Genomic DNA, 243,322 nt, shown 5'->3' with positions numbered 1-243,322 from the left:
TTGTTTTGTTGCATGGGATACATGGCTTCACAAACCAAACCTTAATGGTCTAAACCTAGCAAATCAATATTAAGGATTCCCGAACCACGACAAATTGGCGTCACGGACAGGATGGATGCAACGTTTCAAGCGTTCCTGAAGGAGGATTGCATTGTGTATTTTCAACAATTGTTTTACCAAACCTTAATGGTCTAAACCTAGCAAATCAATATTAAGGATTCCCGAACCACGACAAATTGGCGTCACATCGGCATTCAGCACCACGAAGACTTCTACTTGCATAAGCAATTGGATGAAGAGAACCATTAGAGTCCTGCAACAAGCAAGCACCTAAACCTTTCAAACTGGCATCTACTTCAATAACAAATGGTTCATCAAATTTGGGATATACAAGAACTGGGGGTTTAGTTAAAGCATTTTTTAATTCAACAAATGCAGCTTCTTCAATTTCAGTCCAACGAAACCTGTGGGCCTTCCCCGCTTGTGTGTCAGACAACCGGGTTACCAAATGCAAAGGCGCAGCAATTTTGGCATAATTACAAATAAACTTTCGATAGTATGAAGAGAGTCCCAGAAATGATTTAAGTTCAGTAATGCTTTTTGGCGTTGGCCAGGTCAGTATCTTTTCTATTTTCCCATAGTCTACAGCAACTCCAGCAGATGAAATAACATGACCCAAATAGGTTACCTCCGTCTTAAAGAAATCGCACTTCTTGCCCTTAACCTTTAACCCATACTTATACAATCTAGACAACACATTTTCTAATCTAGATAAATGTTGTTTAAACGAAGAAGAAAATATCAAAATGTCATCCAAGTACAACACAATCTGAGTCAAATTCATGTCGCCTAATACATATTCCATTACACGTTGAAATGTTCCCGGGCTATTAGACAGACCCTGTGGCATACGAACAAATTCATACAGTCCCCAAGGAACCCTAAATGCAGTTTTATTAATAGATTCGTCTGCCATTATAATTTGGAAAAATCCATGAGATAAATCTAAGGTAGAAAAATAACAAGACCCAGTGAGTACTTCTAAAACCTCATCAATGCGTGGTAGGGGAAATGAATCTTTCAACGTTTGGAAATTCAACTTCCTATAATCAACGCACATGCGCAAAGACCCGTCTTTCTTTTTGACCAACACAATGGGACTTGCAAATTCGCTCTTGGACGGCCTAATTATTCCCTGGTCTAACATTTCTTGTAACATAGACTTAACACTTGATATAGAATGAGGAGGAATACGACGATATGGTAGTCTAATTGGAGTTTCATCTTTTAAATTGATAACATGAGGAATAACATCACACTTTCCAACATCAAAAGCACTATGAGAAAAAACATGATTATATTTGGACAATAGGTTAGTCACTAGTTGAGTTTCCACACAATCAAGGTTACCGTTGATAATTACCCCAGGCGGTAACTGCTGGCTCTCAGAATTTAACTCGGTACCACAAAAAGAATTAGAATAAGAGTGATTAATGTCATATAACTTACGCACAGAACCGACGGATACAAGTCGACTTTGGGTGTGGTCACTAAATTTACAATCATCAATATCAGATTTTACACTACCGTCAACAATGTCTGAATGTGAATCACAAGGAACAGTCACGTCAGAATGTTGCAAAGAAACTAAGATACTTGATTCATCCTCATCTACTTGCAAAAGAATTTCAGCCTTTCTATTCCATGGAGCATCAACATGTGTAGCTGTTACCTGTGAAAGATCACGTAATAGATGGAAACCTTGTAATTCGCGTAAAATGTTACACCCAATCAAAACAGGATATTCATTACTATGATTAGTTACAGTGACAGCATCTGAAACTACCAAAAAGCTACCAGTTAACTTTTGTTCACCTATAACAATGGGAATTTCTACATATCCTTCGATTGGAACCTCCACCCCACAAACACCGATAACATTCATGAAAAGTCCATTAACAGATCCCAGCTCTCCAACAATTGACTTTAACTGCTTATTATAGACCGATGACGGAATTATTGAAGCTTCAGCCCCTGTATCCAAGATACAACCTAACTCAGTTGAGCCTATTCTAACGATAGTACATGGACTTCTGGCTACTAATTTATCTACTAAAACAGCATCGGAACATTTCAAGGATTGGGCGTTAGACATATTTCCATTATTGTCCGTGGCAACAACAGGGATATGAACTTCACGTTCAACACTACCAGTTGGAATTGGATGATTGGCTTGTGACTTAGAAACAGTATTAATTATATCTTGAGTAGGCGTATCTGAAGCACTACGTTGGATACCCGGAGTATTAGAATTACTACTACGATTCTTATGTGGACATGCATATGAATAATGACCTCTTCCTCTACAAAACCAACACAACCCAGAAGGTATTTCACAATCAGATTTGGTATGACCATTTTTACCACAATTGTAACATTTTAAAGGACCTGTAGAATTTTGATTAAACTTAGGTGGACTAGATATAAATTGGGAACGCTGAATTTCGCTAATTTGTTTCTTTAATGCTTGCAATTCTCGCTTTACTTCTGATAGTTCTGAGGGCCGTTCATTACATTCTACGCCATGTGCACGCGGATTTGTCCTAACAATATCAATTTTATACAACTCAAGAACTTCTTCGCGCATATCAAAAAAAGATTTTCCTCTAAAAGCTAGCTCAATGCGACGTAATTCACGCTTAACTGTAGGATCACGAACACCGTCCACTAAACGCTGCTTTAAAGTAGTATCTTGAAGATGTCTCAAAGCGGATTGCTCAGAGGGGCGAGACGCTTCGACAAGTTGGGAGTACAATTTCATTAAAGAAAGGCTATATTCAGCCAAGGTTTCACCCGGTAACAATTGCCTAGAATAGAATGCTGAACTATATGATGCAACAGAATCCTCCGATTTAAAAGCGAGTTCTAAAATTCTTATAGCCGCTTTCACATTCTTCCCATTTTCACACATGCTCATACTGCATTTAACCTCATCCTTCGCACAGCCACCAAGATGACTAATCAGGGTATCGTATCGATCATCATCGCCCAACGAATAATGATCACAATAAATTCGAAAATCTTCAAGCCATTCTTTTAACGTAAGGTCCCCAGGAGAACTTGGAACACCCTTAAATTTTACTAACTTAATCGGAGGAGCTTTCTGAACCGAAACGCCTTTTAAAACATTAGTTAATGCCGCAATCATATCATTAACGCCATCGCCGCTTGCAGCTGCTTCAGATTTAGATTCGCCTAGCGACATTGCAGAAGGTGAATTTGTGACAATATTATAGTAACTACAAATACTTTAAACACTACTACAATAAACAGAGTTTCAATACAAAAAATAAGTATCGTAAATGTAATACAAAAGTAACAATATTTCATATAAGGTAAGTATAAGCATCAATTCACAACATCATCTTAGATAACAACACACTGGCTGCCATGTCCATCGGAACAAAGATTCTGTAATATATATAAAACCATACACTTTCCGTTCTAAAATTAAATTAAGTTCATAAATCTTATCTGTCCAATACTCCTTGTCTTATGCACGATCCAGGGTTTGGGTCAAAAGGGCATCCAAGCGGGGAAATTGTAATGGATCGGAAAGCTTCCGAAGTTTCTTATACCTACATTATTGGTGGCGCAATATATTGCATTGCATTGCTATTGTTCACTACTGGTATTCGCGGGCGTATTTGCATATCAGGTGAATGATTATATCGAATAGGCTGCGTGAGCGTTGGTTCTGCAGAAGTTGTTTTAGTTGTTGTCTGAGTAAGACATGTTATATACTGTATTTCTTTTAAGTGTGGATTCTCGCCAATACTGTGAGTAGATAATTATTTTCTATACAACCATAATGTTTTACAGTATTACTCCATGTGCATAACCGAGTTAAGTTGTTATCGTTCATTATTTGTAACGACAATGAATTCACTGTTTATAATTTCTCTTTGATATACAGCTTTGTCTTATTAGATAGCATATCGAACCACGACATCACCATAATATTATGTTAGATCTCTCATTTTCCAAGTATTCCCAGTAGTCTTTCAAAGTTTATTATTTTAGCATCCCAGTTTAACTCTTTGCACAATCTGCTATTGTATTCAATATAGATCCCTAATATCTTAATTGGTTTATCTACCCAATTCACCAGGTTTTCCAGTTCTATTTCTATTTTTTTTTTCACTCTACAGCTCACTATGTCGGTTGGTCGGTCGGTAAACACTAACTTGTATATGGCCTTGTCTTTATTTTCATCTAGCTAAGTCAATTTCTCAGAGTATATTCCTTATGGCCAGGAATCGATGTGGTTACGTTTTCACGGTGCGCAATCAAAAATTACGCGGTCTACGCACGATTTAACGAAATCACGTTGAAAATAGAATAATTAGACTGATAGCATGAAATTATGTATTAGTAAGGATAGTTTTAGTAATTTATGGACGTATTATAGTTTTCTAATTCCTAATCTAACTTTATTGATCGATTTTTTAATATGTTATCAAGTTGTCAGAGTGCAGCTACTTGCGGTTAAGTCACGTTTGTTCGTTCGGAAAAGTTTAATATTTTGTTTATCTTATATTTTATTTTATATTTTATGAATATGTTCTACCAGAAATTTAATAATTCTTCCATGTTTCGCGCAGATCGATTGAAGTGGGCGGAGACTGCGCGTTGCATGTTTGAATGTTTGGAAAAGCGTTAAAGTTAACGTGCTCGACGTGCAAAGGCTCAGATCCCTGTATTCAATACGCAGAAGAGTAAGTCATAATGCATACACGCATCCTCCTCGCAGTTGTAGTCGTATTTTGTAGCAATTCACTATCAGCGACATTTGTGCATCAGTATAATGTTGTTTCGCAACGTGCTCTTCAAGGCTGGAGTTATGAACTGACAAACATCAACCGTCTTCAATGTTTGTTGGCATGTTCTAGGAAAATCTTGTGTTTATCTGTCAACTATAATAAACAGAGTAAAGTATGTCAGTTGAGCAATCGACGACGGCGAGACATGTTTGTGATTGAATCTTTTGAAAAAGACACTAACTTTGAATACAACGAAAAGGTGAGATATTGCTTTGCATTTGCGTTCATAATCTGGTAAACTATATAACAAAGTATGAAACGCACTTTTTATAACGCATTTTATGCTTATACTCACATAAAAACAAGTGAGTAAAGTCTGCGCAAATAGAGCACTTTTACTATATACCATTAGCAATCGGGTGCGGTTTTCTGTTTTCCAAATGTCATTTTGCGCCATGCAATTTCATATATATCTTCCATTATTAATTTAATTCTTACTGTTAATTATTTGGGATCCGGCACAATATTCTTTATAAATAAAGAATTCGGATTTATGAAAAATTAACCAACAACATTGATGCAATCCAAACAATTAATTTCCATCTGACCAAATTGGCAGCTAGAATTTTCCCATGGCAGGTACTTTCATAATCTGGCACCTGATCATCATATCTATTTTATGAGAAGTACCTCAATTCACGAGATGTAGGCCTACCTCAAACCAGGGAAGAGTTATGTAATTTAACTCTTCCCTGTTCAAACTTGATGTGCTCCGAAGCAGGTTTAAAATTAATTTAGGATTGAGCATAACATTATTTATACAAGGCGATTATAATTATTAGCTTATATTCTGTTGTCTTCTTTGTTTAGGTACTGAATGCGTACGAGACCCGTAAGTACAAACATTCTCATTTCAATCTTAACTTTATATATTGACTTAAAATACAGCCAATTTAGATATAGCTACGGCGGGGGTTCTGTATTTTGAATTTTAAATTATGGTACGCCTGTAGGCCTATACCTTTTATTTTTAGTCGATACTTCTGCCGTCTGTATGTAATGTAATGTGACTACCAACATTTAAGTTTCAATATTAACCTCCATTTAAGCTGTTTCTTAGTTCCATTTCAAAATTGTTTATATCTCTACCAAGCTACCTTCTTTGTTTTCTACTCTTATTCAGTCTCCACCCACCATTGACCACCTTGTCTCCTTTTAATAATATGGTTCAACCCACCATTCAGTACAAACATTAAGACAAATGTCGCACGAACTTTTTTACAATTAATTAAAAAACACTTTCCCAATGGACACGTATTCAGCTGGTCACTCGATTGCAAATTTCAGAGTTATTGCATTAGACCACGATGTCAAATGGAGCGACAAAACTCGCAAAGACAAAGAAAACCACTGGGAATTACTACTTAAAACCACAAAACCTTTTGAACTTAACATTAGGAACATACTCCCAGATCGGTAAAATTATTCCATTGATTACAAAAATTAGTGATGCCGTGGGATATCAGCATTATCATTTTTTCAGTAATTATAAATCCCAAAAAATACAAAAAAATATAATTACTGAAAAAATGACAATGCTGTGGGTATCAGTAGCTGGATCTCAATAGAGATACAAAAAAAAGCAGAAAAGCTAAATCAAAACGATAAAGTAAAACAGCCAGAAAAGTTAGCAGAGCTTTCGGGCAACACTAGCCCTTCATCAGTGCAAGTGAGTATATATATATATTTCACAAGAAGTTAACATGATCATATCAACCTCCAATCTTGTTTCAGATGGTGTACATGTTACTTCTACCAATGTTACTTACGACGAGGCTCAAAGTATCTGTAAGGACCACTTGGGTTCTCTGGCAACGTATGAGAATATTTATCATGCGTTTGGACCGCGAATGGACAATTGTATTGAAGGGTGGCTTATCAGCGGTGAGATCGCCTTCACGGAAGAAACAGCAACGGACAAATGTGTGTTGAAGAAACCAAATGAACGAAGTAACGTGTTTCCCTGTAAGACATATTATAGTGGGTATTATTGCTACGCAAACTATAGTCAAGTTGTAGATCGACAGCACTACATTTCAGAAAGTCAACAAATCGTTCGACTTACGGGCAACAACGCAAAGAAGTTAAATGCTAATGCGTCTGATGGTTGTTGTAAAATCTTTGGTGGCAGACTCGCCACTCCTTTCGAAGTGTTCAAGGTGAGCGCAACGCACGTTGGTCTTTGCGTAAAGGCGTGGTTGTCGCACGGATTAGCAGGCAATGCATGTCACGGTGGTCAGTCGGATACTTGGGGTTTTCCTGGAAGTACAGGTATTCTGTTTAACTACCCAATGAAAGAATTCTTTGCCATGTGTTATATTCCTTTCCCGGATGAGAATCTCACTTTCCCGAATCCATTTCCTGATCACAAAGTCATACATGTGAAAGGAATCGAACGCTATAGCCTTACGTATCAAGAAGCCCAGGCGAGATGTATTGGACATGGTGGTGTATTGGCTACAAGGGCACAGGTAGAGTTCGCGAATAGTTTAGGGTACAGTTTGTGCAGTGCAGGATGGGTCGAGAGCGGAGAGGTTATTTATCCTATGACACATAGTCATCCTGACTGTGCAAATGGACGAATAGGTATTATTTCGTATGGTTATCCGAGTCGTAGCAAAATGTACGGTGGTTATTGCTACGTCATAAACATACCGTAAAAAATATGTGCTATTCGTGCAACAATAATAATACATTTAGTTAGAGAAATTATTGTGCAAATTCTGAAAAAGTTACAAGTGAATGAAATACAGAAAAACATATTCAATACCACAGAAGGATGAAATGAAAACAATAATATATTCAAGTTGGTATTAAATTATACATTCATGATAAAAACAATAATTTATTATTACTATTACATTAAATTGTATCTGTGCGGTATAACCTTTTGTAAATTTAGTAACTATGGGTGTATTCATTCAATTTTCAATAGATGTGCAGTTCAACAAATAGAATCATTTTTATGAGACAGTCTGCAATGAACAGTGTTTAGGCCTATAACCTACAAACATTTATTGTGTAGGCTACTCTGTAGAATAATGGTTCTTAAATATTGTTGTTATTACTTAGATTATGGATAAAATAAGAGTCTACTTTTTCAGACCTTACCAAAAATTAGAAATAGTATAATTATACAATAATTACTGATAGAAACATCAAAAGGGCACAGGTAGAGTTCGCGAATAGTTTAGGGTACAGTGTGTGCAGTGCAGGATGGATCGAGAGCGGAGAGGTTATTTATCCTATGACAGAAAGTAATCCTGACTGGAAGTGGACGAATAGGTATTATTTCTTGGGGTTATCTGAGTCGTAGCAATATGTACGGTGGTTATTGCTACATCATAAACATACCTTAACAAATATGTGTTGTACGTGCAATAATAATACATTTAGTTGCAGAAATGATTGTGCAAATTATGAAAAAGTTACAAGTTACCACAGAAGGATGAAATGAAAACAATAATATATTCGAGTTGGTATTAAATTATACATTCAATGATAAACATTTTTAATTTATTATTACTATTATTAAATTGTGTCTGTACTGTATAACCTTTTGTAAATTTAGTAACTATGGGTGTATTCATTCAATTTTTCTTCAATAGATGCATGTGGTCAACATAGAATCATTTTAAATGTGTACTTGATGTTGTTTATCCGTGTTTTTTTGCGATTTTTTCCGTACATATGTAATGTGTAATATATTGCAGTAAAATCCAATTTTTACTACAGTAACTTTGTATAAGTTTATTTCATTGCAATGACTGTCTCATATTATTAGGCAGTCACTTCAATGTACAGTTTGTGTAACCTCAAACGTTTGCTAAATATAGGCTAATTGCATAAAATGTATTGTGTAAAGGGTGACACTGTAGAATATGGCCCGACCTTAAATATTGTTGTTATTACTTTGATTATGGCTAAAATAAGTAGTTTACTTTCTCAGACCTTACCAACAATTACAAATACTGTAGTATACAAATTTACTGATTTAAACATCAAAAGAAACGTGTCGCTGGCTAATATCATATGATCAATTTTCCCCGGATTATCGAAATCAAAACCGGACTGGGTCTATTTATCTTTTTTTACTAATATTAAGTCAAAACTCTGTGTTATCTGTGGCTGCGACACGATCAGTTCCACACCACCCCTTACAGACACCGCACGCTACTGAGAATATTGGTATTTGTCGCAGCCAGACATAAGATCAAAGGACTATTATGAGTTCCTATCTTGGCAAGGCGAGCACAGGGTCCCGTTGTTAGATTGCCTTTGTATATTATAGCATGGACCTATAATTAGGAAGTTATATGGCATAAGGTTATGTCGCAGTCGTGCACTGCAATAAACAGTGTGGTAGGCCTGTAATTTCCCAGGTTTGCTAAATAATTTCATAAAAAGAGTAAACAAAATGTATTGTATGCTACTGCAACAATGTAGAAGAATTTATTGTCATTATTTTTTTTTTTTTCAAATTGCAAATAATTAGTATCTGTTATAATATAACGTCACGCTTGATATATCAATTTGAATCAAAGGCTGAGGTAAATGAAACAAGAATCAGTCATTAAAGTTGAAATAAAAATAGCATCTCTTTTGATTGTTTTTTTTTTCTTTAAAAATAGAAAAGAGAGAGAGAAAATACTAAATATAGGCCACAGTACATAATCTTTGATTGAACATTTATTTTTTTCTTTTATTCGGTAACTACAATTCGAGCTCGTTTCACAACACAAGCGTGGTTCCCACTCTAGCGACGCAACGCAACGATGTAACGCAACGTAAGTTCTTTGACCAATCACAAGCGATGGATTATCGTGGCTTGTGATTGGTCAACTCGCTTATGTACGTCCTTGCGTTGCGTCTCTAGTGGGAATCACGCTCTCTATATTAAAAAAAACCGAGGCTACCAATTATTCAATAATTCTTTATTTCGTACTCATTGTGCATATAAAAATATAACATTATTTTAAAAACAATAAAAAGTCTTTATATACACAACTGTACGGATGAAGGGGACACTCTTTTGGGTCTCCAAGGTGTACCTTTAATATTTTAGGAGGAGAACCTGTTCTTCCTTACTGCATGATAAAACACATTTTGTTCTATACAATTGTCGTATTCGATTGGAAACTTTCGTTGTCAAGGCACAAAGATTCGTTGAGTACTGTTTGTATTCGAATGGTATACATTTTAAACAGATTGTGCTCAACAGAATGTCATTCGAATAGAAAACGTTGACGCTCAAAATACTCTGTTAAATAAGTACTCAACGGATAAACTATACTTATCGGTAAAACTTCCTCGAATACGACAAATGAAATAATTTAATTTCCCAAAACCATGATGTAGGCCTAGGACAAATTGGAAAATATATTTTTAAAAGACTAATTCAAAATGTGTCGCTCGCTATTTTATAATTTGAATCAGGGAAACAAAATTACGTTTATAGTCTACTCCTTAATTAGGCCTGCTTTGGCGTTAGTTACAGTTCGGTTGCCATGACGACAACGACTATCTACGTCATTTGTATGTGGCCTTTATTCTCGTTGTAATATTTGCTGGTAATTCTTATTATAATAACAAAAAATTAATAAATGCATTTGTATTTGGTGGATAAGCGACCGGAACCGTGTTTATTTACGCGGCCAACAACGGGACGTTTGACATCGAACACGTTATGGTATGTAAATTGAAGACGATTAATGGACACAGGAAGTGTGGCACTGAAGGGGAGAAAATTGTGGTTTGTGAGGACTAGTCAAATTCGTGAGGGAGCACCAACAAGGGAAATGCGGGAATAATTTGAAGTATCTCCTTTAATTTTTAGAACAACGCAACAAGGAATAGACAAACAAGTTGACCGTTGACAAGCCAGTTAGAAATCCATCGCTTGTGATTGGTCAAATCGTTTGCGTTGCGTTGAAATCACTCGCATTGCATCAAGTGTAGCCTATTTGTATTTGAGAATTTTTAACCCGGATGACCCGAAATGTGATCCCGGAATGTGATCCGGAATGTGATCCGGAATCATAACCGATACTTACTTTTTACGTTTAATTTGAGGGATTAAAAATGTAATATACAGTAGTTGGGTATGTATATTCAGGAGACACCTCGATTAAATTAGGAGGGACACTTTCAATGTAAGGTAATAGGCATATATATTAACACATAGCCAACCCTAACATCCCTAACATATTTTTTCAAAAAAAACAAACAAATAGGGCCTACTATATTCATTTATATCGCTATTGATACACAAATATTACTATTATGATACTTCTTTGGTCTGACAGTTTTCATTGTGAAACGTTGGCTGCTAAATTTTCAATTCTTTGAAACAGGGGACCATTTTTTGGGAGTATAGGCTCTATCTCTGTAGTCTGATAGTTGAAGGGTTCAACCGGGAAAATGGTACAAAAGAAATTGTTACATCATTGGAAGTGGAATTTTATTCCATTTTTTTTTCTGGATAGGGCCTAAATTTGTTGTTCAACTACCAGAATATTGGGGTTCTATATCTGTATTTTTAAATCGTTGTGTTGAAGAACCAGCACGTGATAATACGCCACCTAGAGTTTGGAGATTGCGATCATTTCATTCACAATAAAACAGCAGGAGGATCGACGAGACACGAACCGTGATCGCGAAACAACCACTACACGGATTTGTCACCGGATCGAAGCGGAAGAGAAATCTGCACATACAGCAAAAAGGGTAAGTTGTTTGGCCTAGGTTTCTAAAACAAAAGGATATTTTTTTTTGTGGGAATTATGAGGGAAACTTGCTTATATATTCAAGCATACTTATGGGAGTATTTACTGATTACTAGGTATTATAGTAATGTTTAATTGCCGTGGCTTATAATTTATAGATTAATAGTTTACGTTGTATATTTTCTGGTAATCGATTGCCAAGCCTATGTTTGTGGTTGATAAGCTATTCCTTCCTCTATTTATGTAGGCGGAATCGCCGTTGCTTATGGCTAACCGGTACAAAATTCGTGATACATTTTCGGTAGTAGTAATTAATAGAGGACAGCAGAGACATAAAATATACAGTTCTGAGTAAACTGAATAAGGCCTAGATAGATGGTGCAGATTTTTAAAATGTATTAAACTGATTTTTGTTGGCCAGAACAGCCAGACTGAGGAGAGAGTGTAATCTATGACATACAGCAGGTCAAGGCATTATAGAAACAGTCCATGGACATTCACTTTCATATTATACACACCTACTGAATGCCAAGAGTGACTACTTACTTTATTTACTATAATACTGTGGTATGAGAAATCTAATGTCTAATGTGTTTTAAAATCATGATTATTGGCCCGATTGTTTTTCGTTTGGCTCAATCGTCTTTCTATAGCCGATAGAACTAGTTGGGTTGAAACAATGATTTTTTATTCATTATCTCACGCTTTGGGCCCGATCATAACACCATGCATTTGACACGTGTACAGGTAACGTATCAATAGGCAATGGACGGCCACCACCACCATTATACTGTATGTTTTAGTAACAATTCTATCAATCATTAATTCAAACATGTTTCACTTATTCTTTTTTCTCAGTTGCATAAATGATGGAGGTGTAAATAATTTAAAAATAATTCCTTCCCACTTTCATATTCTTGTTTGAATTACCTATTCTCTTTTGTATTATGTTGAATCCATAATTAATAGTGTTCACCCAATATTACATCGTAAAGTTGATTACATACTGTACAATTAAACATCTTTTCTTATTTCATTTTGTTTATACAGATTAGAGTATCAATCTACAAGAACAGTGTGAACTGTATTATATAACCTGAAAAGGATTTTATTTCGTTGTACATGGAAATAACAACGCAGATTCATCCAGATTTTGTTGTTTGAATGATTTGAGTTTGCAGTACTGCAAAAATACCATCGATAATTTGTATGGGTGTAAGTGACTATATTGGTAATATTGCCAGTGTTTATATGGAGGTAAACGACAATGATATATCATCAACAGTAAGTAACGGTTTACTGAATGTAGTGAAATATTCGAACATGGTTAAACAGCTCCACAATGGGGACAAAGTTTTCAGGGAACCAGATTTGGGAAATATATTCACATTTCAGCAAAGCGACATAAAAAAACCACTGTCATTAAATATACCTTGTTTAGTTAACGGTAATATGGAGATAAGAACTGCAAAAAGTGGACCAGAAGATGTGCAAGAGAGGCGCTCTAGACCGCGAATACGTAACCTAAAGTTGGATATACCAGATACGTCGGTTACGACTTTCGATAAAGACAATGGCGCTATAACTAACGATGATATTCCTAGCGTGTCCGACGCAATAGCAAAGTTTGACGTAACTCGTCAACAGTCAAAACGTTTCATTCCAATTGTAGGCGAGAGGAGATCAAGAAGTCTCTCCCCTTGCTTACATCTTCCATCACCTTCTAAGTCTGCCACTGTTCGTCCAGTCTCGCCAAGGATACAGCATCTATGCTCCCGATTTCTTCGTGAAGAAAACCAGTTACCCGAGTCGGAGCATATTAGGACTTATAATGCCAATGACAAACGTAGGAGATCATCTGCGGTGGATGGTTTGACGATCAATAACGTTGGAGCGTCTGCTAATTTTCTATCCAATAACCAAAAACCCAGTCAAGAATCTACTGATAACCGCAACTCGTGGACTATGCCTGATGGTGAGTTAAGCACTATGAGTAATACGTTGTATTTAAAAAACTGTTTATCGCCGTGTATAAGTCCTAGTAGTGGTTATGGTAGTGGTCGCTATTCTAGTAGTCCAGTCAATTTAAGTCCACGCTGCAGTTCCCCCGTTGGAAGTAGCGGTGCCGACATACAAGATAGCCTTCTTTCGCACACAAAGGCATCAAGGACACAAAGTGTTGATAGTGGCCATCACAGTACAAACTTAGATAATTCTGATTTTCAATCATCGATAACAAATGACGAACCGTTTGACCGTAACTCAAAATTGAATGTAACCCATCATTCATTGGATTTGTCGTCGTCGCCTAGAAAATCTCACCTTTCTCGAGCGTCGCACGTTTTTGATAGTACCGAACTTGATGTACCAGAGACAATAATTTACCGACCGTCATCTCCGGTCGACGAAGGTTTCGAGGATGGAAATAAACCCGTCAATAATGTACGGATTAAGGCAAATCAAGCACAAAATTCAAGTGAAATTAAAAGAACTCAATTAACTGTGCGGTTAAAAAGTCCCGATCTTCTTGGATCGAGTCTTAAACCAATGTCACTTTCTTTAAAACCAAAACTGTCCAAATCGACGAGTAACATGACATGGAGCTCGGCCAGCTTCTCCAGTGTGGAGCTTCTGCAGTCGCCCCCTGCAGTCATCGTAACGGATGATTACTGTAATAATAATAAAGATAATGAAACGCCGTCTTTGAACTTACCGGTTACTTGTGAATCTGATACTACCGTTCTTGACGTGCCTCAGAGTGATTCAACGCTCGTCGCTACTGATGATAATAAAGTTAAAAAGAAACAATTACTTCGCAAACTTTCTAGTGTAAGCACTGGTTCCTCATTTAGTTTCGATGAATCGGAACAAGAAGATGTTGACGACACCCCTTCACCAACAATGACACGTAGAAAGCGGGTAAGATTTTTAGTTTTATTCTCATTTATTTCGTCAATACTATTATAACAAATTAACATTCTTTCAACATTTTGTTAAAATAATGAATCATAGTGTCCACTAATAAGTTTGATCTGTATATAAAAAACAAACTCCAAAAAAGTGAGGTACAGTAGCCATTATGATTCAATATTTCAAACTTTATTTGTTCATCTTTGGGAATAAAATATATTACACACATTGGCTTGCCTCACTTTTTTCAGAGTTTGGTTAATATTATCATATTCAAATAATTGTAGAACAATTAAACTTTTGATCACAACACAATATGAAGAAAATGTTACCTTCGAAATATATTATATTAATTATACTATATTGTGGCACAGAAAGTTATACTGTTTGTTTGATGAATTCATCTGAGGTCAATTCATACTTCCTGAATTTGAACTGTGTTTCTGGGTAGAGTATGACGTGATTTAAAAGAGATTACCAGAGATAACTGATGATTATGTATAGCAATTTTAAAGCTGTAATGTCAACGTGTTTTACAGTTTACTTTACTAGAGATAAAGCATGTCAAAATTATTCTACTGCAGTTATTGCAGTAACTGTAGACATTTTCCAAAGTGCAATACTGTAGCAGAAGGTACAGATAGCGTACATGACAACATGGCCGGGAGACTCCTATATTTTGGATTCTATAATTTCTCAATACAATATTTTGTAACAAGAAGATGACGTTAAAGTTTAGTAGTCTTACAAAATGAAATGTCAAGATGATGGTTAGTATTGTCTTTAACAATGCCAATTTTAGTTGTTGTTTTCCAAGGCTGTAACAATCCAACCAAGGCTGGTACCAAGTTTACTTCCATTGATATAGTTAGATTGATTGTAGAGTCTGTATAGATTATCTAGATGCACACAAAGAAATGTTTCTGTGAGAATAAGACAGGCTTTATAAAAGTCTTCTGCTTTAATCTTATTTTGACTCCAGAGTCTCTGACCTTTAAAACACAGATAAAAGCAGTGACATTTTCAAACTTTAACCAACAGTTTGGGCTTTGCAAAATTAAAATTATGCCTAAAAGTAAAATATAATGCTGTATGTACAGTAAAGATCCTTTTTTTTTTGGTGTGAAGAAATAACTGATTAATTTAAATCATACGCAAAATAATGGTTGATTGATATGGATGTTTGATCACCTTGCATTTTGGGTAATTTTAACATTTTTTTTGTCATCAACCGACCACTAAATAAACATTTTATTTGGGATCATACATTTACGGTAGCAGAAATATAGTCGACATAAAAAGTATAATTTTTAATAAAAACGGTTTATATTCAGCGTTATGCAACAGAAATAATAATCACAAGCCTTGCAAAGTTGACTGAGCCATGAAAATGTAATGTTGTATTAGAAACAAAAATGTAGTGGGTGGAAGGCGCGATTCAACAGATACTAAATATTAAATAATGATAATAGGTTGGTTTAACACAATCGTTTGTCTACCCTGCCCAAGAAGAAATAAACAACACAGAGATACTAGCACACCCACTGATATTGAGCTAGCGTACTGTTCAGTGTGAATAGGTGTATACCCCACAAATATGACAAATCGTTATGTCAACACGTTATGTCAACACGTTCATTCATTGTTTTATTGTCTGCTGGATTTTAGCATGTACTGTAGTCATTGATCTTTGTACTAAACAATAACCTTTGACCTCTCTTTGACTTGACTGTGTTGGTGATCATACAATAAATAATACAGCCTCTGCCAACATTATTTTTTCTTTTGATTTTATTGTTTTGAAAGCGTAATAAATTGTTGTGCTTTTAGAAAATGGGTCCTTTAAAAAAACCATGGTTTTTAAATAACCCAATTGATCTACAGTAACTTCAAAACAAGTTTTAAAAACCCTTCTGTTGAGAATTTGTTTATAATATTTTCAATCCTATTCTCAATTTGACCTCCATCTCAGAAAGTCTCTGAATTGGGTAATGCATAGTAATAATGATGTCATACTGTAAAATTACACCGTTACCACCAAATGAGAAACCAGTTTTATCTTGAGTAAAAATTAATCTTTGATTAAACAATTTTAACAGTTCTACAATAGACATTTTTTCCCGCACCTGGCCTTTAAATTGTTGATGTTGCAAGTGAAACATGTATACATCTGGAGCAGGATGAAGAACTAGCCTGCATGCATTCAGGGCCAAATAACCTGAAGAAATTGCAACTGGTAAACTGCCCTTCTGCCTGTCAAAATATGGTATGGTTTGATATCAGTATCTGGTCTTGCTCATATTTGATGTACATACTGTACTGTATGTATGTATTCTACAATGAGGATGAGATTTTAATCTAATTTTTAAAAACTCAAAAGTATGGGAAAGGTTGGATGTACTCAATTTTAGTTGGCCGTCATAAATTGGGTCAGTGCTCTGCTGGTCAAGCAAATCACTATCAATATCTGGCTTTGCTCATCATATTTGATCTCTTTCTACAATCAGGTTAGATTAGAACTCGGGTTAAAACCAGGGTAAAGGTTGGCCTGTCAATTGTGTTAGGTAGTAGTATAGGTACTGTACATGACCAGCACACTAGTGACTGTTCTACTGCACAAGAGTATAGTAGGTACAGCATGGTTAAATAATATCACTTGGTATCCGGCCTTGGTAATCTTATTTGCTCTGCATATTCCACAATTGGGTGAGATAGATTAAAACTCAAAAGTATGGCAAAGTTTATTTGGATGTGGTCAGTAACTATCATTTCATATATCTAAAGTTTATCTGATTAATATCGCATGATACAAGCAGTATCATGTCTAGCGACAACAAACAGCATGCAGTATCACATTTTCTTACAGGAAACATCATCCCATGGGATACTTTATAACCTCTTCTTCAAAAGCATTGGATATTATGTCAGCGTTTGTCTGCAAGCCTGTTGTTCGGTTCCATTTTGTTGTACCCCATTGTGATTGTTTTTTTATCTGTCCTGTTTCGGTTTTTAACGTTGTGATTAAATTCAACCCCTATTTCTTGGCAGCAGAAACAGGAGACATTTTCAATAACCGGTTATATTTTAAAATATATACAGTAACGGTTAAAAACACCTAATTGATTCAGTGTTAGAATCGGTAAAGTTCCTACCTTACAAATAAGTCTTTATATAGCGCCACTTATTTTAAGGGCTTGTTCTGCTTCACTGCTTCTGATCAAGCAGATCTAGGCCTAAAAAAATTGATTACTTTTCTCTTAATTGCTTTAATGGACAACCTTCAATGATCAGGTCTTCTAGTTGCATAATGGTTTTTTTTCAAGTGGGACTTGAAGTACTAGAATAGTCTATTTTTACAGTGTATAATGATTGGGATTGATTTCAGGGTCATACGAATTCATCAGGTGAAATGCATGATGGGAACATTCCTTTGAATGAATGAAGTAATATACAGGTTACCTATATATAAGGTCTCATGTTTATGGTAGTCTTTGTATATCGCCTAATACAATGTTTACAGGTTACGTAAGATACTGAAGTACCTATAGTACTTCAATCAATCAATCAATCAATCGTTCGATTTATATAGCGCCATTCCAACATTCATTGCTCATGGCGCTGTAGAAAAAATCAGAAAAGGTGAGTTTTGAGTAGTAACTTAAAGTGACTCAATAATGATGTGTGTTTAAGGATAGGTGGTTCCAGAGCCTACAGTAGGTCCAGCAACACTGAAAGTTCGATCTCCCCAACTATGTTTGCTCCTCGGAATGTCCAGGAGCATCTGATGACTAGATCTTAGTTCTCGCTTTCCCTTCTTGACTGTCAACAATTCTGAGAGATATTTTGGAGCGCAACTATGCATCGGAACACCAGCAGCAGGATCTATTAAGCGCATGATGTTTGTTACAAATAACGTTCCCTCATTCTATGAATATTGGAGGAACTCCATTCACAGTTTTAAGAACATAATTCATGACAGCTGTAATACAGTAGATTAATTAAATTAGAAATAAATGTATTTCCACTAGCCAACCTACAAATATATATTTTATGATATTTTTTAGGTTGTTTTTGTGGAAGAAGTAGTTAATTTCCTGGTGATATTTCTTTTTATTTTGTATGTTTTTATACACTGCAGGTTGTACTATTAGAAATAAAGGAAATGAATGAATTGAATGTTTCCAAAGTGCTTAACACACAAAAATGATTCATTAAATATCTAAAAATAACCCAAAAAAGGAGAGGAAATTTTTGTCATGTTCTTTTGCTGCTTTGTTTTATAAACGCCGATATTATCATATCATTATCATCAGTTTCTCATTACTATGTTTCTGTACTACAGTAGTTACAGTAGTATTATATAAATCTCAGAAATATACAATAAAGACAAATATAAAAAATGATTTGGGAAACTGTACATCATACTGTTCTATTCTTCCCATCATTATTATCATCAATAAATTGATTTTCTTGATGATCTACCAAGATTAGCTTGACCAGGGAATTTTGCAGATTAACCTTGAAAATATGAATGCAATCTTTAATCTCAATTAAGTCCAGAAAATTAATTACAATTAGAAATTAAAATGCATACCTGATCACGTTTCATATTGGAAATGGAATCTGTTTGATTTTTAACCTACTGTCACAGTATAATTAGAATTACAATTAATATTGCTTTTTTTTTATTCTGGAGGTTACAAAATCAAAATCACCTTTGTTAATAATGTCTGTATGTAGAGTATTGTTGTTTGTCTTCTGTTAAGCTCTGTCTACACCATCAAACAAACTGGAAATGATGTCACTTTTTTTGTCAAATTAGTTTGATAGTGCAAACAGAGCTTTATATTAAGATAGTTTTTTTTTCTATTTATACTTTTTGTATTCATTGAAAGTTCTTTACGGCCTTGCTGAAAAATACAGTTGAGGTGAACAAGTGTCGCAGTAATCAAAGCAAAACTAAAAAATAATCTAATAATTTGTAATTTGTATAATTGTATACAATTACATTTGCGCCGTATTGTATCACCTGACGTGAAGATAGCTAAAAGCGCGTATTGATTGTGTACCTCCAAAATTTAAAGATGTATTGTCCCCCTGAAAAAATAATTCTTAAAACATTTTTTTTTAATATTCCATTTAATGTAACGTAATAGTTATCCACTTTAACCAAATATTAGATTGAAAAAAAATGTAATTTAAAGCAAAAAATGGTCAAATTGGCTGCCAGCCAATGGATTTTGGTTGAATTTAACCATTTATTTTGTCATTTTATAAGTGAAAACGTTTTTTTTTCTATGGAAGTGATTAACTTTATTAAAACTATAAAATAACATATTCAAAGTCTGATTTAATTAATCTTCATTTTTCATGTTTTTGGGGGACAATACATCTTTAATGTAGTTTTTCATCGGATTTTCTAAGGTAAATATTTTCTTAAAATGCGTTCAGTAGAGTAATAAAGCTGAATGCGTTGAAACCCAAGACCATTTTACTATAGCAAAGAAAGTACAATTGATTCTTTATTTTTCAGTTTTGTGACTGTGCTGTACTTTAACCCTGTTTAAAATATCTTTCTGATTACTTCACATTTCTGTGGGTTTTTGTGGTACTTTTTGTATAATATATTCTACTGAATATGTCTAGAGGATTTAGATTCTCTCTTTGTTCGTTTTTGAAAACTAAGTGTTTGGAATTTGAAAGGGACAAGTTGTAAAATAACAAAAGATCTGGTTTTCCTGGTTTTTCTACAGTATGACGTAAAGTACACAAACCAAGAAAACCACTTTACTTTATAAATAAGTAATTGTTGCATACATATTCAGCATTATCTAGTGTAAAAAATGATCTGTTTCAAATACTGTACAGTCCATGCAAATAAATACATGTAAATAAATACATACTTGGTTTGCTTGTGGACTTGTGCTGTATAGGCTATTTTGATAAATTTATGTCAATTTGTAAAAAATGTAGTCTATTACCTAACAATAGCATGATCTTTTTTTTTTTCCTTTCTCTTTCACCTGTATTCTTAGAACTCTCAATTAATTAATTTCAGGCAATCATATTCAAACTTTATTTATTGTCAGTGCGATGACAGTACAGTACAGGTAATGTACCAAGTATATCCTCTGGTATAATCCCACCGCCGACTTTGGGGGGTGGGACTATACTTTTTTTATTTTGTGTTTACGACATAAATACCAAAAATATACATCTATGTAAAAAATTCAAGCATTCATTAAAAAAACAATAATGCTCATTCAATTTTTTAAAAAACCCCTCTACAGTAGATGTGATAAATTTTGGGTTAGACCAGAGTCATGCTTTGGTAACATGTAACAAGCCTATTATGTGATATATCAACCACCTACATTAAAAAAAATCTGTAATCTATAGTTATTCAAGTCTGTTGTTCACATTGTATATACTTGCATTAACTACTTTAATGAATATATTATTTCACTTCCTGATAGCAATTCATGGTTTTTGTATTAAAACCTTAACAGTACTGCATTGTTGGTTAAATCCTTCTAAAACCAAACTACCATTTCCATAATATCCATACCAGTAGTGGTTTTCAATACCATACACCCTATTCACGTTTGTGTTTTGAAGTTCTATTTTTAAGGTGATAAGTACTTCCATTGGTTTGTGTGTAAATACATTTGTCACTGCAGACAATGTGTTACACTATTTTTGGACAATACACAATTGTACTTTATTCACTTATAAAATCCAAGACAAAGGGATACTATGAATAACCAAAGTTTAAATCTTTTGATTAAAAAAAAACAAGTGATTCTTGGTAGATTATCATGAGCTATTGTAGTGACGTAAACATGCTTATGACGTTCCACTACTTTTTCTAATGAAATATTATATAGTGTTTCCTGTTTAAATTTAAAGTTTAACTAGGATCATTTAATAAGTCAATAATAATACTATGCAATGAAGGAAATAAATTAACTGGTGCTATACATGGAATGAAACATGAATAGGCTGCTTGATTTATTTTATGCTAAATAGCCTACAAACTGCAGCAGAGCTACAGATGCACATCAGCCACATTGTTGTACCTACCATAAACGACATTAGTGACTGAGGTAGGATCAGTACACCGGGGTAACCCCACACCCTTCTGAAGGATGCAATGGGCTCTGTAAGTGTGCACAAGATGTGTACTTAGACCTTCAAGTTTTAAGACTTGTTCTACCACCAGAACTGCTGTATTTGGTTAAGGAGGAACATGAGCTGTGGTTTGCAGTGCTCCTGCTTTAAGGGTCTTTCACACCTGTTCTGGCATGCAAGGTTTCGGTCCGGAGAATCGAACATCAATGTTTCGTTTTCACAATGCTTTACGCGGCTGTGCGCTAATCAATGTGCGTGTAGCCGTGTAAAAACGAAACATTGATGTTCGATTGGATTTTCCGGCGCCGGACCAGAACCGTGCCTGAACAGGTGTGAAAGACCCTTTGAACCGTTCCTCCACTTGACTCATTCTACATGTAGAAAGAAAGAATTATTAACTAAACCCCAAGTTTTTCTCATCTTAAACAAGAAAGATTTTCAAATAAAGAAAGAAGTCTTATGGAAGTAGGAAACAATAAATCATTTGTCCTATATTGAGTTGGTTTAGTTTTCACTATCCAAGTTTAAGGAAGTTGTAAGATGTATCAATAACTACTGTATGAATCACGTTATCGTTCTTAGTAAACCATATTACTATCTGTACGTTGTCATGTTTGTTTGTTTTATTCGGTACAATCAACATACAAGGATTACCCATAAAGCTAAAAAAGCTTAATTCCATAGTTTTATGAACTTTTCTATCAGTCTAGCTATGCATTACTAAGATAAAGCTTTGCACATTTATACTCAATAAGTGTTTTTATACCTTTAATTTTTATTTATTTATTTATTACCATCTTTACTGAGGTTAGCCTATCCAGTTCCAAATAGAACTGATCATTTAGGGCCCTCGATAAAACATACATACAGTACAACACATAAAATATTAAATATTCAAATGACATAATATATTAAAGGCTTAAAATTTACAATGATTATATATAAAATTCATATAAAAGTTAAAATCGTTGACAGATAAAAAATATATATATACATAGTACGAACAATATTAAAGATGTATTGTCCCTTGAAACACAAAAAAATGAAGGTCTGAAAAATGTTTGATGGAAGATTATTCCTACTCATCTCGAAAGATGTACTAGGAGGAGCTAGATGTGTACACTGGACCTACTGTTTATAGTCCTTATCCGAGAAGACTTGTTCTACCACCAGAACCATGGATTGAGTGAGCCTCAAACCTTTGCTGATGTAATGGCTACATAATTACGGTTCCACTGTCTTAACCAGTCGGCCACATGCTCAGAAGTATAAGTTCCTGCTGTAATTGTTGTTTGTTAGTTTCCTTGTTTTCTCCTCATGTCAAGAGTTCTGTTTGTCTTTATTCTCTTTCAGTTTCAAGAGTTCTGTTTGTCAGAAATATTCTGTTTCATCTTCCTTAATGGCATAATGATTAATGTTTTTTAAAATGGTTCCCCGCATTTACTTACTATATTTGTGTGCAGAACAAGCTATTTATTTTTTATCAAATTATGAGTAGTCTTCATTGATTCTGTCATTTATTCTTTTCTTTCTTTTCTTTTCTTTCTTATTCTTTCTTTTCTTTCTTTTCTTTTCTTATTCTTATAACGTGCAAGGCACCATTTACAGGCTGATAATAAAATATAAATTTAAAAAAACAAAGATAAAATTTATATAATAATAAAATGTTCAATTTAAAGTTTTAGACAAGACAAATAAAGATAGATAAAAACAAATCTTTGAAAAAAATATTTATTCGCTTTCACCGGAAAAAACCCCATAATTTATATATTTCGCTTATAAAAGACAAAATAACATTAACGAGTATCGTGTTGACTTCCAGACATGACATCCAGACCCGACATCCAGACCATTGCCTTCCGGTTAACTATTTATTCTGTTGAGTTACCGTTTATTGGGTATATCGTTTTTATAGATCCAATTTTTTATCAAGGTGTTATTATGCGACAATTTGGTGTTTTTTTTTTTTTTACTTTTTCAGAAGGAGAAACTTTAATACTTCAAATTTTATATTGCTTATTGCTTATCCATCCAATATAAAAAAAAGTAAATAAATAGAAGATAAACACAAGATAGTCCTTGTTATAGTCTTTTCTAATCGGCTGTATGATTTTTTAAATTTATTGATAGTCTTGTTCAGATCTCCACCCAGAGAAGTTCATTGGATCATCTTCTAAGTCTTTAATTTTCTGACTTTTTAATTGGGGTTTGATATAGTATATAGACCATGACATCATGTCCTCTGCCATTTCCAGCTCTCATCCATATAGATTGAAGTTTGAGATTTCCAGTTCAAGATAGTCCTGCTATTAGATTCAACATTTTGTTCAGTTTTATTATTCCAATAGGAAGTATGCTGTAATACTACCGGTACACAGTACATCCTATTCCTAGTGAAAGCTCCGTATCCCCTTTCAGAGAGATCTCCTGTGGTCAATTGTAATCTTTTAATTTAAAAAAAAAATTGTAAATGTGTAAAATTTAATTTCATTTTCAGAATGATGAAAATATTTTCATACATTCAAAAAATAATATTTGATTCATTGATCATTTGAATCCATGATGACTGGTTGGGAGCAGGATCGCTTGTAGACCTGAAGACGAATAAAACCAACATTTTTATATGACACATTAAAGCCATTAACAAAATCAGTTTAATAATGAATATTCATTACTGTAGATGTTTTAATTAGCTAGATCATTGTTCAATCTTGTGATTTATAACACTTTAATAATGATAATAAATAATTTTTTAAATAATGAATATTCATTAGATGCTTTAATTAGCTACTGTAGATCATTATTAAATCTTGTGATTTATATAATACTAATATTAATAATGATGAATAATAATAAAAAATGAGTATTTTAAATAATGAATATTCATTAGATATTTTAATTAGCTAGATATCATCATCCAATCACATGATTTGATCGTTTTTAATTTGTTGCATTAAAATGACCCGTAACATATTTCCTGTTAAATTTTTCAATACAGTTTTTAATCTTTATTGATTTATATAATGTGTTGACATACCATAAATACAATTTCCACTATTTCTGAATATTCACATTAATGTTATTGTATTATTGCGTCAAATACTTGTTTTTGTCTACTCGAAATAACTCCAAATGACTATATTTAAAGCTTTGTTTTTAATATGTCGTCAGTATAATAATATAATATCTTGCCTATGCAACAGCTATCGCGATAATGCGTGTTCAAAGAGCGATTACTATCTGTAAGCATACACGTTATCTGTCGACAGTGTCAGGTAGTGATTTTAATTATAGAGTATTGCTTTTAGATAAGTTTGATTTAAACGACCCCACACGGAGCTGTTGTTAACACAGAGTATTTACACTTGGGGCTGTGTTATTGTGTGAAAAGACACTCGGCAAGAATCAATGATTTGTTCACTGCTGTGTTGAATAGCACAGTATACAATAATGAATGTTTATAATAATAATAATGATTATAATAATAATAATCGTTTGGCCTGTTTCTGCTGCATAGCACTGATTAAACCGAGACAATATAGATATACTGTATATATAACAATAATATTAAATATGTACAGTATTTAAAATATAATTTATAATATCGACTGGATTTCTGCTAAATTGTTGCTCGTAAATAACCGTTTAAATCAGTGGGTGTTTGTCGACAGAAATTGTTACCATTACCCAAAATGCAATGGCCTCTGGCAGACAGTATAACGTTACAGCCATGTACAGTAGTTGTATAGGACATTAAGAGCGATTTTTGCCACTTTTTTTAACTGGGAAAAAATCGCTAATATTGATGGCTCCAAAAATGTATGAAAGGGGATTGTCCTTATTTGAGGATATCAGTTTCTGAATGTTGATAAAATGATGGAAGAGATACAGGCCTACTATATATTAATATGTCAATACACAGCGTTTGAACCGGACCAGCGCATAATAATATACTGACATCCATACATATGCATGCTCACAAATCATGCATAAATATCAGCCATTTGTTTATGAGGCTTTGGCACTGTAGCTATAGTCTGATTCTAGATATCAATAAAATACAGTAAGAAACTTTGGAACCCAACAAATTGTCCACTTAATAGAGGTGTCCTCTGGCGTTGATTGTAGTGTAATAATAATATGTTATTGCACCTCGTATGTTTCACGGAAAAGTGTCCTTTTAATAATACAGTGTGTCCCCTAAATAGAGTTGTTCTTTAAATAGAGGTGTTCTTTATAGAGGTGTTCTCTAAATAGAGGTGTTCTAAATAGAGGTGTTCTTTATAGAGGTGTTCTCTAAATAGAGGTGTTCTTTAAATAGAGGTGTTCTTTATAGAGGTGTTCTCTAAATAGAGGTGTTCTTTATAGAGGTGTTCTCTAAATAGAGGTATCCCTTGAGGTGTTCAGGGTTTTACGGTTTGCCTTTTTACACAAAGTATAACAAAGACAACTACAATTCCTCTACATTATTGTGTGGTCTGTTTTAATAATATGACATCATTAGTCCTGGTTATTACATTATTGTCAAGTAAACACATCAGTAATTCATATTGAGGCAATATGAATTTGGCCAATTTAAATCTGATTATGATTGAATTTGCTTTAACTATTTACATCCTGGTAACAACGATATGCGTGTAATGCTTTAAACTTAAAGTAACCTCTTAGTTTGATTGCATAATTGTAGTGTAAGTCATTACCACGGATATTACTATAGGCAGGCAGGTCATTGGTAGGCATGTTGTTTGTGGGATGCCAGACCTAGCCTTGATCTTCACCTACAGTATGTACACTATGTTTGTTTGCACGTCGCACAACATTTACAATTCTTTGAAGTGCAGTTAAAGGGGAGACTTTATTACACATTGTTAGTTAAAGCCCCCTTCCCTACGTTTTTTAGATCTAATTTAACATCACAAACTATATTTAATGTAAAAATAATACTATATGGTCCTATTGCGATAATTTTTTTCGTCTTTAAACGGTTAAAAATGTGAAAAATAAGTCGATTCTAATAATTATAGCGGCCCGCTATAAATCCCAAAATGCATTGCGCGCGGATTGATATTTTTGTTTTTCACCTGTAATTCGCCCACTTTTCGATCGATCGTGAGGCAAAAACAAATGGAAGACTCCTAACTTTTCAGTGAAAATACCGGGTTTTCCCCAACTTGTATCAACGGAGTCTGGCAAAAATAAAAAGACAATTAATGCAGCAACTATACAACGTCAGGCTAGGTATATAGCTAGCGTACGATGTTCGTACGTTACCGATGTTTACCAGCTAGGCCTACAAAACTAAGCCTAGCTAGGCTAGGCCTAAGACCGTCCACGAGAGGTCGATCGCCGCGAGCTACTTAGGTAGTGCATTGTTTCTCACTTTTTATCATAATTTACCATAAAACGTACATTTAAGACAAGGAATGACATGGTTTAATGTTTTTAAAGTGATATATATGTATTATTTTCCAAAAAACTTCCAAAATTGCAGGGAAGGGGTCTTTAACAATATTAATGAAATACTGTAGAACTCCTATTTTAGGGGATAACATATTTACAGGGACATATTGTTGAGTAGAGGCTCTACTGTAACATTATAAAAGGCATAAGCTCTGTCTACACTATTAAACTAGTTTGACAAAACCAAGTGTGATGTACCAAATATGGTAATGATATGCTCAAATATGGTGATATGACATCATCATGTTCATATATGGGCACATCACATAAAGTTTGATAGGGGAAAAGAGAGCTTAAGATATAAAACCTAGTGATTAAACCTGTTTTTTTTATCTTACTATTTGGTTCATTTCTTGCTTTTTCTTCCCATAAGATTGTGTTTATTTTTTTCCCATAAGATTGTGTTTATTTTTTTTTAATCACCACTGGCTACTTTTAGAGGACTAATTTATTTTTGTTTTTGTTTGGTTCAATATGATTATGAGATTGATGTCATTAGACTCTTTCCTCCTCAATTCCATGTTTTATTTACATTACAATGACTCACTCTTGGTGTGGAGAATTGAAATACATCAAACAATTTCTATGGTTAACCTTTTAACAGCTTGGATATGAATGCAAACTTTAGGGAAACCTCATAGTTTTACAGTAATCCCTCTGGGATTAGAGATTTTAAAGTACATTAATTTGTCATGTTTAGTTCCGTTATTTTCATTCATTCCTCTTAAAGTACAACATGTTGACAAATGTGTTACGTGTGAAGTTTACAGTAATCATCATCAGCTTGAAAATACTATCTGGGAATAATATTAATCTATTAAACTTTAGGGAAACCTAAGTAGTTTTTTATGTTAATCCCTCAAGGATTAGAGATTTTAAGGTACATTAATTTTTGTCCTGTTATTTTCAATATTTCTTTGAAAATATCACTTGAAGACATAATAAATAATGATATAATAATATCCTGTATTTACAGTATGTATGTACATGAATCCAAACCTGGTACTCTTTTTAATTTTAATCCTTCATTCAAGGTTTAGAGATTTTATACATTAATTGTTATGTTTATTGTTATTTTGAATCTTGCATTTATTTTTTCAATTAAGCAATTAATTTTTTCTAGGAAGCCTTTGTTTTGCAATGACCTGTGACCTACGTATATTGTCATCTAGAATTTGACAAATATGTTGAAGAATCGCGTTAGGAAGCACAATGAATTATAGTACAGGAAAGATATGCTCAGAATCAGTAAAAGGTTGAAAAAATTGCAACAGAATTTTTTTCACCACAATGCATTTCTATAAGGTCCCTATATGAACATATTAAAAGTCTAGAAAAATCCAGGTAGGGGAAATATGTTTTTTTAAACAAAATGGCCGCCAATGGTGAAAAATGTCTAAAAATGAACAAAAAACATATATTGTATATCTAATTACCACTTGATAGCAGTTTTTATAATGCTTTTTATATTTCTTTAGTGTCAAACATTTAAACTGCAATATACATATTAATTTAAGTGCTATTTAGCAGCAAAAACACACATTTAAGTATCAAGATATCACCATGGTTATAATAATAGACAACGTAGTCCTATGCATTATAATGCAGGACTACGGTGTCTAACAAAACAGTTCATTTACATTAGAATTATACAATCTTACAATCTATTAATCCATTCATTTTCATACTCCAGTTATCATCCTCTGTCTATAGGTAGGAATTAAGCATGTGCTGATGCCGTGGTATTCGTCACAAACAGTGGTAACTGGTGGTAAATTTGTCATCAATGGACACATCACGCCATTTGTAACTTTCCATCCCCCAGTCTGTGGGTTGAAGAGTATTTTCTATCCACTGCTGTACCATGGTAATATACATGCAGGGAATAACACTTTGCAGCATTTGTTGTTGGGGGGAATAGACTTTATTTCAAGTGCTGTTTTGCTTTTTGCTACTTTCTCCCAGAACGTATTCCTCCATAGCGCTACCAATGCCAATTCCTCTGATGCGATGGTTTCTTTTTTTTTGGAGACGTTTGGTTTTACAGAGTTTGTAAGCATACTACTGCCCAGGTGTTATGACTTTTTGAGACTCACAGTGCTCCCCCATCGAGAACATACGGTATTAAATCAATGAATGAAGCAACCGTGACAGAATATTAATTTAAGAGGAAAGAACATATTATTACACATGGGTCAAAATCAACCATATTCATCAATAGAGAAGCAGTGCACATTCCCTCACATATACTATTTCATCATTGATGGCTATGTGAGACAGTCATACACAATGCATCATTTGTTGAAAAAGAACCTTGTACTTTTCTGCAGCCCTCTGTTACTCCATTGACTCCATACACACTGCTAGACTACTCAGAAACCTTCATCCTCACTGCCCACTGTATGTTATCAATGGGGGAGCACTGCTACATCAAACCTCTTGGCCCGAAACAGCAACATTTCAAGACATTTATTATGTACCATGTATGTTTGTTACATTATGTGAAGGCAAAGTAAACTCTTGTATTTAATGGCTATAATTATGGGCCGTAAGTAAATTTGGTTTAGGAAAAGGTGTTGGTCTTAAAAATAATCACATCACAGTTGGAGTTGTATGTCAAATTCTGTAAACCAAACAGTTTCCAAAAAAAAAGAAAACATTGCATCAGGAATTTGGCATTGGTAGCTATATATGGAGGGAAGTCAATGGAGACTTTAGACAGCCTACTTTTCTTTGAGAAAGTTGCAAAAAGCAAATCTATTCCCTTGCTGCAAAATTTCATTACCAGAGTCTTTATTACCAGGTATAGCAGTGGATAGGAAATACTCTTCAGCCCACAGACTAGGGATGGAAAGTATTGATGACAAATTTACTACCAGCACCAGAGAAACTATTAAAGTTGATTAGATGTACCTGTAAATAAGGTTGTAGTAAAATGAATTGCAGTTGCAAAAAATATGGTTTGGACTGCTGCTCCACTATTTTTTAAGAATGCCATGGCATCAGCACATGCTCAATTCCCCACCAATAGATGGAGGATGAGATACTGACAAGATGAAAGTGAAATTACCGCATTTATTTGAATAAATGCCCTTGGTGGTTGATTTTTAAGGAGGGTAGTGGGGGCGTGTAATCGTCGTGAGGAGTTTATTCGGAGGAGCGTTTATTTTTGTGGGTGTAATGTGGTAACATAAAATAATCGTGAGTCTTTATTACCAGGTATAGCAGTGGATAGAAAATACTCTTCAACCCACAGACTAGGGATGGAAAGTATTGATGACAAATTTACTACCAGCACCAGAGAAACTATTAAAGTTGATTAGATGTACCTGTAAATAAGGTTGTAGTAAAATGAATTGCAGTTGCAAAAAATATGGTTTGGACTGCTGCTCCACTATTTTTTAAGAATGCCACGGCGTCAGCACATGCTCAATTCCCCACCAATAGACGGAGGATGAGATACTGACAAGATGAAAGTGAAATTACCGCATTTATTTGATTTTTAAGGAGGGTAGTGGGGGCATGTAATCGTCGTGAGGAGTTTATTCGGAGAGGCGTTTATTTTTGTGGGTGTAATGTGGTAACATGTATAATCAAATAAATACACCCTTTAGATATGAACAAATACAACACCATCATGTCATTCAGTGAATTCTATTACAAATAGAGATGTGTTAAAACACAATATTATGTATAATATGCATGTGGCGGGGCGTACATTCAACGAAATAAATTCAAAATGATGTCCGATGGGGGCGGGGAAAGGGGTGCGGTGCTGTAGGTTATTCAAAATGATGTCTTATTGGCTGGGCCATCAATGGGAGCGCACCAAGAAGTTCCGACAATATTATACCGGTAAAGGGTAGTTTTAGTCACTTTTAAAAATGAAAATCCTTGAAACAGCACTCAATGGGGTATTGTTTTATATTAGGAAATATCATCATATTGTCTACATATACTCCCGAATATAGCCAATTGCAGAGGAGGGGGGGGGGGCGGACAGACTCCCTCACCCTTCCCATATGATCTCCCATCCCTATACCCCTCCCCACTGGCACCACCAATGTTGTAATATATTGTTATAACAGTACAAATGTAAATGAACTGACTTATTATTAAACACCGTAATACTATGCATTAAGCATAGGAAGGACTGCGTTTTATATATTATAACAATAGGGATATATCTAGATACTTAAACATTTGTTTTGCGGCCATTTTCTAATTAACAACACTTAAAATAATGTGTATATTGTAGTTCAGATCTTCGAAACTGTAAAGAAATATAAAAATCATTGTAAAAACCGCTATAAAGTGGTAATTAGATCTACTATTTATGTTTTTTTTTGTCCTTTTTTAGAGGCATTTTCGACATTGGCGGCCATTTTGTTTAAAAAACCTATTTCCCCTACCTGGATTTTTCTAGACTTTTAATATGTTCATATAGGGACCTTATAGAAATGCATTGTGGTGAAATAAATTCTGTTGCAATTTTTTCAACCATAATTCATAGTTTTCCTGTACTATTAACATGCCATGTACAGTATATGGGTAGTATAGTATATACAGTAGGTAGTTGCAAATCATTAATCTCCTTATTTATATTTATTATGACTTTGAAGTGCTTAATTGTTTACAAATTTGTAAATAATCAGTAGATAGGCCTACAGTACATCAAATATTAGGAGAACCATGAACTTTTACATTTATATTAATCCCTATATTTATTAATTATGAAGGATTAAGTCCATGGACGTTTATATTATCCATAGATTTTGAGGTACATTAGGGCCCATTCAGACCAACACCAATTACACAATGTTATATTGAGGTACATTAGGGCCCATTCAGACCAACACCAATTACACAATGTTACATTGATGCAGCATGTACAGTTACTGCACGTGGGATATAACCGGAATCAAACAGCACAATTTTGATTTGTGTTCACTCATGCATGAAGTACGACTTGCTGGGTCGTACAACGTAAACTCTGTTGTGTTTACTGTGTAATATTTACTCATCCAAGTGGTCCATCTGATGTTAGTCCCAAGTGTAATTTTTGGTTAATACACGTGTAATTGAGTTTACATCTGAACACGACCTATCTTGTTATTGTTGGTTCGGTTTTTCCACTATGTACTCCTGTATCTTTTATTTACTATAAAATGAGGTTTAGTATGGTTAATCATTATTAACTTAGAAGTATATCCGGGATGATTAGGGTAAAGGCATAATGACCTTATCCTTTTATTTATTAGTTCTGTTGTAATAATCAAGTGAGTGTGACTATTGTCAAGTCAAGTTGATGAACTCAAATCTATTGTAACATTCCCTATTTAAGCTTTATGCGTAAGCATACAACAAACGTAATTCTTCTATCTTTATAAATGTTGCTTGGTTTTATAAATTCTAATTGAGAGAGAAATACTCCTAAATAATGATTTAGCACATTTAAAGATAAATAATTTGAATTTTTGTGAATTTGTCATCATTGAATGTACTAGAAAATCATGACTCTTTGACATTTTTTATCCGGTTCAACCAAAGTCCAAGAAAATTATTTTATTATATTATGTTCAAACCACCGTGACTGTACCAGTTATGTGCAAGAAATACTATTACTCATATTCATAGGATTGCATATTGTATTATTTATATATATTTTTGTATTCATTTATTCATTAATCACACTGTTGTTTACAACAAGACCAGCCAATTCTGGCTTATGAGTCAACAAATATATAGTAGAGGAATTAAAATAAACACAGATAAAAACAGTCTTACAACACCAAATAAATAACAACCAACCAAACAAACAAGCAAAGCTCTTTTTTTTTATTAATGTGTTAATAGCGCTGGTTACATGCAAGAAACGCTAAAATATTAATCGTATGATTGCATTGTATGTTAAAAGCAATAATTAATGTTTTCTTTATAAAATAAAAACACATTTTATAAATAAGTAATAATTTATTTGTTTACTTGGTTTGTAAATAGAGATTTTTTTTCTTCTGATTTTCGAGAATTTTTCTTTCTTTTTGATTATCAAAAATGTTTCTTTTGATTAAAACCTGTCCACATTTTGTTGAATTGTGTTTGTTTCAACCAAAGTCCAAGAGAATGATTTATTAACATTAATAATATCAAGAGCTTTTGAATATTTTAATTAATTTTTATTGATCACAGTTCATTATGTTTCTTCTCGCCATTGTGTAAAAAACAGTAATTACATTAGCATGTTCTCTTATTTATAATCTAGCTTTTTTCTGCAATTTGTGTATTCAACATATACATACTTACTGCGTACCGTCCTTATTATGAGGTATCTATTCAGTTCTTTACTTCAAACCAGTAATAAATAATAAAAACATATGTGTGCGATGTTTCAACATGCTGTCAATAAATCTTCATCTGGCAATGACTAGATGTTAGCGGTTGCTAGGAATAGATGCTAGTTGTAGAGCAGTGCCCCCTATTAGTAACCTTGGTGCGATTTTTCAAAGTTCTTCAGCTTTTCAGGTTAGCCTTTGAGATTCACACAGTACTATATATATATATACTATATATATTAAAAATATAAAACAAAGCTCTTGGAATAGTTCTATGTTTAAATAAAGATTGAATTTGAGTATTAAAGTCATAACCAAAATTTCCGTTTATTATTTTTTTTAAAGTCATTTTTCATCTGTGGAAAAACATCAAATTTAGAGACAAAGGAAAAGATCTATAATATTTTTTTAACAAATAAAAAGACGTTTGGTTTCATTAAAAAAGAACACCAGATAATTGATAAAAAAATGTCATTAAATCACAACCAAATTATCATCTTAGAGATTATCATTGAGATCAGCTATTACTATGCTTGCTCAGAATGACGTCAATACATTGACAAATAGACTGTTATTATGTAAGCTAATCATCCTATATTCTACAGTCATAGACTACTACTACTATTTCATAGAATTGATTTTTATTTTAATGTGCTATGTTGAATATGAATTATCTTGTTAACCTCGACAGCATGGGAGCATAAACAGGCAATAATTAAATTGTTTTTAATATTATTAGTAAATAATTAAACAGATTTTTTTTAAATAATGACATAATGTTCAAGATACTACTAAAGTATAGTAGAACTCCTATAAGGAACAAGTGTCTCCTTAGGGATGTCCCTAAATTGACACATTATATTTGGAACCATATTAATAATTATTAATAATTACAATAATTAAAAATATGCTTTGTTAATTAAATACATATTTACATGAATTGTAATAATGTATGTTTACTGGCTTTTATCAGTTTTATTTTGATAGTTTTTATTAATTATTTTGATCCATCACTTTTAGTTCAAACACAACTTTTGTGTTGGTTGTATACCATGCCCTAAAACGTTGCGTAAAGAAACATAGAATCCAAAGACTGTAAGTGAAAAGTAGTACAAAATGTACACATGAAACATGCTTTATGTTCAATACCTATTATTTGTGGTATCCTGAAGAACCATGGAATGCACATATTTTTCTGTAAATTTATTAAAAATAGTAATAATATAAACTAATATAAGTAGATATACTGTAGGCCTAATGTACCATGAATGTTGCTCATATTAATTCCAATGTAATTACTGTAATGTAATCACATTTAATATTGCACATTAAACCCAAGTCTCTTCAATGTATTGCCGACGTTGTCATGGAAATAGGTTGGTGATTCATCCACTCAACAACAAACCGTCATTTTTACTACTTAGTTCATTTTGAAAGGTGCTTGTCCTTATTGTGTGACGTTGATTCATACTAGTAGTGAGCCCTCTATGATTAGTAAAGCCATTCAAGATTAGTTTATGTACTAAAGAGGGCGCACTTAAAGAATATAGATTTTACAGTACTGACAAATTAATCTGTATCTACTACTAGTATAACATATGATATATCGTTGATACTATATGTTATGTTCCGGACTCCGACAATGAATATAAACACTTCAAATATAGTGGTTTTGGATGGCTTTATTCTCACTGAACATTTATGACTAAATGTGCTCCATTTTATTATATTTCTTCATCTCTCTATCTACCACCCTCTATCGGACGTTATGTTGTGTATTTGGAGGGTTACACTAGGACTACACTGTTTTACAATTCAGCCTCCTCTCCACCAAAAAGAAAAAAAACACAAATTTTGATTGATTGGTTAAATTAATTATAACAATATTTGGATTAATTGGTAATAATAATAAAATATAGCTTACCAGTGAAAATTCTAAAAAAATTATCAAAGGTGCATTGTCTCCCGAAAGTTGCTAAATAAATGAGTTTTTAAAATTAATTTTAAATGAATCAAAAGTGGGTGAAAGTTTGACAAAAGGCAGGAGTTGTATGTTCGATTGTAATCAAACTGTAACTGTTCATGATAGGTACTGAACTGTAGCTGCCTGTATATCATTGTCATCCAGGTATTTATTTAATAAATTCATTCCTTTCTAAGTGTACCTATTTATAGCCGTGTTTATTCAATATGAATTCTTCACCGAATTAAATTAGTAATAGTTTGTGCTCATTCATTTTACCATGATTTTACAGTTTATTTCAGCTATTGTTTGATAAATTACAATAGTCAGTTGTAATTTTGTTATTGCATTAAATTTGCAAACCTATACAACAAAAACAATAGCAAAACTTTGTTCAACATTGAAGTTCATCATCGATTATGTTTTAAAATATTGTAATAACGCTTTTAGAATTGGGTAATGGTATGTTTTAATTTCCGTACTGTAAAGTAAAATTGATTTTAACCCAGTGACATTTAAAAGCACAATATGTTCAGTTTTTATCCAGAATTACAATATCCTTTGACCTCTACCAACAAAGCGTGGGCTGTTGTTACGCTTGGTTAGGCCTGGTATACTCAGCACTATGCTTAAAAAAATAACAAGGCAACCCTAAGCTGTACATAAACATTAGGAAGGTCGCAGTGTAAGTTGAACCTGCCTGCTGGTGCTGACACTGTTGACTTGAAACCTGCACTTATTTACTAAGCTTAGACATAAGCACACTACAGGCTATTTATTGATTTGGTTATAAGCTCAACAGGTATTATTATAGTTGTGCAGTACTACTATCTATATTGTATGCATTCTTGACAGTGATGAAGTCGATATAATCAACGTTGCTTTCTTCCTGTCGAAAGCAGTTTATTATGCCATAAAAAAGCAGCATTCTGTTTGATGTACTTAATTTGCTATTGGAAGTAAATTAGCATTATGATCGTGTGTTCATCCTGGAGGCGGAGTTAATATACTTTAAACATCTTTCCATCAGTGATCAGCAGTCAGTCTTTAATAGCCAGAGCTGTAAAACATTGTTTTATTCTGTTGGACGTCGTCGTACTGATAAATCTTAAACATTGTCTGTAGAGTAATTGATAGTCTTGGTTGATATTCAAGGTACACTTAATTTCCTGAATGGAATTGTGTTACACTTTCAGTGGCGTTTCAACAGCTTTAGAAAAGGAAAATAGAAAAATTGTAAACTACCTACAATATTGATATTCTGAGCCATACTGCTATTTTTGACATCCTTTATGTACTCATTGACTAATATTATGTGTACATAGTTGTTTCACAACACTTTCAAATTAATTCATCGAGTAATTTAAACTTTAATATAAAACAAAAATACTGTATTGATATTAAGTTTTCTTTTTGGTGTTTTGAAACAAGCAGCAAGAACTGAAACCGTGTTGGCAAATTTAGTTTTTCCGTTGTTTGAAGTTTGTTAACACGGACTAGCGAAAGGAAGTATTGTGTATTCAGGAAGCTGGCTTGATAAAGTCATCCGACATAAAATAGTACAGGTATTTTACAAGACAACACCTAGAACTTGATTTTGAAGAGATTTCCCAGAGAAATTGAATTTATATTTTTAGACTTTTGATTTCTTGCGCGATTCTTATCATCTGACCTGACAATACGAAACTTGTTTAAAAAACCATCTTATTATTCAGAATTTTGTACTTTCTAAAATAATATGCAGGGTTGATAATAGTTGAAAATATTATTGTAACATCATTTGCGAAACAACTGTTTTAGAATTTTGGAGAGAATCCGGTTTTTAAAGGACTTTAATTATAATTTTATGTGTACACTTGAGATTTCTAACGTTTACACATATAATAACTTTTAAAAATGATGACACTATTTTTAGCTGTAAATGATGTTTTTATACGCCTTAGAAGTTCTTGAAATAAATTGAAGAGTTTTAACTTTTAATGCAATATTTTTAACTGCTTTTCTGAATTTACCGCGAGTTTCACATCACAATCTGCCGTAGTTTGACTAAGGTGTATTAACAGTTTTTTTAACATGAAAGACGTGCCAAATTCTAAGCCAGACAGGATGGAATTTGAACAAACATGTTCAGATGAAGATAGCTCGGAAGGAGAATGCATGTGTGATGAGTGTTTGCTGGAGGAGAGGACACCGGTAGGCTACCAACTCATTTTTATTCCTTCTTCCAATTCCTCCTCTTTTAAATGGCTTCTTTTTGGACCAAAAATATAATAAAACAACGGTTCTTTTGTTGTCCCGTGACCTAGGTGGTCGTAGGGGCGTAGCAGACGAGATAACAGTAGTACTTTTAATGATACGACACTCGGGCATATCAAGGGTAACTTCAAATAAATCAACTATTTTATTTATCAGTCAGGAATCTGAAACTTGACTTATCTTTTTCCTTATTTGTAAATAATTTACAAAAGTTCAACAAAAGCATGAAAATATTATAATTGTCTTATCAATTTCATTTCAATTCATTTCCTGTTATTTCGGACTTCATAATTAAACAGTTATTACAAAAAAAAAGCAGAAATCTTAAAATCCCCAGTTTTAAATCCAGTCGCTATTTTTTTAGGGTTTACATGGATTGAGATCAATCGTTAAACAAATGTACTGAACAATAGATAACCAAAAATATTATTATTTTGCGATATGTTGTGTATATAATAATACTTCACTCGAACATACAGTACACAATGTACACACTTTACAATATAAAATGAAAGCAGAAAAAAGAACATTCAGGATAAAACTTGTATACAATTTAATTAGAACCTGGGGAAATATTAATGGTAAAAATTGATTCGCAATTTTATTACTACAAATTTGATTATGGTATTTAAAAAAAAAAGTTTTTATTTTAATTATGATGATGGACAGCAAACAAACAAGTTTAATAGGCCTATTCAAACACCTGTCTGAATATTATACCAAATGGCATTCTGGCAATATTTTTATATGCTGTATATTATAACATAGTGGGTAACATATTGGGTAACATTGTTGATGGTGTAATGATAATATCGGACTAGCATGTGATAGGCATGGGTTTGAGCCTATCTATACCATCCATCCTAATAGGATAGCAAGATGCTTTACTCGGTGCCCTGTCCTTCGGAAGAGATGTGAAGCTGTTTAATCTTGTTGATCGAGAATGCAAGTTTTTAGCCTTCTTGAACTTTTACATTTTTTTAAATATAATTTTTGTTATATAATATGTTGGTCATCATATTAATATCTTCAAGAGGAATTTCTATTATTTTATGATGATGATGTTGATAATGGACAAATCAAGTATTTCAGTATTTAAAAAAAAAACCACATAATATAAAACATGCAGTATACCTGGATGTATCAATTGAAGTTATGATATTCGGCAGCTGCCATATCAATATTGTAACAATACAAACATTTAAATTAAAGAGAACATAATTCCACAAGTGACGTGCATCATCTTTTCAACATTATGTGCACAGACAAATTCAGGGTGTTTTTCGATTCTCAAAACTTCTTTAATCAGACCTATTTATTATCATTATTACCCTTTTGTTGCTGTATCAAAAATGCATTCAATACATTTTCCCTGTGTGTATAATTATATTGTGTTTGTTTGTTCAAAAATTGCTATGCTATTTGATATTCTTTGTGAGATAATCAAATTATCCTAGAATTGAGTTCATACATGATCGAGTTGTTACTGTATATTATATTAGTTATGATGATAAATTGACGTTTGATTGAATCACTAGGATATTAATTTGCCTGCAGGGATACGTTTCTGACGTATTAATGTTGTTTACTTTAGAGTTAGTATTGTAAAGCATTGTGTTTGTGTTGTAAAAATTACCATATACAGTACAGTTGATTTAAAAAAATTACAAAATAAATTCTGAATTAATCAAAATTCTGAATTAATCAAAATTCTGAATTAATCAAAATTTAGTAGTAGAGCACACTATTAAACTGTATTATACTTCATCATAAATTTGATTTTATTTTGATCTTATTTTAGATAAACTGTTTTAAATTTTATATCTCGTATTATTATACAGTAGTATATTTTGACATGGTTTTTACATTTTCAAATAGGTTATATTAGAGAGTAAAATAGATGTCACAAGTGATGCAACAGGGCAAAGACTCCTCAAATTTACAGCCATGTCTGTTCAAAATATTATATAGTATATCAAGAACCACATAAATTGCATAATAGGTGTGTCCCCTGATTAGTGGTTGGCTGTTTTAAAAGATATTGCCCCTCACTTATTTCATGTGAAAGTGTCCCCTGAAGTTTCACATAGGAAGTGCTTTACTGTATTATCAAAGTACTATTTAATGTAAAACTATTTGTGTCAAAGTACAGCTTATGATATTAAAATCTAGACTAATAATTCCCCTTTCATATGGCCTAGCAAAACACTGGAGTTTACAACACAGCATTTTGTATGGTGTGAGTTTCATGGTGCGGGTAAACTCCAGAGTTTCATGGTGCGGGTAAACTCCAGAGTTTCATGGTGCGGGTGAACTCCAGAGTTTCATGGTGCGGGTAAACTCCACAGTTTCATGGTGCGGGTAAACTCCAGAGTTTCATGGTGCGGGTAAACTCCAGAGTTTCATGGTGCGGGTAAACTCCAGAGTTTCATGGTGCGGGTAAACTTTTTTGATGAATGCGAAAGGGTACTAGGCTAGCTTCTGTGAGAATCAAAATGAAATCAGGTCTTTGATAGGTGGGTGTAGTGTGTAGGCGGTACTGATAGATTATTCAGTGCATATTGCTATAGTACTTTAACACGGTTCACTGCCTGTTATTGAATACAACCTGTGCACTGTTTGAGACAACACATTTTAATACACTTGACCTACTCTCTCTATTTACTTTTTATTTTTATGGTGTTAAATATTTTTCATCAGAGAAGTTGATTTACAGATGTAATGTCAATGATAATTAAAAATAGATTTTCAGTGTGAAAGTTCATTTTCAAACATGGTTGTATTTTAAAGAGAACAGACTGATATGATTTGGTGTCATAGGAAAAGTATGTTGAAATAGGTTTGTGGGATTAGACAACCCCACTCTCAAAACAAAGCAAAATATTTCCATGTAACGGCCATTTTTTAAATTACAGCATTTTCTTCTAATTATTATTTTACTGTAAACTAAGATAAACATTGATTTCAATAAATGTAAAACTTTCTAAATTTTAAGGACTAAAATTTTACTGGTATGAATAATTAATAAATATGATTTATGAGTGCCTGCAAATCATTAAAGTCTGCCCACCTCCTGTTTACAGTATTCTGTACTAAAGTTAGTTCTTAAATCTATTTATAATTCTTTGTGGTTGAAAAATATGTTTTCATTTTACTATTAATTTCTTCTGACTATTAAATCCAAATTAAATGTCAAATAGAGGTCAGAGTGTAAAGGCGACATAAATGCTTAAGAATTTAGTGATGAAGTAAAACATTATAATGAAACAAATAGAACTCCAAGTAAGAGAAGCAAGAACACACATTTTGAGAATTGTACATTTTAATCTATTTGTTTGATCATTTTCAAGAGTCAGATTCTTGAGAATTAGTTTGTTTCTATCTGAGTGGGTCTTCTTCTTTTCAAGATTTTACACTACAGTAGTACTTTACAGTTTTAAAGTAATATAATACTGCCATATGTAATTTCAATTGTTTACTCAACATTCTCTAATTTTGGAATGTTTTTCCTTTCATCATAGATAATTCTTTAACTTGTTGTTATGAACAGTGTACATTTGAGTCATTGTATGTTCTGGAAGAGTATCTTGATTTAAAGGGACATTCTGTCATTGAAGTGGAGCTTACTGTACCTTGGTTTACAGGTCTATTCAGCCCCTGTCGTTGTGGACAGACCAATGAGTGCCCTTTGCTGGCAGAACTCGACACAAATGGGCCCTTGGGGGAGAAAAAGGTTCTTGTATCATGTGTCTTCCATACCTATGCATAATTCAGCTCTGTTAGGCTACAAGACACATGTTATTTCCCCACATTTACATTGTTGTTTTAATTTTGCTAGTATTGACTTATTACTGTCTTATAATTTTCAATTTATCTGAGTTTTTGGTTCTTTAAACTGTTCTTGTTCCTGATGCATCATCACCAGGTGTGTGATGCAATCACTGCTAAAGGAACTCTGTAGACATTTCAAACCAGGAATTATCCTTTAACTGTAAATTGTTATAACTACTGACTAGATGTTATTCTGATTTGATAATAATTTTTCTAAATATAGTTTTAAGAGATGTTTTTCCCACAGTGAGTGTGTCTTGCTTCTTGTCTTAACTTTCATTATTAGATAATGTATTGTCAGGTGGAGTTGTTCCATAGTTTTGGTATTAAACCAAATTTTAATATTGATCACGCTACCACAGAGATTTCGTTTGTGATTTACAAATATGTGTTGTTTACTGAATTTACACCTCGATTGGCTCTATTTACATCTGGTTATTTTCTGTCTTGTTATTATGAAGTTGTGCTCGCCACGATTTGATTCCATAGAAGTTTTCAGTTTTGTTCTTTGTGTAAGTCTTAATTTTTCTGGTCACATTGCGCTTTGAAACTTATTATTTACACTACTTTTAATGTTTATTTATTTTCTTGAAACTTATTTATTTACACTACTTTTAATATTTATTTTCTATGTTGTAATCATTCTACTAAATTAAATTAAATTATTTTTTTAAATAGTAGAGTGAATACAATTCGTTTCATCTGATGTGTTTATTTTGTTTTATACTTGTTTGCGCATTTCATATGGACAAATTTGGTATGATTGATATTTCAACTACTGTATATTATAAAAGATCAGATTCAAGTTTACTTATTCTGTGCTACTGCTTTGTCCATACTTAATTTTCAATGTTTTTTCTTTTAGTTGATGCAATGGAAGAAGATAAGAACACTTGTCCATTGGTCTCCGTTTGTCCAGTCTTATAAACGTCGTTATCCATGGGTGCAACTAGCAGGCCATAAAGGTAACCATACACACAGTGATATTATAGCACATGGTAATGCAACTTATTTGGTATTACTAAAGTTACGTTATAGTCTATACAATAAAATAAGCTCACTCTGCATGATTCCAGGTGGAATGCCATCCTGAGATGAGTAGTAGTAATTAGTACAGTTTATTTTGAATTCATCTATGTAATTTTACTTTCTATGGACCAGAGATTCCAAAATAAAAGATTGAATGAATAAATGTTCTTCCATTATTTTTCTTCCCTATTGACTCTATCGCACCACGAGTGCATCACAGACGTGATAGGCTGTATAAATTATTAGAATCAGCTTTATTTTTTACATTTTTAACTACAAAAAATACTGTAGCAATAGGCCCATATCAATCCATGCAAGATACATACTAGTATTTATAGCATTCTGTATAAAATATTAGAATCAACTTTAATTTTTCACATTTGCAATGAAAAAAAATAGCAATAGGCCCATATAGTGTTTGTTTTACATTATACAGTTTGTGATCATACTTTTGTAGGTACTAATGATTATAATGTGACTCTTTATCGGGTGTATGTTAGACAACACACATTTGAACACAAGATGAACAGGACGTGTGTCAACTATATTGTTTTAAATTTTAGGTAATTTTGAATGTGCTGAAGATGGCGACATTCTTAAGAAATACTGCGAACGTGAGCAGGAAGCGCTTCAAGCGTTGATGGACGATGTTTTACGACCATACATCCCAAAATATAAAGGAGAGGCTGAAAAAAATGGAGAAAGTATCCTTTTGTCAAATAAGCATAGGTACTAGATACCTGCTACAGAGTTGGTAACCAACAACAATAATTTTGTTAATGTATTTTTTCATGGCTCCCCTAAACAATCTCAGTCATAAATATATATATATTGTATGAGTTTACATTATTACTGTAAAATATATATTCATTTATGTGTGGATATTCAGTAAAAACATGTTTTGACCTTACATTAGCAATGTCAGAATATATACAAATGCAAGACCTACTGTTGGAGTTTGAGAACCCTTGCGTGATGGATTGTAAGATAGGAACGCGTACATATATAGAAGAAGAACTGAAGAAAGCAAGGGAGAAACCAAAACTCAGAAAGGTAATAAATTGGTTAAAGATCGTACAGATTCAACCCCTTGCAGGAGTCACACATTGTATGAGTTATCCCTTGTGTATGATTAGATCTTGATTTATGTTTTATGATAGTGATAAGACAGACATAATTGGACTAGCATGTTAGAAAGAGCACATGTTCAAGCTCTGTCTACCATATTGCTTGTTATGTATTCATATTCTCACTTCACTAAAGCACTGTCTACATTACCAAACTAGCTTGACAAAAAAAAGTGTGATGTGTCCGGCAAATATGGTAGTGATCTATGACATCATCGTGTCCATATATGGGCACATCAAATTTGTTGTTGTATAAAGTTTGATAGTGTAGACAGAGCTAAAGTTCTTAAACCCCAGCAATCAAGTTTGTCAGGAAGATGCAAACCAGTTTTTCAACACAGGCAAACTTTTGAAAATTGCTCTTGCAAAGTTCAGAGTTTTGCAAACTAATTATTTCTGAACTTGAGCTTTTTATGCTATACAACAGCAGATTTTGGAGGATGACTTTTTTTTACACAATTGCAAACTAAAGGTTTTGCTAGTGTGACTTGTGATTTTTATTCTATTTCTACCCACCACAGCAGATTTTAGAGGATGATGACTTTTAATTTTTCTACACATTTTTTTATCAAGGGTACACATTGTATAGCAATATTTTAACAATACATGAACCGTTGCTGACACCATGTGAACTCTACCCACCCAGCCCACACATTGTAGTAAATGCTTTTCTATTTCCTTACAAGCCAACATTCATACAAAATTCAATTGAATAGACTTCCTATATGTTCGATTTTTTGATTGGATTCTTTCTACCTACACTTTTGTTATTTTTTTAGTACTGAATGTATAAAGAAAGTTTTATACCATTTTTGTTGGAAAAATCTGAAATATCATGCAAAACATGATTGATATTTTTAGAAAAGTACTTAGAATATTTATTTGCGATATAAGGTTAAAGGCTAAAAATATAAAATTAGTAATAGAGTTTTTAAAACATTTTAATCTTCATTCAATTCTTCACATAATATTCTGTCTCCTGAATAGTGGTATCCCAAAGGATGGTTCCTACTGAAAATTAGTCATGCAGTTAAAACATTTTGATCTTCATTCAATTCTTCACATAATATTCTGTTCCTACTGTATGCACTTTTAAATAATTTTCAAATAAAAGGATCAATGTACTGTAGGGTATAGACAGACCTGCTATCATCACATGTGGTATTTGGCAATACACCCACTTCCTACTTGACATGACCCAATACTGATTAAACCTCCAGTCAATATTTGTTATATATACACCACATAATAACCAACCATTGTTATTTGCGAGTATGTGGTACATAAATTACAAGAAAGATACGTGGCCATGGCAGTTACCACCGTCCCACTGAACTATTGAAGGCAACAATGTTTCCCAAACTCCCATCCCTTTGGCAGTTTAAAGGTTGTTGAAAATCATCCCAGTACAATTCATCTTCGTGAGCTCACCCTCTAGTTTTTAAAATTCATTTTTATACCGTGTAGTGTAGGAAAAAAATTGTTTAACTGATATAGATAATATAAGACAAACAATTAAACAGATAGAATTTTTTTATATTTGTTTGCATAGGATATGTATCAAAAGATGATTGAAATCGACCCAGACGAACCAACTGATGAAGAAAGAGCCCAGCAGGCTATAATTAAGCCACGCTACATGCAGTGGAGAGAGAATGTTAGCTCTTCAGCTAGCCTAGGATTTAGGATTGAGGGTGTTAAGGTATGCACAGAAAAAGTGTCATCTCAGTTTGGAGAACATTTCAAATTTATTCTACTGCAGTTATTGCAATAATGATTTTAGTTTATTTCCACTTGTTTTGTGGACGAAATAAAGTTATCATATCTTATCTTATAATGCAATTACTGCAATGACACAGTGTGGGTTATAGCTTGCTAAATAATTGCATAAACTGATAAAAGAATAACACAATGTAGTTACTACACTAACTGCTGTAGAATAATTTTGACATGATCCGACCTTAAACTGAGCTGAGCCTAAAAGATACACTACAGTACATTATACGTTTATTCAATAGTATGTACATTGATACATTGTATAGAAACCCTGATTCACTACCAGATTCAACTAGTTGAATTTTGTCAATTTGTTGGAGACATCTACAAAATGAAATTAACACAACCTTTTACACAAGAATTTGAACTCTTTGACATAATTACTTTATTTATACAAATGTAGAAAGCCGATGGAACGTCAAGCCGTAATTTCAAGACAACGAAAGAAAGGCAAGAAATTCAAGAGCACTTCACGTCGTTTGTAGATAAGGACCCAACGACAGCGGAGAAGTACGTGTCAACACTTAAGGCAATACGTGCAACGTTAGGGAGCTCCACGTTCTTTGCCATGCATGAGGTATGTGTTGCTCTTAACCTGATTGATTTCTGTAATAGTTTTTTTTAAATTCAATAGTACACCTATTGCATACACTGTTTATCTTTTTTTTTTGCCTCATGCGCTCAATAATGCGCTCATAATTTTTGTTATGGTCCCTAGCCTAGAAGGTACAAATAACTGTTTTTATGTACTACAGTACTACACATAGCAAAATAAATGCTTACAAGCATAGTCATCGACAGTGACTATGGATACAACGATTATCATATAGTTTAGTTATTTGCATCTCGATATGACCATACAATTTTAGGAAGTAAAACAGCTGATGCAATAGAATAATGTCAAAAAATCATCTAAACATAAAAATTTGCAACTCGACTCCAAAAAACATTTTTTTTAATAGGATAAACAATGGAATAACCAATCCCATTTGATTGGTTGATTAGGAGTCACATGTTGTGCATTATTTAGATCCATTTCATTCGGCTGAATTTTTCCATTATTTCTCCTGATGTTTTTTCATACGAGTGGTGTGTCTCACGTTTTACAGTATTATCTTTGTTTACACCTGCCACAACACTCATTATAATAGTTGTGCTTAAACTTAAATCAAGTTTAGTCAAGCCTACTCAACTTCTACAGTATAATACACTTAATTAGAAGTTGGCATTATAGCATCATCTAATTTTAATAGTCAATATAGCATTATAGATTAGTATTCATTGCTTGAATGTGCTTACGCTAAGCGGGATTGACAATTTGTACTTTATTTACATCTCTTAATTGGAAAGCACTTGTAGCATTTGGTTTTAATAGCCATCATTAATATTATACTGACGTATTGATGTTACTGTTGAATACTATAATTGATTTATGTATGTACTTTATGTCAATTTGGTAAACTTAGTTCATTATGGCATTTTATTCTACTGCATTATTCTACTGTTAATTATTTGACTAAAATATACACAGGCAAACTTTATACACTAGGCCTAAAGTTTATAGTCCTTATCTGAGAAGACTTGTTCCACCACCAGAACTAGGAATGAGTCCGACTCGAACTCATGCCAATATTGTTTTCTCTTTAGGTACGGTAAACGGCACCCCTGCCTTAATTGCTCGGTCATTTGAAATATTCCTTATAAATGTTGTTGAAACAAGTTTATATTTTATAAAAGAGTGGAGTTGTGGCTTGGTGGTTATGTTGCTTGGTCCTGGGTTCAAGTCCTATCACATGTCAGGATTTTTTCTAAGGACAAAATTACAACCTCTGAGGGTCCCTAATGATCAACAATTGCTGGATGGATCACCCTCATTAAATATGTTTAAAAAAAATAAATAAATAAACATCCTAAATGACTGTGATATAAAACAATTGAATATTGTTGTTATTTTCAATAGGTTATTGGAAGTTCACTTCTCTTTATCCATGACAAGAGTGGACGGACAGGGATATGGATGATTGACTTTGGCAAAACCATCCCGTTACCGGATTCCATGAAGAATGACCATCGAACACCGTGGGTCGAAGGAAACCATGAAGACGGTTATTTATTCGGGGTCGATAATCTGATTGACATCTTGAATAACGTCGCTGAAACGTGTACGTTGAATGAAACGCCCTCTACAATTGAAACATAAACGAGTGAAATGTGAATGTATTTATATGTTTTAAACAGTGTTTTCTTTTTTCAAAATTATTAACACAATGTAAATTATATACCGAGGTTAAAGGTTATTGTGAACACAGTTAATTCCTAAATGTAACCAACATCAAACAGGTTGAGTTTTACACAACCCTATATATACTTTAAGTTTTATGTTTTCCCAACAAAGTTATTTTTTAAATAAATTAAAGGGTAATTTTCTTAGAAAAACATAATTTGAATCATTTGTACACAATTTATATTTATGCTATTTAAAATAGTCTGGGATAAAAACATATGATTGTGTTTATAAAATATATAATTTTTCCATATACCTGTCTGCTATTATAACTGTTTATTAATTATTAAAATAGATAAAATAGCTCATAAAATTCCTGTTATAACTATTTTTTTTCAATTTATCAAGAGGTTAATTTAAATGTTTTTTTAAAACTTCTATTAAGAAGGTTTTAAAATAGATTTAGTGAGAATAAACAGCATTATCATTAAGATAACACCACAAAAACTAATGATAAGAATTAATTTTATCATTTTTTGTTTTAAAATAACAATTATTAGTCTTCTATAATTGATTCAAGGTTTGCATGGCGAATACACCACATCAAGAAGCTCAACAGTTCAGAACTATAGCGTGCTATACCGCAAATTTTGTATTGTTTTAATTGATTGTTACTGTTGTTTTATACTTTAAAACCATAAAATAATAATAATAATAATAATAATAATTATTATTATTCTTGTTTTAATTGTTATTAATTATTTAAAAGTATAAACATTATAAAATAATTTGTTTTGTATCCATTATATCAAAGTAATAATATTTCATATGGCTACAATATCGGATTTATTTATATTTATTAATATTGTAGTTACCATTGTATAAATTTCATTTTAATTTTTCATAAACATTTCTAACCTTGATTTGATGCCGAAACTGTATGATTCTATCTCTTGTAAATAATATTTAAGTATGTTTTTACTTTTACATTCCTTTTTTAATATTATAGATATACAGTACATAACTATTTAAATTAATGTGTAAAAATAATTGATTTTGTTCATTTTTGTACAATTCTTTGTTTAGCCTGATCCGGGGTGCAACATAATTTTTGTTATGTAGCAATATAGATCTACAGTGACCATGACTAATTTCCACGTATCAAATCAGAAACAATTTTGGTGGACAACAATTATTTTTAATGGATGGGATGGAGAAACTATGGTAGAATACATAATTTAAATAAACATACATTCAATTTATCAAGAAGTCCTTAAAATAGGGTTAGTGTTGGTCCATGTGCCGTCTGTAGCCTCTGTGTATGCCTCCTCAATCCATGTCTGAAATCCTATGTCGACTTATTGAAAGTCATTACACCAGTCGCTGGTATCTATAAAATCACATCACTCAATCCTTTGAGGGGTTCAATTGAATCAATTTATGATGAATATTTTTTATGTACATGGATTATGGTTCATTTCATTTTCAGTTTAAAATTGTTTTAATTAAATTCTTGGGTGACTAATCGATTGATTAATTAATTAAACTGTTTCTGATTTGTGTTGCTGTGATCTGTCAATTGAAAATGGTTAAGTGATTCATTAATTAATTACTATTGATAGACTACAGTATTAATTGAATCGTGGCTACAGATGTAAATGTCCTTTGAAATTATTACCAACAATAAGATAACATCACTAATTTGTGAATTTTTTATTTATTTATTTTTTATTTTTTACATTGGATAAAATAATTATAAAAGCACAACTGTTTATACATATTGTTTAAATTTATTGCTTTCTATGTTCAAATAGGTGTACTTTGAAATATAATTGTTTTGCTAATATTTTGGGGACATACAAAAGTAAATAAAATACAGTAACTGTTATATTCAGAAAATCATAAAGTTAATGTAAAAATTAATTTGGATTATTTTGTAAATTTGTAGAGGACCGCTCATCTTTAAATTAAATGATTACGTTAGAACTTTTCCTATTCAGGGAACATCCCTATAAAGGGGACACTTTGCCATGATACAAACAAGAGGCAATACATTGACACTTGACCAACCACTTGGTCTTGGCCCGGAAGCTGTCCCCTTGATAGAGGTTCTACTTCTATTAGGTTAATTAATTGATGAAATCTGCACAGATTACAGATAAAAATACACATTTCAAAAACACATTCATTGGTTTTAGTAAATTGCTAAAAGTTTTTAAAAATTCAAAATGATGATCTGGGATTTTTATTGTATATTTATTTCATATTTAATTTAGTTCATTTTAACTTTATTAGCAAACCAACCATTACATTTTTACTATGAATCTTATTAGAATTTTATAGTTAAACATGTTATACAGTAAAACCCTCTGTTAAGAACACTTTAAACAAGGGGACCTCTATTAAGTGGACACTTCTTAGGATAATACTGTATGTACTTCACCTACTTTCACCTGAATGTGTCCCCTTATTAGAGGTATTCTCTTAATAGCCTCTACTGTACTGTAGTTGTACACATAGCCTCAATTGGATACCATAGATTTGTGTACAGTATTGTGATGTCTGTAACAAGGTCCTTAAAATACCTGGTGCTTTAGATGAGTTAACACCATATTTCTCAACTTGTTACATTTTATTTATAATGTTGGTAATTCCATTAAATTATGTACTATTAATGTATGTATAATATTGATTCAAAAGTTGTATGATACTAATTACAATAAAAGATTCAGTATGAAAGAGTTCGAAAGAAGGAATAGTTTTTTGTTGGTATTGAATCCAAAGTTTCACAAAAGCAGAGTGGTGTACTGTACACATTGTTACCAAGGTCAACCATTCTACTCACTTCTATGCAGTATTCAAAATTCATCGAAAAAACTTGAATAAACATTTACATACTAAAAAGTTAAAAAAAAGAAAGTAGGAATAGTTTTTTGTTGGTATTGAATCCAAAGTTTCACAAAAGCAGAGTGGTGTACTGTACACATTGTTACCAAGGTCAACCATTCTACTCACTTCTATGCAGTATTCAAAATTCATCGAAAAAACTTGAATAAACATTTACATACTAAAAAGTTAAAAAAAAGAAAGTAGGAATAGTTTTTTGGTATTGAATCCAAAGTTTCACAAAAGCAGAGTGGTGTACACTGTATACATTGGTGTCTGAGGCTACTATTGCCATGTGCTTTATGTGTTTAGTTTAAGGTCAACCATTCTACTCACTTCTATGCAGTACCCAAAATTCATAGCGTATTTACTTGAATATACACCCCCATTTACATACTAAAAAGTTCCACCAAAAGTACCTTTTATTTCATTTTTATACTATTTTATTCTTAAATACCTACACATAATAGGAGAATAATTGTAACACTCTAAAATGACCCCTTATACATTAAATTCAAATATTGCTAAAAACAAACAGTCTATTTGTCTTTTTATAAGCAAAATCATAATTTTGCATATTCGTTTTTGCCAAAAGTGAATAACTTTAAAACTACAATATGACCTGTATTCAATATTTGATTTTATTCATCTTTATTTTTTCATGTTTTTAAGTGAAATGAATTATATTACACAAATTGTCTCCTTACAAAATGACCACTTTTTGGTCATTTATGGCTCCACGCCTCCATGTACACCAGGATGTACGCCAGCAGGATATAGGAAATCGGTCGGAACCATTTAACTACATCATTAGCTGACAGTAGTACTGTACTTTGATCAGGATTATAAACATTATAAACCTTTCTAAAACGCCATTGCACTGTGTACTAATTCCACATATATTTAATATGTGGTACTGGTGATCATCAGCTTTCAAACACAAAAATAAACATTTTTTATGACAATTACTTATTTGGGTATTTGATTTGATCACTTTATTTCAGAACAAATAATACAAAACCGGAAAATCAAACTAAAATAGGATTTTTTCCCACTTAGTGTAGAGATTTGAATATCGGAACAAATAGTTTGTGGTACACCTAACCAGATCGTTTTCACTATTCACGATTCTTAATCTAAAACCATAGACACACTTGCGTACATGCTCGTAGAAAGAGGGAATTCTCCTCGTGGCAAACATATTACTAGCACTACAGTGCTTAGGTAAGCCTAGCAACATTCTCAATGAGTTGTTGTAGCACACCTCCAGAGATTTAATAATCTTAACACTCAGTGTGGTTAGACCATAACATACAACAGTACAGATTAGTACAAAACGACCTGAACAGATTACATGATTTAACCTTCTCATTACATCTACTAAAACGTCTACAAAGAGTGTTACCTCGAATGCAAAGAGCTCGATACTGGCGATTAATGTCATTAGAATCATCTAAATTATTACGTAAAATATGTCCTAGGTAAAGTCACTTCATTGACGTAAGATAATATATCATTATTTAGCATAATATTTGATACCACTTCACCATGTTTCTTCTTTGGAGAAAAAACCATACAGACTTTTTTGCGTTATAAATAACATCATGTTCTAAACCATACTGCTCACATATTTTAACCATATTTTTGAACCCATAAAAAGATGGAGCCATAATAGTCATGTCATCAGCATAACTTAAATTATTTAGGACAGTATTTGAGGTTCTACACCCGTAACCACATCTACTAAGTGCTACATTCAGATCATCAATGTAAACATTATACAGTAACGGGGACATGATTCCGTCCTGTATGCTAGAATCTTTTCTTTTTTGAGGGAGGGAGGGACAAAAAAAACATGGAGGAAAACCAAGATACTGTATGTTATACATTTCATAATTAATATATCTGTTTCAAAATGTGCATAGCATGGGTATACAGTAGAGTTCAAATTTTTCGTGTGGCTAGTGGCGCGGCAGGATCAAACGTTGTGTGACGTGTAGTGACGTGTGGGCCGGTTGTTGTGACGTGTGTTGACATGTAGCACGTGGTCGGTGGTCCGTGAGTTTACACATGATGATGATACCAAAATATTTACAAACAATTGGTTTGTTTTGGTTTGTAACGTTCGTATTTTTAGAGAACTTAGCCGTATGCTATTGTAAAGTATACTTTTCAAAGAATGATACAGTTTGTAAAAATTTACCAACACCTAAATCGTATGTTGTTTACAAACTAAAAGCTAGCCAAACAATCACAGTTGACGGCAAACTGAACGAAGAAGTTTGGATTGGAACCCCGCGTACAGATGACTTTATCGGTGCGTATATCAACAGGCAGTGGGTTAGTGGGCCTACACACAAGGCCTAGGTATAGCCTAGTTCAAATGGTCACCTAAACGTTTTATATTTATTGTTGTACTCTAGACCTGGTAGTAAGTAATACTATAGGCCTACAATACTGGCTAGGTACTACTTTAGACTACTTAGCTGTACTTTTTACTATTTTAACTAGCTAGTAACTGCTAACACTTAACAGTAAACACATCTTTTAGTAATAGGCCTAGGGCCTAGTATAATACTAAAAAGGCCCAGGAGGGCCGGCATAACAATAAGACCTGTAGGCCTAGGCCTACTTGTATGTCGAGCATAAGGTATTGTATTGGCGGTCTAAAGTCGACCGTGTAAGTAAATTAGCATTTTAAAAATTGAAAGGGTAACATTTTATAAGGAGTATTTAAAATGAATTATTTTTGGAAGCATTTTTTGACCTGATGGTAGACTATACACTCATCATACAATAATATATTCTAATTGCATTATTACTTTTGCGTGAACACCATGCTCTATAGAATACAGGCGCCGATTAAATCTGAATATGCGAAGCTGTTCCATCATTTCCGGATCCTTTAAACAAGAAGTGTATATCAGGTTTCTTTAATCTTTGCTGGTGTTTTAATCATTTTAGAATCTAAAAGCAGTTAGCAATAATAATGGCAATTTTATCACTTCTAAAAATGTGCTTAGAAAGGTATTTATTAATTCACATATATGCAGGTTGAGCGGCTTGTATCCTTTTGTTTAACAACTAAAGCGCAGCTGGTCATGCTTCCGCGAACAGGTAATTAAATATTGATATTCACAGTCGCTTTATTTCGATGGTTTAGCGTAATCGTGCATTACGTTCGCAGGTGAATTTTTTTTGGTAAAATAATTAGATATTGCAACAACTTTTGTGATAAGATTTTGAAGATTCATTATTTGTTAGTATTTCATGCATACAGTATGTTGATTATAGGTTTTTAAAAATATTTCATATAAGGAGTTTAGTAATTAAAGATTTAATTATTGAATTTTTTGAATATGCCATTTTAAAGTTACATAATAGTTATTGACTTGACCAAAATTTGGATGTAAACAAAATTATTTACCTGAAAAAACTGTCATTTAAAGGAAAAAATATTCAAAAAACTAATGGGTTTTTGGTTGAATTTTACCATTTGTTTTGTCTATTCAAAATCTGATTTTATTAATCTTCATTTTTCATGTTTTTAGGGGGACAATATATTACTGTACATCGTAAATTATCAATCTTCTTATTTAGATATTCAAGGAGATGACTTCGCTAAGCCTCGTTTTCAGACTTGGGCCAAGTTGAGATGGGACGATAAGTACTTGTATATTGGGGCATACCTAGAGGAAACGGATGTGTTTGCTAATCAAACAAAACACAATTCAGTAGGTAAGTGGTGAATAGAGGGCGGTAGACATTGACATACCTAGTGAAAGACCACCGCGGTTCAAATCTCATTTTCGCTCTCAGTGTGTTCCAACTGGTGGGTTAGATAATTGATAGCGCACCGTCTTTCGGATGATACATTAAGCGTGTGCAAAATTGCTTGTATGCATGTTATGCTCGGTTCACACACTAGAGACACAACATAGGTGATTTGACCAATCACAAGCGATGGAATATTCTCTTGTTGTTTGTCATCTCCCTTGTGTTGCATCTCTAGTGGTAACCAAGCTGAAGGAACGCAGTACACTCTTCGAAAAGATTGTCTATCCCGGCGTACTGCCCATTTCACCACCAGAAGGACCTCATCTGAAACAAGTCTAAAGCTCTGTCTACACTATCAACTAGTTTGACAAAAAAAAGTGCGATGTGCCCAAATATGGTATTGATATTTCCAAATATGGTAGTGATATGGCATCGTCATGTCCATATATGAGCACATTTATAAAGTTTGATAGTGTAGACAGAGTTTAGGACTTAGAGGGTTATCCTTGATGTACAACACCAACATTATCTATCTATTTATGTATCACTTCCTCGCCTTTTTCTCAACATGTTTTCACGTTGATGTATTACAATAGTTGCCTTATTGCCAACAGTGTCATATGTACGTAGTTTTCCACCTGGGCTGCACTCTAATGATGGTTAGTAATTGTTAAAAAGCAGATTTGGAGTGTTGTGAATTTGTCAGATCTAGAACTGTCAACTGTCAGTGTAGGCAATACATGTAAAGCTTGCTTTTAGTGTAGGACAGCAAAAATATGAACATGTGTTTTGGAAAAAGTTTGCCTTCCTCTCACTAGAAACTTGTCATTATCGGACAGTTTCAAGTCAATTGTAAAAAATCACTTTTTATGATTTCTTTTTACAGCGCCATGAGCAATGATTGTTGAAATGGCACTTGACAAATATGATGATTGATTGAATGTCTTAAAATGAGTCTTTTTTATTTCTTTGTTTTTTTTCAGTTTTTAAAGATAATGACTTTGAAGTAAGTACATGAAAATGCCATTTTAAAAAATTATCTTCTATTGTTAAAAATATGTCCTATTACGGTTATTTTATTTGTGCTGACAATTTTTTATAAAATGGAAGCTATCTTGCAGGGAATAAAAATACATTATGAACAGCCATGCATAAAAAACCAAAATAACAGCGTTTTTCAGAGGAAAATGAATTATTAAAGTATAGTCAACTCTCCTAATACCAGACACCTTTGGGCTGGCCTAATATGTCAGGTTTTCCGGAAAGTCAGAATTTTGGACCTTTCTAAGCTCAAGAAAAGTATGGTTTTTGGGAGAGTTTCCGGTTTTTCCGAGAGTCCGGTATTGTTTTATTTGTTTTACTTACATTGTCAATTTATTTTTATCTTATAGGTATTTATAAATCCTGATTGGAGTACACACTGGTACGTAGCAAATGATTTTTAAACACAGTCATACCTTTTATCTTTTTCATGTTACTTGCCCACTTCTATAACTCATTTTCACTAGCCCATAAATTATTTTACTAGCCTAAATATAGTAGCATTTTGTTAAGTTGATGATGTTGCCTTGCAATTGGCAGATATGTGTGTCTTATAGATTATTTGATTTATTTTTAAGGTATAAAGAATTTGAAATAAATGCAATCAATACAACATGGGATCTGGAACTGAACAAGGTATGCTATCGATAGTAGGGAGGTTTCGCAACCTTACGAATACGTCACACATTTGTGAAGCTTTTGAGCTGATCCCCATTTCATATTCGTAAAGCGTATTCTTGTTGACGAATATCACCAGTCATATTCATAACATCAAAACGAGTATAGTTTTTGATCTATTTTGCACATTTTGCTTTTGAATCAGGAATGATTCATGATTATAATATAATTATACTTTTATTTAAAGTAATTTACTAAAGTAATTTACTAAAATGCCAGGTCAATTTTGATAAATAGCAGTTTTTAAAGTCTTCACTCGCTTTGATGTTACGCTAGGCCTAGGCAGCCAAGCACCAAGCAACACGTACCTGCGCTTCGCTCAAATTTACTGCAGTCATATTTTGGACGGCGCCCTCAATATTTCGTTGCCATGCGAAACAGATTTTTACTGGCTTACGAAAACGAATATGTATTTTCGTTATCGTATTCGTAAGATTGCGAAACCTCCCTAATAACTGAACTTTTAAAAAATTGCTTATTTCATGACGCTTGTTTTGGTTGTCCTTTGTAAAAAAATAAGTTGGTTTATTATCAATGTTGTAGCAAAGGATTATATTTTATAATAAACAATATAAATGTTGAACTCTTTAAAGAGTGGCTCCCGGTGAAAAATGTCTATTTCTATAAAGCAACAGCATTGATGATAGCACCATTTAATTTGGATAGCGATAAAGCAGAAAATTAGGTCTTTTATTTTGCTCGACCTTTGTCAAAAAATAAGTGGGGTTATTATTATCGATCGTTGGAATGGTTTAGATTTTTATAATAAAAATAGAAATGTTAAACTTGGAGCTACCCTTTAAAGATTGTGTTCATGTGATGTTGCTTTGCAGAATGTTATGTATGTTATTTGTTTCTAATTGTTTTTTATTACAGCCCTATATGAATGGTGGAACGCCAAACAACAGCTTTGAAATGCCAACCATGAAGACAGCAATATACGTTGATGGACCAATCAATGATCCCAATATTAAAAGTAAGTTTTGACAATAAGTAACATACAGTAGGACCCCTATTAAAGGTTTTACTGTATCTTACATCATTGTAGCCATCAAAGTCTTCTTGTATAAGAACTTAAAACTGGAGGTACACATGTGGCTTGTCTGCAGCCAGTGCATCTTTTGGAAGAGGTTACTCCGCTGTATTTGTCCATCGGCCCCTGTCGTTCCCCTGGGTAGACACTGCACAGCTGCTGGCTGCTGTGGATGTGTAGATGGCCTAATTTTTTTGGTTGGATACTTTTTTTTCCCAAGTATCTTATTTTTCCCAAGTATCTTTCTCGGCTAGCACCAGGATGTATATACTCATGTTGAATACTTTTACATTTTTGTCGTGTTCTGGTTTGCCCCTTCGACAGAGAATATATACAGGAACAGAATCTTTACTCTTTGATGATTTATTTTGTGTTTGCTTTCTAGACAAATATTGGACAGTTGAACTTGCTTTGCCGTTCTCTGACCTGATTCGGGAAAACGTGAAAGTTACAGCTCCTCCTCAGGATAAGGACCAATGGAGAATTAATTTTAGCAGGTAAATTGCTGAATAAAAGACATTAGGTCTTACTGCTTCTTAGTTGCAAATCAAAGTTTTCAGTTGCGCTCAGTTTCATTCAGTGGTGGCCAACTATAGGAACTGAAAGCTTATGTCGACATTTTGTGTGCACCACCATTACTACTACCACCACCACCACCACTACCCAATTACGCCAATTCCATAAATAGTGGTAGTTGTTTTTACACATTTTGTATGTATATATGATATGAGGCTCTAGTTATGGCACTGTTTTTCATGAAACAAATTCAATAACCAGAGTTGACCTATGACCTAAGTTTTTTATTTGTTTAAGGGTTGAGTGGCATGTGCAAAATGTAAATGGTCATTATGTGAAGGTTAGTACTATTTTTATACTTAGTATCTTTAAATGTCGTCTCTCAAGTGATTTATAATAATAATAATAATTTCAGGTCATTAGTTTGAACCCGGTTTTATTTTCTCCTTTTCGTCATGTTTGAAAACAGGTTGCAGGTATGTCAGAGGACAACTGGGTGTGGTCATCTCAAAATGCCATCAACATGCACCTACCAGAGAGGTAAAGTTTATTCATTTCTCATAATTATATCTATTAATAATATTAAGATTAATTGATCAATTAAATTGATTGATATTAAAATTGTTGAATACAGTACTATTGTTTACTATCTTTTATTTTTTAATAGATGGGGTATTATACAATTTAGTAGCAGTGCTGTGAACGCGACAGTATTCACCCCAAGTCCTGACTGGCCAGTGTATGACAGTCTTGTTAATGTTTATAATGCTGAAAAGGTAAACAAAGTTTTTTTCAATACTGTAGTCTAAGTCTACCATTTCTTTCAATCTCTCCAAACGTTCTAAACTGACCACAACTGACCACCTGTTTTGGGGTTTTTATAGAAATTCTTTTCTGTGCAAGGCTACTACACAGAAGTGTTAGAGCAGCTTGAGCTACCAAAACATGTGTTAGATGGTGAGTGTGCCAGAAAACCTAAGATATACGTTGACAACAATTATGCATTCAATGCAACTGTGGATCCGCTTGTTACAGGGTATCGTACGGGTCATATACGAGACGATCGATTGATATGGTTTAATTGATATTTTTCACTTTGTTATTGACTACCAGATCTCTAAAGTTTTTGGAGTGATCCATCGTCTCCCGCTAAATGTTTTGTTTTACATTCGGTACAAAGCCATAAGTGATTTCATTCACTGTCCTTCTTAAAAGTTTTCACACTACACAAACTTTATGTGACGTGCCCATATATGGACATGATGACGTTATATCACTACCATATTAGGGCATATCACTACCATATTTAACCACATCACACTTTTTTGTTAAACTAGTTAATAGTGTAGAAAGAGTATTTTGGAGTGGAGTTGTTATTTTTGACATGAGAAAGATTTGAACCCAAAAACCCTGAAATTGGTAGCCAACCATCTGTCATTTCTTCTGATTATTTTGGATTTTTGTTGCCAGTCTTAAGAATTTAATCTTAAGTAGTTTAATCTTTTTTTTATTTGTTGTTATTCCTGTTTTTGCATCTTATTCATTTTTTGTAAGGGTCTCTGCTTAAAAGCTTTGCTTATTTTGAGTTCCCTTTTCCATAACTTTTGATGGCGTTCTGTACATAACATTATTTTTACGTTCTATGGAATAAACATTTATCCAATTGATAGGCCTACTCCTATTTTGTAGAAGCTGATGCAAACAGCATATTGCCCTCTATGTTTAGATATATTTAAAATATGTAGCACCCTCTATGTTCTGGTAATGCTTTTGTAAAGTTTCTAAACTGCACTTCTGAACCAAAGTTTTTCAGACTGAGAGCATTCAAAAATGGGTTACTGCAGTAACTCCAGTAAATTAATGTTAACAAAGTCCCTTAATGAAAAAAGTCACATTTGTAATAACCTTTGTGTGAAAAATATAAGACAGTTTACGATATTCTACACGATTTGTTGTTTTACATTTTTGCTATAATAAAATAATCTATTTAAACTGTCCTGCCATTGGTCAGTTTATGATTGATATTCGTATACAACGTTGAGCTGAGGTCAGTGATTGGTCAGTTTGCCTTTAGCCTGATATATTGATTGTGTTGATATAAGATGATAGGCGGCCAATTGAGCGTGATAGCTGATTGATTTGATTATTAATTGACGCGGTAAGACCTTCGGTTTGTCGGCGCATTACCACTGAGAATAAAAATAGTTGTGTTTTTGATGAACTGTGGGGTAGTCTAGGGGTCCAAATTGGGATGGAGAAGTTTGCTGAGTCGGTAGTGGAGCATGGCAGAATGATTGTCAAATAGCCAATTTACACAAACTAACGGTAGCGGAAAACTGCCTAGCTTGTCCCACATAAAATCTGTATCAGTTGTATTAAATTCTTTATTCGCCTATATACATATACTTTATTTTTGTAATAAAATAAAAACCAAACATATACACTTTTTTTTTTCTGTTTTGTGGCTTCAACATGACTAATACAATTAATCAGTAATATTTAAAAAAAAACATTTTGTCAATCGTTTTTGCAAATAAATACGCAATAGGCCTAATGGTTTAATATAATTGGAGAAGCGGCTTGTGTGTGGAAAAAATAATTTATCGTAAGTTATCTGATTGTATACGAAGGATGACATGGATACAAAATAGGTTAATTGATGTATACAGTTTCTTTAATTGTATTACGTTGATAAGCCCATGGGCTATATTAGTAATAAGCACACAATAACCCGTATCGAATGATTTTATACTGTGAACTACGTAAGGTTATCAACCTTATTAGTTAGAATCAATACACATTATTCTTACAATTACAAAAGCAATGATTTATATAAAATATTCTAGATTTTAGCGCATGATTTAATTAATTATTAGGAATCTTTATAGATTTTAAATTATTACTTGGAAAATTAGAATTTTATTAAGTATAGTAGGCCTATTTGTTTTGTTTGTATGTTAGCACGATAGCGCCTACAATCGTTATCACACTTCACTCAGTTTATGGGTGCTTTCCTTTATTTAAAATTATTTATTTAGAATTATTTATTTTATTTAGAATTATTTATTTGTTTAGAAATTTTTTTTGCAGTGAAATTGTCAAAACGGAAGGTTATCGACTTATTATTACATTATGACTATTACATAAACAAGTTGTTATTATATTTTTCCAGGTTTAACGTGTAAACAGGCATCTTTATAAATTGTTTTTTAAAATTATTTATTTATTTGTGAAATGAATAGTGATATGTAAACTACGAAATGTTATCAACATTTAGAATTGACTCGCAATACTATTATTCGTACAATTGCAAAAGCAGTATTCAATCATACTATTTTTTCTCTATTATATAAAATGTTAATGTACTTTTAAATTATTTATTCCAAATTAATTATTTAAAATTATTTATATATTTAGAATTATTTATATATTTAGAATAATTTTCATGTTATTAACATCCAGTTTATAATACTCAATAGTACATGTAAATTGATTTCTGAAATCAGTGTTTTTCTAATTTCTTCAACCTAGTTTATTTAATAATATAATTGCTACATTCAATATCTTTTGCTAACCCTCCCTGAGGCCAAATGCACTGGTTAATAGGCTACATTGATTGTCGTGGAAGAAGAAACATAGTATCGTTTGTAACGTTTTCCGTCGTTGAATATTATTCTATACAAATAGGAGCCATGCTGTCCGGGATGAATATATCTGCGAGGTTTCATTTCATTCGTTCATTCATTCATTTGGTCAAGATTAATTTCAATAACAATATACAAGAAAAAGTACTTAATAATAATAGTAATACTAGTATTTCGTGTTCTATGTACTTTTATAGCACGCTTTCAGCAGAAGACGGAATGAGACGATCATTTTTTACAACGGATAACTATCTTAGTTAGTCTTAGTTAGTTATTTGGTTCATTTAACGTTCGTCTTTTTCGCGCCACCATCCAAAAACGAACGCTCCTTATAACAGGATTGTCTTGTCCGTATCAATACGGTACACTCTAATAATAAGTCATAAAACTACATGTAGTCCTAATAATCTAATTTTTTATAGTGTCGAAACCGAACGATTTGTTACATCAATTTACAAATGGCACCATTGATTAACTAAACAAGATGCAATTGGTCATGTGCAGCAGGAAAGATTAATTCCAACTATTATGTCGTGATGATGATCGCAATGGGTTGTTAAGATGAGCCCAAATCGCCTTCTGGGCTGCCTAACTCATACACAGCTGGTCACACAAACTTTTAATTAACTAACCGATGTGCGATAATTAATATTCAATGAGAGATTTGCTATGAGATTTCACGCGCAAACCTTCTCGACTGTAGGCCTACCTATTGCACATGTTACTATACCGTAAGCCTACACTTGAGATTATGTGTATGGCGCCGAAAAGTTGTTATTCTTCTGTTGATTAATATTAATTATTTTATTGGCCAGTTTTAGTATGGCACCCATAATTATTCTATGTCACATGCCACAGGCTTGTAACAGGGTGAATCCAGTGAGGGCGAATACACGGATATATGAAAGGCCTTTCAGGGAGGGCCGAGGAGGCCGTTTAATCCCCTGGTTAATCTCCCTACAAATTCGCCTATATACCGTACTGCGGCCAAATATGGCATCGTAATTAGGCCTAAGTAAACTAATTTAATTTTTGTGTCCCATCCTCGCAGCCGATTCTCGTACGGTATCACGTCCGACGTTACATCTTGCAGTATCGCGTCAGCCCACGGCGGCAACACTACAACAGGCCCGTACCTAGCACCAAACTCTTAAATATTAAAACTTGTCATCTAAATAAGCTTCAGTACTACGTCATCCCATGAGACGATTGTTGCTGTCAGAAGACGCGATACTGCTGGATGTTTAACGTCGCTAGACCTGATATCGCTCGTGTATCAGGTATGCCCTAAGCCACCTGTGTTTTCCAAAAACAACTTTTTTTTTAACTGCGTCAAATGGAAACGTACATTCGAGATTTTGTTGTTTATACAACTGAGTGTTTCAAACTACTTAATTTTGGCGCGAAAGATAATCATCTGAGATTGTTCGCTTAATATATAATTATTCACGGCAAATTTCGTCGCACGATCGATTGCTGTTAGATTCTAATTCGTGATGCGACATCTAAGCGCCATCGACGGTATTCGTCTGTTAAAATCAGACTACACGGAGATATCCTGCGATATAGCACGTGGTATTGTACAGGGATGACCCTGTTTATTAAATGTATGATATTCAAAAGACACCGATCACTGATCAATCGCCTGCTCGTCACATTTTGAATGTAGGTCATAGTGGGCAAAGTACGACGGTTATCTAACAATTACAAGTGCATTGAAGCAAACACGCATTAGCGGGAGTTTGCCGGCCCAGTGCGTGACAACATACGGGCTTAGGTTGTGTTTTGCGACACATACTCTAGGCCTTATTACATTGCGTCGTACAACATGCAAACTGTTACACTCGTTTGTTGTGATGAGATTTGTTCGTGTGCTCATTTAATGAGATGAAGATTCTAAAACTGATTGATTAGTAATTTTGAAACCTTAAAAAGAAGAAGGATAAATGTAAGTTACGAATTTTAAGATTTGTTTTTATCGTGGTTCATTTAAAGATGATTATAGCCTAAAATGACTGATATGGTAATTTTTCAACCTTAGAAGAGAAGAAGGGATAAATGTGAAGTTATGCCTACAAGATTTAATTGTTTTTGTCGTGGTATTTTGATATACTTATAAATTGCGTGAAAAAAGAGGTACCCTATCAAAATTAAATTTATAGCCAATCGGTCTTCTTACCGATGAATTAGTCTACTTAAATGTGATCTTCATATATTTTGTTTGCAGTGTGAATTAGGCGCATTTATATATGTTTTTTAAAAAGGGAGTCTAAGTGATTATTTTTCGTAAAAAACGTGAAACACGGTGTTTGGCAGCCAAGCGTTGTGTTTCCAAACACAAATATCTCCGTGTTTGGCAGTCAAAGAAGGTCTTGTCACTAGGAAGAGGACAGTGGGTTCGTGTGCGAACCGCTACTCGTTTTTCTGAGATCTTCAATGTTTGGTATCAATATGAAACTATATTTATAAAGGATGAAAATACAAAGTTATTGTATTGAATAATGTAGTTTCACACACGAATAGGATGTACCTCTTTTTTTGTTTGTAGGTCTAATACATCCGACATTAGTCCACCCGAAAATCCACGGGGCCTACTACCTGAATCATTTAGGTGGTACGTCCGGTGTTTGGCTCATATAGTAGAAATCTACGAATTATAACATTTAACATTTCAACGAAAAACACGACAGCATTTATTGAATTCAATCGCTATTATCGGACTCCATTAATTTATACTGCCATATATTTTATCGTATGATCAATACGAGCAGACCTATAACATGTGAACCCAATCAGCGTATGCTTGTTCGGCTATACTAAAGTTATTTAAACGTCTATGGATTAGGTATTGAGTTTAGCAGCAATTAGGTGTCCCTGTGGACTTAGTCTTGTTCGGATGAGTTATCATAGTGTCTTCTTTATGATGATACGATGATTTCAAGCAGAGATAAGTAACCCACTTTACACGGCAAGTGTGTGCGTAACATTTGATGACGTTATTTGAAAATCGAAGTCGTTGGCAGCCAAAAAATATACATTGGAATATCTCATAGTCTTTTGAATCGACGATATAACCATGGAGGCTCCATGATATAACACAGTAATCCTTGATGTGGTAGCGTAAATGTATTCTGCATTTTCATTGGCTGCAAGTAAGGCCTATAGGGAGGGAGAACTTCCTTGTATTGTGTGCATTAAAAACTTAGAAATAAATACCCATAGGCCTACCTATGTGAAAAATTATGATTACATTTTGATTACACACACTTTGCAGCCCGGTGACGAATTTATAGGGGTCTCCAGCGGCTTCAACATCCCCCATCTGCCCTAATATACATTATATATCATTACAATCAATCGATTTTCGATCAACTTTTATGCACAATCTATTTAATGATCTTACTCTATTATTTGTGTTATTATTTCCCCGATACAAATTTGCCTGAATCCCGTCTGTAGATTATTATTATACTTTATAGATGTATTCTTTTAGTTATACATAATGGTATTGTAATAATACAAACGTATCAACTAACCATTTCGAAGACCCGTGGCTATTATTGTTAACACTGATCGTAGAAGGTTTTATATTGCTATTAATTATTGTGTGTTTCTTTCGATTAACCTGCAGCTTTTTACATCTTCCAAATTAAGACAATTTTCCTCCGGTTATTAAACGAAATTAATTCTTCATCAACTTTGGCGTCAGTAAGCAGTAGGATATAATATATATATTACATTTCTTGCACTGATGAATTAAGGGCTAGTGTTGCTCGAAAGTTTTGCCAATTTTTCTGACTGTTTTACTTATCGCTGATACCCACAGCATTGTCATTTTGTCAGTAATTTGCCTTTAGATTTATATATTACCGTACATTTCTGTTTCAGTTCACTCGCCGACTATAGAGTATCATAAACAAATTTATTTATTTATTTCTATTTAGCTCTACATTTTGTATCGAGCACTTTCGCTTTCATGATCTGCGTTAATTTTACCCCGAATTATATTTATATTTATATATATTTATTTTTTATATCTTTGTTAATTTTGTGTTTTTATAGTTTATTTTGTATTTACTGTTTGTATTGTTTGAGGGTCCCTAATGATCAGCTGATGCTGGATGGACCACCCTCATAAAATATTGTTGAAATAAAAAAAAATAAATAAAATTAGGCCTACAGTTTATGTTCAATTTACGAAGAAAAAAATGATAATTTGTCTGCTGCAGCAAACAAAAATAAACAAGGAAACTTAACACGCCAGAATATTGCGACGGCAATACTATCCATTTTTTAATTGTTTTTTTAACCACTTATATATTTGAAGTATAAAATACAATGAAGCTAGATGTGGCCTATGTGTAAAGTTCTGTCTACACTATCAAACTAGTTTGACAAAAAAAGTGTAGTGGAGACTGTAGCTTGGTGGTTAACATTCTTGCCTTCCAATTCCAGAGTTCAATCCTGTCCTAGTGCCAGGGTTGTAATTCACGACTCTTTCAACTCCACTCCCTAATCCTAAATGAGATTTAGTTTATAAGCACGATCAATTATAAAATAGTTTATCCATCCTGTAATTGGCGAGTTACTCGCTGTTGGATGCGGATGAAATATTTAAAAAAACAAAACCAAAAAACCCCATATATTTCCCAGCATTAAATGATCACCACTTCCATCGACGCCTGAAGATTACAGTTACATTATCGCTGAATTTCGATTTAATGTTTGAATTTAATCGTTTTTATGAGTATCCAGGTTTTCGATCTAAGTGTTGATGTTTTAGAATGACGTAATTTGCAGTTTAAACCAAAACATGATGTAATTAGTTGTCATGGTATCAGAGCAATTACTTTCATGTAGTTAGAATTTCAATTGTTCAGTTACAGTTTAAATGTCAAGAAAAACGACTGGGTTTTTAATAACCCGTTGTTTATTACAAAATTGCGTTTCTGATTCACAAATAAATGCACATCATCATACTCAATTGCGACAACTTAATATATGTAACGAATTTACATTTGTTAAGCATTTTTAAAACCGTTTTAGGCCCATGTTAATCCAGAACGTAATCTACACTGTAAATAATAGCTAAGAAAGACGTGTTTTATTCCCAACTTGCGTTTAAGATATGCTCAATCGCGTCAACTTGATCTGTAACGCGTTTAAAGTGTTGTATGTTTTAATCCATAAGGCATAAAAAATTGCCTCCTCCGTTTTTATTATGCTGAATCGCGTTTATGTAAATCATTATCGTCAATTGTTTCAGTAAAGCGTTGACATTTTGCTCATTATGCATCTCTCGTTATATCATTAATGGTAATGGTTTATGTACCTAATGGATGTTTGTAATAGTACACTTATTGTTAACTCCACAGAAACACCGGTTCCTGAGACGGCAATTTCTGAGATTCGTTGCTGATTTCAGTTAGTATCCTTAGCGGCAAAAGTTAAGCATTACAAGTAGGCCTAAGGTGGATTGGATCATCAGGAAGCTCTTTTCTGTGTGAACAATGAACAAGATACCAGAATATGTAATTCACTCATAATGAGTTGAAGACGTGGCTGTGGCTATGATTGTATGTAAAGACGATTCCAAATTTGTGACGAGAAACAATGATTTGTCGTTCAGGAGGACAATATAAAGTGTATTTGGTGTTTATATTCGCAGCCATGGCTCTGGTGTTCTTAGCAGTGGCAGAAAGTAAGTGTACTCTTAATACCTTCAAATATTCCCAATTTAATCCCACATCATCAGGATGGACAACCAATCATCGTGTCCAACTCATTCCTTTCCATCTGTGTGTCCGTTTTTTTTTGTTTTTTTGGTAGTATTTTCGTTTTCATCCAATCGAACATTAATGCTACATTCACACTCAACTCTTTATATAATTTTCCATTATTTAACAACATGGCGCCGTCTTTCGCGTTCCATGAAACGGAACAAGTGTGAATGTGGCTTAAGTTGGACCTTCTTCCAATCCCAGTGACGTAACCACTTACGCAATAACAATACGGATGGGATTCTAATTCAAAACACTTTATCAGATCATATCCATATTATAGGGACCTACGTAATGTATCGTTGATTGTCACCTGAACCAGAATTCGTCAAAACTGTGTCGAGGACAATGAAACGTGACGCAACTCGCTCCTAGGTCCTAGGCCATCGCAAATTGAAATCTGCCTATTACCTTTATCGCTCTCTCGCCTCAATATCTATCTCCAACTTGCATTTGCCTAACAGGTTTCACGTGATACAGATCTGTTCATGTCGCATTATTGATTAATAATATACTGTATCATTATTTAGGTTACATATGTAAAGCTTATCTCTTCTGATCGTATTACCGATTGAACTAAATCACAGAAATCCGTAATTAAATTATTTATAACAGATAAGGCACATTGCCAAGATTGACTCATCCTGACTAATTAATACGCGTATTAAAATAAGAATAGTACAAAAACCTGAAGTATACATGCTTAAAGCTCTAGCTACACTATCACACTAGTTTGACAAAAAGGGTGTGATGTGCTTAAATATGGTAGTGATATGACATCATCATGTCCATATATGGGCACATCACATTTTTCCACCGGCGATTTGTTTGTCACATAATATTTGATCAGGGAAAAGTGAAATTTCACTCTTCCCCGGTTTGATAGTGTAAACAGAGCTTAACATGCTCTAGTGTGGACAGGCCCCATGTGTGTTGATGTAGTAGGCCTAATGACAGGCAGGTGAACACGCAATATACTCGTGAATCGCTTTTAGACAACTGAATTAAATAAACAATAATATTATAATTATGAAGTAGATATCATAATTGAATTCGACAGTTTGCGTTTTAAAGTTGGTGCTAAGAACATGAAGGTCTGTAATGCATAGTGCGACTTTTACGACTTGTGCTGTGGTTATGTGCAATGTAAGAGTTCGGGTTCAAATCCTCTGGTCGGTAGGTTCGAGAGCTTTCGATTTTCCACTACCTGTGATATGGAACCAATTACGTCATGTCAATTGATTGCGCGCGCGTGCGAGAGACATAGAGATGTGCTCATAATTCGATTCTCCGTTTTGGTGGATTAGGTCCAAGTCCAGATAAGCAGTTGTACATGGTCACAAACGTTTGTCTTCGAAGCCCAATTTCTTTATAAACTAATAATTCCTCCATGCACTGATTGGAGACTGAATTTGCTGTTTAACTTCGATCTAAACTGAAAGTGATAAAAACAAATGTTATATCTATAATGTTATCGTTTCATGTAATGCATTACATTAGTGATGTATTTAGAATTAACCGTATAATGTCACCACAAAGGGATGATTCACCTAAACAAAACTGGACCCATGAGAGTGTATTTTAATTGTTCATTAACGTTATGTTGTTCAATGTTGTTAAAACATAATTGGTTGTTCCATATGAATTACTATTGAGGTAATACTTGTAACCTGTTCCATTTGTCTGGTATTGATACCATATTCATCAATCAAATACATGTGTACCCCTATTAAGGGGACACCTCCCTGATAAAACGAACGAGTGAAAATATACATTCAACCTCAAGGGAGCTATTAATGGAAACTGTATTTGGTCCACAATATGTCCCCTTAATTAGGAGTTCTTCACTTCAGTCTTCAATAGTAATTTAAGTAATTTGGTTTGAAAGGAATATAGGCTCGACAGTATTGTGACAATACTGTAGTAATACCAGTTTGAACTGTTGTGTGTTGAAGAGAGAATAGGCGTACTATTGACAAATATTGTATCAAAAAAGTACATCAATTTGACGAAAAATACTACACCAATATAACGTTACAAATGCGAATTTAAATGACTCTGTCTATCAGTGGGTAATTAGGCTATCAGATTGAGTACATTACATATTATTATCGGATAAGTCGAGTCTACCCCGATAACATTATGACAAGAGAATAGGAATATCACGTAGAAATGGTATATTACTACTAATTTATTTGTTAAAATTCGCGCCCAATATTATGCAACTAAAGAGAGGCATCAATTGACAAATTAAGCTTTCGAAATTTCTACAAATATGTCAAACAAGTCATATCTAGCCCCAACATTTTAGCGAGAGAATTTGTCGAATAATTCAACAAATAAGCTAAATATTACTATTGTCGACTATTACTATCTATATGCGAGCACGAATCACTTTATTTGACGCAATTATCAAATAATATGTATGAGTTTTCATTTTACATAGAATAATTTCAATATTCAACTTATATTTTCATCTCAATTTATCCGGATCATTGCTTATGTCAGTGGACGCGTTCGTGCTGCTTATTGTCATGTCAGTATTTTATTTGTCATGGCATTTTACATGACATCAATATTGTAGGTTGTTCAATGCTAGTATTCAGTAACATATAATATAATTCTCTTTTTTTTCAATTAATTAAATCATGTAAAGCTTATGTCGAGTATCATGTGTGAACCGAGCTTTAATGACGACACGACGGAAACGATAAAGGCCAATTTACACGGACGAGCGGTAAAGATAATAAAAAATATAGAACCTATGTTATTCCTTATGACCATTTACACACAATGCGGCGGCGAAGCGCGGACGGTCGATTTCAGATACAGATTCTACGTGGGACAAGCTACGCGGTTTTCCACTTACCGTTACCGCTCGTCTGTGTAAGTTGGCCAGTCTAGGAATATTTAATAATACATCATCTCATTTTGTATCACATGTGGTGCCTGTATCATGTATGGTTAGGTTAAGGGTTAGTTTATGGTATATAATACTAGGGGATGTGATGTTGTATTGCACGACGATGACAAAGACCGGGGCGACGACACTGTCGACAGCAGTAGCTGACAACAAGGGGTGGAAAAAACAAAGAAAGATGATATTTTGAGCCAAATATAAAATTAACTACAATTATGTTAACATACTGCACAGTGACAAATGATGGAGATGGTGGTGCCGGATAAATAGATGTTGAACACGACGAGATGACAAAGAATACAACATTTCAAGAAAAATGATATTTGAACAATGTACCATTATTACCGTTGCAAACAAGAACATTTTAAGAGATTGTTCATCTACAACAACCATGTTAACATAATGCTCTAAAGAGGTTATTAAATCATAAACCCGATATATATCGAATTTATGTCAAATTATCCGCTATCCAAACGTTTAATGCTAAGCTCACTTATTCGAAAAACAAAACACGATATGTTTTCTAACACGTCAGGGTATCAGCCGACATACTCCCGCATGCTGTTACTATGGTTAGACGGCCTATGGTGGAAATATTTAGCTGATATGCGAGTGTACAAGATGTTCACACATTGTGACGCCTTTAGCGTCAACTTCTTAGCTCTCGTTATGAAATATCAGTAACGGAACGCGTATCGCTTACGCAATATGATCGCGCTCAAATTTAGATTTGAAACTATGACGTTGTTGGTGGGAAATTATCTTCAATTTACTATTTCAGTCTTAAGGCCCCGTCAGGCGTTTATTTCTTTGCATATATTTCGTACTATAATCACAGACAAATTTAGAACAACAGAAGTCGCTAAAGATTGGTTTCCACGATCATCATTCATCGCATCATGATTGGTCCAATTACTTGCGTTGCGCTTATGTTTGCTTCCCACTAGAGACGCAACACAACGACGTTTGACCAATCATAAGCGATGGATTATTCGAACTGTTGCTTGTCATTGTTGTTCAACTTGCTTGCATTGCGTCTACGTCTTTGCGTTGTGTTCTAGTGGGAACCAAGCTTTACGTCCATCTTGCGTTGCGTACAAAACAACAGGCAAAATTTGCCCTATCGTTAGAAATGACACGATTAATTAGGCCAATCCTCCCCCATCCCATTTCTGTGTAATCTTGCTGTTATAGTACTGCAGATTATTATTTTTTCAATTCTATTTAAAAACACGATTATCGTCGTGTTGTATTTCTACAGTTAAATACCTGTATATGAATAATTTGACAATTAGGATTACAGATACCGGATTTTTAACTTCCTAAATTGACGAAATATTAGAGAAATTATTTTTTTTATCGACATTGATTATGACGTTTACTAAAAATAATCGATTTTAGAAAAACGAACCATTTCGAAACAGTTTAGCAGTTAAGTTGTTCTGAGCTTCTAATTGGTCCGGTAATGTTTTCATCGCCTGATTTATGGCATCAGATACAATCGGGTTATCGTAAAATAGAATCCATTTTAATATATAGAATAAATCAACCATTTTCTAAATGCCTTTCTATATGTCTTTTTATCAGCAAATTTTAAGATTAACCCAATAGTTTAGTTTGGTTAACCTACGGCAGCATCACACACAAATGATAGATTAAACATTACAGAAAATAAACAGAGCGAGAGTTATTATCATTACCAGGCGGTAGAAGGAGGACTATGGAACGCTGTTTACGCCACATTTCGGAGGGCAGTAAATGCGTACGCTGTTCCGTAATAACGGATTCGTAATATCAGCACCCATAACATAATGTCCGAATGTAGCAGACATTAGTCGTCCGATTAATTCTTTAGGCCCAATTTATTCAGATCTCGAGCGGTAAACGGTAAAGGCCAATTTACACAGACGAGCGGTAACGGTAATAAAATTATAGAATCTATACTATTCCTTATGACCATTTTACTCACAACGCCGAGCGGACGGTACTGTACCAACCTACTCTTACCAACCTAGTCATTTTGTACATTTTTTTTATAAACTTAGTATTAATTCTAGACTGCTATGGTTATATTAATTCCTTATTCATAAGTGTACGTTGTTATTGATACCGTTGGATGTGTGTTTGACTATGTTATCAATCATATACGACTAATATAGCATAGCAGATGTACGGATATTGAAAACTAAACATTATCATGCTTCGAGATATTCTATATCGTGATTGATTAGTACATCCCATTTGTACAATTGTATACGTATCGCAAAGTGTAATGTTCTACATTATCGTGCACATGTAAAAGTGCATACATGTAGGCCCAGAGACGCGCTGCCAATAGAATATTTAAAATTACCCAGTAACACATTATCCATATTAAGGAGACACCTTCTGAGCTCAGCAAAGTTCCCCTTTATACTAGGGTTGTCCCGTGTATCCTGAATGGGTATTGGCCGTATAGTGTTAGAACACACATTTCCCTTAATTTTCCCATAATTAATTCTTTGTTTTATTCATTTATTAAAACATTGTCTAAGGACCTCCTAAATACAATTGTAATGCGCTAATATTATTAACTCGAAATCGTGTGTCTCGAAGGGATCACAATGATGCAGCTATGAATGAAACACGAATCAGTCGTTGTAAGCATTTTTTATTTCATCGATAGATTTACCTCGCCACCAGGTGCCTTTACTATGACCCCCCTCCCTACCCTATTTTTTAGGTTTCATAAGCTTAACCTAACCTTCAACTTTTGATCACTACAATTTAAACCCCAACAACCAAAAGTTTCATAGAAATATACCCGGGAAGTCTAAATTCCCGAAAACGGTTGTGGACTGCTTGGTGGGGATAGACGGAAGGGGCATTCATTCCAACATCATTGCCGTCGCCTGATAATGAATGTTTCGCGCGTTCGGCGAGAGCACGGCTCTTTGGGAGTTCGTAATCTTACACTCAAATCATCATCGTAGCATTTGGCCGTTTAAATCTGACTGTGTCGTAATTGCTTTTTAATTCATGTATCTTAAATTGATGTGGTGCCGCGAAACATAATACTCTGGCCAGTTGTTTTACAAGAGTAATCTTCGAGTCATAGAATTCAAAATTGTGAAACGGACATATTATTATTATTTCATGTTACTTATATAATAAACTCGCATGACGTCACCACCTTCCCCTATTTTCAATTACGAACCTTTCCAATAACACCTTTCCAAATTCTGGCTGACCCATGTGATGTGTAAATGCATGCAAACTCTTGGTCTAGGGGAAAAGAAGAGGTAACACCCCTTCTTCATCGATGTTGAACGATTTTTTCCAGATTTTAGTGCTTCGATACAGCTTTCCAATCAGTGGACCTTGGTTCGAACATCAGAGTAGACAATTTTCCCTGTAGTGAGAGATGTATGGTTCGGTTAAAATAATATTGTTGAGTTATGTGCTATGGTAGGCATATGGCCATGTTACAGTCAACAGATACGACACTGCAGGATGTTTTTAATCGGTAAACATGAAACCGTACGAGAATCGATTAAAAAGGTCATTACGCTCAGATATAAAATCGTAATGTTGATAACTAGAAAACCGTGATCGCTTTCACTCTGGAGAATTCTCTGCGCTTCGGCATTTTTACTGGCTTGTTTTCTCCTTCATTTTATATTAAAACATAAATTCAGAATACTTTGCATTACGATTAAAGCCTAAATTTTAGGCTACAAACGTCATCATTTTAATGTTCACCCATTACCCTTTCAATTAATAATATCTGTAAATGGTCGCCTTGGGCGTAATGTCTTCATTCCAATCTTAAATCATCTCTCATGTTGTAATGTACATTGTACCATTTGAACTTGAACGCTAAAGCAGTAGCATAAATAATCTGTACACATAAATGCCTACTAATGGCTTGTTCAAAGTAGGGACGAGTAATTTCACTCTTCCCTGTTAAAAGTGATTTAAATATATCTTTGCACCGTTCATTACTTTAATATATTTAAAAATGATATATAAATTAAAATAAAGTTCAATTTTTTATTTGATATGTCATCGTTATAAATAGTTTGTTAGTTTCTGCGGTGTATGAAAAAATGTTTTCTTATGTGGGAATGGGAATATCATTCATTACTTTAATATATTAAATGATATATAAATTAAAATAAAGTTCAATTTTTTATTTGATATGTCATCGGTATAAATAGTTTGTTAGTTTCTGCGGTGTATGAAAAAATGTTTTCTTATGTGGGAATGGGAATATCATTCATTCATTTATTTATTTATTCAATCAATCACATTTACTGATTCGATCAATTAATCAATTCGTTCACTTGATCGATCAATCAATAGGTAAATCATTCGATCAATTAATCAATCAATCATTCGTTTACTTGATTGATCAATCAATAGGTCGGTCAATTAATCAATCAATCAATCAATAAGTCGGTCAATTAATCAATCAATCAATCAATAATTCGGTCAGTCAATTATTCCATCATTCATTAGTATTAATCAATCAAATCAATTAATCAATCAATCAATAATTCGCTCACTCAATCGATCAATCAATAGGTCGATCAATTAATCAATCAATATTAATAATAATATTAATCAATCAAATCAATCAATCGATTAATTATTCGATTCATCAAAAAATGTAGTATAGCTTGTAATAAATTGTTTTGTAATATATAGACATTATGTTTTTTTTTTTATTGATGTTAATGATATGAGTTTTACCGTCTGTCACACATAATATTATCGATATTTATGTTATATAAAATATTAATATAAATCATAGTAGAGTATTAGTATATTAATCGAGGTCCCTTGAGTGCCAGCAACGTGTTGCCTGTCTATTATCACTTTACGGTTGGTTGACTTACACTTGCATTACAAAGAACTAAGATATAACTTGTTGGAAATGAATATACTATATTAATTGGGTAATATTTTACATTTGAATCACCCGATGTGCCGTATCTCCACATCATGGCATTATATGAACTGTATCTTAGGCCAATTCTGTAATACAGTGTCACATATGTCACATGTTGTGCCTGCTAGGTTTAGATGGCATATGATACAGGCGTCACATGTGATAAATATTTGACACTATATTACAGATGACAACAGTATACGGAAAATCGGCCAATAAGGCTATTTAAATCGAAAATCGTGCACGTTTGTACTTTATGTATCATATGTATTTTTTTCATACCGTTCGCAATCGGGATATAGGTTTCTTAAAATTGTGAGAGATTTTCAATTGAACTTGTGCAGGTTTGATTTAAACATCTTTTATAACGTATATAACGCAAGTCGATAAACTTGGGCTCATGACAATGACGTAGTCCTACGTCACGTAAATACAAAGACAGATCTTTGAATTGTAAAAGTCTGTATAACTTCATGTAAATATGTATTTTTAAACTTCATATTTATAACTTCATCTAATCATGTAAGGAAGTATCTTCATGCAATAATCACATGTGGTCTAGTATACGCACGACACATAACGACTTTTTGGCACGTGACCCGAGTTGTAACATTATTTTCTCAAGATCGTACCGATAGCAGGGGCCAGTAATGTTGTATAATTTTTAAAGTGTTCTAGATGATGTAAAGAAAATAAGCCGAACAGCTGGAAATATCGGCTTTGATTATTGTCTGATGTAAATTGATGATAATTTGATCAGAAGCGACACACGATATATTTGGTTTAAACATTATGTAAAAGACGAGAGGTGGTCTGTGTTATAAGGTTGAAGTCTCATATACAGTATCTTTCCATCTTGTAATAGTACAGAAAACCTGGTTAAGGTCTAAGGATTTGTATGGTAATAAGTTGAATCGACAAGCGGTTAAAAGCAGGGGCGTCGCAACCAAACCATAGCCAGAAGCGGCACAGAAGTTCAATGCTCTTTCTCGACTATAACTCTCATTGATGCTAATTGTTTTAAACATCAATCATATTTCCAGCTCTTTGAAATTGAACATGAATATATTATCTATTATGTTTTTCTTCTCTACAATGAACTGGAAACGGTAAAAGTGTTTTCACACATGAGCACGTTATTATATTGTGGTGAAAACAGACATTCATAGACAAAAGTTATTATTTAATTATTATGTTATACATGATATATGTTCCATAATACTTTTATGACTTTTTAATTATTTTTAGACTGTTTGGATTGTGATCACGGGATTTGTGACGGTAGTAAATGCAGGTATTATGTTTACATTTGCGCATTCAATTCGAAAGTTTTGCCAAAATGAAAGAGACCCATCTTAACCCAAATTAAAAAGTTGACCAATCAAAAGCAAGAGTTCGAGTAATCTATCGCTTTTGATTGGTCAATTCAGTGAATATATTAAAATGCTGTTTTTACAGGTGTCATGATGGGTATGGCGGTAAGCTATGCAATGTATGCGTCCCTAGCCAAAATTGTGTCAACGGCTATTGTATCAATCCCGGAGGATGTCGATGTAACCCAGGCTGGCACGGAATGTTTTGTGATATAGGTAGGTGGTAATAGCAATGGTGAACTACAGTGAATAAGCAAGTTAGTTAACAAATAAGCTCTGTCTACACTATCAAATTGGTTGCATGTTTTGGACAAGAAGAATGTATTGTTAAAACGTGTTGTTACCTAAAGCGTGGTTCCCACTAGCGACGCAACGTAACGCAACCTACGCAACGGAATAAAATGCCCTTCCAATAATTGTGTTTTCCCCCGCCTGCATGAAATCAAACCTACGATGTTTGCTGCATTGTTGCATCGTTGGGAACCACGCTTTAGTTCGCATGCTATTAATTAATTTTCCTCACTGGAATCCTACAAGACACAGTACTACGGTGGCATGTAAGTGTCACTGCAACTTTAAAAAATTATTATTTTAAAAAGCAACATTATAAATGATAAATAAACAAATGAAAAAATATGAGAAGAATACAAATAAATAAAGGTATACACATTGTTGGAAATCATCTATCGGTATTTAATTTATTTTGACAATGTCTTCCTTTCAAGGAGAGTTGAACTTGATGTATTAATATTGCGATGTATTATCTATAATAACTCACGGACTGACAAGGAAAACGAGATTATAATGTTTTGAATATCACCTGGCGGTAATAATAATGCGTATCTTGTTCATGTTTGTTTAGAATAAAGCTGTATGACATTAGTAAGCTTATTATTGTAGGTCTAATGTTCGTATCATCTTCATGACAAATACATTTCATTAAACATTACCAAACATGATATACGAACCAATTAGTTATGTAACCGTAGTACACGAGTTATGCTAATCTATTATATTGCTTTCAGCATAAAAGAAATCTGAAAATGTACATGAATACAGTACAGTACTTAGTTTATATGAAACGCCGTTGGGGCCAAAATATCAATTGATCGTGCGTTTATCCATGACCTTTTGCCAAATTTAGGTCTCTGTGGCAAACGAAGTGCTTTAATGTGATTGGTTGCTTATCCACTAATGTTGTTGTTTAAGTTTATTATGATTAATTTTCAACATGGTTATATTGGAGTATAATTACAATGATGAACAGAAAAGTATTGATACGAAATGAAACGATTTATTTTCTTTAAAAAAATATCAATATGTGTGGCACTATCTCATGTATTGACTAAATAGATAGTGTAAATATGCTATCAGATTATAGTATGGTTAATACTACTGCTATTAATATCAAATCGTGGAAATGTGATTCATACCACAGGGCGTGTATAGAACAATTTCATCAATTCATTAATTTCTCGGAACCGACTCAAACTCATGCCTACATTATGCGAGGTTCATAGCGTGCAATGAAAAACTAAATTTGAACATTATTTTTTCTGGCGGTAGGCGGATTATAATTCGGCTGCTGTCTAACAGCAGGAATACGTTTTCCGTTCCGTGAAAAAGAACGGAATACGTCTTCCGTTCCGTGAAACAGAAGCAGTGTGAATGTAGTCTCCTGGCTACTACCACCCCCAAGAACGGAATCACTTTGAAATCAGATCAAATGAAATCTAAATATATAAACGTATTCTTTTTCAATGATAACATTGCCATAATAATAGACCTATTCATAGAAATAAATAAATCTTAAAATAATGATTGTTATTATTTCAGATTCTAAGGGTTATTGTCATTACAACGTGCCGTGTTTAAACGGTGGTACGTGCTATAGTCTAGGAAAACAGGGATTCACGTGCACATGCGCAGAAGGTTATTCAGGTATACGTTGTCAAAACCATATCAATGGACCATGTTCGTGCAAGAACAATGGTACTTGTGTTGTAAGTATATCCGACTTTTGTGAGAACCGTCATATTCATATAATTAGTCATTAATCATGAATGTAACATTAGCGAAGAAATGTAATATAACAGCAGGTAGTTTTCTAAATTATGCTGTCCACAATGTTCACGTGTTACAAGTGCATAACATACGCTTATCCATCCGTACCAACAATGAACAATGGGAACACGTCTTCGCCGTTTTACACTGTATACATTAATACGTACTTATTCTTATATTTAATCTGTACTTATTCTTATAGTAGCACAATTAAGCATCAATGAAAATGAACATTTAAGGAAAATGTACACTAATATGTATGTTATTTGTTCCATAGCGTTACTGTGATAGCGCTAGTTACACTCCGTTTTGCATGAGTAATTAATGCATGACGTAATGCGGAGCATGGATGTTAACTTTATTGGTCGTGAGTTTACGCTGCTGGTGTGTGGTGTGTAGAATAAAGCTCTGTCTACACTATCAAACTTTATATGACAAAAAAAAATGTGATGTGCCAAGTATGGTAGTGATATGACACGATGACGTCATATCACTACCATACTTGGCACATCACATTTTTTTTAGTCAAACTAGTTTGATAATGTAGATAGAGATTTAGAGAGGTTCCTGGAAAGTTTGAATGAGAAGAATACACTTACATTTCTTTTTTTACAAGGACTCAAGGGATGGCAGGGGTTGTCTGTGTCCAATTGATTATGAGGGTGTACACTGTGAAACGTTTACAGGCCGCTGCCAAGAAAATACGTGCCCTGTCAATAGTACATGCGTTCACACATCAAAGGGATATAGATGTGATTGCAAACAGAAGCAGCAATGTGAACAGACGCTTATGCAGTGCACCGAATCAAATTGTGATGAAGGCGAGTCATTTTTATTGCCTTTGTATAGTCTTGTATATGCATAGTGTTTTTGTGAGTCGTGGTTTTAAGCCAGGCTGGACTTTCCCCCAAATCTGTATTTATTGTCTTTTTTTATGTTATCCACCCGTTCGTTGGCTTTTCGATTTTTGTCTGGAAAATGAGTATTATACGTATGAAACGCCATATTTGCCAAAATATTATCTTTTTTCTAATATTAATTCGAAACAGGGTCTAGAACCTAAACAAAGGCCAGGACAGCGGAGGCCATTCTCTACAAATGCAATATTTCACGATAGACTCCCAGGACTCTTTAGTTCTCATAATTTGGGAATCCCATACCGTCTTCACCAGCCGAGGAGCATTTTCACAGGTGTGAAATGTAAACAGAAAGCTGACGCTTTCATACCGCCAGGTGTTATTAGAAATTAAATTCTCATTTTGCCCTGTCGGTAGCAAAGGCTAATATAACGATAATCAATCAGAATATTAGATATTACACTGTATAATATCTTGTATAAAACTATGTTAATGAAATTAATTTATAAGCTCGGCATCTAGGCTAATATGTATAATAATTTATAATAACAGTAGCGCATTCCCGTCAATCTGGACCTCGGTCGAAGATTTTGTTTGTTTCTTGTGAGGTTTCGTCTCAAGTTAGTCGAGTTATTACTATTAGTTTAATTGTTTCATAATTCGTATATCACAACAACATGTGGGCCTAAGTTGTTGTTCGTAGTACGCAATATTACTAATGTACAATCATATTATATTAAACATATATTTCACTATCAGAGGCAATAAAAAACAGTAGCTCGCCTTGCCAAGAGGAACTCGATCGTACAGTCATTTGATCTTATGTTTGGCTGCGACAAATACCAACAGTTCTGTACTGTACTGTACCGCGGAGAGCGGTGTCTGTTAAGGGGCGTGGAACTGGGCCACAGATAAACCCTTTAATCTCAGCATCTTGCTGTTAGATTGCCTTGGTGTATCATTTTTAATTGTTCTCACTTAAGGATCAACAGAAAACTAGGTATTCATACCCATAAGTATGAAATAATAAAGACCGAACGAAAATTTGTTTAAAAGTTGAACCATTTTGCCCAGTAAACAACCAGAAGAAATCAAGCTATGTAGTTTATGTACGCGTTGTCACTGTTTCAGATTTATCAGCATATCTCCCCCGAACGAGTTTTCGTTCGGGGCTGTATTTGGTCGATTTAACGTTGGTTCTTCTTTGTCTGACGTCTTGAAACAAAGCTCGTATTAGCGGCCTACATTATGTATTCCTTCATTCATCCAGTTATACCTTTGTAATATATTATCATTCTGCAAAACCGAATTCCTCCGGCCACATTATTGAAGCTTCAAAACAGTATGAGCTGTCTTGTTTATTCCGGAGGGAGTTCACTATCAAAATAGTCTTAATTATACTCAACAGCATCAGTTGTATGGTTAGAAAAGTAATGAATTAATTGATATCTATCAGATCACAGCGGTGCTCTCGAGTGCGCCTGCGCGAAGAGTATGGCACAGTTTCGACGCAGTCTCGGCGACTGTGATTCAATTATGTGCAGTGGTCCAGTCGTTTAAGTTTTATGTTGGCTAAAATATGTTGCCTGGTTAGTCTGATGGCTGATTCAAGAAGCAATTATTGAAACACTTTTGGCAGCTGCTGGACCTTAGAGGTTGCCTGATGAAAAGTAATATGTTGTAGTAACGAGTTTTGACGTCATGGGACGAAACCATTTACTGGATATTACATAATGGACGGGCAGGTGAAATAACGAGAAGAAGAATAAGAAATATCAATGTACTTTAAATATCTATTTCGATATTGTGTCTGTCCTTTTTCTGGTTCGTTTGATCCTGATGACGAGGATCTTCATCGAGAGGGGCGGCCTTCCCAAAAGAAAGGGGTTATGTCATATGGTTGTTGCAGTTTTCAGCACTACATAAAGAAGGGAAAGATTTACGTAGTTCAGGAAATAATGTTTTGATCATTTCAATATTTGGTGTATCCCTATATCTCCCACATAGGTCCCTATTAAGGATATTACAACACGTCACAATCTACCAGTTGTTTGACGAAATAAAGATTATTTGAGTTGAATGACCCAACTTAACTTTTGCTTTTTTTCCTTTGTAAATCTAAAATTACAATATGAATATTTGAGTAAAAAGATTTTGTGTTGTTCAAATTGTAGATATGTGCCCCAGTGCACTCTGAATACAATCCCTCTCCCGCTTTCCAAAACTCTGGGGACGCAAGTAAATGTTTAAATATAGTGTGCTGTTTAGATGATTTATTCTTGATGGTATGTAGGCCTAAATTAATTCAGTAATACATTTTTTAAATTAATTTACAGGTCTTGAGTGCATCAAGACGCCAGGCCAACTTGGATTCTCATGCGACTGTCCACGCGGTACAGCCGGCCGGGCTTGCTCAATGAGACCTCTGTGCATCATGAACACATGCTCAAACGGAGGCAAATGTTTCGAGACACTCAACAACGTAATGTGTGTTTGTAACGACGGCTACACTGGTTTAGAGTGTGAAACCAAATTAGAACAATGCGAATATAACCCATGCGCAAATAACGGGACATGCGCAGTAGGTCCGAAGGGACATTTATGTGACTGTCCTGCAGGATACTCTGAACGTTACTGCGAATGTAAAATAACGTCTGATGAAAAATGTGGGACAAAAGAACCGATAAACGGAGGATGCACGCTATCGACGAATAATTGGAACCAAAGATTGTTAATGTTAAATATCGTAATATATTACATTTATAATCATAGCTGATGCGTTAGTTATTCTTGGTTCCCACTAAATACGCAACACAAGGACGTGACCAATCACAAGCGGTGGATTATTCGAACTGTCGCTTGTTATTGGTCAATACACGTTTACGTCCTTGCGTTACGTCATAGTGTGAACCAAGCTTTAGAGTATCTGAATGAAAAGTTAAGATATTTTGGAATATTTATATTTTAGCGAAAGTGTGATGATCGGTGTATTTTCACACGTCTGGTTGGTTCAACGTGCCAAAGAAATTTAAGACGTAGATATCAATTACGTTTGAACGTCCGATAGAAACGTTTTAAATGTATTAGGGAGAAATGGGAAAGTTTCCGTAACAAAAAACATTTTTTGAGGCTGGAGAATGTAACATTTGTTGAGTGTAAAGAGTCAGATGACCCAGAACGTAACAAACGTAATACGTTGACTACTGTAAAATAACGTCAAATACTGAATGGTAAATGTAACTGGATAATGTAAACGTCTGTTCGATTAAGAAAGTTTGAGAACTTTTGCTGGAAACGTAACATGAGAACGTCAACATCTGATTGGTTGTTTTATCAGGGAACACTTAACTTAAGTGGGCCTTTGGGAAGTTATCTTAACAATTTGCTGGAAACCGTAACAGAAGAACGGTAACTGAAAACGTAACAATAGAAGACACGACAAATTTGACTTAAAACATAATCGTAATATTGTATTTTACTTGTTCCACTTATTGAACCAATGCAATCTAACAACAGGACACTGAGCTCGTCAAGATAGGAACTCTTAACAGTCCTTTGATCTTATGTATGGCTGCGACAAACTTCGAATATATGTACATATTCTCCTGATCTTTTCGCAGCCATAGAAAAACCCTTGGATCTCCGGAGCTCCTCATCCTGTTGTGTGATTGCCTTGATTGAAGCTCATATTATTTCTGAGTCACGTGGTTTAGGGTATATAACGTCGTTTTCTTAAGTTTGGCTCTCACTGCGACGTAACGTAAGGACGTACATGCTATACGCAAGAGAGTTGACAAATGGAAATCGAAAGTTAGAATAATCCACCGCTTGTGCTGAAGTACAGTGTCCTTACATTCTTGCGTTGCGTTGTAAGTGGGAACCAAGATTTAAAAGTAAACGATATTTTCAACAATTATGATATATAATAATATTTGATGATGTATTCGCCTGAAATAATAACATCCAAAGATTATTAATAATGATGTACAAAATGTAAAAATGTAAATCAACTTTTTGTAATAGACTGTAAATTATATTGTCATAAAAATAATGTTTAAAAGGCAACTACACGTTTGCACTTTCGCTTACTGTAGTACGCCTTCTCGTAGTATAGATTCCCAGCTATTTCTGGTATTCTTTAGGGGTTTGTTGCAATGGTGTGTTCGAGGTACATTATTTGATCACCTCTAACTCTTTTGAGAAGAAACCACTTTCGGCTCTACCTACCGTGCAATTAAGTAGAAATAATAAAATAATAAACATTCACCCGAAAGCAGCCTAGACATAGCGACATGGCCTGGTTCGGTCGATCAGCCCCTTCGTGCTGTTTTAGACGTGCTGTCCCTCTTGGCAAGCTAGTCTGACCTACTTTAACCTATCATTTCAATATGTAAAGCCCATTACGTCATTTCTATCTTTGAGTACTCAGTACAGGCCTAGAGTTTTTTTATTTATCATCAAAACCATCAAATGGGGATTAAATGTATGTCTCGCAGTTCAAATGATCCATCGCTTGTAATTGGTCAAATCACTTGCGTTGCGTGTACGTACGTCGTTGCGGTCCTAATGTTTACCAACTTAAGATCTATAGGTGTATCATGATTAAATGAATTGAGATTCTCATAAGAAAAAGCAATTTTCCTCGTAAAAAACCCGAAATTACTAGGGGACGGAAAGTCCGTATAATTAAACAGGTAGTCACATAGTGTTTTACACTAGAGAGAAAATTACGCTACTGCAGTTACTGAAGTAACTGTACTTTGTCAACACAATGTTTATTACAGTGACTGTCTTCGAAACAAACTAAAATGTTACGTAACTGCAGTAAAGTAACGTGATCTGCAGACCGATGATTTCTAAGTCGGCCAATGTAGTCTACCATTATTTCTCTCGACTTTACAATCTATATTATAGGGGAAGGGAGAGAGGTGGTTGGGAAGAGAGGTGGTTGGAGAGAGAGGAGGTTGGGGATAGAGGAGGTTTGGGAGAGAGGAGGTTGGGGAGAGAGGAGGTTGGGGAGAGAGAAGAGGTTGGAGAGAGAAGAGGTTGGGGAGAGAGGAGGTTGGGGAGAGAGGAGGTTGGGGATAGAGGAGGTTGGGAAGGGAATTTGTACGGTTGTTTTATTCGTTATACACATTTTGCTACTAATACTACACGCATATACAGTACCTGCTCTGGGTTGATAACGCTATTTAAAATATCAAAATACATGACAATAAATATACGGGAATGTCTGTATTATTGCAAACATACTGTGTAAAAATAAGTTTTGTAAAAATGAATTGGAAAATATTTTTTAAGACTTGAGAATGAACACTCGTTTGGTGTTTTAATATTCTAGTTATTGTAGGTCCTTTGAGATATCATCCTCTAATAAATAGCATTTACTAATGATGTAGTGGTGTTTTTGATTCATTGTTTATGTTTAGTGGTCTAAGGTGGTCCATTTGCAACCGGACCTTAACGAACGATAACGAAACACCGATACATGACCAGTGGGGATACTATACTTATATTTTGCCATGTAAGAGTGAGATACTTTAGCACAATAACAAACCATCATTCCCAAACAGACAAATATGGAAACAAATCATGGAAAGCGTAATGTCTGAATGACGGAATTTAGGAAAACGTTAAAGAGAAAAGAGAGTTGATGTTTTGACGTTTTTCAGTTGTATAGTATAGCGCCACCAAGTTTTTCGGTTATCTCCCGGAAGTTTCTTGACTTTCCTACCCCTGGTACTTTATTACGAACTTAGTAGCAGACGATAGTAGTGAGTGAGTGTGTAGATGGAATAAACAAAACCAATGCTTTCATTTTTTCATTGTATTTTGGAGAAGTAAATTTCTGTGATATTTATTACCATGACTGATTACGATTTTGACTATAACGAGATGGCTTCTCGTGTCCAACTTTGGGGAGTTTTGTGGAAGAAGCCATTCGGCCAAGGTAGCACGAGCAACAAGTGGACCAAACGGTGAGTAGAGAAGATAATAATTATTAATAGACCGTCTGGTGGGCCTTGGGAATAGGCTTACATTCCATTGCAGTTACTAACTAATATGTGAAATATATTTAGCAAATGTCAAAGGTATTTGTTCTCTAATATTTCATGATATTAATTCATTAGGTCCCTACAGAATTGTACGTTTTTCGTAGGCCAAAACAGTAGCCTGTTGTTAAATTTGTCTACCTGTGTTGAATCTGTGTTTAGTCATGTGTGACGAAAAATTCAATGCATTTGAGGAGTTTTTCAATACGATAAATCGAGGTGAAATCTATCAATTCAATTAAATGTCAAATTACCTTCGTTCATGTTATGCTGCCAAATCCTGTTTTGCCTTGAACTGGAACTGGTACAAATGTTCTGACATTGTCAAATTTTATTAATCTGCTTTTTTAGTAAAACATTTCCTTTTTACACTGAATATTGTTTTATTTTAATGAAAAATACATAATGTTAAAATAATTAATTCCATTACATGAAGAGATAATTATCAATATAAAAGAGCACTTCAATTTATATTATTTCTTTATTTGTTAGATTTTTTACACTAAATATTGTTTTATTTTAATGAAAAATACATTTTTAAATTAATAAGTAAAATATACTGTAAATAGTTAATGCTTTTTATTGTTTTTATGTGTATCAAATATGTTATAGTAATGTAGTTTCAATTGTTATTTTGTAATTTTTAATGCAAGAAATGGAATTTCCAGAAATGGATGAGAATAAAATTTTAATATTTGAATAATGTTAAAATAATTAATTCCATTAGCCTTACATGAAGAGGTAACTATCAATATAAAAGAGCACTTTATTGAAAAGTTGTTTTTTTTATTTGTTAGATTTTTTATAATCAAAGAAGGCTTTCTTCTATACTATCCAGAAAATGAAAAGCGAGAATTTGAGAAAAGACGATATTTTCACATGCATCCAAAGGTAAGTTGCAATAAGGTACAATATTAGTTTATTGCTAATAATATACAATTTATACCATTATGGATATTGTAGATCAGGAAAGATATTTAAATTTGATTGACATTTGCTTGTTTAAACTTTAAGATGGTCTAGTTAATTAATAGCCGTAGTGCTGTTTCTATAAATAGGTTTCATTCTAATAGGATGGTGTAAAGTCCAGAAGCTAAATATTTTATTTGTAATAATTTGTCTGATTCAAGGTTATAATTCGTTTAAATTATTCACTTTCCTGATCACAGGTGTGACAATAAATGACTAAGAGAAGGTTTACACAATGCTGTGTATTTCCATTGTTTAAATATGATATTTCTTATGGTAAATTTAATATGTATGCTTTTGCTTTTTATAGCAGTATATTTCGTGCGCGGCTTACCTGGATAAACCAACTTTGTTGTTGTTGGCCTATTTCTCTCCCAGACGAACATGTTAAATTCATTGAATTCTCTATCAAAAATTGCTATTGCTAACCCCACCCCCACATCCTAGTGGCACTATCTAATTCTGTATTCAGATTCATGTATTAATTTAAATTAAAAGTAAATGTAACGATAATTTGTGGCGTCAGGACGCACATATCTCGGTGTCTGTTCAAAATCAGTGATGCATCACAAAATAGCGTTCATTGATATGGTCAGATACTGCTTGCTGTATTACCTCCAGATGAGAGGTGTAACCACTATCTTACCTTAATCCAAAGCCAGTATTAACTCCAGATGAGAGGTGTAACCACTATCTTACCTTAATCCAAAGCCAGTATTAACTCCAGATGAGAGGTGTAACCACTATCTTACCTTAATCCAAAGCCTAGTTGACATAATCCCACCTTTAAGCCATGATTCTGAACAAGTAATCTTTATGCTCTAAAAATATCCCAAAATTTTACCATTTTTGGGTTAATGGCAAATATAATTTCGTTTCTTTAACATGAAGGACTTAGACAAAAGAAACTGAACTAAAACTCTGTCTACACTATCAAACTTTATGTGACCAAAAATGTGATGTGCCCATATATGGACATGATGATGTCATATCACTACCATATTTGAGCATACTGTATCAATACCATATTTGGGCACAATTTTTTTTTGTCAAACTAGTTTGATAGTGTAGATAGCACTTAAGACATAAACTTTCAACATCTGTCTCAATGCTATAATGGTCACATTGCCTATAGCCAAAGTGAACCATACTGTGCTATAATGGTCACATTGCCTATAGCCACAGTCAACCATACAGTACAATGCTATAATGGTCACATTGCCTATAGCCACAGTCAACCATACAGTACAATGCTATAATGGTCACATTGCCTATAGCCACAGTAAACCATACAATGCTATAATGGTCACATTGCCTATAGCCACAGTGAACCATACAGTACAATGCTATAATGGTCACATTGCCTATAGCCACAGTGAACCATACTGTACAATGCTAAATGGTCACATTGCCTATAGCCACAGTGAACCATACGCCTACATACACTGTCCACAGGTGTTCTCTAATTGGTGACACTGGACGAACCTGTACAATTAATTAACAGGAAGCCTGATTGGTGATCAGTGCTTAGTAATTCACATGTCTTTCATTTTATTGTCACTCTGAAGACTGTGATTCACTTTACCACGAATGTGTAGTACATTTATGGTGAACATATGAATTTAATTTGTATAGATTTGTCTGTTTCTGTAGTACATGATGACCTATATTTCTACAGTAAACAATGGAATTGAAACGTATCTAACATAGGCGGATTCAGAGGGTGGTGGCTGGCTCCTTCCCCTTCCCCTTTCATTTTACCATGTATATGAACAGATTAATTTAATTTTTTAAGGTTTGTCTGTATTTGCAGTGACCTTTGGCTGTTAAACAGTGTTAGCATTTCCTTTCCTTTTCAACAGTGAAAAAATGGGGGAAGAAGGGGACCTTTCTTGGAAAGATCTTTTTTGGGAGGAAGACACTACCTCTCTGAAGCTGTTTTTTGTTATAATATTGGCAGTTTCCTGTATTTTATAAAAGATTTCTATAAAATCATTTGTATACCAATTTAATTCTTTGAATCTTCTCATGGTTTTGTTTTCGTTATAGCTTTCATTTATTTCCTTCGAGTTTGCATGATCGGTTTTCTTCAACAGCCAACAAAATAATGAGTCAGCTGTATTGATATTGTATACGCTTAAAAAAATGTTATTATTACCATTATAAGTAGAAAGAAAGTATAGTGCAAAATGTATACAATTCCGACATTGATCTTTTAACATTACATCATAAAAACTAAATAAAAAGTTGATATTGTTGTTTAAACTGAGAAATTGTGTTAATTGCAAAATAATCAAATGAAAAATATTTATATTATACAGTTATCATTATAAATATCACATCATAATCTTTTATCACTGGAACTTGTACAGTACTTGACATTTAATAGTCTAATACAGGATGTTAAATTAACAAATAGTGTTTTAAAATACATCCAACATAGAGGGCAAAGTACTATTTAAATGTTGGGTATCAGCATCTACTGTATTCTGTAGTAAACAATGATTATTCAGGTATTTTCCAATCAATGCATACTGTATGCTGATGTCCATGTCAGGTGTGGATCCAGGGGAAGCTGTGGCTCATGTACTAAATCTCTCTGTCTGGTAAAACCCTTTAAGCGCTCCCCCTTACACTAATCCTGGATCCGCCCTTACATGTTATTAACTAACAGTGATGTAGCCACAAGAATAAAGTGGTGTGGTTTTCGCAAGTAAAGCAAACAATCTCTGTACAAGCCGCTGGGTTGTCAAAGGCCTTTGTGAAAAAGTGGTCAGGTTGAAACTTTTCCGTACTGGTGGCTACGGCCCTAACTAAAGATATAGTAAGACCAATGAACACTGACAGTAAAGCCTAAATTTATGCACTCCATACATTACTCTAGTTACCAACCGTCTCGCATCGTGGTAACTATGGCACTCACACAGGACATATTTATATCCAAAATAATCTGGAGAAATTGCACCTTTCTTAAAATAAAACAGGAAAATTCCCAGGATTGGGAGACTCCCAAGTTTCACCATATCACTTTTTTCAGTTTATCTTAATAGCTTGTTTTCTTTATAGAATTAATACCAACCAGCAAAACTGAAAGCAAAACAACTATTATACTGATTGTAATAAAATCATAACACACTACTTATTATTACTATGAATTTTAATCACAATTGTTTGAATGAGAATTTGACAGAATATGGCTAATATTTAGTTTTAGACAAAAATTGATATACTAATGCTTGGTTAATAGCTTTATATAAAACCAAGTGGTATTTACAATAAATAAACAAAGAACTGTTTTGTTTATATTGTCAGCATTCATGTTCAATACAAGTTGAACAGGAAATAGAAAATAATATCACAGATAATATTATAATTTATTATGTTGTCCTTAGAAATAGATAATTTGTTACCTTTCGTTTTCACCAAGCAACTACTGTATGTAGCTGTCGAGTCTAAAATTCATTCTGTACATGCTCAGAAACATGAAGCATGACTATTAGACTCGATAGTAGTTGCGAAAACTACAGTGTAGATGTGCATTGTGAAAATGTATTTAATAGAAAATTTTGAAATGGCTCACAATATTAGAGAACAGTTTAAATCGCCTATAAATGAACACCCTCTGATCAGTAAAAAGTGTCCAATATGTCACAGCAGTGGCGTAACATAGGGCAAAAAGGCCCCTGGTTTGGGCCCTACTAAAGGGCATCCATGGCTGGGTAATTGCATCAGGGCTGCTCATGCTATGGTCCCTTAAGCTCTGGGACCCCTGGGTAATGGTATGTTATTGTCCGTTGTAAGAGAGTCTATTACGTGACTAGCTTACCTGGATGAACCGACATAGGCCTTTTCCCCTTCAAGGGGAGAACATAACCAAAAAGTAAAATTTTATTCATGAACTCCCCTCCAAGACAGTGGTATCGCCCAGATGATGAGAAAGGGTAGACCTGGTACACACTGTGTTTAGCGTGACCACCCTGGTTTATGTTCCAATAGTTGTTTTCCAAATAGGATCTATATATTTTGATATAAAAGGGAATTTTTTCCTCTGATAATAACCTAAAAGCTCATGATCTGAAAGATTTGTGTTTAACAGTTAAAAGTATTACTAAGAATTAGATTCGGTTTCAGTTGAATACAATGCTTCTTTAAAATATATCCAACATAACAATACATACTAGGATACACTATTATGCAAGAGCTATGACTAAAGTTAGTAGCTAACAGTCCAAGTACCCCGTAATGAAAGTAATAATACAATTGAATGCATTCACCTTGATACAAATCATCATTGTCTGTTGAAACGACTGTTGAGTCCTGAAGTTATGGTTGATTCTAATTACAAGAGCATAGATATGAAGGGGTTCGAGTGTGTGAACATCCCCCGGGAGTGGGGGTTACTCTTAAATATTTCCATACAGGAGGTGCCGCATTTACTGGGTATATTTTCGTGAGCCTGGTAGTAACCTGGGGGTGAACCCGCATCATAACTCGGGTACAGTAAAAGAGGTTCATCTCTGGGAAGCAAAAATTCTCTTTTTCTACCTCAACAGTTTAGTGCTGAAATTCCTAGTTGTCTCTTTGGGTGTTTTTTTAAATTAAGATTATCTTTTAAATTCATGATTTTATATTGACTTTGTATTTTATTTATAAATAATTGTTTGTGATTAATTGAATTGTACATCTACAAGGACCAAATAAAATGAACCTAAAAAAACATGAGAAAATCTGTCAAAAATCTGATTTCTATTTGATTTCTTTCAGGGTGTTATTCCACTAGGAGGTTGTAAAGTTGTTAGCTATGACGACTCATGTAAAAGCTGGGCTTTTAAAATTGATAATGAAGAACTTAGTGTAAGTATTGATAATTGGTTTTTTTTTTACAATCTTCACTTAATATACATATCCCTTGATTAGTTGTATTCCCTTGAGTGCGATCACCCAACAAGATATATTTTTATTTGTTTTCATTGAAGGGAGGAATATATTTGGCAACTGAAACAGAAAATGAACGAGAACGCTGGTGTGAGATGATGAGCAAATCAGCACGAATGTAAGTTAAACAATAATTATTTTTAATTTCCGTCTTAAGATATAATCGCCTTGGACTTCTGGGTAAGATTTACCGACTGAATAGTAGTAGTAGTAGTAGTACTAAGTTATGGAACAGCACATTAACTTAAGAGATCCACACAAGTTTTATCGTACAATTCAACCTAGCCAAAAAATCTGGTGCAAAGTTTCCCTTCCGGATCCTCATATTAAACATCAGTGGTAATAAGATTTTAAGCTATTGTATTCTTCAGTTCTTTTTTAACGCAATGTACTCTGCGAAGGAATGACAGTGGTATGTTTGAATGCTCCTTAAGCTTGGTTCCCACTAGGACGCAAGGACGTAAATGCAACGCAAGCGTGTTGACCAATGATAAGAGACAGTTTGAATAATCCATCGCTTGTGATTGGTCAAATCACTTGCGTTGCGTTACGTTCTTGCGATGAATCTCTAGTGAGAACCAGCCATTAGAGGGCGCGATAGCATACTGTACAAATAAATTTGTCATGTAAAGATGTGTCACTAAATAAAAATATTTAGTCTGTATTGTATCCCACTTGTTGGGAAGGAGATATCCAGGTAAGTGGTACTCTATCATTGCCACTGTTGATTTGTGTTAATTTTGTCATTAAATTTTATTTTGTAAATATACTGTATTGATTATAGTACAAATAGAAACCCTCAACATTGGAAGAAAAGCAATGTCATTAAATTACTAATTCAATTAAACAAGTCTAACAATTAAAATCCAGGGACTTGAATAATCATATGCTGTTTTAATTTCAATTCATATTTAAAGATAAATAGTTAATTTAAACCAAGGAATATTTTATATTCATGCAATTATTAAATATACACTATAGTATGAATTATATTAGCATTTTGAAACGTAGAATAAAGGTAACTACACTTATTACCATATTTACTGTAGATCGGCCTAACCAGTTTCTGTGCTTAAATTGTTATTTGGGTCCCTGGATTAAAGAGCCATAACAAATCAAATATTGAATATTTAATAACATAACATAAGTAAATTACAATATTATATAAAGTTAAAAACCTTACAATAGTTTGTAGATAAAAAGTATACAACATAAAAATATTATTATTAAATTGTTTAAATCACAGATAGAATATTTATGAATCTTCAAAATCTCAATCTACACTATCAAATTTTATGCGACAAAAAATACGATGTGCCCATATATGGACATGATGATGTCATATCACTACCATATTTGGGCATATCAAACTAGTTTGATAGTGTAGACAGAACTTAAAGGAAGGTTGAGGAATAAAATAGTGATAAGAAAAAGGGTGTGTAGGATTCTAAATGTCAAACACTATACTATAAAAATAGTACATGAAATGATTGAACATTTGGATGGGAAATGGAGAGTTATTTACTGTCTATCAACAGAGAACTGAACTTGGTTGTCAAAATGTGTCCGCTTTAGGCTTAGTATTTCAAGGACATCACATTTTAAAATTTCAATATTTTATAGTACTGTACTATATACAATAGTATGATAATATTTTTAAAAAAAATATTAAACTAAGCTAAATAAAATATTAAAACCTGTTAACGCTAATAATTGATAATTTCCACCGTATCAGCCGCATTTATAATCTGAAAATCTTGTATCTCCGGCGAATGTCTGTGAATGACTTCCGATCAGACAACTAAATATATACGTTTTCACCATGTGTTACCGTACATTATTAATTGGTCGTCTTTCCCGTACTGAATCTGAAGTCTAACATGGAAGGAACACTATTTCAAAACATCCTTTACGTGATATCAATAATTGTGCGATGTTTTTATCGTTGCACTCCACTGGGAGACGATACGCTTGCCTAGTCATCATCAGTGTATTATTAAATTGTTGAAGTATTTATCAAAGAATTAAATCTGTTTCTTTAGTAAACATGTCTATTTCGTGCCTAGCTTACCTGGATAAACCTTAGTAAACATGTCTATTTCGTGCCTAGCTTACCTGGATAAACCTTAGTAAACATACAGTAGAACCTTCCAATGGGAGTAGGTCGCCCATGGACCAATGGCAGCCAGTATTGTAGCACCTATCAAGATGACCACACCCAAAGACAATCTACTCCTCTTTACATCCCATCTGAAGAGCAATAGGCTCCCCATGTGGGATGATTAAAGAATTTTGAATTGAATTAGGGTAATGCTTAAAAAGGCTATAAAGTATACAATTAATTTGGCACAGAGAGGCTCGAACCCATGCCCCTCTCACATGATAGTCTGATCCCGTAGTAAATTTCATCACACATATCATCATCTTCCTATATTGAGCATAAACCTCATTTGAATTTAGTCGCACATTGTCTTATTCTTTACTGGCCAAAATGTTGCATGAATGTTCCATCTCCTTATCAGGTGTTGGATTGGGGTTTTTTTTGGATTTTGTTCAGTGAATCTTCTGGAATTATCCGAATTTATTGCATAAGTATGACTGGGTTGCCTTTGGATGTGATGGCGATGGAGTATTTTTTAGTAGGTTCCTTTTCTCTGTTGTAGACACCGAGTTTCTTTTCTCTGTTGTAGACACCGAGTTTGTGGATATTGGCAACGTGACTAAGGACAGTACTAGTTTTACCAACTGTATAACAGGTTGGTGGTAAACCTGTGACAGGCTTTTCCTTAGCATCAGAATGTTTCACCTAGGGATGGTATATTAGGACATAGGTGGTAAATGTGGTTTAAAATGGTTGGTTTTTATCTACAACTGATGTAACAGTTAGTGGACATCTGTTGCCCCTGTAATGATCCTATCAGTCTGTCAAGGTGCCTCATGGGAGATTATTGATAGGATGTTAACATATTATTTATACATTTTTCTTGATTAATAATTAAGGTCATTTTTATATTCAGGCGCTGTCTCTCTTAACTACTATACATTTTAATATTTTGTTACAATTTTTGTATTAAATAAGGTGACATAAATATTTAATAATAAAAAACATATTACAGTATGTATATTTTAGATTTATCAAAAAAATTATATTGTAGAGTGATGAATCTTTCATAAACTAAGTTTGACAAAAAATTATAAAATTTCCATGTCATTTGCTTTTTTTGGCTTAAAAAAAAATGTAACACTATCTTCCTTTAAAGTAGTTTTAGATAATTTACAGGCCAGACATCCATAATGTCTTCCATGCTTCCTATAGATGGCAGAACCAATAACTATAACTAAAGCTCTGTCTACACTATCAAACTTATTTAACAAGTTAAGTGTGATGTGCCCAAATATGGTAGCGATATGCTCAAATATTGTAGTGATATGACATCATGGCACATCACATTTTGTTGTCAATTTAGTTTGATAGTGTAGACAGAGCTTTAGATTCAAAATTATAAATGTTAAGTTCAGTCATTCATATGTGTAATGCCCAATATGCCTTCAGAAATTCCCCAAGCATTAGTTTATAAAGTTATCACTTATTACCCCATAGTCATGTCCTCCCTATAGATCTGTCTGCACATAAATGATTGTGTATAGAATGGTGTTTCTTGATTTGTAATGTTGATGTTAAGCAGATCAAAGTTTAAAAGGAAAATATGCTAGCTGATAATACTATAGGAATATGTGTTATTGCCGACTTTTAATGCATTTATGACTGTTCATTAGTTGTTTTTTTAGTGATTCAGGGCTGGAAATTCACCATTTATAACAAACTAGCTAGTTGAAAATGTTTGCTGATTTTAACTTACGACTTCATTCTACCAATTTCTGTAAATTTAACTTAAAATCAAAGTTTAATTTTGTCTGTATTCTATCTATGGTACTACTTTGTTCTTTTCTGTCTTTGGGACACCCTTATTTCAGGGTTTCACTTGTAAATTGAACAATAAGAGCAATATATACGACATACATACGACATACTTTATTATCTCCGTAAGAAGAAATTACAGTAGCTTGCAAAACAACAAGGTAAAACATATACAAACAAAAAAAAGATCAGACCACCCTACAAGTTACCTTTTATGATCATCATTTAAGAAAACAATACCCTTAACTACAAATAAATCACGGTATCTGTTGGTGGTAAAAAGCAGGGACTCTCATACGTCCACTTCTGGGGATATAATGCCTGACAATCATATCATAGAAACAAATTTGTAACCCTGACTCTAAAAAGAGAGTCAACAGAAGGCAAACAGACACCAATGATTCTACAAACTTTTCTAATAAAATATATATTTTAAAACTACAGTTACACCTAATCCATATTCAGGAGATACCATTATTAAGGGCACAATTATTTGAGTCCCAAAGGTACTGTCCCCTATGATATATGATCTATTGTACTATGAAGTAGTTTTGCATCATGGAACTTAAAGTTAAGTGAAACATGCTCATGAGGTCATTGATTTTTCTCTATATTCAACATATTAATGTAACTCTTTCTTATTAATGTTTACGAGCTTCTGTTTAATTTAGATATTTAAGATCAGTTTCAATTTCAACATGTAGAGCACTCAACATCGAACTTGCATTTCTATGATCAAAATAGAAACTTTCATTAATCGTAGTTAACCATCACCTTTATCTTTTTAGTACGTGGAAGAACGCTGAACTTGGAGACTGTATGATCCAGACGTTAGAGAAACAAAGTTTGGAGTTAGCAAAGGATAGTCAGAAATACAGAAATCAATGGCACTCAGAGGCTGTGGCGTTACGAGACGAGATGGACAGGAATGAGGTTGGTATTATTATGTTTTTGGGTTATTTTATGTCTTTAGGCACACATTGCCAAGGAATAACAATAGTAAATTAATCACAGGCAAATTTCATGTAGACTAGGTATTTTATTTTTTCTCAACTCCTTTTTCCAAAGTCCTTTTTTTGTAGCTAAAGTTCTGCCTACACTATCAAACCAGGGAAGAGTTGACTCTTCCCTGATCAAACTAGTTTAACAAAAAAGTATGATGTGCCCAAATATGGTAGTGATATGATACAGTATCATCATGTCCATATATGGGCACATCATATTTTGTTGTCACATAAACTTTGATAGTATAGAAACTCCTCCCTGTTAAAATCCTTGTAAAAAAAATATACAGGATTGAGAATTTTGTTACAGTGAATAAAGTATGAGACTAAATTAGTTGTTCATTTGTTGTTAAAATTCAACAAAAGACAAGATAATTACTAGGTATTTATTGAATTAAATGGTGCTTCCCCTCACCATGTCCTTAAAAGGTTTAGTTCCGCTCGTCACACCGTCGGCGTCATTGAGGTATTTCCAAAATTAAATCGTGTTTGCTTGTGGTGAATAATGGATGCTAACATTATTTTTGGTAGTTTTTTTTTTTGGTGATTGATGCAATTCGGTTTTTCTAAAATACCAAAAATTGATTGATTGATGGCATTGGTTTACAAATTTAAATGTTCCTGTGATTGCTATTTTTATCAACTGCGGACATCGGTTTGTCGTGACCAAAATCATTCGCACGAGAAACTAAAATTTGTGAAATGTCATGATAAGGGACTCAAACTGTGATTCACAATGTCTCATTTGTTTTATAAATGAAGATAAAAAAAGTTAATTTAGTAAGTTTTGCTGACACTGAGTGATACAATCATTTTGGTGCAAACTAACAATATTTCTGCAGACGATTAAAATACTCAGCATTTTCACTTCATTTTATAACTTTTACAAAATAATTTATATCGTGCCTGCTTACCTGGATAAACCAGCAATAGCCCTCTCTCTCCAAAGAGTGGATGCAATTTAATACGAAATGAAGAAAATCTGTTAAGCACCCCTATTGGATAATGGTATCGTCCACCAACCTTCATTGTTGACAAGTTTTGTCCACATGCAAAGATAAAGCAACACGTACACTACCTGTAAAAACTGGTTTAATAGCCTAGTAGGCCATAGTCAGTACACTATGATAATACAGTGATAGTATTATGTGTCCCCTAAAAAAAGATTTTTATTAACTGTATCTAATTATTTTTTTTTACATTTTATATTGTATTAAAATAATATAGCATATAGTACAAAAGAAAAATACTGAAAATCGTTTAAAAAAATAGAAATACCATGATTTTTCATTTCATTTCCTTTATTGCATCAAGTAAACAATGATAAGTTTGACATAACTATTTATAAAAATTTAACAAAGAAAATAAACAAATACCATCAAGTGTAATAAAACACTTTGCCAAGGCTTCAACTTATAATTAATTAATTTGTTTAATTAATTTTAATTAATCTATATTTGTAATAATAACATATGACATTGACTTTATAATCAAATTTGTAGTTTAATCCAAAGGTCACTTGATGTTACAGCGACATTTAGAGAAATTTAAAACAGAAAGATAAAAATGTTAAGACATATTTATTATTATTCAAATGAGTTTAGTGAGAATAGTGAGAATATTATATGAGTTGAATGATGTTCTATTCAACAAGGTGATCAAGCCAGGTTGAAATTGGCAATCTGAATTTCCATTCAATGAATTAACATAGTAAAGTACTGTTTTAAAACTAACTGTAATGTAACTCTTCCACCATTAACCGAATGTCGATCAAGCTTCGGTCATACTAAAATGTTAGATCTATTTACAGTAGGATCAATTAGTTGTTAGTAATTAAATAATGTACTAATTAATTTGAAGTAAGATGTCCAATTAGTAATTTTACGTTCTTTCACTTTTCTTTTATATTTTGAATACACAATAATGTGCATTTTCTTGACAAAATTATAAATGGTATGGTGAAAGATAGTTTTTGATTTCTACTTAAATATAAATCTAGAGAGTGTTGTTTTTATGGCCTTAAGCCGCTTTTCCGATATATTTGCGAGAATCGAACATTCTTGAGTTACTGATTGGTTGCGTATTTTCTCACATCACAAAAGTAGATGAAAATATGACTACGCAATTTAGCTCATGCGAATAAATTTGAATAGTCGAAAACCAGCTTTATGTATATATGTATATGAATTTCGTTTTGTGACGACCTATGACCTGCACACAGTGCTGTGTTGTCAGGACCTAGAATCCAGCGAAACTGTCTTGAGGAATCGAGTGAGGTCACACTTCCAAATGTGCACACTGAATTAATTAATCTGATCAGTTCCTACTGTAGGTCATTGAATGTAAATAAAAATCTCCCAATTATGGGTGATGTATATGATGTGGTGCTAGTTTTAAATTAAGTTAATTAGTTGTAAATAAAGATGTCAGCTACTTAACTTTATTTTGACCTAGAGAGTGATTACTTTATGACCTTCCACTAGTATTCACCTAAATGGCAATAATTATGTAAAAATGGGTATTAATGTATTATTCTGGTCCAACTGAGATTTTAGGTCGTGAAATAAAACATTTGCGAAGCGCTGATTTAAACCCTTTACTGTATAATTCTGGGCACAGCATATGGATGGATGCAATAGAAAAAATGCATTAGCAGACAATATAAAACTCTTTCTCTTACTTAAATTTATTGTTTATTCTGTAAAGAAAAATACAATTGAACTTATACTCTATGATTCATTTCAATTTTCAGTTTTATTACAATATACTTATATTGACGTAATCATTGTTGTGATATAAATAATAGCCTTGAACATTTGGTATGATATGAAACTAGATTTGTTTGTGTTATACTTGTGAGTAACACTTTAGGGGATACATGGGCTATATAAACCGTATTATTCTTTTATAGTACATGTCTGTATGCTGTAGCTCGAAAGCACCTCTAAATTGCAGTCAAACAGTTTACATTTCTTTGCCTAGTTTGCCTAAATAGTGGTGTCCCCTGAATATAGGTTGACAGTTAATACATACATATTTTTTTCACTTGCTTGTTTGACAGGAAAGTGTCCTTCACTTGAATATGGGTGTCACAAAGGAGAGATTCAACTGTAATAAATTTAGTTTGTTTATTTTATTATTTCTGCTATCATAAATGTATCAAGTATTTTAAAATAACAAACTAATTGTTTGTTTTTTTTGTATCACTCAACTTAAATAAAATGTAAGCTATTGCAGTAAACATAATATGCAGTTACTGCATCAACTGCAGTAATACAATTAATTAAAATCATTCGTAACCTGTAGGTGCAATCAATGTTTTTCACTTGAAACTATAAACTTTGAAAATATGAAAGTACACTTGATATGAAACCGTGATGATTCATAATTGTATATAAATTAATTACCTACAGTTCTGTCGTAGGAAGTTTTCAATTAGACTCACTTTGAAATGCTGATGTGCTTTAAAGGATATGCCGGGATATAGCACGTGTAACCTAGTGCAAACCTCGAGTATATAAAAACTTAAGTATATAACTTAAGTGTAACTAGGATAGAATTACTCATATGGGAGGTGTTTGGAAAAGTAATTATATCAGTTGAAGAAATGTAGATAATTTTATTATCCTCGTCATTGATAATTTACATTTGTTTATTTGATAACTAACTACTTCTAAGTAGCTTTGCGTGAGGGATTTAAGTTAATTGAGCAAATGTTTAGCCTACTCTTATGTAATTGTATTATCCTAACTAACTACATTTTGAGAATAATTTGCAAGTCATTTTTGGGTGGGACTAGAAACCACGACATCCAGTCTGGCACTCATACCTCCAGACCACCGAGTTTGCGCTGATGCCATCTCAAGGAATTCAAAGGGTTATGTGGTTTACAATACTGTAACCTTGTTCTCGTTGAGGAACAGCACAAAACACATAATTTTATAGCTTCAATTTAGATTTTTTATTTTTTCACCCATGTAAAGCTAGACAATTCAACTATGAAATGGTGTATTTTAATTACAATCTTATTACAGTAATAGTAGTGGAAACACCAAATCCATTTCACATGTGCAGTGTCTGTAGTAGTGTAAACTTCATAGCGTCACTTTGTACATGTAGTTGTCACTTCGTACAGTAGTACTTGTAGTGTCACTTTATATAGTAGTGTTACATTAGTGTCACTTCGTAGTGTCACACTGAAAATTAAAATGTGTTCTTTTACATTATAATATAATATATGTTTATAATTTTTTTTCAGGAACTAGAAAGAATGGCTGCAGAATTAGAAATAGAAAAAGCAAAAATTGAACAAACAGCAAGAGAATTACAAGATGAACACGAACGCACAAGAATGTACGTGAAACATGTTTGATATAAATTTGACGTATATTACATTTATACCTATTTAAGACTCTCTGTCTCGGTTGGGCTTCTTTTTGAGATGGGCTCCTTTTCGAAAAGAGGCCCAGTGGGCTTCTTTTTTTATTTATCTGTAAGGAGCTACAAAGTCTAGTAAGATTGAATGCTATCGTTGTTGACAAAATCATTATGTTCATTTTGACTTCAGGGAGTTGGAGGAAACGATACGTGCCATGAGTCAGGTGGCACATGATAAGGAGGAGCTAAGCAGGGCGTCACATGACTACCATTCCGATCTTGCTGTAAGTACATCCTTGTCTACCTGATATAATCTCATTTATGTATTTCTGCTAGATGAAGCGAGGTGAGTTGACAGACTGACCTTCCTCCAACCAATTTAAAAGTAATTTTAATGCCTTGCATCAATCAAGCTTTTTTAATTCACACTAAAAAAACTTCTTTTTAATTTGTTATGACTGTTAAATGAACTTTCAATCCACCTTGAACTTCTTTGGCACCAACTCCTGCAAACAGTCAAACAAACACATTTTATTGTGCAATTGTTTTGAGAAAGAAATTTCTTTAAAACAAAATGTAGGACGTTACCATCTGAGAAAAACGATGTTCCATATCCATAAAGATATACTTATCTTTTTTATAAGGGAAATAATTTTTTTTTCTATGAAAACGAATAACTTTAATAAAACTCCAAAATGGCCTCTTCAAAGTCTGATTTTATTAATCTTTCATTTTCTTATGTTTTTGGGGGACAATAAATCTTTAAAAAAAAGGATAAGAACAGCCGAACATAATTTGTTCTTTGAACCGGGAATAGTCGTTATTTATCCACTGGTTGCTTCCTGCGAAAATACCATTAATGTTCCTAAATGTGCTGTTTAATGTCATTAGTGTTTGACCTATATAATAAAATATAAAATTTAAAAGTATACAATTTAATTTTGTTCTGTATAATATCTAAATAGTAGTCAGTATCTAATTTGGAATCTATATGAAAGCATTATAATCTGTTTCCTGTTATTTTCTATCTTTACCGGAACGAGAATTAAGAACATGTGGAGCAAGTCTGTATATATAAAGCTTAAAAACAATATTAGATAAACATTATTATTAGGTTAACTCACTTAGTATATCATATGTATAACTCTTAGCAGTTTCCTGATGATCAAAATACCAGCAGACGTGCTTGTCAAACATAATAAAGACATGATGTAGAAAAAGAATGACCTGCCACTGAAGAAAAGAAAATATGCTTGTTGAATTGGCAGCCTGATAGACAGACCTCTTGAAAATTTTAATTAAATTTAAATCACAATAAAATATTATAACCTAGGAATTGGCAGCCTGATAGACCTAAGCTTGAAAATTTTAATTAAATTTCAATCACAATAAAATATTATAAACTAGCAATTAGATACTAACACTACAGAGTTATGCTTTCGTATCGTACATAGCATCCAACTCCATAGGTTCATTCTATAGTTGCTACAGATTGACTTCTTCAACACTACTTATGAACGAACGACTAATTGACCACCAGTACCGTTTGATTCTACAATCTACAAATTATCTCACTATAATTAATTTGTTAGAGTTTGGCTATGGAACGGGAGAAGACCATGAGCGAACTGACGAAACGCGAGGATACAATGAAACAGTTGACGACTGAGAACGAGTCGCTGACGTGGGAAACGCAACAACTGAAATCCAACTTAGGACACATTGAGAGACGAACAAAAGAATTGGAAGACGTTATGAGATTAACAGAAAGCAGGTTAGTTTGTCAGTGCGAATTATTTTATAGTTTTTCAATGTACAAGATTATGAGGTAGCCAATGAACAGCGTATGATTACTTCCCAAAAATGTCAATGTTGAAAATATAATACAGTGCATTAAAGAAAAACAAAAAAAATGAAAGCACTCGGAAACCGAGTGAAGTACTTTGCAAAATATTGAGAGGAAGCATGTTGATACAGTATTTCTGCCCATGTTAAAAGAATACAAATTTTCCTTTTTCTTATTTCTGAAGTTATTAATTAACTGATTTTCTTGAATTTCAATAGGCATAATCTGTAAGTATATACCTATTTACACCGAAAAATTCAGAATGATAAATTTAAAATTGTAGGTGCTATCGTGCTAACAAACAAACAAAGCATTTCAAAATTCTATTTTTACAAGTAACAACAGTTGCAAATATAGAATTTACCACTAAACTTAAAAGTTCAACTGTATTGAATTTATAGAAATTATTTCAAGTGTTTTACTAATACCTGACAAATATCGCCTTCGTCGGGCTGTCCCCTAAATAGGTGTATAGTCAGACAAAAACATATATTGTTCCTTGTTTGTTTCTTGTAATTTTCCCCTTAATTGCGTCCCCTAAATAGGTGTTGGCCATAGTGTAAAGCATATATTGTTTCTTGGTTGTTTCATTTGACCCTTTGTATAGATGAGTGTGGGGTGTGGGAGGAGTGGGTTATGGGTCCCAAAGGAGGGGCTCAGTCTACTGTATACATTGTTGAATAGGAATGAAAATGTCATACAGGGAAATTAAAGTTTATAACGAGCAACCTTCAGTAGAATTATTTTGACACAGTTCATTAATATGCAGACTTTTAACCTATTGTTACATTTGGGTGTATATAGCTATCTGTCATATTTATTAGGTGTATGTTTTGTTACTGGGTTTTCATGGGGAATTCCCTAATTGTTTTATACAGTATAGTGTTGATAACATTATGTTTGTCAACTTCGTTTGTTTGTTAGAAAGTCGGAATGATACACAAGTAATGATACAAATAGTGATGTAGGATTCATTAATGATTAGCGTTTAACCGCTATTGATTGTTAGGGAAAAAAGAAAATCCTAAATTCCAATAAAAGAGTTAAAATGTACTTTCCTCTTGTGCACAATTGTTCAATCAGTTTGAAATGATTACTAACCCTTTCTACTGCAGTAAAGTAATACCAATATAATCTGATAATTCATAATTAGTATTGCATAATAGTTATTAATTCATATTATCAGCTTCCTTATTTTATCCTACACTCTTTGATGAATCATACGTGCTTCTATTTCTTGTGTTTGTCCATTGTCCTTGTTATTTATTAAAGTTTGTGCAATAGTTTTTCAGCCAGGTGCCATGGATTCCTCATAAATACTTTAATCTCTTTTTTAAAATACCATTTGTCTTTTATTTATAGACTTGACGAAAAGAAAAAAGAAGCACAACTGTTAGAAGAAGAGAAATTAGCATTTAGTAAACATGCCCAGGAACTGCAATGTTCGCTCAATGTAAGTATCATCTTTGACCTTCACAAGGTCGTCCTATTGGGGGGAAACAAATATCATTTGTCTGTACATAATTACCAGTGTACATCGCTACAGTTGCACCATAGCACTTGAGTTTTATACCCCTTTCATGTTGCCTAGCAAAACTGAAAAACACACCAGGTGTCATGAACACCTGCATTTTGTATTGTGCATGCCCAGTGCTAGGAGACATGAAAAGGTTATAGATATTTCCCTTAAAGTATTTCACTTGTTAATACAGTAAATATTTAAGAATTTCAAAGTGGTTTGTAAAAAGGCAAATTTTAAATTGTAAGGGTAGTGCTTTCCTAAATATAACTGGTGAACATGGCCACAGAGTTGAATTACCAGAAACAGAAAGCAGTGTTAATATTAACAAGTTTGATTTAGGATAAACAATTTGTTTTATAGATATATAATGAAGTGAAATCATTTTATAGTACCTGCCTATATATACTTTATATGTCTAAAACAAACAAATTGATACGTAAGTCCTGTAATAGAGGATGTCATTCAGTATTTGTATTCCTATACAATGTTAAAGCAACATACTTCCTTATACACATCTTTCACTATTGGCATGAATACTGTACTTGGTTAGATACAAAGACAACAAATAAAAACAAACATAACCCCCCCCCCTACCCCCTTGTTAAGTGGACAATTTACTAAGAAATTCACCTTGAGAGTTAGTAGAGGTGCATTAAATAGTAGAGGTCCATATTTTAACCAGAAACTTGAAAGATGTATCTGCCACTTCCATCTAAGAACGAATATTGAAGGCTAGATTACAAGCCAGGCCATGTTAAAAGCCAACATTCAGATTGCTAGAGCAGTTTATAGATGGCGCTCTCTTATTTTTCGAATATCTTATTTACACTGGCATAGAGGGGTTCTCATACTTCTAAAATTAATTTTATTTTGTCACTTCATCACATGATGCTCTTTCAACCAATCAATACACGGTAAATGTTTGTCATATCATATTGCAATTAGATTGACAGCTCCAACTAGCCTTATACATCCAGTTTTAGAACGTGTCCTTATCCGCCTCTGACATCTGAAACTCTTCTATTTTTAATCTTTCTTTAGTCCACGCATCCTGATGTCTTGTTATCATGTTACTGCAATACGTAATTCGGATTTAGCGACTTAGTTTAAGTAAATGAATTCACTTACATCTGTACTAAACTCTTCAAGTTCACAACCTTGTACTGAAACATCTGCATCCACATTGTGTGTAGTTAAAGATTATATAATTTAAAGATGTATTGTCCTCCAGAATCATGAAAAATTACGATTAATAAATTCAGACTTTTACTAGAACATTTTGCAGTTTTGATAAAATAAACGAACAAAAATAATGATTTCACATATAATATATTAAGATAATACAATCCCGATAATGAGAAGAACAGTGTATACTAGGTTTATAAAAGGGTTCTGACGAACCCCTTTTTTTTTTTTATTTGAGACTAGCAGCAGATGTGATGGTAAACAACTAACCTTGCTCATGATGGTTGGAAAAAGCGAACCCCTGTAAAAATCCTGGCTAATGGGCTTGTTATGGCCAATTTACACAGTGGTAACGGTCAGCGGAAAACCATGTAGCTTGTCCCATGTAGAATCTGTATCTGTCCTGACCGGAAACCTCCTGTTCGCTACACGTTGTGTGTATACAATCATAAGGAATAACATAGATTTTATTTTTTTATTACCATTACCGCTCGTCTTTGTAAATTGGCCTTTATACATATGCATAAATTAATCTTTTGTTTAATTTAATTACCATTTCCTTCGCCTACATACCTGAAATGAAACCGCTCTATTATCATAAAATGGGTTGCGCCCAGTCATGCATATCCTATCAGAGTATTTTCTTTTCCGTTTTCAAATTATTCTTGATTATAGCAACATACTTCTCAACGTTTAAATTCTTTGGATCTTTGCACCAAACGTACTTTTGTATCAGAAAAGAAACATCTATTATAATTGAATGAGTATTGTCGTAATAACTCAAGGTTGCAAAAGTGCTACTTAAAAAGGAAATGAAAATTTTGTGTAAGTTTAACTCGCTCTAGATCTTACTGTATCAACACGTGGGTTGCTAAAGCCAACCACAAATCAGAAACTTTAAATCAATTTCACGTTTCGGTGAAGATTTACTCAGATTCAATAATAAAAATGAATGATTAAGTAATCCATCTTCCTTCCCTTAACCATTAATTAATTTACTATTTTTCTAAACTAAAAATGTACTAAATGCAGTTTTAGTAAGATTTTTTTTTCCTGTTTTGAATATGTGATAATAAATCTCCGGGGTCATATTGATAAAAGTTATTAATTAGAATATGATGTAACCATGGTATTAACGACAAATTCCTTAAATAGCTTATTTAAGAATTGTCTTGTCTAATATTTCAATTACATTTTTTGTATAAATGTTGTAAATGAAATTGATACGCATTATTTATAACCTCGTAATGGAAAGTAAATGAATTGATTAATTTTAGAATATAATAATATAAGTTTCAATTCTATTATAGAATTTTCAATTCAACATAATTTTATTTAATTAAAAAATGATAAAATCATCTTCTATAATAATAACTAATTCTATTGCAGTAGTGTCCTATGCCCACTTGAGGTAATACCATACCAAGGCAATCTAACAACAGGATGCTGAGCTCCGGAGATCACATGGTTCCATGCCCCAAACAGACACTGCGCGCCGCGGAGAATATGCACATAGTATAGTACTGTTGTGCAGATATAAGATCAAAGGACTGTTACGAGTTCCTATCTTGGCAAGGCAAGCTCAGTGTCCTGTTAGATTGCCTTACATATACATTTTCATTTGAATAGTATTGGTATTTTGTTTTTTTTAGGATCTAACGGTACAAAAGGAACTTACGGATGCAGAACTCCGGCAAGAGATTATGGCACGTAGAGATGCAGAGTTCCGCCTAAAAATGGCAGAGGAATCTCTTTCACGGTTGGACAGTGCTCTTCAACAGAGTCGTGACTCGCGCCCACCTTGTCTTTCACCAAACAAAGTCTCGAAGCAGAACGAATTGGACAGTACCATTAACCAGAGTGTTTCAACTTTAAAAAGTAAGTTATAATCAATCAATTTTTATAGCGCCATTCCAACCATCATTGCGAAACCATGATGGCGAGCGTAATGGCAAATTGTTCCACAGCCAGAGTGCACTGGAAATCCGATCTCCCCAGCTATGTTTTCTCCTTGTAATGTGCAGGAGCATTTGTTAGCAAGATCTCAATTCCCGTTTCCTCTCTTCGATAATTCTGAATTGGCTCTCCGAGAAAAAAATGTTTTTAATATTTTGCCAATTGAAAAAGGAAAGCGGTTCTTTTACTTTAATGTATTGTTTTCACTCTCATAATAAATTTAAATAAACTACTACATTAAAGGCATTTAGTAACTACAGTAACTGTAGTAGAATGATTTTGAAATTATTAGTTATTAATATATTGATATTGTATCAAATTAAATCTTTTAAATTAGTATTTTAAAATACACAATCTTCTTTTTTATCAAACTTTAGAGTTTTTCGAGGAAATAGCAGAGGAAGCTAAGATTGACCAGGATAAGCCAATAATTATGAAAAACGCACTTCACGCACGCAAATCGTTCATCCGTAAAACAAAAAGTTTCAAATATCGCAAGGAACGTAGTATGAGCATGCTGTCAAACAGACAAAGTAAGTTAAATCATAATCATAATTATCTTTAATATTAATTTATTTTTATCCATTAATAATTAATTTATTCAGTATTATTAGTGATTAGGTATTCAGAAATAATAGTAGAACCTAATAAAAAGTGAATTTCTAACTAAAACTAGAGAAAATAGAGTTACATTAAAAGAGATGGTTAAAAACTTTATTTGGCATGTTAAACTGTTGAATGTCAGCATGTTCTCTCATTCTTGCTTGGTCGTCTTTATAACCTTCCAATTAATCTCTTGATTGTATTGCATTTGGTAGTTTTATGTTGGATGTTACAGTACCTTGCTTGTATTGACAACCATTAAAAGGGATCTTGTATTAACCACTCTACTACTTCCAGTACCTTAAACAAATTTACTCCAGTATCTGCAGAACATTTTATGCTTCAGTAACTTGAATACTTACTGTTAAATTTATACTGCAGTCTTTTAAGACATATTTAAAACATTTCGTCTGCAGACAAATTTACCTCAGAATGGCTTATGCTGCAGTAACATATTTTATCCTTCAGAAAATACCAATTTATTTCAGAACCATTATGCTGCAGTGATTTGAGAATTACTGCAGAATATTTATGCTGCAGTATCTTTAAAATATACTGCAGTAGCTATGTCATTATGAATGTGCTCAGGAGAAAAATGAAGGTAGTGTTAGCATTATCAGTAGTTTCTGTACAGCAGTAGTAGATTACGCTATGTACTGTGCTAACATGCTTGTTATATTGTAAAAAAATTGCTGCAATTTAATTTTTTTGTCTCCAAGTTTTTATAATAAGAAATAACCATAACTATTTTTAAACATCTTTGAAAAAAAAAAGAAATTTGAAAAAAAGTGACGATTCAATTCTAAACTAGATTGCAGCAATTTTGTTTTTCTTCAAATAATTTCCATTATTGTTCTGATATTAACAATATCTTCTGCATGTTTGTATCTGCTAAAGCACCGGTGAAGAAGATAAATTACCGGAAAACCATGGCAACAGAACACGATCTGCAAAAACATCCAAATTTTGAAAAATGGAAAAAAGAGAACTTTAATTTCACACCACTCCAAGACAGTCTGGTTAATGGCGCCAAAGAAGAAGAAAACGACGTCAAGTTGAACGATAATAACACACTCACCTTAGACTCTGTCCAGACAAATAATTCCAAAACCCCGGATGATAGCACCGATTAGGAGGTAATGAAAGCTGCGAAGGGTTAAACATGACACGCATTTTAGAATCACTCAAATTCACTGCACATCTGCACTATAACGGAATTACCATTCAATATCCATATTGAAGGGGGCAATCTTGTTCACAGACAAACATACACAAGATGCTCTACATAAACAGTCTTAAGCTCTGTCTACACTATCAAACAAAAAAAAGTGTGCTCTTCCCAAATATGGTAGTAATATGCTTAAATATGGTAGTGATATGACATCATCATGTCCATATATGGGCACATCACAGTTTTTTATCACACAAGGATTGATAGTGTAGACAGAGCTTTAGACTTAAACAATTTTGTTTACAAAATCGTGAAACATGATGCGATTTGAACCCAAGACCATGGGATCGGTAGCCGTGTATCTTAGCCACCAAGCTACAACTCCATTCTAATTGATACAATGGCAGATATAAGATAACCATTTTACATTTTCTGGTGAATAAGTAACTAACTAACAACAGGATGCTGAGCTCTGGTGATCAAAGGGTTTATCTGTGGCTTCGACACGATCAGTTCCAGCGTAGAGAATATGTACATAGTACAGTACTGTTGGTATTTGTCGTAGCCAGACATAAGATCAAAGGACTGTTACGAGTTCCTATCTTGGCAAGGCGAGCTCAGTGTCCTGTTGTTACAATTGTCTTGTTTGTACTTGTTAATTCTTACTTAGCATAATACCACTGACAGCTATTATGTCTTTTACAGTACTGATGTTTAAGAAAAATGGGAGTATTACTAACTTTTATAATTCTGTACTACAGTTTTATTTCAAATTATTAATAACAATAAGTATTATTAATTAATAACTTTCACATAAAAAAAAACCGGGATAAGAAATTTGGAAGTAAAATACTGAGGTAAGTCAAGAAGATCAATCGATTCTTCATCCCCAAATCAAATTTAACTATAAAGAAAATGTTTATATCATCATCATCATCATCACCATCATTATCATCACCATCAATTACACTATTCATAGACTGCAAAATCTAACAATTTCCTTGACTTTCGGGTCCAATCAATCATACAAAACCACTGATTTAACATTCCTCTTGTGGATGAAAAGATGGTTTTTCTATTGTGTATTGCAGGATATTTCATAGTAATATTTTGTCAGTATCATAACTTGTTAAATAATTAATTGCAATGATTTATTACAGCTGTTTGCATGTCTGCATTTTGTTTGTATCTCAATCTCTTTTCCTGTTTTTGCATTTGTCAATTGCATGTGTTGTTTGTTTTATTTTCTGGTACTCTGTAATTAAAAATATAGATATAGAAATACAGCTGTGTATTAGACACATAATTAAGCCATAATGAAAAAGAAATGTGATTTGATATAAATAAAATGAACTAATCTAAGTAGGAACTCAAGATTGATGTAAAAAAATCAGGGATATCTGTAAAATAAATTATTTAAAATCAACTCCAAACTCCACATTTTTTAGTAAGCTCTGCTGCAGGTAGAATATTTGTATCTATCCAACCGACCATCCGCTCCACGTTTTTTGTAAATGGTCATAAGAAATAACATACCGTAGATTTTATACTTTTGTTGTCCGTTTTACCGCTTACCGTAACCGCTCGTCTGTGTAAATGAACTTTTAGCCACAAAAAATGATCGTTCTAGATCAAAAAAAAAAGACCTATTTGCATATGCATATATGAATAGCTTCCTTATTCACTTTAGGAACAGACAAGTAGGTACAATAGATTTTTGTGTTCATAAAATAAAGTTTTGAACCAAAGATCATGGCATTGGAAGACAAGCACACCAACAAACTATTCAAATTCACATTTATATTAAACAGTTTTTTCCTATTTTAATAAATCTGGATTATTGTCATTCGGTCAAGGATACACTCAAAACATAACAATTCTGTCAAATTTATTTAATTTTTGATACATTCATAAATCTCCGGCTCCAGATTCATAAATCTAATCTTTAGATAGATTTAGTATTTCCTGTTAGTTTGTTATAAAGTTCATAAAAAAGAAAAGAAATATGATTATGATATTTTGCACCTGGTGCAGCAGTGTGAATAGAGTCTTATTTTTGTTATATCATTCCTACAAGGTTTGTAGTATGAAACAAAAAAAATGTGTTTCCTTTTTGCATTCAGTATTTTATCAACCTTGACATCATTGGGTTTTCCCATTAATGACAGGAAAGGAGATATGACATTTGATAGCTGATGGGTTTTTCCCATTAATGACAGGAAAGAGAAGATTTTGAATCTTGTGCAGACTTAGGGCTTGTTCTGCTGCAAAATCATTTATTTTTTTACAATATTTTATATCGGTTAAATTTGAGCCCTTAGAAAATTGTTTAAATCATTGGTGATTTGACGAAAAACATTTCATTACCCAAAATGCAATGTGCTTATATGGTAAAACGTTCAAGATGCTATTGTAGTAAGAGCTCAAGTCAATGGCATTTAATCAAATAGTCCATTATTTTGCATTGCAGCTAAAAGTTAAACACTGGTTAAACAGCGTTCTCATTTTTGCTGTTTCTGCTGCTAAGAAATTGGGGGTGAAAATAATATTCACATGGTTATTATGGATTACTTGCAGAACAGGCCCTTATACACATGATTACTTCTGTCATGCACTAAAGTTTAACAGTAAAAGCAGTACACATTATTTAAGTGTGATGATCTTTCTCGTCATGATCTAATCTAAAGTTTTAAAAAAGTACAATTAGTATAGTACAAATAAAGTATAAGCAAGGCAACATATCACTATTATACGTTTCATTTACCATTATTGCTAAATCCAATTTTTAGAAGTACTAAATCCACTGGAATGCTACGCTAATTTTCTTCAATAAAATGTTTATTCGTTGTTATTTTATTTTGTTTCAGCGTTCACTCTGGGCAGATGTAACACTTTTAGCTTGAGTTCATCCACTGATCGTATTGACACCGTCGGCAACAAACAAGCTAACACTCTGCCCCCAGGAACGATGGGTTTCGGTGACTATGTATGGGATGAGGAAGATGGGCTAGGCAAACCTCCCGTCTTCAATAGTAGCATGTTCTTTAGGCATACAACACCAACAAAGTCTGAGCCTAAACTGCAGACAACCAAAGTGGTGAATGTGGAAGAAGAACCTCAAATTGAGGATGTCAAAACAAGTAATACGACCGATTTGACCGGCAATGAAAAGAACACGTTCGAACAGGACATGAAAGATTTGTACGCATCAATTGATAAGTGGCGGGTAATGACTGCAACTGACAATTCAGGGAGCCACGAAAAAAAGTTGGATGACATTTTAGAAAAACCAGCAAAGCGGCCAACCCCAGCCCCACGCTCTTCACCCCCACAAGCAAGACCCCGTCTTAAACTTAGTCCACCTCCAAGAGGCAAGAAGGTCAGTCCTGACCCTCGTAAAATCCCAACTTTGGTCACCAGCAATTACTGCAGTTCATCATCTGATGACGACGGCTCTAGTGCAGATAATGAACGTGAAAGTTCCGGATCCGACTCAACAGCCACTGATGGTACGTTTTCTGGAAATGAACTAACCTACCCATCATCTCCGACGTTGAGTCCGAAACCGTTTTCACCAAACGTGACCAGGTCTGTTAGTCCGGTGCCTAGTCCGGTGCCTAGTCCAGTGAGGCGTAATCGTAGGATTATTGGGGCAGCTGCAGGATGGAAGAAGCAGGACACATCACAGAATCGTGTTGGGACGACACCGACAGCTGAATTTATGGAAAAGTATGCCAAGATTTTCAGTAATATCAAGAACACCCCTGCAACCGACGGCAAGAATGCAGTATGTTATGATACAGCACTTTAGATATGCAGTAGAACCCACCTTTGGGACGACCCCCTATTTGGGGGACACCTCTAAAGAGACACTTTCCCATGAAATAGTGAATCGAAATATAGGAACAAGGCTATGCCACTAGTATGAGGACACTGTTGCTCCCAAATGTGTCCCCTTAATAGGGTTTCATCTGTATTTGTTGAAGGTAAAATTAATGGTAATAGGAGATATGCTTTAAAATAGTTTGTTTGCTGCCAAACACAAATTCCTCAACAAAATTAAAAATCTTTCTCTTTCTGACTGCAGAGGTATCCAAATGAAAGTCTTTTGTTTGTGTTACTGATAGAGCTTTTGATGTGTGACAACTAGCGACCTTTGACCTATGCATTGATGTGTCATTTGTAGTCGCCTCTACTTAGAAACTTCCAAAACTATGTCGAAGAATGAATGTGCACAATGACTAAACATGACCTAGCATGTTCTTAGGTCATCAGTCATCGCTAATCAAAAGCTCTGTTCTCTTTTTCTCCCGAACTATTTACCCTTGACAGCAAACAAATTCATTTTAAAGCAATCTTATGTTGGTTTGGGTTAGTTTAGTAGATATGAGTATCATATCATAAAATTACTTATCATAGATATCGCAATTCTTACAAAGATATAGCGGGACAAATTCTAATTATAGAATACATACATAATAAAAACTAAACATAATTTTCATAGCACCACTTTTCATGAAGATCAGTATACTGTATAATAGTACCAGATTCTTTTATGTTGTGTAAGGACATCTTCATTTATTAACCTAATTAAATTAAACTTAAGACATACAATATAATTGTATACAGTAATAACCATTTTGCTAGGTGTGTCACGATGACCCTAAACAATTTTTTCCCATACTTTACAGTTTATATTCAAACATAAAAAATACACCAGTAAAAAGTAACTGATATCCTTCTGAAGAGAAGTGTTTATCAATGTTGCAATCTAAAAGCTGTAAACATCATCAGATGTACTGTACGTATAAAACATATCAGGTATCTTGGAGTTAACACAAGCACTTATGTCGGTTGTATTTATTAACTCTGATATGATCTGGATCAGCTTAAACCTAACTCTATTCTAGCTTACTCTAGTATGTATGAACACAGCTACAAAATCTCACAATCTGGTGTTATATATCACAATGTAAATATGATTTTATGCAAATAACAAGCTAAATTTATATAACATAATAATTAAGCAGAAAGTTTAATAAACAAGAATTTGTGGAACAAAATACAAATGATGAGGATATGATAAATACAATAATTATAATATTATAAATAATATAATTATATAAATAATATATTATAAAAGTATTTTTATAAAAGTATTTTTATGTCTTCTAGGCAGGAACCTAAATTAGTTTTTTTTTTATTTAAAGTAAATATTTGTGTTATGGTGAGGGTTTTGTTTTTTCTTTTAAGATAGAGATGATATTTATGCAAATTGTCCACAAATGTTCAAACTGTAGATCTGTAACCTATTGGTGCCTTACTGTTTGTGGAAACGGTTGTTCGTTACCCAGATATCTAATACTGATAAATAATCCACACATGTATTTAAAGGCCTGTTTCTATAGAAAAACTTCAAAGAACGTTATTCTTATATTTTTGTTTGAGGTTTGCATGGTAAAAACAGTAAAGACATGTTTTCTATTCAGTATGTTGTCTTTGTTTTTACTCCAGAAGACAGTGATTGTAGCAAAACAACAAAAATTTGAGACGTCCTCAATATTTCATTATTTTCTTTTGGAAACACAATGTGTTTAAACTTGACTTTAACGTTTTTCTTCAAAACTGGTTTAACTTGTTTAGATTGTTCCTAAAAAAAAACAATTTTATTAGTATGGTGGTGATTTTATTATTATCCACAGTGGAGTAGCAAAATGTTCATGCCATTCATTTAACCTTCTGTGGCGATTTCAAATCTATGATTATGTTGCTGTTAAAAAATGTTTCTGGCAATCTAGAACAGAATAAATTGGGGGTTTTCCCATTTTTAAGATTGAATTTTTTTCAAGATTTATACTGGCAAAAAAATACTGTTCTTTATAAACATGGTTTTAAATCCGTTCTTTTCTTTTCTAGGGAAACAGGTACTGTATCTAATGACCGTGTTTGGAAAGTTGAAATATATTTTTTAGTTTTCCCCCTAACATATGACAAAGTAAATGTATCAGCAAATAATTGTCTTTCATACAATATATTTTATGAAATATAAACACTTGAATATTAAAATTCTGTATTGTATCAGTTGTAATGTTGTTTGTTGATAAAGGTTGTTAAAAGCCCAAATATGAAAACTCCCATTAATATGAAAAACATCAATATTAAAAGCATATTAAAAAAACATATCCACAAATGTTATGACTAGATATTATTTTAAATCACACACCAATTATAAATATTAACTGCAAATGTGAAAACACATACAAATGTGAAAACGCATACAAATGTGAAAACACATACAAATGTGAAAACACATACTAGTACCCACAAATAAATAACTACAAATGTAAAACAAATAGTATAGCTTAAAAAAAAAGAATACTAATATAATAATTATATAATAATTTATAATAAAAACAATCATCTTTGACTACTTGAATATAAATATCTATAGTTTATAAATCCCAGAGATTATTTACACTCTGATAATTGCCTAAATTTAGTACCCTCACTTGCTGGTACAGACTTCATTCAAGCATTTAAAAACGAAAATAAATCAACCATATCCACCTCCCTAACTTCCTTTTGGCACTGACAATGTTATTTCCGTATGACATATTCTGTCTATTTGCAGTTTACTTCCTGTAGGTCAACGTCTTGACGGTTGTTTTGATGCTCAGTGACGTGCAATGCCAATTTTTTTAGCAGAAGTGCACAGAAGAGTGTTACGACTTGCACTAATGAAGTCAAGTGGTCAAGCGGTTAAGGCAGGCACGCCGAAAACCATAGCCATAAAATAAGCACAGGTGCAAGGCTCTCCTCAACCATATTTCTGGTGGAGGTCCAGTGCATACATCTGGCTCATGTGTACTTTGTAGAATCCAAAGTAGGGGATTTCCCCAGGTGTACTGGTCCATCTCAGCCCATGTTGATGTGGACAGACGAATAAGAGCCGTGGTGGCAGCTGTATGACACAAAGAGAAGAAAGTAGTGTGTCGTCCACACCTGTGCGCAATTCAGCTTGGTAGGCTGCGAGTCACAGCTTATTTCCATTGTACTAAAAAATAAAGTTTGATATCACAAAATAAGAAAGAATTATGAAGAAAATTAACCAAAAAGACCTTTTAGAGGAAAGCAAAGATATAGAATGGAGATTAGCAGAGCAGGTAGATAAACCAGAAGAACAAAAGATTACAAAGAAAGAAGATAGAGAAATGACATCACACAAAAGGTTGAAAATGGAAAATTCTGGCAGTCTTCACCACACACAGCAGTGAAACAGTTTTTTTCATCTTGTTTATACAATTTCCTGTTTATCTTGATGTCTTTCCACGCCATGTAGCTTTTTGATCTTCCCTAAAAATAGTGAATCATTGCAGAAATGGCAGTGGCATGAGTCATAATTTCCGAGTTTATTTTAAAATCGGATGTTTTACCCATGGACGTAAAAATGGGGAAACATGCCAACATATACAGATCCAAAAGAAGGGGAACAAAGTTGACAAACTTGGCAACAATTTGTCTTTATGAATATGAGTATTTGACCAGTGATGGAAGTTACCATTTCTGTTCTGAATACTTTAACTTTATGGCTAATTGCCCATTACTTTTTGCACAATATCATCATCAAAATAAACATCAAAATCTTGGACTTGTGTGTGAATAAGTACAGTAATAATTGTTATTGGTTTATTTATTTATTCTTATCTTTGACTGAATTGTATTTTAAAACTCAGTTAAGTACTTATTTTCAAAAGTTTCCAGCTTAAAAACAAAAAATAAGTAATAAAATGGAAATAAAATTGATTTGTTAAAAAAAAATATATAGAATTTAGTGACTTAGTGCGTCTCACTAATTTAGAAGTCACTAAATCATTCCAATTTTTCCGGTTTTGGAAAATATTTGTTTTTTTTAAATTGTTTTATTCTTTGAATTTTTTCAATTTGGAACTGAAAGTAATAGAATATCTATTAACACATTTCATTCTGTTTTTTTCAAAGCTGATAAGTTTATTACAGCTTTTAATTTGCAATAAGCCTCCTATAACTTGTCATTTACTCCACCTTGTCCTGGGGGCAAGGTGGATGTGCATTGTTTCAAACTTGCCTTGATGTTTAACTGCACGTCCACAAACCACTTTTTTGAAGAAACTCTACACAAGAGCAGTGCTACAGTACTGTACAACAGCTACTAGATCTGTAGCTTGGTGGTGGTCAACATGCTTGCTTTTCAATCCCAAGGTCCAGGGTTCAATCTTGACCTAAGTGGTGACAAGGTTGTAATTCCCGACTTTTGCAAATCTTCTCCCTTAGCCTCAAATGAGACTTAGTTTATAAGCACAATCAATTATAAAATAGTTTATCTATATATCTGTAAGTTTCTTGCTGTTGGATGTGTATGAAATATTATAGTTGCTTTTCTAGTTAAAAGTCATGTTGCAAGATGCAAATAACTTTCAATAGCAAATATCTGGTTTACATACTACTTGTTCAAATCATTCTTTAAAAAAAAGATATATGAATTGCCTGTTGATACATATGATAGAAACAATTCATAATTTCAATATCCGTTGGGTAGATTGAATTGCCAATAGGGAGTTATCTATTAGACGGTGAACACCACAAACTTGTACTAACAAACACATCTAGAAATTGTCATTTTGTTGGAACATTGACAATACAGGTTTGGTTATTCTCGCATGCAATGACTAACAATGAGCAATATTGTAGTCATTCTGAATGTACTCTTATCAGACAAGGACATTTTGTGAATCATGTTTTTAAAAAATTGACTTCCCGTAAAAAAAAAATATTTTAGAAATATTTAATTATTTATTGATGAGTAAAACCAGGTTATTAGTTCTGTTGTCATTCAAAAAAATTAATCTGTTTTTTTTAATAACTAGTATGGATTTGTGACTTAAGCTCTGTCTACACTATCAAACTAGTTTGACAAAAAAAAGTGTGATGTGCCCAAATATGGTAGTGATATGACATCATCATGTCCATATATGGGCACCCATTCTGATGGGTTTTTTGTCTTGTTTTGCTGTTGACATACAAAAGAGGTATAAACTCAATATTTTATTACCAAAGCATAGAAAATTAGTGTGCATGATATACATGCATAATGTACACATGGTATGTATATAAACTATTCAGTATTCAGGCATCAATGATGCAAATACTAGGAGGCCTTACTACTGAGCAAATGGAAAAGATGCAGAGTTTGCTATTTGTAATCACTGTCCTGTGCTTTGAAAGTTGTCTGGTTATCCTCCTGTTACTAGGACAATTTGATAGTATCAATCACTAATCTGTCTATGATAGTATGAAAATCCATGTTTCTTGTGTTCATATTCATTGTTTCAATTTGGTCGAATTATAAGATATTTTTCTTGAAATGTAATAATTGCTCCAATAATGCATCATGTCATAGTTCATCCAACCCCAATGAGGTATGGTAGCAGTAGTGGGCTTGTTGTCGCAACAAGAGTCTCAAAACCAAACGCAATCAGAACAATCGTAATCGCCAACAAAACACCGCTATTTAAAATAACTGAAATGAGATGAAAAGCATAATAATATGCAGATATTGAAATATTCAAACTGCATTCTTGACTCATTACCAACAAGTGTTTGTCATTGTGTTCATTGCTCCTTGTGTTTAGTGTTTTCTGTCATCAGTAAAAAAAAAATTGAATTTCTTTAATTGACAATGGATTTTGTGTCCACATTTTTTTTTTGTGACACCGTGAAAAACAATTATCAATTTTATAATTTGTTTATTAGTTTATATACTGTCCTCAGCCATGAGGCCTTGAGAGTGAATGGTCTTTTCTATAAAATATTTTGCAGGAAAGTTTTATATTATTGCGTCTGTCACCAGCAATCAAGCTTTCTACGGAAGCATTTCATCACTTACTTTGAACTGACTGGGTACAAGACAATAACATGAAGAGTCTAGTCAACCAAAGACAGCCAAGGCTATCTACTTGACCCCAGATGACAGCCGGGATGACGAGAAGTTTACCATAACAAGACAGAAGTAATGCTTTGTGAAGGCAGATATAACTGAAAATAGATCATATGTTTTCAGTTAATTTTCTTGTATTAAGAATTTAGAAAATGCTTTAGAAAAACTGGAAAAAGATTGTGTGTTTTGAGTTAATTTTCTTGTATTAATGATTTAGAATTTAAAAATGCTTTAGAAAAACTGGAACTAGATCATGTGTTTTCAGTTAATTTTCTTGTATCAATAAGGCCAAAAAAAAAAAATTATTGTGTTGGCCACGTTTTGGGTAAATCCTAAAAATGGGTAGGTCGGTAGGAAAAGTTTTTTTTTTTTTTTTTTTTTTTTTTTTTTCAGACCAAAAATGTGTTGCCGGCAAAATAATAAACAATTTACACAATTGATACAAAAAGACTTTTAAACACTTTTCATAGCACCCTAGGCTCACGCTAGCTATAATTGTTTCAACAAAAGTTTAAAAAAGGTTTATTAAATAAACGTAGGCCTAGCTTTTGAAGGCAAAAATGCCTAGGCTAGCCCTACCCCTAGCTACCATTTTTAAAGCCAACAAAAACAATCAAGATCGAAATAAACTATTTCCGTGTTAATGCTACATTATACGCAAGTTAACATTATTCTAGATGAAAAATATTGAGTTTTATATTGTTTTATCCATACGTAATTACACTGGCATTAAAGATATAACAATAACATTAAAATGTAGGCCGTTTTATGAGCCATATTTCGCCGATTTCTTATCGCGGGGAAATTCCCCACCAGCGACATCGATCGATCGAGGCTAGAGGGCTAGAAGCCTAGCGTGCATGCCGGAACGGATGGATTATCGCTATATAAATAACAAGTTTGAACAAAAGAGCTTACGACAATCTTAGGTACATTTTTATTAAACGTATATAGGCCTACTTGCTTGGCGAACCCATGCCTTTTAAATCATTTAACAAGTCCGTAATCAGATCGTAGTACTGTACAGTAAAACCAAAAAACACCGCATCAACAACCTCGTGCGATGTACGATCTGTTGTTCTTTTGCTGCAGATCAACATTGGTAGAGTCCATTAATTATGAGGGTGTTTAAAAATGTTATAACTACAGTATTAAAAACCAGTCTCAACCACTGTGTAATCAAAGTGTTTATTTAATTTAAACTTGGATCCCCCAAAAATTAATAATCGCGTATTCCGGTTATCACGTGATGGATTCACGGTTGGTTGCACGCTTCTTTTTTACACGTCCGGCGGAGGTGAAATATGTTCGCCAATTTGGCTAATAAGACAATATTTTTTCACCATTTGGTTTCAAAATTGCTGTTTGGCTCAAAAAAAAAAAAAAAAAGCCGACCTTCATTTTCGGCAGTTTAGGGTCGGTCGGGCGTGGCCAACACAATAATTTTTTTTTTTTGGCCTAATTTAGAACTTAGAGAATGCTTTATAAAAACTGGAAATAGATCATGTGTTTTGAGTTAATTTTCCTTTATTAATTTAGAATTTAGAGAATGCACTTTATAATAACCGGAAATAGTAGAAATAGTCATAAGTTTTGAATTTATTCTCTTGCAACAATTTATAAAACTGGCTATAGATCATATGTTTTGCGTTAGATATTCTTGTCAAAACTTGCAGAGAAGTTCAACCAAATACTGCTAGAAAAAAAACCTATAGAATTCTTTTATACTACTGTACTTTGAAGTGGAGTTGTTAGGTTAGGTTACCTGCCTAACAATCTCCAACTCCTGGGTTCAACCCTGTATGTCAGTCACATCATAAAATGTATTTTTGTTTTGGTAGAAATACTCCACAACTCAGTTGCAAGGCTATAACCGATTTTATTTTTATTTGGGAGATTTTTTAAGCATACAGTTTTCCAACAAACTTTTAGAAGTTTTAATAATAAATTTCACTTACTCTTTCTTTTCCATTTTTTCATTTCTCCTCCAAAACAAAAAGCTAACGGACAACATCACACAAATTAAAAACACCATCAATTCTATAAAAAAGTAATTACATTTGTTTTATATATTATTGTATCTATATGATCATTGTAAATGCTACATCCATTGATAAAATTCTGGACAAAGTTTTTGTTTTTATGCAAAAGTTACCATGTAGCTTCAATAGTGATTAAAAAGGAAATATCTGTAGAACAACTAACCCTGGGGAACATGTTGTCCTTGGGGTAGTAGACCATGGGGTTTATACAATGTGAGGATGCATCACATTTTTAAAACTTTGATCTGTTTACGAAGAAAAAGATAACTAGTGGGGGAAAAGAATCAGGAAAAGATTCATTACCTCGTTAGACCTGAAGGCAGTGTTTTGAGCTTTCATGCATACCGTACCAAAAAGGCTGTCCATAGACTCATTCATATATATCGTGACTTAATTATCATGATCTATCATCCTAATATGTTTAGCACGATAAAGAAATCAGACCACATAAACCTGCTAACATAGAAATCAGATCATGAACTGAACTAGGCTACATCAAGCCATTAACAGAGGTTTGGTGAGAAAGAAATGTTGATTTGCCAATTGTGGTGTTATGACATGGAATTCATGATGTTGAAGGAGGTGTTTGTTCGAGTGTGGAACAGGTGTATGGGGGCTTTTTCACATTTTAAAAGAAGACATTGTATTCATTTGCATGTTAACCATATTAATTTCTGTATCAGGAAGGTTATAGCTATTAAAATATTATGGAAGGCATTAAACAGAAAAACATGACTTCTGTATATTATAATTATTTTGATTCATAAGCGACTGTTGCGACATTGCACCAATGAGCTTTCCAGCATAAATGAAATTTGTTGACAAACATCAGATGTTGATTAAGGTCAAAACATAATGTCAACAAGGTCACGCATAAATGGGTTAGGTCATGACATCACCATTGTTTAGTCATTAGTTGTCTTTCCTGTCCACTTGCAAACTTTACGGTAGGTGAAGGTCTGTGTGCTGTAGAGGGCTGTTCGTATTCAAATTTAGAGGGCGCCAGATTTTGTCCCCACTTTTGAAAATTGAAAAAAAGGAATTTTAGATTTCTATGGATGAACAAGCCCATTCTTTCTTTGACCCCACTCCCTACCTTCCTAATACTGTTGATATGCTGTAACAGTTTGAAACTAACCCTTTGTATATTCATTCATACACATTTATTCAGTTATAACAATAATAAATGGGGCCCGCACAAGAAGCAAGCTTGTCTCATATTGCTATATCAAAGTTAAAATAAACAATTAATAATAACATGTATCTGAAAAAATGTAAAGTAAGTAACTAAATTTTACCAAGAGCTGCAATCAGAAACATTGCATAGAAATCCCAGCGTAATGCAAACTGTAGGAACCGTTTCGAACCGTTCGTTTCATCATTTTGCAAGTGCGCCCACTTCATATAAGCATCACATAGTAGGTACACCACACACAGTTTCCATTGGAACTAAAAAATTGCAAATAATCAGTTTGTAAATAAACATTTAAGTGCCTCTTTTCCAATCATATGGCAACATTCTCATATTGGTCAGAGACTCCTGTATTGTCTCATGGCCTAACATGCTCTCGGTTTTTCACATTTTCTCATAGTGTTGGAGAAAACTCTGCCCTACCTTTACTCTAGCATTGTATATGATATGGCGATATGCCTCCTCTCTAAATAACAATGCATCAAGCAGGATGATAACAGGATCAAACTCTACATATTTATCAACAACTTTTGAACAAGATTCCTGCAAATAGAATACATTTATTTATTTATTATAATAAAGCTTTTGGACAACATATAGTAAAACACCTATAGTGGGATATCTACTATATCTAGGCCTATAGGTCTGAGAAAGACAAACTGCATCAAGATTAAATATAATAAAAAAAAGGCTAAGCTGGGCCTGGCTTATTTCAGTTTTACATTATGCTAGGCCTACAGCCAGTAGTTAAGTAGTGATTTACTATTACTCTGGCGGCCTTCCTCCCTGCTGCCTGTATCATCAATCATGCCTTCGCTTTGGCCTAGCTTTTAATAACTTACACAATGACTAAGCTTGATTACATCTTTCAAGATCTCTCTGTACAGTTCATTGTTAGTTTGACCACAATTAATACACACAAATGAATTACTTTCTCTACTAATACGTCTTTTTTGTTGTAAAGTTTTCTCCATCTCATCAAAACACACTGATAAAATACTACGCATCAGTGATTTCGGTCACACATATGGCGACTAAATCACTGATGCGTGCGATAATAAACAAACGCCACCACAGAGTAAAACTAATTTGAATAATATGCGAGGTATATTCAGAGCGTCATTCTGACGATGGAGCATTCTCTACTTCTCTACGGAGCGCCATTTATGCCTTTATTTACTTCCGAAATAGAAATAGTACTACGGTAACTGCTCAAGTGGATCACATTTGGCACCGGTGGAGCACAGTGATATAAAATAGAAATGCATCACTAATTTAAATAAATTTTTATATATTAATACATGATTGAACAGCTGATAATAGTCTATTTATACGTGTATTACGTAATTCATCATTGCGTCATAAATATCCTATTAATCTTGATAAATCCAAAATGATCAGTTAGCTCAGTCGTCTGAGCGTCGTGTTAACAACACGTATGTCGTGGGTTCGATTCCCACGCTGGTCGGTGGAATAGAGTTAAAGGCATGCGGCCACTGTGTTTGGGGTTCACAGAATTATACGTCCCCCTTTCCACCACACATCATGAGGCGACAACATCAATGCATCTGGTGATGTGGTGGAAACGACCCCAAAAGGCTGTGGCAGGGCCTTAGTGCTGAGGCAGGGAGAGCACATTAACATCTTTTTTTGTTTTAAATTTTTTTTTCAACCTGTATTCGATCTCGTAAATTTTATGTTTGTCGCCCTCAATTTTAAAAGAAATTGAATTTATTATATATTCATCGCAGGTGTACGAAACGGTTTGGTATGCCGTGCATTGTTATGCAATGGTCACGTGCAGGTGTAGTGGGAAAGATGCTATTGTTAGTCATTCGCGGTCAACACGCCACACTGTTAAATTTTGATTTTGTTAATACATGTTGCTACATTGGTGACGGAAATGTCCGATTCATGCAAGATATTGTATTGTAATATTATGTTATGAATAAACGTTTAAGGTAGTTGGTGTGTTGGCCAGAATCCCAAAATAAACATGTTTTAAACAGATAGTTTGTCTCCGATGGTTTTGTATGGGGTTAATGGAGAGTGAAATAAGATAAAATATAGAACATTTGCAAAGATGGCGATTTCTAGACCAATTTCGAAGCATAGATTAATTCCGCCGCCGGGCTAGGCCTTAAACATATACGAAGTCGAGTTTTAAAGTAGAAAACCCCAGCTAAAATGTTGAAGTCGCATCTGGATAGTTGAAATTTTAACATTATCATAATTATCATAGGTGATTATGTATAGTAATAAGTATAAGTGCAATTCTGGGCTCTATTTTCATTATTATAGCTCTGCCCCAACGGTGGGCTAGTACTGGAGATTTAATATTTAATTTCATATTTCAATGAATAGGGGCACTTTCTTATATAATTTTTTTCATATAATTTCAAATCATGCAAAGTGCCATTTATTTCGGGCGGGAACCTATACAGCTCTATTTTTCAAAATTGTCTTCGCTCAGCCCCAAAAATGGTAGGGTACTGAAGATTCTTATACATGTTGTAATAAAAATAGATGTCATTTCCGGGGACCTTGCATAAAAACAGTTTGGTATGCCGTGCGTTGTTATGCAAATGAGTTTGTGCAGGTGTATTATGGGGAAGATTCGCGGTGAACACGCCACACTGTTAAATTTGATGTTGTTAATCTTTACATTAGAAAATTGTTCATTCAAATCATGTAAATAAAACATTTTCCGGGCGGGAACCTAACAGCTCTTCTCTTTTAGTTTGCAAAAGTAATCTCGAAAAGAACTCATGTGGAAAAGAAGCCCACCCAAGAGTACTAAAAATGAAGGAGCACATGGGCTTCTTTTCGAGGTTTTATGGCAGTAGTCTATTTAATGGAAAATAATGCCATGCAACTTTGTTTTTGATTTAAAAAAAGGTCCACTTGTTTAGGCCTGACATTTACAAACCTCAAAATATCTCTCTTTCAAAGTCAAAGAAAAACAATATTTATTTCCAATTCCAAAAAAAAAAAAAAAAAATATCCGTAGAGGTTTGAACCCAGTCTACTAAAGTTGAGAGCAACCAAACCTGAGCATTACCCGTTCGGCCACAAAGTAGTACATGATTGAACAGCTGATAATAGTCTATTTATACGTGTATTACGTAATTCATCATTGCGTCATAAATATCCTATTAATCTTGATAAATCCAAAATGATCAGTTAGCTCAGTCGTCTGAGCGTCGTGTTAACAACACGTATGTCGTGGGTTCGATTCCCACGCTGGTCGGTGGAATAGAGTTAAAGGCATGCGGCCACTGTGTTTGGGGTTCACAGAATTATACGTCCCCCTTTCCACCACACATCATGAGGCGACAACATCAATGCATCTGGTGATGTGGTGGAAACGACCCCAAAAGGCTGTGGCAGGGCCTTAGTGCTGAGGCAGGGAGAGCACATTTAACATCTTTTTTTTGTTTTAAATTTTTTTTTCAACCTGTATTCGATCGCGTAAATTTTATGTTTGCCGCCCTCAATTTTAAAAGAAATTGAATTTATTATATATTCATCGCAGGTGTACGAAACGGTTTGGTATGCCATGCATTGTTATGCAATGGTCACGTGCAGGTGTAGTGGGAAAGATGCTATTGTTAGTCATTCGCGGTCAACACGCCACACTGTTAAATTTTGATTTTGTTAATACATGTTGCTACATTGGTGACGGAAATGTCCGATTCATGCAAGATATTGTATTGTAATATTATGTTATGAATAAACGTTTAAGGTAGTTGGTGTGTTGGCCAGAATCCCAGAATAAACATGTTTTAAACAGATAGTTTGTCTCCGATGGTTTTTGTATGGGGTTAATGGAGAGTGAAATAAGATAGAATATAGAACATTTGCAAAGATGGCGATTTCTAGACCAATTTCGAAGCATAGACTAATTCCGCCGCCGGGCTAGGCCTTAAACATATACGAAGTCGAGTTTTAAAGTAGAAAACCCCAGCTAAAATGTTGAAGTCGCATCTGGATAGTTGAAATTTTAACATTATCATAATTATCATAGGTGATTATGTATAGTAATAAGTATAAGTGCAATTCTGTGCTCTATTTTCATTATTATAGCTCTGCCCCAACGGTGGGCTAGTACTGGAGACTTAATATTTAATTTCATATTTCAATGAATAGGGGCACTTTCTTATATAATTTTTTTTCATATAATTTCAAATCATGCAAAGTGCCCTTTATTTCGGGTGAGAACCTATGCAGCTCTATTTTTCAAAATTGTCTTCGCTCAGCCCCAAAAATGGTAGGGTACTAAAGATTGTTATACATGTTGTAATAAAAATAGATGTCATTTCCGGGGACCTTGCATCAAAACAGTTTGGTATGCCGTGCGTTGTTATGCAAATGAGTTTGTGCAGGTGTATTATGGGGAAGATTCGCGGTGAACACGCCACACTGTTAAATTTGATGTTGTTAATCTTTACATTAGAAAATTGTTCATTCAAATCATGTAAATAAAACATTTTCCGGGCGGGAACCTAACAGCTCTTCTCTTTTAGTTTGCAAAAGTAATCTCGAAAAAAACTCATGTGGAAAAGAAGCCCACCCAAGAGTACTAAAAATGAAGGAGCACATGGGCTTCTTTTCGAGGTTTTATGGCAGTAGTCTATTTAATGGAAAATAATGCCATGCAACTTTGTTTTTGATTTAAAAAAAGGTCCACTTGTTTAGGCCTGACATTTACAAACCTCAAAATATCTCTCTTTCAAAGTCAAAGAAAAACAATATTTATTTCCAATTCCAAAAAAAAAAAAAAAATATCCGTAGAGGTTCGAACCCAGTCTACTAGAGTTGAGAGCAACCAAACCTGAGCATTACCCGTTCGGCCACAAAGTAGTACATGACTGAACAGCTGATAATAGTCTATTTATACGTGTATTACGTAATTCATCAGTACGTCATAACTATCATATTAATCTTGTTAAAACCAAAATGATCAGTTAGCTCAGTCGCCTGAGCGTCGTGTTGACAACACGTATGTCGTGGGTTCGATTCCCACGCTGGTCGGTGGAATAGAGTTAAAGGCATGCGGCCACTGTGTTTGGGGTTCACAGAATTATACGTCCCCCTTTCCACCACACATCATGAGGCGACAACATCAATGCATCTGGTGATGTGGTGGAAACGACCCCAAAAGGCTGTGGCAGGGCCTTAGTGCTGAGGCAGGGAGAGCACATTTTACATCTTTTTTGTTTTAAATTTTTTTTTCAACCTGTATTTGATCTCGTAAATTTTATGTTTGCCGCCCTCAATTTTAAAAGAAATTGAATTTATTATATATTCATCGCAGGTGTACGAAACGGTTTGGTATGCCGTGCATTGTTATGCAATGGTCACGTGCAGGTGTAGTGGGAAAGATGCTATTGTTAGTCATTCGCGGTCAACACGCCACACTGTTAAATTTTGATTTTGTTAATAGTAGTATATAAGTGCAATTCTGGGCTCTATTTTCATTATTAGCTCCATGGTGGGCTAGTACTGGAGACTTAATATTTAATTTCATATTTCAATGAATATGTGCACTTTCCGGAGACACTAAATAAGTATTTATCTTAGACAAACGCAAGTTATTAAAATCACTGATATGGCTTGAAACTAATTTTTCTTTTGCATTACGGATGGAGTAACCGATATTTAGCATATATAGCAAGTTTGAAATATTTTTGAAGTATTTCCAGAAGTATTTTTTCTCGATGTTTTAAATACGAAAAGATATTAACATTCAGTGACTTATTTATAGTTTATATCACTGTGCTCCACTGGTGCCAAATTGTGGCCATTTGAGCACAGTGTATTAACATACGAAAAGATATTCAATTCAATTCATATTTATAATGCGCCGAATTCTTTCCAAAAAGATAAGTTCTAAGGCGCAACGCCAGAACCGCTAGCACTCGTAAATTTGTTGAAATAAATATGATTTCAGATGCCTTTTAAACATATCATATTGAAACTTATTGAAGCGACTTTAAATTAGGTCCACTTGAGCAGTAGTGACTTATTTCTATTATATCACTGTGCTACCCTGGTGCTAAATTGGGTCCACAGTTACCGTAGTACTATTTCTATTATTGAAGTTAATAAAGGCATAAATGGCGCTCCGTAGAGAAGTAGAGAATGCTCCAGTCGTCAGAATGACGCTCTGAATATACCTCAATATGCAAACCATATAAGCATTGTTTGTTCGATTTCTAACTTTTAGACATTTTAACTAACTACAAGTAACACTATTCTAATTAAAATAATTAGTTAAAACTTTTTCTAATGCTAAATTTAGTTGACAAGTTTAACTGAAAGATAATTTACAATCTTCTCAAGTTTGAGCTGGTTATGTTATGTTTACTAATTGTTATGAATAATCAAAACCCATATATTGCGATGTGGAATGCCATACATACTGCAAGTGACGTATTTCTCTTTACTCTGGTTTCTCTGCATCACGCATAAATATTTCGCCATTTCCGTCTAGAGGAACAACTATTGAGTTTTAAGTCAATTTTTCTCATCCCTTTTTTATTATTTTATTAACGAGGGTAATTATTAAAGTGTTAGTGAAAGTGAAACTGTTACTATTTTATTATTGTCAAGACAACCTACGAGATATACATTTATATTCTCAATGGTGATTTGTAGAATAGACTTTATTTGGTGATTACGAAGCTACACAATACCCATTATGATGTATTTTTAATTAATTGAAATCATAGGCCTAACAAATTACTTTATTTATTTGTAAGTGTTACATTTTTTAATTACAAAATTGTTTTCAACACAATATTGTACGGTATTCAATTGAACGCCTTGTTACGTAACAACGAACTCGATTATTAACTTCAATAACTATTTTAAATATGCAAATGAAGGCATGGGTTTTGTACTTTTTCCACGTTTTGTTAATATTTATGTTACTATTTTATAATAATTTCTTTAACCTATATTAAGATACTTTAGGCTTGTAGTGTTAAAAACTCCAGTACAGATTCAAAAATGTTACTAACTTTGTTAATAACAGACACTATTCCAAACCTATTTATTTCGATAGGTACTTTTATACATATTACCATTGTCAGATGTTTCTCTTTACTGTGGTTTCTCTGCACCACGCATAAATCTTTCGCCTTTTACTAAAGATTTTCGTGTAGAGGAACAACTATTGAGTTTTAACTCAAGAATAGAATACATTTACAAAAGAAAATTGACTCCGATGAGGGAGGTGAGTAGAATACCTCACAATGACGATAGGTAGGTAAGTTACTTCTAAACATTGATTAGAATTTGTTGAGGGTGGGATTAGTCAGAAAATCGAAGTGAACGTTATTCCATAAGAGTTAGTTTGGAAACAACAAAGTACATAGCAATTACATTTTTTCATTAAACAATATAGAAAAGAAATCGAACAAAATCAAGAATAACGAGAGAAGAATTAAATATATTTCTGTGAGTAAACAAAATAATTTTACAAAGTGTAATGAATTATTATTATAAGAATTTTGCGCAACATCAACGTTTCGATATGTTTTTTAAAATGAATTAAACTGGAGTCACTGTGTTTGCTATACAATAATAAATACGACAATTTGATTGGTTACTAAGTTTTTCTAATTAGTTTTGTGTGAGGGCGTTTTCTTTTAAAACACAAAATTGAAAACAGGTGGTTTGTTGTGTGTTGTTATGGCTTAAACAAGGGTTGTTTTACTGTATTATCAGGAAAACGTTTGTATATATTCTAGGCCTAGCATTATCTGTGCAGTTTAAGAATTTTATTTAGCAAAAAGCCTAGGCCTACCTAACGTATAACTGCTAGTAGTAGTAGTAGTAGGCTAGGCCTGCTGGCTATTTATTTTTAGGCTGCCCATTCACACACCGGCGGCACTCACTCGGCGGCCCTCTCGGCTACTAGGCTAGTAATAGTAGGCCTAGTTAGTAGCCTACCGTATAACAGAGAGACCGTATCCCTTACCTCCTAGTAATAGTACTAGGCCATATGGTAGAGTTATGAAAGGTATTTGATGTAAGGATTTTTAGTAGGCCTAATAAATTTAAAAAGGTGATACTGACTAATTAATAATGACCTGATATGATACTTTTGTGATAATGCATTAAATACTATTATTTTTACTCATCTTTTTTATTGAGTACATGTTTTTTTATGCCAAAAGTTAATTTTATCTCGACCAAAATAAAACATAACTAACACTAACAGAGTGCGGCTTATGTCGACAACGTGGAACCGATTGTAACTAGTTGTGGTTACCCATACCATACATTCAATGTGATTGAAAGTTCCAAATAAGTATTTACACAGAACACATTTAACTCAACTTCATGTGACATGTTATTACAATAGCTATAATATTTATTTTCTTTTAGATATAAACTAAACATGGCTGTTCACAAATGGAGTATGAATACATCAAGTGATGCTGTACAGTTGGGATGCAATGGAACATATGTGGCCCTGCCAATGGGCAGGACATCGGTGGCAGTATGGAGTCTGCAGAGCATTTCTTCAAAGGTAATTATTGTTAAACATCAAAACGGGAAATGCTGGATGAAAGTAATTTGCATTTTGTAATCCTAAAATGGAATTTTCGCACTTTAAACCCAGTACGATTGTGGTATGGTCTGTAACGGTCATAGGAAAGGAATTGCTCTGATAGAGATGCGATCACAACTATGTTGCAAACTCTAGCTGAGTTTTCCTTGGAAATTCACATAAGCCTACAAAGTTTACTTTTTATTAAATCTTTCTTTTCCAGAACATAACTCTTAAATTAAGGAGCATTTTCAATGGAAAAATATTGTGCTTACATTTTATATTTCTTCTACTAGCCTTTGGAGTTAGTTGGGCACAGCAAGCCAATCAGCTGTGTTTGCTTTGGCTCACAGCCTCAACCTCCTCTACTATGTACTGCCGCACCAGATTACATCATAGTGTGGAACGTCCAGAAAGCCAGAGCTTCATATGAACAAGGTATACCGTAAAACCTCGAAAGGAAGCCCATGGGCTTCTTATTTAGTACTCTTGGGTTGGCTTCTTTTCAAGATACTTTTGCAAACTAAAGAGGGGAGCTTCTTTTTGAATTGAATGCTGTAAATGTAATTGCTATACAATAATAGGATTTTTTAGACATTACCTCCCAAGTTCACATATTTTTCGAGATGGGCTTCTTTTTGAAAAGTATAGTAGCCATAGTAGTGGTGTGTTTATTTGTTGTGATTTTTTTTCAGGTAGTCAAATTCGAGGTGTTGTGATCTTTTCTACACCAGGCTGTGTTGAACATCTTAATTTCAGTCCAGATGATTCATTGGTGGCAGTCTGCATTGATAAAGAGGTTCTCATTTTGTCATCGCAGGTTTGTTGAAATCTTTGCAATAATAAATTGATTGTAGTCTTAAAGCTTGGTTCCCACTTGATCGCAACACGGGACGTAAATGACCAATCACGGCACGATGGATTAACTATACTGTCGCTGTGATTGGTCAACTCATTTGTGCTTCCCCTACATCATTGTGTTGCATTTATCTGCGCTCGGCGCAATCAGTTTCATATCAACCAGTTAAGTTGGGTTCCATTTTGATGGTAACTTCATCTTTGGTGTATTACTTACAAATCCCTACACGATATGAATTCACACTCATGCTGTATCTGTAAATTTGCATTATATGTATAATAATTTATACACAGTCTGAGCACCTGCACACAACATTGGAAGGGCACACTGCTAGAGTGACCAGTGCAGAGTTTTCACCACATCATGGGGCGATGGTAGTGTCTGTATCGGAGGACAGGACATTTAAGGTAATGATTATCATTGGTATGGTATATATTCAAATATGGTAGGCTCTATCAAACTAGATTAGAAAAGTGTTATGTACCCAAATATGGTAGTGATATGACATCATGTACATATATGGGAATTTCACATTATTTGTCGCATAAAGTTTGATAGTGTAGACAGAGCTTAAGAGAATAATAGGAGAATGTTTAATAATTTTGTAGGTCAAATTTCTGATTTAATATAAATTAACCAGTTGAAATATTATATATTTTTCAGGTTTGGGATATCAATAATAGTGTACTTATATACCAGTCAACAATAATATCAGGTAAAAATATTCCTCTCTCATTCCTTTTTCTCTTTAGGTTATGTTTGTGACGTTCAATTTATTTTGAATTACTGTTACCAACTGACCACTCTTCAACCTCAATGTATTTAAAGATGCTTGATTGGCCATTTATGAAAAAAAGGGTAAAAAAACTTTTGTTGAAAATCCCAGTTCTAACAGAGCTTAAATACAAAGTGCAGTGCAAATGGTGCATGTTTAAGCTATTTGTATAGATAGTCCACTACTACAACACTACACTTCTTTTTGTTTTTAGGTTCTCCATTTCTGTGTCTAGCTTGGAATTATGAAAATGAACAAGTAGCAATAGGCTCAACTGATGGCCAGGTACTTCTTTTATAAAGTAATTTGTTTCACATTAGAGAATGTTCAAAACAATGATGAAAGCTACACACACATTATCTATTTTGTTTCAGAATTCAACTTTCCTCACAAAAAAAAAATGTTAGGCTTGCTTTAATATGCTACCCCTCCACACACTCATTGCGCAGGTATGGATCCATGAGGGTAGCGCTTGAGTCACATGCTCTTGCATTTGACAGTTAAAATTATCTTATATTTTCTTTCTACTATTCCATTGGTATGTTTTTGTTTTTTATTAGGTGCGTATATATGACATGAGTGATTCAAGTGGGTTTCGTTTGTTACATCAGATAGATGTAGCTAAACACTTACAGAAGGTACAAATGTCAAGGCTTCATACTGACCAAGAACTTGGTAAATAATAATAATATTTCATTCTTATATAGTGCATATAAGCAAGCATATAGCAAAATTCAACTTGCAATGCAATAACAAAGTGCACTCGTATATGACAAAATTGGAGTAGTTTATCGAATATCATGTGACCCACAATCCTCCAATCAAATGACCAGAATCTACTCAGGTGTGAAATAATGTTGGTTATTGCTTGTATAAGAAATACTAACCTACAGTAACACAATGTAACTTTTGTTTACTTTTCAGGAGAAGCATCAACAATATCCAGTAAGCCATCTTGGAAAACACAACAGCCCACTGCAGACGACACCTTTCAGAATGATGAAGATGACCAGAGTGAGGCAGGAAACACCATACTGGGTATTTTCTATCGAGTTAGGCCTACAAAGTCCCGGCCTAGCAGTGCTGCTAATCTTCCATCATTTCTCACACACAACAGTTCTGTTGTACAGTTGAGTAACATTATTATGTACATATATTCATTGGCTCTTTTATGGTGTTCCCTCTCTCTAGCAGAGTCGAGTGTCCAAGCTAGGGTACTACAATCCATAGCCATACAAACGGCTCAGGTTCACTGCTCAGATAAGCACTGGAGGTCCAGTGTGCACATAAACTTGTGCTCTTTAAAGAACCCAGTGCATCTTTTGGATAAGTAGGGTGTTACCACGGGTGTACAGGTCCATCTTGGCCCCCAGATGATCACTGTTTAGTGGCAGGTGTATGACACAAAATGTTTCGCAATTCAGCCCAGTAGTCTGCGACTTTTTCCTCGCATTTACATCTCTTCAAAAGACCAAGTATTGGTTTGTGGATATGGCACATGATTCCTACTCAGTCAATCTATGTTATTTTTAACCATTCCGATTATGTGCATTTATAAGGCACATCTTGAGTGTTGTGCACGAGACTTTGACATAACATGACATGACATAACTGCTTGAATCAATAAATATGAAGGATCCTAACCCTCATTTTTATAATATATTCAATTTACTCTATTCATAGAGATCTATTAGAAGTGCCACCTGTATTGATTGTTGGAACAACTGCTTCGATTCTTATTATCAATGCCTACAGCTATGAGGTCACAAGGGTCATTGACCTTCAAGGTATTTGTAAATTCGATGTTCATGCTAGTGTGAAGTATTCTGTCCCCAAAATAGCAAAAACTAATTTTCATAACAGTTTATTCCATGTCATATATTGTAATTTTATTTCAAATTTTCTTTCTCATCATAGACTCGCTTCCATCAGAACAAAGTCTAGATACTCCAATGAAGAGTATATCATTGGTGGGAACCTACAGCTTCTCTGGGTCACATGATCAAGAAAAGGTTTGTAGAATTGTGGGACAGTGCAATTTATTTATGTATTTAAGGTCAAAGTTGTGGACAAGTTTCCAATTGATTTCACTCTCTGGCACCTTTCCTGCAGAAAATAATATAAAAATATTAATATTATTTATTTTCTCCAGATATGGTGTTTGGTAGGCAGCATATTCCAAAGTGAAGCGCATGTGCTTTCAGTTGATACCGTCTTTGCTTCAACGACCTCATCTCATGACCTAGCAGTCTCCAAAGAAGCAACTGGTCTACAGAATCTTACAATCACCTCAGAAGGTGATTCAGTGCAGGTGGCAGATGTAACAGTGTTATCAAGGTAGTATAGTAAAAACAACAATGTGAATTCGATTCGATGGTAGAAGAAGATTTTTTCTCAACAAAATGAGACCATTTTCTGTATTAAAAATTATATACAGTATTTGCTATAATCATAGTATGTTCACTGCCAGATTTCCACAAAATAAAAAAAAACTTATTTCCAAGAATGGCCATTCACAAGATGTTCTACACAAACTAGTAGTTTGTCATAAGGCATCGAAAAGGATTTGAACCAATGACCCTTGGATTGGTAGTCGGGCATCTGGACCATAACGGTACAACTCCACTCCATTTTCCAATACAAATAATATCCATGATAAACCTTCTTTTTTAAAGTACATTAATGTTGGACAGTTCACCGTTAAGATCGGAACTTATTCCAAAATCAAAAGCAGAAACAAAACCAAAGAAGAATAGTGCTCAAAAGAAGTCATTGATTCAAGACAATCAAGCACTCACATTCCATTCAAAGATAAAGTCATCTGGCTACTCACAAAAACCCAGGTACGAAAAAGTTTAAATAAAGGAATTAAAGAAGACTTTAAACACATAACCACTGTCGCACACAGTCACTCATCAGAGCCTGCATGCCAAATGAATAAAATAAAATATACCTAAAGAAACTGAAGCAAACAAAACTTCCAAGATTTTTGTTATAGATGTTTAGATTTCTGGCTGACATCATGCATAATTTTGTGATTGACATAATTAATTCTTAACTACAACTTCAGTACTTCTTTCCAATTATCCCTTGGGTGCCATATTGTCAGACTTTTGCCACCACAATTATCATTAGTTATGATAATCAACTTCATACCTTTAAATAAAGTTTCCATCTCCTTCCAATTATAATATTTTTTAGACAGGATATGTTTTCACCAAAAACCAACAAATTAAAAGGAAAGTCAACACCAAAGGTTGGAGCTGGTGCAAAGTAAGCAAAATATTTGATTTCTTTTATTTTAATGATTATAATTATTGTAAATGTTAGATCATTTAATACGCCTTCTTTTCTGTTCATATTATTGTCATTTTTTTTTATCCAGGTGGCTTCTTTATATGTGTCTTTTTGTCTGTGGTTTTTGATAGTATACCCATCCTGAAATTGATTTTCAACTTGCCGTTGTTAAATGTGTATAAAATAAAAATAAAGTTATTAACATCATATTATGATTTTCATCTGCATTGTTCTAACTTAAGGGCTCTACAAAAAGCATATCCCGTTGATGCTTCTCCGCCAACAAAATTGAAAGTAAAACAAAGTGTTGCTGAACAGCCTACTCCTATTCATCAAATAGCATTTTCAGGTGAGAATTTAAAAACATTACAGAATTGCAGTAGCAAATTATGGTAGTATGAGATGTAGCAGCAATAAAGAATGTAGCAGCAACAGTGCAGCAGCTTCTGTAGCCGGAGTGTAGCAGCTACTGTAGCAACCATGCAGCAGCTACAGTAGCAACAATGTAGCAGTGGCCACTGTACAGCAGCTACTGTACATCATCCTAAAACAGTAGTGTAGCCACAGAAGCAGCAACTATACAGCAGCTACAGCACAGCTATAGCAGTAAACAAAGCAGCAGCCACAATGCTACAACAATAGTGACACAGACACTATACTGTATACATAGGCATACAATGTATTAATGATTGTGAACTTAAAAGAGTATATATTTATTACCACTGGACTTATATTATGATATTTTTATTTTTAGGGGATGGCCAGAATTTAGCATGTGCTTTAGCAAACAAGTCTAGCATGGCATTTAAAATGCCTTTAAGTAGTAAATGTATATCATTCACAGGTAAATATATAAATAATCTTTTTAGTTGTAAAATGTATCCACATTTTGTTGCCTCTCATCTCATTTTCAGACAGGATATGTTTTCAAAACTTTACTTGATTTGTAGGTCATGACAGTTCTGTAAATTGTGTATCTTGGAGTCATGGCAACCAATATCTGCTAACAGGATCAAATGACAAAACAGTTAAACTGTGGAAAAAATCATCTTCTGAACCAATTTTAACATTTCAAAATATCAATGAAAAACAGAAAGTTGACAAGGTTGGTACAAACAGAGACATTGTTCGCAAAGCATTTATGAAGATCTTCTGGAGAAAATAAATTTGTCTTCTTATTCAGATATTTTTAAATGTTTATTGTGTTCTGTTTCTGGTTTCTAGTTGACATTTTATGTATTACTTTTACTATTTTTCATTGGTCGAATGGCTAAATGGGCAGTGAGCATGATGTTGTGAGTCTCTGAAAATAAATTTCTTTTATTTTGCGGAATGGAAAAACTGTACTGTACCTCAAATGTAAAAAAAAATCCATTTATTTTTTGTGGTTTGATGGATGTTCCAAAAGGGAGAGATTTTTTTTTTATTTGAAAGGTTTTGTTTGGTTCAAATAATCCCAACCCTTCAACTCTGGTAATCATGATACTTTTGGTAATTCTTTGATAAATAAACACTATTTTTGTTTATATATTTTATTAAATTCTTAGGCCAAGTCTGTCTTTAGCAGTGCAATCAAGCATTCTCAGTTTTACTACATGGATAAGTTTATCATCATATCATGTGATAAGGCGTTCTATCTTTACAAGTATCTCATCGATACCAGTGTAGATGACATCAAAAGGTAAATGCAATAATTATTGATAGTATAATGAATTTCTATTTCATCAATAATAACATTTAATAAAAAAGACAAGCTAAAAAATTACATAGCTGCATACACATTTTCTTCAGGCTATGGTTTAATCTCGCATACTTCAGTTCTCTAATCTTATTGGTTTATTTAGATATATTACTGTCTGAATATAAACTTCAAAAACCTATTTGCTGCCCTCTTTGTAAGTATAGAAAGCAAGACATAAGCAAAGAATAAACTTTAGGTTGCTCTATTTACATAGATCGCCCTCTCTAGTACTGTTGGGTTTTTTTTTAAAACAGGTATACTACTGTGTGTGTTTTCCCCTTTACTACAGATTAGAATGGATGAATTAACAGTTCTTTTAACGTGATCTTTTATATAGGCCATTGACAGAAGTTATGACAATGAAAGCGCTATAGATATTGTAAATATTATTGTAGAACCCGAGGTGTCCTCTTATCGTCTCAATATATAGGTGTGTTGTCTGAATAGTTGTTGACCATAATATGTAGGCGCTGCACTGCTGGCTGGGTTTTTGAGAGCCTAATCTGAATTTTCCCAGTTTCCAGTTAAGCTTGAGGATAATAATTACCTACAGTACTAAATGTATCACCCTTATTTATTTCATAAGAAAGTTTCCTCTTAAAGTTTCTTCACACCTGTTCTGGCAGAGTTCCGGTCCATCGCCGGCAAATCAAATCAAACGTCAATGCTTCATTTTCACGCAGCTATGTGTATATTGATTGGTATTGAAACGTAACCTTGACAATTTCTGAAACATGTGATCAGACATACTGTATATGCACATGTGAAAAGTCATGCCAAATTTCCACTATCTAACCTAATTTTTGTGTTCTTTTTATTCGTTTTATGTTGGTGGTTTATGATAAAGCCACTCCGCAAGGTTTAAGGTTCTAAGCTAAATGTAAACCCAAAACCTTAGGCCGAAACTTAAGCCAAATTTTATCAGCAATTGTTTGTTGTTTGAACACTTGAGCAGATCTTCTGTTTAAATAATTTAAGTCCGTCACTGCACGCAGGTCTGTCAACTTTTGCAAGACCGATTTTTGTTGACCTAATTTCATTTACCACATGTTTATACATTGTTCCTTTGCTCATTACAAAGCCATTTAAATTGTATTTTACATCAGGTAATTTTCTAAGCTGGGTTTAATAAATGGCAGGTTAGTAGCCTAAGCTAGTATGTCAGCACTGTGACCAGTATCCAGAGAGCTTACTTCCTGTGTTCTACGTCGTCTTGTATGCACTCAACTTAATTTCCTTTTTATGTGTTTTTATTAAAGCACCATTTAAATTTATCTGTAAATAAAAGAAAAAAATCAAACTTAAATTGTGAAAAGGAATATTCAAAACTTAAAAAATAATTGAATTTTAATTATTATTTATTGTAATTCATAGGAAATTTTATTCTTTAATTAAAAATAGAATATATTAATTACAATAAATAATAATTACGATTCAATATTTTTTTCAAATTTTGGTGAATAACTGTTTTATTAAAAATTGCCTATTCAACAAAAACATTTAAAAAAAAAATTTATTATAGGGTAAAATCGTAACTGCATGGAGATAATTTAAAAGCTAGAAATGTGTGTAATGAGTGAGATATAGGTTTTTAAACAAGAGTTTACACATGTTTAATGTTTTTATGTTAATAATGATCTACCTTTCTTAAAACAAAATGTTTTTTAGTATTAGTCATATCATAGAAAGTACACATAATTTCTGTAAATTAAAACACAAAGTCATCGTAATTCAAAACATGTGTTTTTACAAACTGTCAAAAAAATGCTCAATTATAGATATCAACATACATTATACTTTGATTTAAAATATTAATTGTTATCCACAATATTTGTTATTAAATAATTATGTTCTGTGCTTTTTAAAGCCTGTTACCATGCTGACTTTCCTAATTGAATTTTGGAGGGAACACTGGAGTGAACCAAGGAAATACATTCATTCATTTTAATGTACTTTCGTTTTTCGGTTTTATTTTTCAATTTATAATTGTTCTCCCAATCGAACTGTTAGCAGTACTTGTGGGATATAACAGACGTACATTTTCTACAATTTCGGTTTTTTAGTTTCAATTTTTGGTTTTATTAAATGATTAGCCCCTCTCCATGGTAATCTGTGAGGTTGTGTTTGGTCTACTTTTAATATTCTGCTATTTGTTCCCGAGTGTAAGAAAAGTAGTCCCTTTAGTTTAGTAGTTTATGAGTAATCTGTTGTTAATAATTATTGCAGTAATGTATTTTGTTTATGTTCTCAATTGTGTGCTTTAATGAATTTGCGGTACTTTATCCCAAGGTGAATGTTGCGGTCATATTTTTTATCCTGTTATGAATTGTCATAATAATGTTACAAGAAAAGGTAGTTCCCTAGCGATGGTTGTGAAGGCGGACTTCCTTTTGAATGTGTATGATTGCTCGATTTCATGTTCTAAATGTTTTTATTTTTCTGTTTTAACAAGTTTTTGTATATTTGCTCCCAAGGTGAACTTTGTTGTTCCTATCCTGTTATTGCTCCAAACAGTGTAAGAAATATAGTCCCTAAAGTAGCTGTTTGTAAAGGTAGACGTACTATTAAATGCTGACTGCTAACCTTTGATGTGTTGACGTTTTGCATGCATTTCTAGTCATGTCTTATGCAAGTTTATCCTTATTGATTGCAGATGGTGTAAGAAAAATAGTCCCTAAAGTAGTTGTTTCTGTGCTTTTGTTAATACTGAAATAAAGAATTAAACACATTTACATGAATCATTTAATTTTTATTTCTCAGTTTTCATCACTTTTGCTCCCTAGTGTTCACATAAGCATGATTCGTGTTTGCATATCGTCCTATTTTTTCTATTCATACTGTAGTCCCTAATTTAATATTGTAAGTGAGGTGTGTATTGTTGGGATAAAATTCCATTTTGCTCTGTTGTACTGAAAAATGATTAAGTCAAATGTGACATTTATTTCTCTTGTAATTTCATAATAATGCCAGTATTTGAGTTTGAGTAACTCAGATCCAAAAAATTGTTTGTGAGAAGCAGGTCATAAACTGAAAACAAAGAGAGAAAGGAATAAATATTTGATTTGCACTCTTAAGTTTGTGCTAAAAATAAGCAGTTTTCTTCCACTAAAGTATGATAGAAAAATGTATCTAATGGCATATAACAAAAATGCTGTTTTAACCAGAAACATATCAACAAATTGGAATAGAAAAAGCTTTTAAAGATGCATTTTTTTATGGCTGCTCTAAAAAATCATGAGAACAAATTATATTTGTATTAGCTAACTAGTATATCATCCTTTTGCATAATTGCTTTAAATTGTTACCATGTTTGAATGTACTTCCATGAACCAACAATAATTGACAATATCACGAAGTGTCTGCCGTAAACTAACAACATATTGCAATTCTACCTTAAACGCATGGCCTTGTCTTTGGACGATTTCCACTAACTCTTTACCAGTTTCTTCCAATTAGCGGTAAAGCTTGTTGATGTACGTCCAGCGGTATTTCTCGTTTATCAACGTCGAATACAGGGTACGATAACCTCAGATTATACATTGATAATTATGACTCATTTTCATATGTTTGTATATGCAATAATGTGTCACTTGAATGAGTTGATTCCATTTTTTTAAACATTTATTATAATTAGTTCAGAAGTTCATTGTGGGGTATTCCATTTTTTATTAATAAAACTTGCCAACTTCATAACTTTAAATTCATAATGGTAATAACAGGATGCTGCTGTACTTGTCTTGGTATCACAGTATATTGGGTTTTTAAAAAATAATAATTAATTTTGCTTTTAAAACTGATATCAAAGTCAGTTAAACCAAGTTCTAAGTTCTAACATTCTATTTTTTCAAATGTTTTCATCTTTTGAAAAAGTGAATGCAGATGTGTGGCACACAATTCCACTAAACCCCTTTTACAAGACGATACAGGTACATTGCATATTATTAAGTTCTAGTGTTTAGTAGGATTGTATGTCTATGTGTATTGCGTTTATTTAACTTTGCCGCTTTTATTGTACAAATCAGGGGCAGATCCAGCATTATAGATTTGGGGGTGGGGGGGCTAAATATTTTATAAATGATAAAAACTATCCGTCAGGTTGCAGTTCAGTTCAGTTTTATTCGGTTCACTCAAAAATACAAAGACAAACATAACATAGAAAAAGCACAAGATAACAATATTAATAGAATGAACCGAGGAATAACCCAAGAAAGAAAAACTAAAAATAGTCATTATTTTATTTTAAAAAGACATGGCTGTTAAATTTAAGGGGGGCTGAAGTCTGTTTAGCCCCGCCTAAATCCGCGTCAGCAAATAATGAATTTTTATTATGAGTTTGAATTTATTTTATTTTTATTTATTTATTTAATAGGTATGTTATAAATATAGGTTATCCAGATTCTAACATTAACCTTGGTAAAAACTGCTGATACATGTATACAACTAGACACATTCATTAGTACAGCAATTAATTGGCAGATATAAAGCAAGACTTTAATGCCTTGTATTGGCATATCTTCAATTTTAAATGTCTGATATAAGTATGTTAAAATATGAATTATCAATGCTTAAATCAAGTTGATAACTTTTAAAGTGAATTTTTGGCTTCAAATGTTGAACTACTTCCCACAATCAATTTGACTATATTGCTTGAATGATGACAAGTAATAAATGGCGAATTATGATTGAGGAATTCATGTCTGTCGGTTTTGATAAGACACCATTAGTATGTTACTGCATGGTGGCTTTTTTTGTTGTACTTTGTGCAAATACGTGCCCATGCTCAGTACTACATTGTTCACATACATACTACAGTATCAGGTATTGGATCTTTAGTAACAAATTGTCCATGGCAGATATTCAGATAAAGTGAGTTACCTGGATCAAGTTTGCAAAGTGACCCGTTTGCTTATTCATTATCAGGTATTGGATCTTTAGTAACAAATTGTCCATGGCAGATATTCAGATAAAGTGAGTTACCTGGATCAAGTTTGCAAAGTCACCCATTTGCTTATTCATTTTACTTTTATTTCGGATACGTACATTCATAGTTACAAAATCAATGCTTAGTACTACATTGTTCACATACATATTGCAGTATCAGGTATTGGATTTTTAGTAACAAATTGCCCAGATATTTAGATAACGTTAGTTGTCTGAATCAAGTTTGCAAAGTGACCCATTTGGTTATAAAGCTGTGACCATTTCAGTTTATTTTGATTGGACATCATGATGATTGGCCCAATAACACTGCCTAGTATGAACCTCTTGAGGCAGACCATCACTTGTCATTCATCCATCCATCATTTTGTTTTTCCTTACCTACCGCAATCAGGGCATTTTGTGCAGCATCTCACTCATGGACACCCCTTTTAGTGGACCCTTTACAGAACCTGAGAGTGGTTGCTTAATTGAGGTTTAACCATAGTCAATTACATTTTTTTTAAATGTTGGCATGATAGTCACATACAACATTAACATTATCTCCGGTATGTTGTATAATCCTGTAGATAATGACTTAATGTTCTTACCAATTTCCGGATTGGCACCACCTGCCTGTCCACACTTAAGCTAGATTAATATCTAGTTTCCCTAATGAATGTTGTAAGGGGCATGCACACGTGAAAAAAAAGATTAATGCATTAATATAATTGATTTAATAGTTTAAGATTAATAAACTTTGGACAAAAAAAAAGGACATGTTATCTAGGTCGGGTTTCAAAATGTAGTTTAAGGCTATGTTCAGACCCATGGCGTTAGACCGTTTTAGCGTACAACGTTACTAGCAAGGTCACATTACAAACCGCAGAGAAAAAAATTAGGTGTTCAGACCCATAGCGTACGATTATCGTTACAACGGAAGTGCGTCATTCAGGTTGTTTCTAGTTGCATATTCATGTGCTCTTACCCACGTGTTTTCATCGTTATTTCCACTGTATATAGGCCTAGATCTCATCCCTACAATTATGACAAAATTTGCCGTAAATAAAACATACCTCAGCATTTATTTAAGAAAAATATAGTAAAGCCAAATTTCTGTTTCTATTGTTTTATTTTGTAGTAAAAAACATTTTCCCCAGGCTCTTGTGTTACGAAAATAAAGCAGGCCTCCTAATGATGAAGATGGAGATTGTGTTAACCACATGGGTGGAAAAAAATGATTGTGATTAGTCCAGACCAGTCAGTTAAAAAAAACCCTTAACTTGCTAATAAAAAAGACACAGCTCCCCGGCCTTGTTTGTTTACTGATTTTTTTAGGAGTTAGGGGGTTTTCAGCATTAAACTTGTCCAGTCTAGTCTAATATATTAATGAGTGACTTGATGTCCCACCACGCTAGTTTTTAGCTTGAATGAAATGCGTGAATGGCTCTTAGCTAGGCCTAAGGGGAAGGGATCGTAGTCACCATGTTTAAATACAAGGTGCATTTATTTATGTCATTTGTTAGAAAATATAAGAGTAATCAGTTGATACATGTAGTTTGTAGCCTACAGTTGTATTTATAGTCTAGTTAGGCCTTATTTATTCTGGCCTTTTTGTTGTTGAAATGCATCTCTCACACATTGACGATACAAGATGTCAGCCTATATAGGTCAAACCTTGTTTCGCGTCATAACAGGAAACGTTCTGATTGGATACATCGTTGACTTACAGTAGCGTCGTACGCTAAAACGGTACTATCAACCGTTTTCCACTACAACGTTACAACCGTTGTACAACGCGTTGTACGCTAATCCTCAACTGTTCAGACACACATTCTTTTAGCGTCGTACGCTAAAACGGTCTAACGCCATGGGTCTGAACATAGCCTTTAAAACTTTTCTAATCATTTTTATACCCAATAATTCTTCACAACCCTCTCTCCGTGGGCAGTTCAAATATACCGTAACCTTCCCAGTACAATTAAGGTCATTTTGATACCCAATAATTACCTCACAAAACACTCTCAGTGGGCAGTTAATATTTACCGTAACCTTCCCAATATAATTCATGTCATTTTGATACGCCAAGTGTACTGTATGAAAGCGTGCAGTAGGAAAAATTTGTTTAACGAACTGTACTAATTTTCTCTCTAATGATATAGAATTTGGTTTTAATTATCCTGGAATAATATAACGAATGCTTCCCTGAGATGTCTGTCTGTTTGTGCACTCTAAAGAATGCAGTACACTTGACAATTGTTGGTGATTCACCTAAAACACCTCATGGGTATTAAGTCACAAATTTTTTGGGATCCATTTTGTGGTGTTTCATATTTCTAGACCGTTTTTTTCGCAAGCTATAATTATCACACTGATTTTTTTCTTTCTTAAGGCGAACATGAACGTCACGTCAGCGCTCTAATCATAGGCGGCTGGCCACAGCGACAATCATGTTAAGTGGGTCGTTGACGTACCTTTATCCTTTCATTGACATTGTCCTATTATCACAGCCTGTGTCCAAAAGTAACAAAATCTGCAATGTCATTCAATAGAAATTGTCCGTTTAGTATTTCTTTAACAATTTCTTTTTTGTAAACAAAAATATTAGAACAGGAACAGTGTGAGTATTAAGAGCTTAAAGGTAAACTTTAAAATACATTTCAAATACATTTGTTTCGTTTTAGTAAATTATATAACCCATATTTTAAAAATTTCTTTGGCAAAAGTGTGAATTTTTAATATACTGAATTAAAAAAAAATATCCGATATATTTGTATGTACTGTACATCTCATATATTCTCAATATATTTCATAAAAGTTGAAAAAAAATAAATAAAGAAATACTATATTATTTTGCTTTATTTTCAAGTCAGATATCATAATGTTTCTAAATGTTTTCTAACTTTTGCATGTTTAACTTTATGATTACGATACCTGTAAACTACTGATAACTATTATAACTAACTAACTAATATAAAAAAGAATATAATATTGAATAAATAATTGTTTGCTACAGATAATAGTCCCAAGGTCCTCATGCATTCTGCTTTCATTTCTCTATTTCCCCCCTTTTTTTATTATATATATTTTGTATTTATAATATTTGTACATTACCTTTTAAGTAAGTATAGGTGTACTCAAGAATATAGTGGTTATCCTTTTCAAACATTATTTCTTCACTCATTTTTACCATTTTCTTGTAAACTTTCCATGTTGTGCCTTCAAAACCTAATTTGCATAATTAAATACAGGCGGACATTTAAATTATCACCTGCTTTCTTGGCACTTTCATATTGTTATTTAAAATGTTACAGTTTATATTCTACTGTATTGATAACATTAGGAGTAATTGAGAACTGTTATCAATTTGCATGTGTTCCGTATTGTTAATTAAAACATAATATTTGCATGTTATAGATTATGCAAATGAAATCATTATGCAAACAATTAAACATTCATGTATTATTATTGAAACATGAATCTGCATGTTCAGATTTGTTTTTGTAGAATTTCTATTTCTTTGAGACAAAATGAAAAATCTATTTATAAGAATATAAAACTTTCCATGTTGTTCTTTGAAAACATAATTTTGCATGATTAAATACAGGTGAACATTTAAATTACCACCTGCTTTTTTGGCACTTATCATATTGTGGTTAATGTTACAGTTTGTATTCAACTTTATTGATAACATTAGAAATAATTTGAAGAACAATGTTGTCAATTTGTTATTTGTTCTGTGTTGTATCTAATATAGTATGCAAATTCAACCATTGTGTATTATTGTTGAAACATAAATGTGCATGTTTTAACATGACATTCAACAAACTATAGGCTGTTATCCAAAACATCTTTAGAAGATTGTTAAGTCAATGATTTTGTACTATGGGTAATTGTTACTCATCCAGTAGTATCAAGTTTGGAAGAATAACTCTAGTCAACTGCACTTAATAATAGGAACAGGTCATATCATCAGGCCGAATTATGGAATCGTGCCAATTGGTGACCCATGACGGGGTCGAAGAGCTATTACCAAAATGTTGTTGAATTGAAGATTCAAGATAAGTTGTGACATAGCCCTCCCCCTTCTGTTCAGTAAAGGTGTTTCGCATTTAACGTACACTGTCTTTTCACACCCATTTCAAAGCATTTGGATTCTCTGTCTAATATGACAATATCCTTGTTGAAATGATATTGTACATGTTAGCAGGATGTGATAGCATTGCTTTAGAAAGAATCTTTAATTAATACACAAAGTGAATTGTTTGATGATCTTGCTGCAAATGTTAAGCCTGTTTTCCAGTCGACGTTGAGTTGCGTTAAATTGACCGGATTCAATGATTTTACAGGAAAAGGGGTAAAAATAAACACTAAAAATCTTTAAAATGTGCAATCGTTGAAGTTGAACTCGATTGCAGATTTTAACGATTTTAAAACTGACCAATCAAATGGTTTACAAATCATGTCATAGTTTGGAGGAAAAAAAATGCATAATTTTTTATACACTTTTAAAACTGTACTACAGTAGTACAGCACCACAAATATGGTTGATTATCAGTGTAGCAATGAATTAAATAAGTGAACTTTAAAAATCACAGTAAACAGTGGATTTATTAAAATGTATGACCATTATATGTTAAAAACATTTGTAATCTTAAGCCAGTAAAGCAATATACATAATAGCAATCATTTTTTACAAGATTTATAAGATATAGAATTAAACTAGTATGTAGTTGATTTCATGCCTATACTCGAGGAGCGAGATATAACTTTTATCTTTTCATTAAACACCCCTGTTCACAAATGGTATAGTCTATGAACTATGCCCTCAAGTTGGAGCCTCTCTACAAATCATTTCCTTTCGAGACATATTTTCAAGATTGATATCAAAATATAAATAAACTAGTATGGAATTCATAACATAACATAACATTTTTTTTAAGAAATATTTTTCAGGTGGACAATACATCTTTAACCTTATGTAAATTATTATAATATTTTACAATTTCTATAAACATCGATGAAAACTAATAGCATTATATTATGGTCTTATATCTTGAGCACTAGCTTATTTAATAATTAAATATTTTTACAGTTTTATCACCATTATTTGCCACTGCAAGTCTACGCGGATGGTGTGATAAGATAGATAAAACTTGAGGATGGTTGATTCCATCTTCTTCTTTATCGATCCTTTTAATAAACTTTCCGCTATTACTAAATAGCTGTAGTTTGTGGTAACTTGATATTATGATATTGTCATCATCATCAACTACTACTCCTATTGGGTGCGTTACTTTACCATCTACATCGCCCTCATTGACAAGGTCTTTAATATACTTTCCCTTTGTATCAAATAGTTTTAAGCAGCTTTTAGTAGAATGCAGTACAAGAATTTGTCCTTGTCTTGTAAGGGTGACATCCATGATGTTGGTGTGTTTCAAACCAGTACAATTCCATTGGGCTATTTTTTTAATGAGATCACCACTTTCAATGTTAAGCATGGCTACATTATCATCATTAGCTACATACATGACACGTGATGCTTCATCCACATGGATACCCCATGGTGGACGTAACACTCCCATACCAAATGATTTAACCACCTCACCACTCATACTGCATAGTGTGATGCATTTATTACCCCAATCACTGAATGCTATATTACCATTGTTCATTGTGTACATTCTGTTTACTTGCACACCTTCTGATAGTGTAATCTCACCAATGTTTTCACCTGATTGCTTGTATTTGCGAATAACATTGTCTAGACATGAAACAAGCAAGCAATCGTCATCATATTTAACTACACCATGAACTTCTGTAACATTATCTATGTTTATAGTTTTTAATAGTCCTTCTTTCTCCACTTTGATACTCATTGGCGACTTGTTAATGTGTTCTCCATCAACTCTAATATCAACCTTGCAAATTCCTTCAATTGCACTGCATAGTCCTTTAACAGTATATTCACCATTTCCATCTTTTACTTGAGCAATGATAGTTTCTCCCGTTGGTTGTGTCAATGTAGCTTTTATGTTACTTGCTTTTATTTTACATTTGTCAGTTTTAATTATTTTGACGTCGATTGTTTGAGCTGTTGTGATGCTCTCAACTTCTATTAGTTCTAAATAGTCTGCTGCTGGCCTTATTTCTGTAACCTTTCCAATGTCCTTGTCCAATGAAGCATTTTGTTGTTTAACAAAGTGAATCTCTGCATTACCATCAGATTGTTTTTTAGGCACTGCCTTGATCCTATCATCCAGTGCTTTAATGACGTCATTCCCAGATAACATTGCCGTTGCTTCGTTACCTTTTCTTAAGTGTTGTAGCAACTTGATGTTTGTATTTATATGTGATACTGTCGTCGTCACATCCTCTATATCAGCATCAGTTAATTTCCTCTTGATTTTGTACATTGCCTCCGCTTCACGTTTTAATTTTTCTCCACTGTCTTTTACTCTTGTTACCAATTCATCAACATAATTTTCAATTCCTCTTAAACTCTTTTCTCTTTTTTCACCTAGTGTCTTGACATGGTCATTCATTACTTCAAGATCATCATTTAATTTATCTGTACATTGGTTTGCCACTTTTTCTAATTCTGCTGATGTTTGTTTAAATGTTTTAAACGCATCTGTTATGCTGATTGTCACATGTTTTTCCTTTCCCTTCCATTCCTTGTGATCCATGATTGAACAGTGTATGCAAATGGCAACATTGCAAATGGTGCAATACACAGTTAGAGGTTCATTGTGGACGGAACATTGAGGCGGATGCATGTCATTGATCTCACTGACACTCATAGATTGAATATCTTCCACTGAATGCAACTTGTGATTTTTGCAAGATGGAATGTTCTTATGAGGATCACTACAACTGTGGCACAAATACTCTCTGCAATCCTGACAGTAGGTTTTAGATTGACCTTTTTTTCCACAAATACATTTGGTCTTATCTGTAGTTGTCATTTGTCCAATTGTTTCTAATAAATTATTCAGGAAGGTGTTAGGTGGTAGTTTCTTTAGACCACCCTCTGGAATCTGATAACATTGGGAGCACGTTGGACAGGTTAGTTTGTTGTTAGTTTTCTTCAACCAGTTGTCAAGACAACTCAGACAGAAGCTGTGAAGACATGTTAAGGTTCTGGGTTCGTTGAGTCGGTTAAAGCATATTTGGCACTCTAGAACCTTCTCATCAATATCTTCTAGAAATGTAGTCAACCTACTTGAAGCCATTTTGAATTGATCTGTAAAATTACAAAATAATTTACCTTGGTGGTCAGTATTGATTTAATTTGATTTATTTCAGTATCATAAAAACAATTACAGATAAAATACAATGAATGTATAAAGGAAAGAAAGGTCAAAACTTAATAAATTAAAAGCATAACCCATAAAAGTCCTAAAATGAATTGTTTCTAATGAGGTCCTTTGAGAAAAAGAAGCCAAAAAGGCAAAAACAACAACAAGTATTGGTATTTTCTTGGTATGTTGTCCTAACCAGCCTTATACCCCACCCACCTCCCTCTCTAAGAAAATATTTTCTAGATGAGGCGCACATTCACCTCACATACTTAATACTATGCTTAATATTTCAGTCTAAACTTACTTTTAGTTTTTCTTGCAGAATATTTTACTGGTAATCCTAAACACAAATACTTTTGTACGTAGAGGTTGACACAATGAGAACAATATAACAATTGAAAACAGTCAAGTGACTTTGGATGTCGGTTAGGTAGTGCCAGTCACGCCATATATACCAGCTCTGATTCGTTCTTTTTGTGTACAGTGTACTGATAAATTGATTTAGACTTTACTCGGAATACACAGTACCTCAATTATCCTCAATGCTTATGATTATTTCCATAGAAATAAATGGTTTACTCTGCATTTTATGTATTTGATTAATGTCATTTATTTTATCAACCATAAAAAGAAAATGTCATTATAAAATGTCAATTTCTTTGTGGGCCTATTTGTACTACCACATGTAGTGCAATCTTGATGTCATCTCTAAATATTTAGTTAGGCCCCTCAAACGAAAAAAAAAAAATGATTTGATAAAAATCTGTCTGGTGTTTTAAGTGTTGGTAAGCAGTATGACAGACTATTGTGGTAGGATGCAGCAAAAATATATTAAAATCTTTAGATCTTTCTAATACAATAATTATTTCACTTTGAAAAATTTCAGAAGTCCTATTCAATTTAGGTTTTTTATGCTGAGTGTGGATCAAATAAATTATAAATAAACAAATAAAAGTATTTTAGGTATAAATAAATATGTTTTTAGTTATGTGACAGACTAAAGTTTCTCTCTATACTTTTGATCACTTAATTACAAATAAATTGTGAATAATTTAAAACAAAATGTTCTAAGAAATACAAATTACACCTGGTATAAAGTGAAATAAAATACACATGTTATACATGCAAATTTTAATCTTAAAAGATCTTATTATTATGCGGATATCTTCAATTTATTATCTGTCTGTTTATTAATTTCTATACTCTGGACAATTTTTCAGGAAATATAATTTAATCTTTTATATCAGGAAATAAAAATTATATTTTATCAACAAAGTGCTATGAACTCTCTGTTATGAAACCAAAACAAATATCAATATTTTGATTTTATTTTTTTTTTTTTTATATTTTGATAAAAATACTATGCTTGCTTATTTTAAATACCATAACAATATCCTAAAAGTTCATTTGATTCTCAGTGCTGTATTTCTACATAATATGTGATACTGTATCATAGAATCTGCCTATGATACTGGAAACATTTAGATACAGTACCTATATCTGCTTACAAATTACATATTTGATGGTGTAGACAAAGCTTTATTCAATTATTGGATCTTGAATTAAATTTTAATTTGTTTGTTTTTTTTAGGTATCAGAGTCAGTCACATTACAAGTTGGTGAATTCATACAACCTTACCCAAGGAAAGCAGATAACAGCTCTAAGTGCCATCAATTCATTCTACTCCTGTATCCTTTGCTATTGTTTTATTATTATGATATTAAATGTTTGTTTTTTATCATTCAAGCAACACATGTATATTGTTTATGTTCTAAAGCTCTGTCAACACTATCAAACTTTATGTGACAAACAAGTTGATGTGCCCATATATGGACATGATGATGTCATATCACTACCATAATTTAAGCATATCACATATACCAGAAAGTGCACACAGAGCTTAATACACAAACTGTGGTTCCATCACACTCTTGGAAGTCGTCTGCCTCTTTTAGCATTTCCTTATATGGAACTGTTGCATTGATTCTTTCTTCAAGAGCCCTCAAGGATTTGTCAGAATGATGTCAACCAAATTCAGAGGGTCTAAAGGGAGTCAACAAAACGTGTTATTTCACTATTTAAAAATAACCATAAAGATTTCTAAATTACACTTCTCCATAATAGGACATGCTCAAAGCACTATTTCTATTGCCACTGACATATTTTGAGTCAATCTTCTTTTCATTATTTTGAGGGTCTGATATGCCATTTCTGAGATGGTCTATGGCTATGCAATGTAACTCTTTACCAACATGATTTTATTAAAAGATAAATCATACTGCAATGATTGTGATTAAGTAGGAGATATCAAATCCAAAGCTTATAACACCAAGTTGAATGTAGTCTTAGAAACGTTTTGAACTTCAAAAGTTTCTGAAACTCTAAACAAGAATTTATAGTAATTCTTACAATTTTAATGTACATGTAACTAGTAGGAGAAAGTTGTATATCATTCTATTTTTAATATAAAAAAGGTACCTGTCAATCAAACACAATTTAACTAATCAGAAAACAGGAACGAAGCCGCGAAAATGATTGTCTTCAAAGATACTAAGTACTACATAATTTATTTCTAGGAACTGTATTCGTAGGCAGCATAACCACACACGTTATATCGTAATCTCTACAATCACAATATTATTCATGAACAGGTGTTTTATTGTGACATCATCATTATTAAAACGTGAGCTGTTAAAAAGTGACATTTGATATCATATATTGCACTCAAATATTCAGAAAAGCTTTTTTTAAAGGTTCAAGAATTATTGTTAGGTTTTCATAAAGTTTATTTCATTTTTGTCTAGTTTGCCCTCTAGAATAGTATATCATATCATTCGAGTGTACTTGGAGTTTAGGCTTTTCTTTTTATTGCCTAGATTATATTTTGGTTAAAATATATTGGTATTTTAAAAATTCCAAATAGTAAGTTTGTTTTATCTTTAGATAGATCAAACATTATTTTGAATACATAAAAATTATTTACATCACAAATATTGCAACATATCATCTCAATTCAAAAGACCGATGTAGTAGAATCTGTGGCATTTTAGGTATTTTTAACTTTTTTTGATTTAAACAGTTATTTGGGAGCACAATTTAAGCTGAAATGCAATTGATATAAAAATTATATTTTTGTTATAAACGGTTTATTCGGCACTATGCACTTTGTTCAGTAAAACTTTGTTGTGAGACTTTACGGAACATTTAAGGCACTCTGGATATGTTCAATATAGTTATTATATGTTATAATTATTTAATCTATGTATAGCAGCTACTTTAATTGTTATACTTGTTTTGAACAGTGAACTTGCTGTATAACAGACAGATAGCCAGCTTCTGTTTTGTAGAAGTTGATTTATTATTGTTCACAATCAAAGTGTAAAGTGTTTTTCTTTACTTATATCGATTTGTCAACATCCTCAACGTTATTCCTCAAAAGGCTTTTATTTTAATGAATAAGTCGGAAGAGATTTTGGCGTTTGACCAACGCTCCTTGTACCTGTATACAGGCGACATTTAACGCTTTATCAGTAGAAGTCAGATAGCTTTTATATTGCAGATGTTGGAGACACTGAGTCTACTGTAGAAATAGACGTCGTTTTCAAGCCTGCAGTACTGTGGATAATTGTTTTGAACTTATTGAAGTCCTCTTGATAATTTAACTTTAGGGTTTTAAAAGCGCTTCAGATAGGGTCTTATAAAAATAGGTACACACTACAATATTGTACATGTGGCAACTGATCATTTTAGTTAAAGTAGTAAGTGGATCGAAAGCGATTTTTTGTTTCTCCGCGACAGAATCACATGTATACTGTGTTTTCGAGTACCATGCACTAAAGCATAGAATTAATTGTATTTGTTCATTTGCACACATTTTTGGCCAATCAGGGGATCATATTTAATTCTTTTTTGTCAGTTGCATCTGGAATTTCTTTATTCTGTAAAAGGTACAAAAATCCTTTATAGAGCTAGGCAAGTTAGGCCTATTTACCATCACTTCCACTTCTAGGCTTGAGTTTGAAAAGGGCACTTTAGGAAAGGTTCAAACCCTACAACCCCCAAAGCTACTTGGGTGTGTAACTTTACAAACAGTAGTTGTTGAGACAAATGTACACAGTACAGTTTGCTAACACAGTTTTAATATGGAATAGTATATTGCTTATCGTCGAAATATATTTCAGTTTTTAACTCATTTACATATTGTTGTTCATGATTACCTTTGTAAACAAAAAATACAGGAAAAAAGTTCAATTATGTAATAAATTAACCAGACTCGTTGCCATGGAAATTCAATGATTTTTTTCTCACTCCTTGGCAGGCTATCGACAGGGTGTTTAATATTGTTAATAACAAATTTAATAAAAGAATAAAGAATAAACTTTTATTAAATTTGTTCAGTTTCTTTAATAAATACTGAAATTTTGCCATTAAAAATATTGTTGTCTGCTCCAAATTTAGGGTCATATTTGCCGCATTGACATTATGTTTTAGTGGAGGGAAAGCTGTAATCAATGAATAAGCTTAGGACAATTTGAAAAACCACATATTGAGTATTGTGAACAAGCTGTTAAACAATTTCTGTGGTCTTTTCTCTTGTTGGAAAACCATATTACTGATTTCAAAATGTTAATTGATTTTGTGTTCAGCATTTCAGCTGAAACTGAACAAATTTAGAAACAAAACAAACTTTTAATGTCATTATCCTAATAAGGTGTTTTGCTCATTTTCTCTTGCACAATGTGACTTACTAATTATACCCTATCAAATCGACGTGTTTCGCAGAATTCTAAATGAGAATTCTCTGAAATGTGTATGTTTTAATGTGCTGTATGTTCCCTTGTGTTCTTGGAATGTTAACAATTTGTAAACTACAGAGTTCCTTTACTGTAAATGTCTAGAGTTTATTGTTTTGTATTTCTACAAACAAATATTTCTTGCATATGGATTTCAATTTCAAAATCCAGTATTATTAATCAAATTGCTAATTCTTTTTCCAAGCACTCCCATTAGCCTTGATGAAGAAATTAGCCTTTTAGATTTTCACGCCCCTACAAAATGAACATGCAGAAAATTATAAATGAATTTTTTAGAAGATTGAATTTATACGTTTAAACTTTTATTGAAGTATAAGTACTGTCCCAGCCAATTTGAGCTAGTGCATGGTTCGTAGGTAGTGTGTATGGCATATTTAGCATGTTAAAAAAGACATTTTTCTCCTTTCCAATTTTCTAATTTTTTTAAGGATGATATTGTACACTAGACAACTTCCTTCTCTAAAATGTGGCAGTTAATGGCAAAAGCTGTACCCTTACCAAATGAAAGTTAGTAATCATTGTAAATGTAAGATGAATAAAAAGTAATCTTTCATTAAAGGAAGACCTGTAGTTTAATAATTACCAATGTGTAATTGATATTTTATTGATGACTAATTCATATCTAATTATGGTTTGTTTTTCCTGACACTTGCGTCTCTCTCAAGTTTCAACACTTCAAAGTTTCACACAAGTTTAGAAAATGAAATCACTTAGTATTATGTTTATTATGGTTAGCTTCAGATGTCAAAGGAATAAGTAAAGATAGAACAGTTAATTTAAAAGGTCAAGGAAAGAGATATTCAAGAAATTATTTAATTGCGCCAAAAAATAAATTATATAAGTGAAAGTTGCAGGACATTACACTTAGATAATTCTGGCCTGTTCTATGTGGTGTAGGTGGACATGTTCAAGTATTCTAAATATATGTTAACGCTCGGCCAACCCCTATATTTTTTAGAATACCTGTATGTTGTCTCCAATGCTCAGTGTAAGCTGAACGTGATCTGAGAATATAATGTACATATTTTTTATGTCAATAAAAAATGATTTATTGTGGCTCTGAAATGAATAGATAAATTTAATGTAGGTTTTTGTATTACAATTATATTCATTTGTTTATTATTACTAAAGACATCTGCTTTTTTATGCTTTAATAGCAATATGTAATTTATGTTTTTTTGTCTAGTTAGATTCTCGAATAACTGCATAATTGCTGGTAAACTGCTAAACTAAATGCAGTTACTTTTTTGTCTAGATTTGGAAGTTTTTTAGGTTTACAGATTAGTTTTCCTTTGATTTTCCAAAAGCGCTGTGAGCGAATATGTGCGCATAACAAATTATCATTATGCATGGTACAACATAGAGCAGGAGTGTCAATAAACTACAGTGTTTTTTCTGTATCTTCGGATTAAACATAATATTTAAATTTGTTTATAGCTACATGAAGGTCACAGTAATAGATTAACCCCCTACACACTAACAGACTCCCAGAGGAATAAGGTTTCTGCTCTAATTTACTTTAATGTAATATAAAAACTTGCTGTTCACATGTAGTAGGCAGTCAAACATATTAGCATCTATCAAACGTGACATCACATTTTAGAAACCACCAAAAAGAGTAATATTTGAAGCGCTAGGGGATGGTTTTTAACCTTTAGGTCTCAATTTTCACACGAAAGGTGTTTACAACTCTAAAAAAGGGTCTCTAGGTATTCAACAAATTGTTGCGTTATCAGACACTCTTAAATTGATTTCCAAGTTGTTAATATTATCTATTAACTTGTGTTTTTGAGGCTAGAACAATTTTTTTTTAGTTTGTGTAAGAGAAACTATTGCATAATGTTTTGGATTATGAACAAAAAGGGTACTCATTTGTTGCACCTCATTTGCAGTTTAGCTCAGTGGGTTAACTGATATTCAGGAGCCCTCTCATGTTGACCAGTTGAGTTCCATGTTGACCTACAATAAGCCCACTTTTAAATTGACCAAATAATGATAATAAATGATGTATATTGGGCGTTTAAACGCATGCTTTGGTTAATCATATTGTATAAAATACCAGTTTGTGTCGTCTACGGTCCAGAAATGAAAGCTTTCTATTATTAAAAGGTGAAAGACCTGCAATATATTAGTTGCATTGTTAAATCTGTTCTTCTTATATCACATGCACGATAATTATCGACAACAACACCAGATTCTAGGTATTGTGTACCATACCATAATTATCCATATAAGGTTAAACTGTTTGTTGTTAATACACTTTGACAAGTATCAATCACATTTCAAAGTTGGCCTGAAGAGCTGACAACAGTTAAGTAAGATTCCTGATTATATTTCCGTAAAATGCTTTTAAATACAATTTTAATTCATCTATGCAGTAATTTTAATTTGAGATTATATAAAGGAAATAGTCATCAGTGAGGCATTTTTCAAGGGTGTGCTCCATAGTAATATATGTATAGAAATGGGATGTAGTAGTTTGCTGTTTGTTTGTTTGTACTCTATGTGGTACCCATTTATACACCTGAGTGGAGACATATTTTGTGAAATTATCATGGAATAATCCTACTTGAACGTACATGCAATACAAGTATATTCACAAGTTAGTAAAATGAATTGCATCGCATGTACGTCCTTGCGTAGCATTCAGTACATAGCTTGAGCGGAAAAACCTTTTTTTTTCTTTTTTTTTTTTATTATAAGTTCATACAGTATTTCCTTTCATTAACATTTAAAGATTGAATATTCCATGAAAGAAGTGCTCTTCTATTTTTGAAGTAGAAAATGTTAAGTTCTTTCCTGGTCGTTGTTACGTGCAACCCATAAAATCAAAGTTCATTTACATTTTTATGCCTCTACATTAAATTAAATTTAAATCTTTCCGTTATTCAATTGAAAAGCCTATTAAAAGGTCCATGACTTGGTAGAGATATATTTTTTATGCATTACATCTAATTAAATGTTGTCATATAGGAAGTTTTGCAGTATTTCTTTAAGTACCCTATAGTAACATACTCAACAGGTTGCTTTAGTCTTAAGTTTTAGTTTATTATAAAATTCAAGTGACAGTAACATCTGTTGTTAAAATGTTGAGTGGGCGAGGAGTTAAGGCAGGAGTAATGCAAACCATACCTAAAAAAATTGGCAGAGGTTGAAGTCTCTTCTCGAGCATGTTCTGGTGGTAGAGCAATAAAGTCTTCTCAGATAAGGATCCTTATAACTGGAGGTCCAGCATCTGGCTCGTGTGCACTTTAAAGAACTCAGTACATCTTTTGGAACAACGTATTACCCCAGTGGCGCAACGGCTATGAGCACTCACTAGCTAAACCTAGGGGCCCCAGCTTAAAGGACCCAGTGTATGAGCAGCCCAATGCAACTACCCAGCTTTGGAGGGCCCCAAGGAATGCCAAACCTGGGGCCTATGTTACTCCACTGGTACTGGTTCATCTCATCTAAGCCGTTGTGGTGGACAGACAAATGAGCCCTGTTTGGTAGAAGTTATTTGACACGAAGAGACCCTTAGGGAAGATGAACATGGTTGTATGCGTATACTTCTAGTCCACTGATCTTTGAGAAATGTAGTATGCTTCAACCTTGTCACTTGAAACATAAGTTTACTATCGGTTACAATTAAATGTCATTTTAAATCATGTCTTCTACTTTTACATTTATATGCTCATAATCATCAATATTCCAAACATTTTCTTCTATCTATCCAAATGTTGTCTGCTTATGTTGTCTGCTTTAGAATGTCATCTGCTAATGTCGTCTGCTAATTTCATCTACTAATGTCGTCTGCTAATCTATTTGATAAGCAACAAATTACAAGCAGCTTCAGTTTCTCTTATGTGTAGAATTGCATTTAATCATTTTAATTTAATTGTGGTTCAGTTCAGCGGCAACCATAAATGAAATTAATAATGTTCTATTACTGGAGTCATAATTTAGATAAATTATTAATATAATTTGTAATAAAATGAAAGATGTAGTTTAGTAATTAAAATTGTGTTTGTGTTATTCTTCAAATTAATTTGAAAAATTGCAGTTTCTATTTAATGTATGCAGTTTTAAAAATGATATTTTAAAGGTTTCAACAAAAAATCGAGTTTAACCAAAACACAAACATTCAATTAGTATAATTGAATAATAATGTTTTTTTTTATATGTCCATGTTTGCATTTTTACAATAAATTTAACTTGTGACATTTAATATTTTTACTATGATATATTAATTAGACTGATTAATAAATTTTCTATTTTTATCACAATACAACTCTTATAATATGCACTAATTTTAAAATGTCTTCTCTAATTTCCACAACAACACTCCAAAAATCTGTTCCCTCCTACATTACTGTGTAATACTACCTTCACCGGCCCCAGGGTCTTATTCCCCCCTGTGCCTAGCAGTTTATCTCGGGTGTACAAGTAGACCTAGCATGAGGGGGCATATCCTACCAGGTGACACACATTGACATTATGTCATCAGTGGCAGCACTTTGCGAACACTTTCGTTTGTGAGTGAGTTGGTTATTTGATGATAGGGTTAGCTAGTCCCGAGGGGTGTTGGTAGTTTAGTACAATATTTAGCAGTTGTCAATGTCAGGAAGCTACTAATAATACTACTGCTCAGCATGTTCTGCTGTATTTTGATATTTACATTATGTTATGTGAATAATAATAAATCTAAATTTAGGATTTCATTTAGAATTAATGTTCTCTTTTATTAATTTATCAATTGCAAGAAAAACATTATTATTTTAATTGGAAAAACATTATGATTTTAATTGGAAAAACATTATGATTTAAATTTGAAATTTCAAGCCACATGTTTGACCAAATATCATTGAATTGAATTTAAACTTCCCCGAAATATTTCAATGTTATTTCCAAGTTAGGGCAGGGCGCTGCAAAAAATATTGTGTCTGTTTGTGGATTGTGCTACGCCACAGTCCAATGCTCTAACCACTATGCCAAATACAAGCATAGATATAAATTGTATTAGAATCAATCAATCAATCAATCAATACAATAAGCCATAAGTTTTTATGATTTTAATATTTGAAGGAAGTTTAGTAAAATAATTTCAAGGATTCGTTTAATTCTCATTGAATTTGACTTCTCAAAATTGACAGTTGAGCTACCCAATTGCGCTGACTGAAAATAAATAAATATTTCAACAACCACACAATGCTGCCAAATTGGTGTTACTTCCTAATGAAATAAAGGAAGATATCAAAATTATCCACAGCTTGAATTTGTGTCTAATTTCGCCATGGTTCACAATTAACGATCATTACCAATTGATCAAGTTTGAGACTATCTAGGATATATGGCATAAAAAATGTGGTTTATATCGTAATAAATTGTACAACGCATAAAATTATTTTTTCAGCACATACTCGCTTATTTCAGTTTATGCACTTTTTCAAATGACTGTGATGACCAGAATTCCCATCAGTATTTATTTGAGATTCTAGATTTCAGTAGGATTGTTTCTAGATTTCAGTGGGATTGATTTCAGATCTAAGTGAGATTGATTGTAGATTTCAATGGGATTGATTTCAGATCTCTGAGATTGATTGTAGATTTCAGTGGGATTGATTTCAGATCCCTGAGATTGATTGTAGATTTCAGTTGGATTGACTCTAGATTTCAATGAGATTGATTCTTGATTTCAGTAGGATTGTTTCCAAAATTCAGTTCATACATTCTTTCCCATCACAATTGACTTTATCCGACCAAAACTAGTTGCATCACAAAAACATCAACTCATGCTCAAATGCATGCTGGCATTTACTTAAATTATTAGACCTATTTTTCACATTTTTAACAGTTTAAAGACAAAATAAACCATAACTATATAGTATTTATTTTTACATAATATTTGTAGTTTGTGACCTTAAATTAGATGGAAAAATTGTAGGGACAGTGTAGTGGTTAACTTGGACGCAAAGACAGTAGCCTGACTGGCTATAAAAATTGTCACACAAGATTTTGTTGATATTTAAAATGTCACTAGATCCCAACTGAATTTTTTTAGTAGGTCACTAGATGCATAACTCCAAAGGGATAAAATGAATCAATATTTTTAAAAATATACTTTCATTTTTATGTAAATAATTTACGTCTTAATTTATGGTATAATTAACAGCACATTGTGATTCAGCCAGTGTGACAGTTTTTCAAGTATCCACATTTGGACTTTCACTCAGGCACAGTTAATCTAAGGATTTTAGCTTGTGTCACACCCAGTAGTTTTGTCATCATTAAATGTCGTAGTTCAGCACATAAATGTCATAGTTCAGCAAGTTTCATTAAAAATATGGTCATAAAAATAATTATTCTTGATCTCATGTGGAGCTTGAGACACACATGGTTTGGTTCAACTAGGGAGATGTATGCGATTGAAAAGCTTTTAATTGCTAAACTTCTTTCACACTAACATAAATTGTTATAACTTTGTAACAAGTAGGCCTAATATATCCTAATTTTTTACATATTTTCATACAGTACATTCATTTGCGAACCTCTCAAGATCTCTGGATAAAGTATGGTTGAGGCGCTGTTTGATTATTTCATGTTCTGTGTTTGTCCATTTGAATACCAGAGCAATACACATACAGAGTAACGGACACAGTAACAACGAAGAACATCTCAGAACAAAAATCAAGCCTCTTGCTTGGTTACAACTTATTACAGTTGTTACTTTTTGCAGACATAAAACAGATATTAGAACCAAAAAAAAATATGGCCTTTCATCACTTAATCGTGGTCATTATACAAAGGTACCTTTACCACCTGTTCAGAAATTGGCACACCGCTATCATTTTGCACTTTACAAAAAACAGTTTCAAAAGTATGCCTTTATATTTTCAAATCTTGATATTTTGGGTCATTAACGTCAAAACAACCATTTAAATAATTAATTTATTATATTAATTTTAAACTGTTTGTGATTTATAGGTTTTTGATGAAGAGCAGTGTTTGTAGATAGGAAATTATCTAGACAATTACGCTGTATTACAAACAAACCAATTACATCTGATTTGTTATTGAGAATTTAGGTAGTAGAGATGATCATGATGAACTATACTATGTGAACCTGTTGTAGTGCTGATCATGATCAAGTTTACTCATAATTTGTATGTGTACCTGTGGTAGTGCTGATCATGATCAACTTCACTCATGTTTATGTGAACTTGTGGAAGTGCTGATCGTGATAAACTTGAAAATACTCATGATGTTTTATGTGAACTTGTGAAAGTGTTGATCATGATCAACTTTACTAATAATTTGTATGTGAACCTGTAGAAGTGTTGATCATGATCAACTTACTTGTGATGGTTTGTGTGAACATGTGCTAGTGTCATTTGTGTGTGTTGCACATAAAAATGAACAAACTTGAAGTACAGTATGATATTAAAAAAAGGAAAATACAACCAAGTTTAAATTAACCTTAATTATGGTAAAGATATTGTTTTATGTGCAGGTTCAGACAAGTCACTGGAAGTGTTTGACATGAACGTTGGCAAGAGCATACGAGTTACAAATGACGTGCATGAGCGCACAATACATGTTATCAAACAAAATCAAGTAAAGTATCATTGTGGTGGCGCTGTTATAGTAATGTCATTTTCAAAATGTCTCTCCTATTCTCTTCTTTGCAGCAAACTTTAAACGCCATTTGTTTGTTGTCATGTGTTTTTAGATTTATTTTTAATAAAAAAAAGATTTTTATAATATATTAACGATGCATACATTAATTACTTTCTTAATGCTCCTTCTTCCTAATTACTAATTTCCTAAACACGTTAACTCTAAATTATAGAACTTAATTTAAGAATTGTACTGTATAAAAGCCAAAAGTCTTTATTAGCTTAACAAATTGTGTCCATGTGATAACAGACTTAAGTCTTAAAGTATTGAAAAGTAGTTACTAATATAGGTTATCAACCTCTTGCATTCAAGAAGTCTTTTAATACTTTATCTTTGAACTCGTTTTTATCCACACCTAAAGTCAATGGTATTAATATAACTTAAGTTTTTCATTTGTCTTTAAGCTATCATGACATGATTTTTAAGTAATTATTTCAGAAAAGGTAAACTCGAAATCGAAGCTAATTAGTCGAGTCGAGTGGCCGAGCGGTTAAGGCAGGGGCGCTGCAAATCATAGCCACAGATCAGAGCTTAAACCCACAACTTCTTGATTGCTCTAACCATTGCACCACACTGCCCCATTGAATTGGAATTGGAAAGTTTTATACCTCAGATATTTTATTAAGTCATTTATTTTTCTTCCTTTTATATAAAGTTCCTGTACCAATGATTGGTTAAAACTTACCCATCACCCATTGGTCAAGTCAATGTACAATGTATACTCTTTTTTCTGAAATAAAAAAAAAATTATTAAAAAAATAACATCACCTGATTTTAAAATTAAGAATGCACTTACTATACATTATATCAAATTTTTGTACTTAGTAATAGATAATAACTGAAATTATAAATACTTTGGCAAACAGTCTCTTCCTGATAGACACTCCTAATGACAACTTATTAAATTAATTTATAATAAAAAGCTTAATTTGGCATTAAACTGAATATTGCTCTTAATGTACTAGTAAAATATTAGTAAAGATGCCAAATTTTTGATAAACAAATTTAAAAGATGGATAATCTTGGTTATTCATCTATATCTTTGCCTTGACTATTCCAACCAAGAACAAGTAGACATAATTTGCTGACCGGTCATTCTCTAAAGCTCTGTCTACACCACCAAACATTCTCTTACACAGATCCATTCTTATGGAATGCTCTTCCACAATCAATCAAGAATGGCAACTCTATTGAAATCTTCAATCAGTTGCTGATAACCCATCTCTTTCGCATGGCATATGAAATGATGTAATTTCTACGTACCTATTGTAGTTCAAGTCTGTAGGGGCTATACAAAAGACAATTATTATTAATTATTATTATTATAAATCTGTCAAATAAAGTCAAGAAAAATTGACCAAGAATACAAATCTAGACAATCAAAAATATTCAAAATATTGAAGTGATCCATGCCTTGTTATATAACAACAAATATTTCATTTGAATATACAATACTGTAAGTAACAGTTTCTTTCATATGTTCTTTTTTCAGGGTTCAGCATATGTAACTCATCCGTCATCAGCTTACGACCTCTTTGCGACATCAGCCATTACTGACGCCATCAAAATCTGGGACTTGCGCACGAACAGGTACTTTTAATTCTTTCAATACCACATCCAGGAGGGGGGAAGCTGCGCTGAAAACTTACTCCGACAGACTTAGTAGCTGAATGATTGACAGCTTTGATTGATGTATTCTGTTCTGTTAGGTTGAAATCATCTGGGTTATCGTAATGGTGTCATTATCAAAACATTTCCCGTGGAGTCGTTTTGCGTCATGAACATTATTGATGTTTGCTTTTCTAATAAAAAAAAGTTGTCTGAGTTTGTAAATGACAACAATATGTCACAGAAAAGCAAGAAATATTTGTTTTTTTATTTTTAAAAATTAATCTTTTTAATTATTTTTAATCTCAAAGTACATGATGAGCATTTTTCATATAACGTCTCTACCGGCAACTTGTTATCATTCTCACAGATGTTCTCATCTTCACTGTTTATAAATTGATTAATCTTCAGTATATCATTATTATCACTGTACGTTTTGGAATTTCTCCTATGCCTGTCAAATTGATAATAATAATGTATTATAATGTAACTACTTTAATTGTTGTGAAAACAAATCAACATGTCTGAATCCAGTGTAAAAGGAAATTAAAAATAACTTTTCATACAGTCGCAGACAACTGCCTTAGGCCCTTTTCACACTTGTTATATGTTTCTATCAGATCTTCTTTCCAACATAGACAAGTGCAATTAAATGCTATCATTAATAATTACAAACTACTTGTCTGGCTAATGTCTACGAATTAGGAATCATATTTTAAAAAAGGTCATGAAAACCATGGCATAACCTTTTATTTTCCCAACATGAATATTTTTTTCTATATGCCAACATTCGTGTTGCTTTGTTAGCTATAGTCTACACTAATGTTGTTTTGTTGGCTAGTCCAATATTAGTGTTGTTTTGATAGCTATAGTCTGATCCACACTATTATTTGTTTGTTGCTAGAACAACAAGGAATTCCATATTATTTTTTGAGGGACAATGTCTTCAATTGAATTTCTGTTTTTTTCATGTTTTATTATCCACTTCTTAGTAGTATTAATACTGCTGCTTAGTAACTTACTTCCAAAAACATGTTGCCGATACTCATACCCACGTTTGGACTAGGCCACTTTCAAGCATCCCAATTAGTTATGTTATAGACCTAACAGTGATTTTCCACAAAAGTGTTTTAGACCAATTTATCTGAAACAGCCGGTATTGTGATAATGTTTACAATCACATTTTCAGGTCGTATAGAGGTCAAAACTATATATTTGTAGGACGTTGCATCAACTAGTTTTATGCAATTTCTACCTCCTCTCTGATGGTCGGCCATCCATGGTCTGTCACAAATCACAGATTGATCATTTTACTGATGATATATATTCTTTGATTATACTTATAGTTTATACCCTTGAAAATTTGAATCTTTAGTTTTCTTTCCAATTAGAGTCAAGCTGTAATTGATTAAGCGTAGTAATCTGTTTATAATCTTTACGGATTGAACCTGTGATTGGTTATTGTTCACAGTCATCTAAGCGACCACACAAGCACGCAAGTCTTGTGAAAGGGAAATCATCTCCCGTGATGATGACCTGCGCTATTTATAACCACTTCCTCTCGCTGCCAAGTTTAAATACACAGCTCTTAACTCTTCTTCCTTTACCCGTATTTCTTCCACGCTATTTCCTAAATGTGACGACAAAGGGGTTGGGCTGCTTAATTGATTGTACAGCGTTTTTGCAATAATTTCGTGAAAACTTATTAGATATTGACAGTTACACTTCTGACTGATGTGTATCTTTCAACGGTTTTAATTCCTGTATTAACTCTTATTTAAATCTTATCTAATATAAAGTACAAGTTACTTTATTTGTTTATTAAATTTATTTTTTAAAATTGTTTTCAATCATTTTGAGATGGTAAACATTTTCTAATGCCAGATTAAACTTTTGGTTTAAGATCAAAATCCTTGATTATTTATCTTGCATTTTGAAATAAGATGAATGCAAAGTGCCATAAACTAGGTTCTAGCCTGTAATGAGTAAAGATAAATATTTTGGCACATATATGGCATTTCATACGTTCTACTGGTGGACTAACATAAAAAAGATAATAACTACTGACCTTAGACAAGTCTAAGAGTGCCACTGTTATGCATTTACCAATAAAGTATATTATTATAATTCATGAATATGTGAATTAAAAACAAACTATTTAAAACAAATATTATATTGTTTGTTTTAATAATCAAGAGAGAGTGATATACTGAATGATCTCCTGTCTCCTTCTAGAAGTGCAACTCCCCTATTCTTCTTCTTCCATTTAGGAGCAAACTTCATTGTTGAAGGCTACTGCTCCACTGGCTCTAGCTTTTGTAATTTTCATGCAAACGGTGTGTGGTGCATGCACAGTTACATTATCTTTTTTTTTTCAATCAAGATTTAAAATTAAAAAAAATCATTTGATTAGATTTTTTGAAAATATTAATTTTCTTGAAGACAGTATAAATGGTTATTCTATAGTTTTTGGAGGAAAACTTTTCTATTTTTTTTGTTTTCTGTAGGAAAAATGTACATTTATAATAAATTACTGTCATTTGTTAACGTTGTAGTATAAACAGGCCTTAAGACTCGCGTTATTTTATCTCACATTCTTCAGTGGATCTTCTGGTATTACAATAATTGAGAACTCAACATACTTTAAGCAAATTAATTAATTTTAACTTATAAGCACAAAAATGACATTAATAATTAATATTTTTAGACATTTTGATCACATAATTCCATAGAGGGGAAAGTAGTTCATGACACAATTCACAGTGTAGAATTCTCAATTGGATTTTGCTAATTGGCATGATGTTTAATTAGCAAGACGCATGTTTATCACATAATGCAAGGGATAACAAGTGTTGATATGAGACACATAATGACCCCATTTAACACTGTTGATTTGACAAATACGCTTCAATAAATGTAGAGTAAAACTGTTGTTGACGACTCTAATATTAGACACCATGATGAACCATATTCATGTATAATCAAAGAAGATTACCTAGAAATTAATCTTAGACATTTTTAGTACTTGCTTTTGTAAGATACACATCTCACCCCAGTTAACACCTTGAGATTTTTAGCAATATATCTCGGTATCTAAATCTTTTTTTAAAAATACATCAAAACAATTCACTGAGGAAAATAATTTTCATACAAAAAAATAAAATAAATTAAATAAATAAATAAAAATAATTAAAAAAATAAAAATAAATAAATCCAACAATTGTCTCAAAAGGTAAATGTTAGTATTATACATTTGTGATACAAAGTATCACAAAATATGTTAATGAAAACAGCAAAATACCCACTTTCAGTTCAATTCTGTGTTTGGAGGGTCTCTGGTGGGTGGGAGAGAGAATGGCTGATATGGCCATTCATGAGAGTTAAACATTTCCCACCAGTTTAGAGGTTTTACCTTTGAGCTGATCTGATTTTTTTGGACTTTAATAGGTCACATGATGTGTTTGATGCACATTTTCAAGTTGCATATCTATTTTTGGATTTTATACATTATTAGATTTGGCAATAACCACAAATTCACATAGTGCTACGTGTCAACATGTAGCATAGGATGAAGATGCACATTTTCAACTCTCGATGATGTCATATCACTCAACCATATCACATCACTACCATATTTGGGCACATCACACTTTTTTTGTCAAACTAGTTTGATAGTGTAGACAGAGCTTTAGACAACCAAGGAAAAGGAATTGTTCCCATAATCAATTGAGTCACTGCGGTCACTTCCTGCGATACTAATCGATTCCTTTATGGCATGTTTCTAATTAGAATATTTGGTGATGTGGTAATGTTTTCCAAAAAGCTGCAACAAGTTTGGAAAGATAGGTGGGACAGTGGTAGGAGACATTTTGTACCTGCAGCCTAAAATTATCACTTTGAGTTCAATGTAAAAACAACCTTTTAGGGGGTTTAGACCAGAGACAACAGATGTTTCTGCATGATATTTTTAGTGGATATGTTAGCCTACTGAACTTAATACATATTAATAGCGATTTTGTGTTTTCTGGACGCAGCTGTTTAGTTGAAAAGTCTTTCTGTGCATATTCTCATAAACATAAGTATGCACAGTTTGACTGTGACTGACTTGAATTTTGTGGAATGTCTTAAAACCGAATGTTTACTATTATATAAATAATGAATGTTTATGAGTGCAATGTTACAATTAATTTCATGAGTGTGAAAATATAATTTTATATTTCACAGAATTTTTTTTGTACAAAATAATCGTTAAATATTGCTATTTCCCCCATGAAAATGACAGGAATCATACATGTTTTAAAATGACAGGTAGCTTTCTTAGTTGATTTCACTTGCTGAGTTGGTATAATAGGCAATTATTAACTTTGGTGGTAGTTGTAAGCCTGAACGTACCTCTGATTATTTTTAAAATACCTAAATCTCTTTCTTTAATTCTTCCGACTCTTTACTTACTAAATTAATGCTAGATTATGTATTAAAGTTATATAATTTTGGCTTCTTGAGTAATACCACCTTAAATTCTCCAGACCCTATGGTGCCTCATACTCCTGTTGTTGGCCTTTTCAATGACGGAGTATGTTTTCTATTTCTTTCACTCAACCTTAATGAATTAAGATGGGTTTAATTCAAAATTAACTTTGAAATCATCATTAATTGTGCATTATTTTCTACATCTGTTTAATTTAATTCGAACAACCCTTTCTATGGGAAATGAACGTGATCTCAGAAAGCTGAAACTGAAGTTAAATTGAATTTACTTTAGGACGTTGTTGTTTTGAACCCGATACTCTGGTGTCTGTTGGTGACGGGACTGATGTAGGAATTTCTCCTGTCAGACAGACAGTCTAAATTGTGTCTGTCACCATTGCAAACTATATATTTAGTGATTTACATCGGAATGTTACATTTTATACATGATTTTTGGAGGAAATAATGGTATTTAAAAAATTATTTTGTAAACGGTACATTAAAATCAATTGTAAAAGAGAATGTAAATATTGAGAGGAATATTGTATGTAAAACATCTCCTGTTCATTTAGGAATGTACAGTATATGATTCAGCCGTCCTGTCAATTCTCTGCATTGAGCCATATTTTACAGTAGGCCTACTGTAGTACCTATTTCCAAAAACAAATATAAATTTAATGCTGCCAACTACTTTAATGTAAGTGCGGTCGATGTCACGCGCGACTTACTAGCTAAGTATTTGGTCCACTTTGATACTAACCACTGTCGGTCAAGTGTGACAATGGGATTTTAGCGCCTCGTCTTTCAGTATAATCATATTTCCTGTCAGGTACACTGTCCGGGTACAGATACCATGTTAACGATGATGTGGTAAGTTGTAACAGTGACAGACGATAGAACACGTTTTAATCTCCACCTTTGACTTATTTTTTCTCGCCCAAAGTTTGGTTCAATGCACTTTCTTTTTACTTTTTTTTCTGATAACCTTTCTGATTTCCTGCGTTTTCACTTCAAATTTTTACCAAAGGTGTTTGTAAATAATATACAAATAATGAATGTATTATGAGTGCAATGGTACAAATCATGAGGTGAAAATAGAACATGGAATTATTTGTTCCATTGCACGAATAGTATAAAACCATAAATTATTTCTTTTATTCAATTATTTCACTGTAAAACATGAGGCTAGCCCAATTGTTATTTTAGTGTCATTTTGTACCATACAATGTAACTAGAATTGCCGAGTTTCATGTTTTACAGACAATAACAATTTTGTTGGTTTTGTAGGTGTGTTAAGAGACTTGAAGGGCATCAGAATCGTGTTCATCCGTGTGGGCTTGCGTTCAGTCCGTGTGGAAAGTACATTGCAACTGGTTCAGAAGATAAATCGGTAAGTTCTATTATATGACATAACCAATGAACTTTCTTCTGTTTAAAAATGTTGAGCCTGATTTCAACTTGCAAAAAGAGAGAGAAAAAGGAAATTTTTGAGAGACTTGAAGGGTTGTCAAAAGATAGAGGGCACTATATTTTAAAAAATTGCATCTAACATAGAGGGAGCTATTAAAACAAATCTTGTGCATCATCTAAATTAATACTGAAGTCCATTGTGTTTTATAACTGTGTTGCCAATGCAATTGTTGCTCATGATGTAGGGTTTGGCGCCATACATGTTTTAAGTAAAAGTTGATTCTTACCTTCTCAGGTGATACTCAGTACATCTGTATAGTTTTGTTTTCCTTTTAGGATTTTTTTTTCAAAATTGATGTGCTATTTCCAAATATGGAAGTGATATGCACAAATGGTAGTGATATGACATCATCATGTCCATATATGGCACATCACATTTTTTTGTCACATGAAGTTTTGATAGTGTAGATAGAACTTTAGTTTAAAAGAAAAGGAAATGAGGAATAGATGATTTGCAATTGCAAACCGAGATAATTGTCATACATTGAACCGAGAAGGATCATTGACTTGAAACAGTGTAAACATTTTTTTTCAATCCAAGGAGCTATTTTATCCAAACCATTAATCACATTCTATTTATTATCAGCCGTGTCAAAACAATTATGAATTTTACCAAGAAACTACTGACTTATGGTATCAAATATGACGTACTGTCACAAGTCTGAAGAATATTGATATTAATAATGAATTGCGAACATATTTGAATAAAAAAACACCAAAATATGCTATAACTTAGTTTCAACAAAAAAAAGATTAATCTCATCATTTTTCCTCTCTGAAGCTCTTTCTACACTATCAAACTTTATAATGACACAAAAATGTGATGTGCCCATCCATATATGGACATGATGATGTCATATCACGACCATATTTGGGCATATCACTACCCTATTTGGGCACATCACACTTTTTTTGTCAAACTAGTTTGATAGTGTAGACAAGCACTTACCACTTTCACATGTTCAATCCTCTTTGTCTTCCTATCTTCTGCATCGCATTGCGCATTGCTCTTTGGTTTTTCTAATGTAGCAACTTACACCACCACTAAACTTTTTATTTGACAATGTATTAGTATAAACTAAATCTTTTACAGGATCTAAGAAATATACTTTAGTTTGTATGTTCTAATTGTTAAGCGGCATGCATTAAAACATAGATTAAAACTGAAATAATATACCATATACCTTACAAATGTATCAGTTTCGCGAAAAAGGAAAAAATAGTTCTGTAATATTTCAATTGCAATATGATTTGTATCGTATTTGTCAATCTCAAATTTATTCAAAATTGATAACATATGTCCAACATTGTATCATTGATACCACCCTGCCAGAGACAAGTTTTCACTCATCCTTATAGTGTGATTATTCAACTCTTTGACTGTCTGATATTTTTTCTACATGTCTATGACCTTTTTAAATCAATGTTCAATCATTTAACTTAATTCTTTTTAACCCGACATGAACAATTTATATCAACTATCAGCTGTGGGTAGATGAAAAATGCTACTGGAACATTTGTTTATTGTATATTAAACACAAATAAGACTTGTCTATTACTTTGAGAGAGTTGCCTCTTGTATCAGATTGACGCATTACAATTATATATAACTAACAATAAAATTAAAAGTAGAAGAAGTTTTAAGGGAGGCTCCAAGAAAATATTTTTGTGTCAAATTGCTGGGTGTTAAGGCAACAGCCAACAATTTCGTTCCAGTTTACACAATTTTTCTGTGTACAAAAAAACTCTAGTTCCTCATTCAAGACGAGTAGGGGTTACCCTGGTGACGTGTTTACAAAGCCCCTGTGTTGAGAGTTACCACTTATCTGATGGGACAGCAAATTATTTATTATCAGTAATCTGTCCATGTGACTTAAGATATAAAGTAAAATAAGGCCTAAGCTACGTTTGATTTCTTTAAAAAGTGACAATAATTTATAAATTTTGAATTATGTAACTGCACTTTTTTTAAAACATCCTTCCCAATAAACTGTGACAGTGTATTTTTTGTGAAGGGGAACTTGTGTGAGCACTTCTTCTCAGGTGATGCTAATAATAGACCAAGCGTCTGGCCAAATTTGGGCACTGTCACTATCGTCTGGTTAATGAACTGAGCAGAGTGATGAAGTAAGAAAGTTGAATATGCTGCGGAAAGTTTTAACAACAAACAAAGTAGTTTGTCATGCATAATGTAAATGCACACTTGCGTTTGGTTTTGATTGGAATCTGAGGAAATTTGATTAGGCCATCTATAGACCAATGGCAGCTACAGTGTAGCGTCTACCATTAGACGATCCTCTACTCGTTTCTAGTATCTTTATCATGTACACAGTACCAATGGCTAGAGTATTTTTAAGGTCGAGGTAATGTGTGTGAAGTACCTTGCCTAGTGATACAAACATGCACATGCATACATTAAACATTATATAGATTATCCTGTAATTTGCGAGTTACTTGCTGAATTAAAAATAACTAAAATACTATATAAAATAATTTTTAAAAAGCAGTTTTTTTCTGTCTTTTTCTGTTTTGTCATCTTTGATGTTTGAAAGCTGTTTACTTTCATTTGAAAGTGGTTTGATTTGAATTCTCTGTCTTTCAAAAGTCATAATATTAAATAATATATAAATATTGTTTGTAATTTCCAGTTTTTTGCTGAAGTAACACCAATAATCTTACAGAATTTCATTGTAAAATTAAAAAAAAACTTTACACGAAAGCACAGTCTTTTTTTATCAGTTAATGATAATTCTATCAACCATTTAAACATATTGATAATAAGGATAGACAGTAGGTGGCAGGAAATTGTATTGGCGTAAAGATTATGTTTTTTGACTGAGACCAAAACCAAACTTGTCAAAAGCTTTGTATTGATGATAGATACCTGTGTGACAGGAAGTAATATGGCATCAAAGCCAAGCACATGTCCTTTAGACAGGAAGGTGTGAGGACGAATCCTTGCGTAATTTTTATTTTTATATTTGCCAAGTCACAAGATAACTGTAGGCAGAAGTTCAACTACCTTTTTTATTTGATATTTTTCATTTCATTTATTTATTGGACCTAGCAAAAAATAGCAAATAACAATAAAACAGGCCATGAAAAACAAGAGCGACCTAGGCCACTATAACTACTAGATTTTATTTTTTCAATTTATTTTTTCTACCATCCACACATGTTCAAGATTCAAGATATTAATGTATATTGACTGCTTATACAGTTAGTTTGGCATATTTGATGTCTCACTAATTTTAATTTCTGTCATAAATAATATCCTTGTGTAATTTATCTTAATATTTGCCAGCCAGAAAGTAATTGTAAGCAGTTTGTAATTTTTTTAGCTCAACTACTCTTTTTTGGATTATTAAATTTTGGCCAGCATCCTCATACCTTAATCTTATTTGAAGAAGTGCTTGTTGACAAATATCAAGATATATTGTCCTCTTGAAAAAAAAAATGTTTTTGTTGAATATGCCATCAAATAATCGTTTGACTGAAATTGGATCATTAAAAAAAAATGTATCTGAAGAAACTGTAATTTAAGCCAAAAATAATTGGGTTTTTAGTTAAATTAAACATTTATTTTGTCTTTTTATAAAGGGAAAATTATTATTTTATTTTTGGAATGTCAATGACTTAAAATTAAAACTACAACATGGCCTTTTCAAAGTCTGATTTTATAAATAATTCGTAAAGGACAATATTTAATAGATATTATATTCTAATGTATATTTATTTTAATAATTAATAATTAATCTGTTATTACAAGAAATGTGTAGAATTTGAATTCAATTATTCAAAGCAACGCTTATGAGATTAGTACATCTACCCCTAAGCACCTTTTTCCTGGTAGACCGATGCAATTTCCATTCTCTGTTTGAAGGAAATATAAAAGCTGATTACATTAATACGTTTCAGATGAAAGCGTTTAGCAACCATTACTGTAATTTACCTCAAAGAGAAACAAACAAGTTTTATTTCCCAATAGAAAGTGTTTTAATAGTGTGTTCACACAACAGGAAGAGTCTAAACTGTACCGTTGTAGTTGAATTCCACTTAAGGATGGCAGTAATTGGCTGTGGTTCTGAAAGGGTATTAAATAGGTTTCCGCCTTAGAAATAAGCAGGCTAAGCTCATGGTGGGGCATAGGTGTAGCCGAGAGACACACTTCCTAAGCCACCTTGTGGAACAGACTGCGTTCTGACACAGAAACTGCTAGAAGGTTGAATGATGAAGCTTAGTAATTGAGCATTAAACAAAAACAATAGCATATAGTCTATTCTACCTTGATTTTGGCCCAGTAATAGTTTTTCTTTTTTGTGTATATGACACAGTACAAAATCAAATCAAAAAACAAAACTAGACATGAAACTCGTCACTTTGACGAGTTAGTTATCCGCACCACGACAAACGCCACGTGCACGTCATACGTTGGAATATTGCACACAGATAAAGATTATGGCATTATGACAAGAACTGAAGAATATGACATGCTGTTAGTGCTGAATTTTGTGTCATATAGTATATACATGCAAACAGTATAAGCTGTATACATATTACATACAGTGTAGAATAGGTGAAATTACGGGACCCGCCATTTATTCCAATTTTTAACATGGCGACGGTATCAAAATGAAACACTTAGATAGCAATTTCAGAAGGAAATTATCTCAGGAACAACATATTAACGTGTAGAAGAAATTTGAATACGTAAAATATAGATGCGCACCCTTTTAAATGTGATGAACTATTACGCAAAATATGAAAATACGACTTTTTTTATTCAACTGGCCATATGATGACGTCACAACATCCGATTGGCAAAATGTTTACATGAATTCGTATCTACAATCCAATAGCTTCCAGAAAACGTTTTAATCGTGATTATCACATTTTATTCTTACGAGCTATTACAGATTAAAATTTACTGTAAAGATGAAATTAATGACCCACGTAATTAAAATTTTTAGGCATGATGACGTCATAAAAATTAAAATATTTTTATCTCATGCTAAAGAAAGTTGATTGACCTACACAATATATAAATGTAGGAGAAAAAGGAATACAGATAAGCGCGATGCGCTCCATTGAATGTGATGAGCAATAACGAAAGAGACAAAAATCCTATATTTTACATTCGTGTGGCCATACGATGACGTCACAATGTTTTTTTAGCCTTATTGATGCATGATCCGATATCTACAACTCATCAACTTCTAGATTTTGTAATAAAAATAAACGGTTAACGGTTTACTTTAGAAACTATGACTGTTTAAAAAAAGACATAATTTTGACGATTTTTTAAGCTTTTTCATAAAAAACGCGCACGAATTGTCTAATTCAACGTGTTCGTATGGCGTTATTTAAACTGGAAAAGGTCTAAATTGTTTTCAAAATCACTGGGAAAGGCTTGAAAAATATAATTCAAGAGAAAAAAATATGTTTTTAACGCTATGTGCGCACCGCGCGCATAAAAAATTGCGCGCCCGTGGGAATTTTTGACATGCTCAAAATGACAAGAAACGCGTAAAAAGTTGATTAGAAATTAATTTTGCGCATTTTGAAATTTTAAATGCGCGTGCGCGCGTAACTTCTTGTCAAACATGCCATTTTTAATCCGTAGAAAGTTTGCCCCTGATATGACTTAAATTTTGTCAAAGTGTCAATACTAAATGACTTTTGGTTTTTAATCTATGATCAATCATTGAAATTCATAAAATTGCGCGTAAGTCACGTTGCGCAACTATGACGTCATTCAAAAATAGGAGGTGCACAACTTCACGTAAATGCCCATATGTTGTCAAAGTTATGAAATGTTATGTTTACACATTTTAGAGGAACACGACTCACAAAAAGGAAGGAAGGAAAGAAGAATAATACAGAAAAAAAATATTGATCTCATACAATTACAAGGAGTTATCCGCTTGGTATACCAAGCGGATAACTAATAAATATATTGCACTGAAAAGGTGAGGTAGTTAAATGTCATATTACATTTTTTTTTTAATACAAAGAAAAACGTTCATTTTTTATCAACTTGGTTATAGCTTCCAAAGTTAAATAAATTCCTTTTTAGTAAATAGTAGTACACCTACTTTTTAATATGTTTTCAGGGACATCAACTTTAGAGCGTATCAACTGTATGCATTTTGTTTTCTCTACTTGATGATGTTTATCACCATGAAAGTTGAAATTGAAGTGAGCCCTCTTGTGATCAAAACTTTTCCAAACTTTATAAAAATTGTAAATTTGATGAGGTTTTTAGACATGAATTTTCTGTATGGCTGGAGAGAAAATCCTCCTAAATAAAAATCTTAAAGCAACTAAAAATCGAATCACTGAATTTTGAAAGGATGTTCATTCACTACCTTTTTTTAAATTGACATTTAAATACCAAACCGTTTTTTATAAACTAACTTTTGTACTTACTGATGTTGATGATGAAGTAGTCTAATTTGTTATTTAACAAATCGGAAACTCTCAAACAAGATAAGTCTTTCATAAATATGTGGAAAGTTGACAACAACCGGAACTGTCCACAACCTTCATTCAAATTATCTAATTGATATAAATTCTTTCTATGAAATTTGTACAAATACCCCACAGTGAAGCCGTACTAATCTGTCTCTTTCTGATCTTTATCTTTCTAACCTTGGCTTTATATGAAATATTTTAGATTATTTTTTTAGTTTGTTAAAGTGCAAGTTAAGCAAGACAGTCCAATATTATTCAGACATCATCAATGACACCACATTCTTGTCACTAATGTAACTACAGACGCAACACTGTGAAATTAATTTAGTATTTTCACTTAAAGATGTATTATCTGTAAACCATTCATAATGTGTGCGACATTTTGACTTGTATTCATGAATAGTTTAACGTAAAGAATTGCATTTACAGATAGTTAATATAAAAAGCAGATGAAACATTTTTTGTGTATTGTCCCCTAAAAACATGAAAATTGAAGATTAATAAAACAAAAAAAAGACTTTGAATAGGCCATTTTGCAGTTTTAATAAAGGTTATCGTTTCCGTTAAAAATAATATAGTTTTCACTTATAAAAAGACAAAATAAACAGTTAAATTCAACCAAACACCCATTGACTTCCAGTCAATTTGACTATTTTTTGCTTAAATATTTTTTTTTTCAATCCAACTTTTGGTCAAAGTTAATAAATATTATGTGATATTAAAATGGCACATTCATCAACAAAATTTTAAAAAATAGTTTTTTGAGGAGACAACATTATCATTTAACTTGTCAGTTAAAAGTTAACTAACAAGATTTACAATATAAATAAATTAAATAATTTTAAAATAATCCAAATTTCTTGAGGCTAAATTTATTTGTTACTTTTAAGCTGTTTACTCTCATATTTTTCTTTAAACACTATTTTTATATACAGTTATTGAAAACCAGACACTTTTGCGACATTTCGTGAATCGATTACATCAGCCATTTTCACATAAAACTTTTGCAAATTTGAAAAATAAGATCGTGTTACAATATGCGTATGCGCTACCTTCGAATAGCGAGCTCTATCCGCTCTATGTGGTTTCGTGAACTGTTACAGTTTTTTGGATTGACCCCGAAAAGTTCTTGAACACAAACAAAGACATTAGAAACACCAATAATTGTTACTTGTTTTAGTTCACAAAACTACACAACCTTAAAAAAAGGAATGGCCCACCCGGCAAATTTTCAATTTAATCTATCCATTTTCAATTTATCAATATTTAATCTATCCATTTTCAATTTATCAATATTTAATCTATCCATTTTCAATTTATCAATATTTAATCTATCCATTTTCAATTTATCAATATTTAATCTATCAATATTTAATTCATTTTAATTTATATCATAGAGTTTCAAACATGTCTATTTTGCACAGTGGACAGGAAAACCCCTCTGTGTATTCCCACCACTGTAACAGGCACTCTCTATGTATAAGTACTTTGCAATTAAAGCAAAGCCATATAATTTCATCATCATCAAGACAAATAATGCATAAACCCTCGGTTCCCTTTCCAGTCATCCCACATGCCAAATAAAAGTTGATAATTGTATTTATGCATTGTGTTGAAATGTTGTAAAAAATATAGGTGTTGAAAAAAATACAAAATGTAAATTTTATTAAAGATTTATACATTCATACGTTTAGAAATAATAGTATATAATAAAAGTGTCTGCGGATAAATGGGAATTTACTATATATAAAAAATAATACATGATTATCAAGTCTAATTTAAATTTGATTTTAAATCATGAATATGTATTATCACAACCTTTGACCTCCAGCGTACTTTCCTATTATGATCCAGAATATTCATGCTAGTAACGTGATATTGATATCACGTTAGCAAGAAGAGCGTTCAAATAGAATTCATTGTGATATAATATGCGTGAAAGGGATTATAATAGGAAACTTGCTGTTAGAAAGGGGCTACCCATTCAACTTATTAGTGAAGGTTATTATCTCTTTGAATCGATTCAAAAACAACTAACTACTACTACAAGTTCTTGTATAGTGCCAATTGAATTGAATGGATCATTACTTATGGTACTGTGGACGCAGATGTTTGACTTTTCAACTACACACATGTCAGTAAGATGCTCTCTCATCTGTCCACCACAGTGGCTGTGTGTGAACTAACATGTTGGAGTAGCCAACTCTCAAAAGATTCGTTAGGTTTACATCAGAATAGTGTATAGAACAATGTATAATGATGTGTCCATGTCCAAAAATAAATCAAGGAGGTCCAAACCTTCCTACCCTACAGATATCTGCATACTTATTTAGCGTAAAGCAGGGGGTGAGATTATACTTCCATGGGATTCTTGGTCATACTGTACATACGGTATCCAAACCGTCCACTTTTTTTTCATTTCATTTCATTTATTTCACTATCATCATCGCAGCCTTAGCTGAATTACAAAGATATTTACATTTTCTCAATATTAAAATTTGTATAAAAGTATAAAACCAATGATAATTATATAAAAAAGGAGGCAATATACACAAGAAATACAATACAGGAACATTCAACAAGTTTAGCATTAAAATATTAAAATAGAAAAAAAAAAACACCTAAAAGGACCAATAAGAATCGCATAGCTGTACTGGGTGATATATAATGATTATTCATTTAGAAGCGAGATAAGGTATGGTATTGCACTTTTTCTATATCTTTCAACTCTGCATTTGGGTTGTTGATACTTTACACGTCTTAGTTTCATATTACTTACATTCTTCACTGGAAACCATTTTCCAAAATGAATACTTTTTGAACAATTCAGAGCAAACTTATAGCATAGATTACGCCTTCTATCAGATAAAGTGTCTAAAGAAAGATCATTGAGTGCTTGGTCATAACATATGTAGTCATTACACAATATTATTCTGCAAGCCCCTTTTTGGACAGATTCTATCATATCACTTTGTTTCTTAGTGAGACTAGAATGCCATACTGGGACAGCATATTCAACACTTGGTCTTATGTAACTCTTAAATACATACATCTACAAGATCAAATTTCGGAAGATTGAACTTTCTTAATCTACACAATATATGCAGACGTCTGCTGGCTTTGGATACAATTTCTTTAACATTACGGTCCCATTTGAGGTTACACTAATCACTACAGCGAGAATGTACAGTACACTATCCAAATATAGAGAAAGAAAAGTATATGAAATACAAATCAACATGTCAAGATTAAAGGTTTCAACATTAATTTATGTCATTATCAAGAATGAAGTATGTCCACAAAATGATTGATGATTGGTTTAAAACACTTTTGATATTGGTTAACATGCAATGTATTTCATTCCTAATGATGACATGATTAATGTACAAATATTTAGCATGGTGGTCACATGTCTTTCAATGTTTACTGATAAATATGAATGATTAAATAATGATACAAAATTAAATAGTATTAGTAAATAAATTAAGTGTTCAGAACCTAAAGCTCTGTCTACACTATTATCAAACTAGTTTGACAATAAAAGTATGCTGTGCTCAAATGTGGTAGTAATAAGGTTTCCGTTCAGGCTAAATACAGATTCTAGGTGAGACAAGCTATGCGGTTTTCCGCTTACCGTTACCACTCATCTGTGTAAATTGGCCTTTAGAAGGCATTTTACCAAACAAGGGGCAATATAATTATAATGTAATCAGGACACACTTTGTTGGGTCATGAAAATGTCCAGTTAAAAGTTCTACTGTCTTGGCAAATAATGTACATTCAATTAAACAAAATTATATTATACCGTGTGCTGACGCTGATCAGAAATATTTGTATGTACTTTTCTTGTATGCGTAAGACTTAATTTTCTAGGACATGTAATTATCTAGCCTCCTCAAAAACCAATTATCTTGACCTTAGAAATCCAACACATAAGCTTGTTAAAGGGTGGAGTTAAGTCAATTAATCGCATAATCCTAATAGGTTCCTTTGTATACAAACGCTTTATTATAAATATATACCGAAACATGACTTAAATTAAGTAAATTCAGACTAATTCCCTCTCTTAAGACCAAGAAATTTAACCTTAACAATTATAAAAGAAATCCAAATGTAAATTTGTATATCTGGATCATCTTTCAACACTATTCTTTCTAATTTTGATATCCCAGGGTACTTGACCTAGTCTTAACAATGGTTATCATTGTTATCCATCTCATCGCAAAAATGTAGTACCTACTATCGAGTAAAAATAGACAATTCTTTGATTTGATTTGTTTCAAAATATCCGGTGGCGAGGTAAACCAAGTGTTGGATGAAATTAAACATTTATATAAAGATAAAATTTCTGATTTATGTCACCTATTATGCAATTACTTGGCCTTCGGTATTGAATAATGTTGTATGCCAATAGTCAATAATATTCCAATACAACTTAGAATTTAATTGACCATTGCCTTGTTTGTTGCCTTTATAGCTGATTACTAATGATAGACTAGAGACATGGGTTTGAGTTTTTCTGTATGATTGAGTGGCCGGGCTGTTAAGACAGTGGAACCGTAATCCATTAGTATCATTATACCCATAAATGCAATTTTCTCCATTGGTTCTGGTGGTGAAAAGAGTAGATAGGGGTTTATACTAACATGGGGTTCAAGTCCCGTCACATGTCAGGATTTTTTCTAAGGACCAAATTACTCCACTCCCAAAGACTTACTCCAGTAATAAGACTTTGTTTATGTAGAGCATCTTGTGTATATGTTTGTCTTGTGAACCTCTGAGGGTCCCTAATGATCAGCAATAGCTGGATGGATCACCCTCATTAAATATGGTTAAAAAAAAAAAAAAAAAAAAAAAAAAAAAAAAAAAAAAAAAAAAAAAAAAAAAAAAATACTAGTTTCTACTAATTTCGTGGACAGATGTTGGAGCGTCTGACATGGTGTGATCCTAGGAGAAGGAGTCTTTTCGGATAAGGACTATAAACTGAGGTCTACAAAATGCTTGTGTACACTATAAAGAACTGGATAACTTATTTCTCCATCACTACTAATATTGGTTTACAGTTATGATTATGATAAAAATTAACAAATTTGTGGGTGGCATCTAAACTAAACTCTGAAATTCTTGCTTTGTAAATGGCTTATCATGATATGCTACATTCTGTACACCTGTCGATAAAAATAAAATACCTTGATAACAACATCCTGTTGACAGAGGTTCAAATAGGTTTGTTACTAAGAACCATATGGGGACTAAACAGCTATTGCATAACAATAACATACTGCTCATTATCCATCATTATAAATTAAATGTAAACCTGGGCTGAATGGCATACAAGTGTGGACCGCACATACAGCCTACATCTTCCAACATCTCCCTTCATGCCGAGTTACAACAGCACTCATTCTTCTTTCCACAACGGCCTAGATAAACCAGTAAACCAGGGTAACCCCTACTCTTCAGAAAGATGCACTATGGGTTCTTTAAAGTCCACTTATAGTCAATAGAAGTTAAAATTCCATTGAATATGAGTCTATACATGCAAAAGTGTACACTAGACCTCCAGTTTTTTAATCCCAAATCTCTGATGTCACCTGATTCAATTCTTATAAAACCCTAAACTCAAGAGCGTGCTTGTGGTTGATTGTGTTTTCATAGAAATGAAAGTTTTATCTTTTTAATCCTGACAAAATTTGTTATCTTAAAATCAATCTCCACTTCTTTTTAATAGATATTGGCATTAACGTTTTATAGTATCCCTGTTTTTATTTTAATCAACGTTTCCTTCAGAGGGCCCAAGGAGTTTGTGTTCCTGAACAACTTTCTTCCTTAGGGCCTTCTTTATGATTTCTCTCTTAAAGAGGTGGGGCCTAGGAGGGATTTTTAGTAAGTCTATCAAAGTGTCATAGTTTCTTTTTATCTGAAAAGTTTTTAATATTAATAATTGTAATTAATAAACATTGTAAACCAAATGTTTATACTATAAGTAGCTGTGAATAATGTTCCTGTTTGACTATCAAATGAGTAACAACTTCGACTACCGTATCCCAAATTGAAATAACGCACCTGGCCAGTCGACAGCCTTGAATATTTAACCGATTGGCGTGAAGGTGAAGATGGAAACGTTTCATACTTTCACGATAATGATAACTTTCTTTTTGATTACCTCTAACTTGAGAAAGCCCAGTTCGTTAATTGATTAACTTTGATTACTCGAGCACTTAGCGTAAACCAGATTTTATTTTAGCGCTATATATACTTGGATTGTATCTTAACGCCCATATGTTTCATCAGTGTCGTCGGAAGTGGTGTATTCTCGTCAATCAACGTTGAAATTGAAAGTCTTACTGTTATAAGTTGTCAAAAGTAGTTTTATCGTAAACCTCTTCTGGTTTATCAGTTTTCATTCTATGACTTTTAATTCATCATTTTATAACGATTTAAAAATGACAGCTTGTTTATATGTTGCCATAGTAACTAAGTTATCAGAGAAATTCCACCAAATACAGTATTCTGTCATTTTATGATTACGACTATTTTAAATAACAGTTTATTTATCATTAATTAATTGCACATTAAATCATATAATATTACCCCATAGCAAATTAGAATATAATTAATTTCCTGATTTTAAGCTATCATAACATCAAATTGAAAATGTAAATACATATTGAAAAATTACTCATTTTCCAAAGGATAGTGCTTCATTAAAAAGACATAAATTGTTGATATTATTCAATGTAAACATCATAAAGAAACATATTTTTTTTTTAATTAATTTTATTATGTTGGTAATGCTGAATTTAAAAATGAAATTTTGAAATAAATTTGAATGTTCGTAATATGGACAGTTTTTTTTGTTAAGGGTATGGAGTATGAGATACATTTATAAATAATACTACTCGTTTTAATAGTTATTTTAAAGATGGCTATCATTACATCCATGTTTGTTTTGTTCATTTTGTGATAAGGCCCTTTCAGGCTTACGTATTTACCCGGTTAATTGGTTCCTACCAACCAAAGTTAACTTTCCCATGAACTAACTTAACAAACCCATATTTTTGTTGTAAATATTTAAAACAATATTTCTATTTTGCAGGCATATATATTTGACATTCGTGGTGGTACGTACGTTGAGAAACTAACAGGGCATACGGATACTGTAACAGACGTAGCATATCATCCTGTACACTCAGAGGTAAGGTATTTGTTGTAAATCGGACTAGCATGTGAGAGGCATGGGTTCGAGACTTATCTGTGTCGTATTGCTTGTATCTTGCTGTCATTGGATGTATTAGCTGTTGGTCCCTTCCATCAAGTCAAAATAAACAAATATTTAAGTAAAAAAAAAGCTGTATTTAGTTAGTTTCACTTTTCTTGCCTGTATGTTATGCAGTCCACAAAATCTCATTAGTCATCCACTACAAACTCATTAGCTTATTACATTAAATTTGTGACGTAGGCCTCTCTATTATACTTTATCATCAAATGGCATTATGTTGTTAATGACATTTATATGTTGAATAGATTGAAATGTTCTAAGAAAGATGTCTGAGTGTGGGGACCCTTTACCCCTGAGGATTGTATACGTGGGTGAGGTGAAGGGGCTCATGTCGTATTACTAATATTCACTCTTCTTGAACTTTCCCTTTTCTTTCTTCTTCTCCTATTTTTATTTAATCACCCTTATTTTCTTACAGTAGTCACAAACAGTAATGTAATGTCCTCAATAGAGGTGTCACTTGAATAGGGGTTGGTTGGTCGTACTCGTAGTAAACATACATAAATTTCCTCTCGCTCGTTTTACAGTAAAGTGTCCCTTATAATAGGAGTCACTCATGAAAGGGGTGTCACCTGAATATGGGTGTCCCAAAGGATGTGTTCCACTGTGTATAATACCTATGGTATAATGCCAAACTATATTACAGCCTGATGAAGTGATAAATGATTTTAATGCAACCAATGCACTATTGATGTTTGAGATGTAAGATATTTAGCGGTATTTTAACAGGTGTGATGAGAATAAACAACATTCATAGGATAAAGGCTAAAGAACTTTCAGAAATACTTATATAAGATTCGCGACAAAAAAAAAAACTTTATTGATGTTTGTTCCTACAACATAGTTGGTATAAGAACATAGTAGGGCATACATGTTTCTGTCTGGGTGGTTGGGTTAAAGAGTTGGCTGGACCCTTGGCTCTTATCCAAAGTCACTTGGTATAGGATGTTACAGTAGGTTGAAAGTCTGTGAATGACGTTAAAGCAGAATGGACCTTACCCATCTACCTTATAATACAGTACATTTAGTAGCACCCTCAATATCGCACAAAAAATGTAAACTACCAAATCAGTAACCATATTTATTTCAGTAAATGCCCTGGGCCATGTAGCTACTGCGTAGCACCACACAATACATACATGCTGCCGTGCAGAAAAATGTTTTTGTTTACAAAATGATAACACTGCAATCATACATGGGAAGGATACAACAACAACGTTGGGTTAACGTCCTAAACAAAAAAATCATCAAAATATATACCATATTTTATCTAAAAGATTATCTCTATTTTCAGTAAATTTATTTTTTTATTACCAATTGCGTTGTTTAGTCATTTTATTAGCGGAAATTGATACATATACAGGAATTTCTTTTGTGTATTTAATAATGTAGAAGGCGTTCTCTGCTTTTATGTTTGAGATGTTTATCAGTGCAGCCTAGGGCTGTTTAATTGCTAAATAATAGGATAAAGTCTCTTAGTAAATAGTTAGTTGTTATTATCACTATTTAACCCTATGTAAAGTCAAACGGTCCATACTGTGGTTAGTAGTAGCATTTTACATTTTACACTTTGAAAAGGTATGTGTACTATTTGATGTATTGTTACATACCGACATTGTACAAAGGTATAGAGATCATGAATTAAATATTAAAATAGGTTAAATATGATTCATATCATACCGCTACATGATAAAGTCGGTACGTTGACAAATGATTGTAATTTGAGTTGTCAAAAGAACAAATAAATGTAACCAAAATTTATCTGATTGTAAGTTAATTGCATATTTTTAGCTATTATAAAGAAATGTTTTGTGTGGATTCGAATGCAATTTCTTCCACATATTATTTTTATAACCATCAAGATATATTGTAATATTTATTTTATTTGCTTAAAGTTTATAATTGATAAAATATTTGAAAATCACAGTAAATGGCAATGGAACTGCATTTGTAAAAAAATGGTTTAGTGAAACCTACACCCTACCAAATGTGTTCTTGTATGTTGCCATACATCATGAAGAACCTTTCTAAAATCAAAATGGGCAGGCTTTAAACATCTGTATGTGAAATAAACATGGCCTTAAAAAACACATAGTCAGTGGCACTGTGACTATAGCCCTTTTCACACGCAAATTACAGCACTTTTTAAGTAAGCAAGCCAATATTTTATTGCTGGTCTAGACCGTTTCACACAGAAGGTAATATACTTTTCCTGTTTTTCTTTGCGAAAGTGGGTTGGAAAAAGTTTTTTGAATTTGGGTATCCATCATTGATGGCCGACAAAAAGTTGGACACACAATTTTTGTTGAGTGGACGAGATTAAAGGGTTTTACTTGTTTTTACTTTACTCTGCCCTTAGCCTGTTAGGGCACCGTAGATGATTTAACAACTCTCCTCCACGTGGCCCTGTGTTCCTCTTTTTCCAGTGCCTCTGTGTTAGGTTCAGTTTATTAGAGGTAGCTTTATTACTCTGGAATTAGGTAACATATATTGCGTAATTATACAAATCTTGTATTTGTATTCGAAATTTCTGTCTACCTATCAGGAAGACTTTGTGCAGAATGACATCATTCTTAAGTTCTGTCTACACCATCAAACTTTATGTGACAAAAAAATGTGATGACGTGCCCATATATGGACACGCACATCACTACCATATTTGGGCAGATCACACTTTGTTGTCGAACTAGTTTGATAGTGTAAACAGAGCTTAAATACCAGTAAGACATTTACTTCAAAATGAATTATCAGTAAATGTTTAATTAAAATGCAATGAAACTTTTCCACAAGATTTTACCTTTACAATTGCTGATTTCATTTTATCATAATCTAAAGGTTTGTTGACCACCAAGTTACACTGCCACATCTGTACATTTTAAGAGTATTTATAAATTAATTGTTGAAAAGTTCCTTATAAATTTGTAAGCAATTATAAATAATTTCTACAATTATCTCCAAATTATGATAAATAAACTTTAGATTTATTAGTGACAAGATAAAAATCTGAAATTGATTCTTTCAAATTTAACGTTCAAGGTTAATAAAAAAAAATGTTGAAGTCATTCTGAAAACGAAAGAGGAATTGTTTGATGAAATCTCTGCACATTTCCATGAAGAGGTACTGTAAGATGTTGTCAATTTAAATTGATTTTAAAATACAGAATTCAGCCAAATTGATTTTATTAATCTTTATTTTTTCATGTTTTTGGGGGACAATACATCTTTAAGGATTTTATAGTTCGATAAATTTGATATGATAATTCAATTTATTTTTAATGAAATTTGAGAGCTCTTGGGCCTACAAAGGAAACTGGGGGCGGGGATATTTTGGGTGTGAAAAACTGAAAGTATCAAAGATATATCAAGATCGGGACAGATGGCAGATGAATTGATTAAGAATTCTAGACGTGGGGGCGCTTGTGGTTATCATAGTTAAAACATCTTTACAAAAGTTTTAATACATTTTTTAAACAATTTTAACGATTTAAATGAACTTTAATGCTACCTTTGTTTGAATATTCAACATTTTGTATGTTTTATATTATCTTTCTGTTTTATTGGAAAACCTACTTGATCAGTATCTACATAGCAACTAGATAGCCTTGGTATATGGTAATAAATAGATAAAATAGTTGGGCGATAAATAAAATCATTATAAAATATTTTGTTTCAAGTTAGGACCTCTGACTATAGTTATTTTCTCTGCAGCAGGGATAATCTCTAGAAAAAACATTGGTAATGTTATCTTTTAATTGGCGATTAAATGCTATTGTGTGTCTGATAAAAGAAACAATCTATCAATGTATTAAACAAGCATGATAATTTATCAGGTAAATTGCTTAATTGAAGTTTAATGTCATTGTCCTTCTGATGAGTTGTTCTTCCCTTTTCGTTCAACCGTTGTAATTACTGCACTTTTAAATTTTGAGTACTTTTCACCGGTAACCTTTTCTCTGAACATTTCCCAGTAGAAATGGTCATTAATGTGTAGTTACAGATTATGAATGGTTTTTCCACCCACGATAAACCCGACGGAGTAATACTATCCTTGTTTTTCCCATAGCGTTGTCCTTTCTGAAGTCCTATGTGTATTTTTGCGGGAAAATTTAAGTAGTTTCGGCAAGTCATTGTTCAGTATATCCTTGTCATACACTTAATATTAAACCCTGATGACTTTTATCTATTGCTATTGTACAATCATGTTTTCCCTTGTTGCTTCTCGTATTAAAATCTATAGTAGATTAAATGGTTGTTTGAACATTAATTTAAACTGTTGTATTTTAGTTTCCTTGGTTCAGGGAACATTTTTATTTTTTTATCAAATTTGATACTAAAATTATACACATAGTTAGCTGAGCTTTTTATCATACAAAGTAACAATTTAAAAATCATATTTAGTATAATTTATTTTTGTATTGGGTTACAAACTAATTTTTAATGGTCATGAGGTGTCCCACCATGAAGTAAACCAGCCAGTCCAGTGTTATAGTATCTGTGCATGAATAAGTCACCATGAATAGTTTCCTACAACTGTCTTTAAATTTGCCGTTTATTCTGGAACCTGTCACATTCTGGAACCTGTCACATCGCCATTTAGAAAGAAAGGTTTTGAATTTGCGATCAAAAGGTTGACATATTTGGCAAGGTTGAACGACTTTAAAATGAAAGAGTTCCTTACTCTACCAATAATTAGGAACAGAATATGTTTAATAAGTATGTTAATCACTACATTCATATATTGCTCTTTTTTACGTGATCTAACACTGTCCCATGTCAACTTGGTTCTATGTCAACTTCATTCTATGTTAACTTGGTCTTGTGCCAACTCCTATCCTACCCTACCACATTCCACCTCAAACCCCGGTTCCCCTCAACTTGGTTCTATGTCAACTCGATCTTGTACCAACTCCTATCCTACCCCAACTCAGTCCACCTCAACTCGGCCCATCTCAACTTGGTCCACCTCAACTTGGCCCACCTCAACTCGGTCCACCTCTACTCGGTCCACCTCTACTCGGTCCACCTCTAGTCGGTCCACCTTAACTGGTCCACTTCTACCCGGTCCACCTCAACTCGGTCCACATCAACTTGGTCCATCAGTGTCAAGTCAGTCTTGTGCCACCTCCTGTCCTAACCCAACTCTGTCCAATTCAACTTGTGTTACTATTGCGGTACATTGAGAAGAATAAGATGCAAATTGAATTCATCATTTCGAAGGCTCTGTTCACATAGATACAATATTTTAGCATACATATTATGTGTCTGAGCAAACGTACGTACATTTTTTTATTTAATATTCTGTATTCCAGATTTTAACAGTTTCCTGACTGTCTTTCTAACATCCTTTATCTAGCTTTCAGTGGACTGTAACCATTCACATGTCTGGAATGTTTTCCCATTCATTATTATTGATATAATTCATGTTAAAAATGACATATGTAACATATTTTCTTTACATTTTCTGTTGGAGAAAACAAATCAAAAATTAAGTTTGATGAGGGCAACCCAGAAAATTGAACTTTTCAGTGATGTTTGTTAACATTTTTGTCTGATGTGTTTTGTAACATTTTAGTCTAAAATTTGTGATTCTTAGTAAAGAGGCATTTTATTGTATAATTTTTAAAATTGTATAAAACCTGAGATTGAGTTTATATATATATTCAGGTTGAAAGTATCAGACCGTTAAAGTATATATTTGAATTTCCTCCGTGCATCGGAGAAGTACTAACAGCAAATATCTTTGGTTCAATTTTTAAAATCACATCTTTGGTCAATAAACTCTTTTTTTGGCCAATTTAGAAAAGGTTAATTTTTTAAAATCAACATCTTTTGTCAATAAAATGAATCAAACTCCCTTCACTTCTTCCTAATTAGGTGATCATTTAGAATAAAATGATCACCTATTGTTATTGTATAAAATCTTTATTATTATTTTTTTTTTTCTTTTTATTGTTTCTGTACACTATTTTGTGTAACAATTATCTCAAAAAGTTTAATGTCAATGATTACAAAAATTTCAGAATATCTTTCAAATAATATAACTTAATCCTAATAAGCTTTCCAGCGTGATCACTCATCCGTGACGACATTTATACGCCATTTTGCGAAATCACATTATCAATCATATCTCCATAATTCATTATCACATATTAATGAAATTCACTACACGTAAACTTCAGATCAAGGGTAAAAATATTAGCAAATAAAAACGCACGCGCACGTAGGTTCATGCGCGTGATATCGCGCGTTAAAAATTTAAAACGCTCAAAATTAAGTTTTGATCAATTTAGAGCATGAATTAGGCCATTTGCGTGTTTCAAAAAATTACTGCACAAAAATGCGTTTTTGCGCGCGCGATACTTAAAAAGCGTAAAAACATGATTTTTTTTTACAAATCTCATTCTACTCACCATCCTTAGTACATTCACCAAATTTGAGTCAGTTCCGACTTAAAATAACGCTATACGAGCACGTTAAAAATGACAAAGTGCGCACATTAATTTTACAAAAGTTCTGAAAATGGTGAAAAATAGGTCTTTTTTAAAATGAAAATAATTCTTCAGAATGCAAGATGACCCCCGATTTTTTTAACTTATTCTGGAAGCCATTGAGTTGTAGATATGAATTCATGTACACATTTTACGTACAAAATGTTTTGACGTCATCAAATGGCCACTTGAATTTAAAAATTAGGATTTGTTATCTTTTTGTGTAGATTATCACTTTCAACAGAGCGCATCTTGGTTATGTGTGCTCGAATTTCGCACAACTTTCAGTATGTGCTTGCTTAATTAATTATCTTTATCATGAGTTGACACTATCTTCATTTTAATGACGTCATCACGCGTAAAAACTTGAATAACGTAGGCCGTGTAATTTCACCTTCGCAGTAAATTTGAATATCTTACAGCTCTTCAGAATTGAAGGTTACCTTGATGATTATAATTTATTATGAAAGCTGATGAAATGTAGATATTAATTCATATAAAAATTAAGCCTATCGGATGTTGTGACGTTAACATATGGCCAGTTGAAGTGAAAAAGTAGTTTTTTCATATTTTTCGTCAAAGTTATACACAATTCAAAGAGCGCGCACAGCGCTTCTACGTGCCAAATTTTTTTCCAAATCTTATATTTTTTTGCTCAATTAATTATCTTTCGAAATTGTCATCTTAAAGTTTAGTTTGATAACGTCATCATGCCAAAAAATTAGAACATGTGTGTCCCGTAATTTCACCTATGCTACACTGTATATAGATATACAGTATATACTGTACATATTGTATATGGCATATAGGCACAACTCAGCACTATAAGCATATAATAGGATGGCATACATCAACATTTTCCGATCGTATGTTAACGTACGTGCATGTTTTAAAAAAATTTATTTCAGTAAAATGATAAAAATGATCACCTATAATTCGTCAAAGTGACGAATTAAATTCTAGTTATTATAGAGATTATCTCTAGTGAACTCTTTTTTAAAAACCTATACAAATACCAACGTGTTCAATATCAATGTGTGGGAGTTAATATGTATTAGGGTCATTGGTTTATGACGACAGAAATATCACACAAAGTCATTGCTTGTTTAGTTTTGAATTATTACTATAATAATAAAATGCAATATATGTGAAATGTAATGCGATTTTTTCATAAATATCTGGGTCAATTAAATGGAGTTACGGTATTATAAAAAGATTAATTTAAGCAGAACTAATTAAAAATTTATATCATGTGCAGTTGGTTATTTACACCTAAATAAATTTTGATTAGATTAGATTGATTAGATTCTGGGTGTTGTGGCATGCAATAGTACGCACTATTTAACGATCGTTAAATAGTACCTTTTTTCATTTTTTTCGTGTACAAATAAAATGTTTTCGCGTACGGAAAATATTTTTTAAGACCATTACTTTAGAAATCCAACATCACCGCCTATTTTTTACTTCCGTCGCAATTATACGAGTGTGAAAAAAGCTTTAATCATTTCTACAAGACGTGGAATCATTGGTAAAAACAGAATTAGTCTAATGGTCAACTATAGATACTTAAAATATTTTTATGTTCACAAGACCAATAATTTACTCTCTTATTATAGTGCAATAAAAAAATGTTATTATGAAATTTCAATAACAACTTTATTTCATTCATAATTTCATATGACCAGTCCTATTAAATTGTGGTTTTCCTTAATCATTATCATTAATAATCAACGGTTATGATTGAACTTTAAGGATATCCTATTGGTCAATTTCCTGACTGGGCAATGACCAATACTGACCAATACAATTTTGATTGGTAAGTGTATTAATACTTGATCACTTCCATTTTAATCATAAACCTGTATTTAACCTGTAATATAATTTCAAGTTCCCTATTTTTAGACTTTCAGACATGTCCATGCAAATTGAAATTTCACAGTGTGAACTAGGAAGTAGGATTGTATATAAGCCACCTAAGATGGAGTAGTCTACTCTTAAGCTCTGTCTACACTATCAAATTTTATGTGACAAAAAATGTGATGTGCCCATGGACATGATGATGTCATATCATTACCATATTTGGGTATATCACTACCATATTTGACTATTAACTAATTTGATAGTGTAGGCAGAGCTTCAGCTGGTTTTGGGTTTAGTTTCTTTTTGTTTTTATTTATTTATTGTTTTATTTTTGTATTTTTATTTCTATTTTTTTTAAAATTAATTATTTACATTATTTTTACTGTATACTGATACTGAAACCATCTTTATTCTGAGGTTCTGCTAAACCTTTCTGACTCAGTACAAGCTATGAACCCAGACCCTTCTGATGAGATGATAAGCGTTTAACCGCTAAGTCACAGTTTAGACATGTACAATAAATATTTTCTCATGGGTGCCTACTGCCCCATGAACGGCTCCATTTTTGTTAACTTTCCTGTCTAATTTTGATGACCAAAATCAGTTTCTCTACTTTTAAATTTATACCTGTTGAGTTTAATATTTTTTTATCTCATCAACTACCCCTCTGATAATACGCATAATTGTTACTCATTTTTTCTGTTCTCCACGGGAATCATTCAGGATTTTATGTTAGTTTCGTTTTGCAAGTATGTTGACGTACCTGCCATAAATAACTTTGCCATTTAAAATAAGCTTTAGCACCTTTTGTAATAATTGCAATTTTAACGACAATTTTGGTAATTTTTTTTTATAATAAATTGTGACATCGTGACTTCTACGACCTTTGTTCAAAGGTTGACGTGATAGGTGACCTTTATTATTATTATGTTATTAAGCATTATTACATCAATGTCTCGACATTCAATAAAGTAGTTAGTATACTGTACTATATTTTATCATAAAATGACTAAGGATACATTTTTAGAATGATTATTAATGTGAGAATTACATACTGTGTTTCATCATGTATTACACTATTGGTCAACGGTGTATTGAACATTAAATATATTTCTTTTTTTTTCAAAACAAGGGTAAAATAATATCCTGGATTTATAAAACGGCCTAATGTTATGAAACCTCATATTATTACCCTGGTCATTTTTTGAGCAAACAAGTATGGAAACATACTCCCATAAATGCAGCTAGTAATCAGCGCAAAGTTGTGTCTTGTACATTTGTGCATCTGGGTGGAGAGAGGCGAACTTAAAGTGTCTTATGACGAGCATTGGACCCACAATCTTGTGATTATTAGTCCAATGCCTAACACACTGCACCACATGAACTGTGTTGCCTTTTTGAATGACCTAGCCACGGAATCATCAGGTTAATTGAATAAATTAAAGTAAAATAAATGTTTTGTATCCGTTATGAATAGGAAGAATATTTTAATTTTTTGAAAGCATAAATTTCAACTTAGGAAATTCTACTAATATATTTATACTGTATTACATCATGCATTATGATTTGTAAGATTATAAAAAAAAATCATATATCCAGGGGTGTACAAATATTTATCAACAAATCACAGATCATGTACATTCGCACTGACATTTAAACTCTAATACTAAATGCAACTAAAGAAGTAGTGCACCTTATACTCTTGTAACAAAATACATAACTAAAATGAAAATTTAAATCGACAAGCAATTGACTTGACTGGCACGGTTAGTTCCGTGGTAGGTCTCTGTAGCTTCGGTACTTAGCGTGAGTCAACTTGGAACCAATGTATCGCACTGTAAAGTGTTTTACTTTGGGAAATACTGTTTGGTAGCTTTGAAAGCATTCTTCCTGTTACCGCAGGTTTTCTTAATTTGTATTCATCATAAAAAATAACATTGCGTTACATTTATTTTGTTTGTTAACATGGACGGCATGTCCAGTATGTATCGCATTTAATTTAAAACTGAACAGGTTGTTATTTGACACACAAGATATTTTGTCAATTAAGTTGTTATAATATTAAATCAAGATTTGAAGATATATATTGTTCCTTAAAAACAGGAATAATAAAGATTAGTAATATCAGACTTTGAATAGGCCATTTTGCAGTTTTTAATAGTTCATTAGAAAGAAAAATTATTTCACTTATAAAAAGACAAAAACCCATTGTCTGACAGACAATTTGACTATTTTTTGCCTTAAATTACAGTTTTTCAGGTAACTATTTTTTTCTTCAATTACAGTTTTTCAGGTAACTATTTTTTTCTTCAATCCAATATTTTTATGAAATTAGATGACAATAAAGTGGCATGTTCGACAAAAACATCCAAGGGATAATAAAAGCATTTCTCCCAATAGATTTTGTATTAAATACAAATAAATGTATTAATGTGACATTAAAATGGCATATTCTGCAGCAACAAAAAATAAAAAACAATTATTTTTCAAAGTGATTTCAAATATATCATTCCAAAGTTTAGTTTGTTTTGAATTGGAAAAGAGAAAGTATTGAAGTTAAATTATTATGTTTTGCCAGAATATAATGTGAATTCACCTGGTAATTGGCAATAAAGGTTTTTCTAAATTTATTACAGTACTTTATCTAATAAATGTGTAATTATCTAATTTACTAGTTTCTTTAAAATGCCGTATCTCTATCAAAACATTATTCATGTTGACTCCTTTCTGTCAATTATGTAATTTCACGCGTTTGGACATTTTGAAAATATGAATGGTCAGCTGTTAATAATCGGAACAAGAGAAACTTCAGGTTTTTTCGAAATTTCCAAGCACCTGCAACAAGCTGAGAACTGGGATATCCTAGAATTACAATTTTTAGTGCGAATGTAACATGATTTGCATAGACAATAATAGAAGTATTTAGAGGCTACTGGAGCCAATTTTTTTTCTCACAATATACTGTAGTTCTTTCTTTAGTTCTTTGCTTTTTCTTGGAAAAAATAATCTTACGATTTTGTCTGCAATAGGTAAATTCCTTTTTTTTTCAGAAATAATTACATACTATCAATGTCAGTTTCTTTTTGATATTACTTTTTATAACATGGGTTTAAGGATGTAGCCAATCATTTAGCTGAAATTAGTCACGTGTGCGCTCTTTATTTTTTCACTATGCATTTTGCACAATGCATTCACCATGTCATGCAATGTCGCAACATTGTAAATACCCTCGAGTGTACCGCATCTCCACTAACGCACTCTGACTTGTACATTATTTGTATAAAATTTTCTTCCTTGGCCATTTTTTTCTTCGTTTACAAGTTTCTTTTCTCTTCGGGAAGTCATTACACATAGCTTACTTTGCTCGTTCACACCTGTCGCGAAGATTTACACGGAATCGTCTGAAAAATTCTAAATCATCATACCATTAAAATGTCTTGCAAATCCATGTATTTCCTCTAGTATGGGTGTAACATGCCAAGATTAACAGCAGAATTTATAGATAGTCATATTTCTAGAGTTCTTTCATTTTTGTCTAGTATTATCTTCCCACGCCAGAAGGCTCCTGAGCTTTTTCCAGGCCTGGGTCAGTCATCAGAACTTCGGTATATAGATTTTTTTTTAATTTGGTAGTTTTTTCTTTGATATTTAAAATATACATACACTTTTATATTAGATTTAAAATGTGTTGTCTTTTTTACTGAATAAAAAATTTTGATTTTTGTTTCTCTGTTGGGAAATGGGAAGAGTAAGGTGTATTTTGGCCGAGAAAAGAGAGTCTATGAAAACAGTTGCTAATAAATATTGAGAGGCATGTAGCCAGTAGTTATCGAAAGAAAGAAAACATTTTTCTGTATAATATTTTTTTACAATTTATTGGTGTAAACTTCAATAATACTTATAGGATCAATACTGTTATTATGGTTCAAAACATATCTAGTAACCAAGAATAGAATACATCCTATATAAATAAATCACACTACCTTGCTATAGTTACCATAATGATTTATATACATGTTGATAGAATGGCTGTTATTGTTCAAAGAATTTTAATCAGGATAGTAAATTTAAAACAATGTCAATCAGTCATGAGCTATTGGTATGATTGATGTTCAATGCCTGCGGACCCCTTGTTGACCTTGTCTATAAATGGGGATTGTTGTATATGATTGATTCATATATAGCATTATTCACAAAAAGTTTTGGAAAAAATGTAACAAACTTTATATTATATATATCATTTAATGTCCAAAATGTCTAAAATTACAATAAAACATTTTCATGACAATCTGTTTTTCCCTTCTAAAAAAAAGCATAAATTTTATATTTGCTAAGTTAAAAATTAGAAAAGTATGTTTATGATTTAGTAGAATTTAGAAAAAAACTCACACACCACCAACAAGACCATCGCCAACTTTCATTTTTCCCCTAGAAGGATGCTTTGTGTCAAACTCTGCAACTGAACTCCTTCTTTGTCCAGGCTAGATGAGAGGCAGGAGAGGGGCTAAGATAAATTGAAGAAATTCTCTATGTTTCTGAGTGATTAACTGGGTTCCTCAAAAGTGTACTGAACCACCAGTTCCCATCCATGACTTTCTCTAGCACCAGAACATAGCCAAGTTCGAAAAGCTTTGAATCAAGGTGTTGATTTTATTGCTGTGGTCTTGATCATTTAACTCAACAATTATTCTTATATTATTATACAATACATTATTGAAGAAAAGCTTTGAATCAAGGTGTTGATTTTATTGCTATGGTCTTGATCACTTATCTTATTGAAGAAAAAAAAATTAGAGTGAAGTCTTTCATATTTGTGCTTCTTTAGTTTTAAATTCTGTTACTAGATTTCCATGCTAATTAATAATATGTTATATCTTACAGTTGGCCACAGCAAGCTTGGATGGTAAACTCTCCTTGTACAGTAGCCGATGCTGACACTTCTAGCAGATTTGATTTTTTAGGTAAAGAAATTTTCCTTTTATCTTTATTCTTTTTAAATTTTTGCATAAATATTTGCAAAAAAATTTTATCTGAAATAAAAATTATTTTTTTCCTTCTTTTATTTTTAGGTTACTATCTTTTTTTAAATATAATCATATGCCAATAATTTTTGCTATCTCTATTGTTCTAAACACATTGTTTGGTGAAAACATATACTTGTGTAAAACAGCACAAAGATGCTTTAAAAGACTACTCAAGTGATTAATCTTTCCTAACTCCAACCCGAAATGTATCAAAATTTGTATGGATTGCTTCTTTAGAAAAGACATACTGTAGGTCCTTACTCTTTCCCTTAAAGAAATTTAGATGGGCAAGGATCTGTGTCAGTGTTGAGAAGTAGAATTTTCACCAAGTCATTTGTGTAAAAGTACTGTCCTTAAATGTTTGTAGTCACATATAAAAGAATTTTTTTTAACCACAGTACAAATTGTTACGTGTAAAACTAGTGTTCATAATCCAAATTCGGGGAAAGAATGAAGCATAAAGTGTCTATATCTTGATTTTCTCTACAATTTATTGCACAACTTTTTTAGCTGGGGAAAAGGAATTCACCCTGCCCTGTACCATTAACCTGTACACCCCAGGTTAACCTGTATACCCCAGGTGTTACTGAAAGGTTTGTACGAGATGGTACTAGGTAAACATAGTCAACACTTATTCCTTCACGTCGTCCAGGCCTCCTCAGCTTGAGTCACATTATTTAGATCGTTATAGGTGAATAGTAGTTTAATTACATTTCCGCGGTTCACAAACACTTTGAAATTTACAACAGGTTGTCAATTGCACATTGGTTAATCTTAAATTGATTGAATTTTAATTGCGCTCCAAAAAAAAATCTTTGTAACAATCTTCTATATGCGAGTGAAATGATTTATCAGGCAAAAGCTAATTCTGCCACATTTATGTTGTAAGTCCTTCGCTTGTTGGCCTCTTCACCTTCTGTACTGTAGGTTATTTGGCATGATACTGTACTTCTTGTTTTGTAAATCATTTTGTCTGTATTATAAAACTGGGTGCCTTGTATATAAGGTTATAATAAACACCATGTTATTTTGTGAGTACCCCCACAAAGAGCTGACAATTGGTTTGAAATTCATGTTCGTTAAGTCTTGTTGTTTCAAGTACCAACACTAAAATGTTCTATTACGTTGTATGCCGCTATGATTCTATCTTTTATATTTGATGATCAAACACCAGATTGGTCGGATTAAATAATTACAATCATCTTCATCATCATAGTTCACTCAAATTTGTGATGATGAAGTATGACAAAATTCTCAATTTTGAGAGTTTCATTTGTATTTTTAAATAATTTTTGTCGTAATACTCAGATGCCATTTTCCATCCTTGTCAAAATTGACTTTTCTTGGCCTAAACCAGACTGGTTTTTTTCATCAGAGCAACTACTGATACCCATCCACCTATTAGAACTTTTCTTCTTCCCTTTAAAATGACAGACATTCCTCCTATCTCGGATTCCATGCTAAGACCTCGCGCTTCCTCCACTCTTTCCCTTTTCCATTTACTCTCTCTCACCTATAATGTCATTATTAACTCCTTTTCTGCTTTTCCGTATGATTAATAAATTGCACTCAATTGTAAATATACCAGTAGTATTTATATTGTGGTATAGCATACTAGGAAAGATACAAAATTTGATTAAAAACCTTTCCAAGACCATAAAGATGCTGCAATGGCTTAAATTTGTATAACAAACAAACAGCTTAAAGTAGGAAAAAGTGGAGAATTTAAATGCCATTTTGTCTATTATATTAGATTGAAGATGGTGGATGATTTTTAAAATGTGTAAAAGTTGTGAGTAATTTTTCATCACTTTTATTTGACAACTGAATCTTTCCTCTTCTGACATCTGCTGGGGTCTCAATAATTAATATCATATTTTAAGTTGATCATGAGTTTTATGAATCACAGTTGATGTGGTTTTCCTCATGGTTAAAAATAACTTACTGATTTCAATAAAGCTTGATCACATGGTCCTTATATCCACACTTTTATTAATGTTGACAAACAGAAAACCAATGATAATTGATCATATGATATTGATAAGATACTTCAATTATATGCAAATTATTATGCATGAAGGTCAAATATTTCTTTTTCAATATGTAGAAATATAGTACAAATGAATAATTTGTTGGGGGAAAAAGAGCAATATTGGTTCACATAAAATAAATCAATAGTGAGATACTGTAAAACCAAAGAAAATGTTCACATAGAACTTTCATCATGATGTCAGAAAGTGACAAGAAATCTGAATACATAATAAAACCAAACCATTTACATTGATCTATCTGATAACAAATTGTTGATTAGCTACCTAATTGTAACTGTGTAACCTATGGTTAAACTATGCGTAACCTAGGAAGACTAATATATTTCTCTGTCAGGCCTTCAGTCCCTTGTGTCCAGTCACCAATGGGCAGTGCTGGCTTGGCTCCAGTCTCTCCCTACTATTTGTCCCTTGGGTCGAGTCATACCTAGTGTTGGAGGATTTCCCCATTGGTTAGTCATCTCTGACTCTAAATTTTGTAACTATCGCACTCATATTTTGACTGTGGAGTAGTTATAAACAGTGCAGGTTTGTTTTTGAAAGGCAGGTTTGTTTTTGAACGCGAGGCTTATATTTGAACGCCAGCCATGTGGCGTGCACGATTTTTTCATAATATTGACAAAAGACTGAAAATGCAATAGAACTATCTATCTTACTGTTTAGTAGAGCTAATACTGAATGGCATGTGATACAAATCAAGGCAATTAGCATACACTCAGGTGATACAGCAGACACATGTTATTTATTTTTTGCAATAACACAAGGGAAATTGATAGTGTGCCAACATGATGAAATGCTTAATAGGAAGAAATGTATATACACCTTTTGCGCACTTAATTGCGATGTAGGTATCTCCCATGTAATAATATTTTTGATATAAAGCAAATGCACTTATAGTTAGCTAATGAGAAGCGGAAGTTTTTACCCCAGAGATGCTATACATCAACACTAATTACTATCACTTATATAGACATACAATCCGCCCCAACTTTCTATATTTTAAGCATTTTTCCAAATGCAGAACATATGGTTCCACCCACATTCGGTGTCATACGTACTGTACGTTATTAAGTAATATTTAGGTTAATGTGCGGATATGTATATTGCACATGTTTAACAAAATAAATGTTGAACTGGTGAATAAAGTGCCAACAACTATTATTAAAATTATGCTGCGTAAGGATGGATCTATTTAGTCAGGAGGGGGAGGGAACCTTTTAAATGCAAAGGTAGTTAAGAGTTTATTTATTTATTTATTTGATTTCAACAATATGTTGATTACGAGGGTGGTCCATCCAACCGAAGCTGATCATTAGGAACGCTCACAAAAATACAATATGACAAGACATAAACATGCAACGATAACAATTTATTTCAAAAATAAAAATATAACAGACAATATTTTATTTCAATTTAAATAAATTTAAGTAAAGTAAAGTATTGAATAATATTAAAATTACAAAATAACCAACAAAAGTTGGGAATTTGTTAAGGCCCTGACAGCTTGCCACCAAGAGGAAGCATTTTCCAAGTCTTACAGGAGAAGATACAATTTTTCAAGGGCAACACAAATCCCTAGCAAGTGTTATCACCTAACACATGGGCCTACAGAATCCCCTGCCACAAATGTCATATTTTCATAGATTTTGTTGATGATAGTAATTTTACAAAATAATCTAACTATACTTTTTGTTTTATCCCTTGTCTGTTAATATTTAATAAAACTTTATTTAGTAATGACGCACTGCCAATACTGAATAGATTAGTTTTATCCAATCAAGTGTAATATTCTAATTAGTAATTTGCATAGTATAACATCTTCATTTCCTGAATAAATTATCTAAAATAAACAACAAGGATAAATTTATTATTTCCAATCATCAATCATAAAAAACAAACACACATTGAATTTAGTTTTAACATTCATTTATTTTAAATAATTAATTTCAAAGTACAGGTCTAGACAGACTAAGCTTCAAAATAAATAATGTAAATGTAATCTAACAAATCTTAATTTTTAAAAATATATAAAGTTTACTTTTCATTTTGTTATGATACAACATTACAAATAATATAAACTTAAAATTTATGTCAAGTGACTAGACATCGCATCAAAAACTTCTAATTTAAAATCCATTTAATTTAACTCTTCTGTTTTTTGAGTAGTAATATGTCGGATGTTTAATTTAGTTATCATCGTCAATGTCAGAAATGTTATGTTTTTACTAAGCTGCGCTTTGTAAACAACACTTGTATCTTCCTAAAATGTTTGATTTTTAATTAGAATGTTTTATTTTTAAAGTTATTTGTACTGTGAATCATTTCATTGGCTGTCATCAACATTTGCTCTCTCGCTGCCCTTTAAACAGGAGCTAGATTTTTTACCATCACTGCTTTGAGACCGACTGTGGGTAACATTCCCTGGCCTGGAGGATTAATTTAACTTCTCAGAAAGCTCCCATCAAGTTCTAATAATGGATGTACATCTAGATATATCAAGGCTTCAGAAGTAAAATTTGCCAGATATAAAAGTAGTTTAGGACTGTTGTTACCTTTCAGATGTAAAGACATAATTGTATGAGAGTACGTAAGAGTATGTAAACCATGCTAATCATTATTATTTTCATCCCTCCCCCACCAAAAAACACTGATAATATAGTCCAAGATGTGATAAAAGCAATATTTATTTTCTACAGTTGAAAGGTTTGCGCAAGGTTTTTGGAGGTTTGCAATAACAATATCAATATGCAATCTCAAAAGCAAATTGTGAATCAGTCCAGGCCTGTACTTTAGGCCTGGTATTCATTAGTCTGCTATGGGGATTTCCCTATGACTCAATGCCTCAATTAGCCTTCAATTCCAACAGGAGCGCGAATTATGGAAAGATTACATTATGATTAAACCTGGATTTTTTTTTAATGCGATGGGAATATTGATAATGTCTCTGTGATTATCAACATTTGAGGCTGTAATTCTTTATGAAGTATTTTGATTATGGACATATTTTTATGTGTAATTTTGAAATTTTATACAACATTATATAACACTTAGTTTGGCAGCGTTGCACTAATATTATAGTGATGTTGTATCCATTTTTAATTTAATTGCATATGATAATATTGGATAGTCTGTTTCTGCTGGAATGAAAAAAGTTCTGTAAAATATCCATAATTACTATGAAAATTGTGGACGTTCAGACTGGAGATAAATGCATGGAGGAAACTGAAATGGTGAATAGTTTTTTTTTCAGCTACCAAATTCATTATTTATATGGTTTAATAGCCTTAAAAATATTCTTTGATGTGTTGTGATTTTCTTTTTAAATAGCCCCTTTTGGTAATAAAAGAATACCTGTTGAAATGACACGAAAAACGGCAACTTAATTGGTTTATAGCAAGTTGAGAACTCTATTCTGTTCTAATTTTAGATCTTGTTAAATTATGAAACATTGAAGGAAAAACCACTTTCTCCATCAATGTGAATGGGGTAAGTCATGTGATTGAACGTCATGTGACTGATGGCTATAAATACATCTGATTTAATCTAATATAATCCTTCACTTTGGGATGGATTAAAACTAGCCACAACATCCTGTCAAAGGTCATGACATGAATTGTAATTTCTTTTCTTGCATGTATTGTAAACTGTAATTTAGACAAATTTTGGAAAAACAACATAGGAATTATAATTCCAATTTTTTTTTATAGTTTTGAGCATAAACAAGTGACATTTTAATGTTAGCTTCCACAACGTATGCCACACTTCTGTCTCTGTACATCTTTAAAAAAAAACACCCATGCCTTTCTAAAATGCATGATTTTGTGCCTTTACACAAATTTGGAAAACCAAAAAAGAAAGGATTAGAGTTGTCGTGGATGTATTCTTGGCTTTATAAATGCATAATAAATGTTATTGTATGCGAGAGTTAATAATCTGCACGTAAAAATGATCAATGATAATCTAAACACATAATTCGCAGAAATACCGCTAAAATTGGAGACAATCTATGGATGCAGCGACAACATGTCTACATTTCTAAATTGAGGCGATTTAGCTTTTTGGCATCTGAATTGTACTCACCTTCTGAAATCTTGTAACTATACTTTCTTTGATTTCAATTCAATGTATAAGTGTCATTGTAGTGGTATAGGGTCAGGGCTTTGGGGGTATGGTTTGAATGTGAACATTTATGTAGGTAATATCGTTAATAATTTTTAAAAAAATTAATTTAATTAAACCAATACATCTACAATTTAAGTAAAATTAACTTGAAATTGGGAAAGAATGTAACAATTGGAACGTCATTATTGGGAGTTTAGAACAGATACCTTTATTATACTAGCCTTTACTGTACTCCTAAATCACTATGCTGTTCACACTGAGGTACTTTCTGACTTCTCCAATGTGTTTGAGACTATGTTGCAGTCATTTTCCATAGGATATGTTTTTCATTTCTTTAAAAACGACTAAACATGCATTTGGCAATTCACAGCCATTTTTCCATGTCACACATTCAGCAGGTCGCAGAGAGGTCAAAGTAGTTTTGGTATTATCAGCTAATATTTTTTAAATAATATAATTATTACAAAAAAGAGAATTTTGCTTCAGATATAATTAAAAAATGTGAAAATAAGATTGTTTTCCATACTTCCAAAAAAAGGGGGTTGATTTTAAACTTTTTTATACAGTATATTTATCTTCTGCTTGTTTTGATGTCACGTCTGCATTCTATGATCTATGATATTTGTATGACACTTCTAACTCACACAAAATAATATTTCATAATTCAATTTATTATTTATTATATTTAAATGCATTATATTAAGCTCAAGTGCTGAAAAATTGGCTTTATCGCAATTGAATCTCTGAATCTGAAATATTAAAGCATTTTGATCAAATACAGATCATCATATTTAATCATAGTTTATACTCAATTATATTCTTGCATATTTCTGTCTAGCAAATATAAATATGGATAATAGATAAAAACACACATGTTTATACATCTGTTTATGCTTTAGCAGCAGAAATGTCTGAGATACACTTTCTGGAAATGTTAAATAGAATGATAAGCAATGAACATAATTATTGTCTACAAGAACAAACAAGTGTTTTTTGTGATATTGTTGAAGAGCAATACAATAAATTAAATTATTTAAAAATGTGAAGTACAATGTTTGTGTTTGGAGCCTGTTTCTACTGTATAATGTTGAACAACCGTCTAAATTGGATTTAATAGATTAAAAAAAAGATCATCAGAAAAAAACTTTATTCAAAATGCATAAAAAAAACTACACACTCACAAAAGTCCATAAAAAATAAAAAAAATTTTGTGAAAAAAGGAAAATGGGGAGTAAATAAACTTGGAACTTAATTCTGTTTATAGTGTATTATTAATTTGTTTCATATCATTTAATAATAAAAAAAATGTGCGGAATAGGACTTTGCCATTTAAAGCAGATTTACGAGAAATGTATCATCAGTTACTGTTTCAACTGGACCAATAAAATGTCTTGAATCTTGGTATGGACACAGGTAAGATATTAACAATTATCATTTCTGAGGAAGAAACCAGTATTTAAATCTAAATTTTGGCAACCATTTACTGAATTTATTTGATTCCATGCCTGACTTAACATCTTTTCATTATCCTTTATTTTCTTGAATGATTTAAATTTATTAGACAAAAAAACAATGGCAGGTTAAGAAAGAATATAGAGTGATAAGAACAAAGGTTTTGTCAGATAAAAAGCATAAATATTTCTGTTTGATGTGGAACTGTTATCGCAACAATTCACGTGCAAACGTTCATGGTTGGATAATTAATTGACACTTTTGCATTTAATTTCTTTAACTTCATAGCATTTAACAACTTTTATTCTAAAGTAGCTCATACCAAATCTCTAGATTATTCCAATTTTTTTTATAGATATTTTTATCTGATGGACAAGACTTTAAAAACATGTCATATTTCTGCCTTGTCATTTAGATTGATTATATAAGTATCTCCCAAGAGGAATAGATTGATTTCCCATTTTTGACCAAAACTTCAACTGTCCTAGGCGTATATGTGTAACCTCGCCCATCAACTTTGCTAAAGGTGATTAGGATAACTAAGATTAAGATTCTTGTTAAATTTTTTAACGGAACTTGAATGAAAACCTAAAATTTTAAAGTGTCAATTTAAGATGTTTTAATTGATATAAAATGGGGAAGCATTGACGTTTGGCAAGCAGCCAGATATTTTTTTGTTATGTTGAGAGTCCACTGCCTTTTGTACACAACCGATTTTACCAGTATTATTTTGCTTGATTAAAATAGTAAATTTTTATCAATATTTTCCATATACTTTATTAAAAAAGACTGGTACGTGTAATCTAAAAAATAGTAGAAAAATTGGTTTTTAGTACAAGTTACACATTTTTATAAATACAATCTTATATTCATTGACTACCCCTTTGTTGAAAAATTTAATATATTTTGATTGGCTATTATATAGGATATTGGTAAAGAGATAAAGCTAATTTTATAGCTCCATGGTAAAAATTTTATAAATTAATTTTCATGCTCACAATTTTGCAATTTTTTTTTTATAATACATGTTCCTTTTGGGAAATTGAATAACATGATTTTTCATCTGCTTGTAATTTAAATAATTTAAAAATTAGTTTATCTCTAAAACAAATTCCTGTATTCCAGCGGAGAATGTAATTTTTTAATGGTTTTTAAGTTGAATTGAGGACGTAATTGTCAAACTTACATTGGTGGATTATGTCTGACTACTCCAGTGAAGGGGAACCCCTCAGTGTTTTTCTGCTATCATGATGTGAAAACACTTGAAGAAAACCTGATATTTAAAAAAAAAATGTATTTGAACTTTGAAATTTTATATTTGTTGTAGAATTTATTGACTGCAGATCTACAATTTACAGCATTTTGATACAATTTTTACTGTTTAATCAATTCTTAATGTTTTGTGTTATATTTTTCATGTCGAGAGAACATTGGGTTTAATTATGTTACATCAAAAAAAAAAATGTCCCTCTTGAATAAAGCCCCCGAATATGAATTTAATTACAATATCAAATAATTTAACGCCAATATGGTGGTAACCTACAAAGGTGAGGGGTTATTAACATTTATTTCGAAAATATTTTATCTCCAATAATATAAATATTGAATAACTGATTTTTCGAATATATTATTTTTTTTTTCTTCCATTATTAAATCATGCAGAGGTGTTTTTCATCAAGGCCATACAATTTTAAAATGAGTAGTTTTCACAAATGTTGTAAACTTTTCTTTTATAGATGGTTTTTAAATGTTGCCAAGTAAAAGTCTACTGAGACAAAAAATATATTGGATTTATTAAAACTGTTCTTGTATTCTTATTTAAAAACGATAAAAATCATGTAATATGTCTGTCATTCTAGTTAATATTATCGGGGGATTTAACATCTCAGCCAAGTTTCCCCACCTACTGCTTCTGGTATTGATGATGATCAAAAATACCTGAAGCAAAATCAATTTACACTTATTATTTTTTATGTTTCAGACATATTTTGAAGATTTCTCTTCCCCTTATATGTCAGTATGTATCCTGGAATTAACTAAGAAATTGTTTAAATGGTTTCTCCATAGAGAGAACATAGCTGGGGAGATCAGACTTTCAATAATGTTGGACCTATGCTCTGGAACAATTTGCCTTTACATATTGGAAACTTGACATCATTGGACAGTTTTAAGTCACTTCTCAAAACTCACTTGATCTTATTTTCTTTTTGACAGTGCATGCAATGATTGTTGGAATGGTGCTTTAAAAATTGATTGATTTATTTGAAAACAAATAGAACTTTAGAAAACATCTAGAGAAAGTTTTTGTTCTATATAATGATTTGGCTTAATATTGTTAAAACAATATTACTGGCATTTATGGCATTTCATATACAAAATTATTTACTAAAAAAAAAATGTAATTTTTAAAAAATGTTTATATTATCTCTCTATAAGTCAAATCAATTTCGTTTCATATATTCCACTTCTTTCTTCTACAAAATTGAATAACTTGATTGAGACTGCAAAATGACATTCTCAAAGTCTGATTTTATTAATCTTCATTTTTCATCTTTAATTTCTATAGAAGTGTATCTAAGTTATTGACACCAACAGTCAGAAACATACGATTTCAATTCATTATCTACAACCAGCTTTCTTCGTGAAACATCTAGTTTCCACATTATGATTGACTGTTGGCGAGGGTTACAAATGTATGTCATACACTAACGAGTTAAAATGTTGTCTGCACGGTTTGCTGCAGATGTCATTCCACTGGTTGTTATAGCTCTTTTAACATTCATTTTGGCATACACATTAGACAGGTGTGTATAGACATTGTTCCGTTAGAAATGATGATTTTGGATGTTTTTTGCTCTACATTGTCCATTTTAATTTGTAAAGATAATTAACGATTTGGTTTTTTTCTGTCAAATTACCAGTGGACATTGGAGGACATTTTATTTAAGGACCTTTGGTTCGGTTGTTTATTCAAATAAAAAGTAATGTTAAAACCCATGGCCTTCCACAGTCTTTGTTCGCTGGATAATATAATCTGAAAACATTTTCTGCAGCATACGCTGTATTTGTTCAATTATACTCGGTTCAAAATGTGAATGCAGCATGTTTCATGAACGCCCCTAAAAATATGTTCATAATTCTGATTTTTTTTCTTGTGGTGTTTGCAACTATTTTCATAAATATGTTCTTCCGATATCTTTATTCTATCTCATAGTTTGTAAACTAATAAATCTTTGACAAGATGGTAGACAGAGGAGATATTCTATAACTGTCTCATTCTGTTAAATTATCGTCACCTCTGTCTACCTTTCTGAAAACTCACTATAGTCGGTGGTACACAAGTTCCAAGAACTATCTGAGCTGAAGTATTTATATTATTCATTTTTTTCCTACAACATTTAAACAGCCCACGTTATATAATTAAATATTTTTTTTGTTTGTTTATCTGGTTCAAACAAAGCGGGACGTCTCTATTGGGAAAGAAGTTCTAATACAGTGGGGGTGTATCTATTATTTATAATTATTATTTCTCTTATGTTTATTCGAATGTGTTCAATCACATTATGTAATATTGCATTTATAAAAAAAAAATGATGTTGATAGTTTGTGACAGACTTACTTCTTATCTCCACTCACAACAACCGTGAGTTTATTCAAATTGATTAGTTTGTGTAATTTGTAAGGTTATTATATGACCAATTCTTTCAACTGTTCACATTTGTCTGCTACCTGTGGGACCCTTTTTATTTCATTATTCAGCTGTAATGCGACCTTATATTGCACTTTGACCTTTATGAAGGGGGAATAAAAGGGTATGTCTGTTAGTGTTCTAAACTGTCAAATGTAGGGGAGTTTGTTTGTGCTTTTTCAGGTATGTTGACGGGTAGTCATTTCTGCTAAAACCTTTTCCTACTGTAGATCCCTCTAATCTTAACTGTTTCTGTAGATGTTTTTCTAAAATCTTGCTAACGCTAACTTTTCTATAGAATTTCTCCAAAAATTATTTTGTGGATCTTCCCTTATGATAACTTTTTCAATAGAATTCTTCCTACTATACTTTTACTCTGGTACAATACTCAAATACTAAAAAGTGTCAAAACTGATGTTTATATTTAATAGGTAGATTTAAATAGATGTCCTATTAATAAGTGACAGATTTCTATAAATCGCGACACAGAATATTGTAGTAAACAATCTAGTTACTGCATTAGAATAATTTGTGACTGTATAGAAAAATTTGTTTTTGGACTTATCCTCGCTATTTGTCCCTCTTGATCGTTTTTGAGAACTCTTCATTTGTAAATAGGCTAAATTTTAGTGATTAGTTCTTCTCTAAACTAGATTTTAATCTATTTATGGAAGGGAGCGCAAACAAAAACTTTGCAGAAGTGAGTTCCAATCCTCAACTACTCTTGATGCAAACAAAGTATCTTCTTTATTTATAATCTTAGTGTGGACCTTGACAACTTTAAAGTTGTTGTTCTAGCATCTGTTGTATTCCTTACTGTGATATAGTATTTTGTATGATTCATATAAAAATGTATTTGATGTGGTGTTTATACAGGTTACCAGTACTATAAGCCCAAAGGAATTTAAAAAATAGGACTTCAACATGTACAAACAAATATGATATCATCAAGACAGGGTCAGGTGAAGTACTAGAGTTATGTGATTTTCTAGGGAATTCAATGATGTCTAGAAAACGTCATACATCTTTCCTGTATCTTTCATTTGTAGATTTAAGAGGTTTAGTACTAAAAATGAAATTCATTTTAAGGGAAAATGTATACATTTTGTTATATAACTTGAAGTAGATTTTGGTTGGTACATGGTCAACTTAATAAAGTGTCATACTTCCCTCTCTGGTGAGTTTAGTATTATCCAGAACTGTATAGTAGATGCTGTCATGTTCCTTCATATTACAGTACTAGAGGATTACCCACTTCAATGGTCCATCTCACCCTTGGTCTTTGTGGACTGAGACTCAAGCCACTGAGCTAGAGCCATTTAAATAAGCTTTAAAGTCTAAAAAATAATCTAAATACTGTTTTTATGTTGGTTGTTGCTTAATATTTTTCTTTGACCTTGTTTGTGCATTTCAATTTGCTGTACAAAATAGGTATCTTTATAGTTATACACAAAACAAATATAGTTATTCTCAGCTGTTATGAAGAAACAAACGTAAAGTTCCACGTGGATATGTTTATATACGTGTCATCACATAACGCAGGGCAAGAGGAAATGTTAAATTTAGATCGGTTTACTTATTTGTTGAACGCAGACACATATATCAATCAAAGAGTAACAGTTAAACAATGATAAAACATTATTGAATTATAATCAAATGTATCATACTTTAAACTAACTGTTTGAATGAAATTGCTATAAATATACTTTATTTGTAAACAGTGTGTCTTGTATTTAGCACTTTGGTCTGTATAATTTGTTTGTTTGTTTATTTCTTAAATACTAATAATAATTTTTTAAACTACTGTCATTTTATAAGTCGTTTTAAAAACTACATAATCGTTACCTAATCCACTGATTGAATTTACATTTTCACTTGTCATCACAGTCACGATCCAAAACATTTTTAGTAATAGACAACTTTACATCGCGGAATTCATCGTTGCTTGTAAAATGTATTCTATCTGTCATTATGGTACGCAGGGGGTAACAAGACCTACTTAATATTGTATTGGGGCAATGGTGATATGACAATTTTTGCACTGCATTAAGTCTGTGAGTAATAGACAGGGTCTTCCTTCTCTCTGTTTGTAAATTGCTAGAAGGGACATAGGCTTTCCTAACCTCTCAGTGGATACTTAATGCCTCAGATTAATCTATGGTCTAAGATACTTTAGAAAGCCTTGTAAGGCTTTTCTAGCCACTCATTAGTAGGCCTCTTGATGCTTCAGACATTTCCTAATTCACTCTGTAAAGATACTTCACAAAGTCCTGAAAGGCTTTCCTAGCCTCTCAGTGGTAGGCCTCTTGATTCTTCAGACCCTTCCTAATTCAATGCTTAAAGATGTTCTTATCCATTTATGTTTAAAGACTATTCCTTTATTCATCAATGACATTCGTTTATCAATCAAATTGTTAAAATTCTTCGACAAAGGTCTGAAATTCTCTAATCTTCAGGGGTTCCATTCAGCAAATAAAAACCAATTAAAATCAAATTCTAACAAGTTTAATTTAATTTATGAATGATTGCATCCAATAGTGTAGATGTTTGACTGATCATAGGGGCATCAATGGGTAACTGTCTCTTAACGCTGCTACACACTAGGATGATGACGATTGGCGATAACTAGATAAACATATACTTTTCTTACATTAAAGAAATTAAACAAAATTTCATTCTAGAAATAACGGATAACCATTTATGCTGTCATTGATAAAGAATGATTTTTTAAAAATCCAATCAAATGACGTCATGATCGATAAAAACAATACACAATTGTTGTATCGTCAATTTCATTAGTTATCGTCGGTCATCGCAAAAAAATAAAAATTGATTTTTACAGAGCTCGACGAATGTAGTAGTGCATAATTTTACCAAATCAAAAGCTTCATAATATTTGTCACATGATTATTGAAACTTTGTATACTTCTTCCATCTGAGCCAAAATGTCCATCATTAAACTGAATCTGGCGCTATTTCACCATCATTCTCTTTAGTGATTCATTAGTGTCAACGCCTTTTGGTTTAATAACCTTCCATATTAATTTCCTTTACAGTATCTTATATGGATTCTTCTTTCACTTTATTTGCTAATTTAATTCCATTTTAATTTAATTTACAAATTAATTACATATTTATATGCAATACTAGGTCATTATCGCCTTTCTGGAAGAAACATTAGAAATAATTTGTCGGTTAATTTAAGGTGATTGACAGATTTTTTATGCCTTGTTGTTGGATGATGTCAGATTCAGTGTTCTGGTACTAAAGGGTGATTTGTTTAATACAGAACACAAATGGAAATGAACTTAAATAATTGCAAAATACACATACTTGTGATATTTTTTCATGAACAAGAGTTTGATATTAAAGATGATTTTTGTTTTAAATCTCAAAATGGATAGTTAAGGCCAATTTACACAGACGAGCGGTAACAGTAAGTGGAAAACCACGTAGCTTGCCGCACGTAGAATCTGTATCTATGCTAAGCGAAAACCACCCGTCTGTTCTGCGCTTTGGGCTATCATGTGATGCCATTTGACCAATCACATTCTTGTATTTATTACAGTGTTACTGACCATAAGAGCATAAAGAGGCATCCCGCTTTTATTCTTCAAATATACCTTTCACTTTGAATTCTTTGAATGCAGTAAAACAATTTTCTAACCAACCTACTAACCTATTAATTATCTGATTGCTATCTTCGTGTGGTGGTTTTAAGATATCCTTATTAGATAAATCTTGTGGTATAGTATATTAATTGATAACATATTTCTGCTACCCACATTTGTAACATGAATGAATGACATAATCATGTCAACCTAATTAAAATTGTTTAATGGTCTGGAATAGATTAATTATAGCACAACCTAATCCTAATTTCAAAACGTTCCATGTATTTTTTCTCACTATTAATAATATTTACTGAAATTGAACATGAAATTTTCATAAAAAATGTACGTAGCATATATTTGCATAAAACATTATTAAGCACATTTAAGCCAGCGTTGTATTTAGCCTTTTTTCAATTTGCATAAAACATGTATTTATATAGCTTATTTGCATAAAACAAGATTAAATAAGCCTATTTGCATTAAAAACATATATCTAGCCTGGTATTTGTATAAATCATGATTAAGCTTATTTGCATAAAACAGGACTTTTAAGGATATCCTCAGATAAGTCATTGGTTTTTTTATTTCTTCCATTTTTTTAAACCAGGTCAATTTTAAAGTTATTTATAGTTTTTTAGGCCTAAACAGTGTATTGTTGTAGGTCTGCTGCCCTCAAACAACGGTCAGTGCTTGAAAAGCTCTTAAATATTAAGATGATGCACTCCATATAATACTCACTCAATTCAACATAAAATAATTGTAAATATCATATTATTGTACTAGGGAATGGTCTATTTAATTGAACATTGAATATATTATTTATTTTCGTTTCATAAATAAATAATTGCTATTAGGAAAAAAAATGTTAAAAAAAGTTTTAAATCCATTTGTTTTTTTTATAAATTTAAAATGATAATTTATTTTTATCCTGAAAAGGTAAAATAACATTCTTTTAATCAGGTATAGCAGGTCTATGGATATTTTCCATCAAATTGTAAAACACTTAAAATCATAAAGTATAAATATTTGCCTTAGACTTTACTGTATACATTCAATTAAATAAACATTGTTTTTAGTCTCACAAGATAAATCCTTTTAAGCTATCTATTTTGACGTCTGATGTCTTTATTAGGATCATTGATGGGTACTTTTATACCCTCAAAGAGTCGCTAAGACACAAATTTACATAACATAACTCTTTAGGCTTAGGATTTACATGGGTGGTGACAGATTTCAGTGCATTCAATGTCATCTCTTACTGGATGTTTTCAGGATGGAGTCACTAGGTCAGGGCTAAGAGGATGTGCAGAAGGAAGGGTTTTTTTCTGCAATACCCATAAACTAATTTAGTAATTAAATGTAAATTAACTTTTAGCTTGGACTCATTTAATTTATACCTGGTACAGTTGGTACGAAAATAGTATTATGATAAGTTTTTTTAGTCGTAAATTGAAGAGTACGAAATTTGACTTCGATGACGTGTTTATAATTTGGATACTAAAAAATACCCTGGACTATTAGATGCATGGTAGTACGCTATCAATGCATTGTATTAAAAAACTTATTAAATTCTAGACCAGTATTTTTCACATTTTAACCGAAACGAAAAAAATTATTATATTCAATTTGTTAATAATATATTATTTTAACTAATTGTCTGCTAAATTGGTTAAATCCTAAATGCAAGTAAGTGTTTTTAACTGGTTAAACTAGTATTTGGAACTTTTTAATCACACACTATCAGTATTATCTCGCATCAGAAACAAAGTCCTGTGAAAAATCAAGTTCAAACTGTTGTAGCAATCTTAATAAACTCTCTACTGTGCATTAGCAGATAATAAATTACTGTAGAAAATAGTCAGTAATGGTCAATATCTTTGAGGGACAAATTAATAATTTTTAAGTGACTTTGAAGAGAAGATCCTGACATTGAATAGCTTTCAATCAACCTTAATTTCCTGTCTTTTATAGGGCTAGGATTATAAGCAGACTTACTCTAATTTGGTCAAAATTTAATTTGGCTTTAACAGTAATTTGTAAGTAATTAGTGTTTATAGTAATTGGAATTTGTTTATGACTTTATGGTACGAATTAGGTTTCATTTTTTTCCAGAGATTTCTGTAGTCACTTTCCATTTTAAGATTTAATGTTTTAGTCAGTACGTTTATTCTGTATTCATAAAATTTTTATTTGTGAATGATATAATAATTTGACTCCTTAGTTGTTGTGAATGTTTTCCTTTGTTACTTTTTGTCCAGATCTATTTTGAACATAATTAAAAGCCAGAGAAGCAAAATAAAGCAGTTGTCACAGGTTCAAGTCTCGGTGTACTGAGCATTCAGTACACTTACGACTGAATACGGTAAACCATCTGCAGGGCCGTAACCACCAGGACGGTGAGGTTTCAACCTGACCGCTCTTTGACAGAGGCCAACCATGAAACCTACACAGGTAGATTGTTCCCTCTTTTTGAAACCACCACTGTAATTTTTTTTTAAAATATGGCGCTGATCTGACTGAATGAAGTGTGTAAAGAGAATAATAAAAGTCATCATGTTTGTGCTACAAATCACCTGGGCATCCACTCGCTTCATCAAGTAGCAATGATACCTACCTGCTCTCATCAGTTGCAATTTGCAACTTTTCAACTCGCAACTTCTTTAAACTACCGTTTCCTGTTATGTAATAAATTTGTTTGTGAATATTAAAAGTTGCAGTAATTGTTAAAGAAGATGTAAATAACAGCGTCAGTTAAAATAATTAGGAAAAATAGCAACATGGCACTTTTTGAGATGTGATTAAAAATCTACTCATTTATTTTGTCAGGAAAGTGTGTAGACATTCTGTCGAGATTTATATTTACTCCTAGACCACGCCAAGATCTATTAATAACTATTTTGATGACCTTGTAATGAGATGGACAGGTCATAGAAAAATTAGTTTAGAGTAAGATGGAAACATTTTAATTTGAATTATGGGTCATTCCTCTTATGATGGCATATTCTATTTCTAGCCGGTAGCTTATCAAATTATCTGAAATTCACTTCTTTTATTCTCTGTTCTTGACTCACTCTCACTCCCTTAAGATTCTGAATTCTTTTCATATCTATGGATGCTCAATACAAAGTTCTCAAGATACAATAGTTGTGAAAAACAGTTGAATCAAATAGAAAATGTTGGTTGGACTGTTGTTGTTGGACTCAACTGCAGGTGCCACCTGCAATCAAGTGAAAGTATTCTACACTTTACATGGTTGCAGAAACCCGAAAGTTGGGCATTTCATGGGGTGGGTCATTGATTTGACCATAGTTTAATAGCTGTTTTTTTGTATAACTTTATGCTGAATTCTGCATACTTTATGCATTTTTTCGTAATATCCGTCATTCCAATTGGGCTGAATTTCTTGAATGATTATAAACATTACATAGTATTTTTTTACGAGTGACCATGGTTTATTGTTGACATAACCCAAACATATGGATACATATTTTACAGGATGTTGTAGGCCTAAAATAGATTTTTGTTCCTCTTGTCTGCCAGGCGAACACCCACTTTCCAAACTAAATTATTTTCCCTGTGTGCCACCCGGCCTGCAAAAAAAATTTGGATTGGATCTTTCTTTACCATGATTTTAGATGTTAAACTTGTCTTTGGCTTGCTATGATGGATAGGACTTTAAATTCATAACTTTACATCATGCCTGGAATGTGTTTTGATGTATTAAATATCCAAGACTTATTACCTATTATAAATCAAGCATTTGCTTCTGTGCAGTTCAGAAAAAGTGCATTTTTTTCATGCTTCTTTTATTGGTGAATCTTTGAATAAGGTCTTCTATTTTTAGAGTCAACTGCCGTCAATTTGCAATGATAACATTCAGAATAAAGAATACGAAAATCATATATGTAATAGTATGATACACTATGATGGTAAACCCATAAAATGATTGGCATTTTGGTCTTGTTATGACCTGGTGAGATTGTTCGTGCAAACTTGCTTAGCACAGATTACATGTCGTTTTTATGTAACTGGACACAACTATACGTCTCATTTTAATTGACAAATATGATCGGATTCTTTCCACATCTGTTATCAAATGTGATTTGCAATTATACAATATATAAACGAGAAATTAAACTGAAGTGGGTGCTAAGTACATGCCATAAGTCACGAGAGGGGTGCGAAAAACAAGCGCAGGTGGTGTGCGAGATCCCGAACAGATAGATGCTTTGTTATTAAAGATATTCACTACAATATCTCTGTACAGTAGAACCCCTTTTTTTGGAGACACCCTTATTCATAGGACAATCTTGTCCTTTCATTCATTCAGCTTGAGTTGGGAATCATTGAGTGATAAGATATTTATCTTGCGGTAAACCTCAAAACCTCATGTCTAAGGCAATGTCAGTGTCAGAGTCAATCTAAACTTTTTGCCATTCAAATGTTGTTGTGAGGCAAATTTTTTCTTCCTGGTGGCAGAGGTAATCAAGATGTCAGGGCTGACTTTATCATCGGTGGACTGTGACAGCACAATCCTTACATTTTCCTCCAGACATCTCAAGCCCAAGTATTTCTTTGAAGCCCACCAGCTCTTTTCATTTTCCATAATTTTTTTCTCGAATTGCAAATCTCTGAAATGCTTTTTGAATGTCAAGTGTGAATGGAGTGTACTTTGGAAAAGGTTAGCGAATAAAAGATGATAACGATCTCTTTTTGTCTGTCATTTCCAATTTGGTAGTTAAACCCAAACTTGCGATGCCACAGTTACTTCTCGATCTGTTTCTATTTTAATGCATATGTAGTACTGTTTCATAGATTAGAATCATTATAAATCTCATATTGAAATTAAACATAAAACAGAACAAACAATATATATATATATTTTATTGTATGTGTTTAATATTTAAATATGTATTGTCCCCCAAAAACATGAAAAATGAATAATTAATACCATCAGACTTTTAATTAACCATTTTGCAGTTTTATTAATGTTATTCACTGCTGTAGAATAAAAAAAATAATTTTAATAATTTTTGGTCAAAGTGAATAACTATATGTGACATTCAAATGACATATTAAAAAAAAAATGTATTATTTTTCAGGGGGATAATATATCTTTCACATATATCTCTCTACATTTATATATGTTCTTTCGTTTTTACATAAATATATAAATAAACAACCATATACCATACCTGTAATACTGTGCAGTTCTTGCATGTTTCCTATAATACAAAAATGTCAACTGACAGGCTCAGGTGTTCAACTTAGACATTTTTATATCTAATTTAAAATCATTATAAAATAATTTCCAACCATCTTTAGATTTAACCCTAGCACAGTAGGAACACATTTCGCCGTTATAGATATAATTCAGTTTTATTGCAATCTGTTGTGGTAGCGCTGACCAACCAGATCTCTCTAAGTGTGTCCTCACCGTGAATAACTTTATTTCACAGTTATGAATTGGTGTTTACAGTTTTAATATCCTTCTGGTCATAATTCGATGATATTTGAGCGGTTTTTGATTTATTTCAAGTTGATATAATAATTTGTTGTTTGGAAAAAGAAATGTACAGGTTAGGTGGATGTTGATAAAAGTAATCTTTTTCTCAGCTGTGTGTCTCGGTTTCTATAACTTTTCAATTTATTTTTGTACAATACATTACATAGAAAAAGATAAGTAAAGTCAAGTGACCGATTTAGTTTTTCTTAATTTTTATATTTGGATTATTAAGTAATATTGTAATATTAGTAATATTGGATAATATATATAACATCCTTTGGCTGTTGCAAAGAAAAACATTTTTTTCCCGCAAATATTTGCAGTTTTAACAGTACATAGCTTAATGGATAAGGGAGAATTAAAAGGTGTTCCACCCCAAACGGCATTATTAAATCGATCTCTTTGGATAAGAGAGGGTAACAATTTTCTGGTTAGCAATTGTAATATATTGCTAGATATTGCAACATCATTTTGACAACATCACTTGACTTATCTTGTGATTGCCAAAACTTTGCTATAAATAACCACGCAATTCTACAGAAACACTCTTCAGTTGAATAAACTCTCTCCGAATACCAAATAAATATATTGCGGACATATCTTGGTCAGTATCATTGGTACAAGTCTGTCAGCGGCTCATATAAGTTGCTTTTATGATGTTAGGAAATCTGTTTTGATGCTTTCTAAATGCGGATGAACTGTGTAGTATGCAGCCAATGTTTATGCCTCATTACTGTAGTGTATTGGCCTGTGATGAACTGTATCATTTTAGACTAACTCTAAATGCTGGGGGGACCTCAACTATTTTGATAACAAGCACAAGAGATTGATATTATTTTTTTTTTTATTAAAATTATGTAGTATAAAATGAAATTCATTGTATAGTTCAGTCCTCAATTAGTTGATTTTATTAATTACTGTAATTATCTTCTATTTTGACTGTCTTCTTCTTTTCTACAGCTCTAACAAATTCAAATTTCTGACTTAAGGAATTGCATTTCTCGCCTCCTCATATCGCTTTGAAATATAAGATTTGAGCATGTGCATTTGAAATTTATAGGCCTATGTATGACATAATCCTGTAGTATGATCGTGTTCTATGTTTGAAAGTGTATTACATGCACGTTTATTGAGACATTCTGTTCATTCGTGCAGAGCGATGTGTGCATTCTTTTTAATTGATAAACTTTAAACTAAACTTTAATTTGATAAAATGAAAAAATGTAATGATCTTCTCAACTGTGACTCCTAGGTGTATATCTTTATTCTGTACATTAATGATGGGTCATGCCCCAAAATTCCTTTCAGTAAATGTCTAGAATATCATGTGTAACCATCCTCCACTATTATTACATTACACTAACATCGTTTGACCAACCCTCATGTAAAAAAAGCAATTTAATTTTACCGAATCACGTTTCAGACCCCCTAATGTGATAAGGACGTGTGCTCCACTGTTAACAGGTCATCCTCTGTTTAACATGCACCTGGCTGCACATCCTATATACTGCAACCTTAATGTTTTTACATCCGATTTTAAAAAGTTATCTTGTCAACACCCCTGAGGGAGTTTAATGGATGAGTTGACCCTAATGGGTGGTAAAGACAATTGACTTTTGGAGATAAAACTTTTAGTACGTTTTTCAAATTGTAAGATTCAAGTTAGATACTCCATTCATAGGCCTACAAGATTTTGTTTCTTTTAGTACTACGATATTATGAACACATAGTTTTACATCTTGAATATTGTTCTATCAACTTTGTAGTTTTTTTGATTTGTTAATAAAAAAAAATGAGCACATAAGCAGGAACAAAAACAGAAAGCCTTAAATTAGTTTTTGTTTTTCAGAAAAATTAAATTCAGTTTCCCAATACGATATTGCTAAATCAACTCAACAAAATATTTTGTCACGATATATTTTGCTAATACAAAGAGATATCTTTTTTTGCAATCTAATTTTTGGTTTAAGTGAAAAACTATTATGTGAAATTTAAAAAAAACTTTTCATGGGAAAACATCTTTAATATGTTCTATCAACTTAATATTTTTTATTTGCTTTTGATTTGTTAATTTGTAAGTATTGTTTATGTTCTACGGATCCGAGATTTCGGAATAAAAAATTAAATTGAATTTAATAGTGTGTTGAGTTGATATAGGTGTTGTATGTTTGTATAATTTAAAACATAATGTGATAAGACACATTCTTTATGTTAAATGTGACCTGAAAACATCATGTTGAGAATACAATTTAGAAATGTACTTTACAATTAAATATTAATCTCTATTAAAACACATGCAGTAATTCATATAGACCTGACTAGTATATTCGCTAATATAATTTAATATATTTATCAGGGGTGTTTGTTAACCCTCCACCTCACACCTGTTCAGGTAATTGACTAACTCAATTTATTTTGTAAATCAAAGAATGATTATGTGAATAATTTCTGAACAACAGTATGACAGAAATGTCGTATTTAGGTCAACGAGAGGTTAATTTTAAAGGAGAATTGTACATTTTAATGTGTACAGCATATTAATAGAATCAAGATGTTATGTTTAAAGGAGCATTCATTGTACATTTTTATGTGTACAACATAATAAAAACAAGATGTTTGTGTTTAAATGAGCAATATACATTCAATATCTGTGCATTTATAGCATGATTGACATAAACGCATGTTTTCCACTAGGCCAAATTCAGAGAAAATTAGTAGTTCAAATAACTTTTGCAAAGTGGAAAAAAAAAAAACAACTAATCAGAACTAATGCAAATTGGACAGGCCACAAAATAAAAAAACTCAGGCCACTCTTGTAGGTGAACTCTGACCTCCGAAGCACAACTAAATCCAGGTTGACAACCATTAAAAACTTGTTTAGGAATGATTTATGTTTTCTCCAGAACTTCAAATTTTCATAAACGTACTCTTAGTTTTTAAAAGGGAAGTCTATGCTGTTTGCTGGAAACAATGTTTTTCTTAAAAGGGCAATATACATTTTTGTCAACATATGTATGTACAATCATATCAAGTTTAAAGGGGCAATGTACAATATGTTTATGTATGACAGAAACAAAACATTTAAGTTTAAAGGGATACCGGTATTCAATTTTAATTAAGTAATAATGACAATTACTGTAAAAGAACTTTTAAAGAAGGCAATGTACACTTTATGTGTTTGAAAGTCTTAAGCTCTGTCTACCTAATCAAACTAGTTTGACAAAAAAAATGTGATGTGTCCAAATATGGTAGTGATGCTTATGGAAGTAGCAATATGACATCATCATATGTATGGACACATCATTTTTGTCACATTAAGTTTGATAGTGTAGACAGGGCTTAACAGACATTTACCATTATTACTTTATGCTGTGTTTTATGTTGCATCATCAGTACATATTTATGGAAGTTTAAAGCTTGCATTATTTTCAAGGGTTTAACTACAGGGCAGAGTTCAATGCACATTTTGTTTTTATGGTTTGTGTAATATGATATATGTATGTTAATGGTATAGTTGAAATGAGTAATGAACATTATTATGTCATATGCATGGTTATGACATAGGTATGTGTTATGTAGGTCAAAAAAGGTTGACTTTGCGTGAAAAGGAAGGTTACATATGGAGCATTGCAAATTTGATTTTATAACGTATTTAGCATATGGAGATTTTGAAGTGAATGTTATTTAAAGGACAAGTTGAATGTTTATGAGTTGAATTGGAAAATCTTTATCAGTCACCCTATCAAACTGAATGTAGTGTGTTGTGCACCAATAATATTTGTGGATGCTACGCCACAAAAGTGAATGGAAGGAAAAAGAAATTTAGTCTGCCACAGTAACCGTACAAGAGTAGCTCACCAATAATTATTTTAGAAGTATATTTAGCTATAGCTGGTGTCTGACTGTGAGATATAATGTCAATATTGCATGGGTCACTAATCACCCACCCACATGTAATAATTTCATAAGTGAATGTTTTCTTTGCTAATGAGTCGAACGGAGGTTAAAAAGTTGCGGCCGACATTACTCGATTATCAAGGCCGGCAGATGTAATGATATGTGCGATATACAACTGTGCAAATCCACAAAAAGACGTGTTTATGTTAGAATATATTTAGATCACCGAAGATAACAATTATTTTACTTCTGGTAATAGTTACTGGAATGTACATAGACATAGACATCATAGACAAAAACGCTATTACAAAACTAAACGTACCACTCAAAGGATTGTTGGAGGGTCTGTTAAAAAAAGAAAGTTTTGGTGTTCCACCTCTGTCCCACCATGGCTAGGAAGAAATATTAACATTCTATGCAGAAATCAAGCAATTTTTATTCAATTTGAATTGAATATAACTTGTTATTGCCTTTGATATTTGACAATGCCAAAATCTAATTTACCCTATGGTTGCACCCAAACAGTATTTCTCATGGTTCTTATCATGCTTTAGACAGGATTTGAACCCAGGACCATAGGATAGGGAGGCAACATAATGCAGTGCTGTACCTGTACTAAAACCATCATTCCATGACTAAAACTAGACATTTTTTAATCTACAATATAATATCCAACATTACTTGTCTAGTTTAGGTTTGTTCAAATCTTTACACGTGACTGACTGTCATGTTAAGTCATGCATTAATTATGATATTCAACTTGACTTGTAGGGTCGAAAATCAGATTGAGTGTATGATCACAAAATTAAATTTCATGGTAGAAGTTCACCTCATCAAGTCGTTGAATTCTATTGCTGTATTTGATTACACTAATACTGTTAGTTTATTTCCGAAACTTATTTAATCAAATAAATATTGCGATCTCTATCAATCGAGAACGAGAACATAGATCTATATAACCTTCTATCATCATTACGCAGCAGAAACTTTAGGCATACATAAATAGCATTATGAAATAGAGGCCTACGCAGCTATATTTTTATTAAAACATATTATGTTTATTACCCATCAGGAAATTTAAGCGGTTATCGTGTTTGATCTGGTTTGTTGCGAGATTTATGACTTTTGACAGAAACATGTGAAGGAACTAACCTTAGATTTCCTAATTTTCACTTTACGATTCTAAAATTTTAGAAGGTAATTAAATTTTATCACTTTCCTGAAGACTATGCACTATTAAATTTAATTTTATAAGATAATTTGAGATTTGTTAATAATTGAAATGGAAATTTTGATTGATTGTTTTGTTTGCTCATCAATTAATTGATTTATATACTAATTTTATATAAACAGTTTAATTTGACAACATTTGATTACCTTTATAACAAATGCAAGAAATTGTCTTCAATCAACAAGTGTCTGAAATCGTAGACAACTTCTCACTAAGAAGTCTCAAACTTATTTTGAACAAGTCTAATACAGATTTAAACAGAAGTGCAGGGGTTTACATGTAGTAAGCCTTGCAGAATCAAGATTTTTTTGTTGATATTTGGATTCCCTCTCAATTTCTTGGTGACCGAAAGATATGGCGGCAGAAATTATCAAACATCTGATTGAGACTGTAATGTACTGTTGTATTAATGATGAAAACAATTTTTGTAATCTTTTTTTTTTTACTTGGTTGCCCATCAGGACCAACAATCCATGTATACACACAGGGAACATAATACAGATTTAGGCAAAGTACAGGGCCTTCACATGTACCAATGTCGGGCAAGCACTGCATTCCAATTTTATACACAAAATACACACAAAACATAGAAAGTAAGAATTATATACTTCATATAATCATAAAGATTTTATTTTTACATATCTTTTCATTCATTCATATAAAAAAAAGAAATCCCTTTGTACCTCAAGGATATTAGAGTCTTTCCCGAGATTTTAGAAACACAGACAGTGGATTCCCTAATGATAATTGTATTGCCTATTTCCCATTTCTTACAGCTAAGTGTTGGTCATATCCAGCTTATTTCCCATGCTTATAAGGCAATGGAGCAACCAATAATTGTTACTTTGTTTACAGGGATTTTCCATGGACAAAATTTATTTTTTCCACAATTATTTTTTTTTAGTATCATAAACGTGGAAAAGTCTCTATATTTTAAATATTGTTTTGTGCATCGGTGATCATAATTTTGTTTGAATTGAATTCTGAAAATACCATTCACATGTTATGCCAACTTTATTAATACTTAATATTATTATTATTATTAACAGATATTAAATAAGTTTTTTCTTCTTTTTTTCTATTAAAGAGTAAACATAACAGTAGTATATTGTTTTTGTTTGGAATACAGTTATGAATGATAAAAATAATCAATTTAAACACAAAATACAGTACATGTACTGTATTTTGTACCTCCCTAAGCAATTTTACCACTTTCAATTTCTATTGTTTTGCTAAAACTTATTGTATTAATATTTTTTTTATATTTTAGTTTTTCTTTCAATTTTTTTTACAGATTTAGTAATTTTGTTGAGTGGAAATTTATTGAAATTGTTGTTTTGCATCATGATTTGACGTGCCTATGTATGAAAGTGAAAGTGTTTATCAGCATGCTGTACTACAAGAGGACTAGTGTCATCATTATTAGGTAATTTTAAACTTTATTGAGAATTGCTGCTAATTTATTATATAATTTGTGATATACTTCCTGCTTATATTGCAATCACATCGTAATTTGAGAACTAAGAATTTGTTGGATACCCACCTTGTGTACAATTATTGGAAATACTCCACGATCCATACCATTATTGAGAGAATTAATGAATCGTTTAAATCATAGTTTGGTTTGTTTCTTTGATCGTTTGATCCTGGGTCCTTGGCTTTTTAAACTTTTGTTCATACTCTAATAACTTGTTCTAAAATGTCTTTCCCTTCTTCTGTTTCCCTTTTGTTTTTGTACATTTTAGCAGAATTTGTCAGCCTTTGACTGCCTTCTGTATGGACCGTAATGAATTTGTTTCATGTTATGAATAAATAATGATATACCTGAAATAATATGCAAAAGTATGACAAATGATCATAAAATGACTTTTTTTTTGGTGAAATTTAGCCAATAATTTATTTAACTTTACCCAGTTTTAGTATAGGTCTGTACTGTATGTTACTGTAAACGTCTTAGCAAGAGAATTTGATTTTGTACAATTTAAATTTTAATTTTGAACCAGTATTTGTACAGTTTCTAATTAACTAGAGAATTTTACTTTTAGTTTAATTTTAAGAAGGAGAACTTGACTTTTGATCCAGTTTTTGTAAAGTTTATTAACTTTAACCAATGTTAGTGACAAACTTTCTTCTGATCCACATTGTACCTTATATCACTAACTTTTTAGTAGCACCTTGCTTCTGATTTTGACTTTTCTCGTTTTTGTCGCAGATGCCTGATTAGATACCCCTTATCTACGTATCTGCATTCATACCCTGAAGCATTCACAAACCCCAAGTTAAAGATTTACATGTTTAGATCAAATTGAGCAGTAAATTCTATCAATCATAACAAACTGAAAAGTAGTGGTTGAAAGATGTTTGATGAATGATTCATGGTTAGAAAATGTGAGTTTCTATAAGTTACACTTCTTTTAAAAGTCAAGGTTTATTACTGATGATTAAGTTTTTAAAAGTAAGGATATTTGATTTATTTATTTGCTGAACTCTTTCTCTTTCAAGTCAAAGTAATTACTGACCATTTTCAGGAAAAGGCAAAACTGTGTCAGAAAGTAATGGGCAAACAGAAAAATAAAACTTTACTAGGCCTATAATACATCTTGATAATCATTTCCATATCAACAAAGAAAAATAATACAAACACAATTAATACACAAAATTGATTTCAAGATCCATTAAAAAAAAGAATAGAGTATATAGTATAAATCATTTGAAGTTTTACCTTTTGAATATACTATTAGTATTACTACTATTCAAATATATTATATAAATCCTACATAATTTTGATTTGGTCAATGAGCATTACCCCAAATTCATCGCCTTCTGTTTAATTTGTCTTGAGCCTTGTTTTACTTTATAATTCTTGCAGTCAAGTGTATTGAGTATCATAAATTATGAATATTTTTTTAGCTATGTTGAGTAACTTAAATATATTTCATTATTTATTAGTAACACTTTAATAAGATCACATATTGACCCTATGGGTCAGTTTTTACACAAGTTTTGATTGTTTGTGTTCGTGTGTATTTGAGGAAAATTTGTTAGCACCTTACCCCCAAAATGACAGGATCATTAGGTGTGACTGAGGCTGGTTACAAAACAAAGTAAATCATAGGCAATCCTTTGACTTTATAAGTATAAATCATTTTTAACTTTATTTTTTAGAATAAAGTTAGAATTTACTAACTTCCTTGTTGAACCTTAATTCAAAGATACTAAACTGAATTGGTAGGCAGGAGTAGTGCTAAATGTTTCTACATGTTGACCATCAGGAATACTAATAATCATGAGAAAATCATTTTTTTGTTGCCGTAAAAAATAATTTATTTATTAAAAACCATTCATACTCAAAAAATAAGGCCAAGACTTCTTTTCAATAATTGATATTTATCTCATTTTCAATAACTGATGTTTATCTCATAATTATTTATCAAATAAAAAAAAGATCCTGAACATTAAATCGACTATATCTTTAAAGGCAAATACAGTAGGTCAATTGGCAATATGGCAGAAGTCCAGTAACTACTGTTTATGGCTGTATGCTATACACTCTTTTATTTCTCAAGGGTAAAATAATTGCTGGATATAGAATTGTGAAATAGAGAAGTTGCTTGTCGTGTATTATATTAGATGATGCATCATTCAGTAGTTTTTACATACAGACAAATAAACCAGAGTATAGCGCATACCGAAATTTTGTTTCAGATCCCTTTTTTGTTGTTAGCTGCATACTTCTGGAAACTATTGCCCCCTCAACCCATCTCCAACCAAACTCTGCTCCACTCAAGATATCAAGTTATCATCAACCCTTGTACCTACATTCTTGTTTTCCTGGTATTCTGTGTTTGTTGTTGTTCATTTGCTACAAGTGACTGACTTGTGATATTTATACATCCTATGTTTTCTTGCCAATGCAGGACGTATTTCTTACATGAACCAAAAAAAAAGAAGATCCTGAGTGATATCCCTTATGTGGTGACGCATGATTAGAAACTTATTTATTTATTATGTATGGTCAACTTCCCAAAATAAAAGTTGATTGATAAGCTTCAATTGAGATTTCTCATCATTAACGAGGCAAACCTAATCGTCATTCTGTCCTTCCACATTCTTGACTTAGATATTATACAAGAGCCCTATTAAAAAGATTTAAAACGAATGATATATAAATCTCTATCAATCTATATCTCCATCATAGTACTGTTGCAGTATTTTGAAAATGTCAAATCTGCCATTGAGATTAGTAGAGCTTTCATTATGATTAAATAAAGTTATTAGTACATCATCTTTCAGATGAGATATAAAGCTGTTGGTCCTATGTTGAGATGGTCTCTGTGCATTTCTAAATGATACCGGTCCTAAAAATATTGAATGAAGTGCTGAGATTAGCATAAAGTTATTTACAGTAGAATCCACTATGGACCAAACAAACTGTGTTCCCTTAATAGGAGTGTCCCGTAAATAGAAACAGGTTCTTCTGTATTTTATTGTATTTTCTAAAATTTAGGAAAGATCTAGTGTCTGGGTGGGGTCATTAAAGATATAAAGTCCTGTACATGCACTTTTAAGGGATCTAAGAACAAAAAGGATTTTATTTCTTGTGTATCCCTCTTTCACAGACTTGACTTTTTAGCGTCTGTGGCTTGCACCTAACATAAAAGATTGAAATTAGTTTTGTATCGTAGCTTTAAATTTAAAATAGAAATATTTCATTAACATTTTTGGTTTCTATGCGTTGAATAAAGTTGATGGATTCATGGTAAAAGTAAGAAAAGATCCGTTTGAGTTTAAAACTGAATCATCTCTATTTTAAGTCGACCTACTTCGAATCAAATCAAGACAAGAATGTGTTACAAAGGTTAAAAATTAAAGCAAAAAAAGTTGAAGTAAATTAAATTTCTTGTCTGAGCCACTTATCATAGATAGCCTATTCCCCAGTTTCTATAGCAAGTAGGTTGGAGAGAATGCCCCTAGGATAATATGGATCAAACTGATCCCAGCATATTTCAGTAATTTATCAACTTCTTATGCGTTGTGTGCATAAATATGCAAATCCATAGCCAGGATTATTTTTCACAAAAGGGACAAAAATTGTTGGCTCCTGAAAAAGACAAGCGTGTATAATCTTATTATTATTCGTTTATGCACAACTTTTGCATTATCTTTTTGTTAATAAATTGCTTTAAAAAAGGTAAATGAAATGAAAACTGAAATTGTAATTATTTGGATAGATGAAATTATTATAGGATTTTTGTTTTTAACGTCTGAATCAAATAAAATTGGAAGTTCTCAGATTTAACTTTGACACTAATTTCATGTTTCTTGATGTACAGGACGTCTTAAGGTGGATGTAAAGAATTTCCAATTATTAACAGTACTTAAAAACAAATACTGCTTTGGGAATTCACATTGATGGTCTAATTGCAGATAATTTCATTACAGTTCACTTATAATTTATGATAGTACAAGCAATTCCTTTGGGGAGTTTTTCATGAGCTGAGGTTCTCTATTGGTCAGAATTAGGTCCTGTTGTAGATGGAGACCTGAATATAAAAAAAATAAATAGGGTATCGTACGACCTTATACCGTTATTTTATTAAAAGATAAAATTATTTGAATAATTAAGGAAGTTTTTCAAATTATTATTTCTATTAATAATATAAATTATAGTTAAAAATGTAATGTTTCACAAGAGAATCCTCTTTTACATGAAACACCCTTTTAAAACTAATGACCAGCAGTAAATGTGCTAGGACAGCAAGCAAATAGGCTCATAGTTACCAACATAACAGATTTGAAATGTGTGACAGACTCCACCATTTGGTTGGGGGTGTCAGTGCAACTTTTATTTCATTTTCAAAATCTGTCAAAGCAGGCAAGCACAATTATTGGAAGGGCATTTCATACATTGCATCGGTTGAATCGCGTTGCTTATGCCTGGAAGAGTCGTTCTCTGTTAAATTATTTCTGTGTGAAAAGGGCTTGTGATTCCAAAGTACATTTTGTTTTTCCTTTTATGAAACAATGAATATTTCATCTTTCATTCAATATAAATATCTTATCATGTCTGTCACCTGTTTAGTAAGAAGTGATAAATGCATTTGTTTGTCCTCAATTATTGCTTAAGGTTATATATGAATACAGTATTTTCTTTGTACTGTGTTGGTATGTCCTTCAGGTGTTGTAATTATGACATCATTTTGTTTGAAGTTGTTGAAAGTAAATGTCTTAATTTGCTATAATTTCCTGAAATTGTGTAAAGGTGATTTTTAATTTGATTACTGTGTATTTTGTAACTTTTTAATACTAATTGCATTGATAAAACACTGATGACCCTAGATGAGGTTCTTATACCAAGGTGGATTTGTTTTTGAAATGTTAATCAAAAATTGGACTAATTTTATGGCCAACTGACTGGTAGTATGGAGGTAAATGCACTATCGGTATTGGTTTCGTATATAAAAAAAAATATATACTAAAGATAAACTGTTCCGTTATGCAGATCCAGGATTTTGAAATAGTGCCAGGACCCAAAAATGTCTAATTGTATGTCCCATCTTTTGCACTACAATTTTTCAAAATTTAAGGGGGTCTGAACTGGTTTTGCCTGTGCCAAAAGCTGTTGTGACTTTTTCAGATTTTTATGTCAAAATCTGTTTACATTGATGTGACAAATTCCTTATATCTATTCCATATTCTTATACATCATTGATTACAAGTAATTTGAAAACAAGTACCTTACTTTTGTTAGACACCCCTCATTAAGCAGAAGTTAAATCTACCAGAATATTATATCATTTAATTAGTTATAGTTAGTTAGTCTGAACAAACAAAATTTGGCTTTGATCACTATACTATGTACCATGGTGAAAATTGTTTTTAAAATGTATAGATTTATTTGTTTGACATAATGTCTGAGACTTCTTAAAAGGCAATGAAGCCCTATAGCTTACATGCCAGAAGTCCCAGAGAAAATGATCAGGTAAAAAATACATTATTGACTCAAGATTTTGCCATCTAGTGATTGGTTGAATGTTGAGTGTGTTGGGACAAAAGTAAATTTAGACTATTATATATAGAATATTATTTATATTCACTATTACTACCGCAACCTTATTTAGACAGTGTGCAAGCAAGTGCGAGACCCATAGGTCGGTGTAATTATTAGACTTTCGATAAAAAAACAAGAGTGAGCCATCTATACGCTACTCTACTATAGGGCCTACTTTCAGACAATACAAGCAATAGTTTTAACTCTCAAGACAAAGTAAGTTTGTATATTATGGTTCAACCAAAAAATATTATAATAAATATTTGATATCCTTTGATATCATGATTCAAAATCCATAAAGACAATTTGAATTAAAATCTTAAATTGTTTACCTCACCAAATTGTGACTCCTCGATTTTGTGGAAGACTATATAACATTTCGGCCCTTTCCTATTCCCATTATGTACCCCATATCCTCTACTTAAAGATCCCTTGTCTTTGGCCCAATCATTACCTACATGTATACAAGATATTAATATAAATTGTAAAGTATTTTTTGCCATCATCATTGTTGGTATATAAAGTTGTATAATAGTAAACAAATTTAAAAACACATTGAATTGATGGAAATTCTTTGATATTGTTGTACTGTATGTCAGTCAACCATGGATTTTTTTCCTTTTTATGTGAATAATAACACCATATTTTCAGACTAAAGCCGGCCAGTTCATGCCCTCTACCATTCACAGTTGAGAAAACCTAATAAACAAATAAAAGTTGGTTAACATTAGGTATTAAAATGTATTGTATATGGAACAGTTTATTCGCATTGATGAAAGATTATAGGGTGTAAAATAAATATTCTGTCACATTGGATTGTGAATCGGACACCTCAACATTTTGGGAGAGTGTTAAGTCTGAAAGGTACTTGCTTTGTTAAATGAAGTCAAATAATGGGTTTACTGTAATCAACCTATGAGGTATAGAAATGCGTATTTAACCTATGAAAAAGTCAAAGGCTTTAAGGTATCTAAAATTATGTATAGTTCCTTCATTATAATTACCATAACGCCCTGCTTTGAATAAATTCCCCCCTCAAATAAACGGTTGTGGTGCAGTTTTTTTGTTTTTTTCCCGTCCCACAAAAATAAGTCATGCATTTTATTTAAAAAATCAGATTTTCTTATAATATAAATATGTATACATCTTTCATTTTGAAAGTAAAGTATTTTGTTGTATCTGAGAAAGTAAAAATCTTAAACTGACTAATAACATTATAATATTAGTACTATGGTACGTGTTTCCAACAGGGAGAACTAGGGATGCTGAGATAAACCAGTTTATTTTCTTGCATTTTAAAATAAATATTCACTTGAATTTCCTGCAATGGCTGACATACTGTACTGAACTAAATATAACAAAATTATAGAGATTTGGAAGTTAGCTAGAAAATCACAAATTTTGAAAAAAAATGTGGACAATTTATGTCACAGTACATCTATGTTTTTTTTTGGATGTAAACAATTCATTAGCTAAACCCAGGGGCCCCCAGGGCTTAAGGTTATCTCATTCTGGGCCCAGTTAGGTTCTTGGATGGGATACAAATAGGAATGGGTTCGAGCCTGTCTGCGCCATACTGATTGTAGTTCTTAAAATAGTAAAACCTGTTCGCCAATTTTTTGCCATCTTTACACATTAGGGTCACTGAGAGGTCAAAGACACTCATTTGTAGGACAGGTATCCGACTGGTAATAATTTTGTGTCAATATTTGAAGAAATATGTACAATGGTCTTCGTCAGGGAATGTTAAGGAATTATTTTTCTCTGATCTGAATGTTTACCTAACTAGCATTAAGCTAGTATAAGTAGGGCTTGGTTTGAACCTTATTATTAAAAAAGAGAATCTTAGAAAGGGTGACTGTTCAATACGCACCAACCTGAGATCATTTGCAATGATATACCAAGCTCTTGGGGACAGGTTTTCCTGTACTAATAGTTGAGGTTCAGAGATAGCTGTAAAATCAGTTGTAGGAGAGTTTATAAGAGTTTAGAATGTTCTTCATTTCTTCACATTCACATTAGATTTGTTTATAATGCATGATAAATTTCATGGGAATAGGCTAGATGTACATGTGCAACCCCTTCCCGCATATAAACTTTTATAAGGACTCTTAACCATAGAGACTAAATAAAAACCATAGAAAATGGTAAAAAAATGGATAACATACTGGCAAATGGCAAATATATTTTCATTAAAAAAAAGGGTAAAACAAAGGGGATAAAATAGATTCATCTGAAAAAGTTTACAAAACAGATTTAAAAAAAAGAATAATATAATATTATTTATTATAAATTATTATTATAATATGATAAAACCAAGTAGAATTAAAAAAAAAACTAAGCACAAACAATGGTTTTATTGGTTTTAAATATGTATAGCGCAAAATACAAATAGTCTCTATACGCTGTTTAACACAAATGTAAAAAAAAAGAAAGAGAAACAATTATTTTTAAAACAGCTGGAATTTTATCCATAATGTTCCTAACTAAATCCTTTTATATTTTTCTTCAAAAGTTTCTTTCTTTAAATTCTGAAATGAATAAATGATGTATTTCTATTTATGACGAATATACATTAATGAAATCAACTGAATATGACAACATCTTTCATTACATTTTGACACATTCATTATGGAGTATCATTATACAACCTATCCTGTGTTACGAACGAAGGAAAGGAATCTAAAAAAATTTGCCTAGTCATAAAATTCTACTGGGCATTTCAAAGCGTCTGTGAATTATGCAACCACTTACGTTTGATTCCCACAGACTACCTAAACGGCCGGCGCAGGATAGACCGAAACGTCTTTATCATTCGTAGCAATGTTTCCTCTGAAAGATTGGATCAGCAACACTCTAGATGAACCTACCTCTCGTAATTTTAACGATTGATGATGTAACTATTACAGTGGTGTTTTTTCTTATAATAGTTAGAGTATGTTATGACTAAGATCTTGGCGCTATCACGAACTAGGACGTTGCTGAGGTGTGTTCTTTTCTGCACCTATAAACTTTATTAAGAGCCTGGCATTATCACAAACTACTGTAGGACACTGCTGAGGTGTGTTCTTCTCTGCACCTACAACTTTATGAAGAGCGCTGGCATTATCACAAACTACTGTAGGACGTTGGAGAGCTGTGTTTTTCTGTGCACCTAAAACTAAACAAATTCTCAAAAACTAAAGTAACATTTTCATAAATGAAGTAATAAGTGTGATTGGTAATTTTTATTGGAAACCTGTTTATAAAATTATATTTAACTCATTTGAAATGTTTTGTTCGGATCCTTAAAACATACCTTATAAGGTAGTGCCACACTGTGACTGGAGGTTCAATGGAGGACTTGATCCCAATTTCCTCAATTGAGGATGAAAAAATAAAACAAAAACAAAAAAATATTTCATGTTTTTTGTATTGGTTTACTGTACTAATATTTTGACATTTCTAAATAACACTTTACTTTATTTTTTCAAGTGGACAATGTGTGCGTTAGTGATAGTACAATTTATCAACAAAGTTTATCCTTCGTCTCTGTGGCAACAGAGTGACGGACTGAACTGCTTATATAACACGTTTTTCACAAGCATTATTTCTTTATTGTCAGGAAAATGAAATAATTTTTTTCTCAATGGCATTAGAAAAGCTTTTTATTTTCGTTTTATGTACGATTGTGTCTGATAGGTTATTTACGATTTCATATTAACAAATCAATAAATTATTGATAAGGGTGGATTTCTGTAAAAGCAGTATTTATTGGTGTTTCATACATTCAACTAAAGCTGGCTTTTTTAGTCTGTAATTTTGTACTATCCACTCTGAAACTCATTTTAGACTAGATTCAAGAAATTGTATTGTTCTACTTAAGCTCTGTCTACACCATCAAACTTTATGTGACAAAAAAAATGTGATGTGCCCATATATGGACATGATGATGTCATATCCCTACCATATTTGGGCATAGATCACTACTATATTTGGGTACATCACACTTTTTTTCTCAAACTATTTTGATAGAGCTTTAAAATGGAAATTCACAATAAAACTACAAAGAAAAATACATTAAATATATTGATGGTCTGGGAATGTTGTGACAGTTGTAAAGTAGAGCAATGTTGTTCATCTTCATTACCAACCTTTACTTTAGACACATATCTATTCAAAGGAAATTCATGTAAAATATAAACATGATAAGAAAAGACTTGCAATAATGTATAATAAATACTATAAATACTAAATTATAATATGATATGTCATCATATGTCAAATCATAGCCTAAATTGACAAATTCCAAAACATAATATTAAATAATTAAATATTATTTGTCAATGTAGTATTGAAGTGTTCAATGCTTTCTCATTTATTAAATGTATTAATCTACTTTGAGTGGGAATCATAATTCTATAAATCAATTTCTTATAATAATAACTTTGCCTGTATCTGCTCACCATCTCGGATGCCTTGAGCATATTCTAAAGTTGATATGTTGGCTGTAATAACATTGAGTTAATATTTCAAATTGAATTTCTGTTCTCTCAAGTTTATGATTTATAATTTAATTTTTTATGTTCTAAATCTGTTTTAAAAGTAGAAAGAAATGGTAGGTTATGCCCTCTAAAAGCCTTTAGGCAATCATAGTAAAAGAGATTGGAGAATGTTCCGTCTTACTACCTATAATACTCTAAATATTCCAGCAGGGAACAATATTCATAGAAAGAGAAATTATCACAGAGCATCAATCCTGTGGAATAATTTTCCTGTACATATACACAAAAATCATAAGGAACTTCTAGTCTAGTTGAATTTTAAAATATTTTATTTTTGTTTTTTACTTTCATTGTCTTTATTTTAAATCTGGACCTCTTGGTGGACCAGCAGTACTTTTAAATTATTGAACAGCTTTTCCAGAATAAATAAAGAAACAAATATATTGTATTGTAGTATCATTCATTTTTTCCAAGAAAAGGGGAGATTTAATCTTTTAGAAATGCGTAAACCGAAAATAAAAAAAAAGGAGTGTGTCTATGTTTTGCAATTATTTTTATAGACAATTTTCCTCAACTGATGATGAATAAAAAAAAGTTCAAATATGTAGGTAATCTATAGGTTGATCTATAAAAGTCACTAATTTGATTTTGTGATATTTTTAGCTGGCATAGTCAAATTCAATTTTGTAGGATATGATGGAATCAAAGATTTCCTCAAGTGGTCAATGTTTATAGGTCATTTGATATCATAATCAGGGCAATATTGGCAAAATTACCAACACACAAAGCAGTCAAAGGTCTCCAAATATAGGTGAGATCATGATAATGAGATCACCAAACAATAAGACATCCAATTATAATTGAGATATCATTATTTGCTTATATTTTACTGTGCTGTGTACGTAACTTTGTTCTGCCAAGTGGTTTGGGAATACAATTTTTTATTAATATAATTTTTTGAATTTCCTCCTTTATCCAGCATATTCTGACCCTTCATGACTAATGATAAAAATATAGGATAATAAAAATATTATGCTACAACTATTCATTTTTGTCCGGAGTGATAAAAATGCATGGGCACCACAACCATAGCCATAAAATTGGCACAGGTTCAAAAGGATCTCCTTGATCATAGTTCTGGTGGTAGAGTCTTCTCTTAGAAGGACTTACTGTAAAACTAGAGGTCCAGTATACACATCTGGCTTGTTTGTATTTCAAAGAACCCAGTACATTGTTAGTTACAGTTAGTCTTTGGACAAAATGAGCACTGTTTAGGTGGTAGCAATTTGACACAAAAGGGACACTTAAGGAAAATGAAAAGTGTTTATATGTGGCATTTAGTCCACTGCGATTTGATTTGAATGATGTAATCATAAGGGTATGTCCTTAACCTAACCAACTGTACTGGTAGGAAGGCCCTGAACTAACTTTTCATTAAAAATTATTGATTTTAAAAGAATATTTGATCCATGACAGAGTAACACATTTTAACCACGAGTCCTAATCCTACTGTATTCTTGAGTATAATCCCCACCCATAATTTAGGTTGAAAACAAAAGTATGGTAAATCCCATTGTTACTGCAATCCCAGTACAATCCCAGCTCTTAATTACCCCCCAAATTTCATACCCATGCCACTGAGGACTAAACTTGGTCATATACGATCCATTTAGGTTATACCCCGGGTTATACAGTATTCCATTTCATCCTAACCAATTCCATTTTGAAAGTTGGTAATCTCTAAAAATGTACAAACTCTTCAATTTGATGCAGCAGACAAATATCATCATAATATATTTTGACAGTTCTTTTCACCTTGAACCTCACAATTGAAATATTATATCTGTCATATTGATGTTGTTATTGCTTCTATTCATAATCCTCACTCCCTCCGTTACAATATGTTGGAGCAAACCAGTTCTTATGTATAAATTTTGTTTATTCTCGTAAATTAGTTGGTAAGAAACAAACAGAAAAAATCTTGGTCTATAAACAGCTTGCTATATTGCTAAATATGTTGTAATATTCATGAATTTGTCTTAACTTTTTTCTAAATCTATTGCTAATTTTACTGTATTCCTACTTTTCAATGTTATTTGGAAGATAACTTCTTTTTTTATTTTGGTAACATCAGGTATTCAATTTTAAAGTCTTGCTCCCTCTACTACATCATGCTGTACAAATAGTAGAAACATTGTAAAATTCATTGTCTTTCATAAATGTATTTATTCACTGTACTTATAGTATAAGTCTGTAACTTGTTTTTTGACTTTGGTAACATCAGATATTCAATTTCAAAGTCTCACTCCCTCTGCTACATCATGCTGTTCAAATAGTAGAAGCATGTCATCTGTTTGTGGTTACCTCCAGCCATGAAGGGTCAATAGAATAAGCACTATGTCAACAAATATAGACACATCGTAATTTGTTTGTTGCATCATTGTGTGTTTGCAGTAATAACATCTTAGAAGCATGCTGGGATTGATATTGAAATATAATTGTTCTATCAAAACATGACCTTTGCATCTTTATATTTTAAACTATTTATTTAGCATTCATTTTATTTGTACCATAGCTTGGTAGTTTTAACCTGTGTGACTTCCAGTAACAAGTTCCTGGGTTTAATTCTGGCAGTGGTCCAGTACAGAATGTTATACTAAATTCATGTTAATACAAATTCATAACAAGAGTTTCTTCTTTTACTTCACACCTGCAACGGTCCGGCTCCAGTTCATGTTTGCATCAGCAACAGCGACTTTTTGTTTTGAGTAAAATTATTGGCGCATATAGTCGCATGGTGCATGCAATCGAAACATTGAGATGTGATTTTATTTGCTGGAGCTAGAAGCGGAGCAGGTGCTGAAAGATTTTTACGATGGTTTCTCATGGTATATTGGTCAAAGTCTAGCAGTAAACATTTAAAAAATATATAGAAGAAATCAGTAAATCAATCAATTTCAGTTGCTGTTTTAGAAATTGTCGGTCGCAGATATTACTAGGCCAAATAAAAATAACAAGCCAAACAAATCCCAGATGAGAAGAAGAATATTACATATATACAGTTTTGTTTCTTATGCTTAACCTAATCATCTAAATATCTTCCTCATTATTTACTTTTTTAATTAATCGATTTGTTTTCCTAAATACAGTACCAGTGTTCCAAAGGTGAATATGTAAGAAGTCATCGTAAAAGCCATGTGACTCTTTAAGGCTAGAGTCCTAGTTTCTGTAATATTCATGAGCCCACCTCTGAACTAAGTCAGAGGTATTGCCAGTATCAATTCATACAGAAATAGACACCTCACACTAACTAAAGCTCTGTCTACACTATGAAACTAGTTTGACAAAAAAAGTGTCATGTGCCCAAATATGGTAGTGATATGACATCATCATGTCCATATATGGGCATATCACATAAAGTTTAATAGTGTAGACAAGGCTTACCAAAATTTAATTTGCACAGGTTATAGGCGAATACAAGAGGGAACCCTGCAACCCCCACACCAGGGACCAAGAGTTAAATTAACTCTGTAATTTAACTCTTCCCTGCCCACACCCACTGAATTATAATGCAAAAGATAGAACTACAAAAGTTAGAACTACAAAAGTTCAGCACTTTATTTCACTTCACTACTATTGAATGATATGGCCAATATTTCATAAATAAAATAAAAAGTGGTGAAAATGTTTTTTCGACGAAGTTACATAACTAAAACTAAGCTAATCTACATCGTTACATTACCCCTCCAATCGTTTCCAAATTCTTCAGCATCTGTTTCATTAGCTGACGTTTAACCCCAATAAAGTCTCCAATGATACCCCTCAGTTAGATTAATTACGGGTCATCACATCACCGGAGTCGCATTCTATAAAGGTTTTAACCTCCATTTGCCGGATATAATGCGACGTAGCCAGACCGAATGAATTCTTGAGCCCAGAAGGTCGGCCTCACACATTTCTTTCGCAATTTGTGGTTCACCAAAGTATTTTAACAATGTCTCTTATTTCCTTGTTAATGTGGTCATAAGTATGTTTTCTTTTTTCGATCTGAACCTAAGTTCACATTTTAGATAGAAAGCTATTTGTGACTTTGACATTACCAGAATTTATTTTGTGTTACTGTGTTGCTGTATGCAACATTCAGACTTTGACTATTGGGAAACACTCTTAAAATTTATAAATCTTATAGTTATCTTTATATATTTATTGACTTAAGTGAATTAAAGGATATATATCACTTGGTAAATTGGTAAATATGGTGAATCAACAAAAAATTTAAATCTAGTTTATTTTTGTTTGATAAGATAATGGAACACATTAAACAAAAAAGGGATTAGCTCTGTTAAAACATATTTCCCTCATTTGTTTCATTAGAAAGTGCCTTCTGAATTGGGGTGTCCCCTGAATAGGGGTCTCCCAAAGTAGGGATCATAAAGGATTTTGTTCTATGTAGTATAAACCTTACTTAAACATTCCCTATCTAACTTAAATCAGTATATAGAATACGTGTGCCTTTTGATCAACTTAATGGCAGTCCCATCAAGTTCAACATCTAGTTTTATATTATATTATTTTGTTATGTATTTTCAAAGAATGTTGTCTCCAAATTGTCGTTAAAAAGCTGTTTAAATCTGTGCTTCCAGGACTGAGTGGACTTTTCAACCTCAACAGGGGGTTCTAAGTTTGGTCTAGTTCTGCCTCCCAATCTTTTCTTTTGTCTATATCATTGCTAAAGCTCTTTATAATAATAGTAACTTTATTTCGAATAAAGCTTTTGCAACAGAAACACAAACCAATCGGTATAGTGTATTATCCTAATAATAAAAATCATAAAATATAAATAACTAAAATACAATATAGAACAGTACAATTTATAACTAACAAGAGGAAAAATTTACGTATTATTAATTCCAAATAGTGCAAAGTTGAGATGACTTTATTTGCTTGCAATAACAATAAATAAAATATATTATGAAATATGTAGGACATTGACAAAATAGAAGATGATGTATTGCTTAATTTCATACAATGTAAAAGTGGCAAAAATACTTTAATAACCTAATGAAAATAGACCTAAAAATTAAATTTAATTTAGGTTGAAAGTAGTGCAATTCAACCTAAAGGTCAAGATATTTGCAACACCTTTTGTTTAAATGACTATCTATTGAAACATGTGTTAAATGCCATCAAATAAATTTAATTTAAATTACGGACTAAGAAATCCATCTCTTATAAGTATTACAAAAGCACTTTTATTTTATTAAATTTATGATTAAATTATATATTTTTTTGCTTTATATTGCATTATTAATAATTTATGCTATTTTTGGAATATATACAATATATATATTTTAACTTTTATTATTTTATATATGATGGTACATATTTTATATATTTATTTTTTTTCTGATAAACTTTTCATTTATTATTATTTTTTTTTTTTTTAAATCATATTGTCAAATAAAACTTTAATTGTTTCATTTAAATATAATGTTAATCTCAGTTGTGGGTGGCTTTTTCTTACAGATTTCCTCATCTTTATCGATTTGATTAATTTAGCGATTTAGAATTTGTTCTGTGCGTATTAATTTATATAAACTTTCTTGATATATATTTTTATTATTTGAGATTATATAACAAACAGCTATATAAAATATTATTTTTTCAATATTATATAATATACCAATTGAAGTTATTTAAAAATTACATCATATTTTGTGGTAGTTTTTTATTGATAGATTATATCAATCATAAATCCTTCTTAATCCTCATTAATCCCATACATCCTCAATCAATCCCCAATAGTAAAGATCAAACAATTGCAACCAAGTTCATTACTTGGTAGATTAATGCGTTGAGAGACATGATGGCTGAATGATACAAATGGTCACCACAAAATAAAACCAAAAATACACAATCCTTACTATTACTATACAGATATAAATGAGTAATTAAATAGAACTTATGTGTATTCTTGTCCCAAAAGTCTTCTTTCAAACCATGACAATATTAAATTTGTTTTGACAGACTCCTAATTTAGAATCAATCAATCAAAACACAATAGGTTGTACATCTCTTTAACAACATTGTCTGCCTGTACCCTAGGGAGCCTAGCCATCGTAACCGTGGCCGCTTGAAGGTGTTATTCCTGCCGCTACATCTGTCGTATGACAGCCTAGAGACCAAATTGGCTTTGCAGAGAAGCAATTCCTACATATGTTTCTAATCTCTGAAATTCCAAGACCTTAGTTATATTGTTCACATAGCAATTATATGTTTTATTTTTTTAATTTATGAAGGTCAACTTCAATATTCAGTTATCGTGTAAAAGTCATAATGTCATGTCATGATTTTTGCCGGTTACCCACCCTGTAAATGACAGAACACAGGTTCTAATCTTACGAAAAAAAAGGACAACATGTAAACAATTTATTTTTTTATTTTTTTTCTGCTATAGTGTTCTTAAAAATTGTTTATATATATTTTCTTAATTCCTTTGTTCCTATAGAATAATAGAAATATATTTCTTTGTATGAAAACATAAGATGTTAATCTTTTATCAATTTTAACAAGATGTAATGAAAATGTTTCAAAAGCATTGTAATAGCAACAAAATAAGGTTAACAATGATGCATTAATTTGATTATTCGACTATTAAACTTTAACAAACTCAATTTTTATTTTTACATTACACTGAAGAATAACAAATGTTAATTAAAAGTCATATGTTATTGATTTTAAATAAATTTAAATGATGTAGAGGCTTTGTTAGCTTTCATCAAACCCAAAGTTAACATATTTATACTGTTTCATAGCACAATAGTCTTAAAATTCAATATGTTTTGTCTGCTAGAAATGAAATTGTGTTTAAACAAACAAGTTTAAATTACGCTGATGCTTTGTTAAATTTTGTCAAACTCAAAGTTCAAACCCAAAGATCTTTTCATTATGTCATTATCATACTGTTATCATCATATAAAAAAAATATATAAAATTGTTAAATATCAATAATTTTTGTCTGCTAGAAATGTGAATGTCTGCAAACAATGTTCAATTATTGATTTTTATGAACTTTTTCAATAACTGTTCATTTGTAGACTAATTAACCCATTTGATACATTTGTATGTGTTTTATAGTACAACAATACAACAACAAATTATTAAATGGTTCATTATTCAAGAAGTTACCATTTTATTTAAAATAACATGAAATTCAATTGTTAGATGCAATCGATTTTCTAAAAAGTGGTACTTAACACTGAGTTATGCCTTAACTATTTAATTTATCAACAGTTTATTAAAAGTACATACAATAAATTAGGCCTAGATGAATATATTTTTTCTAAACTGGTGCTCATACTGGTTCAAATCCCATTGTTGATCTCCTTGTGTTCCAACTGTTGACAACCAGAGAGGAATGTATTTATATTCCTTTAAACTATAGTTTAATCATCCTTATTTTCATTGAAATTGTAGAGCCCTTTATTACAGGCCACTATATACAGCCTATTCTAATTGGCCTCCAGATATGTCTTCATCAAAATATAACTTTTTGTTGAATAGGCCATTTTAATATCATGTAATAGTTATCCACATTGAATAGTCAACCAGAAGCCCATTGTCTGGAAATCAATGGATTTCTTGTTAAATTTGACAGTTTATTTTATTTTTTTTATTGTTTGTTTTTTTAAAGTTTGTGAAAAAAATGACCTATTCACCGTTTAATTTGTCATTTTTTTGTTTTTCTTTTGGTAGACAATAAATCAAGTTTTGTATATTTTTGGAACCAATCTACTGTATCAGATCAAAGAGAAAATGATGATTTATTGGAAGAATAACTCATAAGCAGATAATTAAAGATGTATTGTCCCCCAAAAACATGAAAATGAAGATTAATAAAATCAGACTTTAAATAGGCCATTTTGCAGTTTTAATAAAGTTATTCACTTCTGTAAAAAAAAACTGTATATATCAAAGAAAAAAATAAATTTCCTTGAAATAGTTTCAAATAAGTAATTTAAATAGAAAAATAAAATACTAAAGTTAATGATGACAAATCTAAACGTCTTGAATATACTATATAATAAATGCAATTAAAAAAAGAAAAATTAACTTTATAATATAATCCATTGTAAAACAGTCCATTATTGAAAATTGTTCAAACTCGTTACAGACTGGCCGCTCACCTCAAAAAGTACTAGGCCTATAAGAAATGCATTCACTCACTCGCAACTATATATTTACAATGTTAACTTTGACTAATGATTCCTTGTGCAATACCTACTTAGTTTTGTCTGCTTTTACTATCTGCATGGTTTACTTGTTTTACTTTTGTATTTCCAAAAGTGACAATAAATATATCTTGTATAATAATATAATATATAAATGAATATGACAATAAATCTATATAAAGAAATGAAAGTATTTGTGTATGTTTTGTAATTGAAATATATGAGTTATTATAATTCCAAAGACAAATTACTGAAAAAAATGACAATGCTGTGTGTTGCTGGATCCCAATGGAGATTCAAAATAAAATAAGCAAAAACCTAAATAAAATAAAAATCTACACTACCATCCGCTTCGAACTTATGTATAATATTTAAAAACAAAGTTTCCAACTCAATATGGTTATTATTTTAGCTGTCTTTCCTTTTCAATACACGCATCCTCCATGTAAACCATTCACGAAACATCTTTAAATGCATTGCAAGTTTTTTTATAAGTTATAAAAATGTTTTATCCCACGTACTACTTATTATTAGTGTAACTAACTGTATAAAAGGAAGTATTAATATCTGTTTTAACTTCATCTACAATATTGACAGTCTCTAATGCCTGACTGATTCTAATGGGATGCAAAGTTCCTGGACATCTGGTGATCGAGTGGATCACAAGCACCTGTTGATAGCACAAGTTTAACATACAACGACACTCATAAAAACAACCCCATTGGTTGGTATACACCATGTGACTTTATGGAGAGCTACGTGTATTAAAACACATTTTGCAAAAAGTCGGAAATAAGTTGACAGATGCCTCATAAACATGGAAATATTCTCAAATGTTCTCCAAAAATGTTTTCAATGGAAAATATCGTTTAGGCGTTTCAAACTTTATTATTACTAAAATACTGTACTCTGAATTGGTAATGTAGTCCAAGGGTGGAGAGGGTAAGGGTGTAGGGCAAGGGTATAACAGTAGGCCTATCAATCCACCTCTCCAGATGGGCCCTTCCTTCAATTTCAAATATTTGTATATTACTTTGCTTTACTTACTTTGAGTATTACTCAAGAAAACGTACTGGAGGCGTTGCGAAATTTTCCAACTTCCACAAAATAGCTCTTTCCATCGAAAAATAGAATAGCCATGCGTTTGTGGACACTCTTCTGAAGTTCACTTTTGTGTACCCCTAGTTATGATATCAGACACGTCGGTTGTACGGTATCATTCGGAGATTTTCGATTCATATTGCATATTGACGAATTCTATAATTTGTTTGTCTTTTATGGACGAATTATAACATTTTTAAAGACAGCACGTCATAGACTTGTGTGGAAAATATTTGTAATTTTCATGATTTTATGCCAAATGATGTTAACTCCCTTCACAATTCCACCTAAATAAAAACTTCCTCAGACATCTTTTCCATGTACAATCAACATATGTATATGTGTACAATACAACCAAATTAATATACAAGCTCGCTCTATAAATCATAAAACCC

At 32.5% G+C, this 243,322-nt stretch overlaps 8 protein-coding genes and 1 non-coding gene across 12 annotated transcripts; 7 read left to right on the top strand and 2 right to left on the bottom strand.

Annotated features, from left to right (window-relative positions):
- Positions 1-211: 211 nt before the first annotated feature.
- Positions 212-3,265, bottom strand: LOC144852998 (uncharacterized). The gene has a single exon (XM_078711052.1). It carries the CDS (start codon positions 3,263-3,265, stop codon positions 212-214), a length of 3,054 nt encoding a protein of 1,017 aa, XP_078567178.1.
- A 1,485-nt stretch (positions 3,266-4,750) lies between these two features.
- On the top strand, positions 4,751-7,543 carry LOC144852997 (aggrecan core protein-like). The gene is made up of 3 exons (XM_078711051.1): positions 4,751-5,082; positions 5,694-5,715; positions 6,618-7,543. Exons 1-3 carry the CDS (start codon positions 4,789-4,791, stop codon positions 7,541-7,543), a joined length of 1,242 nt encoding a protein of 413 aa, XP_078567177.1. The 5' UTR covers positions 4,751-4,788.
- Positions 7,544-11,524: 3,981 nt separating this feature from the next.
- On the top strand, positions 11,525-50,388 carry LOC144852790 (uncharacterized). Of its 3 annotated transcripts, none has more exons than XR_013614334.1 (9): positions 11,525-11,609; positions 12,659-14,527; positions 42,357-42,456; positions 43,084-43,224; positions 43,446-43,573; positions 45,200-45,349; positions 45,827-46,000; positions 47,384-49,771; positions 49,806-50,388. XR_013614334.1 is itself a non-coding variant. In XM_078710766.1 (8 exons), exons 2-8 carry the CDS (start codon positions 12,818-12,820, stop codon positions 47,621-47,623), a joined length of 2,643 nt encoding a protein of 880 aa, XP_078566892.1. In that variant the 5' UTR covers positions 11,525-11,609; positions 12,659-12,817; the 3' UTR covers positions 47,624-50,388. The 3 variants fall into 3 exon arrangements, 1 of the variants encoding a protein (XP_078566892.1); XR_013614335.1 differs by having other exon boundaries at positions 11,532-11,724; XM_078710766.1 differs by having other exon boundaries at positions 47,384-50,388.
- A 2,208-nt stretch (positions 50,389-52,596) lies between these two features.
- LOC144851607 (uncharacterized) lies at positions 52,597-60,017 on the top strand. The gene is made up of 11 exons (XM_078709146.1): positions 52,597-52,850; positions 54,134-54,271; positions 55,294-55,316; positions 55,702-55,733; positions 55,930-55,987; positions 56,906-57,005; positions 57,448-57,559; positions 57,876-57,918; positions 58,048-58,118; positions 58,246-58,354; positions 58,463-60,017. The coding sequence occupies exons 1-11, from the start codon at positions 52,604-52,606 to the stop codon at positions 58,661-58,663; spliced, it is 1,134 nt and encodes a 377-aa protein (XP_078565272.1). The 5' UTR covers positions 52,597-52,603; the 3' UTR covers positions 58,664-60,017.
- A 6,617-nt stretch (positions 60,018-66,634) lies between these two features.
- LOC144851646 (protein glp-1-like) lies at positions 66,635-83,811 on the top strand. Its single transcript, XM_078709209.1, has 6 exons — positions 66,635-66,923; positions 76,104-76,149; positions 76,314-76,444; positions 78,065-78,231; positions 78,909-79,113; positions 81,486-83,811. Exons 1-6 carry the CDS (start codon positions 66,836-66,838, stop codon positions 81,923-81,925), a joined length of 1,077 nt encoding a protein of 358 aa, XP_078565335.1. The 5' UTR covers positions 66,635-66,835; the 3' UTR covers positions 81,926-83,811.
- Positions 83,812-84,922: 1,111 nt separating this feature from the next.
- LOC144851604 (pleckstrin homology domain-containing family D member 1-like) lies at positions 84,923-114,767 on the top strand. 2 transcript variants are annotated; one of them, XM_078709142.1, is made up of 13 exons: positions 84,923-85,127; positions 86,000-86,093; positions 90,936-91,025; positions 91,148-91,224; positions 95,814-95,958; positions 100,288-100,382; positions 100,597-100,690; positions 101,999-102,180; positions 103,615-103,705; positions 106,612-106,837; positions 107,293-107,448; positions 108,416-108,654; positions 111,557-111,695. In XM_078709142.1, exons 1-12 carry the CDS (start codon positions 85,015-85,017, stop codon positions 108,649-108,651), a joined length of 1,599 nt encoding a protein of 532 aa, XP_078565268.1. In that variant the 5' UTR covers positions 84,923-85,014; the 3' UTR covers positions 108,652-108,654; positions 111,557-111,695. The 2 variants fall into 2 exon arrangements, with proteins under 2 accessions (XP_078565268.1, XP_078565267.1); XM_078709141.1 differs by lacking the exon at positions 108,416-108,654 and having other exon boundaries at positions 111,557-114,767.
- Positions 114,768-117,261: 2,494 nt separating this feature from the next.
- LOC144851864 (protein ARV1-like) lies at positions 117,262-122,895 on the bottom strand. The gene is made up of 6 exons (XM_078709513.1): positions 122,739-122,895; positions 122,320-122,439; positions 122,003-122,153; positions 120,621-120,702; positions 118,612-118,760; positions 117,262-118,245 (listed from the first exon to the last, which is right to left on the bottom strand). The coding sequence occupies exons 1-6, from the start codon at positions 122,868-122,870 to the stop codon at positions 118,127-118,129; spliced, it is 753 nt and encodes a 250-aa protein (XP_078565639.1). The 5' UTR covers positions 122,871-122,895; the 3' UTR covers positions 117,262-118,126.
- Positions 122,896-129,003: 6,108 nt separating this feature from the next.
- LOC144853049 (U5 spliceosomal RNA) lies at positions 129,004-129,120 on the top strand. Its single transcript, XR_013614367.1, has one exon. It is a non-coding gene; the product is annotated as a U5 spliceosomal RNA (small nuclear RNA).
- Positions 129,121-130,335: 1,215 nt separating this feature from the next.
- Positions 130,336-241,995, top strand: LOC144851531 (WD repeat-containing protein 27-like). Its single transcript, XM_078709044.1, has 25 exons — positions 130,336-130,438; positions 130,756-130,897; positions 131,155-131,279; positions 131,612-131,725; positions 131,982-132,033; positions 132,308-132,378; positions 132,654-132,768; positions 133,018-133,222; positions 133,777-133,880; positions 134,011-134,105; positions 134,246-134,430; positions 134,769-134,936; positions 135,295-135,366; positions 135,633-135,739; positions 136,145-136,234; positions 136,341-136,495; positions 136,938-137,071; positions 150,947-151,044; positions 161,645-161,766; positions 163,322-163,419; positions 169,192-169,294; positions 182,948-183,046; positions 196,360-196,439; positions 223,355-223,486; positions 241,351-241,995. The coding sequence occupies exons 1-23, from the start codon at positions 130,388-130,390 to the stop codon at positions 196,411-196,413; spliced, it is 2,559 nt and encodes an 852-aa protein (XP_078565170.1). The 5' UTR covers positions 130,336-130,387; the 3' UTR covers positions 196,414-196,439; positions 223,355-223,486; positions 241,351-241,995.
- The last annotated feature ends 1,327 nt before the right edge of the window (positions 241,996-243,322 follow it).

The sequence above is a fragment of the Antedon bifida genome, chromosome 9 (assembly GCF_963402885.1).
Source record: "Antedon bifida chromosome 9, ecAntBifi1.1, whole genome shotgun sequence".
NCBI lineage: Eukaryota > Metazoa > Echinodermata > Crinoidea > Comatulida > Antedonidae > Antedon > Antedon bifida.
This window is presented reverse-complemented; position numbering and strand designations above follow the sequence as displayed.

What these genes read in the sequence shown, in the direction of transcription:
- LOC144851604 (XM_078709141.1), top strand. Translation starts at nt 85,015, where the DNA reads ATGACTGATTACGATTTTGACTATAACGAGATGGCTTCTCGTGTCCAA. An exon ending in GAACACGAACGCACAAGAAT is followed by an intron (nt 100,383 to 100,596) that starts GTACGTGAAACA and finishes TTTTGACTTCAG; the next exon opens with GGAGTTGGAGGAAACGATAC. An exon ending in GAGTGTTTCAACTTTAAAAA is followed by an intron (nt 106,838 to 107,292) that starts GTAAGTTATAAT and finishes ATCAAACTTTAG; the next exon opens with AGTTTTTCGAGGAAATAGCA.
- LOC144851531 (XM_078709044.1), top strand. Translation starts at nt 130,388, where the DNA reads ATGGGCAGGACATCGGTGGCAGTATGGAGTCTGCAGAGCATTTCTTCA. An exon ending in CACAACAGTTCTGTTGTACA is followed by an intron (nt 133,223 to 133,776) that starts GTTGAGTAACAT and finishes CTCTATTCATAG; the next exon opens with AGATCTATTAGAAGTGCCAC. An exon ending in CTGGTTCAGAAGATAAATCG is followed by an intron (nt 169,295 to 182,947) that starts GTAAGTTCTATT and finishes TCTATTTTGCAG; the next exon opens with GCATATATATTTGACATTCG.
- LOC144851646 (XM_078709209.1), top strand. Translation starts at nt 66,836, where the DNA reads ATGATTTGTCGTTCAGGAGGACAATATAAAGTGTATTTGGTGTTTATA. An exon ending in TGTGACGGTAGTAAATGCAG is followed by an intron (nt 76,150 to 76,313) that starts GTATTATGTTTA and finishes CTGTTTTTACAG; the next exon opens with GTGTCATGATGGGTATGGCG. An exon ending in CGAATCAAATTGTGATGAAG is followed by an intron (nt 79,114 to 81,485) that starts GCGAGTCATTTT and finishes ATTAATTTACAG; the next exon opens with GTCTTGAGTGCATCAAGACG.
- LOC144852997 (XM_078711051.1), top strand. Translation starts at nt 4,789, where the DNA reads ATGCATACACGCATCCTCCTCGCAGTTGTAGTCGTATTTTGTAGCAAT. An exon ending in ACTTTGAATACAACGAAAAG is followed by an intron (nt 5,083 to 5,693) that starts GTGAGATATTGC and finishes TTCTTTGTTTAG; the next exon opens with GTACTGAATGCGTACGAGAC. An exon ending in ACTGAATGCGTACGAGACCC is followed by an intron (nt 5,716 to 6,617) that starts GTAAGTACAAAC and finishes ATCTTGTTTCAG; the next exon opens with ATGGTGTACATGTTACTTCT.
- LOC144852998 (XM_078711052.1), bottom strand. Translation starts at nt 3,265, where the DNA reads ATGTCGCTAGGCGAATCTAAATCTGAAGCAGCTGCAAGCGGCGATGGC.
- LOC144852790 (XM_078710766.1), top strand. Translation starts at nt 12,818, where the DNA reads ATGGGTGTAAGTGACTATATTGGTAATATTGCCAGTGTTTATATGGAG. An exon ending in CAATGACACGTAGAAAGCGG is followed by an intron (nt 14,528 to 42,356) that starts GTAAGATTTTTA and finishes TTTTTCTTTTAG; the next exon opens with TTGATGCAATGGAAGAAGAT. An exon ending in AGAAACCAAAACTCAGAAAG is followed by an intron (nt 43,574 to 45,199) that starts GTAATAAATTGG and finishes TTGTTTGCATAG; the next exon opens with GATATGTATCAAAAGATGAT.
- LOC144851864 (XM_078709513.1), bottom strand. Translation starts at nt 122,870, where the DNA reads ATGGAGAAAACTTTACAACAAAAAAGACGTATTAGTAGAGAAAGTAAT. An exon ending in TATACAATGCTAGAGTAAAG is followed by an intron (nt 122,154 to 122,319) that starts GTAGGGCAGAGT and finishes GCAATTTTTTAG; the next exon opens with TTCCAATGGAAACTGTGTGT. An exon ending in GAAAAAATGGAAAAGAAAGA is followed by an intron (nt 118,761 to 120,620) that starts GTAAGTGAAATT and finishes ATCTATTTTCAG; the next exon opens with TTATATCTGCCTTCACAAAG.
- LOC144851607 (XM_078709146.1), top strand. Translation starts at nt 52,604, where the DNA reads ATGATGATGATACCAAAATATTTACAAACAATTGGTTTGTTTTGGTTT. An exon ending in CAATGATCCCAATATTAAAA is followed by an intron (nt 57,006 to 57,447) that starts GTAAGTTTTGAC and finishes TTTGCTTTCTAG; the next exon opens with ACAAATATTGGACAGTTGAA. An exon ending in ATGTTTATAATGCTGAAAAG is followed by an intron (nt 58,355 to 58,462) that starts GTAAACAAAGTT and finishes GGGTTTTTATAG; the next exon opens with AAATTCTTTTCTGTGCAAGG.